The following is a 288,358-nucleotide window of genomic DNA, read 5'->3' on the forward strand; positions in this document are numbered from 1 at the left end:
TTTGGAACCCCTTCAGAGAGCTGGCCTCAAAAACAGCCTCCACAGGGTGTCAGGACCCCAGCCCATGCTCTTAGTAGGGATAGGGAAAGGTGACTAGGGACCCAGGGTCTCCAACTTGTTTGGCATCACCAAGGTGCTTGGGCCCAGGAAGGCTGTGGAGGTCCTGGAAGCCGTTAGGTTTTGTGAAGCCATCAGACCTTTATATGGCTACTGGCATCTCAGATCTCCACCACACCCTGTGAGCTGCAGTATGGCCCACTATTCTCTTCTTGTAGCTTTTGTTTATTCAGGCAAGGAGTGGGGGATGAAGGTTGCTGAGGCAAGTCAGAGAAGGGTGCACACAGATTAGAGCAGCCGAGAAAGTAGTGTACTATAGAGCAGCATCAGAAACTTGTCTCAGGCTGAAACTGCTCTCACCAATTTCACCGCTTCGTCTATGACTATATCAGTACTTTCCCAACCACAGCCTTTGTCCCTCTACCTTTCCTACCTCTGCCACCACAGCTGCACCCCACTGCTGCCATAACTTCTACTGCTGTGGACAATGCTGCTCCTGCCACGGGACAGCCCCTATGTGGCTAGCTCCAATGAAGCTGCTTCTTGGCTAACCGTGCCTGTCTCCAGCCTTCTTGACTTCCATCCCAGCAGCCTCCAACAAGAAAGCTCCTCTCCAAAGGCTTCACCCCCACCCCCGAACCCCCTGCTACTTCCAGAAAATCCCCTCTGACTCCTGCAGAGGAAGTGGGGCTGTCCATTTTTGCCAACTTCTTAGGGCAGAGGGAATGGGAAGCAGGCAGTTGAGTGGGGGAAGGTGGGGAGAAAAGAGATGGCATGGGTAAGTGGTCCAAGGGAAAATGGATGGGTGATATCTTGCATTCTATAATTACCAATTCACTTCTCTTAGAAAGGAGTGTGTCTCTACTCCAATCCCACATAAGGGAAGCTGGGTGTAATGGGGAGATGGGACAGGGTGGGTAGAGATTGGAAGGAACCAGCTATTTCCTGCTCTCCTTTCCTGTCTTGGTTTATACAGTGCACTCATTTATTCACCCTGTTTCAGAAGGAATTTATGTGTATACAAATTAATTCATGGGCCCTTCTAAGACCCAGATAACATGGCGTGAGAAGACATAGAACTGCAAAAGTAACAGTGTGCAAGAGGCGCAGAGCTTTTAAAATGTTATATATTCACGGGATTATTAAATAGGGTACTGGCTGGATCAGACTTTCCTTTGTACAGCCTTACAGAGGAGCACACTATTGTTTGGCAGGTCACTTAGGAAGCAATTAGAATAAGAAGCAAGAGGGAATGGAAATGAGCCTTAAGGTAGTTGCCATGGAGATGGAGAGGAAGAAAGGCATTTTAAGGGTGATGATCGACAAGCTTTAGAGTTCCAGTGAGGTGGGAATGGGGAGAGGGTGGAGGAGTGTAGGGTAGCTCTGAGGTTTCTGAGCTCTAGTCTACCTGAATACCTGATTTATTTTGCTTCTATCTTTCATTCGCTAATCTGAATGTAATTCGGAGCATATTCAGAACTTTATCCACTCCGGGTCTTTACTCACTGTTTCCTGTGCCCAAATTGCCTGTCTTCTTTTCTCCAAGTGTCTAAATTCCATCTGCCTGCTCACAGGGCTTTCTGTCCCTGAAGCTTTTCTTGGTCTGTCTCAAAGGGCAATGAAGCAGCATTTGATCCCCTGAGAAAGGAATATTTAGGGCAAACACTGTGTATCTTTCTTATGTCATTTGCAAGAAACTATGTAGCACAAGCTACTTGACCTCTCTTGAGCCTCCCTTTCCTCGTCTTTAAAGTGGGATTATTTAAAGTACTGGTCTCATAGGATTGTGAGAATTAAATAAGATAATAAGTGAAAAGTGCTTATCACACAGGAAGCACAGCCTTTGCGACTCAAAGTGTTTCAGCAATGTGTGAGAGTGACGTTTAATAAGGAATGAAGGAATACATGATGGAAAAGATTTTGTTACAGGTTTTACCTGAACTTTTAAAAAGCAAGAGAATATTTTTTACCAGTTTGGCTGGAAAACAGTAAATGCTTGCTTGTGAGGACCTCAGACTAAACGTACTGAGGGAAGGAATCCTGTCTAGCCCCTTGCGGCCGCCCAGCCCTTGGTGGAGTTTGTGGAATAAGTTCTATGTCTGGTGAACAAGTTCTGGGGTGGAGCACTGTGACCTGCTCAGAAAGCAGAATTGCCAGCCAATCGCACCCAATGAGGCCAAGTCCTCTGTACATGTGTACAAGGAGGCTGCCTGGTATAGAGAGATGAGCACTGATCTCAGGCCTGGAAACAGGAGTTCTGGCCCAGCCTGTGTCACTTACAAGCTCCTTAACCTTGAAGATTTTTCTAGCATCTGTGTCCTGTGATTTGTCTTCTGAAAAAAAGGAAAGAAAGAAAGAAAGAAAGAAAAGAAAAGGCTAATCATTCCAGTCTTGTTTGCCTGGCTCGTTGTGAGGCTCTCTGGGAATTCAACAGCACATACCAATGACCCTGGGTTAGAGCAGGTTCCTTTGAGTTCAGCTGTTTTTTAGTTTGCTGTTTGTTTTATGTTTGCTGTTTGTGAATCTGTGTGCCTAAAAGACCGCAATATTACCAAATTCTTTTTTTTTTTTTTTTGGTACATGCCCCTAGTGGGAACCGAACCCAGGACTCTCTTTGGTCTGCAGGCCGAAGCTCCAGCTGCTGAGCCAAACCAGCCAGGGCCCAAATTCTTTCATAGCTTTTCCATTCTGATGGGATTTTATGGGAATGCAATGCAGAAAACAAATTTTTTCCCAACAGTCATTTTCTAACTGAAGTGTTCTTTATATCCAGAGCAACCAAGTCCTCCTGTTGGGGAAGCCTAGCCATAATCCAGTCTGGGGGCAGTGCATGCTCTTTGCTGCATTGTCTTCTGCTCAGCAACCAGATGACTGAGGATGACGTGCCATTTCCCGTCACTGCAGTCATCTTAGTAAACCTTTACTCCACTCCACAAGGACAAGACAGCTCTGCAAAGCACCCTATGTAGATTAGAGCCTGTCCTTAAACGTGTATAATCTAGGAGTATGGCTTTCAACCCATGTCCTCAAAGGAGTAATCACAAACAGGGTTTAAGTTTTGAGCTACTCTCAGTGTTCCCAAAAGCTTAACAGAAATCATATTCATGTTAGACAGGCCACAGGGATTATTAGTCTATAAATACCATATATTTAATAGCCGGAATGTCATGAGGCACATTATTAACAGAAGGAAATCATAAAACCATGCCTTGGGACATTGGGACCACAGGATTGTTTCAAATAAGTAGCACATGACAAAACAAGGTCAACTGATTTTGTGAGAACCTTAGTAGTACAAAGAGAGGAAGGAAACTAATGTTATGGTAGGCTATGTGCGTAAACTACCTCTGAACTGGAATTTTTACAACAACTTCAGGTTGCCAATGAAGCTAGAGAGAGATTAACTCTTTTTCCCAAGATCATAGCACTGTTGGTGACTGTCAATATTTGGATTTACATCTTCAGTTCTCCAAGCCCTAACTTCTGCTTTCATACACCTCACAGCTGCTTCATTTGAGTGTACATTTGGTGGTACAAAGAAGCTTAACATGCAAGGGACTGTTTTTGCTCCCTTGGGATAGGAGCAGAAGAGATGGGAAAAGGGACAGACATAAGAGCAAGGCAGAGATCCTTACTCACCTTACCAGGTTTTTCATACTTAGCTCTGCCCCTTCTAAGCTGTGCCATGTCCAGCGTGTCACTTAACCTTTCTAAGCCTCAGTTTCTTCATCTGAAAACAGGTATATCATAGTGGTTATATCATAGTGGTGTTGTGAAGATCAAATGAAAATAGCTCATGCAAGATGGGATAGGCTGAAAAATTCTTTCCAGACCCCAAAAATGTTCATGTCCTATTCCCAGAATGTATAAATATGTTGCCTTATAACTACAAAAGGGAACTAATGTGATTAATTTAAGAATCTTTAGTTGGGGGGATTATCCTGCATTATCTGGACAGTCCCAATGTAGACACAAGAGTCTTTTTAGTAGGGGGAAGTAGAGTTAGAGTCAGTTAAAGATCTAAGGATAGAAGCAGAGATCAAAGAGGAAACAAGATGCAACACCCCAGGCCTTGTCCATGCAGAAAGAGACTATGAGCCAAGGGATGTAGGGAGCCTCTAGAAGCTGGAAAAGACAAGGAAATGGGTTCTCCCCTAGGGCCTCCAGGAGGAATGCAGACCTACAGACACAGTTTAGAGTTCTGATCTCCAGAACTGTAAAATAATACATTTAATGGCTTTAAGCCACTAAAATTTATGCTAAGTTGTTTCATCAGCAAAAAGAAACTAATGCATAAGACATATTTGTGGCCCTGGCCGGTTTGGCTCAGCGGTTAGAGCGTCCGCTTGCGGTCTGGAGAGACCCGGGTTCGGTTCCCGCTAAGGGCATGTACCTCGGTTGCAGTTTGTCCCCGGCCCTGGTTGGTCATGCGGGTGGCAGCCACTCGATGTGTCCCTTTCACGTCGATGTTTCCCTCTCTCTCTCTTCTTCTCTCTCCCTCCCACTCTGTCTGTACAAAAGATGGAAAAATGTCCTCGGGTGAGGATAAAAAAAAAAAAAAAGACATATTTGTGACTCTCTAATAAAGAATGCCCAATTAATAAGAGCCATGATTATTGTTAAGGTGAATTTATAGTAATGCCATATTTTTAGTGAAAGTAGTGGGAAAGATTTGGGTGAAATATGAGACTGGGCTGGGTACCTTGGCAGCAATTCTTATGGGTGTTGATGCACTGTGTTCTTCCCTGAGGCTGTCTATTAACTCACCTATCCCAGGCACATCCTGTTTGTATGTTCAAGTTTCTAGAGGCATTGCTCTCACCATTGCCACAGCCACCACCTAGTGGTAAGTGTTGGGAACTGTATAGAGAGGAAAATGCAGGCGTTAGTCCACACTACCCCTGCTGCAGTGCACTAATTAATCACTTTCAGTTACCCTGTGGGCCCTGTTCTAGCTGTAGCAAGCACCTCCTTAGGCCAGTACCTTATTGGCAACAACCTTTGCACAGATGGTGGGCCACAGCTTACTCAAACAAGGGAGTCTGACCCCACCTGCTGTCCTTCATTCAGGGACTCCTTACTATTTCCAGTCTACGATGATTCCTCTGAATCATTTCATAGTGCATATATGGACTTATTTTACAATTTCCAAGAATTAGGGTCTTGCAAGGAAGTCTGTAGCATGTGCACTTTTACCATCATTAAACAAAAGTCATGTGATTACTTTTGAGGTTTGTTTGCTCGTTTTTAGGAAGACATATTTTTACTGTGAGTCAATTTCAAACTTAAGGACAAGGATAAAGATTAATATTATAAACACCTACATAATCAGTGCTCCTATGTTTCAGACTTAAAAATTAAGCCTTACCTCAACCTATCTTTAACTTTGCAGATATGAATAAACCCCATGTTTTTTAAAATTTAATTAATTAATTTATTTTTGTTACAGATGTTTCTCCTTTTTCTCCCACTGATACCTCCCTCCCCCACCCTCCCCGCCCTGTCCCCAGCTTTGTTGTCCATGTACATTGTTCATGCGTACATGCATGTAAGTTCTGTGGTTTATCTCCCCCCCACCCCCTCTTCTGGGGATTGTCAGTCTGTACCCCACTTCCACGTCTCTGGGACTACCCTGTTCCTCAGACTGTTATGTTCACTATATTCTACAAATAAGTGAGATCATATGATTCTTGTCTTTCTCTGTTTGGCTTGTTTCACTTAGGATAATACTCTCCAGGTCCCTCCATGTAGTCTCAAAGGATAAGAGATCTTTCTTCCTTACAGCTGCATAGTACTCCATTGTGTATATGTACCACAGCTTTTTTATCCATTTGTCTACTGATGGACATTTGAGCTGTCAAACCCTATGTTTACCTCTGCCCAGACACCATACCACTCTCTCTCTTCTTCAGTGAAATCTATTATGAGGAATTCAGTGATTATTATACCATGGAGAGTTGTATATATTTGCCACCTGTTTCTGTGCTCATACACATTATATAAGACACACTATATACTATATGACCCAGCAATTTCACTTCTGGATATTTATCCAAAGAAATAAAAAACACTAAATCAAAAAGATATATGCACTCCTATGTTCATTGCAGCATTATTTACAATAGCTAGGATATGGAAGCTACCTAGGTGTCCATTGATAGACAATTGCATAAAGAAGACATGGTACATTTATACAATGAAAAACTACGCTGCCATAAAAAAGCAGAAAATGTTACCATTTGCAACACCATGGATGGAACTAGAGAATATTATGCTAAGTGAAATAAGTCAGACAGAAAAAGCCCAATACCATACAATTTCACTCATAAGTGGAATCTAAAAAACAAAATAAACAACAAACAAAACAAACAGAAACAAACTCATACATACAGAGAACAAACGGATGATTGCCAGATTGGAGAGGGATGGGCAAAAAAGGTGAAGGGGTTAAGAAGCACAAAACTGCCAATTATGAAACTAGTCACAGGAATGTAAAATATAGCATAGGGAATATAGTCAATAATATTTTAATAACTATGTATGGCCCTGGCCGTTTTGGCTCAGCAGTTAGAGCATCGATCCGTGGACCATAGAGGCCCGGGTTCGGTTCCCGCTAAGGGCACGTACCTCGGTTGCGTTTTGTCCCCCCTGGCCCTGGTTGGGGTTGTGTGGGTGGCAGCCACTTGATATGTCTCTCTTATGTCGGTGTTTCTCTCTCTCTCTTCCTCCATCTCTCCCTCCCACTCTGTCTCAAGATAAATGCAAAGATGTCCTTGGGTGAGGATTAAAAAAAATTCATAACTATGTATAGTGCCAGGTGGGTACTAACCTTATGGTGATCACTTTGTAAGAAATATAAATGTTTAATCACTATGTTGTACACATAAAACTAAGATATTGTATGTCAACTTAAGTAAAAAATAAATTTAGCCCTGGCCGGTTTGGTTCAGCGGTTAGAGCGTCGGCCTGCGGTCCTGAGAGACCCGGTTCGTTCCCGCTAAGGGCGCGTACCTCGGTTGCAGTTTGTCCCCGGCCTTGGTCGGTTATGCGGGTGGCAGCCACTCGATGTGTCCCTTTCACATCGATGTTTCTCTCTCTCTCTCTGTTCCTCTCTCTCCCTCCCACTCTACCTGAACAAAAAATGGAAAAATGTCCTCGGGTGAGGATAAAAAAATAAAAAATAAATAAAAAACTAATAAATTTTAAAATTTTTTCCACAAAAATAAGCCCAGGGCCACATGGCTTCTCTGGTTAATTCTATCAAAAGTTTAAAGAAGAAGAACACCAATCCTTCCCAAAGTCTTTTAGAGAAAAGAATAAGAGAAAATATTTCTAAACTTATTTTTTGAGACCAGTATCACTCTGACACTAAAAGCAGATAAAGATTTTATAAGATAACAAAATAACAGGTCAATATGAGTATAGACTCAAAATCTTTAACAAAATACTAGCAAACTGAAACTAGCAATTTTTAAAAGGCTTATACAACAAGGTCAAGTGAGATACGTAAGAGTGTGGCATTTAATTTTCCCAGTTTTGTGAATTTTCAGTTTTCCTCCTGTTACTGGTTTCTAACTACATCCTGTTGTGATTGCAAACGGTACTTTGTTTGATGATTTGCTGATGGCAACCATTCTGGCAGGGGTGAGGTGATACCTCATAGTCATTTTAATTTGCATCTCTCTGATAATTAGTGATGTTAGGCATTTCTTCATATGTCTCTTGGTCATTTGTGTGTCCTGTTTAGAGAAGTGTCCATTCAAACAAGTGCTGGTGAGAATGTGGAGAAAAGGATACTCTAGCACACTGCTGGTGAGAATGCAGACTGGTGCAGCTACTATGGAAAACAATATGGTGTTTCTTCAAAAAATTAAAAATTCAACTGCCATTTGACCCAGTGATTCCACTTCTAGGAATATATCACAAGAAGCCTGAAATAACAATCAGAAAGAATATATACACCCCTATTTCATATCAGTACTATTTACAATAGCTAAGATCTGGAAAAAGCCCAAGTGCCCATAAGTAGATGAATGGATAAAAAAGCTGTGGTACATATACATAATGGAGTACTATGCAGCTATAAGAAAGAAAGATCTATTACCCTTTGAGATGACATGGAGAAAACTGGATATTATTATACTAAGCAAAATAAGGCAATCAGAGAAAGACAAGTATAACATGATTTCACTTATTTGTGGAATATCATGAACAAAATAAGCTGATGAACATAATAGATCCAGAGACATGGAAATAAGGAACAAACTTAAGGGATTGGGGGGGGCGGCAGGAAGAGACAAACCAAAGAACTTATATTCATATATGCACAACAAATGGGCATAGATAACAATATGTTGAGAGACATCTGTGATAAAAATTATAAATTTAAAAATTTTTAACTTTAAAACGAAAAAAGAAAAAGGTACTTTGCATGTTATCTATCTTTTTCAATCTCTTGAGACTTAATTTGTGGCCTAACATAAGATCTATACTAGAGAACATCCTATGTATAATTCACAAGAATGTTTATTTTGTTGTTGTTGGGTAGATATTTCTCTATAGAGTTTGTTAGATCTAGTTGGTTTATTGTATTGTTCAAGTCCTCTATACCATTTCTTGTCTTTGGTATGTTTGTTCTATCTGTTATTGAAAGTGGGATACTGAATTCTCCAACTACTATTTTAGAAATGTCTATTTCTTCCTTCAATTTTGTCAAGTTATTTTCCAGTTGTATTGAGGTTAATTTACATATAACACTGTATATGTTTAACGTGTACCACCACATCATGACTTGATATACGTACATATTACAAAATGATTAACACAAGTTTAATTAACATTCATCACTACACATAGTTACAAGTTTTTCCTTATTATGAGAATTTTTAAGATCTATTCTCTTAACAACTTTTAAACATAGAATATGTATTGTTAACTAGAATCACAGTGTTAAACATTACATTCCAAGAGCTTATTTATCTTATAACTGCAAGTTTGTACTTTTGACCACTTTACCCACTTCAGCCGTGCCTCCATTCTCCATCTATGGCCACCACAAATCTGATTTCTATTTCTATCAGTTTTTAAATTTTCCACATGTAAGTAAAATTATACAGTATTGGTTTTTGTTTGAGTTATTTTATTTAGCATAATGCCCTTTATTCATTCATCTGTTTATGGACACAGGTTGTTTCCATGTCTTGGCTATTATAAATAATGCTAATGCTTCATGAATGTGGGGGTGAAGCTATCTCTTTGGGATAGTGATCTCATTTCCTTTAGAGATATATCCAAAAGTGGAATTGCTGGATCAAATGTTAGTTCTATTCATAATTTTTTGAGGAATCTCTATACTGTTTTTTCACAATGGCCATGCTAATTTACATTCCCATCAACAGTGTAAAAAGATTCCCTTCTCTCCACATCCTTGCCAGCATTTGTTACCTCTTATTTTTAAACTTTTTTAAATTGATTTTTTTTAGAGAGAGAGAAATGTCCATCAGCTGCCTCCTACATGCCTCCTCCTAGGGATCGAGCCTGCAACCCAGGCATGTGACTGGGAATCAAACCAGGACCTCTCAATCCATGGGATGACACTCAATCCACTGAGCCACACTGGCCGGGCAATTTCCTTTTATTTTTTTATGATAGTCATTCTAACAGGTGTGAGATGATATCTCATTTTGGTTTTGACTCATTATTGGCTTTTCCCCAATAATTTCATGTACTTCTTGACCATTTGAATATCTTCATTAGAAAAATGTCTATTCAGGTGCTTTAACCATATTTAATGGGATTAATTTTTTTTTTTTTTTGCTGTTGAGTTGTATGAGTTACATATGTACTTTGGATATTAACTCCTTATCAGATGGGTGGCTTGCAAATATTTTCTCCCATTCTGTAGGTTACCTTTTCATTTTATAGATTGTTTCTTTTACTTTTCAGAAACTTTTTAGTTTGATGTTGTCCCACTTGTTTATTTATTTATTTTATTTTGTTGCTTGTGCTTTGTCATATCCAAAATCATTGCCAAGACCAATGTCAAGAAACTTTTTCCCCTATCTTTTCTTCTAGAAGTTTTATGGTTTCAGGTCATACATTTCAATCTTTCATCTGTTTTGAGTCAATTTTTGAGAATGATGTAAAAAAAGGTGTCTAGTTTCAATTTTTGCATGTGAATATTTAATTTTCTCAGCACTACTTATTGTAGAGACTGTTTTCCATTGAGTATTATTGGCACCCTTGTCAAATATTCGTTGACCATATATAAATGGGTTTATTTCTGGACTCTTAATTCTTTTTTATTGGTCCATGTGTTGGTTTTATGCCAACAGTAGACTATTTTGACTACTGTATCTTTATAATATAGTTTGAAATCAGGAAGTATGATGCCCCCAGCTTTGTTCTTCTTTCTCAGGATGGCTTCAATTATTGGAGGTCTTCTGTGGTTGCATACAGATTTTAGGATTTTTTTTTTCTAAAATGGCATTGAGATCTCAATAAAGATTATACTGAACTTATAGATGGCTTTGGGTGATATGTACATTTTAACATTAATTTTTTCAATGCAAGAATAAGGGATATCTTTTTATTTGTTTGTTTCTTATTTCTTCTTCAATTTCTTTCATCAGTGTCTTAAAGTTTGAAGTGCAGAGATCATTCACATTCTTGGTTAAATTTATTCCTCAGGACTTCCGGTCAAGATGGTGGCGTAGGTAAATGCAGTACCACCTCCTCCCACAACCACATCAAAATTGCAACTAAACTGCAGCACAACCATCATTCAGAACCGCCTGAAATCGAGTTGAATGGAAGTCCTACAACTATGAAATTAAAGAAGCAGCCACATCAAGACTGGTAGGAGGGGCAGAAGCAAGGATGGCTGGTCCCACACCCTTGTGTGGCAGATAAAAATCAGGAGGAACACCTTGGCTGAGAAGGTCCTCCCTGAGGAGTGAGGGGGTCCCCATCCCACACCAGGTGCCCAGCTCAGGGTCCCAGTGCCAGGAACAGAAGTCCCTATAACTTCTGGCTGGAAAAACAAGCGGGAACTGAGGCAGAGCAAGGGTGCTGCTTCGGGAGCCCCAGGCAGTTCTTCTTAAAGGGCCAGAGCATGAACTTACTTGGACTTGCTCCCTGTAGCTCCCAGGAGAGGTGGCTTGAGGGGCGCCAGAGACATACAAGGAAAAACTGAGCTGTTTGGCCTCAGAACGAGGGCTGGAAAGGCAGCTTTCTTCTGGACAGATGTGCTGGTGGAGGCAGATGTTGCTTTGGTGAGCTCTTCCCCAGGGTGGCAGATGGCCTCCATATCTGGAACTTCAGCAACCTGGCTTACGCTGTTTGCCCTGCTCTGGTGATTCCCTGAGGCCCCGCCCCACCCAACATTCGGGCCCATCCAAGCAGTTTCCAAAGGCTTTACCATAGGATTGGCCTGTCTTGGATCCTGCTTCAGAGTTTCCTAAAATCTCTCAAACAAGCAGCATCTGGTCTCAGTGAGCCCCATACTTCTTGTTAAGTGGCCCCAGGCCTGGCACTAGATGCAGCCAACCTTGGTTCACAACTTGGCTTTTCCTGGGCACCTTCAAGCCCAGCACAAGAAGCAGCCATCTGAACATCACTTTGTAGCTTATGCTGGGTGGCCCCGAATAGAACACAGGCAGTGTCTGACCTTGCCCCAGAGCCAGCACACTCAGTGAGCAGCTTCAGACTACATCGGAACACCACCACCCAACCACCTCCACAAGTGACACACTCAATGAGCTGACTCAGCGGGTACCAGAGTCCTGCTGAAGTAAGTCTTGCTCTGTGTGGTTGGGCCCTACACAGCTGATCCTCCAAGGTAGTCAGAATCCAGTGGTAAGTGGGCACAGCCAGTCCTTGCAGCTGATCAGCCTGAGTAAATCCCTCCCATTGATATGCCAACAGCAATCAAGACTCAATTACAATAGAAGGGTGTACAGTCCACACTAGGGGTACACCTCAAGGGCCCAGCTGGGGTGATCGGGGAAGCTGTGCCACTGAATCCTACAGAACACCTACAACAATAGGCCACCTTACAAAGCCTAGGAGATATATAAACCCTACCTAATACATAGAAACAATCACAGGGACGCAGCCAAAATGAGGAGACAAAGAAACATGTCCCAAATGAAAGAAAAAGACAAAACTCCAGGAAAAGAATTAAACAAAATGGAGGTAAACAATCAATCAGATGCAGAGTTCAAAACACAGGTTATAAGATTGCTCAAGGAACGTGGTGAGACATTCAAGAAACTTAAGGAGACCTCCAAGGAACTTAGTAAGAACATCAACAATTACAAAAGGACCAGTCAGAAATGAAGGCTGAACTAACTGAAATAAGAAATAATTTACAGGGAATCAATAGTAGAATAGGTAAAACCAAGAAGCAAACCATCGATTTGGAATATAAGGAAGCAAAAAACATCCAATCAGAACAGCGAAAAGAAAAACGAATCCAAAAAAAATGAGGATAGTGTAAAGAGCCTCTGGGACAAGTTCGAGCATGCCAACATTCGCATCAGAGGGGTGCCAGAAGGAAAGAGAGAGAACAAGAAATTGAAAACCTATTTGAAACAATAATCACAGAAAACTTCCCTGACTTGGTGAAGGAAACAGACATACAAGTCCAGGAAGCACAGAGTCCCAAGTAAGATGAACCTAAAGAGGGCCACACCAAGACATATCAGTATCAAAATGCCAAAGGTTAAATACAAAGAAAGAATCTTAAAAGCAGCAAGAGAAAAGCAGTTTTTTACCTACAAAAGAGCTCCCATAAAACTGTCAGCTGATTTCTCAAAAGAACCTTTGCAGGCCAGAAAGGAGTGGCAAGAAATATTCAAGGTGATGAAAAGCAATGACCTATAACCAAGATTACTCTATCCTGCAAAGCTATCATTTAGAATTGATGGACATATCAAGAGTTTCCCAGACAAGAAAAAGCTAACGAGTTCATCACCAGCAAATCAGTATTATATGAAATGTTGAAGGGTCTTCTTCAAGGAGAAAAACAAAAATATAAACAATAAAATGGCGATAAATACATGTTTATCAACAATTGAATCTACAAACAAAATGGGCAAGCAGAACAGAAATAGACTCCTAGATACAGAGAACTTTTTGTTGCTTGCCAGATGGGCGGGGGCTGGGGGTATAGGTGAAAAAGATGAAGGAATTAAGTACAAATTGGTTGTTAGACTGATGCACCTCAAAGGGAAGGGGGGAGGGAAGGTGGGATAAGATAAACCAAAGAACTTCTATGCATATATGCATAACAAATGGACACTGACAATAGTGTGGGGAAAGCAGGAGGGGGGCAGGATTGGGGAGGAGGGGGTAAATGGGGGAAAAAGGGGAGACATCTGTAATACATTAAACAATAATGATGAATTTTTAAAAATTTATTCCTCAGTATTATATTGTATTTGATGCTTTGTAAATGGGATTGTTTTCTTAATTACATTTATATATAATTCTTCTTAGTGTATAGAAACACTATTGATTTGTATGTTAATTTTGTATCATACAACTTTATTGAATTCATTGATTTGATCTAACAGGTTTTTTTGGTGTGTGTAATCATTAGGATTTTCTTTATATAAAATCATGTCATCTGCAAATAGTGACGATTTTACTTCTTCTTTCAAAATCTGACACTCTTTATTTTGTTTTTTTGCCTGATTGCTCTGGTTGGGAATTGAAGTATTATGTTGAATAGGACTGGTAAGAGTGGGCATCTTTGTCTTGTTCTTGATCTTAGAGAGTTTTCAAACTTTCACCATTGAGAATGATGCTAGCTATTGACTTGTTATGTATGGCCTCTATTATGTTGGGGTACATTTCTTCTATGCCTAATTTGTTCAGAGTTTTCACCATGGATGAATATTAAAATGTGTCAAATACTATTTATGCATCTAATGTAATGATCATGAGTTTTATATTTCATTTCATATTTATCGATTTGTATATGTCGAAACATTCTTGAATCTCAGGAATGAGTCCTACTTGATGGTGGTGTATGATCCTTTTAATGTGCTGCTAAATTTTGTTAGCTAGTATTTGTTGACATTTTTTTGCATGTATATTCATCAGGGACATTGGCCTGTAGTTTATTTTTTTCTATAAAGTGTCCTTATCTGGCTTGGCATTAAGTTAATGGTGGCCTTGAAAATTATTTTGGGAGTGTTTCTCTTTCTTCAGTTTTTCTTGGAAGAGTTTAAGAAGGTTTGGCATTAATTCTTCTGTAATTGTCCTGTAAAATTTACCAGTGAAGCAATGTGGTTCTGGGTGCTTTAGGGGATGGATGTTTAAATTACTGATTCAGCCCTGGCCGGTTTGGCTCAGCGGTTAGAGCGTCGGCCTGCAGTCCAGAGAGACCCGAGTTCGGTTCCTGCTCAGGGCGCGTACCTCGGTTGCAGTTTGTCCCCGGCCCTGGTTGGTTGTGTGGGTTGCAGCCACTCGATGTGTCCCTTTCCCATCGATGTTTCTCTCTCTCTCTCTCTCTCTCTCTCTCTCTCTCTCTCCCTCCCACTCGATCTGAACAGAAAATGGAAAGGTGTCTTTGGGTGAGGATAAAAATCAATCAATCAATCAATAAATTACTGATTCAGTCTTCTTACTCACTATTGGTCTATTCAGATTTTTTACTTCTTCCTGATTCAGTTCTGGTAAATTGTTTATTTCGGTAAGTTTATCTATTTCTTCTAGATTGTCCAGTTTAACATATAGTTGTTTATAGTAGTTTCTCATGTTCCTTTGTATTTCTGTAGTATCAGTTGTAATGTCTCCTCTTTCATTCATAATTATATTAATTTGGGTCCTCTGTTTTTTGTTTCTTTTTTTTTTTTTTGGTTAGTCTAGCTGAAGGTTTGTCAATTTTGCTAATCTTTTCAAAGAACCAACTCAGTTTTGTTATTTTTCTCTATTGTTTTTCTGTATTCTATCTCATTTTTCTGCTCTGATTTTTATTATTTTACTCCTTCTGCTAACTTTAGGCTTAGTTTGTTGTTCTTCTTCAAGTTCCTTTAGGTGTGAGGTTATATTATTTATTTGAGATATTTCTAATTTCTGAATATATGTATTTATTGCAATAAACATTCCTCTCTGATCTGCTTTTGCTGCATCCCATAAGTTTTGATATATTTCCACATTTGTTTGTCTCAAGAAACTTTTTAAATTTCTTTTGTGATCTCTTGGTTGTTCAGGAGTGTGTTGATTTTCATATATTTGTGATTTCCCAGTTTTCCTCCTGCTATTGATTTATATTTTTATATCATTATAGTAAAAAAGGATACTTGACTTTTGCTGTCTGACTTTTGTTACTTAGCATTTTTATATATTATCTGATTTAATTCTCATAATATACCTATGAGATAAATATAATTATCACACTTAACAGATAAGGAATATGAAATACAGAGATTAAGTGGCAGATTACAGGTCAAATTGCTAATAAATCAGTAAACCCAGGATATGAGTCCAGGTGTACTTGACACTGACACTGCAGATCTTATTTTTACCACTAAGCTATAAAGCTGTCTGACATTTGGCATTCCGATTTTTAAAAAGAAGAAAATACAAGGAAAGAAAGCCAAAAGTGGAAAGATTAAATTTTGCTCAGTGACTAGTATATTCCCTTGCCAAGAGGCTCAGCTACATTTTACTGGGTACATAATTGTAGACAGTACAAAGAGAAAGTAGCTGGATGATTAGTAGAATTGCTAAGCAACAATTTGTGAAATCCAGGGGAACCATGGCAACGGAACACTGTGGTCCCAGCCATGAACTTATTTAACATACATGAGTAAAGGCAGAGCTATTGGGAACATCTGGTAAAATAAATTAGGAGTGCTTTGGAAATATAAAGCATCATCATTATCATTATTTTTGTTGCTATCACCACTGCACATGAAGCAAATAATCCAAGCAATTAGTACATATGAAAAAATAATTGCTCACAGACTTTTAGAATTAAAAAGTAATTGTCAAACCCCAGAGGGAAGGGGGTTGGAGAGTTGGGAAGAGATAAACCAAGAACTTATATGTATATATGCATAACCAATGAACACAGATAATAGTTTAGGGAAAGCAGGAGGGGAGTGGGAGCAGGGAGGAGGGGGTCAATGGGGGAACAAGGGGAGACATCTGTAATACTTTCAACAATAAAGATTAAAACTAAGTCATTGTCACATATAGAAACTGTAGGATTTTTTTCTACCAACATATCCTCTGAGTATTTTTGTATATAAAAGGTATTGACATGTACAAGTTAATTTCATATGCCTAATGAGTTCCATAATTTTCTGAGTAAATTTAATCACTAATTCTCTGAGGCAGGGACTATTGGCATTTCAGTCAGGTAATTATTTTGTGTGGGGTTAGGGGGCTATCCTCATATTTGTTGGGTGTTAGCATTCCTGGCTTTTATTCACTCCTCAGCTGTGACAACCAAAAAAAAAAAAAAAATGTCTGCAGATGTTGCTAAATATTTCCTGTTGGAAGGAAGGGCCCCTCCACCTCTTGTTGAAGACCCAGGCAATGCTTTAAGTGTCTTGTGAATGATTCTCACTGAATCAGTTATATCAAGTCTACTACTTTACATGCCAATGCTTGCAACATATTCCCAGGAAAATGATCCTCATACCTATCTTACAGGGTTGGGTCCCATTCTTTGAGGTGGTAAAGTGGACACTTCCTGGCAGGCCAAGAACCATGGTAAATTTGGGGGAATTTGAAGAGAGAAAAAAACCCTGAAATTTATAGGGGCTTCAAGTGAAATATGGCGAAGTTACTTTCTTGGGCTTGGTTTTCTATCCTTACAGGAGCAAATAATAGAAGACACTTTAAATGGTCTAATACAAGATTCATTATGACAACTTCCTGGCAGATTTCATCATCAGGGATTAGGAGTTGCTCAATATTGTATTACTGTAGATTTGAAAAGCAACGTCAAGAATGTCTATATTATTAATAAAGACTGTTATATTAGATAAAAGTAATTTATACATTACTTATGTAAATAATTATGCCAGATCAAATGAGAACAGGTATTTTGTGAGATTATTTATAACCACAATGGAGGAGACCTTGAAAATGTATCCAAAATTTGGGTGTTCTTTTAGTGCAGTGCTGGATATTATAATATTGATTGACTGTCTATTGGCTGGGCTCTTTTACAATTCTGTAGGGGTAGAGGTTACTTTAAAGAAAATTGGTAGAAATGAAAATAATTCTTGTCAGAGAAATACAAATTATTCCTATCTATGTCAATGAAAGTGAAGTGTGTGTGGTATAGAAAGTACATAGGCAATTGATTTACATCACGTAGAAAAAATAACCCCAAATGTTACAGTTCATTGCTTTCTGGGCTACTAACCATTTTTGTATCTATTAACAAATTCATTTAAATATATCTTTGCATGACTACATAAATCCCTGTTCATCAATTTCTCCTTCCAACTTTATTGGTTCCCTCATTAGTTAACGAGTTGAATAAATGGCTGACATGCTCTAACCAATTAAATTTTCAAGTCCTTTGGTTTTATCTGTTCACTAAGGTTTAAACTCTATTTGATGAACTGGAAAATTATGTTCATATACACACTGGTTTATTAGTTCTATTTTAATGGTGACAGAGTTTTCTTCCCCCAAAACTGGGTGCTAGAAACTGCAGTAGTACTTGAGATTAAGAGGCAAGCAAGACATACATGGTACTGGAGAACATGGCAATGAAACAATCAATGATGACAAAATGGAAAAAGTGCTCATTAATATGGTTTTTTGTAGTCTCTGCTCAGCACATAGCAGGAGAAACTCACCTGAGTATGAAGGTCCAGAGGAAGTCTCTTAAAGTAATATATAGCCTTAAAGATTTCTGGCTTGGTAAAAATTGAGAGAGGGTGGTGCCATTCACTGTGTTAGACAACACTAGAGGAGTGTACATTTTCAGAATAGGGGGAAGATGAGTTCATTGTGGAGATGTGAGTATGAGTTGCTCGTGGGACCAACAGTTGTCAAGAAAACCTGTAGCTTAAGAAGCCTGAGCTGAAAATATGGTTAGAGATTCATCAGCATATGGTTTTATCAACAATTACTCCTGGTGTGACATTGGAGATCATAATTTACTTACATGCGGTTGTTTCTTCATCTGTAAATAAGAATAATGAAAATTTGGAATAATTACTAATTTCTCCCTTTAGAATATGAGTATATTTACTATTTTCCATAACCACAAAGGGCTATTCTGTTATCGATGTCCTCTTGAATAAGGGGAACCTCTCCACTTACACATGCTTCCATTTGGTTAGACATAAAGATGCTTTGGACATTTTTATCTTGTACATGTATTACCTATGAAAAATCATAAGTATTTAAGCAATTTCACATTAACAGGCATTTATTCTTACATATGTGTTCTGTAATATAATAAATGCACATGACTGTAATAAAAATAAACTTATCAGACTGCCACATAGAGAAGCCCATCTCCTTTCAGTTTTTCTATTCCCATCTCCTGAGCCTGGGGCTGGGGAATTTAGGGCCCACTTTCTCTAACAGGACCCTTCTCTGTGAAGTCATCCCCATTGTCCAGAAACTCTTCTTTCTTCCTCAGGAATGACTTTTCAGCCAATCCCACCTGCTGAGAGGGAGAGCCCTTCTCATTCTGTTGCCACTTTCATGTGCTGGTATGTCATATTTCAGATGCTCAACCACTTTTCTTCTCAGAATACAGTTTTATTTTGTGTTTCCCAGAGAAGCTCACTTCCCCTTCCACACCCCCACCCTTTTTTCCTCCAGCTTCCACCACCCCATGCCTGAAGGATGAAAATTATGGTTCAGTGTTTTGTTTTTTTTTTGTTCTCACCCGAGGACATTTTTGCATTTATCTTCAGATAGAGTGGGAGGGAGAGAGGGAGGGAGGGAGAGAGGAAGAGAGCGAGAGAAACATTGATGTGAGAGAGACACATTGACTGGCTGCCACCCACACGACCCCAACCTGGGCCAGGGACAAACTGCAACCGAGGTACGTGCCCTTAGCAGGAACCAAACCCGGGTCTCTCTGGTCCGTGGGCCGATGCTCTAACTGCTGAGCCAAACCAGCCAGGGCACAGTTCAGTTTTTCAAGTAAGGCCTTAACTGGTGACTCAAGATCAGTGCCTCACAACTCCTTTATCCTCCCTGTGTTATTTAAGGAAATCTAGGACTCCTAGTGGAGTGCTTCTCTCACATACCTTAATCTCTGATCTCTGGAGTTGATGTGGACAGATAATTTGAAGTAGCCCTTAGAATGAGGGCCTGAGAGAGGTAAAGACAGAGATAAAGATGAATATGGACAAAGAGAGAGAGACACACAGAGAGAAAAAAAGAAAATATCTCCTAGAAGCAGGTAAGGCATATGAGTTAATGTTTCTAAAATTCCATGATAGAATATGATCTTTCCCTTTTACTAACCTTAAACTGCACAGTAATATAATTTTTATTCACAATCGGTGCATGTAATATTTCTTTTCTCAAATTGGAAAATTTTCTTATTAACGGACACATAAGATCTTTAAATCTTCTATTGGTGGTGGCAAGCATAGACACCTATTGGCTAGGAAAATTGTTACAAATTGTTCATAAATGGTTTGGGGTTTTTGTTGTTTTTTGTCATCATACCACCCAATTTACTTCTAACTCCATGAGAAAAAAATAAGGTAATTGAAGTGCTTCTATGAAAACCGTTGATCCACCTGTTAAAATAATCAGAAACCCTGTTTCTGGAATATGCAGGGTGTATGTAAGGCCAATCATCAGGTGATATGTGATTAGTGAAAACTGAAAGTCTTTTGGTATTTCCTATATTAGTATACTATATTAGTCAATTATTTTCAACATTTCCAGATAATGAGTGGTGTCTCGGTTTAATTTACTAAAGTGGATCAGATCTGTGATTAATAATTTGCATTACTGGGATAATTTCTCTATGTAAAATACTCTTATTATGAAGTAGAGTCCGGTTGTTGTTGCAAAGTTGATTGTTAATGGCCTTGCTTGGATGAACTAGTCATGTACCAGCATTAGAGAAAAAAAAAAAATTTCCACATGGTAATAAGCAGAATATGTAAGAACTCTCCTCATACATAGTGCACATAAATGTGAGAAATCAAAGGTTATTTTCCAGGCATGTTAATTCCTGGAGTTTAATAAAAATTCCATGTACTACCATAATTTAAAAGCTTTTTGGAAAAAGTTTTGGTTTTCCGGGTATTATTTGCACATTGACTAAGTTTCAGGTTGTATTTGAATATGAAAGAGATAGTTTAATACACAAAATTGCAATAATATATTTTTCTTTAGCCAGAATAAGGGGGAAATATTAATGACAAACATTGACATGTTCCCTTTATTGAACAAAAAGGCTTGTTATAAGCCCAAATGAGTCTCTACTTATATTTAATAGAGTTAAAAAACTTATGGAGAATTCTAGTTTCTGCTTAGGATTTTAAAATCTGGAAAAAAAACATACTCCTATGCTAACAGAAAGAAAATGCCACATAATGTACAAAAATCCTAACTCTTCTTAAACCCCTCATAGAGCTTACTTTTCAAGGTGACTTATTAGCCTGAAATCTAAGGAAAGAAAGTCACCTCATGGGGAGTCAAGACAAGAATGATGGGCCAGAGCTAGGAAAAGTATAGGGCCATCAAACAAGTGGGCGAGAAGACTTCAGTTAACATTTTAACAAGCTGATAAGGGCCCAGTGTGGACTAGCATGAGATATGGAACTCTTGAGAGTGACAGTTACAAGGGGATATTGCATCTTCCTGCAGGTTCTTCTGAATATACTTTTGGTGAGTACTCATGAGAAAGATGGGGGAATAGGGAATTAATAAATATTATTTGTCAAGGTTTCAGGATAGATCATCGATATCCAAAAAATGCACCTTTATATATCAGACCAACAATATAAAATTTCAGAAAAAGACGAAATTTATGATAGCATCGAATATCTAGAAATAAGTTTAACAAAAGACAACCAAGAATTCTTTTGAGAAAGTTGTCAAACTTTATTTAGAGAATTTAAACAGTCAAATTTCCAAAATAAGGACAGCATGTATGGTGCATGGCTTCTGCTTGTCTTCATTTAAAGGTATGGTTGCCCCTCACCTATGATGTAAACATAAGAGTTGAGAACATTACTTAGCAGAGTTTTATTTACATGACATTATAGATATACAAAGGACACTACAGTATGGATTTTATTAGTGGACTAAAACTGGAATTATAAGGATGATCCTTTGGCCTACCTATACTTAAACCTCTGTAGAGACTCTGGAGGTAGACATTAAGAGATATTAACATATTTTTAAAAACATATCACTGTTTCTAGTGGTATGTGACACAAAGAGGCTTTGGAACAGATTAAAATCAAAGGAACCTATTTAAAGTGAGTTTTAAGCAGAAAGTAAAAATCCTGTAACTTTTAGTAAAAATGCAAGTAAAGCGAACACCTAGCAAACAAAATAATAATTTTAAAGTATCATTTTAGATGTTTTGACTTGAAATAATACTCTGAAAAAACAATAGGTAAAATAATATCATACTTGGAACTGCTTAGGTGAAGTAAATAAAAAAGCCAGTTTTACATTTCTTTTCTCTGTATTGTGGAAAAGTGAAAAAATGCTTCTTTGAACTAGTTCAGGTTTTATGTGTTTGTTTTATGTGTTTAATTAGCATAATAATTTGTCCTTTTTTCACTCAAACCCCTGGTTTAATTATAAATAATGCCTCTTTATGCAATTAAAAGTGCTTCAGATCGCAAAATAAATTCTATGGCCACATTAGTTTCAAACCATATTATTATAGGAGAAAACAAAATATGAAGGAAAGTACTACCATTTTTTTGAGATCTGGCAAGAAAGGGGGGGTGAGGGGGAGGGAGAGAAAGACATACACAAACAAGAGAGGGAATGATCTCACATGTAGATCATTATTTGCTTCTAAAAGATATGTGCTTTTGAGGGACAACTGGGACAAATTTTAAAAGTCCATTCATAGTATTTTTGATGTTTAGATATGCAGTTACTCCTGTGGTATGTTAAATCATTTATGTTTTCCAAGCACACTTCATCCATATTTTTAAAATGTTTGTTTAGAGTTCAAGAATGTATTCATTTTAAATATATAATATACTTAATTCATGTGAGCATCTAGTACACATGAATGTACTTTAGCCATATTCAATCAGTTTGTGAACATATTCTGAAAACAATATTTTAATGTAAATATTCTGATGGAATGGATCAGGAATGTAGAGTGAACACAAATAGGAGATAATGCAGGATAATTTCCCCCCTAAACTCAAGTGCCTCCTTTAAATTCAGTAGCTGTGTAATTAAGAATCAGCACTTTGAAAAACACAAGTGTAGGACATACTTAAGTTGATTATTCAGAAAATACATCAGTTATATAGTCTTTGAACTTCAAATCTTATCAGTTGGGTTCTCAAGTAAAAACCTGATATATATGACCTTTGAAATTATTAGAGGTAATTATATCATAATATCCATATTTTTCTTTATTGAAACAGTAGCTCAAGACTGATAGTGGAGACAGGGAATATGCTTAGCATATGTATCTTACTCATCCCCATCTTGCACATCACTGACTGTGTACTGTTCTTCACTTGATCAAATGCAGAAACTAGAAACTAGACTGTCTCTTGACATTTTATTATTCAGTCACTTGAGGCTTCATTTGGGGAAGAATTTAAAATAAAATTGTTATTTAGAATCATAAGAACTAAAAAATTGACAGATTCTAAGACAGGGTCTAGGTCTCCATATGGAAAAACAAGCATCAAGTAGAGCATTCACTTTCTTAGAAGCCATGAAACCTCAATTCAGATGTTATAATTTGACTCTGGCTAGTGTTAGATGATTTATGATAAAAACTCATGCAAAGAAGCAGATTATCTTTGTATCTTATATATTGTAGTAAATAGAACCAGAGAATGCAAAAATAAGAACTGAAATTTATTTTTAAATACCTGATTTCAACTTTATTTTTATAATAGCAAAGTAGGGTTTAGAAATAGATTTGTACAGTCATACAAATTATGTTAGAGCTGGTTTTAGAACCTACTTCCATGCATCAGCATGTTTCACACAAATTGATGTGTGTTACAAATGTACTATATACTTTTTAAAAAGCAGACCTTTGTAATAGCATCTGGAAATTATTAGCTATTCATTCAAGGACTTAAGACTAAACAATAAGAAAATGTCTTCATATTTTATAATTCATTATGGCTTTGACTCAATTTGTTTCTATCTCTCACAGTTTATAAGTCATGCATGTGGGGTTTCAAAGAATATTTATATGTAAACTCTGTTATTAAAATAGCAGTAATGATACCTCTATAATAATAAAAATACAATATTGTGGAAAACAGAAACCCCATAAGTTTCATTCTTAATGGATCACATACCTGCTTCTGGCACTGTAACAGGATCTAAATTTGACAGAATCTGCTCCATGACATCAGGACCGTCTCCACACCTATCCCAAGTCTGTTGCATAGTCAGTTCCTGGTGATCGGCCTCCAGAACAAGCCCTTACAAATAAATGGTTATCAATTTAAGCACTATATATATGTATTTTTTCATTCTGTCAGTGTTATGAAAGGAAAGCCTGTAGGCTAGTGTGGTAATAAATGTGATACATTATAAATCCAAAAGCATTATTTCAGGAGTCTGGGGTTAGAAAAAAGGAAAGCAGGGTTTTTCAAATGTCATTACCCCTTTTCTTTCCCAAGACTGCCCTCAGACAACTTAGTGGCCCTTTTTGTACTTTTATGATTATATCTGTCGTTATACTTATCACATTAAATCAGTGATTTAAGTCTCTGACTAGATTGTGAGCTCAAGGCAGAACTCATGTCTCTAACATTTAATTTTAGGAACTAAATTTTTATTTTCTTAACCATAAAATGATTTAACTACCATTTAAAAACCACTTAAATAACCACACTAAACCAGGTATCTGTGTGCCAGTACCTTGAACTAGCCAGCTTTTACCAAGTTACCACATAAAAATATCAATCCAAGTAAACAATGGCTATCAATCATTGAGCTCTTTTCCAGACTCTATCCTTATCTAAATTTTATTCCATTGAACTGAGTCTATTCCTGTGCCAGTACCAAGCTATCGTACAAAATTTTGAATATTAAGCACCTCGAACAAAATCATTCATATTTTCTTATAGCAAGAACAAACTTTGGAATGAAACATGAATTCTATCTCCATCATTCAAATGCTCTTTGGTAAGACACAATGATCAAGCTTTAGTTTTCTCATTTATGAAGTAAGTTAATTGCACTTGGCTGCAGACTCTCTTCAAATTTCCAGCCAAATTTTAGGAAATGTTTAATATCCACCTCTAATGCTTTATTTCTTCCTTTTACCAGTGTGTCATAATGCATGATGAACACGTACCACCCCCCACCCAACACACGCAGGAAGTCTTCTTCCCTTTCTTTTTACCTTGAACCTCAAGTGTTCTTGCATCTTCTGGCTCTGGTACATGTGTAATATCCTGACTCTCAGTTGGTGGCTCCTCTTGTTGAGGTTGCTCATCAATGGGCTGCTGGGCCTAGGGGTGTGTGTGTGTGCAAATAAAACATTTATTATCAATACATTTCAATAATATCAATATAAATAACACATAGATAATGTAATCATAAATAAGTCTAGTGACATTTTTCCAGTACTGTTCTATATACTTGTTCTTAACAAAGTTATTCTTCCTACAGAGAGACTACTCCAGGAAAAGTTATCAATAAGGACTTTAGAAACTATTTTAATCTACACGGGTGGATGTGAACAATCTGTTGTTATAAGCATGAGAAAGGAGTCATTGGGCAATTTCCAGAAATCATAACAACATCCATCTTTACAACATGAGAATGTAATCCTCCTGGATCAGTGTTTCCTTCATGAGATTCAATTTTTACTTCTTATCAGCATGAAAGCCTTTCATCAGTGTATCTATACTAGTTCAAAAACATTTCCCCCAAAATATATTTCTGCTGATAGAAAAGATGAAATATTGAAGCACTCACAGCTACAGGCCCAACCAACTTGGAAAACTCTTGAGAATCTCCTCCTCCTTTAGATTCGGAACTTGGTCTTGCTTGCTCACTCATATTTCACCCTGAAATATTGAGATTTAGAAAATTCACTTAAGATGATAGCTATATCTGAATATTTCCTGGACTAATGTTAACATGTAAATTTATTTTTCATTTCGAAAATACTTTCAAGGTAAGTCCCAGGCAATTGTCCATACACTTTCTGATAACACCAAACAGGCCTTTGATTATGTGAGCACCAAGCAGGCATAGGAATCACCTTAAGGCACGTGGTGAAAGACTGAGGACTTTTCTGATGAAGTTTGGTTTCACAACTGGACTCATCATGAATGCAAGAACTTGAGTAACTACTGAACTTGTCATACACCTATTTACTGGGTACCCCCCCACACACACACCGATAAAGTTTTGTGGGAAAGCACAGGCAGGCTCATTTCTTTACTTAATGTCAACGACTGTTTTCTCAAAGTCTTTGTGATACAGACGGATGTGCCCGCACCTCCCTTGGCACTCCGCTCGGTGCCCTGCACGTCCCGGGCGCAGTTCCAGTCCCACCGCACCGGCTCTAGGCCCTTCCTCCCTTTGTCGCCGGCCGCACCCCAGCCCCAGGGCCCCAAGGAGGACTCGGGATTCTCCGTCCAGTCCCGGGGGCGTTCCCGCTGCCTCCAGGACCCAGATACGGAAACGATGCCCCCAAGACTCTCTGTCTGACCCCTGCCCTCCTCAGCCCACCACCCTCCTGGTCCAGGCCCCGGCAGGGCTTCAAGGGCCATGGCGGCCTTGCCGCCTGAGAGGAAAATGGCGACGACCTCGACGACCTTCCCTCTGGGACGCCACAGAGCCCGCTCCCCGCCCCTGCTGAAGCCCTTCGGCCCTCCCCTCACACTCACTTGTACCTCAAGTCCCGGTTGGGGTGCTCTGCGGACCTACCAGTGGGGCCTCAATTAGCAAGAAAGAATCAAGGCAGGAGGAACACAGCCGCCTCTCTCTGCTCTCCTCCCGGAACGCCGACAGCAAGGCGCATGCGCAGCAACGGTCGTGAGCTGAAATGGACATGCGACAGCAAGGCGCATGCGCAGCAACGGTCATGAGCTGAAATAGACATGCGCGGCAATGTGAATGGGCGGTAATGGACATGCGCCTGTAGTGAGCACGGTCCAAAATAGGCATGCGCAGCTATGGGCATGTGCAGGTATGAGCATGCGCCCTTTCTTGGGCTCCTGAGGTGGGAGTTGAGCTTTTCCCGCTAAAGCCACAGAGCCTTGAAACCACCGGGTCTGTCATGGACAAGAAAATGGGCTTGAAGTATGTTTTTTTCTCTCCTTTCAGTTGTTCTTATGCTTCCAGAAACTTTGTGGACAGTCTAAGTTTACCCTTAAATGGAGAATGTGTCTCCATTCAAACATGGCTATGACAGAAATATATTTTAAGTGTTTTAATACCATCTTTACACATGCTTTGACGAATCACTTCCTTCTCTGCTTCTGGGTTTTGTGTCATGCATACAAGGAATTTACTCACATTCGTAGGTTAAATACATCCACCCCTGTTTTCTTAACTTTCTTCCTGTGTTACCGTGTATAATTCCCTAGAAAGGTAAATGATTTCTCTGAATATATCTGATTATTCAATGTATGGTTCAGAAACATCCTTAAATAATGGTGATAGTATTTGGACTCAGTCCTTTGTCACATGGTGAAACATGGCAACAAAAGCACGATTCACAAAAGAAAAAAATTAATAAACTCCCTGTTGAGAGGATGAAAAGACAAGCTACAGGCTGTGAAAAAACATTTGCAAAGCACATATCTGACAAAGGGCCCATATTTAAGATATATAAAGGATGCTGAAAACAGGAAAAATACAAACAAACCCATTAGAAAATGGGAAAAAGACACAAAGAAACATTTCACAGAAGCGGACATATGGATGGCTAACAAACACATGTAAATATATTCAACATCATTGCACCCTAGAGAAGTGCAAATTAAGATAGCAGTGCTGCATGGGTATGCAAGTGTTATAACAGCTAAATAAAAATTTTAAATGAAAATACGTATCACAAATATGGGATAGTATTTGGAGAAACCAAATGTCTCATACATTGATGATGGGTACATGATAAGGAAGTCACTCTGGCAATTAGTTGGGCAGTTTCTTTAGAAAACTAAACCTACACTAAACATATAACCCAGCAATTACACTCCTGGGTCTTTATTCCAGATAAATGAAAACTTATATCCACACAAAAACTTGTACACCACTGTTCATTGCAGCTTTATTTGTAATAGCTGAACTCTGGAAACCAAAATGTCCACCAACAAGAGTATGACTAAGGAAACTGTGGTACATTCATATCATGGAATACTACTCAGCAATAAAACAGAATGAACTTTTGATGCACACAATTTATATAGACCTCAGGGGGCATTATGCTGAATGGAAGAATAATCGAATCCCAAAAGGTCACATAATGCATGACTCTTTTTATTTAAAATTTTTAATATTGATATTATTGCAGATTTCCTTCATACCCCCCTTTGCCCACCTCCATCTACCCCCACCTCCTCCTCTTTTGCATTCCTTTTTATGTAACAATCTCAAAATGAAGCAATTATAAAGATGAAGAGTAGTTCAGGGATGGTACTGGGGAGGGCTTAGGGATGGTACTGGGGAGGGCTGTAGGTATGACTACAAAGAAGTGGCTTGAGGAAGACCTTTGTGGTGATGGGACAGTTTTGCCTCTTGATTGCAATGGTAGTTACACAAAGCTACACATATGACAAAATGGCATAGAACCATAAACACACTTTGTACCAATGTCAATTTTCATATTTTGATATGGTATTACAGTTATACAAGATATAACTATCTTGGGGGATATATGAACAGTAAATATCTTGGGGGAGACTGGATAAATAGTGCATGGGACCTACCTGAACTATCTTTGTAACCTCCTGTGCATCTACAATGATATTTAAAATGTAAAAAAAAAGAAAGAAAGAAAAGCAGAACTTCTCTCTCTCTCTCTCTCTCTCTCTCTCTCTCTCTCTCTCTCTCCATCAGACCTCATGCCTCTTCTGGGATTCAATCAATAAAATGTAATGAAAGTATTTTTTAAAAACAAGCCAGAAATACTACATAGATGCTTTATAATTTATTGGTGACAAGGTAAGAGAAGAAAAGCCAAAACCCAAAGAGGAAAAATGATGTCTTGCACCAAAGGAACAATATTATGGAGAGCATAGAACCATTGCTATCTAGGTGCTCTTGCCATGGAGGAACTGCTCTCGGTCTGCCCCAAAGTATTCCTAAAAGTACTAAAGGAAAGATTGCTATGTTCCTGGTGCTGGATTGACCTGCGAGCTGATAAGAGTCTTTGTCATAGGCTAGATCCTTTTACTCCTTCTATGTTCCCAAAAAGATTCCACCTAAGGGGTTGGCAATGTTGGCACTCATGACCCCATCTATTCTGATCTTCCTTTGCCGGAGGGTGAAAGTGTTAGATTTAATCTGCCTATTCTTTTAGGAACCTCTGAAACATCCTTTTGCTTTTTTGCTGCCTCTGTTTTTGTCCCTTCTCCTCTCTTTCCTTTTCCCTTTCTTGTCAAAGAGGGGGTTGGATAGTACCAGAGTTGAGCGTCAAATTATTGAGTTCCTGTGTTAGTTTATCACAGGAGGAAGAATGAGAGATTGCTTCCCTCCTAGTTGAGATCCCAGAAGTGCTGCCCTTATATTTCAGGCAGTAGCAGCATTCACATTTGAATCTGTTCTGATCTATATCATGTGAAGAAGAGGTTTTTGCTTTTCTGTCAGTTTGATAAGGTGCCACGGACTTGATATATTTCCGTCTGGTGCGTTCCACTAACTTTTTTCCCTTTTTCTTCTGAGGTACCCTTGAACTTCCCCACTGCTGCTCTTCTTCCATTCTCTCAAAACAAAGAAATATAAAAAATATATATTAGAAACTCAAAGAGTATATTTAAAACATGTCTTGTCATATATTATTCTTAGAACACCTACTAGCAAACACACATACACACATTTCAGAGAGTCCCTGCAAATTACAGCAACTGAAATCTATATTTCAAATTTATCTCTTTGGCCATTTCTTTTGATGACCATCAAATACCAACGTAAGAAAAAAATTTAGTCTGATAATTTGGAATATTGGCTCTAAACCAATTTCCTCCCTACTGGATTACACATGCCACAAGAAACCCCAGGATTACAGTTCAAGTGGAGAGTGCAGATCACACTTTCTTTCTCTTTCTCCACTCCCCCCATCCCATTTAAATGATTATTTGGTTCTTATCCCCCCCTTTATTCTGTTAGTTTAGTGAATTGCATTGATTATTTTTTTGTGATAAGGACACCTAATATAAGACATACCCTCTTAGCAAAATTTAAAAGTATACAGTATTGTTATCTGTAGACACCGTTTTTTTGTTTGTTTGTTTGTTTTGTTTGTTTGTTTGTTTGTTTTATCCTCACCCGAGGACACTTTTTCATTCTTTGTTCAGACAGAGCAGAAGGAGAGAGAGAGAGAGAAACATCGATGTGAAAGGGACACATCGAGTGCCTGCCACCCGCACGACCAACCAGGGCCGGGGACAAACTGCAACCGAGGTACATGCCCTTAGCGGGAACCGAACCCGGGTCTCTCTGGACCGCAGGCAGACGCTCCAACCGCCGAGCCAAACCGGCCAGGGCTAGACACCGTTTTTAATATACAGATAACTGATATCTTTTGAAGCACCAGTTCACAAAAAGCCTGCTCTTTAACTTAAAAAACAAACAAACAAACAAAAAACAAAAAAAACAAAAACAAATTAATTCTCTTTCCACCAACTTTGTGTAATGTAATATGAGGCAGCCCTATCTCAACAGAGACCTTGAGATTCTCCAGCTCTATGAATAAATTTACTCCTGATCCTCGGAAGTAAGGTGTTAAGGACAATGACATATTTACACTGCCTCTTGTTCGGGCAGGAAGAACAGAAACAATAAAAGTGAGTGCTGTTAACTTCTCATAACCCCTCCTTTCCTCAGCTACAGTCACTCTCACTCCAGATGGAATAAAACTCCCAAGATTCCTAGAAAAAAATATGTCCTTAATTTGTCCACTACCTTGGGTTTCCTGCACCAACTCACATCCCTTTTTTAAGACAAGTAAAAACTTTAGAGGAGAGAAAGGAACCTAAAGAGAAAGTTATTGGCCACAGATCCAGTTTGGTACGTGATTTCCCATGTTTTACTCTTCCAACCTTTGACAATATTTCTCTCTAATCCAATCCTAAACATATTTACTGAGTGCCTGTTGCATGACCTCCCTTGTACCAGGTGATATAGAGATATGTAACAGATTGAGGAAGCTGAGGCTTAATAGCAGAATTACTTAAGTATCAGGGCCAGCACTGGAATTCACATGTATTCTATATTATGCTAAAGCTGATGTCAATGAAAATTGGGAATGTCAGAGTAAAATTGGGCTGAGAATGGAGAGAAAGTGATGGTCACGTCATGGGGGAGGGGGCATTGAATTTCATGGTAAGAGCAGCAACAAAGGCACAGACCATCTTACATAGTCTGAAACATTCTCCATCCAGCAAGTAGTTGCAATTGCAATGGCTCTGGGGGTAGAACTGAGCATGAGCTCAACTGATCCATACAATATAAGGAGTTATATATTTATAATTCCTAGATATGGACACGTGATGGTGGGAGCTCAGCATCTAGGTGAAGGGGTTAATGCATGGAAGAGCAAGTGAGAACACTGTAACAGAGAAAGAAGAAGCTGTCGGCAAGACTCTCTATCTCTTAGAACCTGATTGCTCTCTGTAAATTAAGGATAATGACCCACCATTCCCAGGTATGTTGTTTATGAGTAATTAGCACAGAGCCTGTCCATTGTAAGCTTCTTATTTGTAATTGGTTTTTTTTTTTCTTTTAAAGCTATTGTATGTATGTGTCAATTTTTTTTATTCATTCATCTGTTGATGGACACTTAGGTTATTACCTGCACCTGTTTTAAAGTTATGCTTTAGATTTTGCACAAATGACAACTCCTTAATATCACATATCCAGTCAATATTCAAATTACCCTGATTCTTGCACATTTTAACAGTTTCTTTCCAGAATAAAATTTGTTTTATTTTTATTTCCAGCCCACCATTATAGAGGTCTTAGAAATATTAACAGTTTTGCTTCTAAAGATGCTAAGGAAATAACTGAGGAAGCTTAAAGTGATTTATGATCAAATATATTTACCCTAGCTTTTTTTAAATAGTGGAAAATGGGAAACAAAGGTCATGAGTAAGGTTTTCGTTGGATAAATTAGGCTTCATATTTGCAATGCAATGCTATGGATTTACACTCTGAGTGTGTTTTCAAACTATCAGGACAAAGCTAATAAGTGACATCTGGCTCCTATAGAAAAGGGTTTTTAACAACCATCTGTGTTATCTTTGACTCCTAGGACATCACACATGCTGTTTCATCCTTCTTGAAACGTCCCCATTACTACTACCTCCCCACATATACATCCGACATAACCCTAGTCATGCTTCAGGTCTCAAGTCACATGACACTTCTTATGGTCAGCTTTCCATGATCCTGTTGTCATTCCCTATATCATAGGGAGTATTTACCATTTGGATGTAATTGCTTGAATAGTTAACTGTCTTCCCCGCTAGGTTACTATTCCCTATGCCTAGCACAGTGTTGTTTGAATGTCTTGACACAGACTTCAGGCACACTCCCACCTCACTTGTTTGTGCTGCCCATTCCCACTAGTCCCCCAGATACCTCTGTGCCTTGACTCTTCGCCATCTTTAAGATCTGCTCAAATGTCACTTTCTCAATGAGGCATTTAAAACTGTATACAAACCAATCAGCACTGCCAACCCAACTTTCTTGTTATATTCTTCCAATAGCACATATTGCCTTCTATTGCATTATTTATTGATTTATTTACATTCATTGTTTATTGCTCTCTCCATGGCTAGAATATAAACACAACAAGGGTGGGCACTTTAATCCGCTTAGTTCACTGGTGCACCCCCAGTTTCTAGAACACTGCCCAGAACACAGGTGATCTCAATAAATATCTGTGGCTGGAATGAATGAAATGCCTGGTGCAGAGTAGGTGCTCAGTGAAAGAAAGCCTTTATTATCATTGTTTTCCTGGTTGAATGATGCTGATGGGGAGATAAGTTAATGAGAACACGGTGCAAATTGCTGAATACAGAAGAAGACAATTGCCATCCACCTAATTGCACTGACCCAAGTCCTGGCAGTTGTTCTTGACTGAGTAAATGCTTCTCACTCCCCCAGAGGAGGGGGTCACCCTTATTAGTCAGATCATCCATCTTCAGCAATGAAGAGGGGCACTGAAGCAGGAAGCAGGAGCTGGATTCCTTTGTAGCTTCCTCTGTGACACCTCATCAAACCTCATGTTTACTTTATAAGTGCTTCAAATTCCCAGTTACCTCTTATATAATTGTAAATGTTTACAACAGACATATTAGCCCAAGAAATATGAATGTTTTTGTTGCAATCTAATCCTTTCCTTCTGTTAAAGAACAATCAATAATAATGACAAGGTGAGTGCTGTGTCTCCAGCCTGTGAATATGGTCCGAAGAGTTATAAGCCCCTTTCATCTGTCTAGGTACCGGAGCTTAGGATCAAAGCTGCTCCCATACTCTCTGGAGAGGGCAGACCTGTCAGGATAAGTTCTTACCTTATGAACTGAGGCAGAAACAGAAAAGAAAGAAACACTTTGTATTGTAAAAGCAGAAGTCCTGACACCATTGAACCTAACATCTCTCTAATTGTTTTCTTAACACCTAGTGCCATCTACAGAATTTTGGCAAACAGCAACCTGCTTAATCCAATCCTTTCATTTTAAAGACCAGGAAACAGAAAACAAAGAGAGGCAATAGGGCTTGCCCTAAGTCACACAAATAATGTACCTGCATGTGCATATAGTCATTAATATTCACATGGTGACCCAAGAGAGATTAAAAAAAAAATTAATCTAAATGTTAAAATAGCAAATTCTCCCTGGGTAAAGAAAAAAGCTTCTATTAAACAGCTTCACTAAATTAAAAAGTGCACTCTAGTAGGTCTGCTTTCCCCCTGCATCAGGCCAGCAAACAAGGACACTGTATCCTGCTGTGCACAGCATTGAAATGTTAGATAACTGCTGACTCCAGTAATTCATCATTGAATTGAAGGCATTACATATGGGAAGAGCAAAAATCTAATTCCAGCATCTTTCAACAAGAATTGGTCTCAGAGTTCATTATACAAAGTAATTTTTATTAACATGATAATAACAAAAAAGGAGTAATGACAGTGATTTTATTTTCAATCACTATGTTTTGAAAATGTCAGTGTTATAATAATCACTATTAACCCCTTTGTACAGAGGATGAAAACAAAACTCGGCAAACCATGATGACAGGACTAAGGTTTCTGAGCTAGTGAGTGACAGAACATTGACTTAAATCATGGTAAGCCTGGCTTTAAAGCCTGTGAACTTTCCATCTCATGTTTCAAGTAGTAATATCCACATTTCTGAGAAAAACTGTATCACAGTGGAATGATAGCTACTGGGGTGGGGTTAATAGGCAAATATGGATGTTTGGCCAGTTTCCTGTTAATCAAGCTGTATGAAAAATTAACAGTAATTACACATACATTTTACCAGAAGGAACATGAAGGAGGCTAATTTTAAATTTAAGGTCTAATTCTGGCTCAGAAAAAGATACTTGAAAGTAGACTCTGCTTGCCCTGGCCATTGTGGCTCAGTTGTTAGAGTGTTGGCCCTCACACCAAAGGTCTCAGGTTTGATTTCTGGTCAAGGGCACATACCTGGGTTGCAGATTTGATCCCTGGCACTACTGGGGCCTACGCTGGTGTGCTATGTGGGAGGTAATCAATCAATGTGTCACTCTCATATTGATCTCTCTCTCTCTTCCTCCCTCCCTGCCTTCCATTCCCTTGAAAAATCAATGGAAATAATATCCTCAGGTGAGGATTAACAAACAATCAAAAAAGTAGACTCTGCTTGTTATACTTGATACCTTTGTCTGCTATAATGCACGTTTGTAGAATGTTTTATTTTTTAAAATTTATTTTTATCCTCACCTGAGGACATTTTTTTGCATTTATCTTGAGAGAGAGAGGAGGGTGGGAGAGAGAGAGAGAGAAACATCGACATGTGAGAAACACATTGAGTGACTGCCACCCACACAACCCCAATCAGGGCCAGGGACAAACTGCAACCGAGGTATGAGCCCTTAGCGGGAACCGAACCCAGGCCTCTCTGGTCTTCGGGCCGACGCTCCAACCACTGAGCCAAACTGGCCAAGGCTAGAATGGTTTATTTTGGTTGAGCAATTTTTAAAGTTGATATGAAAATAGACTATTTGGAATGTCACAAAATGTCTAAAAGATTGTATGTGCTTATGAAATAGAATATTTGAAGAGTCATTAAACTATAAAAAGAGAAAAAGAAATGGCCCCTAGGTAAGCATATATTTTCTATCTTTTTTCTGTCTTTATGTGTGGCTATGGATATATGTATAATTTACACTATTGAGGTAATGTTCTCTATACAGTTTATATCCACCACATTTGTATAATTATTTACTATTCTAACTATAAATATAATTATTTAGAACATAAAATAAACAACAACAAAAAAACAGACAAAACAAGGATTTTTGGAAGACAGTATAAATAATGGGGTGAAACCCGATCAAATATACAAACATACCATGAAAACTACTAGAAATAAACAATGTGCTAATGGCTGACAAATACCACCATTAATTTTAATCTATATGATTGTTTACCTAAGAAAGGCAAAATAATATGTGGGAAGATCTCTTCAAATAACATATTGAGGAACCTTAATGAAAAACCTGAAAAAACTTAGAAAAAAAAAGATAAAATTCTTTTGAGTACTCTATTAGAAGATGTTAATAAATGGAGAGAATTTGAGTCTGGTTAGACGTTAGAGGATGATGAACAAATGGCTGTGGGTGAGGAAAAAAACATTTTCATAAAAAAACTACATATAAGGCTTGCAACAAACAAACAAAAACATGGAAGAAAACATAGGCACCAAAATTATGGACCTTGGTCTTAGAGAGGATTTTATGAATTTGACCTCAAAGGCAAGAAAAGTAAAAGCAAAAATAAATGAATGGGACTACATCAAACTAAAAAGCTTCTGAACAAAATAAATCACCAACAAAACTAAAAGGCAACCAACCGAATGGGAGAAGATATTTGCAAACAACAGTTCCAACAAGGGGGTGAAATACAAAATATAGAAAGAACTCATACATCTCAACACCAAACAAATAGTCCAATAAAAAAATGGGCAGAGGACCTGAGCAGGCACTTCTCCAAAGAGGACAAACAGATGCCCAATAGACAAGAGAAGCTGCTCAACTTTACTAACTATTGAAGAAATGCAAATTAAAACCACAATAACATATTACTTCACACCTGGTTGTTATAACCTGAATAGTTATTATCTTTAAAAAATTTTTTTTCTTTATTGATTTGTTAGAGAGAGAGGAAGAGAGAGGATAGAAACATTGATGAAAGAGAACATTGATTGGCTGCCTCCTACATGCCCCCCACTAGGGATTTGGCCCACAACCTGGGTATGTGCCCTGACCAGGAATTGAACTGGTGACCTCTTGGTGCATAGGTCGATGCCCAACCACTGAGCCACACTAGGTGGGTTAGAATGGTTATTATCAACAAGACAAGTAACAAGTGGAGAGATTGTGGAGAAAAAGGAACCCTCATTCATTGCTGGAGGGAATGTATATTGGTATAGCCTTAGTGGAAAACAGTATGGAGGTGCCTCTAAAAATTAAGAATAGAGTTACCATATGACTCAACAACTATACAGGTTTCATATATACAAATCTACAACACTTCATCTGTATATTGTATTGTGTGTTTACCATCCAAAGTCAAATCTCCTCCCTTCACCACATATTTTATCCTTTACTATCCCCATCCCCCTTTCCCTCTGGTAATCAACATATAATTTGAAAGATTTGAAGACATTTATTCGCAAAGATATATGTACCCCTATGTTCATTGCAGCATTATTCACGATGGACAAGACATGGAAACAACTGAAGTGTCCATCATTAGATGATTGGATAAAGAAGATGCGGTATATATATACCAGCTATAAGAAAAGATGAAATACTGCCATTTGCGACAACATGAATGGATCTTGAAAACATCATGCTAAGCTAAATAAGTCAGATTGAAAATGTCAAGAATCATATAATTTCACTTATATGTGGGATATAAAACTTACAGCAACAAACAAGACAAACAAACAAAAAACTCATAGACACATAATAGTACGGTGGTTACCAGAGAGAAATAGGGGGTGGGGGTTGTAAAGGGTAAAGGGGGTCAGATATATGGTGATGGAAAGAGACTTGACTTTGGATGGTGAACACACAATAAATATACAGATGATGTATTGTAGAATTATATACCTGAAACCTGCACAATTTTATTAACCAATGTCACCCTAATAAATTCAATTAAACAAAAAGAAATTTTCTGGTAAGAATAATGAACCACATTTGCTTTTGTTTGTTTTTTTAAGAAGAATAATACGACTTTCAAGCGCATAGGTTTCTACAGTCTGGATGTTAGGCATATGTTTAAGTTAGACATAAATATATTGAATAACAATTTTTCATGAGCCATTTGAACATCAGCCACCTTCCTTCCAGTTTCATAAAAAGAAAGAAAGAGGAAAAACTGGTAGTTTCATAGTAGAAATATTGCTCAAAGAGTTTGACATTTAACACTCCCTAGGATCAAAAGGAAAGCAAGAGCCCTGGCCGGTTTGGCTCAGTGGTTAGAGTGTCGGCCTATGGTCCAGAGAGACCTGAGTTGGTTCCTGCTAAGGGCATGGACCTGGGTTGCAGTTTGTCCCCGGCCCTGGTTGGGTTGTGCAGGTGGCAGCCACTCTGTGTGTCTCTTTCACGTAGATGTTTCTCTCTTTCTCTCTTTTCCTCTCTCTCCCTCCCACTCTATCTGAACAAAAAATGGAAAAATGTCCTTGGGTGAGGATTAAAAAAAGGAAAGCAAGATATTAAAGCATCTAACATAAGTGTTCAGTCCTCGGTAAAGCTGTGTGTCTCATTTACTTGCTACAATATCTCAGAGAAGGGGGGTGAGACTTGATTCAGCTCCTGCCAGCAAACTTGTAACACCTACTATGTGAAAGACACTGTGCTGGGGGCTTAGGGGACACAAAGATGGCCCAGACAGACATACCCAAGAGCTAATTCTCACAGTTATATGACTAAGAATGAAACTTAAAGGAGACATAACCTAGCACAATTGAGGAAGAACATGCAGCATTCAAGCAGCTACTGAAAGAAGAATTGGGCTAGACAGCCAACCAAATAAATAACGACCTCTGACGCACTGGCCAGAATGCAAGTGGAGCATGGATTGAGGAGGAGTTCAGGGTGCTAGCATGGAAAGGTAAGTTTGAGATCCACCATCCAGTGGACAATTTGAGGGTCATTACCCAACATGCACAGTCTTTCTACCCACACCATGACCAGGTCAATTCCTAAGAAAAAACTAAAATCACCTCTTCCTGCAGCACATTTTCTCCTTGTCTCCATCCATTATTCCTGAACTCCTGACTTTCTCTCTTCTGTGTCCTCTGAAATCTGCATCTCAAAATGGAGCTTCTACATGCCCTTTCATTTAAATGTGATAATTTTCTGTTCCTTGATGGAAGCTTTGCACCCTCAAATACAGGGACTGCATTGAATTCTGCCTCTTCAAATATCTGGCAAAATAGAACTGAGTATCTCTTGATGGGACATTTTACTTAAACATTTTTGAGGTGATATAAAGTTTCTTTTCATCTCTTTCTAATTGCCTATACCCTGAGAAGTACAGATAAACAAATCCACTAACAATTGCTTGAAAACAAACAACCAACCAACCTTCTCCAACATAGGATTTGGTACGTATAGGCAAGTAGTATCCGAAATGTGAGAAGAAATTAGTGATTGATAATATGACCAAGTTTCTCATCACTGTATAGTTCCATTACTGGTATGTGCTTCACTCTAAAAACCTGTCACCCAAAATACACTCACTTTCTAAATATAATATATACACTGCTGCTTTTTCACTTATTTTAATAAAACTGTCTAAATGAGTCCATAGTAATACAGAAAACAGAGAATAATAACATTGGATATAATCATAAGTCACATGCCATCTGCCTCTCTCTCTCTCTCTCTCTCTCTCTCTCTCTCTCTCTCTCACACACACACACACACACACACACTGAGGAAAAGAAGATGTTCTTGTTCTGATGCTACCAATACCAGAGACATGAATTTTAAAACAGTATTTCAGTTATTGGGAGGGGCAGGATGATGGCAGAGTAATATGGGGAGAATGGAGCCAAGGAAAACTATTTCTAAACAATAGTTGGCATAAAACATCACTGTAGAATTAATAGCACATCTAATGGTTTTAACTATTTTGCATTCTTTATGAATTTTTTCTGACCCACTGGAATGTGACCAATAAAAGATCAGTTAAGTGTTTTTAAATAATTTGTGTGTGTTAATTTTCTGCCCCTAAACTGAATGTTTACACCCCAAAGACAGGCATTATTTTGCCTTCTGGTTCTGGCTTTGCCCTGACAAGTATCTGGTAGAATAGGTACAAAGCATTGTAGTTCAAAAAAGAGGTGAAAGATGGTTGATTGGCTGACAAGGTGTGACTTATAGAATGACACAGTAGATCTCTATAGAGCTGCATGATATTTGAAGAAATATCTATACAGTCCAGAACCTAAGTTTCAATTCCCCCACATTGCTATCTTGAAACCTTTCTGCAAAGTGAGCATAATTATATGCTCACTGTGTTATATTGACAGTTATATGAGATAAAAAATATAAATCTTGGTGATCACAGGTATTTGATGTCCAATCCTTAGAGAGGCAAGGTATGAAAGCCATCAGGAAGGCCAGCTCTGGGGTCACACAACCTAGTTTTCTATCATAGCTCTCCCATTCACAGACTGTGTGTTTTGGTTTGGTTTTGTAGCCCCGCTGGACCTCATAATTCATTTGTTAATTGGGAATAATGATTACACACACCTTATAGAGTTATCAGGGATGACTAAGGGAAGTAAAATATGTGAAATACTTTGCAACATGCCTGCACACAGGACACAATCAGTATACCTCAGCTTACGGCAATTTATTATCATCAATAACATCTTACCACAACATGCATACAGCCTGAGACCTCTGCTCAAATTTAGGCCTGTCTGTCTGAGTACAAATATCATTACATCTTCCCCTCTCTTCCTGAGATAGGGGAAGGACCATGCTAAGTCATTTTAATTCCTAAGCTCCCTATTGAGCCCAAGGGAGGAACTGAGTTTACATGAACTTACATGTTCAGAAGTCCCTTCCAGGCAGACAAGAAGTTGATGTTTTTTCTGCAACACAGCTTTCGATGTGTCATCAAAAACAGATTTTGTCAGTGTAGTACTTATTTTCTTATTGGGAGACTGTTGTGGTAACTGGTTTGGTGATTATCAGAGGGCTCTACAGGGAAAACAGATCAAATTATTTACACATCATAAAAATCAAAACACATGTCTTAACCTTGACACCATTTTGAAATAGCATAGCGGTGATCTGGGCCTTATGCTAGAGGCATGAGAGACCTGTTCATATTCGCCAAGAGAGGGCACTAGAGACCAAAGAATGGATCATGGAACACCAAAGCAAAGGACAACACCACTAAGGTAAAGGTGCTCACATATGCACGCAGGAGCCTCTGCTTCCAACTGCTTCCCACAGCAGGGAGTGGAGCCACATTGCCTGGCTGCCCTGAGTGCTGTTCTTACTTCAGTACCCCAGCCACTGACCTGACTGAGCCTCTGTTTAGAGCTCCCACTTGAGGGACTTTGTACTTTTGCAGCACTCCTCTCCTATACCTGTTTATAGTGTTTGCTTGGGATTTTCTCAATCAGTCTAATTCTTTCTGCTTACTGCATTTCAGAGATTTCCTGTAATTTTTCAGGCACAGAGCAGTTCCCTCTTTCTTACTTTCAAGTGCAATTTTGAATCAAAGATAAATCTCTATTCTGGCATGATCTGAGACTTATGTCTGGAGCAAAAGGGTAGAGCATCCTCTCAGGCTGCTATCTGGATGCCATATCTAAGTGGAATGGAAACAGGAAATACCTGAAAACCATTGCTTGCGTGGATATTTTACACTTAAGTATTGCTGGTATCTCCGATGATTACCAGGGGAAAGACCCAAATGACAAATTGGATGTTAAGACCTCTAGAGAGGAAGATGGCAGCGGGCAGGACCAGAGGGAGAGTGAGTGTGTGAGAGAGTGTGAGTGGATGCGAAGGTGGACAACCAAACCCGAGCAGTGCAGAGACGCAGAGCAGAAGGTTCCTGTGCTATGGACGGGAGCAGCCGGCTACCATGGTAAGTGGCCCTTCAGGGCACTTCTCGTCACACCATTTTGGAAGATCCTGGGTCTTCCCTGGGAGGAGGCAGTGGGAGCGGCTAGGGCCCAGCAACCTGAGCCCACCAGCGCACCTGGCACCATCGGACCAGTGGGCACTCTGTGTCAACACTGACCAGTGCACAGTAGTGGAGCTTCCAAGGTGCTGGTCTCGAAAGCCACAGACAGCCTGGAGCCCAGCACCATCCCCCATAGTATCAGCCCTATCAGAGTGGAGATATACCCCCAGCAACAGAGACTGGGGAGTAGACATCCATCCCCTGGCAACAGAGGCACAGACCACCAGCTGAGACCCATCCCCAAAACCGACAGCCAAAGCTGAGCAGGAGTTGAGACCCACGGGGCAGCAGCACTCCCCAGACCCAAGTGGCGGGACCTGGGGCTCCACAGAGGCCTGTGCAGTCCAGTAGCTCATAAAAGCAGTGGGAAGTCTGAGCCCTAAAGAGACTGGTGCAATCCAGCTGCTCACCCACGGGACCTGCAGGGTGCTGGAGCACCAGGAAGGCCCGTGCCACCCAGCTGTGCACAAGATACACATAGAGGATGTGAAAAACGAAGGTGGAATGAATAGAAGCTACATAGAGGATCTCCCAGGACCAAACAGGAATTACAACTAAAATAAAGACAAATCATCGGAAATAAGCAACAGAAAAGAAGCAGGACAGGACCATATAACCAGGGACATGGGTAGGATCTGCGGAGGCACGAGAGGGTGGCGGGCTGGGAGACCATGGACAGCAGCAGTCTTAGCTGTGAGCAGCGCCCTTGGGGAATAAAGATCAAGTCCGCTCCTCAGTGCAGAGAGCCAGGACAGAGCTATAAAATAGCCACAACCACTCACCTGGGGGTTATGACAGAAGGAGGGCAGACTGAGCTGGAACTCTGTCGGGACGCCTGGGATTTGGAGGGCACTCAGAGTTTTGGCTGAGTTGTTGCCACAAAGGACGGTGGTCAGTGTGCTCCTTCCCCAAGCTGTGGGGAAAAGCAGCAGCCCACCCCCACCAGAGATTCAACCGTTTGCAGGTAAGGCAAAGAAATGCAAATTGAGGCTCATTAATAACCAGCATCTATCCCACACTCTGGAAATCCTCTTATGCATAACACCAGGGCTACATTCCAAGGCACTGAGTAACTAAGACTACTAGCCACCAAGAAAAACCTAGAGGATAACTGAACCTTTCCTGGGCTTGCAAATCTATCCAGGAAAGTAAGATTTGACAGTGGTATTTAATGTGGACCCACCCAGGCTCATCCAAACCCAGCAGAGGGAGCCACAAACAGCAGAACACCAACACCACAGGGAAAATTTGGCAGGCTCCAAAACCCACTGAGATAGCCAAAATGGTGAAACAAAGAAACAAATCCCAAATAAAAGAACAAGAGAATTCTATCGAAGATGAGATCAATGAAATGAAGCTAAGCAAATTATCAGAGATAGAGTTCAGAGCCATGATCTTGAGGAAGCTCAACAGCATGAGTAAGGACATCAATACCATGAGTAAAGATATAGAAACATTGAAAACCAACCAAGTGGAAATGAAGAATGACATAGCAGAAATTAAGAACACATTGGAAGGACTAACCAGCAGAGTAGAGGAAGCTGAGGACCAAATCAGTGAATTAGAAGACAGGGTAGAAAAAAATCAACCAATCAAAAAACCAAAAGGAAAAAACAATTAAAAAACAGGAAGATAGCTTATGAGAACTCTGAAACAACTGGAAACGTAATAACATTCGCATCATAGCAGTCCCTGAAGAGGGAGAAAATGGGCAAAGGTTAGAGAATATATTTGAAGAAATAATGACAGAAAACTTTCCTAACTTGTTGAAAGAAGAAGGCATTAAACTTTAAGAAGCACAGAGAGCCCCAAATAAGAAGAACCCAAACAGGCTCACAACAAGACACATAGTAATTAAAAGGCCAAAAATTAAAGACAAAAAGAGACTCCTAAAAGCAGCAAGAGATAAGCAACAGGTTACCTATAAAGGAAATCCCATAAGGCTCTCAGCTGGCTTCTCAATAAAAACACTACAGGCCAGAAGGGAATATCATGAAGTAATCAAGGTCATGAAAAACAAGGATCTGAATCGAAGACTACTCTACCCAGCAAGGCTATCATTCAAAATAGAAGGTTAATACAGAGTTTTTCAGACCAAAAAAAAAAGGCTAAGGGAATACATTAGAACCAAACAAGCACTGCAATAAATGTTAAAAGGACTGCCGTAATAAGTAGAGGAAATAGGAAGAAAAATAGAACCACACAAAACAAAAATGGCAATAAATATGTACATATCAATTATCACCTTAAATGTGAATGGTTTGAATGCTTTGATAAAAAAGACACAGAGTAGCTGACTGGAAAAGAAAGCATGACTCACATATATGTTGTTTGCAAGAAGCCCACCTCACAACAAAAGACTCACATAGGATGAAAGTGAAGGGATGGAGAAAAATCTTTCAAACAAACGAAAAGCAAAAAAAAAGCTGGGGTAGCAATACTCACATCTGATCAAGTAGATTTCAAAATGAAGGCCATAACTAGAGACAAAGAAGGCCACTACATAATATTGAAAGGATCTATCCAACAGGAAAACATAACCTTGGTAAACATATATACACCCAATTTAGGAGCACCAACATATATTAAATATCTTCTGGAGCACTTCAAAGTAGAAATAGATAGCAATACAATCATAGCAGGGGACTTCAAAACCCCGCTGACATCACTGGATAGATCTTCTAGACAAAAAATTAACAAGGAAACACAGAATATAAATGAAGTGCTAGATCAAATGGATTTCATAAATATCTACAGAGAATTACATCCAAAAACTGCAGAATTCACATTCTTCTCAAGTGAACATGGGATATTCTTAAACATAGACCACTGGTTAGGGCACAAACTAAGTCTCTATAAGGTCATGAAGATTGAAATCATATCAAGCATCTTCTCAGATCACAATGGCATGAAAGTAGAAATCAAGTGCAACAACAACTTGCAAAGACATTTGAAAACATGGAGGCTAAATAGCATGTTATGGAACAATGAATGGGTTACCATGGAGATCAGGGAAGAAATTAAAAACTTTCTGGAAACCAATGAAAATGAACACACAACAACACAAAATCTATGGGATTCAGCAAAGCAGTCCTGAAAGGGAAGTTCATAGCACTACAGGCCTACCTCAAGAAGCAAGAAAAAATTCTAATAGACTATTTAACCTCACAACTTAAAGAACTAGAAAGCAAACAAAAAGAAAACCCCAGAGCAAGTAGAAGGAAGGAAATAGTAAAAATCAGAGCAGAGCCCTGGCCGGTTTGGCTCAGCGGTTAGAGCGTCGGCCTGCGGTCCTGAGAGACCCAGGTTCGGTTCCCGCTAAGGGTGCGTACCTCGGCTGCAGTTTGTCCCCGGCCCTGGTCGGTTGTGCGGGTGGCAGCCACTCGATGTGTTCCTTTCACATCGATGTTTATCTCTCTCTCTCTGTTCCTCTCTCTCCCTCCCATTCTACCTGAACAAAAAATGGAAAAAAGTCCTCAGGTGAGGATAAAAAAAAAAAAATCAGAGCAGAAACAAATGACATGGACACCAAAAAAACAATTCAAAGGATCAATAAACAAAGAGCTTGTTCTTTGAAAACATAATCAAGATTGACGGACCATTAGCTACACTCACCAAGAAACAAAGAGAGAGAAACCAAATACACAAAATCAGAAATGAAAGAGGAGAAATAATAACTGACACCACAGAAATATAAAGTATTGTTAACAGATATTATGAATAATTATACAGCAACAAATTTGACAATCTAAGCAAATGGACAAATTTCCAGAAACACAGTCTCCAAAAATTGAACTGGGAAGAGATAGAAAACTTAAACAGACCAATAACAGCTAAGGAAATTGAAGACATAATCAAGACTCTCCCAGCAAACAAAAGCCCAGGTCCGGATGGCTTCACGGGGAAATTTTACCAATAATATATCAGACAAGGGGTTAATTTCCAATATATATAGAGTGCTCATACAACTCAACAAAATGAGGACAAAGAACCCAATTAAAAAATGCATAGAGGAACTAAATAGACACCTCCCCAAACAGGACATACAAATGGCCAAGAGACATATGAAGAAATGCTCAACATCACTAATCATCAGATAGATGCAAATTAAAACAACAATGAGGTATCACCTCACACCTGTCAGAATGGCCACCATCAACAAATCATCGAACAAGTGTTGGCAAGGGTGTGGACAAAAGGGAACTCTAGTACACTGCTGGTGGGAATGCAGACTGGTGCAGCCACTATGGAAAACAATATGGTGTTACCTTAAAAAATTAAAAATCGAACTTCCATTTGACCCAGTGATTTCACTTCTAGGAATATACCCTAAGAAGCCTGAAACACCAATCAGAAAGAATATATGTATCCCCATGTTCGTAGCAGCACTATATACAATAGCTAAGATCTGGAAACAGCCCAAGTGTCCATCAGTAGACAAATGGATAAAAAAACTGTGGTACATATACACAATGGAGTACTGTGCAGTTGTAAGAAAGAAGGATCTCTTATCCTTTGAGATGACACGGAGGGACCTGGAGAATATTATCCTAAGCGATACAAGCCAAACAGAGAAAGACAAGTATCATATGATCTCACTCATTTATGGGATATAATGAACATAACAATCTGAGGAATTGGGTAGACCCAGAGACATGGAAGTAGGGTGCAGACTGACAACCCTCAGAAGAGAGGGTGGTGGGGGGAGGGAAGAGATAAACCACAGAACTTATATTGATGTATTCATAACCAATGGACATGGACAACAAAGTCGGGGATGGGGCGGAGGGTGTCAATGGGGTAAAAAAGGAGAAACATTTGTAACAAAAATAAAATTAAAAATAAAATAAATATTAAAAAAATAAAAATAAATAAATTAAATAAAAAAATGTTCATAGAATGAAAAAAAAGAATTACAAAGATAGAAAATTATGTTCAGATAAAAATATTTTAAAAAATTGTAATTTTGAGGACTTCCGGTCAAGATGGCGGCGTAGGTAAACGCAGTATCACATCCTCCCACAACCACATCAAAGTTACAACTAAACTACAGAACAGCTATCATTCAAAACTGCCTGAAATCCAGCTGAATGGAAGTCCTACAACTTCGGAATTAAAGCAGCTACATCCAGACTGGTAGGAGGGGCGGAGGCGCGAGGGGCGAGAAGGGCTGGTCCCACACGCAGGTGTGGCGGATAAAAATCAGGAGGGACACCTGGGCTGAGAAGGTCCCCCCTGAGGATTGAGGGGTCCCCGTCCCACACCAGATGCCCCGTTCAGGGTGCCAGTGCCAGGAAGAGAAGTCCCCATAACTTCTGGCTGGAGAAACCAGCGGAAACTGAGGCTCAGGGAGGCTGAAGCGGCTGGAGCCCCAGGCAGCTCCTTAAAGGGCCCGCGCACGGACTTGTCGGACTCTCTCCCTCTAAGCTTGGAGGGGAGGCAGCTCGAGGGGCACCAGAGACACACAGGGAAGAACTGAGCTGTTTGGCAGTGGAGCGAGGGCTGGAGAGGGGGCTTTCTCCAGGACAAACGTGCTGTCAGAGGCCATTGTTCCTTTGGTGAGGCCTTCCCTGGGGCGGCAGACAGCTGCAGTATCTGGGACTCCAGCAACCTGGCTCACACTGGTAGCCCCGCCCTGGTGACTCCCTGAGGCCCCGCCCCACCCAACTTTCAGGCCCACCCAAGCTGTTGCCACTTGCTTAACCATAGGATTGGCCTGTCTTGGATCCTGCTTCAGGTTTTTCCTAAATTCTTTCAAACGAACAGCATCTGGTCTCAGCTAGCCCAATACCGCTCGTTAAGTAATTCACAGAAACAAACACAGGGAGGCAGCCAAAATTAGGGGACAAAGAAACAGGTCCCAAATGAAAGAACAGAACAAAACCCCAAGAAAAGAACTAAGTGAAATGGAGATAAGCAACCTAACAGATGCTGAGTTCAAAATACTACTTATAAGGATGCTCAATGAACTTAGTGAGAACCTCAGTGAACTTAGTGAGGACCTCAAGAGCATAAAAAAGGACCAGTCAGAATTGCAGGAGGCATTAACTGAAATAAAGAATAATTTACACAGCTTCAATACTAGAGTACGTAAATCCAAGAAGCAAACCATCGATTTGGAATATAAGGAAGCAAAAAATGCCCAATCAGAACAGCAAAAAGAAAAAAGAATCCAAAAAAATGAAGATAGTGTAAGGAGCCTCTGGGACAACTTCAAGTGTGCCAACATTCGCATCTTGGGGGTGCCAGAAGGAGAAGAACGAGAACAAGAAATCAAAAACCTGTTTGAAACAATAATGGCAGAAAACTTTCCTAACTTGGTGAAGGAACAGACATACAAGTCCAGGAAGCACAGAGAGTCCCAAACAAGATGAACCCCAAGAGGCCCACACCAAGACACATCATCATCAAAATGCAAAAGGTTCAAGACAAAGAGAGAATCTTAAAAGCAACAAGAGAAAGGCAGCTAGTTACCTACAAGGGAGTACCCATAAGGCTGTCAGCTGATTTCTCAAAAGAAACTTTGCAGGCCAGAAGGGAGTGGCAAGAAATATTCAGAGTGATGAAAAGCAAGAACCTACAACCAAGATTATACTATCCTGCAAAGCTGTCATTTAGAATCGATGGCCATATAAAGAATTTCCCAGACAAGAAAAAGTTAAAGGAGTTCATCACCACCAAACTGTTATTATATGAAATGATGAAGGGTCTTTTTGAAGAAAAAGATAAAATATATGAACAAAGAAAATGGCAATGAATACATATCTATCAACAATGGAATCTACAAACAAAATGAACAGGTAGATCAGAAACATTCCCATAGATACAGAGAACATTTTGTTGGTTGCAAGATGGGAGGGCGTTGGGAGAATGGGTGAAAAAGGTGAAGGAATTAAGAAGTACAAATTCATTGCTAGACTGACAAACTTCAAAGGGAAAGGGGTTGGGGTGGTGGGAAGAAATAAACCAAAGATCTTATATGCATAACCAATGGACACAGACAATAGTGTGGGAAAAGGCGGGAGGGGGGCGGGAGTGGGGAGGAGGGGGTCAATGGGGCAAAAATGTGAAACATCTGTAATACATTCTACATTCAACAATAAAGATTTTTTTTAATTGTATTTTTACCCTTAACTTTTCCATTTTAATTATAATATGTCTTGGTGTGGGTGTAATTGGGGTTATCTTCTTTGGAAAACTCCGTGCTTTCTGTACATAAATGTCTGCCCCCCCCCCCCCCGCCCCCGCAGATTAGGAATTTTGTCAACCATTCTTCAAATATTCTTTCTGCTCCTTTCTCTCTCTCTTCTCTTTCTGGAGTCTGTATAATGTAAATGTCAGGAAACAGTGTTATCCTAGAGATCTCCTACACTATCCTCATTTTTTAAAAATTAAAAAAAATTTTTTTCTATTTAGATTGAGCGATTTCCACTATTCTGTTTTCCAGGTGGCTAATTCATTCTTTTGTATTAACTAATCTGTTATCAATTCCTTCTAATGTACTCATTTCAATTATTGTATTCTTTACCTCTGATTGGTTCCTTGTTATATTTTCTATCTCTTTGTTGAAGTTCTCTCTGAGTTCCTCTATTCTACTCTCAAGATTACTGAGTATCCTTATGACCATTTCTTTGAATTCTTTATCAGGCAAATTACTGATCTCCATTTGATTGTGATTTTTCTCTGGAGTTTTTTTCCTGTTTCTTCATTTGGGGCATATTCTTCTGTAACCCATTTTGCTTGACTTTCTGTGTTTGTTCCTATGAGTTGGATGGAATAGCTATCTCTCTCCTTCTTGAAAAACTGTGTTTTGGTTTTTTTTGGTATAGACTGTGTATAGAGTAGTTTTGACAAGCTGGTTGTATTTGGGATGTGTGTGTGCAGCGTCTGGTGTGTTGTCTGGCCCGAGGAGTGGGTTCTGGGTGGGGCAGCTTGATGTGTGACTGCTTCCTTGCCCTTCTTACCTGGATGAGGTTACCTGGTGCAGACCAGGATTCATTTGGGCTTGGAGTACCCCCTTGTTTTAATTGTCTGTTGTCAGAGCAGGGTGTGGGTGGAGCTGCTGTACATATTTGCATCTCAATGCAATATTAGCTCCACCTATTCTCCAGGTGGGGCTGTCTTGTGTGTGAGCACAGCTACACTTTGCTAGTTCTGCAACCTCTCTGTGTGGTTCAGCTCCTCAAATGCTCAACGATGCCCCACTCACTCCAAGCCCTGCATTTGTTCCCTGTTTCCTAATTCTGTTGTTAGAGGAGGGTCAGGGCAGAGCTGCTCATCAGGCTTGGTATACCTTGTTACATTAATTGTCTGCTGTCACAGCAAGACCTTGGGGAGACCGCTCTGCATGCTTGTGTATCAAGACCACACTAGCTTTGCCTTGTCTCTGGATGGTGCAGCCTTGTGTGCACTCACAGTACTACTTTGTTAGTCCTGCACTCTCTCTGGGTGGGGCTGGCCTGGGCACCTGCATAGCAGTACTCCACTCACTCTGCATGGGGCAGCCCTGTATATGGGTACTGGAAAGTTTTGCTAACTTGGTACTTTCTTTGGTTAGGGCAACCCCACCTGCACGTACAGCAGTGCCCCACTATGTTAGTACTTTCTCTGGATAGTGGCAGTCCTGCATGTGAGTACAGAAGCATTTTGCTATCTCCTCACTCTCTCCAGGAGGGGCAGCGAAATGTGAGTACACAGTAGTACCCAACTATCTCTGCACTTTCTTTGGGCAGAGTAGTCCTATAGGCGGGTACTGCATATTTTGCCTTCTCTGCACTGTCTCCAGGCAGGAGAGCCCTGCATGCAAGCACAGCCCTATAGGTGTGTGAAGCAGCACCCTGCCATACTCACTGGATCAATCTCCAAGTGGAGGGGCCTGTTGCATGCATGCTATGGTGCTTTCCTGTTTCTGCTGGATCTAGCTCCAGGAGGAGTGTCTGGGGTTCCCTACAGAACCCTGCAAGTCAGCCAGATAATTTGGATAGGGCTCCCACCATCTATCCATGTTCAGGGGAAAGGTCAACAATGACACTCACTGATTCCTCTGGTCCTGACTTGTTTCCTCAGATTCCAGAGGGCTCATGTGTTTCCCCAATCTTTTCTATGTATCTCTATCTCTTACTTGTGCAGAAGCTGTTCAGGTGACTCACAGCTGTCTCTCAAGAGGAATTCCTCTAAATATAGGTGTACATTCAATGTCTTCTTGAAAGGGGGTGAACTCAGTTGTTTACCTATGATACCATCTTGGACTCACCTTCACAGACATGTTTAAATAAGTATTAATAATTGTGGGAAACAAAATATATGATAAAACATGTCTAATAATATTTTATATATTTCAGTGATGTTTTTCAATTACATCAATATGGAAAATGTAGGTTTCCACATTGAATTAATTCTACATCACTGCGTGACCAATTTATCATGTACATCATGGCTTCAAACAACACTAAGTTCCTATCTCACAGGTTTTCTGTGTCAGAAGTCCAGGTAGGTTTGGCTGGGTCTTCTGCCTAGAGTTTTACAAGGCCAAAATCAAGATGTCCACAGAGCTATGCCCCTTACTGGAGGCTCTGAGAAAGAACCTGTTTCCAGACTCATTTATGTTGTTAGTAGATATCAGTTCCTTGCAGTTACAGAACTGAGGTCCCCATTTCCTTGCTGGATGTCAGCTGAGGGCCATTTTTTTTTATCCTAGGGGCTGCCTGCATTCCTTCTCATGCTTCCCATGTGACTTTCTCCAGCAACAGTGGATCAAGTCCCTCTGTGACACTGTGAACCTTTCTGCCTTCCCCTTCTGCCACATCTCTTTGACTGACTTTTCTGGCCTTTCTCTTCTGCTTTTAAGGGCTCATGTTATTACAGTGGGCCCACTCAGATAATCCAAGGTAGTTCAATCATTCATTCATTTATTTAAAATCCTCACCTGAGGATATTTTTCCCATTTATCTTTAGATAGAGTGGAAGGGAGCGGGGAAGAGAGAGAGAGATAGAAACATTGATGTGAGAAAGACTCATCGATTGGTTGCCTCCCACAAGACCCCCACCAGGGCCAGGGACAAACTGAAACCGAGGTATGTACCCTTGGCTAGAATCAAACCGGCGACTCTTTGGTCCAAGGGCCGATGCTCTAACCACTGAGCATAACTGGCCAGGGCCAAAGTAATTTTTAAAATACGTTTTTATTGATTTTTTTTTCTTTTAGAGAGAGAGGACGGGAGAGAGAGATAGAAACATTGGTATGAAAGAGATACATTGATAGGCTGCCTCCTGCACGCCTCCCACTAGGAATCGAGCCTGCAACCCAGGCATGTGCCCTGATCAGGAATCAAACAGGGGCCTCTCAGTTCATGGGACGACACTCATTCCACTGAGCTACACTGGCTGGGCCAAGATAATCTATTTTAAGGTCAACTGAATTACAGCTACAAAGTACCTTCACAGAAGCACCTAGATATATGTTCGATTGAATAACTGGGGGAAGGAAATTTAGGAAAAAATCTTTAGAATTTCGCCTACTACACATATACTATTTATTTACCAAAATCATTTTTTATCTATTTTGAAGAATGGTGGTGAATTTGATGGCACTGTACTAAGGAATGATCTTTGACACTGATTCAAACTCAGTTCCTGAGTGCCACAGAAAGTCTAAAGATCCTGTTTCTACAACCAGAAAAAAAAATTCCACACAGAATTTTAAATAATAAATATTAGATTGGAGACAGGTCATCTAAGAAATATACTTGTTTACTTAGAAAGCCTCACTAATGGTTAGCAATAAAGATTACATTCACATATGATATTATAGAAACACTCTTACCTGGCCTGTTTTTGGAGATCCCCTTTCTCTTTCTCTCTCCCTCTCTCTCTGGATCACCTTTATGATGTTCAATGTCAAGTGGTGCCTCAGATCTTCTGGCCACAAAATTAAGTATTGCCCGTGGAGAAGATAGAATTTAGACCACTAAGAGCAAAAGTCTTCCTGAGATCTTAGAGAAGCTGCATCCACCAGCAAGCCATCCCCTAGGGAGTGGTGATTGACTGTGGAAAGTGATTCTTGAGAAAAAGCAGGACTTTCTAAAGGACTGGAGGTTTACAAATGAGATAAACAGAGTCCTAAATTTCCTCCCTTTGGTCTGGGGTGAATAGAGAAGGACTGTTCAGGGGCTTAATGGTGATCAGCTTCTTGGTGTTACAAGCCGGTTAGAATTTTTTTCTTTTCATGTGAAATAAAGGACTAATCCCTGATTCCGAACCCTGAAATTAACACCACCCCATCCCCTACCTTTCGCAGGCTAGTGGCACAACTGAAGGGCCCTCCCCTAGACCCCAGATTTTAGCTGTTTACTGGGCCAAGTGATACCTGATGACAAAAGAAGAGTTTCCAAGGCACTAGAGATGATGTAACAGTGGAGTGATTGAGAAACAGGTCATAAACTCCATCCCTCTGGTGGTGGGGGTGGGGCTGTGGGGAAAGGAGGGTGGGCCCAAGCAGGAGGAGATGGTGGTTAGAAGGATTTAAAGGAGACAGAAATCTCTATGTGACTGACTGGTGATGTCATTTATTTTAGTGTACACATCAAAGAATAAAATTTGTATTCACTTATTTACATCTGTTTCCAATAAGAATACAAACACATGTTGAAAAATTCAATGTATGTTGTATGTATACTCAAACACATAAACGGATTTATTTTCCTTTTGCCTAGGGGATAACCGTACTTGAACAGTCATTTAACATTTAAAAATGGAGCGTTAGTTTACTCTAAATGGTCACAGCAGATGTAAGTGATTATTGCAAACTAGTGTTGCTGCACAAAGTAACAGATGCAGTAAGTGTTGGAGCCTAGATTCAAGATCATCTTTGACTTTAACCACTATGCCATGCTGCCATCCACTGATGACTCTCAGATCCACATCTTCAGCTCAGTCTCTCTCCTTTATGACAGTCCTGAGTATCCAGTGACTTCCTACACATCTTTATCTGATGGTCCCATAGACACCTGACACTCAACATGCACACACCTAAATTTTTCCTCTCCCACCATGGCAAATGTGTACCTTCTCTGATGTCAGTAACTCTGAAAGATACCGTCATCTATCCAGCTGCTCCAGCCATCTCAGAATCTTCCACTACTCTCCCCATCCCTAACACATTCATTCAATCAATAACCAGGTCCTGAGAATAAACCTCTACCCCTCTCTAGCCCCTTCCTACAACTGCCTAACTTTTACTGACCTTAGGCAAGTTTTTCTGGCTAAGCTCTCAGGGTCCATGGAATGACCTGGTGATAAAGACCTCTTCTCAGATTGTGGCACTTCTTGTTTTATTAATATGGTCTCCAATACACTGAACTCCATAAAAGTGGGAACTGTGAATTTCAAGAGATTTACACATTACCTGGCACCCCATTTTGAATAAATTGTGTCAGAATTGAAGATCAGATGTTAGGATGGGGATAGTGGGCAGATATAAAAACACCAATTTCTTAATCTTCCAATGAATGTTATATCTGGATGAAAGGCAAAAGAAAGGAATGTGAAACTTTTACTGAATGAAATGTGATGGAAACTCTTTATATCTTCCCCAACTGGACTAATATATTATTCAGAATATACTCAGTAGAAACAGAGTCTGAAAGAACATGTAGTTTCTAGTAGACAGGTCTTTGGTCTTAATAGGAAGAATCAGCTCCTCAATTTGCTCTGCACATGACTGCTATTGAGAATATATCCTGGAAATGTGCAATAAAGAAGAAAGAACAACAATATGGAAGTAGCATAGTTCCGTTGTGATGTCACCAGAACAGTGACCTAAACTGGTTTTTACTTTTTATTACATCCAGGACTTATTTTACAACTGGAAGTTTGTACCTTTTGATCACCTTCACCCATTTACCTTTACCCCACCCCAATTCCTGCCTCTGGCAACCACCAATCTCTTCTTGGTGTCCATGAGTTTGTTTTTGCTTCTTTTCCTTTTGATACCACATGTTACTGGGATCATCCGGTATTTTCGTTTCTCTCTCTGATTTATTTCTTTTAGCATAATGCCCTAAAGATCCATTTATGTTGTTACAAATATCAAGGTATCCTTCTTTTTTATGGCTGAATAATATTTAATTATGTATATTTTCTTTATTCATTCATCCATGAATGGACACTTGGTTTGTTTCCATGTCTTGGCTATTGTAAATAATGCTGCAATGAACATAGGGGTGCAGATATCTTTTTGACTTAGTGTCTGCATTTCCTTTCCATAAGTACCCAGAAGTTGAATTGTTGGATCATAAGGTAGTTCTATTTTTAATATTTTGAAGAATCTCCATACTGTTTTTCCTAGTGACTGCACCAATTTATATTCCAACCAACGACAGGAGCACAAGGGTTTCTTTTTCTCCATGTCCTCTGAAATACTTGTTATCTCTTGTCTTTTTGATAATAGCCATTGTAACAGGTGTGAGGTGATATCTCATTGTGGTTTTCACTTGAAATTTCCTGGTTATTAGTGATGTTGAGTACCTTTTCATGTAAATGTTGACCATATGTGTTTCTTCTGTGGAGAAATATTTGTTGAGGTCCTCTGTCCATTTTAAATTAGATTGTTTGGGGTTTTATTTGTTTTGTTTTTGCTCTTGAGGCCTATGAGTTCTTTGCAAATATTAGATATTAACCCTGGATCAGATATATAATTGACAAATATTTGCCCTATTTTATAGCTCACCTATTTATTGAGTTGATGGTTTACTTTGCTGTGAATTAAACAGTTAGAAACACCCTACTCATGGACTATTTGTTAAATGAGTTAATTTGTCATCATGTGTTAAACCAGTTTAATCAGGATGTTCTGTTTTGGTAAAGAAAAATGGCTCATCTGAGAACTCTCCCTGTGCCAGCAGTTTGTTTTCTGTTCATTCTGAGATACCAAGAAGACAGGAATCAGCTACCTACTGGCTGCTGGGGTGCTCCTCAGAGATTATGAAAAGGCCTCACACATCCCATTGGTACCCTCAGAAGGTTCAATAAACACGTGGTGGCAATAGTGACAGTTCCTCCAATAGCTGGCAAATCAAGTCATGCCGTTGCTAGCACAATCAATTGCAGATGGACCTGTGAGCAGGGGCCTTCATTCACTGACAGTTTATCATTTTAATTCCTATGAGCACAGTACACCAAAGAATGATAGGGTATATAGATAAAAAAGAAAGAAAGAGCCCTGGCCGGTTTTGCTCAGTGGTTAGAGTGTCAGCCAACAGACCAGAAAGGCCCGGGTTCGGTTCCTGCTAAGGGCACGTACCTTGGTTGCAGTTTGTTCCCAGCCCTAGTTGGGGTCATGTGGGTGGCAACCACTCGATGTGTCTCTCTCACGTCAATGTTTCTCTCTCTCTTTTCCTCTTTCTCTCCCACTCTATCTCAAGATAAATATGCAAAAATGTCCTCGGGTGAAGAAAGGAAGGAAGGAAGAAAGGGAGGGAGAGAGGGAAGGAAGAAAGGAAGGAAGGAAGGAAGGAAGGAAGGAAGGAAGGAAGGAAGGAAGGAAGGAAGGAAGGAAGGAAGAAAGAAAATGCTAGAAATAGCACCAACCCTGCCTGTTCACACAATGCCCTCACCACAAGCCAAGGACAGACTAGAACCCCAACAGTCTGGAATCCTTTCCCTCCCCAGTGATTGTGGCTTAACCGGGCACAGTGTGACTGCCTCATTATGGACCAATGCTGGGCTATGTGTGTCTTTCACCCCAGGGAAAACAGAAGAACTAGCATTAGGTCTCAGGTTTCACACAGCTACAACACTCAGCTGGTGGGTCACCAGCTACAATAGTTCCAGGCTATAATTAGGGCTGGCCTCCCACAATTCATCTTTCAAAAAATACCTATGTCTTCTCTGGTCAAGTAGGAGTGGACGAGGGTGCTATATTTCAGGCAAATGAGGAAAATTAAAATTGCTGTTAATGTAAAAAGTAAGGTCATTCTAAGAAGGATTGTACAAAACAGAAATGGGATTTAGAAAAATAAACAGAAGTAAGCATAGGGCTGCACTGAGAATTATAAGAGCATTTCCACTTCTCTTTATCAATATTTTAGGAGAAATTGAAATTACCATAAAAGTACAAACTACCAAGGCATGTAGATACTGGGGTTACTTTTATTTTATTTTGTTATTTTATATTTTATTTATTTATCATTTAATTTAATTTAATTTAATTTAATTTAATTTAATTTAATTTATCTCTTCCTTCCCCTACCACTCCCATCCCTCTGAGGTTTGTCAGTCTGTTTCCTACTTCCATCATCCTGGATCTCTTTTGATTGACAGCTTATTTTGTTCATTATGTTCCACAAATAAGTGAAATCATGTGGAACTTGTCTTTCTCTAACTGGCTTATTTTACTTAGCACAATACTCTCCAGGTTCCTCCATGTTGTCTCAAAGGGTAAGATATCCCTCCTTCTTACAGCTGCATATTATTCCATTGTGTAAAAGTACCAAAGGCTTTTTTTTTTTTTTATCCACTCATCTATTGATGGTCACTTGGGCTGTCTCCAGATCTTAGCTATTGTAAATAGCGCTGTTATGAACATAGGGGTGCATATATTCTTCCTGATTTGGTGTTTCAGGATATATTCCAAGAAGTGGGATCACTGGGTCAAATGGCAGTTCTATTTTTAATTTTTTGAGGAAACACTATATTGTTTTCCATAGTGGCTGCACCAGTCTGCATTCCCACCTGCAGTGTGCTAGGGTACACTTTTCTCCACATCCTCGCCAGCATTTGTTGTTTGAGGATTTGTTGATGGCCACCATTCTGGTAGGTGTGAGGTGATTTCTCATAGTCATTTTAATTTCCATCTCTCTGATGATTAGAGATAATGAATATTTTTTCATATGTCTCTTGCTCATCTGTATGTCCTGTTTGGAGAAGTGTCTATTCAGGTCCTCCGTCCATTTTCTAGTTGGATTTTTTGTCTTCCTTTTGTTGAGTTGTATGAGTACTCTATATATTTTGGATATTAACCCCTTATCCGATGTATCCTTGGCAAATATGTTCTCCCAGAGAGTGGGTTCCCTTTTCATTTTGATGCTGGTTTCTTTTGCCATGCAGAAAATTTTAAGTTTGATGTAGTCCCATTTATTCATTTTTTTCTTTGTTTCTCTTGCCTTAGGTGATGTATCAGTAAAAATTCCACTGCATATGATGTCTAAAATTTTTTTTGCCGCCCTGGACGGTTTGGCTCAGCGGTTAGAGGGTTGGCCTAACCGCTAACCGGTCTACAGAGACCCGGGTTCGGTTCCCGCTAAGGGCATGTACTTTGGCTGCAGTTTGTCCCCGGCCCTGGTCAGGTCGTGTGGGTGGCGGCCACTCGATGTGTCCCTTTCACGTCCATGTTTCTCTCTCTCTCTTCCTCTCTCTCCCTCCCACTCTACCTGAATAAAATATCGAAAAACTTAATGGTGAGCCCACTTAACGGTGAGCCCTGGCCGGTTCGGCTCAGCGGTTGGAGCGTCGGCCTGCAGACCCGAGAAAGCATGTACCAAAAAATAAAATAAAATAAAATAAAATAAAATTTTTTTTGCCTACATTGTCTTCCAGGATTTTTATGGTTTTGTGGGTTACATTTAAGTCTTTTATCCATTTTGAGTTTATTCTTGTGTATAGTGTAAGTTGGTGGTTAGTTTCATATTTTTTCATATAGCTGTCCAATTTTCACAGCACCATTTATTGTCTTTTCTCCACTGTATGTTCTTGCCTCCTTTGTCGAATATTAATTGTGCATATTGTCTTGTGTCGATAATTGGGTTCTCTCTTCTGTTACATTGATCTATATGTCGGTTCTGGTGCCAGTACCTGGCTGTTTTAATTACAATGGCTTATTGTGATCCCTCTCACTTTGTTCTTCTTTTGTTTTTATCCTCACCTGAGAACACTTCGGTGGTGTTTTTTTTTTGTTTGTTTTTTTTTTTGCGTTTATCTTCAGATAGAGTGGGAGAGAGAGAAGGAGGAAGTGAGAGACAGAAGCATTGATGTAAGAGTGGTTGCCACCCACACAACCCCAACCAGGGCTGGGGACACACTGCAACAAAGGTACATGCCCTTAGTGGGAACTGAACCTGGGACTCTGGTCCACGGGCTGACGCTCTAACCACTGAGAAAACCGGCCAGGGCTTGTTCTTTTTCAAAATTGCTGTGGCTATTCAGGGTCTATATAAACTTTTGGAGTGTGTTCTAGATCTGTGAAATATTCCATTGGTACATTAATAGGGATTGCATTAAATATGTAGATTGCTTTGGGTAGTACAAACATTTTAATGATGTTGATTTTCTGACTATGAAAATGGTATATGTTTCCAATATTTTATATCTTCTTCTATTTCTTTTTTTCAATGTCCTGTAGTTTTCTGAGAATAGGTCTCTTACCTCCTTGGTTAAGTTTATTCCTAGGTATTTTATTTTATTTTTGTTGCAATGGTAAATGGGATTTTTTTCTCCCATTTCTGAGTGTTCATTATTGGTGTATAAGAATGCCATCGATATCTGGATGTTAATTTTGTGTCCTGCTACTTTGCCAAATTCATTTATAAATCCAGTAGATTTTTTTTATGGAGTCTTTAGAGTTTTCTATGTACAATATCATATCACCAGCAAATAGTGACAGTTTCACTTTCTTCTTTCCCATTTGGATCCCTTTTATTTTTTTTTCATGTCGAATTGCTCTGGCTAAGACTTCCAATACTATGTTAAATAAGAGTGGCGAAAGTGGGCATCCCTGTCTTGTTCCTGTTCTTAAGAGAAATGATTTTAGTTTTTGCTTATTGAGTATGATGTTCACTGTAAATTTTTCATTAATGGCCTTTATTATGTGGAGATAAGATCCATCTATTCCCACATTGCTGAGCGTTTTTATTAGATATGGGTGCTGGATTTTGTCAAATGCTTTTTCAGCATCTAATGATATGATCATATGGTTTTTATCATTCATTTTGTTTATGTGGTATACCACACTTATTGATTTGCGAATATTGTACCAGCCTTGCATCCCTGGGATGAATCTCCTTTGTTCATGGTGAATAATTTATAATGTATAGCTGGATCCGATTTGCTAATATTTTGTTATGGATTTTGGCATCTATGCTCATCAGGGATATTGGCCTGTAGTTTTCTTTCTTTGTAGTGTCTTTTTCTGGTTTTGGAATTAGAATTATGCTGGCCTCGTAAAACAAGTTTGGAAGTCTTCCTTCTTGAATAGTTTGTGGGGGTTGGGTGTTAGTTCTTTGAATGTTCTTTTAAACTCCCCCATGAAGCCATCCAGGTACAGGCTTTTGTTTGCTGGGAATTTATTTTTATTTATTTATTTATTTTTAAATCCTCACCCAAGAATATTTTTCTATTTATCTTCAGATTAAGTGGGAGGGAGAGAAAGGGAGAGAGAGAGAAACATCAACGTGAGAGGGACACATTGACTGGTTGCCCCACACACAACCCTGGCCAGGGTCAGGGACAAACCGCAACCGGGATAAGTGCCCTTCACCAGAATCGAACCCGCGACTCACTGATTCACGGGCTGACCCTCTACTGCTGAGCCAAGTTGGCCAGGGCTGTTTTCTGGGAGTTTATTGATTACATCTTCATTTTCCTTATTTGTTATTCATCTGTCCAAGTGTTCTGTCTCTTCCCTGTTCAGTTTGGGGAGATTGTAATTTTATTTTATTTTTTTGTTTGTTAATCCTCATCCAAGAACATTTTTCCATTGGTTTTCGATAGAGTGGAAGGAAGGGAGGGAAAGAGTGAGACAGAGAGAAACATCAATGTGATAGAGCCGTATCAACTGGTTGCCTCCTGCATGACCCGAACAGGGCCAGGGATGAACCGCCCTTGACTAGAATTGAACCTGCGATTCATTGGTCCATGGGCTAGCACTCTAACCACGGAGCCAAACCGACCAGGGCGAGACTGTATAATTTTGGAAATTTGTTCATTTTGCCTAAATTGTCCAATTTGTTGGCATATAATTGTTCATAATATTTTAAAACAATTCTCTGGTGTCAGTTGTTATTTCTCCTCTTTTGTTTCTGATTTTGTTTATTTGGGTCCTCTCTTTGTTTCTTGGTGAGTCTGGCTAAGGGTCCATCGATCGTGTTTATCTTTTCAAAGCACCAGCTCATTTATTTCATTGATCTTTTGATTGTGTGTGTGTGTGTGTGTGTGTGTGTGTGTGTGTGTGTCTATGTCGTTTATTTCTGCTCTGACCTTTACTATTTCTTTCCTTCTATTTGCTATGCGTTTTTCTTTTTGTTTACTTTCTAGTTCTTTAAGTTGTATGGTTAGAGAGTCAATTAGAAATTTTTCTTATTTCTTGAGGTAAGCCTATAGTGCTATGAACTTCCCTCTCAGAACTGCTTTCACTATGTCCCATAGATTTTGTGTTGTTGTGTGTTCATTTCATTGGTTTCCAGATAGCTTTTTATTTATTCCTTGATCTCCTTGGGAACCCATTCATTGTTTAATACCATGCTATTTAGCCTCCATGTGTTTGAAGGTTTTTGAGTATTTTTACTATAATTGATTTCTAGTTTCATGTCATTGTGATCTGAGAAGATGCTTGATATGATATCAATCTTCTTGGACTTGTAGACACACAGTTTGTGTCCTATCTTTGAGAATGCCCTGTGTGCACTTGAGAACAATGTGAATTCTGCAGTTTTGGGGTGCAATTCTCTGTAAATATCTATTAAATCCATTTTATCTATTGCATCATTTAGAGTCTCTGTTCCCTTGTTAATTTTTTTTTGTCTAGAGGATCTACGCAGTGATGTCAGTGGGGTGTTGGAGTCCCCTGCTATGATTGTATTGCTGTTGATTTCTCCTTTGAAGTCGTGCAGGTTTTTAATATATTTTGGTGCTCCTATATTGGGTGCATATATGTTTACCAAGGTTATATCCTCCAGTTAAACAGATTCTTTCAATATTATGCAGTGGCCTTCTTTGTCTCTAGTTATCGCCTTCATTTTGAAGTCTATTTTATCAGATTTGAGTGTTGCTACCCCAGCTTTTTTCCCTTTCTGGTTGCTTGGAAAATTTTTTCCATCCCTTCACTTTCAACCTGTGTGAGTTTTCGTTGTGAGGTGGGTCTCTTGTGAGAAACATATATGTGTGTCATGCTTTTTTATCCATTCAGCTGTGTCATTTGTGTGGAGCATTTAATCCATTCACATTTAAGGTAATTATTGATGTGCACTTATTTATTGCCATTTTTATTTAATATGGTCATGTTTTTCTCCCTATTTCTTCTGCTTATTACAGCAGTCCTTTTAACATTTCTTTCAGTGCTGGTTGGTGCTAATATATTCCCTTAGCCTTATTTTGTCTGAGAAGCTCTTTATTTCACCTTCTATTTTGAATAATAGCCTTGCTGAATAGAGTAGTCTTGGATTTAGATTCTTGTTTTACATTACCTTGAATACTTCATGCCATTCCTTTCTGGCCTGTCATGTTTCTGTTGAGAACTCAGCTGATAGCCTTATGGGGGCTCCTTTGTATCTAACCTGTTGTTTATCTCTTGTCACCTTTAGGATTCTCTCTTTGTCTTTAATTTTTGGCATTTTAATTATGATGTGTCTTGGTGTGGGCCTCTTTGGGTTCTTACTTTGGTCTCTCTGTGTTTCTTGAACTTGTATGCCTTTTTCCTTCACCAATTGAGGGTAGTTTCCTATCACTATTTCTTCAAATATATTTTCTCGCCCTTGCTCATGTTCTTCTTCTTCTGGAACTCCTATGATGTGGATGTTGTTACGTTTCACATGGTCCCACAGTTCTCTTAAGCTGTCTTCCTGTTTTTCAATTGTTTTTTCTTTTTGGTTCTCTGATTGGGTGATTTTTTCTTCCCTGTATTCTAATACAATGATCCGATCCTCGGCTTCCTCTACTCGATGGTTATTCCTTCCAATGTGTTCTTTATTTCTGCTATGTCATCTTCATTTCTGCTTGGTGATTTTTTATTTCCAATTCATTGATTTTCATTGTTTCTATATCTTTACTCATGCTGTTGTGTTTTTACTCACACTGTTGAGCTTCTTCATAATCATTACCCTGAACTCTACCTCTGATAACTTGCTTAATTCCATTTCAATTATTCCTTCTACTATGGAATTCTCTTGTTTGTTCATTTGGGATTTGTTTCTTTGTTTCACCATTTTGGCTGTCTCAGTGGGTTTTGTAGCCTGACAAATTTTTCCTGTGGGTGTTGGTGTTCTGCTGATTGTGGCTGCCTCTACTGGGTTTGGATGACTGTGGGGATGGCCCAAGTTAAACACCAATGTCAAGTCTTACTTTCCTGGGTAGATTTGCAGACCAAACAAAGATTCAGTTATCTTATAGCTTTTGCTTGCATACTGTTAGTCTCAGTTACTTGATGAGCCTCGAGTTTTAGCCCTCAGCTGAATGAAAAATCCCTCAGGTGAACAGGGTAAGAGGATTTCCAGTGGGTGGGGCCACTGCTTTCCCCTGGGTTAAAGTTGCTTTGATAAGAAAGTGGTTTCTGTGGTGTGGACCTGGGGGTCCTGGCCTCTACCTTCACAGCTGAGTCCCCAGAGCCACAGGGTGGTGTTAAAATCCCAAGGGAGGAGCAGTTGCTTCTCCTCCAGGCTAAAACAGAGGGCTGCCTGACAGAGGTGGCTACTGAAGCCATGGGGAATGAGCTCAGCATAGGAACTCAGGCCTCAGCCTTCACAGCTCAGTCCTCAGAGCCAGGACCCCCACCACTGAGATCCCCATCCAAATTTTAACAAGCTTCTTTTTGCCCCCTCCTTACTTGCTGATAGACTCTAGCTGTTAATGAGCCTCACTTTGCATTTCTCCAGCCCAGTAGTGTTAAATTCTTGAGGGAGGGGCTGTTGCTTCTCCCCAGGGCTCTAGAAGGGGCTCTTTAAGTAAGATGGTTACTGTCCTATGAAGGTATGATTCAGCATAAAAGTCCCAGTGTCCTCTTAGCTACTGGGGTTACTTTATCTGTTCTTAACCCTACCCAATAAAATCACCCTCTCCCTCAGAGTAAAGCTTCTGTACAAATTGTAGGGGTAACTAACCAATCAATGTCAGTTTTTAAGTCAGAACCCATTATTTCCTTCCACCTAGGGGATATGTTATAGGGCAACATATATTTTTAGTAGTCAAATCTGTCCCAATTCACCTGATATTACAAGATTTTCTTGAAATGTATTTAAAAATAAATGAATCAGGCACTGAAACAAATGAGAAAATAATGATTTTAAAGGAACCTCAAGAAGAGGAAACTAGTCTTGAGACTGAATGTTTGCTACAAAATGTTCCTATGAAACTCTGGGCTCTTTCCAGTATGAATATTGGCAAAATTAAGTGAGCCACTCCAGTTAAAACAACTTTTGACAGTACTTTACCTCTACTTAATATTTGTCAATATCCTTTAAGACCTGATACACTGGCCAGAATCAACCCATTATATAAGAATACTTAAAGAGAGGGCTTATCATTTCATGCACGAGCCCCTGTAATACTCCTATCCTTCCAGTAAATAAACCCAATGGGACAGGGTGGGTATTTGTACAGAATCTCAGAGCTGTAAACAAAATATTTGTTCCTAGATATCCTGTGGTTCCAAATCCACATACTCTATTATCTGCCATTCCTATGTACTGCTAATAGTTTCTTTTTTTAAATTTTTATTTTTAAATTTATTTTTTTTGTTACAGATGTTTCTCCTTTTTTACCCCCTTGGCACCCCCCTCCCCACCCCACACCCGCCCCATCCCCGGCTTTGTTGTCCATGTCTATTGGTTATGTATACATGCATATAAGTTCTGTGGTTTATCTCTTCCCATCCCCCCACCCCCTCTTCTGACGGATGTCAGTCTGTGCCCTACTTTCATGTTTCTGGGTCTACCGTATTCCTCCGACTGTTATGTTCATTATATTCCATATATAAGTGAGATCATGTGGTATTTGTCTTTTTCTGCTTGGCTTATTTCACTTAGGATAATACTTTCCAGGTCCTTCCATGTCGTCTCAAAGGATAAGAGATCTTTCTTTCTTACAGCTGCATAGTACTCCATTGTGTATATGTACCACTGCTATTTTATCCATTCTTCTACTGATGAACACTTGGGCTGTTTCCAGATCTTAGCTATTGTAAATAGTGCTGCTATGAACATGGGGGTACATATATTCTTTCTGATTGGTGTTTCAGGCTTCTTAGGGTATATTCCTAGAAGTGGGATCACTGGGTCAAATGGAAGTTCAATTTTTAATTTTTTGAGGTAACACCATATTGTTTTCCATAGTGGCTGCACCAGCCTGCATTCCCACCAGCAGTGCACTAGAGTCCCCTTTTCTCCACATCCTCGGCAACACTTGTTGTTTAATAGTTTCTGGTAATAGATTTATGTAGTGAGTTTCTTTAGCATTCCTGTAGAAAAGGAAAGTCAATATCTTTTTGTCTTTACCTGGGAAGGTCACCAATTCACTTGGACCACAATTCCTCAGGGTTATAGAAATAGTTCCACATATTTCTCTCAAATACTAAAGGCTGATTTAAATGAGATTCTCAGAGATTCTACTCTGATCCAATATGTGTATGATTTACTTTTATGCTCCAGGGCATTGTTAGACTCCCCAAAAGACACGATTTATCTATTACAACAGGTAGTCATTAAAGGGCATAAAGTATCAAAAGACAAGCTTCAATTCTATTTTTCCCAAGTAAAATACATTGGTAATGTTATATCTAAAGATGGGTTACTAGTTAAACCTAAAAGATTCAAAAAACTTCTAGCCTTCCCTCCTCCAAAAATTAAGAAACAATTTAGGGGAGGGCTAACTGGATACTGTCACAACTGGTTTTCAAAGTGTTCATTAATGGCTCAACATCTATGTGTTTTATTAAAATCAGATCAGCTTGATTCAATCCAATGGACCCCCAAAGAAAACCAGCTATAGACATTCTAAAGGAAGAATTGTCTAAAGCTCCTGTTTTGGGACACACTAATTATAAACTTCCTTTCCTTCTTTTCTCACATGAAAGTAAAGGAAATTATTTAGGAGTTTTAACTCAGAAACATGGAGGTCATCATAGACCTATAGGATGTTATAGCCAACAATTACACTCAGTGGCAAAAGTACTCCCTCCCTGTATGAAGGTGATCTCTGCTACAGCCATGTTATGCAAGCAAACAGAGGAGATAGCTATGGACTCTCTCTTAGCCATTTATGTTCCTTATTCTGTTGATTCTTTACTGAACTCTCATCACAATCAACACTTCTCTGTCAGTGAATGGTTTTTTATGAAGTACTCCTGCTTTCTGCACCTAATAATACTTTAGTTCTATGTAACAGTCTTTTTTTTTTTTTTAATTACATTTGACATTCAATATTATATTAGTTTCAGGTATATAGCACAGTGGTTAGACATTTATATAACTTACAAAGTGATCCCCCTTGTAAGTCTAGTACCCACCTGGTATCATACTTGTTATTGCAATATTATTGACTATATTCCCTATGCTGTACTTTACATCCCCATGACCATTTTGTAACTGCCAATTTGTATTTCTTAACCCCTTCACCTTTTTCACCCAGAACCCAACCCCCCTCCCATCTGGCAACCATCAATTTGTTCTCTGTATCTATGATACTGTTTCTGTTATGTCTGTTTGTTTATTTTGTGTTTTAGATTCCACATGTAAGTATAATCATATGATATTTGTCTTTGTCTGACTTGTTTCACTTACCATAATACCCTTTACATTCATCCATGTTGTCACAAATGGTAAGATTTCATTCTTTTCTATAGCCAAGTAATATTCTATTGTACATATGCACCACACCTTCTTTATCCAGTCATGTATTAATGGACATTTAGGTTGCTTCCATATCTTGGCTATTGTAAATAATGCTGCAGTGAAAATAAGGATGAATACTGTATATCTTTTCAAATTAATGTTTTGGATTTCTTCAGATAAATATACAGAAGAGAGATTTCTGGGTCATATGGTAAATTTAGTCTTAATTTTTTAAAGACCCCCCCCCCCCATGTAATTTTCCATAGTGGCTGCACTAATTTGCAACCTTACCAATGGTGCAAAAGGGTTTTCTTTTCTCTACATTCTCGCTAACAGTTGTTTCAATCTCTTGAAAATCTTCCCTTATACAATGTGGAAAGCTGCTTTATTTTTCCAAATAACCACCTGGAAATACAGAAAGCAAGAACATCTAATCAGAGATTAAAAAGTAGTAAGCTCTAAATTAAGTCTCTGATCAGAACTGAGGGAGAAACATATGAATTTCCAATTAAGGAAGTGAAGTTTGGAATCAACCTTGTCTTTTTTGGCTGTATTCTATCTTCCACAGGATGAGACTCTGTTTCAGACCTATGGAAACCTGCTCCCTTCTCCAGCACCTTAGGTAATAACCTGCATTCCTTTCTGTCTTAAATAACCATTTCACATTGTTCTAGTTATGAGATTTTCATGTGGGGAGGCTTGGGGTGGAGGGACTCATTTTTTTCCCATTGATTTTTGGTTTTTTACCTTTTTAAAAATTTATTTAATTAATTTATTTATTTTTGTTACAGATGTTTCTCCTTTTCCCCCACTGATTCCCCTCTTCCCCTCCCTCTCCGCCCTGTCCCCAGCTTTGTTGTCCATGTCCATTGTTCATGCATACATGCATATAAGTTCTGTGGTTTATCTCTCCCCCCCCACCGCCTCTTACGGGGATTGTCAGTCTGTACCTCACTTCTACATCTCTGGGACTACCCCATTCCTCAGACTGTTATGTTCATTATATTCCACAAATAAGTGAGATCATATCATGCTTGTCTTTCTCTGATTGGCTTGTTTTGCTTAGGATAATACTCGCCAGGTCCCTCCATGTCGTCTCAAAGGATAAGAGATCTTTCTTTCTTATAGCTGCATAGTACTCCATTGTGCATATGTACCACCGCTTTTTTATCCATTCTTCTACTGATGAACACTTGGGCTGTTTCCAGATCTTAGCTATTGTAAATAGTGCTGCTATGAACATGGGGATACATATATTCTTTCTGATTGGTGTTTCAGGCTTCTTAGGGTATATTTCTAGAAGTGGGATCACTGGGTCAAATGGAAGTTCAGTTTTTAATTTTATGAGGTAACACCATATTGTTTTCCATAATAACCATTTTCCATGGTTGAAAAAAATCTTTCTCTTTCCGTGTTTCCAAAATTGATGAAATACAATATTCAGCATTGAATCTTCATGGCTTTGCCTGACCTATCTTACATATATAGCAAAGATATATTGTCCCAGAGCATAAAAACCTCCCAGTTGAAAGACAAAGGAGGATTTTAAATATTGGTATCAGAAAAATACCAGTTTTGTAAGGCATCATCCAACTCACTAATAAATTCATGCACAGTAAAATTTACTTCACATGATTCAAGATTATCTATGAATTTTTGTCATTTTATTTCACTTTGATCTACTATGTACTAATGGTAAGGATTAAAATATCACAATCTAGAGGTTTTTAAATACTTAGGACATACTAGCCAAAGGAAGTGCAATAGATAATGCAATTGCTGTTGAAATACATATTTTTGTTTTTTTAGAAGTGAAAAGGGATGATCAATGAAGGATATTCATTAATATATATTATTACTCTCTTACACTTCTGCATCCATCATAGTGTGGAAATGAGGAACGGTGTGATATTTTGAAACTTGAGCAATCTTATATATTTTTTAAGAATACAGTTTTGCTAGCATTACCCCTGCCATAGGTCAGGTCTCTCTCTGAGTGGGTCATTCTTTCTGAGACTTTACGTAGAGTAGGAAGCCTACTTTCCAAATAGCACAGTCATCAACCCATGCATCTTCCAGGCCAACAAGTTGCTTTTATGAATGAACAACTACAACATACATCTCATGACAGTGCTGTGTCTCTGCCTTGTGAAAAGGAAGGAGCCAGGAGATACACACATTATTTGTGCAAACTCCCAACACCCAATTGAGCCATATTTGCCATTTCTGGGATGACTCCTTGAGAATTTTAACATTTTTGTGACAACATCAGCCTATCCATGAAAGAAAAAGGTTTTCAGCTGTATCTGCCCTTTCTATATTCATCCCGTCACAAAATGTATTGTTTGTGCCCTCTTCTGTGACCAGTATCAGTGATTAGGAAGTTAAATAATTGTGTGATGCTTACAAGACTAATGCTTCTCACAAGACTAATTTCTTCCCCCAACACATCTGAGGAATAAGATACCTCCACATCAGTAATAGTGGTCCACTAATATAGTCCTTCTGGTAGGTGCATGAACAGAATTCCATGACTTGATGTGTCAGAATCACATTAGTGAAGGGAACATTCAAGAAAAGGACATGGTGTGTTTACTTAAAGAAAGCCCCTCTGGAATGCAGACTGGTGCAGCCACTATGGAAAACAATATGGTGTTACCTCAAAAAATTAAAAATTGAACTTCCATTTGACCCAGTGATCCCACTTCTAGGAATATACCCTAAGAAGCCTGAAACATCAGTCAGAAAGAATATAAGTACCCCCATGTTTGTAGCAGCATTATTTACAATAGCTAAGATCTGGAAACAGCCCAAGTGTCCATCAGTAGATGAGTGGATAAAAAAGCGGTGGCACATATACACAATGGAGTACTATGCAGCTGTTAGAAAGAAAGATCTCTTATCCTTTGAGATGACATGGAAGGACCTGGAGAGTATTATCCTAAGCAAAACAAGCCAAACAGAGAAAGACAAGTATCATATAATCTCACTTATTTGTGGATTATAATGAACATAACAGTCTGAGGAATGAGGTAGTCCCAGAAGTGTAGAAGTGGGGTACAGACTGACAATCCCCAGAAGAGGGGGTCGAGGTGCGGGGAGAGATAAACCACAGAACTTATATGCATGTATGCATGAACAGTGGACATGGACAACAAAGCTGGGGACAGGGCAGGGAGGGAGGGAGAGGGGGGAATCAGTGGGAGAAAAAGGAGAAACATCTGTAACAAAAATAAATTAATTAATTTAAAAAAAAGGAAAATGGTCATGTGTAAATGCTGTGCTGCTGATCCTTCTTTCCTTCCTTCCCTCTTTCTCTCCTTTGTTCTCATCTTCATTCTCTTTTTCCTCTCTCCTTCCCTCTCTCTTCTTCCTTCTTTGTTTCTTTCAACTATATTCAATGTTTATATAATTACATATATAAGAAAACCAAACTTCTACAGTCTGATGGCAAAACAATACAGTAAATATATGACAAATCTCCTCAGCGAGTTCTGTGAACTCCCACACTCACTGGACAAGATCAAGGGAGCACTTGTCCCTCCCCACAGGAACAAAGAAGTAAGTTTGCTGGAGCACAGATGAAGCAGGTGGATTTCCTGCAGCTCTTCTGTGCAAAACATAAATGACCTTTAGTGTAGAAATGGTAACACAATTCTGGTAAGTGAAAGCTACCACCCTAACTCAAGCCCTCTCACCATTTCTTCTTTTGACAGTAAAATCACCTCTTACCTGTTTTGCCTCAATCCCTCCAACTCGCCCCCAGCCATCTGTTCTGAAAAAGAGTTCGGTTTACACAATTGCCATCTCTGTCTTTATACAATAAATGGATTTTAAAATAACCCTTATGCCTGGATGACATGCAGGCCTACTGATTCAGAATCTTCAAAGATGAGTCTCCAGGAATTTTTCCCTTTTAAAATGCTCAGTGGTTGAGGAGAAGAGATAAACAGAGCACACTCCCAAGAACCTCTTTGCTCTTCTAGGAAGAACAAGGTATCAACCAAGGACCTAGTGGGCATACAGAACACCTAAGAGGCCAGGGTTGAGGCATCTGGGCACCATAAAGCTTGGTTTTCAAAAGTAAGCAATGGAGCTATGATGAGGATTAAGCAAATTAATTCATTTAAAGCACTTAGTACAGGGTCTGGCCACTAGGATATGTTCAGTGATTATCAGCTACAATTAGATTAGCATGGTCCCTGCCCCTTAAGGAGCCAGGCAGTGTAATGCCTGCCTCTCCAACAGGACCCCAATTGAACTTCTAGGCAGTGGCCTACCATGGTGGGATTTGTAGAACACTAACCAGACACCACTGCCTCAAAATCCCTTCCCCAATTCCAGATGTCACAATGCCATATTAGAAGTTAGAAATATATTCCTCATAGGATGAATGGCAAACAGTAGCAGTTGTTCTGAGGACCCCACCTACTGCATGCAGAGCAGACATCACAAATGAGGAACTCTGTCCCACCAAGCTAGCATTATTCCCTGGCAGGACATCTAGATTGTTGTGTGTATCAATAACTAATTCATTTTCATTGCTGGGTCACATTCCTTGCGGATGTACTACAGTTTGTTTAACCATTCACCCATTAAAGATATTGAACTCTAACTGTAATTGTTTCCATTTTTTTTATATTACAAATAAAGATGCTATGAATGTTCATGTAAAAATAGATAAATAAAACATTCGATAGAAGATTGTGATGTACAGCTGAAGTGGAGACCCACAAACAGGCACCCCATTTCACCTCTCTTGATTTTTTTTATTTGTATTTTATTTTTAAAATATCTCCTATATTATGTCCTGGCTGGTGTGGCTCAGTTGGTTGGGCATTGTCCCACACACTGAAGATTGCTGGTTTGATTCCTGGTGGGGGCATGCAGGAGGCAGCTGATCAATGTTGCTCTCACATTGATGTTTCTCTCTCTATCCCTCTAAAAATCAATAAAAATGTTTTCTTAAAAATAGCTTCTATTTTATTTTTATTTTTTGTTAATCTTCACCTGAGGATATTTTTCCATTGATTTTTTTTTTTTTTTTTTTTTACAGAGAGTGGAAGAGAGGGAAGGAAGGAGAGAGAAAGAGAAAGAGAAAAACATCAATGTGAGAGAGACACATCAATTGGTAGCCTCCCGCATGACACCGACCAGAGCCAGGGATCAAACCTCCAACCTAGGTACATGCCCTTGACTGGATTCAAACCTGAGACCCTTTGGTCCGGAGGCTGATGCCCTGAACTAAACTGGCCAGTGTAGCTTCTATTTTAAACTATGTTTGTTATTATCTGTCTGCCCAGATGATTACAGTGGCTCATTCTTACTGAAGAAGGATTTAGATATGGAGGGAATAAGGGGAAGGAAGTTGAGTACCTGTTCTGTACTAAATTTTCATGAAAAATAATTATAGATGTTATTTTTTAAAATAATAACTGCAATAGGACTTCTCAGAGATCTTGGGTCTTTGATGGTTTGAGGCAGTCTGGGTATCCAGAACATGATGAAACATAATACTTGAAATCCAAAAGGAGAAGTTATTTCACTAGGTTGCTTTTCATTCAGTCCACCTTAGGGAATAAATAGGCATGCACAGCTCCTCTATTCAGATAGATTAGACTGTAGCTTTAACCCTTACAACCTCCCAATCTGAGTGAATCTAATTTAACTTTCACCAACACTCCACCAAAAGTCTCAGCCACCATCTTGGCCCTAATGTGATCTTGCCTCCTAGACTCTGGAATTCCTTTGGCTGCTATGCTACATTATAATATTCTGGACTTCTCTGAACACCATTTGATTTGAGCTATTACTATAATTTTAGTCAGTATATATTCTCAGAACTCCCTCTCCAAGTATCCCCCCCCCCCCACACACACACACACTCAATTAAGACATGAACTTGTCAGGCCTGTATCTCTCTGGTCTATTTTCAAATATCTTTGGCCCCTCAGTGCCTAAGACTGATTCCATGGTTTATCAGAGATGTTCAGGAAACAGCAAGAGATATATAGTAGCCACACTTTTAGATATGTTTAACTATGGAAAATGAATACCCTTCAGATTTCCATCATGAAGTGCCATGAGGACACTTGTTTATTTGATATTACAAATAAAGATTCTATAAACAAGTCCAGTAAGAGTTTCTTGCATAGGAATCCTGCAGCAATTCTGGAACATTGTTGAGCATTGAGGTGGCCAATAAGAGAATCTTCCCACAATGCCACAGCTTGATGTTTCCTGCTCTTTTGACACAGCTTTGGTTGGAAAAGTCCATTCCAAGAGGAAAGAGGGCATCTTATGCAGGAAGTTCACACCAAATGGGAAGAGCTGCTTTGGAACAAAGATGCAAAGTTGGCAATTATCTCAGCAACCACACACCTTCCTAGGGACTATATATTTCAAAGCATCTTGCCAAGAACCTATGTGAAGGGCTGTAATGGCACATCCCATTGGTCTTTCTTGGCTCCTATAGAGCAAAGTATCTTGATGGGGCCTCTCATATTTGTCTGTGAAAGACTCTGTAAGGACACCGTATAGCAAACTAATTGCATGTTAGTAATGCTCAAATGAAATAAACGATGCAAATTATCTCACACCTAGTAATGTTGGTGGCAGTGAGAACAGCACCAGGTGTTAGACTGGAGGAGTCAGACCAGACATGGGTTCAGCAACCTCAGTACTTGAGTTCTGGCTAGAAAAGAATTCAGAGCCAAGACTTAAACTATAAGAGAACATTTATTTAGGAAATCACAGAGGTAGAAGAAGTAATTCGTAGAATACATAGGCTTAGGAAACAAGGTATAGAGGCAAAGGAAGGGCCCTTGGAGCTTATAAATGAAGAAAGTAAAGGTGAAGTACCTGGGAGAAGGGGAGGGGAAAAGGAAAGGCCAGGGCATGCTCCTGGGAAGGGAGAGTATATTGGGCCCTCTGTCCTAAGGGTTTTAAGATGGAGATTTAAGGGAGGTCCCAGGGGAAGTTTTCAATATAATATTCAGCAGCTTTCCAGGTGTGTCCTTTCAGGGTTTAGGTCTCCATTGATTGATTGGTCTGCACCAGGGCAGGGGGTCATTAGTCAATGTAGCTGTTCTTTTTTTTTTTTTATCCTCACTCGAGGACATTTTTGCATTTATCTTGACATAGAGTGGGAGAGACAGAGGGAGGAAGAGAGAGAGAGAAACATCGATGTAAGAGAGACACATGGAGTGGTTGCCACCCACACAACCCCAACCGGGACCAGAGACAAATTGCAACCGAGGTACATGCCCTTAGCAGGAACTGAACCCAGGCCTCTCTGGTCCACAGACCAATGCTCTAACCACTGAGCCAAACCAGCCAGGGCAATGCAGCTGTTCTTGAGGTTAGCTGTGGAGTCACTTGTCTGGTTTTGCTACTTTTCTGGGCCTGGAGCTGAAATACAACTGAGGCCTAGATGTTATCTCTAGGGAGGAAAAGTCAGGGGGTACAAACCTCATGACCAGCAATATGCTTGCTAGGGGAGAAAAGGCCACCCTGGGGATGAAGTCCCATTCTACAATTGTCTGTTACTAGGTGCCCAGAACTTTCCACCTTAGTGATCGTCTGTACCTGGTCCATTGTCCTTGATCTGTTCATATCTGTCTAACTGCCAACCACAGTAGTGCTCAATAAATATTGATGCATAAAAGTTCTTATCACACTACTCTTATCTCCTATACACACACACACACACACACACACACACACAAGTTATACTCAAATCTAAGTTTTTTGTTTTCTATGGAAAATCTTCCCATCTTTGAAGACATTATAGACAGATATTACTAGCCCCCTTTTACTCCCTTCTTAAACTTTAAAGGCAGTTCATTTTAACTTATAAGGTCTCTGTGGAGATCACAAGATTAGAATAACTGCATCAAAAAGCAGTTGCCACAGAGCAGAATCTATTTTACTCTCAGAAGAATATTATGGTCAGTGATAGACTACCTGTTTCAATACTCTATAGTAGAAAATGTTAACAAATTTATTCAATTGCATATCTGGAAAATACAGATAAGAGGCTAAAATTGTTTATACAATATTCAAATGATAAAACTGTTCTGAGCTGACTGCTAAGAGAATACAGACTATATTTTTTACACTAGAAGCAGCAACATATAAGTAATGGCTCTTGTATTCCCATGACATTTGCAACAGACTCTGATATTTGACCAAAATACAAATATATATTAGTTAGACATTGAAATACTGATACTTTGGGACCAGTTTTCTGGGATTTCAGGAAGACCTCTAAGGGAAGATGTTAATTGGGGTGGTATGTACTTTTGTTGCTTTTAAAGCTATGTGAAATGATGCCTTCTATTCCTCTCAGCATGAGACTGGCAGCATTGGGCCAAGTGGGAGAGTAGAAAGCAGTAGAGGATGGATTCAAAGCCATTCCGTAGAGTAATTCTCAACTAAACTCTTCTAGAAAAATCTCTTTGTTTATCTTTGTGTAGTCATATTGTGTACGTAAAAGAATTATAAGGATGAATGAGTCTATGCTTGTTTCATTAAAACCCATCTTCCAGGTTACTCCATACTGCTTTCCACAGTGGCTGCACCAGTCTGCATTCCAACCAACAATGCACAAGGGTTCTCTTTTCTCCACATCCTTGCCAACACTTGTTGTTTAATTTATCGATGACAACCATTCTAACAGGTGTTGGGTGATATTTCACTGTAGTTTTAATTTGCATCACTCTGATGATTAGCGGTGTTGAGCATCTTTTCATGTGTCTATTAGCCATCTGTATGTCCTCTTTGGAGACATGTCTATTCAGGTCCTTTGCCCATTTTTTAATTGAACTGTTTGGGTTGTTGTTTTTTTATTTTGTTTTGTTTTTTGGTGTTGAGTTTTATAAGTTCTTCATAAATTTTGGATAATCACCCCTTATCAGATGTGTTAATGGCAAATATGTTCTCCTGTTCAGTTAGTTATCTTTTCATTTTGTTGATGGGACTGGAAAGTATTAATTAACCACATGAAATAAGCCAGTCAGAGAAAGACAAGTACCATATGATTTCACTTATATGTGGAATCTAATGAACAAAATAAACTAACAAAATAGAAACAGACACTCATAGTTACAAAACAACATATTGAGAGCTGTCAGAGAGGAGGGGGTTGGGGCTGGGTAAAAAAGGTAAAGGGATTTAGAAAAAACCGTCATAGACAGAGACAACAGTATGGTGATTACCAGACAGAAAGGGGTGGGGGGAGTAGAAGATGGTAAAGGAGGCATAAATGGTGATGGAAGGAGATTTGACTTGGGGTGGTGAACACATAATACAACATACAGATGAGGTATTATAAAATTGTGCACCTGAAACTGATATAATTTTATTAACCAATATCACCCAATAAATTCAGTAAAAATTTTGAAACATCCACTTTTCATAAGGTCTTGCATTTTGAATACCAATTTTGTTTTCATTACAATAACTATGGGATCAGGCATATCTCGCTTCAGTTTCCTTGGTTACCAAACACTGCTTCCTGTCATGAGAAGAGAGAAAAGGAAAAACAAAGAATGGGGGAAGGAGGCAAAAAAAATGCTATACCTTATCTCCCTTGCCTTTCCCTACCACAGTCTAATAATTCTCTACTACTCTGGCCATTGTCCATCAGAAATAAATTAAGCATGTGATAAGGTTGAGTGAGATTAATCCCACATGTAAAGCCCAAACTCCCAAACATCTGTGCATCAATTTGGTACTGGGACAAAATCAAGCATTAACAACATCCACATTTTAAGGGTATCAGAAGGAGAAGAGAATGAGCAAATGATAAAGAACCTGTTTTAAGAAATAATGGCTGAGAACTTCCTTAACCTAGTGAAGGGAAAAGGAACTCAAGTTCAGGAAGCACAGAGAGTCTTAATCAAAATGAACCCAAAAAGGCCCACAACAAGACACATAATAATTAAAATGGCAAAGATTAAAGAAAACAAGAGAATCTTATAATTTTAAAAAAAAATTGACTTGAGAAAGAGTAAAGGAAAGAGAGAGAAAGAGAGAAACACTGATTTATTGTTACACTTATCTATGCATTCATTGGTTGACTTTTGTATGTGCCCTGACCAGGCATTGAACCTATAACCTTGGCATATCAGGATGATGTGCTCACAAAGAGAGCTATCTAGCCAAGGCACAAAAGAAAGTAAGGATTTTGGATGTGAAAATGGAGGTGGAGTGAATAGAAGCTACACAGACAATCTCCCAGGACCAAATGGGAATTACAATTAAATAAAGACGAATCCTCAGAAAAAAGCAACAAAAGAACAGCAGTACAGAACCATATAACCAGGGACACTGGTAGGATCTGCGGAGGCGTGAGTGTGGTGGGCTGGGAGCCCACAGACAGCAGCAGTCTTAGCTGTGAGCAGCACCCTTGGGGCATAAAGACCAAGCTGGCTCCACAGCACAGAGAGCCTGGATAGAGTGCTAAAATAGCCACAGCCGGTGGAATTCCAAAATGGCAGAGGAGTGAATGTAAGATACACAGACTATCTCCCAGGACCAAACTGGAATTACAACAAAAATAAAGACAAATCGTCAGGAAAAAGTAACAGAAAAGCAGCTCAGAGGACCATATAACCAGGGACACTCACTCAATACTGGTAGGATTGTGGAGGCATGAGAGGGGGGCTGGGAGCCCCCAGACAGCAGCTGCCTTAGCTGTGAACAGCGCCCTCAAGGTTACACTCCCAAGAAGCTCCACAGCACAGAGGCAGGACGAACACTAAAATAGCCACAACCACCTTGGGCTCCAGCAGAAGGAAGGCAGACTGGACTAGAACTGTGTGGAGACACTCAGGATTTGGAGGACGCGCAGAGCTTTTGCTGAGTTGTGGCCACGCAGGACACTGGCCATCTTACTCCTTCCCAGGGCTCTGGGGAGAGGCAGTGGCTCCTCCCTTGAAGATTCAACCCCACCCAGTAGCCATTAAAATGCATATTGAGGCTCATTAACAACCAGCATCTTCCCCACCCTTGCAAAATCCCCATACTCTGAAGACCAGAGGGAGATTTTCATTTAACTGAGAAGCCAAGGCTCTTCAAGAAACTGTGACTAATAGCCTCCACGAAAAAAGCAAGAGAATAACTGAACTATTCCTGGGCTTGCAACTCTGCCCAGGAAAGTAAGACTTGACAGTGGTGATTAACATGGGTCCTCCCACGCTCATCCAAACACAGTAGAGGTAGCCATAAGCAGCAGAACACAAATACTCACAGGGAAGATTTGGCAGCCTCCAAAGACCACTGAGATAGCTAAAATGCTGAAACAAAGAAACAAATGCCAAATGGAAGAAGAGACATCGACCAAAGATGAGATAAATAAGGTGCAGTTAAGCAAGTTAACAGAATTAGAATTCAGAGCCATGATCCTGAAGAAGCTCAACAGCATGTGTAAGGACATGAGCACCATGAGTAAAGACATAGAAATGTTGAAAATCAACCAGTTGGAAATTAAAAACCACCAAGAAGAAACGAAGAATGACATATGAGAAATAAAGAACATATTGGAAGGTCTAAAGAGCAGAGTAGAGGAAGCTGAGGAGCAGATCAGTGAATTAGAAAACAGGGTAGAAAAAAAATCAATCAATCAGAAATACAAAAGGAAAAAACAATTAAAAAAACAGGAAGACAGCTTAAGAGAACTGTGGGACAACTGGAAACATAATAATATTTGCATCATAGGAGTTCCCGAAGAAGAAGAAAATGAGCAAGAGTTAGAGAATGTATTTGAAGAAATAGTGACAGAAAACTTCCCTAAATTGGTGAAGGAAGAAGGCATTCAAGTACAAGAAGCACAGAGAGCCCCAAGGAAGAAGAACCCAAACAGGTCCACACCAAGACACATAGTAATCAAAATGTCAAAAATAAAAGACAAAGAGAGAATCCTAAAAGCAGCAAGAGATAAGCAACAGATTGCCTACAAAGGAATCCCCATAAGGCTTTCAGCTTTCTTCTCAACAGAAACACTAAAGGCCAGAAGGGAATGGCATGAGGTAATCAAGGTCATGAAAAATAAGGATCTAAATCCAAGACTACTCTACCCAGCTAGGCTATCATTCAAAATAGAAGGTCGCCCTGGCCAGTTTGGCTCAGCGGTTAGTGTGTCAGCCTGCAGTCCGGAGAGACCCGGGTTCGGTTCCCACTAAGGGCACGTGCTTCGGTTGCAGTTTGTCCCCGGCCCTGGTTGGTCGTGCGGGTGGCAGCCACTCGATGTGTCCCTTCATGTCGATGTTTCTCTCTCTCTCTCCCTTCCTCTCTCTCCCTCCCACTCTATCTGTACAAAAAATGGAAAAATATCCTCGGGTGAGGATAAAAAAAAAAAAATAGAAGGTCAAATAAAGAGCTTCCCAGACAAAAAAAGTCTAAGGGAATACATTAGCACCAAACCAGCACTGCAAAAAATGGTAAGAGGACTGCTATGATTAGTAGAAGAAATAAGAAGAAAAATAGAACCACACTAAACAAAAATGGCAACAAATAGGTACATATCAATTGTCACTTTAAATGTGAATGGTTTCAATGCTCTGATAAAAAAACACAGAGTACCTGACTGGATAAAAAAGCATGACTCACACATATGTTGTTTACAAGAGACCCACCTCACAACAAAACACCCACATAGGTTAAAAGGGAAGGGATAAGAAAAAATCTTTCAAGCAACTAAAAAGAACAAAAAGCTGGGGTAGCAATACTCATATCTGATAAAGGAGATTTCAAATAAAGGCCATAACTAGAGACAAAAAAGGCCACTACATAATATTGAAAGGATCTATGCAACAGGAAATTATAACCTTGGTAAAAATATATGCACCCAATATAGGAGCACCGACATATGTTAAAAACCTTTTGGAGGACTTCAAAGGAGAAATCAACAGCAATACAATCATAGCAGGAGATTTCAACACACTGCTGACATCACTGGATATATCTTCTAGACAAAAAATTAACAAGGAAACACTGACTCTAAATGACGTGCGAGATCAAATGGATTTCATAGATATCTACAGAGAATTACATACAAAAACTGCAGAATTCCCATTCTTCTCAAGTGCACATGGGACATTCTCAAAGATAGACCACATGTTAGGGCACAAACTAGGTCTCTACAAGTTCAATATGATTGAAATCATATCAAACATCTTCTCAGATCACAATGGCATGAAACTAGAAATCAATTGCAACAAGAACATGCAAAGACACTTGAAAATATGAAGGCTAAATAGTATGTTATGGAACAGTGAATGGGTTACCATGGAGATCAGGGAAGAGATCTAAAACTTCCTGGAAACCAATGAAAATGAACACACAACAACACAAAATCTATAGGATGCAGCAAAAGCAGTTCTGAGAGGGAAGTTCATAGCACCACAGGCCTACCTCAAGAAGCAAGAAAACTTTCTAATAGACTATCTAACCTCACAACTTAAAGAACTAGAAATCAAACAAAAAGAAAACCCCAGAGCAAGTGGAAGGAAGGAAATAGTAAAGATCAGAGCAGAAATATATGACATGAAGACCAAAAAAACAATTCAAAGGATCAATGAAACAAAGAGCTGGTTCTTTGAAAAGATAAACAAGATTGATGGATCCTTAGCTAGACTCACCAAGAAACAAATAGAGAGAACCCATACTCAAAATGGAAATGAAACAGGTGAAGTAACAACTGACACCACAGAAACACAAAGGATCATGAACAAATATTAAGAACAATTATACGGCAACAAATTCGATAATCTAACTAAAATGGACAAATTTCTAGAAACACGTAGTCTCCCAAAATTAAACCAAGAAGAGATAGAAAATTTGAACTGACCAATAAAAACAAAAGAAATTGAAGAGGTAATCAAGACTCTCCCAGAAAACAAAAGTCCAGGCCCGGATGGCTTCACGGGGACATTTTACCAAACATTCAAAGAAGAACTAACACACTTTCTCCTCAAGCTATTTCAAAAAATTTAAGAGGAAGAAACACTTCCAAATTTGTTTTATGAGGCCAGCATAATTCTAATTCCAAAACCAGAAAAAAACATTACAAGGAAAGAAAACTATAGGCCAATATCACTGATGAACATAGACGCCAAAATCCTGAACAAAATACTAGTAAATCAAATACAGCAATACATCAAAAAATTATTCACCATGACCAAGTGGGATTCATTTCAGGGATGCAAGGCTGGTACAATATTTGCAAATCAATAAATGTGATACAACACATAAACAAAATGAAAGATAAGAATCATATGATCAGATCAATAGATGCTGAAAAAGCATTTGACAAAATTGAGCACCCATTTCTGATGAAAACTCTCAGCAATGTGAGAATAGAGAGATCCTATCTCAACATAATAAAGGCCATGTATGAAACCTACAGTCAACATCATAATCAATGGGCAAAAATTAAAAGCATTTCCCTTACGAACAGGAACAAGACAAGGATGCCCATTTTCACCACTCTTATTTAACATAGTACTAAAAGTCTTAGCCACAGCAATCAGACAAGAAGAAAGAATAAAAGGAATCCAAATTGGAAAGGAGTAAGTGAAACTGTCATTATTCGCGGATGACATGATAATATATGTAGAAAACCCGAAAGACTCCATCAAAAATTTAGTATACTTAATAAATGAATTTGGCAAAGTAACAGGATACAATATTAACATCAAGAAATCAATGGCATTTTTATACACCAATGATGAACTCACAGAAAGATAAACGAAGATAACAATCCTATTTAACATTGAGGCAAAAAAATTAACATACCTAGGAATAAACTTAACCAAAGAAATAAAGGACCTATTCGCAGAAAACTACAGGTCATTGAAAAAAGAAATAGAGGAAGATACAAAAAAATGGAAGCACATACCTTGTTCATGGATTGGAAGAATTAACTTCATTAAAATGTCCATATTACCCAAAGCGATCTATAGATTCAATGTAATCCCCATCAAAATACCAATGACATACTTCACAGAACTCGAATAAATACTTCAAAAGTTCATATGTAACCAAAAAAAGACCGTGAATAGCCACAGAGATCTTGAAAAAGAAGAACAAAGTTGGAGGGATCACATTACCAGATTTCAGGTTATACTACAAAGCCATTGTAATCAAAACAGCCTGGTACTGGCACAAGAACAGGCATATAGACCAGTGGAACAGAACAGAGAACCCAGAAATGGACCCAAGGCAATATGCTCAATTAATATTTGACAAAGGTGGCAAGAGCATACAGTGGAATAAAGACAGCCTCTTTAATAAATGGTGTTGGGAAAATTGGACAGCTACATGCAAAAAAATGAAACTAGACCATCAACTTATACTATACACAAGAATAAACTCAAACTGAACAAAAGACTTAAATGTGACTCATGAATTCATAAAAATTCTAGAAGAAAATGAAGGCAACAAAATTTCAGACATCATCCGCAGTAGAATTTTCATGGATACATCACCTAGGGCAACAGAAACAAAAGAGAAAATGAACACATGGAACTACATCAAACTCAAAAGCTTCTGCACAGCAAAAGAAACAACCACCAAAATGGAAAGTCAACCTACTCTATGGGAGAGCATAATTGCCAATGATACATCAGATAACTGGTAAATTTACAAAATATATAGAGTGCTCATATAGCTCAACAAAAGGAAGGCAAAGAACCCAATTCAAATATAGGCATAGAAACTCAATAGACACCTCTCCAAACAGGACATACAAATGGCTAAGAGACATATGAAGAAATGCTCAACCTCACTAATCATCAGAGAGATGTAAATTAATACAACAATGAGGTATCACCTCACACCTGTTAGAATGGCCGCCATCAACAAATCATCAAACAACAAGTGTTGGCAAGGTTGTAGAGAAAAGGGGACTCTAGTACACTGCTGGTGGGAATGCAGACTGGTGCAAGCACTATGGAAAACAATATGGTTTTACCTCAAAATTTTAAAAATTGATCTTCCATTTGACCCAGTGATCTTACTTTTAGGAATATACCCCAAGGAGCCTGAAACACCAATCAGAAAGAATATATATACCCTCATGCTCATAGCAGCACTATTTATAAAGCTAAGATCTGGAAACAACCCAAATGTTCATCAGTAGACAAATGGATAAAAAAGCTGTGGTACATATACACAATGGAGTACTATTCAGCTGTAAGAAAGAAAGATCTCTTATCCTTTGAGGTGACATGGAGGGACCTGGAGAGTATTATCCTAAGTGAAACAAGCCAAGCGGAGAATGACAAATATCACATGATTTCACTTATTTGTGGAATATAATGAACATAACAGTCTCAGGAACGAGTAGTCCCAGAGATGTGGAAGTGGGGTACAGACTGACAATCCCCCGAAGAGAGTGTGTTGGGGGAGAGATAAACCACAGAACTTATATGCATGTATGCATGAACAATGGACATGGACAACAAAGCTGGGGACAGGGTGGGGATGATGGGGGAGGGGGTATCATTGAGGTAGAAAGGAGAAACATCTGTAACAAAAATAAATTAATGAATTAAATAAAAATAATGAATAAATAAATAAAAAGCAAGTAAATATATTAAAAGCAGCAAGAGAGAAACAGTTAGTTACCTACAGGGGATCTCTCATAGGACTGTCAGCTGATTTCTGAACAGAAACATTTCAGACCAGAAGAGATTGGCATGAAATATTCAAAGTGATGAAAAGCAAGGTCCTACAACCAAGACTATTCTCTCCAGCAGGGCTATCATTTAAAATGGATGTGAAATAAAGAGCTCCTTAGACAACAACAACAACAAAAGCTCATTACCACCAAATCGGTATTGTAAGAAATGTTAAAGGACCTTCTTTAAGAAGAAGCAATAGAGAGAGAGAGAGAAACATAGGCATAAAGAATAAAATAGCAATAAATAAGTGCCTATCAATAATAACCTTAAATGTAAATGAATTACATACTCCAATAAAATGACTGAATGGATAAGAAAACTTGACCCATGTATATACTGTCTACAAGAGACTCACCTCAGAACAACGTATATGTAAAGACTAAAAGTGAAGAAATGGAAAAAATATTGCATGCAAATGGAAACAAAGAACAAGTCTTAGGAAGCAATACTTATATTAGACAAAATAGACTTCAAAACAAAGGCCATTACAAAAGACAAATAAGATCATTAAATAGTACTAAGGGGATTGTTTTAAAAATAGGATATAACCCTTGTAAACATATATGCATTCAACATAGGAGCAACTAAATATATTTAAAAATCATTGTGGTCAGCCTGGCTGGCGTGGTTCAGTGGTTGAGTGTCAACCCATGCACCAAGAGGTCACCTGTTTAATTCCTGGTGAGGGCACATACCCAGGTTATGGGCCAAATCTCCAGTGGGGGGCATGCAGGAGACAGCCAATCGATGTTCTTTCTTATAGATGTTTCCATCTCTCTCTCTCCCTCTCACTTCCTCTCTCTAAAATCAATAAAGGAAAAAAAAATTTAAATCATGGTGATCATTGAGGAAGAGATTGATCAACAGCAATACAGTCATAGTAGGGGATTTTAACCCCTCACTGATAAAAATAGACAGATCTTCCAGAAAAAATCCAACAAGGTAACAGTGACCTTAAACAGCACACTGGATTGAATGGATTAAATTGATATTTATAGAATATTTCACTAAAAAAAGCAATAGAATATACATTGTTCTCAAGTGCACAGGAAGCATTAGGACTCAAAATAAGGCCTAATAAATTTTAAAAGATTGAAATCATATTAAACATCTTCTCTGACCAGAATGGTATGAAATTAGAAATCAGTTACGAGAAAAAAAACTGAAAAACATTCAAACACATATAGGCTAAAAACATGTTATTAAACAATGAATGGGTTCACAATGAGATCGAGCACAAAATCAAAAGTTACCTAGAAAATATTTTAAATGAACACACCATAACACAAAATCTATGGGACACAACAAAAGCAGTCCTGAGAGGGAAGTTCATAGTAATGCAGGCCTACATCAAGAAACAAGAAAAGTCTCAAATAAACTAACCCTACACCTAAAAGAACTAGAAACAGAAGAGCAAACAAAGCCTAGAGTAAGTAAAAGGAAGAAAATGATAAAGATTAGATTAGAAATAAATAACTTAGAAACTAAAATATACAGCCATGGCCAGGTAGCTCAGTTGATTGGAACATCATCCCATACACCTAAAAAGGTTGTGGGTTCTATTCTGGATCAGGGTACATACATAGGTTGTGGATTCTATCCCCAGTCAAGACATGTACAGGAGGCAACTGATTGATGTTACTCTTTCACATCAATCCCCCTGCCGCCTTTTTTTCTCTCTAAAATCAATAGAAACATATCTTCAGGTGAGGATTAAAAAAATACAAAAGATCAGTGAAACCAAGAGCTGGTTCTTTGAAAAGATAAACAAAATTGGTGAACATTTAACCAGACTCATCAAGAAAAAAATAAAGTGGATCCATATAAATAAAATCAGAAATGAAAGGGAAGAAGTAACAACTGACAGATCAGATACACAAAAGATTGTAAGAAAATACTATGAACAACTGGGCAAAGTGGATAAATTCAAAAAAAATTGGACAACCTGGGCAAAGTGGATAAATTCCTAGAAACATACAATCATCTGAAACTGAATCAGGAAGAGTCAGAAAACTGGAATAGAAAAATTACAACTAATGAAATTGAAGCAGTAATAAAAATAAATAAAAATAAAAGCTCCCAGCAAACAAAAGTCCTGAACCAGATGGCTTCACAGGTACATTTTACCAAACAGTCAAAGAAGAACTAACACTTATCCTTTTCAAACTAGCCCAAAAAATTCAAGAAAAGGTAAGATTTCCAAGCTCCTTTTACAAGGCCAACATTATCCTAATTCCAAAATCACATGAAGACACTAAAAAGAAAGAAAATTATAGGCCGATATCCCTGATGAACATAGATGCTAAAATCCTCAATAAAATATTACCACACTGGATCCAGAAATACATGAAAAACGTCATACACCAGGTTCAAGTAGGATTTATTCCAGAGATACAAGGTTGGTACAATATCCACAAATCAATAAACGTGATACATTACATAGATAAGATGAAGGATTAAAATCACATGATCATATCAACAATAGCAGAAAAAGCATTTGATAAAACCAGAATCCATTTATGATAAAAAACCCTCAGCAAAGTGAGAATTGAGGATCATATCTCAACATAATAAAGGTCATATATGACAAACCCACAGCCAACATCATATTCAATGGGCAAAAACTGAAAGTGTTTCTCTTAAGATCAGGAGCAAGACAGGGATGTTTGCTTTCGCCCCTCTTATTCAACATAGTACTGGAAGTCCTAGCCACCGCAATCAGACCAGAAGAAAAAATAAAGATATCTAAATTGGAAAGGAGGGAGTAAAACTGTCATTATTCGCAGGTGACATGATATTGTACTTAGAAAATCCTAAAGACTCCACCAAAACACTACTAGATTTAATAAATGAATTTAGAAAAGTAACAGAACATGAAATTAATATCCAGAAATTGGTGACACTTTTAATACACCAACAATAAACTATGAGAAAGATAAATTAAGAAAAAAATCTCATTTACTATTGCAACAAAAACATAAGGTACCTAGGAATAAATTTAACCAAAGAGGTAAAATACCTGTTCTAGGAAAATTATAAGATACTGAAGAAAGAAATTGAGGAAGATACAAATAAATGGAAGCATATACCGTGTTAATGGATAGGAAAAATTAACATTATTAAAATGTCCATACTACCCAAAGCAAGTTGCAGATTGATCACAATTCCTATTAAAATACCAATAGCATATCTCAGAAGTCTAGAACAAAAATTTATATGGAACCAAAACAGACCTCGAACAGCCTCAGCAATTTTGAGAAAGAAGAACAAAGTTGGAGGTATTACATTACCTGGTATCAAACTATACTACAGGACTATAGCAATCAAAACAGCATGGTATTGGTGCAAGAGCGGGCATATAGATCAATGAAACAGAATAGATAGTACAGAAATAAACCCATGCCTTTATGGTTGATTAATATTTGACAAAGGAGGCCAGAACATACAATGGGATAAAGACAGTCTCTTTAACAAATGGTGTTGGGAAAATTGGACACATGCAAAAGAATAAAACTAGACCACCAACTTACACCATACAAAAGAAGAAACTCAAAATGGATTAAAGACTTAAATATAAGTCACAAAACCATAAAAATCCTAACAGAAAACATAGGCAGTATAATTTCATACATTTCTCATAGCAATATTTTTGCTGATATATCTCCTGAGGCAAGGAGAACAAAAGAAAAAATAAACAAATGGGACTACATCCAACTAAAAAGCTTTTTCACAGCAAAAGAAACCATCAACAACATAAAAAGTGTACCCACTGAATGGGAGAACATATTTGCCAATGATACATCTGATAAGGGGTTAATTTCCAAAATATATAAAGAACTTATACTACTCAACACCAAGAAGACAAACAATCCAATTAAAACTGGGCAAAAGATATTATAAATAGTGCTGCTACAAACATGGGGGTACATATATTCTTTCTGATTTGTGTTTCAGGCTTCTTAGGGTATATTCCTAGAAGTGGAATCACTGGGTCAAACGGAAGTTCAGTTTTTAATTTTTTGAGGTAATACCATATTGTTTTCCATAGTGGCTGCACCAGTCTGCATTCCCACCAGCAGTGTACTAGAGTCTCCTTTTCTCCACACCCTCGCCAACACTTGTTGTTTGATGATTTTTTGATGGCAGCCATTCTGACAAGTGTGAGGTGATACCTCATCTAGAAACGACCCAAATGTCCATCAGTAGATGAATGAATAAAAAAGCTGTGGTACATATACACAATGGAGTACTATGCAGCTATAAGAAAGAAAGATCTTTTATCCTTTGAGACGACATGGAAGGACCTGGAAAGTATTATCCTAAGCAAAACAAGCCAAACAGAGAAAGACAAGTATCATATGATCTCACTTATTTGTGGAATATAATGAATATAACAGTCTGAGGAATGGGGTAGTCCCAGAGATGTGAAAGTCAGGTACAGACTGACAATCCCCAGAAGAGGAAGTTGGGGGGGGAGATAAACCACAGAACTTATATGCATGTATGCATGAACAATGGACATGGACAACAAAGCTGGGGACAGGGCGGGGAGGGAGGGGGTGGGGGAAATCAGTGGGGGGGGGGGGAGGAGAAACATCTGTAACAAAAATAAATAAATCAATTAAAAATAAAAAATAAATTAAAAAATGGGCAAAAGACCTGAATAGACACTTCTCCAAAAAGGACCTACAGATGGCCAATAGACATAATGCTCAACATCACTAATCATCACAGAGATACAAATTGAAAGCACAATGAGATATCACCTATTGGAATGGTTATCATCAATAAATCAACAAGCAACAAGTGCTAGTGAGGATGTGAAGAAAAGAGAACCCTAGTGCACTGCTGGTGGGAATGCAGACTGGTGCAGCCACTGTGGAAAAGAGTATGGAGTTTCCACACACACAAAAAACAAACTGCTCTTTGACCTAGTGATTCCACTTCTGGGAATACATCTGAAGAAACCCAAAACACTAATTTGAAAGAATATATTCACCCCTATGTTCATTACACCATTATTTACAATAGCCAAGATCTGGAAACAGCTCAAGTGCCTATCTCTAGATGAATGGATACAAAAGCTGTGGTACATTTACACAATGGAATACTTCGAAGCTGTAAAAAAGAAGGAAATCTTACCTTTTGCGACAGCATGGATGGATCTGGAGATTATTTTGCTAAATGAAATAAGCCAAAGAAAAATAAATACCATATGATCTCACTTATATGTGAAATCTAATGAACAAAATAAACTGATGAACAAAATAGAAACAGAGGCATGGATACACGGAACAGACTGACTGCTGTGAGAGGGGAAGGGAGTTGGGGGGCTGGGTGAAAAAAAGGCGAAGGGATTAAACAATAAAAAAGGGTGTAGCCCTGGCCGGTTTGGCTCAGCGGTTAGAGCGTCGGCCTGCGGTCCAGAGAAACCCGGGTTCGGTTCCCGCTAAGGGCACGTACCTCGGTTGCAGTTTGTCCCCGGCCCTGGTTGGGTTGTGCGGGTGGCAGCCACTCGATGTGTCCCTTTCACGTCAATGTTTCTCTTCTCTCTCTCTCTCTCTTTCTCTCTCTCTCTCTTCCTCTCTCTCCCTCCCACTCTATCTGAACAAAAAATGGAAAGATGTCCTCAGGTAAGGATCAAAAAAAAAAAAAAAGGGTGTGGATCTGGAACCAAACTGCCTGGGTTTATAGTTGGGCTATATACTTACTAGCTGACTAATTATCATTTAGTTACCTCATCTTTCTGAGCCTGTTTCTTCATCTGTAACATGGGGATAACAATACCTATCTTGTAAGGTCCTTATGAGGACAGGCTAAATTAATCCATGTAAAACACTTAATGAAGAATCTGGTGCATAATAAACACTTAATCAACATTAGCTGTTACTTCTTTGGACTAGGCACTGGGCTTAGTGTTTTCTGTACATTGAATTGTTACAATGACCTAGATGTCACCTATGGAAGCTGAGGGCTAGAGAGAGCCCTTTCCGCTTGTGCTACAGTTGCTCCTGAGTTTTATTGCCCACCTTTTATAGTTGAGGAAATTAAGGATCAGAGAGGTAATTTTGCTAAAGTTGCCTTAGCTATATATGCATGATCTGATTCCAAAGCCCAGCAAATTCATTTTACTACATCAGATGGAAAAGAGAAAGAAAATAGAGAGGGGTGAGGCAATAGTGCTGGGTGAGGGGGGAGGCAAGACAGGAATACATTGGGTTTTATCTCTAACAGGGCCTAAGATACCTTTGGGGCCAATGCAGGGCCAGGCCAGCAGAAGGCGGGGTGGGTGGAGCTGAGCCAAGGAGGAAGGGATAAATGCCAGGTCCTGACACATAGCACCCACCCAGTTGTTCGTTCGTCCTCAGTGCAGGGCAACAGGTAAGAGTCATTTTCAGCCTAGTGCCCTCTTTCTGGTCTGCCTGCTCACCTCAAGGCTGCACATGCTCACTCTCTGGCCTGGCTAGATCTGACTTTGTTTCTTAGAATCTGTCGCTCTGTCATTTTTCTCCCTATCCCCCATGTATTTTCCTGCTTTTCCCTGTTTTCAGCTTTTCTTTGTCTTTTTCCCCTTTTTTTCCTCTCCTTTGTTAGTTTCAAGGTCACTCACTTCAGTTCATCTCTCCCCAACACACTGGTTTTCTCTTATTTTCCCTTAGTCTAAGTTCTACCTTCTCTCTCTCTCTCTCTCTCTCTCTCTCTCTCTCTCTCTCTCCATCTCTTCCTTCTATTCTGTATCTCTCAGTCTCTGTCTTTCTCTCTCTTCCTCTCCTTCTCTGTCTCCCAGAAAGATGTCCTGATATTTCTTCCAGCAATTATCCATTCCTTCCTCACTTTGACTCCTTGTCTCTGCTTAGCTCACAGCAGAGATCTAGGAGTCAGAGCCCTGGGTGGAGGGCAGAAGTAGGAAGAGAGAACTGAGGGCATTTGGAGATGATGGGAATAATGAATTGGGTACAGAAAGATTTGAAGGAAATGAGAGATGAATAATTATCAGATGGGGGAAAGTGAAGGAGGAATAGTGTATCACTGAAAGGGCTCTATGCCGAAAGTTAATAGATTTGTATTCTCACGCTAATTCGTTGTAAGACCCTTTGAAAATAGAGCTTGGCCTATGATTTCCACAGCTTCTTTTAATTTTGATTTTGTGGTCTTCTAAATTTTTCTGTTTCTAAGAGTTCCTGATTTCTGCTTCGTTATCTAAAATTCTCTATGATTCTTCCATGATGAAAAGAGGGTGCTAGGAAGGGAAGTAAAGCCTGATGCTTCCAACTCCTGAAATGAAGTGACCACATCTACTCCAGACCTAACTGATTCTTACAAAGCAGGCTACAAGCAGGGAAAAGGGGGCAAGGAATGCTGCAGTTAGTTTCTGGCTCTCTGCTGGGGTAGAGTTGTGGTTGGCCCTTGAGATATCTGGGTCTAAAGATTGGCTGTTGACATAAGAGAGGATTTTAAGGTGCAGGGAAAACCTTTTAGTAATGATCTATCATTTGGCCCCAAATTGCACCATTATCTCTTTGAATAAAGCATTGTTTTAAGAAGACCCCTCACAAGGATTGCCACACAATGGGTGCATAAATTGTTAAGTGGTGGAATGAATGAGTGAATGAATGAATGAATGAATGAATGAATGTTCATTCTGCTTCAGTTAGAAATCTGTTCCTTTGATAATGGCATTGATCATAGTTCAAAATCAAATATTCCAGAAAGGGGACTGTTAGTGCAGCAGAGTGGATTAACCTCTGAAGTTGAGCTCTCAGTCAAGAATATATGTGGAAATATCTAAATCATAGATTCACAGTGGTTAAGTTATTAGGCTCTGGAATCAGATTGCCCAGGTTCAAATCTTGGTTTTCCTACTTAGCACTTCTGTGACCTGAACAGGTTACTTAATCTTTTTGAGCCTTATTCCCTCATCTTGGAATTAAAGTTGACATTAGTGTGTACCTCACAGGGTTATAAGGATTAAACGAGTCAATGCATGTGAAGCATTTCCAACAGTTAGTGTTCTGTTTGACTATTAGATTCTGATGGAATCTATGAAGTTATCTAATCCAATGTCTGTGGAGAAACTGAGGCCCAGGAAGGGAAAATACAGAGCCCAAGTTCACATACTAAATTGTAACAGGATAAGAGAAAGAATCAGAATTGAGACAAGAATAAACTTTTTAAACCTGGTCTAGTGTATTCATGATGTAATTTCCTTTGGCTGTACCTTTACTTCCCCACATAGAAAATAAAAGCAATAGCTAACACTTTTTTAGTATTTACTATGAAATAGACACTCTTCTATATACTTTATATAGATTAACTTACTAAATTTTCACAACATCCCTGTGAAGTAGAATGTCCTTGTTATTATCTACATTTTACAGATATAAGACATAGAGTAGAGACATGACTTTTCTAAGGTCCCAGAGCTAGTGAGTGGTAGAGCCAGGATTTAAACCCAAAAAGTCTGGCTCCAGAGGCTGTGTTCAAAATACCCTAAATCACTAAGACTTCTTTTATTCATGTTTACTCCATTTTCATGATGGGTGGTGGGATAGAGTGTAAGCAGAACCCAAGGTAAATAGACTACAAGGCTATGAGTCATGAAGATGAACAGGCACAGTGAGACAGGACAAATTCCAGGAAAGGAGTATCAGAACAGAGAAATTGGCAAGTTCAACAAATTCCAAGAAGTAGTCTATATTTTTCTAGGTCCCTGAGAACAACATGGGAAAAAAACCCTTAGCAATGATGAGATTTTTTTTTTTTTCAAGGGAATGAGAGTAGGCTTTAATCCACCATCATCCCAAAGCAGGACTTGACTTTGCTTCCAATCTTTCCTTACCATTACATGCCACACTGTTGTCATTGCTCTTGGTGTTGATATTAGAGAAAGGAGTTTCTAGGAGCCTGGAACCTAGCCATTTGTTTTGCCTGCCTCTTCGTGGGTTATCCACCCTTCCTCACCACCAATAGCTAGAGTCAGTTCCAGCCAGATGCTCAGACGTGATTCTAGAAAGGATCTCCTCTTCTCTCCCACACCTTGGTCTCATCTGGGGAGTGGTCAGACCCCACTGGCGATAAACTCTGGGAGCTTTATCTGTGGTCTGCAGGCTCAGCCTCAAGTGTTTTAGCTTTTGCACGCAGGCAGGGGAAGTAAAAACTCATATCTTTAGATATGCGGTAGGCATAAGTACCTTACGCTTGACAGCTGATGAAAGCTGAGAGCAAGAGAAGTGACTTTTCAAGAATTTTCAATAGGGAGTTATGGAGCTGGAATTAAAATAAAAAAAGCTACCATTTATTGACAATTAACTATGTGCAGAGGCACTTAACATGATGAGTTTCATTTAGTCCTTTAGATACTCCTTGGCCTTTCCCAATTTCAGGGCCCACACCCTGCCCCTTATACTAACCTTTGTTCCTATGACAGCCTGTGAGAGTTGGAGGGAGGATGCTCTGTGGTAAAACAAGGGGATGAGATTGCTTTGTGAGTTAGGGACGGCATGCTTGTGTTGTGAGATCTGGAAGGAAGGGGTGTTGCTCTGCAAGAGGTGAAGGAAGTTGCCATATGAGAACAGGGCCACAAGCTCCTTCTGTTCACTTGTCCTTCACAACATAAGATCTTATATCTAATAGCTCTCCTGGTGGTGCCAGGGCCTTAGTCTTCCTACATTCCCTTCATATCTCTCCTATGGTCCTGTCCCATATCTGTCTCTTGATCTTCTGATGCTAGATACCCAGTTTGTCCTTTTTCTTTTAATCTGTTCCTCCCTCTTGCTCTTTCTAGCTGTCTTTCTCTGTGTATCTCTCAGTCCTCTCTCATCCCAACCCATCTTAGCCACCTCTCTGTCTCTCTTGTTTGATCTTGTCTCTACTCCCTTCTGTTAGTCAGTCTCTGTCTCTTCTTTCTCTAACTCTTCTTTGTTGTTCTTCCCCACCCCCACAATCTCTGGCAGCTTTTCTCCTTTATTTTTGTGCCTGACTGACTTTCTGCCCCTGATAGATTCTCTCCTTTCTCAGTTTTCTGTCATTATATATTCCTCTATGCTCCTTGATCTGTCCTCATTTTCTTTTTGTGTCTTTTCTGTCTTGGTCTCTGCCTCTACCTCTGCTTTCTCTCTTGCTATTATCTGTCTCTCTTTCCCTCCCTCCCTTATCATCCCTCTCTCCCACTCTCCCTCTATTCTCTCTTTCGTATTCTCTTTCTCTTAGTTCAGTCTCTTTCCCTGTCCTTCTGTATTTCCCATCATCTTTTTGTCCTCTGTGTTTCTGAAGCAGCCCTCTTCTCCTTGTTCTTATCTATCCCCTGTCCCTTTTCCCTCTGGCTTTGATCTCTTTCTTTCTCACAATTTCTATACTTCTAACTCTCCTACTATCATTGTACTTTTGTTCTCTGCCACTTTCCTTCTTTTATCTTTCCTAATTGTTCTTTTCTCCCAACTCTTCCCCTACTTTCTTTCTCTTTTCTCCCCTTTAGTCTCTGTTCATTCATTAGTTTACTCCCAAATTTAACAAATATTTATCGAATGCCTACTATGTGTAGTTTATTTTTTATGATCTTCTCTCTGTCTCCTCTCTCTCCTGTCTTAGCCTCCACCTCTTTCATTCACCCATAGACTTGTTTCCCAGACCCTTTCGGTCTTACCGTCACCTCCTTATCTATCTGTGCTTTTCCAAAATACAGAAGCAAGTCTAATAACAGCAAAATACCATTTTGGGGGAGCGTGGTCTGTAGGGCCTAGGGCCTACCATTTTGTCTTATTCCTTGTATATACTTAAGCTGGTACCTGTGGTCTCAAACTCCTTCTGCTCTCTGCCTGAGCCTGCTCAGGAAAAACTCTGAGCTAAGGCTCAGAAGCCCTGGTCAATGGTATCTTTGTGCATTATCAGGCAGAATCTCCACTTGGCTGAGGCCAATATTCTTAGAAAAATTATTGACCTGTAGTGTTGATTCAAAGGATTAATGGGTTATCAACTCCTATCTTGCCACATACAATCACACTTTAATGACCCTATGCATCACAGAGGAGGTCAGTGGCAAAGTTTGAATAAGAATTCAGGCTTTCTTACCTCCAGTTGGAACTCTTTTCTTCACCTTTTTGCTTAACAGTCAGTTTAGTATTTCTTCCTCTCTGATGCCCTACTGGTACATTTTAACATTAGGAAAGTTCTTACCCTGAAAGGACAATAGGAAAAGCATTGGGTAGGAGGCTAAAGGCAAAGGATCAAACACAGGAATGACCCTGGGCTTTTGGCCAGGACTTCATGATGGGATCTCACCTCTTCCACATCTTTTGCAGGACTTCTGGCTCAAGATGGTGGCAGCAGTCATGTTGCTACAGCGCTGCCCAGTGTTTGCCCGGAGCCCTTCAGGCCTCCTAGGCAAGGTGATTAAGACTCACCAGTTTCTTTTTGGTAATGGGCTCTGTCCCATCCTGGCCACTCAAGAACCAACCTGTTCTCAAATCCACCTTAAGGCAACCAAGGCTGGAGGAGGTAAGAAGAGGCTACTGGAAAATGGGAAGAATATCTGGGTCCTAAAAACAAGGTTCCAAGTCACATTATTCATCATTGCCCAATAATTGGTAGGGTTTATGTAAAAAGTGTTAAGGCAGAATGAGCTGGCCTAAAAATACACCTGGCATCTCACTTCTGCCAGTATCACTAAAGAATTTCACTCTCGTGCCCCTCATACCCTATATACTCCAGTCATTCTGAAACTACCTAAAATTGCCTAAATTAACTCTATTATTTCAGGCTTCTGTGCCTTCACTCCTGTCAAATGACCCTCTTCCAAACCCTTTACCAGAATAGCTCATATTTCTCATGAGACACTTAACTTGGGCATCATTTCCTCTGCAAAGTCTGCCTAGACTTCCAGCCTATCCAATTCCAATTCTGGGTCATGTGTCCTCCCCATTCTGGATTTTCATAGCATATGTCCTCCCTCCCATCCCAGCACTGTTCATAATATGTCTTCAGTGTACGCCATTCCTGCCAGTTTAGGAGTTCCCCTGGCATAGGGACCAGACTCATCAATCTCCATGTTTCTACCATAGCCTGAGATGACGCTTTGGGATAGGTTTTCAGTAATAATTATTAAGTTGAACTTATGATTATAAATGCACTGCCACTTACTCTCTTACCTTTTCATAGACTCTCCATCATGGGCCAAGAGCCACTGTCCCTTCATGATGTCAGAACTCCAGGATGGGAAGAGCAAGATTGTGCAGAAAGCAGCCCCAGAAGTCCAGGAGGATGTGAAGACTTTCAAGACAGGTTGGAGTCAAGTTCCATCTCATTCAACCTCTGCTCCTAACACTTTAACTCACTTCACTCCAGTCCTGAGCTAGGCTAATCCAAGGGCAGCTAGTATGCATCCCATGATGGGGAGTCCAGTCTTTTCAGGGGAGCCATGGTAGGCAAGAGCTTACACTGTGCACTGAAATGCACCCTTCCTAATTACACATACATGCACAGGCTCCTGTAACTTTTAGCCATTAGTTTAAAATGAGCCCTTCAGAGTTCTGTCTCTTCTCTTCCAAGTAGCTAAATGGATTCCAACAGTCTGGGCTCCCAAATTTAAGCAATACCACTCTATGACAATCTAGATTTGCATGAAAGAATAAGTGTTGGAAACAGGTACATACTATACAAGGTTATGGAGCCCCAGGTCAACTCAAATGGTTCAGATCACCCAAGGTGATCACACTTGAGAGATGGTCATATTGTTGACATCTTTCATAGGCCCTTTTGGGATATCATTAAGAGTAAAACTTTCAAAATTGAATTTTAATGACATTCAGAAAATAAGAGTAAGATACACTGCCCTGCACCTACCTCCCAAGTGCAAGACCCAGGGTGGCTGCCTCAGTAACTTCACCCAGTTACTTCTAGTGGAGAGAAGCATGATTCACTTATGCAAGATTTCCTGACATAGGAGTCTCCACTTAGAGAGATGAGTAAGTACTCACTTTGCAGAATATTTTTTTCTTTCTGCAGAAGGCTTACCTACTTAATAAACTTGAATTATTATATTTTTCTTTGAGTTAAAAAGGACAACACAAGCTTTCTTTGCCCCCCCCTCCCTCCCTCCCACACCTTCTTGGCCAATGAATTCCACATTCCCTCTCAGACCTACCCAGTTCCATGGCTGCAACCAACCTGAGGAATCCATTCTCCAGTCCCCAGGAGACAGAGAAAATTTCAGAAAATGTCACATACCTGATACAGAATCACACGGCTAGTGAATTTGCTGAGGTGGAAATAAAGGAGGTAGAAATATGGAAGGGGTGCTGAAAGGGCTTCTGACATAGTAAGAGAAATGGCAACGAAGCACTTTGAAACCAAATGGAGTCTGAGTTTAAATTTTAATGCTGGCACTTGCTGGATCTGTGTGCTTTGGCAAGTAATTCACTTCCCTTTAGTGGGAATTTAATACCTGCTTTAACAGGTTATAATGAAGAGGAAATACAATTACACTTATGGACGTGTTCCTATCTTGTTATGAGGCCTCATTAAATGTTTAATTTATTCCTATTACTTCTTCTCCATGCTTCCCTCAGAAACACTCACCCTACATAGAGAGCCTTTTCCCTCTTTGGTATATGTTTATATTCATTTTTATAATGGAAGTTGTTTTATTTTCCTAATGTGAAAGGAATATGATTCACTGTAAAATATTTTCCAACAGATACAGGGAAGCATAAAGAGAGAAATTTAAAATCAGAGTTCTGCTATTCACCATTATTATTATTTTTTTTTATGTTTCCTTCCAGATACTTTTCTATGACTAAACACACACACTCACACAGACCTACACTCTCCTCCATACACATTTTTATTAGGAATGTGATCTTATTCTCTTATTCTACTCAGAGTTTGTTATTTTGCTTTGTTCACTTAACCATATGTCATGGGCATCATTCCATGTCTCTAAACATATAGCTGCATAATCATTATTAAGGGTTGAAGTATGTTCTGTGGCATGGATGCAATATCATTCAGTAAATCAAGCACCTATATTTCAGGTTATTGTTTCCATTTTTTGTTCATATTCTTTCCATTTATAGTGTATGCTGGTGTTACATACATATAAATGTACCCAAATATAATATGTAGTATTATCTTAGACTTAGTGTGAATATACTTGAGATAATTTATCTACTCCTCTATTGGGTTGCTTCCAATTTTTCCTATGACAAACAGTGGTACAACAAACATCATTGAAAGTATCTCTTAATGCACGTATGTAAGTGATTCTCTAGGATAGATACTGAGGGGTAGAAATCCTTGGGGTATTAGGGTGTGTACATTTGCAATATTAATAAATATTGCCAATTAACCCTCCAAAATGATGTACCACTCATCAGAGAAAGTATCCACATTCTCACACCCTCTCCAGCATTTGATGTTATCAAACTTTTAAATCTTTATCAATTTGATAAGTAAAAATGTGTTTGTGCAGTTTACTTTTCCCTGATTAAGCATCTTTTTCTACATTTATTGAATTCTCTGTTTATATTCTGCTTTCTAATATTCTACTGGGTTGACATTTTTTCATTAGTAATCTTTCAATTTATAAAAAATAAATTCTGGATAGCGATAATTTTTGTTAAATGTGGTACAAAGTTTCTGTAGGTATGTCAGTCTGTGTATTTTAGAAACTTTTGATGCATATTTCCAAACATCCTTGCAGCAAAAATGTTACCAGTGTATACCCCTACCTCATAAGTTACCATCAGCAACAATCATGATTTCTGTCTCATGTACAGAGTTCTAGAGTTTAACAAGCCCTTTGGCATATGTTATTTCAATGTATTCTGAAAGTAGGGTTGCCTCATTTTGTATTGGTAATGGTTAAAGAGGTGGACTCTAGGTCACTTACTTATAGGCCATTTACTTGCTGAATGACCTTGGTCAAGTTACCTAAGCTCTCTATGCCTTGGTTTCCTCATCTGTAAAATGAAGATACTACTAGAACTTTCTACAAAGGATTGTTGTGAGAAATAAATAAAATAATAGCTATCGCCCGGGCCAGTTTGGCTCAGCGGTTAGAGCATCGGCCTGCGGTCCGGAGAGACCCGGGTTCGGTTCCCGCTAAGGGCACGTACTTCGGTTGCAGTTTGTCCCCGGCCCTGGTTGGTCGTGCGGGTGGCAGCCACTCGATGTGTCCCTTCACGTCGATGTTTCTCTCTCTCTCCCTTCCTCTCTCTCCCTCCCACTCTATCTGTACAAAAAATGGAAAAATATCCTCGGGTGAGGATAAAAAAAAAAAAAAACCCCAAAATAATAGCTATCAAATTTATAATACAGAGCATTACAGGTAATAGGCAGTCTTCAAATGTTGGCTATAATAACATAATCAAAGATTAGTTATTATTATTTTTAAATGTTTTATTGATTCTTTAGAGAGCAAGGAAGGGAGAGATAGAAACATTGATGTAAGAAAGAAATATCAATCAGCTGCCTTATGCATGCCCCCTACTGGAAATTGAGCCTGCAACCTGGGCATGTGCCCTGACTGGGAATCTAACTGGGACCACTCACTCCATGGGATGACACTCAATCCACTGAGCCACACCAGTCAGGCGTTATTGTTGTTGTTGTTATTATTATTACCACTACAACTATTACTTTAGTCATAATAATACTAATATGTGCCAGATATTAGTTTGGGTACTACATTCTGTTTGTAATCAGATGCTTGCAATTCTTCAAGAAGGTATTATTAGCCTCATTCTACAGATCAGGAAATTGAAACTAAGAGAGAGAATTTATGACTTTCTCAAGGTCACACAAGTAGGAAGTGGCAAAGTAATTACTTGAAACTAGATCTGTTGATGCTCTTTCCACTGAAACTGGAAGTAGTAATTCCAGTAATGAGGCTTCCACACTAACCACAGGGAAATGCCCTGACCAGTTTGGCTCAGCGGTTGGAGTGTTAGCCCGCGGACCAGAGAGTCCTGGGTTCAGTTCCCGCCAAGGGCACGTACCTAGGTTGCAGTTTGTCCCTGGTCCTGGTTGGGATCATGTGGATGGCGACCAGTCGATGTATCTCTCTCACATCGATGTTTCTCTCTCCCTCTTCCCCCTCTCTCCCTTCTGCTCTATCTGAAGATGAACGCAAAAAAAAAAAAGTCCTCAGGTGAGGAAAAAAAAAAAAAAAAGTAGGGAAAGAGCTGAGTTCATGCCAGGGGTAGAAAGCATGAGTGAATGTATAAATAAATTACTGAGTAAATAAGTGCCCAAGCAAATGGATGGTTGAATGAAGTAGTGGAGAGTTAATGTGGCCAGTAGGTTAATGACTGATTAAATAAATGAATAAATGGAAATAAAATTAGAGAAGACAAAATCAACAGCATGAATAAAATGTGGACTAGCTAGAAAGTGATTTTTAAATAAATTTTTTCCATCCCCATATCTATTCTTGCAGGAAACCATGTCTTTGGTTATGACCAGTTTTTCAGGGACAAGATCATGGAAAAGAAACAGGACCACACCTACCGTGTATTCAAGACCGTGAACCGCTGGGCTGATGCATACCCCTTTGCCCAACACTTCTCTGAAGCATCCGTGTCCTCAAAGGATGTGTCTGTCTGGTGCAGTAATGACTACCTGGGCATGAGCCGGCACCCTCGGGTCTTGCAAGCCACACAGTGAGTAGCAGAGTCTGGGCTATGAGCTGTGGGGACAATCCAGAGAAGAGCCAAAGCCACACATGGAAGGAAAAGGCAGAGCTTGCGGGTGGAAACCTGGGTTCCACCCACCACCTCTGTTGTACAAGGTCCCCCAGCATATTTAATCATCAGATATAAACTAAATCAGTCAACAAATCATGTTTTCTAAACTCTTGGGTGTCCAGTGCTATGGAGGAGAGGATAGAAGAACAAGCAAGCCCACTTTCCATGAGCTCTCATTCTGGATGCAGAATTAGTATTGCCAAAGATGGTGTATGACCTCCTCTACAAAGTCTTTCAAACTTCTCAAGCTCAGCCTAGCTTCTCCCTCCATCCCTGAGTGCCTTCAGCCAGAGAAGGAGGGTCAAAATCTCTCTACCATCCTCATCCTGCTCTCTACTTGGTCACTGAGGACACAGCTCACACAGGATCCCTATCAAGGAAGAGAAACCTACCCAGTTCCTCTAAGTCTGACAAGAGTTTCTTCTCCTTGTCTCCCCTCTGTCTTTTTTCCTTACTAGGGAGACCCTGCAGCGTCACGGAGTTGGAGCTGGTGGCACCCGCAACATCTCTGGTACCAGTAAGTTTCATGTGGAGCTAGAGCAGGAGCTGGCTGAGCTGCACCAGAAGGACTCAGCCCTGCTCTTCTCTTCCTGCTTTGTGGCCAATGACTCTACTCTCTTCACTTTGGCCAAGATCCTGCCAGGTAAGCCTAGGGCCTAAGCTTTATACAACATACAGTCTTACTGTCTCCATTACTCCTTCCCTCTATTCTAAGTTCACTTGCTTTCATTGTCCTTCTTTCTTACCTACCTTGCATATCCTCAACATTGGATGACTACATCCCTCTTCTTTCTCCCCTTCCACACATAGGCTAAAGACTAGTACTAGGGAAAATTGCCCAACTTCAAAGAAGAGTAACACAATAAATTTGTCACCTCCCCACAACGCAACTGGGCTCTTAATACTCATAAACAGTACATTTATGTGCCCATATTCGCTCTTTTTAAAAAAAAAAAAAACACAAAAAACATTTATTTATTTATTTATTTATTTATTTTCTTCTTTATTGCTTTTATTTAGAGAGTGAGGAAGGGAGAGGAAGAGATAGAAACATCGATGAGAGAGAGCATCAATTGCCACCTGCTGCATGCCCCACACTGGGGATCGGGCCCACAAGCTGGGCATGTGCCCTGACCAGGAATTGAACCAGTGACCTCTTGGTGCATGGGTTGATGCTCAAGCACTGAGCCACATGGGCTGGGCCACATCTGCTCTTTTAAACTTTCTTCCCTCTTCTAAAACCTGTGACTAACTCCTCCTTCACTCTTAGCAAATTACCTCACATCTTACATCACAAATAAAATAGAAATCACCAAACAGGGACTCCTTTAACTTATAGCCAACAAACCTACAAACTTATCTAATTGTTCATTGATTCTTCTTCCATTCTTTTCTTTTACAATTTAAAGGTGCATCCCTCCTTCTGCCTAAAGCCAATCCCTTCCCTTGTATACTGGATCCCATCAGGATCCCACCTTCCCACTCTCCTACTCTCTAGCCAATGCCTGCCATCCTTTCATCACAGCCCCAACTCTGGATAAATATAACTCTCCACCTTCTCTGTCAGTACTGGGCTTATATAATTGCTCAGGTGGGAGTCACTAAAATTTATGGTTCTCAACTTCTATCAGCTCCTCTATGCTCTCTGGCAATCTTTTTTCCATGGTCAGTTCTCCAAGTCTCCAGGGTAGCTTTGCCAATCCCCATTCTCCTCAGCCCTTCTACACCTACACCTCACTCTCACCCACACGAGTATCCCCACATGTCCTCTCCTCATTCCTCCTCTCCTGCCACAGTGGAAGAGGTGCCCTTTTTCTTGTTGACAAATCCTGCCACTGGTGCTCTGTGTCCCAGTCCCCTCTACATCCTCAGGACCTTTGATCTGTGCATTTCCTCTCTCCTATATCTTCAGCTTCTCCCTTTCTTCAAACATATTGAAGTCTCTTGCATCTCAGAAAAAAATTTCCTTAATTATGCTCTAGTTACTGCCCTATCTCTCTCTTCCTTCTAACTGGCAAACTGCTTGAGAGAAGTCTCCATACTTGCTATGTACTTCTTCCCTTCCTGCTGATTGTTTAGCACACTATAAACATCACCACTGCTTCTTGGAAGCTTTTTCTAGGCCACACATAACCCCAAGTAAATCTGACATCCTTGGAAATTTTTTCAGTAAACCTCTTCAACCATTACAATTCAATTTCTTTACATCTCCACTGCAACCATCCTAGCCTAGACCAATATAATTTCTTGATTTCACCTTTGCCCTTTTGAAATCCATTCTTCACATCAGGCATAATGATATATTTTAAATGCAAATATATTTTGTTACTCCCCTGCCCCAAACCCTTTAATAGATCCCCACTGCCCTTAGGACCAAATCCACATTCTTTATCATGACTTTGAAAACTCCAAATAATCTGGCCTCTACCTAACTCTTAAGCCTCATTTTTGATACCCCTTTCTCATTTTTTCATTCATTAATATAGTCATTCATATACTTATTCACTCATATAAATCAGTTATGTTTATTCATCCATTTATTCAATAAATGCTTATTTATTATCTACTGTGTACCTAGCCTAATACTCTGTATCAGAAACAGAAATAAAAAGATATGGTTCCTGCTCTTAAGTGACTTCCAGTCTACTTGTCACCAGGTTCACCAGGAAGTCATGCCTGATTTCCTCAGGTAGAAGTGATCCTTACTCTAATGAAAGGCCACAGGTCCTTGATGTCAGGGCAATTTTGGGGGCCAGAAATCAACTCTTCCCACCAATTTCTCACCTCTACTTGTGCTCCCAGTATTGCCCAGTAAAATGCCCTACATTCATCAGGTCCTAGAGAAAGGTCTTCCCCTCTCTGAACCTTAACTTCCTCACTTATACATTAAAGGGGCTGGATTTCATAGTCATTAATGGATGGACCTTCCAGCTCTGGTATGCCATGAATTATTATTAAAACTGTGAAAAATCTGCCCTGGCCAGTTTGGATCAGCGGTTAGAGCGTCGGCCTGCGGTCCGGAGAGACCAGGGTTCGGTTCCCGCTAAGGGCACGTACTTCGGTTGCAGTTTGTCCCCGGCCCTGGTTGGTCGTGCGGGTGGCAGCCACTCGATGTGTCCCTTCACGTCGATGTTTCTCTCTCTCCCTTCCTCTCTCTCCCTCCCACTCTATCTGTACAAAAAATGGAAAAGTATCCTCGGGTGAGGATAAAAAAAAAAAAAAAACTGTGAAAAATCTGATCATTATCCACCCTATAAGCAGAGGGATGCTACCTGAAAGAAGTGGGATTTTATCTGGACCAAGAAGAATCTAGCATCTGTCCAAGTCAACAAGCATTCTCTGGGCTAAATTCCTTCCCAAGGCTTGATCTCATGTGTTTAAGAGAAGAAACTCAGGCCCTATCCTCAGGAAACTCTAGAGCTTCTAGGGAAATTAAAATGTCCTCTACTCTATGATAGTCAGAGGCCAGACCAGGGTCAGAAAGGAGGGAAAGGTGTAGGGGTCAGAATTTCAGGGAAGGGGAGTTCTTCCAAGGCAGCAAGAAGTGTCACAAAGGTTTCCGGAGGAAGAGAAAATAGAGCAAGGTCTTCCAAGAGAGGAAAGGGTTGGCCCTCTGGCCCTGCCAGATCAGTTCTGAGGTTTAAGTGAGAATACTGGGACAGAAACTTAAGAATTATGCATCTGGTCCCTCAGGGTGCGAGATTTACTCAGATGCTGGCAACCATGCTTCAATGATCCAAGGTATCCGCAACAGTGGAGCAGCCAAGTTTGTCTTCAGGCACAATGACCCTGACCACCTGAAGAAACTTCTAAAGAAGTCCAACCCTGAGACACCCAAAATTGTGGCCTTTGAGACTGTTCACTCCATGGATGGTATGTATATGTGTGAGTGTATGTTTACTAACATTGGTCTCACAAAAACCATGATGATAATGATAACAGTTAACATTTACAGAGTGCTTATTACATGCCAAGCAAAATTTTTAGTATTTAATATACATTAATTTACTGAATCCTGACACTTCTATGGGGTAGGTGCTATTATTATTTCTATTGATTTATATAGGGAAAGTGAGACACAAACAAGTGAAGTAACTTGCCTAAGAACACACAAGCAGTAAATACCAAACGATGGAGGCAGCTATTAGAGTGATCTTATAGATTACAAAATTAAAGTTCAGAGGCAGCTCCCAATTTATCTTGGGTGATTCAGTAAATTGGTGCCAAAGTGAGTATTTGAACCCTAGGACATACAAGTCCAATTCCTTCACCAAAGGTTCCCTCCATGATAAATGATGTACACATCAATTATATCAATGTCTGGTTTCTGCAATGGAAAATTTCACAAAGTGACCTTGCCTGGGAGTTTGTTCAAGATCCACTATGAAGCACTAGAATCAAAACAGGTTTTTAAATCAGACATATCTGGGTTCAAATTCCAGGCACTTACTGGCTCTATGACCTTGGATAACTCTTTAAATCTCTGAGCCTCAGTTATCCCCAAGGTAAAATACCTGGTTGTGAGAATTAGAGACAATGAAAGTCATCCCATTTATTATAATCTAAGTAGAAAAAATTACCTTTACCCTCCTACCTCTTTTTCCCTCAAATGCAACAATGTTCAAATTATTTTATTGCTATCCCTTTTCAGCAGAAATCATGTGTTTTAGGCCTCACCTTCTAGATTTATTGCAGGGGAAGTGGTCCTAACTTCATTTTAGTGCGTCACTTTTCCAATTGAAACAAAGGAGAGTCAATAGTATTCCCTGATATAGCTAATGTACATGCCATCAGCATCATGTAATGGTAATTCACAGGCTGTGAAACCAGACTATCTATTTTGAAATCCCAGAATGACAATTTACTTAGCTTGAACAAATTTCTTAATTGCTCTGTATCTCAGTTGTCTTATTTGAAAAAATGAAGGTGATAATAATAGAGTAGCTGTGAGAATTAAATCAGTTAACATATGATAAAAACTTATTGTTGTGCCCACTCCCACATTTCTACAACTACCAGTGAAGGAAAACCATCCCATGATTATATTCTTACTGCTGAGACTACTCTATTCATCATTTCTCTGGTCAAACCATGTTAAGACCATCCTACTTCCTTACATCTGCAAGTGAATGGTTCCTTTTTTTTTTTTTTAATGTAAACTCTGCCTAAACTGTCATTCATAGGGTAGAATTTCTTTCATTGAAATGATGCTTTAGCCATCACACTGTCCCCTGTCTTGGGCTCCATCTCCTGTGGTTGTCCCCACCAGTTGTTCACATTCTTTAATCCCGGCCCAGAGTCTGTTTCCACCTGAAGAAGTTCCTTCTGTATTCCAACTCTCTACACCTCAGTAGTTTCCAGGGAAGGTGAAGGTGTGGATTCTTGTATATGCAGAATAGCCAAAGTCTATAAGCATAGAAGATGTCTAGAATAACATAGAAAAAAGTGGTAATCTGTATGGAAATGGAGAGGAATCTACAGAGCACTTCTAATTCACTGTCAATTCAATAAACTGACACTGAGCTTGTGTGTGGGAAGGTACTCTCATATAACAACATTGACAGAGATGAGAAATACACTCTCACAGAAACCCAGGAAATACAAAGAGACAGAGGCACAAAGCAATACAGAGAGGGACACAAAGGTACATAGTAAGAAAGTCTGAAGCAGAGAGGTAGTCAGAGACGTAGACAGAAAGGGACACAATGAGAAAGAAGTGAAGGAGGGAGGGGGGAGAGAGGCAGAGAGGAAGGAATGGGAGGGGAAAGAGAAAAAAATAAAGCAGAATCAGAAAAATACAGATATAGAAACAAAGATGGAAATGACCACAAAAAGAGAGATAGTGACAGAAAGCCAAAAAGATAGAAATAGGGAGTACTAGTGAAGAATAAATATATTGACAGGGCTGCCAATGGCACCTGGCAGAGGGGATAAGTGGTATCTGAAATCAGGATGGCATTAACCTGGAGTAAAAGGTGACTTTTTTCAATTTGTTTAAACAATGGCTAGTGCCAACCCTAAATGTAAATACACAGATTTGTAGTGGGGGGGGGCGCAAAAAGAGGCTGAAAAATGGCATAAACAAGAGAACATATATTATCAGAATAAAGTAAAACTAGAAAGACAGAGAGACAAGCCTTGATTAAAACACACACACACACACACACACACACACACACACACACCACGGAGGAGGGGAAGGGGAGGCAGAGGAGTAGGGAGAAAGAGACCATGCACAAGGATGTTGGGTAGGAATGAGGTGAAGGCAGACAACATATACAAAGAGGTTTGAAACAGTCCCAGAGTAGTTGTGGATCACAAATTCCACACTAGAGATGGAGCTGGGGAAGGGTTATGATATCCTACCTCTATTCCTTGGCTTTGCTCAGGTGCCATCTGTCCCCTCGAGGAGTTGTGTGACGTGGCCCACCAGTATGGAGCTCTGACCTTTGTGGATGAGGTTCATGCTGTAGGACTGTATGGTTCCCGGGGTGCTGGGATTGGGGAGCGTGATGGAATTATGCACAAGATTGACATCATTTCTGGAACTCTTGGTGAGTGAGTGCTTTGGATTTCCCTTACATACAATCCAGAAAGGAGGCCCCTGAAAGATCCTTTCCTTCCTCCTCCCCAAAGCTGCAGGAGCTATGTGGGTAGAATTCACAGCCCAAGGCTGTGGAACTCCTGGATTCCCTCCTTCCACTTTCTCCTCACTACAAAGTTGCTGAAAAAAGTCTGGTTTTTTGAGAAGACCCCTGAGCTGGGCAAAATAGCCTGGTTCTATTCAGTAAGTGGAGAGTTGTAGTTCTAATCTCCTTTTCCATCCCAGCACCAAGCTTCATCTTAGCTCCACTTTTGGGCCTAACCAGCTCAAGATCCCCACCCACCTCCTGCCTATCTAGTCACTGCATATGGCAGGCCTTGAAAGTCCTATCTCAAAGCAGCAGAATTATCAGCTATTGCTGATAATAATTCTCCTGTCATGGACAGGAGAAATGAGCAGAAGCCTGGGAAGGGAGTCTGGACCTCCAGCTTCTGGTGCACCTCCTTGTGTTATCTGGGGTATGATCCTATTCTTCTGGGGAATGATAATGGGGTCCGCGCATATCTTCCTTCTCCCTGTCTCCAGGCAAGGCCTTTGGCTGTGTGGGCGGCTACATCGCCAGCACCCGTGACTTGGTGGACATGGTGCGCTCCTATGCTGCTGGCTTCATCTTCACCACTTCACTGCCTCCCATGGTGCTCTCTGGAGCTCTGGAATCTGTGCGACTGCTCAAGGGAGAGGAGGGCCAAGCTCTGAGGCGGGCCCACCAGCGCAATGTCAAGCACATGCGCCAGCTACTCATGGACAGGGGTCTTCCTGTTATCCCCTGTCCCAGCCACATCATACCCATCCGGGTGAGAGCCCCACACTTCCCATTGCTTTCCTCTCCTGTCTCTTCTAGAAGCCTTACCACACCCAGCAAACTGACACCTGCTCCTATCAACTCTGCTCTCAAGTTAACCCCTTTTGAAAAGTCATCAGCTGTTCTGCATTAATCTTTTTTTTTTGCATTAGCTATTATGTCATCCTTATTAGACTGTCCTGACCCTCACAATATTGAGTATTCGTGACCTATACATAATTCAGTGTTTTTCAAACTGCATCAAGACCATTAGTGGGCCATAACATCATCTTAATAGGTTATGACTAGCATTGACAAATCTTTCTTGAACATCCAACCTCTTCAGGAGCCTGTAAACTATGCATGATGAAAATTCTTGTATTTTATTAAGGAATGGTCATTGGCTTACTCACCACATCTATCGGTATCGTACGCACATGTGTATGTATGTATGTATGTATGTATGTATGTTTGTGTATGTGTATAGTGTGCTCATGGTGTGAAATATCTTTCTTAATGAGAATTGAAGTCAGAAAATATAAAATCAAAAGCCATGGGACTAGCTGCTATTTTGGATCCTCAACTATGTTTGAGTGTTTACTGCCTTAAAAAATTAACTGACTTCTTTCTTTTTAAAAAAAGTTGATTATTTTTTATTGTTGACAGTATTACAGATGTCCCCTATTTCCATCTCCCTTTGACCTCAACCCACCCCAGACCTTTACCACACTATTGTCTGTGTCCATGGGCTATGCATATATGTTCTTCTTTCTTTTTTTTTTTTTTTTTTATCCTCACCCGAGGATATTTTTCCATTTTTTGTACAGATAGAGTGGGAGGGAGAGAGAGGAAGGGGGAGAGAGAGAGAAACATCGACGTGAAGGGACACATCGAGTGGCTGCCACCCGCACGACCAACCAGGGCCGGGGACAAACTGCAACCGAAGTACGTGCCCTTAGCGGGAACCGAACCCGGGTCTCTCCAGACCGCAGGCCGACGCTCTAACCGCTGAGCCAAACTGGCCAGGGCTGTTCTTCTTTCTTAAATAGCATCTATTTGTGTGTGTTGATAAGTAAGGGTGTGGGGAGGATACTTTTATGTAACTATTATATGGATGAGAAAGAAAGTCACTGATCCTTGGACCAATCCAATATTCCCTGGAAAGATTGCTTTCATAAATATCTGTGTGGTTTTTTTTAAAATTAACCCAGTAGCAGCACCCCAGAGGAGTAGGGCTTATGGGATTTATCTTATCAAAAACCACCCCAAATTAACATACTAGCTGAGTAAAACCAGAGTGTTTTCTCTGCATGCAGCTTCAAGACAAGGTCCCTAGCACCACCTCCACCCCACACCTTAAAATTTGATTGGAACCTCTGAGAAACTCCTTGATAGATATTCTGGAGCTGCCACTGACTAAGGCTCTTATGAAAAAAATATGTCTAGAAACGCAGTGTTGTTCCTTCATCTGGTTCCCTCCACTACTTAATGGAGCTAGTGATAGCGGGGCCAGGATGGCAGATATTGACAGGCTTTTCTTCTGAGCCCAGGTGGGTGATGCAGCACTGAACAGCAAGATCTGTGATCTCCTGCTCTCCAAGTATAGCATCTATGTGCAGGCCATCAACTACCCAACTGTCCCCCGGGGTGAGGAGCTGCTGCGCCTGGCACCCTCCCCCCATCACAGCCCTCAGATGATGGAAGACTTTGTGGGTAAGTCCTCAACAGGGTTGTCTACAGTACTGTCCTTCCTTTTCAGCCCCAGGATCTGAAGAAGTTGAGAAAATAGATGTCATTCACTTAAAATATATGTATTTCTGAAACATCTATTGTGTGCCAGACTCTATACTAGTCATAAATGGATGAAAAACAGTTCTTAGACTTGTAGGGCCCCAGTTTGGTTGAGGAGGCCATAGCAGACACAAAGAATGACTTCAAGGGGTGAAAGTTCAACAAAGACAGTGCATGTGGAAGGTGTGGGAGCAGAGAAGGAGTGCTGACCCAGTATTTGGGATTCAAGGTAGGCTTCCTAGTGAAAACACCTGAACTGAGTCTTTCAAGGTGAATGGTATTAGACCAAGAGAAGAAAGAAGGTGTGGAGGGGTATTCCCAGCAGAGGGAAGAACATCAAGAAAAGCAAGGAGGAGAGGGTAAGAAGCAGCCTTGGGTATATCAAGAACAATAACCAGGTGTTACAGGAATGTAGAATAGTAGGAATGACGTTGGGGAGGGGAGTGTCAATCTATGAGTCTACAAAGACAACACAAAATAGGGATTGAGAGACTTATAGATAGTACTAACTGAATAGCTTGGTTTTATCCTGAAATATGGCAGCTTAGTCAATTCACCTAAAGCTTATTATATTCCTGTAGGGTAGTTTTTAGCATGGGGCCTGGCATAGAGAAGTGCTCATTCCAGGTATGTTGGATGAAAGGCATGTAGTTAGTTGATGATCTAGCAAAGGAGACAGACATAGAAATGGATGGTACCGGTCCAGTGTGATGAGCTACAATGCTCTGGGAGCTGGAGGAAGAGTGCTCCTTTATGGCTAGAGAGGGCAGGAAGGGTGAAATCAGGGAGGCTTTGTAGGCGAGGAAGTCCTTGTGCAGCATATTGAAGTGCATGTGGTATAGTGTAAGGACATTCCAGAATAAGGGAATTCCACCAGCAAGGACCTGGAGATAGGAAAACAGAGGGCATGCACTGGCAACAGTCATTCTGTATGTGTGGAGCATGAACAGTATGAGAGTTCAAGGAAGACAAGATATATAGGTGCCATTAACTCATTCATTGATTAAAAAACATCAAATAATATTAGCCGACATTTATTAAGTATTTATCATGTGCCAAGTACCATTCTAAACACTTTACCTGTATTAACTCATCTAATCCTCATGGGGTAGAGATGCTATTATTAGCAATTCCATTTTACATATGTGGAAACTGAGGCATTAAAAATATATAGTAAGCCAGGTAGCTCAATTGATTAGATCATTGCCTGAATACACTAAGTTTGGGCGTTCAATCCCCAGTCAGAGTATATACAAGACTCAACCAATGAATGCATAAATAAGTGGAACAACAAATCGATCTCTCTCTCAAATCAGTAAAAATTAATATATATAGGGTGTTCCAAAAATTGTATAAACACGGAATAATTATAAAGCCAGTGTTCATTAAAATATATTTCATTTTCAAAATCCATAGATTACCTATATACATTTTTGGGGACACCCTGTATGTATAGATTCTATAGTAATTGGTCCAAGTCACACAGCTACTAGATTTGAAATGAGTTTATCTCTACCACTATGGTCATAACCACTCAGTCTACTGCCTCTCTGAGCTGATGATCCAGACTTCTGGAATTTTAGCTCAGTCCTCTCAGTTGCTCTGGGCTTCAATTATAGAGCTCTAGGCACCCTCAGTTCATGAGTGTCCATTTATGCCAGGCTTTTGCAGGAAAGAAATGAGTGGTATCCACCATGACTCTACAAGTCCTTCAAACCTATAGCCAAACCATCCTGAAATCTTGCAAATGTTCTCTACATTCTCTCTCATCTGTTCTTTCTCCATTAATACTTTTAAAATCTATATCAATGCAATTTCTTCCTAATTTTTCTGCTTCTCTCTTGTTTCCTTCCAATCCCTTTCCATACTAACCACTGGAAGGATTTTTCTAAAAATCTAACCATATAGCTCCCTTGCTTAAATCTCTTCATGTTTCTTTATTGTCTGGACTAGAACAGTGGTGTCCAAGGTGAGGTATGCAAGATGATCCATAAGGTGAGGGAATTTATTAGAATATTTTAAGATACAGGTTTATTACTTATAAGATCTGGAAATTATGTTTGCTTTCTATCTTAAAAAATGCAAATTATGCATTACTGATATTGATCTTTACTATACAATGATACATATAGAGAGTATATATAAACAAACATACACAGATTGGAAGTACACACATGCTAAAATGTTTGTACGGATAGAATGTCTAATCCAAAACTTGGAGACTACTGGTCTATAGAATAGTCAAAGCTCCTTGGCATGGCATTCAATGCCTTCAGCATGATGATCTTTATATCCTTACCTCTCCCCTCACATTCATTTTATTTCTACAGCTACACTGAATGACTTGTAGTTCCCTTATTTTGCTCTATTCCCTTACCTCTGGGACTTTGCTAATTAACGTTCCCTTCTAATTGGAATGCCCTCCCTCAAATCCTTCCTCTGGCTTGCTTACTTTTCTTCCCTTTTCTTGACTTAATCAGGCACTCTTTCATTCTTTCAACAAATATTTATTGAGTACTCACTGTGTGCTAGACACTGTTCTAGGTATTGAGGATTCAGCTGTAAACACACAGAATTGCTATTCTTCTGGAACTTATATTCTAGTGACAGGAGATAATAAAAACATGTTAACGTTTTTTATATGTTTATTGATTTTAGGGAGGAAAGGGGAGGGAGGTAGGAAGGGAGGGAGAGAGAAACAATAATGTGAGAGAAACATTGGCTGGTTGCCTTCTGCATGTGCCCAAATCGGGGATCAAACCCGCGACCTAGGTATGTACCCTGACTGGGAATTGAACCCACAGCCTTTTGGTGTACAGGAAGTCCCTCCAACCAACTGAGCTACACCAGTCAAGGCAGTCAAAAATATTTTAAATACAAGCTAATTCCAGTTGACCCTTAAATAATGCAGGTTAGAATTGTACAGGTCCACTTATATGCTTTTTTTCCCCAATAAATATAGTTGGTCCTTTGTATCCCCAGGTTTCACACTCATGGATTCAACCAACCATAGATCAAAAACAGTATTTTGATTAATGGTGGGGAATCTGCGGATATGGAGCGCCGAGTATGTAAGGGACTTGAGCATCCACGGATTTTGGTATCCGCAGGAGGTCCTGGAATGAATCGCCTGTGGATAATGAGGGACTATAATTAAGTCTTGGGGGAATCAAAAGTTATATGTGGATTTTTTGACTGTGTGGGGTTCAGTGCCACTAACCCTCACATTGTTCAAGTGTCAACTGTATATAGCCTGGTAATTCTAAGCACTATGAAAAAATAGAGCAGGACAAGGGGGTTAGGAAGTGGTAATGGTAGGGGAAACAGGGGCTAGATTAGAGGAGGGGTGTAGTGTTTGATAGTGTTAAGGGTAGAGATCACTGAGATGACGAGCAAAAATATGAAGGCAGTGAAGGAGGTAGCTGGACATATATATAAGGGAAGATCATCCCAGGCAGAGGGAAGGGCCTAAGATAGGAAAGACCCTAACACAGGAGTATTCCTTTTGTACTTGAGGAACATAAGATGAGTATAGATGGAGTGGTGTAAGCAAGATGGAGATAGAAAACTGAGGACAGAGAGGCAATATCAGCCCAGACTGTGTAGGGTATTGTAGGCCACTGGAAGGATTTAAGTGTGACATATTTAACTCAGGTTTTAACAGAATTGGCCCAACATCTATGTTGAGACTAGACTAAAAGGGAGAAAGAGTGAAAGCAGGGAGATCTAATAGGGGGCTACTAAAATATTCCAGGTAAAATATGATGGCGTCTCAGACTTGAGAGCATTGGAAGTGAGGAGAAGTGGTCAAATTTTGAAGGTGAAGCCAATATTTGCTGATAGATTGGATGTGTAGCAAGAGAGGAAGAGAAAAATAAAGGTTGGCTCTAAAATTTATGGACTGAGCAACTGGAATTGCCATCAACTGAAATGGGTAAGGCTGAGAGTAGAGTAGGCTTTGCTGGAGGGTAAGGGAGACCAGTAGCTCAGGTGTGTTCATGTTCAGTTAGAGATGCCTATTTGACATTGGAGCTATAGAAAGGCAATTGAATATATGTCTACAATTCAGTGGTCTGGGCTGGAGATGAAAATTTCAGAACCATCAGCATAAAAATGGTGTTTAAAGCCACGAGACTAGATGAGATCACCCAGGAAATGATTTAAAAAGCCATGGACAGAGAGCCCTGGCACACACCCAAGGCATTTCTGACAGGGGGTCTGGTTCTCTCTGGGTTTCCACCCTCTCCAAGAACACTCCATCCCAGGCTCCCAGGTCACCAGTGACACTACGGTTACTGTATCATTTTCCTCCTCAGGTTAGGAGTTTCCAAGTAGACGGATTCACTTCTTAGGCTACAGCATGTCTTGTACCTAGGGTGTGGTCTACGCCACGCCAGTACAACTATAAATTGTGTCAAATAGGTGCCTCCCAATATTTTATACTTGCAGCACCCATACACAAATGGTAACATTCATAACACACAATGGAGCAAACCAGAAGCTACTTCTGGTTCTAAGACTTCTCAAAAGGTTCAAGGGATCTATATCTTGGCACATCTGTACTATGACACAAGGATTAAGAAAACCTACTCTAATCAATTCTTTCCCTCCCTCCTCTTACCATCTTCAGAGAAGCTGCTGGTAGCCTGGACCGAGGTGGGGCTGCCCCTCCAGGATGTGTCTGTGGCTGCCTGCAATTTCTGTCGCCGTCCTGTGCATTTCGAGCTCATGAGTGAGTGGGAACGCTCCTACTTTGGGAACATGGGGCCCCAGTATGTCACCACCTATGCATGAGAAGCCAACTGCCTCATATTCCCACCCCACCTGCACTTCACTTGGGGCTGGGCCTTTTCCTGTCCTCTGCTTTGTGTGCCTCCAGCTGACTTGAGTCTGAAAACAAATAAAGAGCAAACTGCAACATTTGTAGCCTTCTGTTGAACAGAGATCGAACAATTGCACTATACCTGACTCCCTCAGAGAGATGGCAGAGTCATCAGGAAACCACAGATCAGTTATTGATCTGACCACCCCATTTTACTGATAGGGAAACTGAAATCCAGAAAGAAGACTACACCGTAAGTTGGACAAAATGCTGTGACACTTGGCAGGTTTATTTGAAATGGCTCTTAGCCAGGTTTCAACAAAATCCAGGGATTGACTCTTCAGTGGTAGGCCTGGAAACCTGGGCCGCAGGTAGCCCCTGAAGCCAGGAGACAGAGTCAGCTCAAACCAAATTGCCTGGAGGAGAAGAGCAGTTCCCCAAAACTGTGCAGTTATTTTCCAGCAGAAGGAATGGACGGCCTCATCAATCCATTATCCTCTTTCCTTCCCACAACACATTACAGAACAGGACTTACCAGTCCCATTTTTCCAGATAAGAGAGGCTTGACTATAGCAAGCAACTTGTTCAAGGCAATGCTCCCAACCTTCCCAGCTCACAGCACACAGAAAACATTTGCATGGCACACTTGGGTCAACTGATACTTATCCAGGAGGCATTTTTTCCTGGCACTTGTACATTCTTGACCCTGCCTGGCAACTCTAGACCTCAGAAACCCTTTCCTTTCCACCCTATAACCCATTTATGACAGCAGCTGGACACACCAGTTGGGAAGTGTTGGTTTATGGCTACACAGCCCACTTGAGCTTTCTGTCACACCACACCCACCTCCCTTGCTGAGACAACCTCAGCAGTGCAGGGAACCCCTACAACTCAGCAGAGCCCTTTATAGTGAGCACCACTCCTTCTTCCCCTCCTCCTGAGAGACATTAGGCTACAGGCAGCTGGCAAACCCAATTTTGAGACAACAACTCATGGAGCATATCCAGAATCTTCAAATGACATGGTGCACTAAAACAAAGACACAGACTTTATTTAGGCACAGATACACTTCCTAGCAAGGAAGGAATGGGTTTTTTAATTTCCTGGAGCAACTGGTTCCTGTGTACTTCTTACAGGAAGGTGGGAAGTGGGGGGAGGACTGGGTTGCAGCATTAAGATACAGGAAGCTCACCAGTGAGGAGCTAGGCAGGAAGAGAGGGGAAGGGAAGCCTTACAGGAGGAAGAGAAAGAAGAAACAGAAGGGTCCTTGAGGAAGGTGAAAGAGGAGGGAGGAGAGAGGAAGGAAACATTCGGGGAGGAGGTGGCAGCTTAGGAAGGTGCTGGCCTCAGATCATGTGCAGGGTTGACCATGCCAGACATCCTCAGGCCTCGGCTGGTTCAGCTAGGCCTGCTCCAGAGGAAGAAGTTACAGCGGGAAGAGGGGTCAGTGGAAGGACCCCGGGGCCTGGAACACATGTAGAAGTGGCGGCCTTGGTTGGGTCCTGGCTTCTTCACAGTTCGCATCACACATGGCTCCCTGTGGCCCCCGCAGAGGGGCATGGGCAAGGGGCCCCCCAGCACAGACTTCCAGAATGAGGTCTGTACCTCCTTCTCACCCTTGGCCTCTGAAGCCTTGGCCTGGCCCTCCACCATTTTGGCTATCACCTTGTCTTCTGGGGTCTTTGGGGTCACAAGGGCACCCAAGCTAGGAAGCTCCAAATTAGGAGAAGCTTGGAGACAGCTGGAAGATGGCTGGAAGTAGCTCATCAGTTTTTTCTGGCCTCTGCTGGAGCCACCCTGACTTGGCCGAGGCCTGGTTGAGCGCATGCGGATTTTGTTTTGGCGCATCCGTACCTGGGTTGGATTGCTGAGCTGCAGCGCTGACTGCTTGAACACAGGATCTTGTTTGCGATGAACGAGGAAGTGAAGAATCTTGAGCTGGGTGCCTGAAAACTCAGGGAGGAAGCGGGTGCAAAGAGGTGGGCACTGTTTAGCTGGCACAGAGGACACGCTCAAGACTGCACCCACGGGACAATGATCAGAGCCCATCACTTCAGGCAGCAGGAAGGAGTCCTGGAAGGTGTCTATGACCAGGGTCCTATCTCCCAGCACATAGTCAATCCGGGATCCATAGTTCAGATGGCGGGCACCGGTGACTGTACACCAGCAGGTAAAGGCTCCCTCCTGCTTTGGATGGAGGCAGCGGTAGCTGTCAATAAAGGGCCCTACTTGGGACCCATCCTGGCAATCCAGATTACTGAGCAAGCCATCCATCCACTTGCGTCCTGGGTCCTCTCCAAAGCATTTCTGGGGAAGGGGAAGAAGGACAAAGACAGAGGCAAAATTAGATGCCTAGAACTGGAAGGGACTTAGACTGACGACTTCATTTCACAGACAAGAAAATGTGGTTGTTCCAAAGACTACTGCTCAAGGTCACACAGTCCAACACTGGCAGAGCTGCAATTCAATTTCCATCCTTACTGATTTGTTGTTTGCTTAATCAAAGCCTTTCTTAGAATTGTTCACCAAAAGAATGGGACATAGGAAGCTAAAAGTGGCTGCCTCTAGAAAGTAAGGCTGGGGCTAGGAGTTAAGACTGCTGCCTTTTCATTTAAACGCTCTGGCACTATTTGGCTTATCTTGTGTCAAAGTCCTCACTGACCATCCCTCACTCCTGACTGAGGGGCTCCAGGGATCCATGTCTGAATACTTCTTGTGACTGTTTCCCAATTCATCCATCCATACAATCCACCCACCCACTCACTCAATGCAACAAGTGTTCAAAGAACACTGATTATGTGCCAGATAGGATGCTAGGGACAAAATGGGAACCTGATCTCGTTCTGGGGAGCAACGAGGCTTTTAGGAAGTGATCTCCAGATCAGGTTCCCACTAAAACGTAAAGCCTGAGCAGGAGGAACCCAGGCAAAGGGTATTACAAATGGAGAGAACAGCCTTTCTGATAGGCCTTTAGAGGAAGGGGACAGTATACCCAAAAACCTAAGGGGAGACCAAACTGAGGACCAGAATACAAACAGGAGATGGCATGACTACTGTAGTTCATACAAGCAAGAGATAATGGTCACTTAGACTAGGTTTGTAACAGAGACAGAAAAAGTGGAATTAAGAGATGATTTGGAGCTAGACTCTACAGTTCCCGCTGACCAACTGAATGGGGAAAGGATGGAAAAGGGAAAAAGGACAATACTAACACAATTCCCCAGCTTCTGGTAAGAGCAACCAAGGGGATGATGGTGCCATTTGGAGAGATAAAAAGACTAGAAGAGCTGGTCTTGTGGGAAGTGGACGTATTCTGCTACTTTGGACAGTGTTTGTCATGTGACCTGGTACTTAGTTCTCTTTTACTGGAAGAAAGGTAGGAGGTACACTTAGATCTAGGGTTTTCTGAACTAAGGAGACAAAGCATAAAGGTACACAACACTAACACAGGAAGCAGAAAGAACAGTCTGAGTAAATGGTAGGGAGGGACTGAAGGCTCATCCTTTGTAGTGTACACCCCCTCCCCCACCACACCACCATTACCTCATTTCTGCTCATTCTCGAAACTGGGGGCCACATCAATGTTTATGTGGTTGTTCTGCAAACTAATCAAGGAATCTTCCTACAGCCTCTTCTTTGAGCTAAGCCCATTTCTGAGCTAAACTATGCCACCGTAAATTACTGATCCCCCCCTACCCGTTCACAGGGCAAGGCAAGACGGGAAATCGTTATAGATTATAGGACAGCAGTACTCAAACCTGACTGTATAATAAAATCAGGCTGGGTGCTTTTATTTTATTTATTTATTTATTTATCCTTACTCGAGGACATTTTTGCATTTATCTTCAGATAGAGCAGAAGGGAGAGAGAGAGGGAGAGAGAGAGAGAAACATCAATGTGAGAGAGATACATCGAGTGGTTGCCACCCACATGGCCCCAACTGGGGCTGGGGACAAACCTTAACCGAGGTACGTTCCCTTAGCGGGAACTGAACCTGGGACTCTCTGGTCCACAGGCTGACGCTCTAACTCCTGAGCCAAACCGGCCAGGGCAGGCTGGGTGCTTTTAAAACAAACTGCTACCCTGGCCCCACCAACAGTTTCTGACTTAATTTGTCAAGGTATTGATATTTTATAAACACTCCTTGTTCTAATGTGCTGTCAGGTGTTGAGAACCACTGGCCTAAAGGGACTCAGAAATGAGAGGTTAAAAAAAAAAAAGACAGAAGGGAGGAGATGCCAACCAATTCAGGATATAGGGCTATAGTGAGAAAAGCCAAAATCAGAATAACTTTTCAATGGGCAGAGAGAAGATAACCTGGCTAGAGTGGACAGTGTGTAGGGATACTGAAGATATAAATAGAGATGGGGCACAGACCAGAAAGAGCCTTGAAAGTCAGGCCTAGATGTTTTCTCTGTATCACAGAGGTTAAGTGGGAGGTATTGAAGGTTCATGAGCAGGAGACACAATGTATTAAAAAGATGATCAAGCAATGTGATATTCAAGGCCCTTGAACTCTGGCTCCCAAAAGAACCCCATCTCTTGCCACTCACATCCCTTCCCATGTCACCCCCTATTAAGAATGGGACTTGCAGTTCCCTATGCACACCATACAAATTCTCCACCTGCAGCCATTTCTCGTGCTAGAATGCTCTGGTGCCCTCACCCCAAAGCTCTACTCTACTCACCTTTTATGATTCAGACATTTTCAGATGCCTCTCTCTTGATGTCCAGGCTAGCCCAGGAATCCCATTTCTGAGCTCCCTAGTTGCCTGGGCTGCCATCTCCACCTCAGTTCTGACACCATTCTATAATTGGCTGGTCATGTGTCCATAGCCTACCACCACACTGGGAGCTCTGAGGGGCCAAGAGCCAGTAGTGGGTGGTAACTCAGTCCCCAACATGTTAACTCAGGGCCAAGCCAAGGGGAGGGTCTGTAATGTCTACTGAATGAATAAACAATCCTCAGTGCTTTGAGAACAGAATTTAAACTAAGTTCTGCTTTTCTATGAAGGAGGCTGCCACTGGGCCAAAAAGCCAGCATTGGCTGGCTGGCTGTACAGAGTCAGTCAGGAGTGAGGTCAGGGGCTTAGAGGGAGCCTTACCAGATTGACTGCATCCCAGTGGTCAATGGGGCGGTGGGCTGTGTTCAGGTCACCCAAAATGATCACATGGCTGAAAAACACAACAGTGGGATTGTCAACTGGACATTCAAGAGAGGGAAGCAGTAGTCCTGGACCACCTACTTTCTCCTAGGTTCGAGAGCTTAGATAGGTCACATCCCAAACCGAGATCAACGTGAGAGCCAACAGCAACTCATAACAGCCTACCTCACTAATCCTATCATAGCCTCGCTGCCCTTTTTTCCTGACCAACCCAATTCTGACCTCCAAAGGCGACCCTGTTCCATTTGACACAGCTGTCTGACAGATCTCCACCTAATGGTATTTTCTGGTCCTTCAAAGTTGAGCTCAAGTACAACTTCTATAAAGCATCCCTTGATTACTCTAACACACCCTTTCCTGCCCCTCCCTGTAATAACACTTATTATTTGCTCCTAGGAACTTCATATTCCTCATCTCATTTAATCCTTAAAACTATTCTGTGAGATAAGGATTCATACATTCATTTGACAAAAGAGAAAACAGAGGCAGGACTAGCCTTGGGGCTCACGGCAAGTAAAAGGAGCCAGGTGAGGTGCTCAGAGGTATCTGAGTACAAAATCTACTTGTGTCACTTTACCTGGTCCTCATAGTTCTTAAAGAACAGGGCCTAGTCAGGTAGGCATGCTGGTATCTGCAGGTAGGCTACGAAAAAATCCAAAAGACAAAGATCCCATATCCCTTTTAATGGAGCTTGACATAGGACAGGGCACACAAGACTAACTCAAGGAAGCCTTGCTGCCCAGGCTTGCAGTACCTGCCAGCTGCCAGGAGGGCTTCTGCTCGGATCTGCAGCAAGCGATAGAAGTGCATCTTAAAGGCCAGCCGCTCAGGCTTCCCAGGGTCAGCGTGGGGGCAGTACACGTTGATTAGGGTCAAGATCTTCTCCTTCCCTTCCCATGTGCTGGAGAGAACAGAACACCCCCCCCCCCAAAGAAAAAGAGTCATTTCCAAGCCTCTCCTCCCCATACCTTGTGGCTTCCACTTAATGACCGTTTATGGGATGGGCACAAAGAAAGGGGACAGAAAGACATGAATGTGCTGGCATGCACAGGACTTGGAGACTATGGATGCGGCAAGGAGAGGGCCATCTAGGATGACACCCAGGTAAACCAGGTGATGGTGCTGCTGTTCATAAACACATGACACACAGAAAAAGAGCATCTTGGGGCAATGAGTTCAGCTTAGACTAAGTTGCTTTTGGTGTGCCTGTGGAAATAAGAAAGCTGGACCTCCAGGCCATTCCCCACTGTAGAGATGGGGAAATTAAGGCTCAGAGGGGGCATGATTTGCCCATGGTCACATAGTGAGTAACCCAGCTGGGTCTAGAGTCTAGGAAAGGCAAGTTTGGAAAGTTTTCTATGGTGAATGCATGTTTACAAAGGCTAATCTCAGAATCACTATACTCATAGAGTAGAACCAGCAGAGTTCAGTGACAGGGGGAGGTGGGCTATTACCGGATCTTGTGCTGTGTGAGTAGGGCCCGGCCCTCATTATCCAGAGCTCGAAGCTCCTCTTGAGTGAACTCATCCATGTTTCCATAGCAACCCACGTCCCCATTCTGAGTGGCAAGTAGGCCACTCAGGCCTTCTTCAGCAGCTACTGGGGTAGCACTGTCCTTACAGAAGGTAGCTACACCTGGAGATAGACAGGGTATTCTGAGCAGGCCTGGCAGCCAAGTCTGTTGCCCCCACACAAATCACCAGAACAATCTTCATCAAGTGTGGCTATATTGATGTCTCTCCCAACTCAAAGGCCACTGATGGCTCCCTAGAGCCTGGGGAAACTCTACTCAAATCCTGAAGTCTCAATTTCTTCATCTACAACAGCTAATATTCTAAGTGTTATACATGATCATATGGTAAGTGTTCAACAAGTGTTAGCTATTACCAACATCACACGGACTTATTCATGTAATCCTTGTAATTGCCCTAAGTAGTACACATTATCCCCAGTTTCCAGCTGAGGCATAAGGAGGTTAAGTTATTTGCCAGAGGGTACACAGCTAGAAAATGAACTAGTATTTATAACCCAGGCAGTCTGGCTCAAGAGTTCATACAATTAACCTACCACACTACTGTGCTTCTGAGGTCCAATAGGATAATTGTATACATAACTTTATGTTGCTTTACCTCTGTGGACTAAAAGCCTAAGTTTCTTATTACCTTCTATCAAATACTGGAAACCCTTTCCTCCTACTTGTTTTTATTACTAAAGTCCCCAGAAACCCCCATTTACCGGAATAGCCACTACGGTTGCGGCTGAAGCTGAAATAGGAGTTATAGCCCTCAATGATAGCCAGGGGCTCTGTCAGCACATCCCCTGAAAAAAAGACGTAAGATTACCTCAGACATAAAACTAAGATCCAGGATACACAAAGGCCTGGTATTACATTTGTAGGCTAATTCCTTGTATACATCAGAATCAGAATCAGAGTTGGGAAAGAAAAGGAAGTATCTATGATTAGAAGAGAAGCTAGAAAGGTGGGTACTAGAGAGGGAATTCATAGAAGAATTAAAAGGAGAGGGGAACTATGGAATGGGAGGTGGAGAATTAGGTGGGAGGAGGGATATAACTAAGTTACAGGAGGCACCTGGGGATGGGGAATGGGGATATGGGAGAGGGAACTGGGAATCTGGGCTGAAGGCAGGAGGTAGGAGAGAAAATTAGAGGATCTGAACTGCAAATGGAGGGAAAAGTAGTGAGTCTCAGAAGGGAGTGTGTGGGGCACAGAAGGAATTAGGAGAATGAGCTGAGGGTGGGAGATGGATGGGAAGGGAGAGGCAATCAGGAGGACTAAGCTTGGGATGAGACATGAGGCAGAAATGATTGATGAGAGGCTCTGAGCTGGGGAGGTGAGATGGGAGTGGAGATATGGGGAACCAAGGATCTAATTTGAAGGTGTAAAAAAGGAGGATCTTAGGGAGTCCAATCTGGGGGCAAAGATGGGGTGGAGATTAAAAGATATGAACTGGGGAAGGGAGGAAGAACTGGGGAGTCTGACTTGGAAGTGGGAAATGGGCAGTGTGCAGTCGGGAAGAAAATTATGGGGGCTGGTCCAGGGCGGGAGAATGAGTGGGAATTAGAGGATCTGAGCAAGGATGGAGGTTGCCAGGGGGAGAGAATGAAGGTTCTGTTAAGGACAGGAGATGAATGAGAAATTAGGTGATTTAGCTGAATTGAGAAATAGAGATTTAAAGGGGAGGGGATGAGGATTCTGAAGAGGGTGTAAGGGGAGGTCCTTAAAGACACAGAAACGGAAGAGTGAAATGAGATGGAGCAGCGGGCAAAAGCATAAAGGGGAAAGTATGGTGGGAGTCCTGCATTTTTGAGCGCTCACTGGTAACTTTGGTCTCCTGAAGACAGAGGATGTCGGCATCCAGCTTGTCCAAAATGCGCGCCATGGCCACAGCGGAACAGTTGCTGGACTCCTGGTATCCCACCGCTTGCAGAGGGCTCCGGATCCCATTAATGTTCCAGCTCACCACGCGCAACATTTTGACAGCAAACCGCTAATGCCTCCCAGCCCGCGCCCAAAGTAAGGATAAGAGAAAGGCTGGATTCCCACAAGCCGCCCAGGCCGGGCCTTCCGCGCGCATTCGCGCAGGCGTTCTCCTACGGGCCACGAAAGGGTCAGACGTACGTGGGGCGGGGCTTCAAGCCCCTCGGTTCCCATTGGCTGGAGGAGAGGAAGCTGAAGGGGGTGGTGTAGATGCTTGTGAGGAATGATGGCGGGAAAAGGGCCTCCAGTTGGGATCCTGCCTCTCTCGCAGCATTTTAGCCCACGCACTCTAGTCTGACTGCGTTTCTGCTCCGCTCAAAAGCCCTTTTGGTGCTTCCAATTATTTACAAATGGAATGTTGCCACTTTTTAAGCAGAGGAACTTTGAGCGGAACGGCGCAGCCACGGAAGCCCCGCCCCCAGTGTGACAGCCCGCCCAGCCAGTGAGCAGACAGCTGTGGCGCTGGCGCCCTGGGAGTAGCTGACGTAACTATGCTTGTGTGGGAGGGGAGTATGAGCGGAGGGAACTTCGCCGCTGCCGGAGGGAGCGCTATGGAGCACTCTAGTAGCATGAGACTTAGGAGAGGGCCTCTAGCTTTATTGGGCCAGGAGAGTGGGAGGGAGGAGGCTGTCTCAATCTTGCCCTGTAGCTGTTATTGTCTTGAGCCTTACGACATCCCTAAGACATGGCTTGATACATACATCCCCTTGGCTCCATTTCTCAAATCAGTAAAATTGAGGCCCAGAGGATTTAAGTGGGCTACCCAAGTTCCAAAACATAACTATCTCACTGTAGCCCATGGCTCTTCTGTATGCATTATCCCATTTCATCAGGAAAACCCATTAAGGGACATTAAGGCTAAATAAGAGAGGTTGAGTAAATTCACTCCATTCCCAGAGAAGTGATAGAGTCTGGATTCAAATTCTCTCTGAATCAGCTCAAGGAAAATTTTTCTGGAGTAAGTTCTTCCTAACTAGGCACTTCCCAGTTAGATCTTTTCCTCTAGGCCCCCACAGCACCCTATGGTCTATTCTGTCACAGCACTTATCATGTTACACAGCTACTATTGATTTCTATTTCTGTCACTAGACTGCCAGCAACTTGAGAGCAATGAACATGTCGGATTCATCTTGTTAGTCCTATCCCCTAATACGGGGGATAATATATATTAGGGGAGTCCATAAATATTTATTGAATGACTGAACAAAGGAGAATAGCAAGAACACCAAAAGTTTAGTGATTTGTTTTTGAGAACACAAAAATAGAAATAATAGACATATCCAATGTACAGGAAAAGGCATAACTTTGCATCCTTAGGTTTTTCACCCAGAATTGTAGCATAATTGCCCCCCCTCCCCCCCGAATTCCCTAGCCTTAGATTCATTATCCTCAATGTCTGCAGAAAAGACTCAAAGAGCTGCTTTTCCTCCTGGAAGACTTAAAGGTTACCTTCCAGTTGTTGCCATCAGAAAATAGTTCTGCAATTATAATTTAAAATGTGGTGCTTTGAACTTTTTCATGCTTTGGTGGTTATTGGTCCAGGATTGAGTCCCAGGAGTGGGATAACCAGGACAAAGGAAATAGCCCTTTTTATTGCTCTTGCTTCATATTGCCAAATCACTTTCCAGTAAGGGATCTTGCCCACTTACACTGAAGAACAATCTGAAATTTAGCCCCAAGGAAATACATGCAGATCTTGCCTGTCTCAGTTGCTGGTTTTAATTTCCCCATTCTGCACTGGCTTGTTAATATTAGTTCTGACCTTTGGGGCAAGGTGAACACATGGTTAGCCTGAAGAGAAAAGGCTCTGGGTGGCTCAGGAACTTCTTTGGCAACTACAACAGCTGATATTTCAACAGAGCACACACACACCCCTCTTACCAAGGGTACTTCCCCAGCCTTCCCAGGGAACCAACAAAAGGCTCCAGGCTCCCTCTTTGACGCCACCCACTGGACCTGTTTGGGGGGTCTAAATTGAAGAGGACTGCGTGTCGGATAATTAACAATGGAAGGAAAAACCTATAAGAGAAAAGGTAGGTGAAACAGAGGAAAAAGGGGTTACACAAATCCAAATCCATTCTTTAGGCTGTCTGGAAAGTTTTTGTTTTTGTTTTTGTTTTGCATAGGTGGTCACTTGAAGTGTGAATTAAAGGGTGTGGAAGAGTTGGGTGAGAGATGATATCTATATCTAATGATCTAGAGTGAGTTGTATCTATCTATCATCTATTTATCATCTATCTATCTATCTATCTATCTATCTATCTATCTATCTATCATATATCATCCTTCTGACCTGTTTTTGTGGGACACTGACCCAAAGGGTAGTTCCCTAGTGCCTTCAAAAGTCTCTCTAACTTGGTCTACTTCAGTTTTGAATGAACTGGGTGATAGAGATTATGTCTTTTACTTCTGCCAGTGTATGCAGTAGGGCTGGTTTGCTATGCTACTTTGAACAAGCTTTCAAAATGGAAATTGAAGTCTTTAGTCTACTTCCCTTAGAGGACTGTCTCTAGATAAAGAGGAGTGGAAGGACAGGAAACAAAACTCTTTAGAGATATTTCAGGAATTGTATGCTCTGTCTGACATTAGCGATCCGGCTTTTTCTGTAGCCTTGACAGGCAATACCACTCGCAATCCTCTAGCTGCTCTTCTCCCTAAGTGACTGTAGTCTGTAAAGAGCCATTCCCAGAATTAAGATGCAGTGGGCCTTGGGCCCAAGGCATGAGCAGAAAACAGTGGGGGATGGTGGGCCAAGGAAGTAGTTAAGAAAGAAGTAGATCCTAGGCTGCTGCCACAAAAGACCTTCTATTTATATATAAGCACCTGACCTGTAAGCATGTAACCAGTCTCCCCTCTGCACCCTAACCCCCCACAAATGCATTCACACCCACACACTCCAAGAATTACTAATAGGGAAACCCCACTGATGATTTTGTTACCCATCAGTCCTATCTTGATACTGCTTTAAATGGGGTTCTCTAACATACCTTATACTTTGGAAGGATGATCAGGATCTGTGGCCTCAGGAAGTCACACTGCATGCTTTTCCTCCCTAGAGTTAACTGCATTTTAGAATTTGTGGCTCAACTTTTGGTCTTGTGTGAACCCTTGTTCTTTAACCAGTTAACTGGACCTTTTCAGGGGGAACTTTCTTCTTTTATTTATTCTGTTCTGTCCCATTCCAAGTTGAGAAATTTTCTAGATGCTACTTTCTATCTTCAGACCAAGTAGTTCCTCCACCCAGGGCCCTGCATAGTTCTCTGTATAACATTTACCTTATTGAATGGGTATTACTTGTCCACATGTTCATCTCATCTACAGCAAAGAGATGTAGATTTTACAAACACTCATTGAACAAGTGTCTCCTCTGTGCCAATGCCTTAGCTGGACACTGGAAACACAGATCACAGATAGCTGAAATCCAGTTCGCATTCTCAAGGATCTCACAGTCTAGTAGGGAAGCAGACCAGTAGAACATAGGAGGGTACTTGCTCAGAAAGATGGAAGCAGATAGTTAATATGATAACCAAAGACAAAATCTGTCCCAAGGATACAGGGGAGGCTTCCCAGAGAGGCAAACATTGAACCAGACTTTGAAGAGTGAGTTGTATTTTGTTGAGAATGGAAAGGAAGAGAATGCATTCCAGGCTAAGCAAAATCCCAGAGGCAAAAAATAAATAAATAAAAATTACATGGTATGTTTTGGGTCCCAGTGAGTTGGCCAGTGTAGTGTAAGCATCAGCCAGAGTAATTTAAGAATGGGGGTCTAAAGAGATACATGGCTGGAGAAGTAGATTGGGGCTTGATTGACAAGAGCCAGTCTGAGGCCTTTCCATAAAGCCTGTTTAGTTCTCCTGTTTCTGGGACCAGAATTGTTAACAGTGGTAAAAATAAATAAATAAATAAATAAATAAATAAATAAATAAATAAATAGCTAATTCCTGGCAGTTTTAAGTTGGGCTTTTAAGACTGGACCCTAGGTTTACCATTTCAGACCTTGCCAAAAGCCTGTTAACCTCCTATATCAGATGCCCTACTTCTAAAATTATCTTTTTTGCCTCTTGGAAGGAGCGTGAGGAAAAAATTATAGACAGAAGAGGTTCATGTTACTGGCTCGATTACTTTGGACAAGCCCCTTCCCCTCCCTAGACCTCAGTTTCCTTGTGAGGCTAGTAAAAATGTTTGTAAGGAGCAACTAGGATAAGGAATGTGTTGCTGCTTTGTGGGCCGTGGAAAACATACATATAAAAGAGTTATTAAGATTATTAGCCTTAGCAGAGTGATACTTATAAAGAGACTTATTAAGATTAAGAAAGTTATATATCTTTTAAAGTCTAGTTCTGAGACTCTAAAGATTGTGAGTTAATGTGGAAGAACACATTCTTAAATCAAATTAGATTGATCAATTAATCAAAGAAAAGCCCTGAACTGGGGGAAATTTGGTGCCCAGTGTTCTACTCCTGACTGGATGACTTATTTGCTACAGGACCTTAGGAAAATACTTCCCTCTATAGGCTTCGATTTTCTTGCCTGAGAGGGTTGGATGAAACAATTTCTAGGAAACTTCTCCAAACCACAAAAGTAAAAGTGAATTCATCTTTCTAGTTGATTGGTAGGAGCTCTTTATTTATTATAAATGTTAACCCTTTGTCATAATGTTATAAATTTTCTTTACCAAGTGTTTCCTGTTTGCTCAGCATTACATTTGCCAAATACATCATTGATCATTTACTTCACAGAGGAAACCACACAGTGTTAGGTGATGTATATTGAGCATTTCCCAGGTTGCTTTACCTGTATTAACATGTTGAATCTTCAACCATAAGGGGGTAGGTACTCTTACCAGATGAAAAAACTGAAGTGCTGAGAAGTTGTCTTCTGCCCTGGGTCTTATAACAAGGGGAAGAGTTAGGATTCCACTCAGGTAGCATGGCTCCAGGGGCCCATTGCTTTTCACCACTGTGATCCACTGCCTCAATAAATTTATTTACATGGGTAGACTCTGAAATGTGCTGAAAGTTTGATATGATTTATACACAACAACTGGAGGGAATCTAACCCTTGTGTACACTAGGACACTGAGAATGTACTGAAGGGAACTTCTTAAAAGGCAAAGTGGAGCTAAGAGCGTTGGAGGGCAGAAGTTGGAGATTTCTATCCCCAAGACATTGCCCCTGTATAGCCTAACTGAGTGGAACAAAGTTGAGCTTCCTTGTAGCCAATCACCGGAGGTTCATCAGGGGGTGGGAAGGTTACAAAAGAATGAAGTAAGAGCACACTTGGACATCTTCCAAGTAAGCTGTGTCCTTAGATGAGTTCTATATATAAAAGCCTCAATACAACCAGGGGGAGAAGGAGGGTAAAGTGGAAACATTTGTGTAGGATAGCCTACTTTTAGGCCACTACTCCCTGCTCCCCACACTCAGCCTGGTGCAGCCTCCACTTGAAACCTCCATTCCTATGGCTTGGCATGAGGAACTTTAGCCAGGTTTTTAATCAAATCACATTGCCTTTCTCCCTAGGGCACCTGATGGCTGCTGGCAGCCATGTGCACAGTGCTTGCCATCTCTCCCCCAGCAATGGCTGCATTCATTCCTCTTCTCAGAGGTGTCAGGTTTACTCTGATTTATTTAGCCTTGGCTGGAGAGAGCATAAAGATGATTAGATGGTGCCCATCTCTCCAAGACTGCCACAGGCAGCACATTTTAAGAGGACAGGCCCTGCAATATGAAAGGCAGCAGAATTTAGGGAAACACAAGTGTTGCAATGCCATTCTGTAGGAGAGGGTGGGGCAGTGAGGCAGTGAACCTTCCACCCTCAGTCTGGGACTTTGATTGCTAGATAAAAACATTGCATTCTTCAGTAGGGACTATGAGTGTTCGTACTTGGGAACCTTGCATTTCTGATGTGGATTTCTGTTTCCGGGTTGAACCTTGACATTCTACTTGGGCCCATATTTTATTTCAAAACTGTGAAAGCTGCTGAGACCTGCCTCCATCACCTTTGCCTCCCACCTTACACAGAACGTAAGCACATGATCTTTGGTCTTTTATTTGCATACTCTGCTAGTCCTGTCTTCATTGGAGGGAAGTGACTGACCAGACCTGGGCTGTCTTGCTGGCTGCCATCCTTTGCTGGAAGGAACTTATCTCCTATGTACACAGCTCTTGGAGTTCAGAGGCCTCTGCTGACCTCTGCCCAGCCTCTCCTTCTCTGCACCCAAGCCCCCACTGGTACATACAGGAGCAAAGACAGGCAAGGACTAGGAAAAAGGAGAGGAGGCTGGAGACAGGCTGCCAGAAGGGCTCAGAAGCCCAGCTCACTCCCTGTCCCAACGCTGTCCACCTGCTGCTGTGGCCACAGCAACAGAAGAGACAGCAAGACAGGAAGTGAGGCCCGGTAACTTGTGGACAGTGGTATCATTAGCTGTGACACCGAAGATGTCTCGAGAGATGGAAGAGCTCACCCAAACCAGGTTACAGAAGATCTGGATTCCACACAGCAGCGACAGCAGTGGGCTGCAACGAAGGAGGGGCTGTAAGTGGGGTTTGCTTCCGTGGGCTCCAAGGTGGTGGTGGTAAAGTGGGTATAGAAGAAGAGCAAAGGACATGTCTCTCCCACCCACCCTTACCTGGAAGTTGGAATAGATGAATAGCTGGATGAAGCAGCTATAACATAATAAGAGGCTAATGTCAGAAAAGGTAGAGAAAGAATGAGAGAAAGACAAAGAGAGAGAGAGAAAGACAGAAGGGATGAGGATCGGATCTAGACCATTTAATCAGAGGGATTTTTGACTAGGAACTATTTGTTCTCATTTTAAGCTTATTTGGAATGCTTCTTGTTTGAAATTTGACACTTCTAGTTTGAAACTGTTCAGTGCTTAGCCGAGAATGTTTCATTTTGGTGATCTCAGTGAAATGTCTGAAAATTGGTCCTGTCTGATAACCGCTTGGGTGAAATAAGGTGATGGTTCCTAGAATAGTTTCTCAGGGGACAGGTGCTGGGTACACAACGGTACCATATCATTGGCCAGTTTTGCTCCTCCCCTTTCTCAAGCCTCTTCTATTAAATCTATACCTGACTGGGTTGGGAAGGCTGCATTGCCTTATTGGCACATATGGACACTTTTGCTGCTCTCCTCAGAGAGAGAGGAAGACACTCAGTCTTCTCAGGGACAGCCTGCTGGTGTAATGTTTACTTAGAAATTTTAAGAAAATGGAGGGGCAAAGGAGAAGCACATGAAACCTGTAAAATATTTTTAAAAAAACTGGAGTATACAATTTCCCATAGATAACAGGGGACAGTTGTGGACCAAGGTTCTTCCAGCCCGAGGATTATGGCCTGAGGAGCCATAAGGTGGGCAGAGATAAGACAGCTGTGGACTGTGGGACTGAGACAACTCGAGGGCCAGCTGACCAAACTTTCACTATCCTAATACTACTAGAGGTCCAAAGTCAAGGCTAATGTGGGGAGGGGCAGTTGCTTAGAGTATCCAGGAAGATGTAGGATGTTAAATACAGTATGTAAGATATAGGGTATAGATGAAGGAAGAAGTGAAAGAAGAATTAAAAAACAGCCTTGTGTTCTCCTCTCCTCCTGTCCACAGCAGTTTCACTCACTCATTTGGAGATACAGGAACCTGGATGAGACAGTTACATCTCACCCTCACCCACCCGGACTCTCTTGATCCTTTCTAAGGGACTGTTGGGTTTAGCTGGCATGCAGGCAAGCCACTCTCTGCATACCTGGGTTCTCCAGAGTTAGAAACCTTATATTCCTGGGAACTTTCTTTTAGGTTGGAGAAATAATATACATCAATCACCTAATACAGTCTTTGTCACATAAAGAGTACACAATAAACATGTGCTCACTTTAGTTCTGAGTTTCTCTTTCCTCAGCTGTAAAACAGGATTAATACCTACCTCCCCATATTGTTGGGTGATTCAGTGATTCAGAGGTTCTAGGTTTAGACTGCCTAGGTTTCACTCCCAGCTCCTGTCTCTGTGACCTTGGACAAGCCTCTTCACTTTTTTGTGCTTTCATTTTCTCACCTGTAAAAAGAAGTTAATAATAATGTTGTTGTGAAGATTAGAGAGCTAAAGCATATAAAATGCTTAGAAGAGTGTCTAGCTTATAGTAAGCACTCAATAAATGTTATTATTATTTAAACAGGCAGGTGGGTGTGTGGTCTTTTCCCCCATCATATCTCCAGCATCAAGCCCAGAACATGGCACATAGAGGTGCTCAGTAAATGGTCACTCTGTTTTACTTCCATTCTACCCATCAGCATAGCCAAGCATGGAGCTCTGTGTGTGTGCAAAACTAAGTGATTGATTGATTTATGTAAGATCATGGCGTTTGCCACATCCTGCCTGGGCAATGTCTGCCTCATCTTTTTTGCTGGGAAGGCCAGGTTATTTACCCCAGAAATATCTGAATCATCTTTTGCTTGGAGCGTTCTCTCTAGAAGACGTGCCTGGCCCCAAAGGGAGTGGTGGGGGAGGGGAGGAACACAATCACTTAATGAGGTTGTTTTGAGGATTAAATATATTAACATGTATAAAGTGCTTGAACAGCTGTGTATATGCATCTGTGACTTGTTTTTCTCATTCATCATTGTGTTTTGCTGGCCATCTATATTATTGTCGCATGCAGCTGTAGCTTGTTTATTCTCCTTGCTGTCTAATATTACATTTTGGAAATATCCCACAGTTTATTTATTCATTTTAATGTTCATGAGCATTTGGCTAGATTTTACTTTCTGATTATAAAATGTAATTAAATAAAATGAGAATGCTGTCCCCATAAATTTTGGAATCAGATTTTCAAGTTACACCAAGTTACACACACACACACACACACACACACACACACAATTTGGGATTTTTATTGGAATCACATTCAATCTGTAGTCTGTAGATCAATTTAAGGAGAATTAACATCTTTGCAATATTGAGTCTTCTGTAAACATGGTATGTCTCTCATCTATTTAGATTATTTTCATGTAATTTGAGTTAAGTTTTGTAATTTAAAAGAGCTTGCACATCATTGAAGAAAAATTTTGCTTATTTTTGTTGCTATTTTAAATACCTTTTTAGAAAATTACATTTTATAGCAGTTTATTGCTAATGTATACAAATATAATTGGTTTGTTTTATGTTGCATTTGTAACTGGCAAAACTGACTGAATCAATTATTTATTTATTTGCACTTATCTTCAGATAGAGCAGGAGGGAGAGAAGGATGAAGAGAGAGAGAGAGAGAAACATGGACTTGAGAGAGCCACATGACCCCAACGGGGTCAGGGACAAATTGCAACCGAGGTACGCGCCCCTAGTGGGAACCGAACCCGGGACTCTCTGGTCTGTGGGCCAGTGCTCTAACTGCTGAGCCAAACCGGCCAGGGCTCAATACTTTTAAAAAAATTCTCACCTGAGGGTATGTTTATTGATTTTAGAGAGAGAGGAAGGGGGGGGAGAGACTGCTTCTGGGAATTGAACCCGCAACCATTTTGGTGTACTGGACAATGCTTCAACCGACTGAGCCACCTGACCGAGGCTAATTTTCATCATTTGTATGTAAATGAGTTTTCTTTATTTTCCTCCAATCCTTATTTTTTTAGTCATTTGAGTCATTTTTTTCTTATATTACTGCACTGCCAAGACCTCCTACCTCCAGTACACATTATTTCAAGTACAATGTTGAATAGAAATGTTAATATGTTGATCCTAATTTTAAAGGGAATGCTTTTAAAGTTTCACCATTGAGTAAGTTTACTGTATTTTTTTTTTTTTGTAGATACCATTTAACAAGCTAAGGAAGTTCAATTTATTCTTAATTTGCCAATAGGATTATTGTCAAATGAGTAGATGCTGAATTTTATTAAAGGTGCTTTCTGTATCCACTGAGATGACATGTTGATTTTATACTTTAATCGATTAAGGTAAATCATATTAGAGATTTTATTGTGTTGAACTAATCTTGTAGTCCCATGACAAAGAAAAGCTGCTTGGATTTAGTTCATTAATATTATGTTTAGGAATTTGGAGTTTTGTTTATAAATGAGATTGGCCTGTAATTTTTTCATTCTCTGTTTCCCTATTTGATTTTGGTGTCATAAAACGAAGTGGAAACAATGTTTTCTCATTCTATTTTAGACAGAGGTGGTCCAAGGAAATATCTGTTTTTTAAATACTTGGTACAACTTTCAGGTAAAAACACTGGGGACTGGCATCTTCCTCATAAGAAATATTTTAACTGATGCAGTCTAGTAAATAATTATTGAATCACTCCAGTTTACTATGTCTAATTGTCAATTTTGTTAAGTTATGGTTTTGTAGAATTTTTAAAATTTCACATCACTTTTCAAATTTATTAGCATAAAGTTCCCATCTTTATATTTTTTTAAATCTCTGTTGCATTTGCAATTATATCCTCTCTTTTGTTCTATTGTTTATTTGTACCTTCTTTTTTTCCTCTTGATCAATCTTTCCAGAAGTATGTTACTTTCATAAGTTTTTAAAAATAACTGAGTTGTGGCTTTCTTATTCATTCTGTATGGTTTTGTTTTCTATTCAACCATTTCTCTTATCATTATTGTATTTCTTTCATTTTCTTTGGATCTATTCTGCTGCCCTTTTTTAACCTGTGGAGTTGAATGCTCAGTTCATGAATTTGCAGACTTTCTTTTTTTAAATATAAGCTTCCAATGCTATAATTAGCCTACTAAACAGGGCTGATACTCCACAGATGCACAATTGTGTGGACATATGAATTTGTAAAATATTTCCAGAAAATTGGGTAAATAAGCATTGTACCAGGTTCCTCAGTTTCTCTGCCACTTAGCCAGTTATCCTGACCATCTCAGTCCCTTTTCTAGGATTGCTGAGACCTACTGATTATCATCTTGCAACTAAAGGGTTAATGCCTGCACAGCAGGAGGCCACCCTTAATCCCTGCCAGACCTTGGGCCTGGGCAAGTTTCTGTTTTAACAGATCAGTGCCCTTGCCCTTTCCAGTCTGATTTCATTCTCTTCACTGAACAAACTTTGTATGATTTCAATTCTTTGTAATCTACTGATACTTGCTTTATGGTCTAACATATGAAAGCTTTTGGTGAATGTTCCATGAACACTTGTAAAAATGTACATTTTACAGTTTGGTTCAGTGTAGTATATACTTAAATCTTGTTTGCTTATCTGGCTCAAATGCTCTATATTTTTCTGGAATTTTGGCTGCTAATTGATATACAAATTTTGTGAATATTTCCTTGTAACTATGCCAATTTTGAAGCTTTGTAAATAGTTACAGACACGTTTAGAACAGCTATATCTTCCTGATGACTTGAACATTTTATTGATGTATATGGAGCTTATTTATTTCTGATAATCTAGTATCAATTTTTTCAGATATTAATATAGATATTTGTTTTATTTAGCTTAATATTTTTCTGGTATATCTTTTTTTATACATTTAAAAATTGTTTTTAATAGAGATATAACTCACATACTATAAAGTTCACCATTTAAAAATGTACTACTTAGTGGTGGTTAGTATATTCACGTAGTTGTATAGCATCACCACTAATTCTAGAACATTTCATCACCCCCAAAAGAAACCACATACTTTAAGAGTTATTCCAGATTTTCCTCTCCCCTCAGCCCCTGGCAAACACTAATCTACTTATTGTCTCCATAGATTTGCCTAGTCTGGACATTTCATATAAATGGAATCACACAATATGTTGCCTTTTGTATCTGGCTTCTTTCATTGGGCATAATATTTTAAGGTTAATTCATGTTGTAACATGTATAGGTATTTCATTCTTTTTGTAGCTGAATAACATTCCATTTTATGCATATACCACATTTTGTTTATCCATTCATGAATTGATGGACATTTGGGTTGTTTCCAGTTCTGGCTATTCTGAATAATGTTGCCGTGAACATTCTAGTACAACTTTTTGTGTGGGCATATGTTTTTATTTCCCTTGGATATATACCTAGGAGTGGAATTGCTGAGTCATGTGGTAATTCTAGCTACAGTAGTCTCCCCCTTATCATTGGATGCCTGAAACTACAGATAGCATGGAAAACTATATATACTATTTTTCCCTACACATACATACCTATGATAATGGTTAATTTACAAATTAACTTCATTAAGAGATGAACAATGGTTAGTGAAAATAAAATAATTATAACATATATTGTAATAAAAATTATGTGAATTTGGTCTCTCTCAAAATATATTGTACTATACTTACCTTTTCACTTGAAGGAAGCACTTTATGGCTTCTTTTGGCATATCCAAATTACCAGCAACACTATTCTTTTTTTTTTTTTTTTTATCCTCACCCGAGGACATTTTTCCATTTTTTGTTCAGATAGAGCGGGAAGGAGAGAGAGGAAGAGAGAGAGAGAGAAACATCGATGTGAAGGGACACATCGAGTGGCTACCACCCGCATGACCAACCAGGGCCGGGGACAAACTGCAACTGAGATATGTGCCCTTAGCGGGAACCAAACCCGGGTCTCTCTGTACCGCAGGCCGATGCTCCAACCGCTGAGCCAAACCGGCCAGGGCCAGCAACACTATTCTTGTGCTTTGGATCCATTATTAAGTAAAATAAGGTTTATTTGAACACTTGCGGTTTACCATGACATCAATCTGATAACTGAGAAGGCCACTAAGTGACTAATAGGCAGGTAGTGTACACAACGTGGATATGCTGGTTAGAGAAATGATTTATATCTTGGGCAGGATGGAGCAGGGTGGTGTGACATTCCATGATGATACTCAAAATGGTGTGCAATTTTAAGCTTACGAATTGTTTATTAGTGGTATTTTCCATTTAATATATTCAGAAGGTGGTTGAGCATTGGTAACTTAAACCATGGAAAGCGAAATCCAGGATAAGTGGGGATTACTGTATAATACTTGGAGACACTGCCAAACTATTTTTTTTTCTTTTTTATTTCAAATAATCTTTAATTATGAAAGAAAAAATTTTTATATATTTTTTATTTATTTATTTATTTTGGTTTTCTTTTTTAATATTAATTAATTTATTTTTGTTACAGATGTTTCTCCTTTTTCCCCCATAGACACCCTTCTCCCAATCCCCACCCCCGCATTGATTTCTATGTCCATTGGTTATGCATATATACATATAAGTTCTTTGTCTTTCTCTGATTGGCTTATTTTGCTTACCATAATATTCTCCAGGACCCTCCCTGTCATCTCAAATGATAAGAGATCTTTCTTAGAGCTGCATAGTATTCCATTGTGCATATGTACCACATCTTCTTTATCCACTCATCTATTGATAGACACTTGAGCTTTTTCCAGATCTTACCAATTGTAAATGGTGCTGCTATGAACATAGGGGTACATATATTCTTTATGATTAGTGTTTCAGGCTTCTTAGGATATATTCCTAGAAGTGGAAACACTGGGTCAAAAGGCAGTTCAATTTTTAATTTTTTGAGGAAATACCATAGTGTTTTCCATAGTCCCTGCACCAGTCTGCATCCCCACCAGCAGTGTACTAGAGTCCCCTTTCCTCCACACCCTCGCCAGCACTTGTTATTTGATGATTCTTGATGGCAGCCATTCTGGCAGGTGTGAAGTGATACCTTATTGTTGTTTTAATTTGCATCTCTCTGATGATTAGTGATGTTAAGCATTTCTTCATATGTCTCTTAGCTATTTGTATGTCCTGTTTGGAGAGGTGTCTATTTAGTTCCTCACCCCATTTTTTAATTGGGTTCTTTGTCTTCCTTTTGTTGAGCTATATGAGCACTCTATATATTACTGGAAATTAACCCCTTATCTGATATATCATTGGCAATTATGCTCTCCCATACAGTGGGTAGCCTTTCCATTTTGGTGGTTGTTTCATTGCTGTGCAGAAGTTTTGAGTTTGATGTAGTCCCATGTGTTTCTCTTTTGTTTCTGTTGCCTTAGGTGATATATCAGTGAAAATTATGCTTCAAGTGATGTCTGAAATTTTGTTGCCTACTATTTCTTCTAGGAGTTTTATGAATTCATGAGACACATTTAAGTCTTTTATCCATTTTGAGTTTATTCTTGTGTATGGTGTAGGTTGATGGTCTAGTTTCTTTTTTTTTTTTGCATGTAGCTGTCCAATTTTATCAACACCATTTATTAAAGAGGCTGTCTTTACTCCACTGTATGCTCTTGCCACCTTTGTCAAATATTAATTGAGCATATTGCCTTGGGTCCATTTCTGGGTTCTCTGTTCTGTTCCACTGGTCTATATGCCTGTTCTTGTGCCAGTACCAGGCTGTTTTGATTACAGTCGCTTTGTAGTACAACCTGAAATCTGGTAATGTGATTGCTCCTACTTTGTTCTTCTTTTTCAAGATCGCTGTGGCTATTCGAGGTCTTTTTGGGTTCCATATGAATTTTTGAAGTATTTGTTCGAGTTCTGTGAAGTATGTCGTTGGTATTTTGATGGGGATTGCATTGAATCTATAGATTGCTTTGGGTAGTATGGACATTTTAATGATGTTAATTCTTCCAATCAATGAACAAGGTATGTGCTTCCACTTCTTTATGTCTTCCTCTATTTCTTTTTTCAATGACCTGTAGTTTTATGTGAATAAGTCCTGTATTTTTTTGGTTAAGTTAATTCCTAGGTATCTTAATTTTTTTGCCACGATGGTAAATGGGATCGTTTTTTAGTTACTCTTTCTGTGACTTCATCATTGGTGTATAAGAATGCCATTGATTTCTTGATGTCAATTTTGTATCCTACTACTTTGCCAAATTCATTTATTAAGTCTAGTAAATTTTTGCTGGAGTGTTTAGGGTTTTCTCTCTATAGTTTCATGTCATCTGCCAATAATGACAGTTTCACTTCCTCCTTTCCAATTTGGAGCCCTTTTATTTTTTCTTCCTGTCTGGTTGCTGTCGCTAAGACTTCCAGTACTATGTTAATTAATAGTGACGAAAGTGGGCATCCTTGTTTTCTTCCTGTTCTTAAGGGAAATGCTTTTAATTTTTGCCCCTCGAGTATGATGTTGGCTGTAGATCTTTCATATATGGCCATTATTATGTAGAGATAGGATTCCTCTATTCCCAGATTGCTGAGCGTTTTTATCAGAAATGGGTGCTGGATTTTGTCTAATGCTTTTTCAGCATCTACTGATATGATCATATGATTTTTATCTTTCATTTTGTTTATGTGGTGTATCACGTTTATTGATTTGCAAATATTGTACCAGCCTTGCATCCCTGGAATGAATCCCATTTGTTCCTGGTGCATAATTTTTTTTTTTTTTTGATGTATTGCTGGATTTGATTTGCTAGTATGTTGTTCAGGATTTTGGCATCTATGTTCATCAGGGATATTGTCCTGTAGTTTTCTTTCTTTGTAGTGTCTTTTTCTGGTTTTGGAATTAGAATTATGCTGACCTCATAAAACAGTTTGGAAGTGTTTCTTCTTCTTGAATTTTTTGAAATAGTTTGAAGAGAAAGGGTATTAATTCTTCTTTGAATATTCGGTAAAATTCCCCTGTGAAGCAGTCCGGGACTGGGCATTTGTTTGCTGGGAGAGTCTTGATTACATCTTCAATGTTTTGCTGTTATTGGTCTGTTCAAGTTTTCTATCTCTTCCTGGTTCAGTTTTGGGAGACTATGTGTTTCTAGAAATTTGTCCATTTTGCTTAGATTGTCAAATTTGTTGCCGTGTAAATGGTCATAGTATTTGTTAACAATCCTTTGTATTTCTGTGGTGTCAGTTATTATTTCTCCTCTTTCATTTCTGATTTTGTGTATTTGGGGTCTCTCTCTTTGTTTCTTGGTGAGTCTAGCTAAGGGTCCATCAATCTTGTTTATCATTTCAAAGAACCAGCTCTTTGTTTCATTGATCCTTTGAATTGTTGGGTTTTTTTGGTGTGCATGTCATTTATTTCTGCTATGATCTTTACTATTTCCTTCCTTCCACTTGTTCTGGGGTTTCCTTTTTGTTTGCTTTCTAGTTCTTTAAGTCGTGAGATTAAATAGTCTATTAGAAATTTTTCTTGCTTCTTGAGGTAGGCCCGTAGTGCTATGAACTTCCCTCTCAGAACTGCTTTCACTGCATCGCATAGATTTTGTGTTGTTGTGTGTTCATTTTCATTGGTTTCCAGGAAGTTTTTAATTTCTTTCTTGATCTCCATGGTATCCCATTCATTGTTCCATAACATGCTATTTAGCCTCCATGTGTTCAAATATTTTTGCGTGTTCTTGTTGCAATTGATTTCTAGTTGCATGCCATTGTGATCAGAGAAGATGCTTGATATGATTTCAATCTTCTTGAACTTGTAGAGACTTAGTTTGTGCCCTATCATGTGGTCTATCTTTGAGAATGTGCCATGTGCACTTGAGAAGAATGTGAATTCTGCAGTTTTGGGGTGTAATTCTCTGTAGATATCTATGAAATCCATTTGATCTAGCGCTTCAGAGTCTCTGTTTCCTTGTTAATTTTTTGTCTAGAAGATCTATCCAGTGACGTCAGTGGGGTGTTGAAGTCCCCTGCTTTGATTGTATTGCTGTTTATTTCTCCTTTGAAGTCCTCCAAAAGATTTTTAATATATGTTGGTGCTCCTATATTTGGTGCATATATGTTTACCAAGGTTATATTTTTCTGTTAGATAGATCCTTTCAATATTATGTAGTGGCCTTCCTTGTCTCTAGTTATGATCTTCATTTTGAAATCTACTTTATCAGATGTGAATATTGCTATCCCAGTTTTTTTTTCCTTTTTGTTTGCTTGAAAGATTTTTTTTTTCATTCCTTTACTTTCAACCTATATGAGTGTTCTGTTGTGAGGTGGATCTCTTGTAAACAACATATATGTGAGTCATACTTTCTTATCCAGTCAGCTACTCTGTGTCTTTTTATCGGAGCATTCAGTCCATTCACATTTAAAGTGATAATTGATATGTACATATTTATTGCCATTTTTGTTTAGTATGGTTCTATTTTTCCTCCTATTTCTTCTGCTAATTACAGCTGTCCTTTTAGCATATCTTGCAGTGCTGGTTTGGTGTTAATATATTCCCTTAGCCTTCCTTTGGTTGGAAAGCTCTTCATTTGACCTTCTATTTTGAATGATAGCCTTGCTGGATAGAGTAGTCTTGGATTCAGATTCCTTGATTACTTTATACCACTCCCTTCTGGCCTGTATTTTTTTCTGTTGAGAAGTCAGCTGAGAGCCTTAGGGGGTTTCCTTTGTAGGTTACCTGTTGCTCATCTCTTGCTGCCTTTAGGATTCTCTCTTTGTCTTTAATTTTTGGCATTTTAATTACTGTGTGTCTTGGTGTGGGCCTGTTTGGGTTCTTCTTACTTGGGGCTCTCTGTGCTTCTTGAACTTGAATGCCTTCTTCCTTCACCAAGTTAGGAAAGTTTTCTGTCACTATGTCTTCAAATATATTCTCTAACCCTTGCCCATTTTCTTCCTCTTCAGGGACTCCTATGATGCGAATGTTATTACCTTTCCAGTTGTCTCACAGTTCTCTTAAGCTATCTTCCTGTTTTTTATTTTTTTTTTCCTTTTAGTTTTCTAATTGATTTTTTCTATCCTGTCTTCTGATTCACTGATCCGGTCCTCAGTGTCCTCTACTCTGCTGGTTAGTCCTTGCAGTCTGTTCTTAATTTCTGCTATGTCATTCTTCATTTCCACTCAGTTGGTGTTCAGTATTTCTATACATTTACTCATGGTACTGATGTTCTTACTCATGCTGTTGATCTTTCTTAAGATCATGGCTCTGAACTCTAGCTCTGATAATTTGCTTAACTGCATTTCATTGATCTCATCTTCAATAGAGTTGTCTTGTTCTTTCATTTGGGATTTGTTTCTTCGTTACACCTTTTAGCTCTCTCAATGAGTTTTGGAGCCTGCCAAATTTTCCCTGTGGGTGTTGGTGTTCTGCTGTTTGTGGCTCCCTCTACTGGGTTTGGATGGGCCTGGGTGGGCCCATGTTAAACACCACTGTCAAGTCTTACTTTCCTGGGTAGATTTGCAAGCCCAGGAAAGGTTCAGTTATCCTCTAGCTTTTTCCTGGTGGCTAGTAGACTCAGTTACTCAGTGTCTTGGTATGTAGTCCTGCTGTTCTGCATAAGAGGATTTCCAGTGGGTGAAATAGATGCTGGTTGTTAATAGACCTCAATTTGTATTTCTTTGTCTCACCTGGGAATTGCTGAATCTCCTAGGGGGGAGGGGCTGCTGCTTTTCCCCACAGCTCTGGGAAGGAGCGCACTGGCCATAGTTCTTTGTGGCCACATCTCAGCAAAAACTCTGAGTGCCCTACAAATCCTGGTTGTCCCCACAGAGTTCCAGCCCAGTCTGCCCTCCCTCTGCTGCAGCCTCCAGGTGAGTGGCTGTGGCTATTTTAGCGCTCTGTCCTGGCTCTCTGAGCTGTGGAGTGGGATTGGACTTTATTCCCCAAGGGCGCTGCTCACAGCTAAGACTGCTGCTGTCCGTGGGCTCCCAGCCCACCACCCTCTCATGCATCCACAGATCCTACCAGTGTCCCTGGTTATATGGTCCTGTCCTTGTGCTTTTCTGTTGCTTTTTTCCAAGGATTTGTCTTTATTTTAATGTAATTTCCGTTTGGTCCTTGGAGATTGTCTGTGTAGCTTCTATTCTCTCCGCCTCCATTTTCACATTCTCTATGCCTATCTTGTGAGCAGCTGGGTTGCACAGGCCTCTCTAGTGTCCCCGCACCCTGCAGGTCCCTCGGGTAACTGGATCTCACAGTCCCTTTGGGGACCCAGCTCTATGCCTATGTTATGTGCTGCTGGGTCACACAGGCCTCTCTGGTGCTTCAGCACCCCACAGATCCCGAGGGTAACTAGATTGCACAGTCACTGCTGGGTCGCACACGCCTCTCTGGTGCCCCTGCACCCCACAGGTACCAGGGGCCAACAACTGGATCGCACCCATCTGTCTAGGGCTCTGGCTTCCCACTGCTTTTGTGAGCTGCTAGACCACATAGGCCTCTTTGGAGCCCCCGGTTCTGCTGCTGGAGGCTGGGGAGTGCTGCTGCCCCATGGGGCTCAACTCCTGCTCAGTTTTTGCTGTAGTTTTAGGGAATGGGTCTCAGCTGCTGTTCTGTGTTTCTGTTGCCTGGGGATGGATGTCTGCTCCCCAGCCTCTGTTCCTGGGGGTATATCTTGACTCTGATTGGGATGCTACTATGGGGGACGGTGCTGGGCTCAAGGCTGTCCACGGCTTCTGCTACCAGGCACCTTGGGAGCTCCACTACTGTGCACTGGTCTGTGTTGACACAGAGTGTCCACAGGTCTGATGGTGCCAGGTGTGCTGGTGAGCTCAGGTTTCTGGACCCTAGCTGCTCCCACTACCTCCTCCCAGGATCTTCCAAAATGGTGGGACCGCCCCGTGGCGCAGGGAGAAGTGCCCGGAAGAGCAGCTTACGGAGGTAGCCTGCTGCTCCAGTCCACAGTACAGGAACCTTCTGCTCCTCCTCTCTGCACTGCATGAGTTTGGTCATCCACCTTCATGCCCACTCACACTCTCTCACACACTAGCTCACTCTCTCACACATTCACCCTCTCTCCGGTCCTGCCCCTGGCCATCTTCTCCAAATTTTCCATGTTATTTTTCTATGTTTAGATACACACATACTTACCATTGGGGTATAATTGCCCAGTATTCAGTACAGTAACATGCTGTGCAGGTTTGTAACCTAGGAGCAATAGACTATACGATATAGCCTAGGTGTGTAGAAAGCTATACCCTCTATGTTTGTGTAAGTTCACTCTATGATGTTCACACAGTGACAAAATTGATTAATGACATATTGTTCAGAACATTTCTCCACTGTTGAGTGATGCCTATCTGTATAACTCTTTGCTCTGTGACTTGGTTAGGCTCTTTTAATGAAGTCTGTTTTCCTGTGGTGCTGCCCTTGGAGCCTTTGGGCTCACTATGACTATCTCTTTCCCTGATTCGTCTATTAGGCTGTCAGTCTCAACTGCTATTGTGCTCTAGGCTCCACTTCTTACTAACCGATTGCTTTACTTATTTATTTTTTTTACAAAGAGGTTCTTTTCTTATAATACTTGCCAGCTTTGCTTGTTTCACTGGGGAGTAGGTCCATGGAGCTCATAATGATGGATGTGAAAGCCTTGCAATTATTTTTTGTGCATTGACTTTGTATCCTGTAACATGGTTAGTAACATTATATAAGCTTTAGGTGTACAGTTTTATAATACAGCATCTGTATATGGAATTGTGTGCTCACCACCCAAGGACTAGTCTCCTTCTATCACCATAATTTACTCCTTTACTCACTTCATCCTCCCTCCACCTGCCTTCCCTTTTGGTAACCACCACACTGACTGCTGGCTTCTATCAGAGAAAACCAGTGAGAGAGTAAGATAGCACCAAGATTATAAACCAGAGTTTTTTTGTGATAAAATCTCAGAAGTAATATCCCATTCCACTTGCCCTATTGTATTGGTTAAAAGCAAGTCCCTAGATTTAGCCCATACTCAAGGGGAAGTGACTATACAATGCCATGAATAACAAGAGGTAGAGACCAATAGGGTCTATAGTATATGCTGCCTATTGGTCCTGCTACACTGATTTCATGGCCTACTGATGGGTTTATGACCCATAGTTTATAAAACACTGCTCCAGGCTACCAGATAAACATGGCTTTTAATGCTAGTTTATCTCTCAGATCTGTACTTTTTTCTCATTTCTGTCCTCTAAGGGTTTCTGTTACTTTCACATCAGTTCAGCCATGCTTAATTTGTTTTAAATTCACTATTTGTAGATGTTTTGTACTAGGAAGAGCTCTTTACAAATCTAGTTCAAAATATTGCCAGAAATGAAATTATCTCCTGTACGTTTTCTACCATATGCAAACTTGAATAACATATTGTACTACTTAAAATTACCTGATTTTCAGGAGAACTTTGGGACAATATGACTGGATATTTAGTGGTGGGAAAAATAAGTTTTATCCACCTGAAGTGACTAGATAGGTTGAGAAAGAATTTGGAAAGTGGATGGCCACCTAAATCAGTCCTAGGAATAAGCTTTTTATTTTTTAACTTTTTATTTTATTTTATTTTATTTTATTTTATTTTATTTATTGATTTTAGAGAAAGAGGAAAGAAGAGGGAGAGAGAGATAAAAACATTAATGAGAGAGAACATCGAATGGCTGTCTCCTGCATGCCCCCCATTGGGGATTTGGCCCACAACCTGGGCATGGCCCTGACCAGGAATCAAACCGGCAACCTCTTGGTGCATGCGTCAACGCTCAACCACTGAACCACACTTGCCAGGCATATTTTAAAATAATTTTAGATTTATTCCCTGGCCAGTTTGTCTCAGTGGTTAGACTGCTGGCCCTTGGAACCAAGCGTTGTAGGTTCGATTCCTGGTCAAGGGCATATACCTGGGTTTCAGGTTTGATCCTTGGTCCTGGTTGGGGTCATGTGGGAAGTAACCAATCAATGTGTCTCTCTCACATTGATGTTTCTCTCTCTCTCTCCTTCCCCCTTCCCTTCTGCTCTATCTAAAAATCAATGGAGGCCTGGCCGGTTTGGCTCAGCGGTTAGAGCATCAGCCTGTGGACCAGAGGGTTCTGGGTTCGGTTCCCGCTAAGGGCACATACCTTGGTTGCAGTTTGTCCCCGGCCCTGGTTGGGGTTGTGTGGGTGGCAACCACTCGATGTGTCTCTCTCATATTGATGTTTCTCTCTCTTCCTCCATCTCTCCCTCCCACTCTATCTGAAGATAAATGCATAAGTGTCCTCGGGTGAGGATAAAAAATAAATTAAAATAAATAAAAAATAAAAATCAATGGAAAAATGTCCTCAGGTGAGGATTAAAATAATTTTAGATTTACAGAGTTACTTATACAATTAATCCAGCTTCCACTAATGTTAGCACTTTATATAAGCATAATACATTTTCAGAACTAAGAAATAAACATTGATAATCCCTACTAACTACAGTACAGAATTTATTTGGCTTTCTTTAATTTTCCCACTAATGTATTTTTCTATGTTCCAAAATCAAGTGTAGCATACCACATTGAATTTAGTGCATATCTCCTTAGCATCCTCAAATCTGTGACAGTTTTTTAGTCTTTGTTTTTCATAAACTTGGCAATTTTGGTCAGGTATTTTGCAGAGTAACCCCCAATTTGGGATTGTCATTTTTTGACTAGGGTATGGGTTTTCAGAGGAATACCACAGAGATGAATAATAAATACCACATTTATTATTAATCACATCATATCAGATAACTTGCTATAAATATGACTTATTACTGATTATATTATATACTGGATTAGGTGGAGTCTGCCAGGTTACTATTTTTTCCTTTTCATACTCTATTTTTGTAGAAATGAGTCACTACCCAGCCCGTGTGACTCAGTGGTTGAGCATCAACCCATGCATCAAGAGGTCAATGGTTTGATTCCCAGTCAGGGCACATGCCCAGATTGTGGGCCAAATCCCCAGTGGGAGGCATGTAGGAGGTGGCCAATTGATGTTCTCTCTCATGGATGTTTCTCTCTCTCTCTCCCTCTCCTTTCTTCTCTCTCTAAAATCAATAAAGAAAAAAAAATTAGAAGTGAGTCACTAAGTCTAGCCCTCACTCAAGAAGAGGGGAATCAAATACTACCTCCTGGAGTGAAGAGCATTAATTTGTATAAATATATTAAAACCACTACAGTAATTTGGAAATAATTTTTTCAGGCTTATACAAATATCTAGATACTCAAAGTTTCACAGTTTTAGCATTCATCAGTAGATTGTGTGGTGTTCTAATGGTGATTTTCTGTTTACCTTCATTCCTTCTACATTTATTATTTGGAATCCCTCTGTAAATAATTGTCCCTTCTTCCCCATTTGTTTATTTATTCAATTATTTATATGCAACTGTATAGACTCATAAATATTTAGTTTATTCTTTGGGTTATAACTCTATACTGTACTTATTTATTTTCTTGTTCAACTTATTCCAGCTTTAGCCATTAGGAGCGCTTTTATGTTAACTCCTGCGTCCTTTTAACATGCTCTCACCCTCCCTCTTGTTTTTAAAGCTTTCCTTATTTTATCATACCATAAGGTACCCTGACCATTTCTCTAAAGATTCATGGTTCTTTTCATTGAGGAATGGTATTTAGAAACCAAGATCTGAGTGCCAGATGTGCTTTTTACTTTTGGAGCATCTCTACTTCTAGTCCTCTCAGCAAACAGAGCTAGAAAGTCTATGTATGCATAGCAACACATGCATACACATCTACATTTCTATATCTGTTTGTGAATACATTTACTCTTTTTTTTTTTTGGTATGTTCCCCTAGCAGGAACCAAACCCAGGACTCTCTGGTCCGCAGGCTGATGCTCCAACCGCTGAGCCAAACCGGCCAGGGCTGTTTGTGAATACATTTAAAAGAACAGGTTAATTCTGATATTTCTGACCTCAATTCAGCACTATAAGGTTCATCCTAGACTTCCTCCTCCCTTTTATATTTCTATCTCTTTTCTCAGACAATGAGATATCAGGCTCCCATTATCTACTGTTTTTTCATTCATTCATTCATTCACTATTCATTCATTTATTCATTCATTGCACATCACTATAGTAGTGGTTTCAGAACTGTTCACCTATATCCATTAGAAACAAATTTACCAAGTAATATATAGTGTCTATATACACTATGTCATTAGCCTTGCAGTATCCAATCAAAACACCATTTTCCATAGTTACTTATTTCAGGCTTTCTATCTCCACCTCATTTAGTGAGGTTATATTATACCCTTGTAATTCACTTGTCACAAATTGCATTCAATACTGGGTTACCCAGATTTCTTAAAATTTTAGTATAATAAAATTTAGTCCTGTGGGTTTTGACAAATACACAGAATCAGGTATCCACTTCTACAGTACCAAAAAGACCTATTACACCACCCTAAAAATTGTCTCCAATAGCCCATTATAGCCAACTCCTATTACCTCCACCAACCCCTGAAAACTACTGATTGGTTCTCAGTTCCTATAATTTTGTATTTTCCAGGATATCACATCCTATGTTAGCTCTTGGATCTAGCTTCTTTCTCTTAGCACAGTGTATTTGGTATTATCCTAGTTGTTGTGTGACTCAATAGTTCCCTTAATTGCTGAATATTGTTCTAGTTTTGTGGATGTACCAGTTTGTCCATTCACAAATTGAAGGACATCTTGGTTGTTTGTATTCTTTAGCAATTTTTAATAAGACTCTGTAAACATTCTCATATACATTTTTGTGTAAATTTAATTTTTCAATTTACTTTCCTGTATACCTTTCATTCCTAATGACAGTGCTGGGTCGTATAATAATTGTTTGTTAAATTTTATAAGTACCTGCCAAAACTGTTTTTCAAAATGCCTGAATCATTTTATATTCCCACTAAGATTGAATGAGAGTTTCTTTTTCTCCACATCTTTGCCACCATTTGGTACTGTCATATATAGGTATATATTATAAATAATATATGTAGTATACATTAAAATTGAGCTATTCTAATAGTTATATCTTGTGTATCTCATTGCAGTTTTAATTTGCATTTTCCTAATGATGGATAATATTGAACATCTTTTCATATGCTTCTTTGCCATCTGTATATTTGAGTTGGTGGAATATTTGTTCAGATTTTTTGCCAATATTTGAAATTATATTTTCTCTTTTACTATTCAATTTTAAATATTCTTTATATATTCTGGATATAGCAGGTACATAATTTGCAAATATGTTCTTCCAGCTCTGGGTAGAGCTTCAGTGGTGTTGGCCACTCCTCTCTGCCAACTATAGTGAATTTCCACTAGTGCTCTCAAGCTACAGTTTTATTGTCTTTCCCTGTGATAATTAAAGCTTTTGTTCCATAGGGTATGTAGGGAGAAGAGTCTGAGGAAATTTTTAGCATGGCTGCTGCTTTGTTTCCCTCCCAAGACAGGACAAGATATCTTTCTCAGTCTTTCCTGTCAGCACTTGATGGAATTCCTAAAAGAAAAACCTAAAAGAGGATGTAAAACCACCTATGTGTGTAGTCCCCAGTGTCTTTCTTACCCTAGCCCACAACTAACGTTTAAAAATTCTTTAATCATATTTATGTATTTATTAATTCTCACTCGAGGATATTTTTCCATTGATTTTTTTTATAGAGTGGAGGGGAGGGAGGAAGAGAGAGAGAGAGAGAGAAACATTGATGTGAGAGAGACACATCAACTGGTTGCCTCCTGCATGACCCTGACCAGGGCTTGGGATGGAACCTGCAACCCAGGTACATGCCCTTGACTGGGAATTGAACCTGAGACTCTTCAGTCCGTGGGCCGATGTGCTAACTGCTGAGCCAAACCAGCCAGGACTCCTTAACAATTTTTAGCTGAATTTCTTATGAGTTTATATATTGTTCAATGGTATCTATGAAAGATATACAGATATCAGGGCACTTTTGCTCCCTGCAGATGCTTATCTCTACAGATTTTCGGTTAGTTGTTTGCACTGCAATCTCAATTTTCTGATTAATTCAAGAGAAATCAATTTGCAATTTCCAGGGGATTTTGTAAAGTTATAATGGTGAGAAAGATGATCCTTCCGATTCTACATCCATGAGCTGATACCAGAAGATTATGTAAACCTGGAGATAAGCTTTTGAGGCTCTGTTTGTTTTCCAGCATCCATACCCCAGTTTACCAATTCCCCCACAATGGTGATTATGGTGGGTTTACCAGCTCGAGGAAAGACTTACATCTCTACGAAGCTCACTCGATATCTGAACTGGATAGGAACACCAACTAAAGGTAAGTCTCTGAAATCTTTTGTTATACAACTCCCTACAGGCCACCAGTGGAACACAGAGTAAGGTAGCAATGCCTCAGTACCAGGAAAGCCTCAATCATTAATAGTATATGGACTATTACTGCTACTGCTACTGCTACTGCTACTACTATTACCACTACCACTACCACTACCACTACACTGTTATAAGTTTTAAAATTTCTTAAGCACATACTCTGTGCTCAACCACATGCTAGGTGCTAGGCAGGAAAACTAGTAAGATAAAATCTCTTTCTGCAAGGAGCTCCAATTTTGCAAGACTTCAAAACAATCCTATGAGTAACATATTATTTTTATTACTATTTCTTTATTACCACATGAATATTACTATTAGCATTACGATTTCTCCACAACCTTAAAGTTTTTGTCAAAACTTAGGATCATGTGGAATCAAGCACACTGAAGCTGCAGCTGAAAGGGACCCATAGAGTTTTCACTTCGATGAGGTTAGCTCTTGAATTTCTACCAGAATTGCTTCAATACTTAGGGGCCTGAGAAGTCAAGCAGGTCAGAGCTGCAGACCTGAGGATGCCACAGTTTTCAGTAGAGCTGGGCACCTTAGCTCACCTCGTCCTTTTGAATCCAGAAGGCGTCTGCCCTCTCTAAGCCTTTCCTTAGGTCTGAGCCTGTTGACTCCCCTTCCCAGGACAGAAGTGGTCCTGCTTCTTTCCACCTCAAGAAGCGTCGCCTTCCCTCCATGGCAAACTTTGTCCTGCTTCCAACTTCCATCTTTCTGTTCGCCTCAGTGGGGTCTCTTTTCTGCTTTACTACTCCTTATTCAACAATCAATTTCTCCTATTCTCCAGTTGATTATTCCATCCCCCACCGTGTCTCCCTGATACTATTTGATTCCTCTGCTCCTGCTCCTCTGAGCTCCCACACAACTCCTTCTTACAGCCCACTCTATGCCAACTCTAATTACATAGTGTGTTGTTGTAGTGTGTGTCTGGGTCTCTCTCCCCAGGACCTGCTTTGGGGACGGGGGGTGGTGGTGGTGGTGATGAAGAAGTAGGTCATATTTATTTCTGTCTCTCAAGTTTGACAAGAATAAAACTAAACATTAAAAGACAGGTGCCCCGACATTATATGCAATTCAGAATACAAGCAGTAGATGGAAGAAAGCCTGCCAGAGGTTTTTATTTATTCCCTGATGACTATACTGACACTTTTAAAGAATATCAACATAGCTGAAAATTTTTATTTGGGCCATGTTCCTCCTTTACTTGTGCACTAGGCAAGTGGTTAGACCTCTCTCAAGGAGCACTACCCTCCAGTGCAGAAAACGGGTCTCCTAGGCATTCATTTCTTTACTCAAGCATTAATTATTTGTGAGCAAACAGCTGTGCCAAGGCCCTAGCTGGATGTTGGGCAAACAAAGACAAGTAAGATCAGATACCTGTCCTCAAAGAACTCACATCTATTCTTCAGTTGTAAAACACCCAGGAAAAGGGGACTATTATTATCATTTCATAGTTGATACAATTAATGCCTGAGAGGTGAAGTGCCTTGTCTAAAGGCACATAGCCAATAGGTGACAGAACCAGGATATGAACCCACATTTACTTGATTCCAAAGCCTGACACGCACTGTGCCAGGGCTCCACTGATGGGAGGAGAAAGGAATCCCATGCTGCCCTGTACTCTCCTTTTCTCCTCTCTCCTCCTCTCCTTTCCCTTACCCGTCCCAACACCCTTATTTATCTGCCTCTTCCCCCCCCCCCCCCCGAGTCTTCTCCTCTCTCCCATTTCTTCTTTCCCTTCATGTGCTTTTTCTAATTCCCTGGTGAAAAGTTTCCCAGTGCTTTTCCATGTGCCAAAACCTATGCTAGGCATTGGAGATACAAAATGGATGAGATTCACACCCGGTCCTCGAAGCGTTAGTTCTCCTCTGGTTGGGATGCATAAGAGTGCTTCATGTCACCTAGGAATCCCAGATCAGGGTACTGAGGGGGCTCGCAGAGGAAATTACTGACAGGAAGGCAATGAATGCTTCCACATAAGGTATATTTGAGCCGAGCCCTGGGAGAGAATTAGGACATTCACAGACGAGAAGGGGAGAAGGAACAGTTCTCTGGAAGCCTGCAAGCTCTGAGGAGCCTCTCCTGAGTGTAGTGGCACGTGGCATAGTGGTGGATGGGTCTCTGCTCTAATGTGCCTGCTTCCCATCTACTCTACTCCACTCCGTTCTCACAGAGGCTGTCAGTCGTATTTCAAAGCTCAAAGCTGACCATGCCTACAGCCTGCAAGGAACCTCTGACCTGCAGACTTAAATCCAGCTCCTTAGCCTTCTGTTCGAGGACTTCCACAGTTGGCCCCTGCCAGTCTCTCAGGCCTCATTCACCATCCCCCAAACATGTTCTGCCTTCTTCCAATGCCATATCTTTGCTCAAGCTGTTCCTCTACCTAGAATGTCTTTGTTCCCCACTCTCACCCCTGTGACTGCCTGTAAAAGGCCTCCCCTCCTGAAAGGATTAATTCAAAGCTGCTTTCTCCAAGAAGCCTCAGATCACCCCAAGTGAATTAGTCTTTCTTTCCCCTTCACTCTTTTGCATGGCTCTGTCAGAGCACTTAACAATCTGGGTGAGAGCTCTCCATTTACTAGTGTATTCTCTGTTCTACCTGGTGGATTCTGAGCTCTTTGTGAGACTCGTCACACAGATCTGGTTCATGAGACCCCAGGACTCATGTCCTGCTTCACAGAGTGGGCATCAGAAAATATTTGTTGGTTGAATGAGTGAAATATTACATTATCTCTTTGCCTATTATATCCTTCCCTTCCCTTCCCTTCCCTTCCCTTCCCTTCCCTTCCCTTCCCTTCCCTTCCCTTCCCTTCCCTTCCCTTCCCTTCCCTTCCCTTCTCTCAAGAGTAAGAAATATGACCTAGTTAGGATATAAATTTAGTTACTCTGTCAGGATATAGAAAATGTGATAATATTGGACTATGATTCAGAAATCCCAAATTAGTTCTGATTTGCTGTTTGACTCTTATTGATTGATTTTACTCCCTGGATCTCAGTTTCTTTATCTTTCCAATGGAGTAGGGCATAAAAAGTGTTAGAGTTTATGATAAAATAATATAGTGGAAAGACCACCAGTTTTGGAGCCAAACAGACCTGGATTTAAATCCAAGTTCCCCACTAATTAACTGTGAAAATAACTTACTGTCTCTGAACTTCAGTTTCCTCATTTATAAAATGGAAATGATGAGTCCCACCTTGCAGGATTGTTGTGAACAATAAATGATCTGGTAGCCAAAATTTGAATCTTTAGAAGTACATTATATAGCTACAAATTATATCTTCTTCTACCTATGAAATCCCTCCCAGAAAGAACATTTTTTTCCTACTGAGATATTCCCAAATTCTTCACCAGTGTTCCCTGCTTTCAGTGTTTAATTTAGGCCAGTATCGACGAGAGGCAGTTAGCTACAAGAACTACGAATTCTTTCTGCCAGACAACACGGAGGCCCTACTTATCAGGAAGTAAGTACCTAACATTTTAGGGACCTGTCCTGCCCCCTGGCTAAGGGAAGGCTTTGTTCAGATGATGGGGAACTGGGGCAGAGCCTCTAGGGTTAGCAAGGAGGCCCTCTAGACTTCCAAAGGGTGGTTCAGACAGCCCTGCTACTATCTTACCTAAAGTCTCTTTCTGGTCATAGCTACACCCTGCTTAAGGACTTTAAACAGTCTCCTACTTCTGACAGGAAAGAATGGAAGCTTCTCAGCCTAGCATTTGAGACAAGAGTTTCAATAGCTTGGCATACTCCAGTCTCTACAATCTCATCCATTGAACTTCAAGGTCTCTCTCTACAAGACTGAACACTTTTAGAAAAGTGTCTCATTTACTGATCCATGCTCTCATAATAAAACCTTGGGAAAAAAAGGTAATCACTAAATAGATTTTTACCAAAACCATAAATACATTGCCAATGTCATACCCGTGCTTGCACTCTTATCCATGTCAAGGATGCCTTCTAGTTCACAGATCATATACTCAGGCTCTAATTGGATTCATGAACCAGTTCAAGCCTTTAAAATAATAGCTTCTGTCATTGTTCAGTTTTTCCTGGGTATGCCACTTTATACCTGCCCCTAAGATGTGCACACAGAGCCACTTTCACCTGTGTGACATCTTTGTGCTTGTCATGCTGTCTAGAACATAGGGCACCTTGTGTAAATGTTTAATAGGTGAATACTTTAATGTAAGACATCTGGGAGGTGGTGAAAAAGATACTGCAAACAAATTGAGAGGAACTAATCTTGAGGACATCTCTTATCTGTTTCTTTCTCCATATTTTTCAGGCGGTGTGCTCTGGCAGCCCTGAAGGATGTCCATGACTATCTCAGCCATGGAGAAAGTCGTGTTGCGGTAAAGAACTTTGCATTGTTCCCTTTTATTCTGCTGGAATGGAGAACAGCTACTACGTACTGAACATTTACTGTGTTCCACACATTATTATAAGTACTTTGTACTATTAATTTAATTCCACTTTACATCATGAGATAGGCATTATTATACCCCATTTTATGTCCCAGAAGAATGACACACAGAGAGATTAAATAATTTCCCCAAATGGCACAGTATGTATGTGGCAGGACAGAACTGAAATCCAGGTTGTAGAGCTCCAGAATCTATACCGTTAACTACTATACCACTCTAGTCCTAAGAACTTAGTAGCATTACACTAGAATTTAAAACTACAGTAAAACATTTTTTAAATTCTGAGATTTACCTAAACATCTTAATCAATTTAATCTCATAGACTTATTTATTTATTTATTTATTTATTTATTTATTTTATTTTTTAAATCCTCACCCGAGGACATTTTTTGTTCAGATAGAGCGGGAGGGAGAGAGAGGAAGAGAGAGAGAGAGAAACATCGATGTGAAGGGACACATCGAGTGGCTGCCACCGGCACGACCAACCAGGGCCGGGGACAAACTGCAACTGAGGTACGTGCCCTTAGCGGGAACCAAACCCGGGTCTCTCTGTACCGCAGGCCGACGCTCCAACCGCTGAGCCAAACCGGCCAGGGCTAATCTCATAGACTTTTGAGATAGGATTTTCAAATTCTAAAAGGGGAAAAGATTCTAAAATATGCAAATTGTCCCATCTAAGGTGCTGGGGATAGGGAGTTCTTTCCTGTTCTTTTTTTTTTTTTTTTTCCTTAATCCTCACCTGAGGACATTTTTTTTTTTTTTTGCATTTATCTTCAGATAGAGTGGGAGGGAGAGGGGGGAGAAGAGAGAGAGAGAAACATTGATGTGAGAGAGACACATCGACTGGCTACCACCCACACGACCCCAACCTAGGCCGGGGACAAGCTGCAACCGAGGTACATGCCCTTAGCGGGAACCGAACCCAGGACTTTCTGGTCCGCAGGCCGGCGCTCCAACCACTGAGCCAAACTGGCTAGGGCTATTTCCTGTTCATAAAGAGCTCCAACATGATAGGGAAGGAAGAACCCTTACCTAGGAGTTGAGAAATCAGTTTTAGCTCTGCTCTGTCAGCAACTCTTGGTGACCTTGGTTAAGGCAAATTCTTCCTCTAAGGCTTAGCTAATCACCTGTATAATGACCCTAATAAAAACCCACAATTTTTCTGTTATTATACCTACAGAATCTACTATATTTTGCTAAGACAGAAGGGCTCAATGAGTTCTTGAGAAATTGACATAAGCCTATTCCAAATTCTTCCTATCTTTCATCACCCAGTCCAAGTTCTATCCCCTCCTGGTAGCACTCCACTTATCTCGAAACAGGGATGGTCAAAGACTAGGCATTCTATCAGTACCAGACTCACCATAAACTTATCTCATCATCTGCCTCTAGGTTTTTGATGCCACCAACACTACCAGAGAACGACGGTCACTGATTTTGCAGTTTGCTAAGGAACATGGTTACAAGGTACAGTAACACTGCCACTCTTATCTAGAGCCTATTTATCCAGCACAAATTCCAAAAAAAGGCAAACCAGAGGACTCATTGATGCCAAATCAGCTACCATAGGCTCAACATTTTAATTTGGTTGAGATGGCTTTCCAGATCAAGGTTAGAAGAAGCAAAACAAAACACTACAGGAAAGGAGAGGTGCCATGTTAGGCAATGAAGATAATTCTTGACAGGCTGACACTATGGGGGTTGAGTAAATAGGAGAGAGAACCAATTCAAAAATCATATATAAAAACTAAAAACCAGTAAATACAGCAAAGGAAACCATTAACAAAACAGAAAAAATAAATAAATAACCTACTGAATGGGAGAAGATATTTGTGATATATTTGATAAAGGATTAATATCCAAAATATAAGGAACTCATACAACTCAATATCAAGAAAACAAACAATCCAATTAAAAATGGGTAGCAGTACATAGAAAACCCTAAAGACTCCATCAGTATTACTTGAGTTAATGAATGAATTTGGCAAAATAACAGGATACAAAATTAACATCCATAAATCGATGGCATTCTTATACATCAATAATGAACACTCAGAAAGGGAAACTAAAAAAAAACACAAAAAACAAAAAAATTCCATTTAACATTGCAACAAAAAAAATTAAGATACCTAGGAATAAACTTAACCAAGGAAGTAAAAGATCTTTTCTCAGAAAACTACAAGACATTGAAAAAAGAAATAGAGGAAGATATAAAAAAAGTGGAAGCATATACCATGTTCATGGATTGGAAGAATCAACATCATTAAAATGTCCATATTATCCAAAGCAATCCCTATTAAAGTACTAATGACATATTTCACAGATCTAGAACAAATAATCCAAAAGTTTATATGGAATCAAAAATAACCCTGAATAGCCACAGCAATCTTGAAAAGGAAGAGCAAAGTTGAAGGGATCACAATACTGGATATTAAGTTATACTACAAAGCCATCATAATCAAAACACTCTGATACTGGCACAAGAACAAGCATATATATAGATCAATGAAACAGAACAAAGAACCCAGAAATCAACCCAAGACAGTATGCACAATTAATATTTGACAGAGGAGGCAAGAGCATACAATGGAGAAAAGACGGTCACTTCAATAAATGGTGCTGGGAAAATTGGACAGGTACATGCAAAAAACATAAAACTAGACCACCAGCTTACATCATACACAAAAATAAACTCAAAATGTATAAAAGACTTAAATGTAAGTCATGAAACCTAAAAACCCTAGAAGAAAATGTAGGCAGCAAAATCTCAAACATTATACTAGCAGAATTTTCACTGATACATCACCTAGGGCAGAAGTAACAAAGAAAAAAATTAATAAGTGGGACTACATCAAACTAAAAAGCTTCTGCACAGCAAAACAAACCAGCATCAAAATGAAAAGGGAACATACTTTTTGGGAAAACATATTTGTCAATGATACATCAGATAAGGGGTTAATATCCAAAATATATGAAATACTCATACAGCCCAACAAAAGGAAGGCAAAGAATCCAATTTAAAAATGGGCAGAGAGAGCTAAGATGGCAGCAGGCAGGACAGGAGGGAAGGTGAGTGAGTGAGAGAGTGAATGAGTGTGAGTGAGTGTGAGTGGAGGTGAGTGTGGACAAGCAAACTTGTGCAGTGTAAAAATGCTGAGCAGAAGGTTCCTGTGGTGTGGACAGGGAGCAGTCAGCTACTGTGGTAAGCAGCTCCTCAGGGCGCTTCCACCATTTTGGAAGATCCTGGGTCTTCCCTGGGAGGAGGCAGTGGGAGAGGCTAGGGCCCAGAAACCTAAGCCCACCAGTATACCTGGCACCAGCGAACCAGTGGACCTGTTGTGTCAACACAGACCAGTGCACAATAGCAGAGGTGTTAAGGTGCCTGCTGTGGAAGCCACAAACGGCCAGGAGGCCAACACCATCCCCCATAGTAGCAGCCCAATCAGAGTCGAAATATACCCCCAGCAACAGAGGCTCGGGAGCAGACATTCATGCCTAGGCAACAGAAACACAGATCACTAGTTGAGACCCATTCCCAAAAGCTTTAACAGAAGCTGAGCAGGAGCTGAACCTCACTGGGCAGCAGAACTCCCCAGCCACCAGCGGCGGGACCTGGGGCTCCATCAGGGCCTGTGCAACCCAGCCACCCACAAGATCTGTGGGGAGCTGGGGCTCCAGAGACACCAGTCACCCACAAGATCTGTGGAGAGCCAGGGCTCCAGAGATACCAGTCACCCACAAGATCTGTGGGGAGCCAGGGCTCCAGCGGGACCAGTGCGACCTAGCCACCCACAAGATCTGCAGGGAGCTGGGGCTCCAGAGGGACCAGTGTGAACTGCCTACATATCCCAACATTCCTCACTGGGTCTAGAGCTACCAGACGTCTAAAATGGGAAGACAAAGAACACCCAAAGGAAAGAAAAAGAGGAATCACCAGAAAAGGATCTACAGGAAATGGAAGAAAGCAACTTGTCAGATAAAGAATTCAAAGCAATGATTTTAAGGATGCTCAAACAATTTGGTGAGAACTATAAGCAACTTAATAAGAATTATGAAGAGCTCAATGGGAACTACTTCAGCTTAAAAAAAGAGGTAGAAGCTATGCATAAAAACCAAGAGGAAATAGAGAATGACATAGCTGTTATGAAAAATACCTTAGAAAGGTTCAATAGTAGATTAGAAGAAGCTGAAGACTGAATCAGCGACTTAGAAGACAAGGTAGAAAAAAAACACCCAAATAGAGCAGCAAATGGCAAAAAAACATTAAAAAGCAGGAGGAGGGTTTAAGGGAGCTGTGGGACAAAACAAAATGTAACAACATTTGCATTATAGGGGTACCAGAAGGAGAAGGATCAGAGAAAGGAATAGAGAACCTGTTTGAGGAAATACTGACAGATACTAAATTGGTGAAGGATAAAGTCACACAAGTCCACGAAACACAGAAAGTTCCAATCAAGATGAAGTCCAAAAGACCCACAACTAGACACATCATAATAAAAATGGCAAACATTAAAGACAAAGAAACAATCTTTTTTTATTTTTATTTTTTGAATTTTTGTCAAGTTTATTAGGGCTAGGACTAAAGGCAGGTGTTGAAGGAATTGCTTCCTTTCAGGGTTACGAAAGATCCCCCATTGTTTTCCCCAGTCCTTAGCCTCTTATCAAGTTTCTTTCTTTTTTTTTTTATGTTTTGTTATTTAATTCTGGCAATTAGCATTCTAACCTAGAGGTTATAAAAATAAAAATTCATATTCATTTATATGTTCACTATAAAGAAACTCTAACTATGTGTTCTGTTTTTCCTTTCCTTTTCTTTCTTCCTTCCTTTCTTCCTTCCTTTCTTCCTTTCTTTCTCTCTCTCTTTCTTTCTTTCTTTTATTTTTTTAATTAATTAATGAATTTTTATTACAGATGTTTCTCCTTTTCCCCCCACGGATTCCCACCTCCCCCCTCCCTCCCCACCCTGTCTCCAGCTTTGTTATCCATATCCATTGTTCATGCATACATGCATATAAGTTCTGTGGTTTATCTCTCTCCCCCACCCCCTCTTCTGGGGATTGTCAGTCTGTTCCCCACTTCCACATCTCTGGAAGTACCCCATTCCTCAAACTGTTATGTTCATTATATTCCACAAATCAGTGAGATCATATGATGCTTGTCTTTTTCTGTTTGGCTTGTTTTGCTTAGGATAATACTTTCCAGGTCCCGCCATGTCATCTCAAAGGATAAGAGATCTTACTTTCTTACAGCTGCATAGTACTCCATTATGTATATGTACCACTGCTTTTTTTTTTTTTTATCCATTTGTCTACTGATGGACATTTGGGCTGTTTCCAGATCTTAGCTATTGTAAATAGTGCTGTGACACACATGGGGGTACATATATTCAGGAAAGAATCATAAAGGAAGCAAGAGAGAGATAGAAGGTTACCTACAAGGGAGCCCCCATTAGACTGTCAGCTGATTTCTCAATAGAAACACTGCAGGCCAGGAGGGAATGGCATGAAGTGTACAAAGTAATGCAAGGCAAGGGTCTGAATCCAAGATTACTCTATCCAGCAAGGCTATCATTAGCCCTGGCCAGTTTGGCTCAGTTTGGTTAGAGCATTAGCCTATGGACCAGAGACTCCCAGGTTCGGTTCCCGCTAAAAGGGCACATACCTCAGTTGCAGTTTGTCCCCAGCCCTGGTTGGGGTCGTGTGGGTGGCAGCCACTCGATGTGTTTCTCTCACATTGATGTTTCTCTCTCTCTCTCTCTCCCTCCCACTCTATCTGAAAATAAATGCCAAAAAAAAGTCCTTAGGTGAGGATAAGAAAAAAAAAAGGCAGCAAAGCTATCATTCAAAATTGAAGAAGAAATAAAGAGCTTCACAGATAAAAAAGAAGCTAAAGAAATTTATCACCACCAAACCAGCACTGAAAGAAATGCTGAAGGGACTATTGTAAAAAGAAGAAGAGAGAGAGAGAGAGAGAGAGGAACACAGGCATAAAATAAAAATGGCAACTAATAAGTATGTATGAATAATAACCTTAAATGTAAATGGCTTAAATGCACCAATCAAAAGACATAAGGCAGCTGAGTGCATAAGAAAACACGACCCATATATATGCTCTCTACAAGAGACACACCTCACAACAAAACACTCACACAGGATGAAAGTGAAGGGGTGGAAAAATTTTTTCAAGCAAATGGAAATGAAAAAAAGCTGGTGTAGCAAAACTCATATCTGATAGGATAGACTTCAAAACGAGGGCCATAATAAGAGACAAAGAAGGTTACTGAAAAATGTTAAAAGGATCAATACAACAAGAGGATATAACCCTGGTAAACATGTGCACACCAAATACAGGAGCACCAAAATATATTTAAACACTTTTGGAGGACTTCAAGGGAGAGATCAATAGCAACACGATCATAGTGGGTAACTTTAACACCCCACTGACACCATTGGATAGATCTTCTAGACAAAAAATTAACAAGGTCATAGAGTCCTTAAATGACAAACTAGATCAGTTGGACTTAATTGATATTTACAGAACACTTCACCCCAAAGCTGCAGAATATACATTCTTCTCAAGTGCACATGCGACATTATCAAATATAGACCACATATTAGGACACAAACTAAGTCTCTACAAATTCAAGAAGATTGAAGTCATATCAAGCATCTTCTCAGATCACAATGGCATGAAACTAGAACTCAATTACAACAAAAATATTCAAACACTTGGAGGCTCAACAGCATGTTATTAAACAATGAAGGGGTTACCAAGGAGATCAAGGAAGAAATTAAAAACTTCCTGGAAACCAATGAAAACGAACACACAACAACAGAAAATCTATGGGACACAACAAAAGCAGTCCTGAGAGGGAAGTTCATAGCACTAAAGGCCTACCTCAAGAAAAAAGAAAAATTCCTATTTGACTTTCTAACCCTACAACTTAAAGAACCATAAAGTAAACAAAAAGAAAAACCCAGAGCAAGTAGAAAGAAAGAAATATTAAAGATCAAAGCTCAAATAAATGACATAGAGACTCAAAAAAACAATTCAAAAGATCAATGAAACAAAAAGCTAGTTCTTTGAAAAGATAAGTTTGATGGACTTTAGCCAGACTCACCAAGAAACAAAAAGAGAGGACCCAAATAAGCAAAATCAGAAACATAAGAGAAGTAACAATGAACACCACAGAAATAAAAAGGATCATCGAAACATACTATGAAAAATTATACGCCAAAAAATTGGACAATCTGGGAAAAATGGACAAATTTATAGAAACACACATCTCCCAAAACTGAACTGGGAAGAGATAGAAAACATGAACAGACCAATAACAACAAAGGAAATTGGAGCTGTAATTAAGAAACTCCCAGCAAACAAAAGCCCAGACCTGGATGGCTTCTCGGGGGAGTTTTATCGAACATTCAGAAAAGATCTAATACCCATTCTCCTCAAACTATACCAAAAAAATCCAAGAAGATGGAACACTTCCAAACTCATTTTATGAGGCCAGCATAATCCTAATTCCAAAACCAGATAAAGGCAGTACAAATAAAAAAACTACAGACCAATATCCCTGATGAACACAGATGCCAAAATCCTTAGCAAAATATTAAAAAATCGCATCCAGCAATACACCAAAAATTTATTCATCATGACCAAGTGGGATTCATCACAGGGATGCAAGGCTGGTACAATAGTCACAAATCAATAAATGTGATACACCACATAAACAAAAGGAAAGATAAATACCATATGATCTTATCATTAAATGCTGAAAAAGCATTCAACAATATCTGGCACCCATTTCTGATAAAAACGCTCAGCAATGTGGGAATAGAGAGATCATATCTCAACATAATAAAGGCCATATATGAAAAACCTACAACCAACATTATACTCAATGGGTAAAAACTAAAATAATTTCCCTTAAGAACAGGAACAAGACAGGGATGCCCACTTTTACCACTCTCATTTAACATAGTACTGGAAGTCTTAGCCAGAGCAATTAGACATGAAGAAAAAAATAAAAGGGATCCAAATTGGAAAGGAGGAAGTGAAACTGTCATTATTTGCAGATGACATGATATTGTAAATAGAAAACCCTAAAGACTCCATCAAAAATCTGCTAGACTGAATAAATGAATTTGGCAAAATTAACGTCAAGAAATCGACAGCATTCTTATACACCAATGACGACCTCACAGAAAGAGAAACTAAAAAACAATCCCATTTACCATCGTCGCAAAAAAATTAAGATACCTAGGAATAAATTTAACCAAGGAAGTAAAGGACCTATTTACAGAAAACTACAGGGCATTGAAAAAAGAAATAGAGGAAGATATAAAAAAGTGAAAGCATATACCATGTTCATGGATTGGAAGAATTAACATCATCAAAATGTCCATACTACCCAAAGCAATCTATAGATTCAATGCAATCCCTATCAAAATACCAATGACATATTTCACAGAACTAGAACTAGAACAAACACTCCAAAAGTTCATATGGAACCAAAAAAGACCCCAAATACCGACAGCAATCTTGAAAAAGAAGAACAAAGTAGGAGGAATCAAAATACCGGATATCAAGTTATACTACAAAGCTACTGTAATCAAAACAGCCTAGTACTGGCACAAGAATAGGTAGAAAGATCAATGGAACAGAACAGAGAATCCAGAAATTGACCCAAGACTATATGCTCAATTTGTATTTGACAAAAGTGGCAAGGGCATACAGTGGATTTAAGACAGCCTCTTCAATAAATGGTGTTGGGGAAATTGGACAGCTACATGCAAAAAAATGAAACTAGACCACCAACTTATACCATACATAACAATAAACTCAAAATGGATAAAAGACTTAAATGTGACCCATGAATCCATAAAAATTTTAGAAGAAAATGTAGGCAACAAAATTTCAGACATCATACACAGCAGAATCTACACTGATACAACACCTAAGGCAAGAGAAACAAAGGAAAAAATGAACACATGGGACTACATCAAACTAAAAAGCTTCTGCACAGCAAAAGATACAATCATCAAAGTGGAAAGGGATCCCACTGTATGGGAGAACATAACTGCCAATGATACATCAGATAAGGGGTTAATCTCCAAAATATATAAAGTACTCATACAACTCAACAAAAGGAAGACAAAGAACTCAATTAAAAAATGGGCAGAGGACCTAAAGAGACACCTCTCCATACAGGACATGCAAATGGCCAAGAGACATATGAAAAAAATGTTCAATATCACTAATCATCAGAGAGATTCAAAATAAAACAACTATGAGGTACCACCTCACACCTGTCAGAATGGCCACCATCAACAAATCATCAGACAACAAGTGCTGGTGAGGGTATGGAGAAAAGGCAACTTTAGTACACTGCTGGTGAGAGTGCAGACTGGTACAGCCACTATGGAAAACACTATGGTGTTATCTCAAAAAATTCAAGATTGAACTGCCCTTTGATCCAGTGATCACACTTCTAGGAATATACCCTAAGAAGCCTGACATGCCAATCAGAAAGAACATATGTATCCCTATGTGCATAGCAGCAGTGTTTTCAATTACTAAGATCTGGAAACAGCCCAAGTATCTATCAGTAGATGAGTGGATAAAAAAGCTGTGGCACATATACACAATGGAGTACTATGCAGCTGTAAGGAAGAAAGATCTCTTATCCTTTGAGACGACATAGAGGGACTTGGAGAGTATTATGCTAAGTGAAACAAGACAAATATCACATGATCTCACTTATTTGTGAAATATAATGAATTAAACTGATGATCAAAATAGACCCAGAGACATAGAAGAAGGGTACAGACTGACAAACTTCAGTAGAGGGGGAGGTTAGGGGGCAGAGATAAACCACAGAACTTATATGCATGTATGCATAACCAATTGACATACACAACAAAGCTGCGGATGGGCTGGTGGGGGTGGGGTGGGGGAGGAGCAGGGTCAATGGGTGAAAAAGGGAAAACATCTGTAACAAAAATAAATTAATAAAAACAATTTTAAAAAATGGGCAGAGGACCTGAAGAGACATTTTTCCAAACAAGACATACAAATGGCCAAGAAACACATGGAAAAAAAAATGCTCAGTGTCACTAATCATAAGAGAGATGCAAATTAAAATGACTATGAGGTATCACTTCACACCTGGTATAATGGCTGCCATCCACAAATCATCAAGCAGCAAGGGCTGGCGAAGGTGTGTAGAAAAGTATACTTTAGCATATTACTGGTGGTAATGCAGACTGGTGCAGCCACTATGGAAAACAATATGGTGCTTCCTCAAAAAATTAAAAATGGAATTTTCATTTGACACAGTTACTCCACTTTTAGGAATATATCCTAAGAAGCCTGAAACATCATCTAGGAAGAATATATGTACCCCTATCTTCATAGCAGCACTATTTGCAATAGCTAAGATCTGGAAGCAACCCAACTGTCCATCAGTAGATGAATGGATGAAAAAGCTGTGGTACATTTACACAATGGAGTACTATGCAGCTGTAAGAAAGAAAGATCTTTTATCCTTTGAGACAAAATGGAGGGACCTAGAGAATATTATGCTGAGTAAAATAAGCCAGTCAGAAAAAGACCAGTACAACATGATCTCACTTATATATAGTTTATCATGAACAAAATAAGCTGTCAATTGAAATAGATCCAGAGTCATGGAAGTAGGGAACAGACTGATAAACCTCAGAGGGATGGGAGTGGGAAGAGATAAACCAAAGAACTTACATGCATATATGTACAACCAATGGACACAGACATTAATTTGGGGAAAGCAGAGGGGAGGTGGGAATGGGAAAGAGAGTGTACAGGGGGGAAAAAGTGGGGAATTCTGTAATACTTTCAACAATAAAACTAAAATTTTAAAAACAATAAAAATTTAAAAAGATGACTAGTGCACTGCTGGTGGGAATGCAGACTGGTGCATCCACCATGGAAAACACTATGATGTTACCTCAAAAAATTAAAAATTGAATTGCCATTTGACCCAGTGATCCCACTTCTAGGAATATACCCTAAGAAGCCTGAAACACCAATCAGAAAGAATACATGCACCCCATGTTCATAGCAGCACTATTTACAATAGCTAAGATCTGGAAACAGCCCAAGTGTCCATCAGTAGATGAATGGATAAAAAAAGCTGTGGTACATATACACAATGGGGTACTATGCAGCTGTAAGAAAGAACCATCTCTTATCCTTTGAGATGACATGGAGGGACCTGGAGAGAATTATCCTAAGCAAAACAAGCCAAGCAGAGAAAGACAAATATCATGTGATCTCACTTATTTGTGGAATATAATGAACACAACAGTCTGAGGAACAGGGTAGACCCAGAGAGGTGGAAGTAGGGTACAGACTGACAACCCTCAGGGTGACATAAGCCACAGAACCTATATGCATGTATGCATAACCAATGGACATGGACAACAAAGCTGGGGGCAAGAGGGGGGATGGGGAGGAGGGTGTCAATGGGGAAAAAAGGAGAAACATCTGTAACAAAAATAAATTGATAAAAAATAAAAATATGAAATAAAAGCCCCTCCCCCCAAAATAGGTAGCCGACCTGAATATATATTTCTCCATAAGAGACATACAGATGACTGATAGACATATGAAAAGATGCTCAACATCACTAATCATCAGGGAAATGCAAATCAAAACCACAATGAGATGCCACCTCATACCAGTCAGAATGGCTGTCATCAAAACGCTCACAAGCCCTGGCCGGTGTGTTTCTGTTGCTTGGAACATCATACCATACACCAAAAGATGCAGGTTCTATTGTCAGTCAGGCCACCTACCCAGGTTGTGGGTTCAATCCCCAGTCAGGGCACATGTAGGAGGCAAAGGATCCATGTTTTTCTCTCACATCAATGCTTCTCTCTCTCCCCCACCCTTCCTCTTTCTAAAAAAAATTCAATTATAATATTTTTTAAAGCCAAAAAATAGCAAATGTTGGTGTGGATGTGGCAAAAAGAACCCTCATCCATTTTGGGTGGATTGTAAATTGGTGCAGCCACTGTGGAAAACAGTATGGAGATTCCTCAAAAATTAAAAACAGACTTGCCATAGAACCCAGCAATACCACTTCTGGGTACTTATCCAAAGTAAACAAAAACACTAATTCAAAAAGATGTATGCACCCCAATATTTATTGCAGCATTATTTATAATAGCGAAGATATGAAAGCAAGCCCTGGCTGGTGTGGCTCACTTGGTTGAGCATCATCTTATGCACCAAGAGGTCACTGGTTCAATTCCAAGTCAGGGCACATGCCAGGGTTGTGGGCTCATTCCCCAGTAGAGGGCGTGCAGGAGGCAGCTGATCAATGTTTCTCTCTCACTGATGTTTCTCTCTCTCCCTCTCCCTTCTTCTCTCTCTAAAATCAAGGAAATATATTTTAATCTTTTAAATATTTTTTATTGATTTTAGAGAGGAACAGAGAGAAAGAAAGAAGCATTGATGAGAGAGAACATTGATTGACCATCTCCTGCATGTCCCCCATTGGGAATTGGGCCCACAACCTGGGCATGTTCCCTGACCAGGAATTGAACTGGCGACCTCTTGGTGCATGCATTGACACTCAATCAGTGAGCCATACCAGCCGGGCAAGAAAAACATTTTAAAAAAAGATACAAAAGCAACCTAGGTGCCCATTGATAGATGAATAAAGAAGATATAGTATATAGAGAACAATTAGGTTCTTAGAAAGACATAATTCTCCAAGAGGGATGTATACACACACACACACACACACACGTGTGCACGCACGCACACACGCGCACACACACACACACACACACAATGGAATATTACTTAGTAATTAAAAGAATGAAATCTTGTCATTTGTGACAACATGGATGGACCTAGAGGGTATTATACTAAGTGAAATAAATCAGACAAAAAAAAAAAAGATGAATACCATATGATTTTACTTATTTGTAGAATTCAAAAAGAAACAAATGAATAAATAAAGCAGAAATAGACCCATAGATACAGAAAACAAACTGTTGATTGCCAGAGGTGAGAGGGGTTGGGGAGATAGATGTAAAGTGTAAAGAAGAATTTTAAAAAGGTTTCTTTGCACACACACACACACAAAGAACTTCTCTAGAAAATTATCATTTTAGCTGAATTAATTAGATGAGTTGGCACCAGGGGAATTGACTTCAAGTGAAATGGTATCAGGTGAGCTAAATCCCTATCACCCTCTTGGAGCATTATGTCTTTCTAAAAACCTAATTTATTTTGTAGACATTACTTATAGAATCCCACTTTTTAAAAACTGCAAAAATACAAAGCAACAATCTGGATCCATTCAATTTAGAGACAGTCTGCCTCATAAAACTCTGAATTCTAAAAGCACCACTGTATGAAATTATGTTGTCAGAGATGCCTCTAGGGATGACTCAGAGCCGTTGAGAAGGGGTCAAGCTCCTATCAAATATAATTCCCTGCAGGAAATCTCTTTTCTGTTTCTCTTATAGGTGTTTTTTATTGAGTCCATCTGTAATGACCCTAGTATCATTGCAGAAAACATCAAGGTAAGGAGCCCCAGTTACCTTTCCTCCTTACTTTGCCTCAGGCTTGGATCATGCCTAAAAATACCTCTATAAGATTAAAGGAAGAATCATTCCTTTCCAAGATTCTCCTCCTGCTTTTATAGGAAGCACTTCCTGATAATTGTGGCCTACAATTTTCCTATGAAATTAAATGAAGTCAACATATATAGAGTAAGTAATATGCACCAGGCTCCAAACTTGACTGCCATTGATTTTTCACAACAAACCTGCATGTTAGAAACCACTTCAGTGTTGGAAACAAGAAACTGAGATTCCAAGAGGAAAAGTAACTTGTTAAGGGTTTATATAGTCAGAAAGAGGTAGAACTGGTACTGGACCTCAGTCTTGGCTATCTGCCTCAAAAGCTCTTTATTCTGCCCCACAGTTCATATCACAGCTATCACTGCTCTTAGATTCTAGGCATTTGGTCTAGAACTAGATCTCTTATGACATTTTATTGTTCTTATTGCATCAAATTACTGGAGCTCAGAGACAAAAGAGACCTTAAATGTCATCTCCTTCAACCCTCCATCACGTACTTGAAATCTCAGCTAAATGTTTGTCTAGATTTTTTTCTTAATACCTCCAGTGACAAGAGGCTCATTGCCTTCATCGTATACCACCCAATCAAGCTGAAATCTGCCTCCTTGTAATTTCCATTCATTCGTCCTATTTTTGCCTTTTGGGACACAGAACATGTCCAATCCCTCTCCTCTTTATCTCTCCATCTATCCATCCATTTATTGATTAAGCAGGAAATGAATCCATACACCTGCACTGGGCCATTATAGGTATTAGAGACATAGAAATGATAGAGAAGTCTTGCTCTTGCACTCACAGTCTAGTGAGAGAGACTGACAAGTTTATAGACATAACTCTGTGAGATCAATGCTAAGATGAGGGAATAAAAGAGGCTGTGGGAGCAGTGTTGAGGACCTAACCTTGCATGGGAGGGGTAGGGTGTATCAGGAAGGCTTCTCAATGAAAGTAATAGCTGACCTGCATCTTGAAGAATGCATAGGAATTTGGCAGGCAAAGAATGAGAAATAAGAGAATAGCATATACCAAGTATGGCATCTCCAGGTAACTATAAATAGCTTAGGTGGTCTAAAGCAAAGTGTGCAGAGGAATGGGGGAATAATGGGATATGCAAATGAAAAAAAAAAAAAAGATCATTTGGGGCCCAATCATGACAAGTCATGATTCACATGCTAAAATATTTCATACTTTGTCCTAAAATATATCAGGAAATAGTGAAAGGTTTGAAGCAAAATAATTCCATGGTCAGATGTGCATCTTAGAAATATCCTTCTTACTACTAGTATGGCGAATACATCAGAAGTAACAAGATTTTGGACACAGTGATCAGTCACAAAGCTATCATGACCATTTAGGCAAGACAAAATGAAGGCCAATTGAAGAGATATTTAGAAGATATAGTGGAGAGGAATTTGGTGTCCACTGAGAGGTAGGGAATGTTAGAAAGGAACACATCTAGGATGACTCCCAGATTCCTTTTAGGCTCAGGTGACTGAGTGGATGTTAATGCCATTCACTGCATTATGATGGAGAAGGTAGGTATTGAGGGAATTGGAGATATCAGCCCTTCAGAAATCTAAAGCCATCATGCCACGTTCTCCCAGTAAATACTTGATACATGTAAGCCATTATGACCCATGGCCAAGATCTTCTGTTCTCCTTCTTTAACTATTTCTCATATTACAATTTCCAGTCCCCTTATAAATGTTCTTCTTAAACAGTGTGCACTCTAGAACTGAATATAATGTAACATACCTTGTTTGGCTGCACAGAGATATAAGTAATGAGGAATCACATAGTCCAGATTTTCTTCAACTGACTCATTTTATAAACTCAAGCAAGCCATTTTTTCCAAGTCTCAATTTTGCCATCTTTACTATGAGGATGTTGTGCTCAATGATCTCTAAAGGCCCTTCCCAAAGACACTGTCAGAGTCTCTGTCTCCCACGGTCCCTCTGTGTTTCTCCCTTCTCTCAGCAAGTGAAACTCAGCAGCCCTGATTACATAGACTGTGACCGAGAAAAGGTTCTGGAAGACTTTCTAAAAAGAATTGAATGCTATGAGCTCAATTACGAACCCTTGGATGACAAACTGGACAGGTAAGAGCCCAGAACCCCAAAGTCCAGGTCTGGATTCTTAACCCTGTTTTGATATCCTGTAGGACCTGTAGAAATGTCTCCTCTCTTGGCCTCAACTTCTTTATCTGTAACATCAGGGAGCTGGGCTTGGTTTGTCTTCAAGGGCCCAAATTATCAATGAGGTGGTCATTCCTTAATGTGTAAAGTGTTCCCAAGAGGATTGAAGTTGTGCTCTCCTGAACAATATGGACAGATCAGGAACCTGATCTCTAGGGGGAATGGGGGTGCATAAAGCCTCCCTCCTGTCTTGGTTGCTATTATTTTTTGAAAAGTGTTCTTTACCCATGGATGGTATTTCAGTTTCTAAACATGTTCACCTTCTTAGTTTCATTGAATCCCCTCAGCACCCCCATAAAAGACACTGAAATAGGACTTATGATCATAAATTTTCAAAAAGAGAAAATTGAGTCTTAAAGAGCTGTAACCACTTGCCCAAACACCCTCCATAAGTCTGTGGTAGAGCTAGGATTTTAACCACATATTCTGTCTCCTAGCCATGTCTCTTCTCTTCTTACAATGCCCACGTACACTTCTTCAGTCAATAAATATTTGGCCCCTCTGGGCTGTGGTGTACATAGGGAATATAAATAAGGGCAAGAGAGATGCGTTCTATCCTTAGGTAGCTTCCATAGTACCTTGACATGTGGGAAGTCACATGAAAATTTTGAAACTTTTATTCGTAATACTAGATAAAGATAGGAGAGGTGTTAGCTGGCATTACAGGGAAGATGTAAGTTCTAGACATAGGGTGTTCCCAGAGCCCTACTCTCTTTCAAAGTGGGTTGTCATGAGAAGAGACTCTCAGAGTCACTCAGACTCTTTGGAACCCAAGTGAGAAGGGTAAGGAAGTTTCGAACAGTGAAAACTACCCTAGAAAGTTTAAAAAACTTCCTTCCAGCTTTGTCTAGTCAAAGTCCTAAGAGGTGAGCATTGTTACTGCCTCTCTCCTCAGATAGGGAAACAGAGACCCAGAGCAGGACAACGGCTTACCTGAGGCCACACAATGAATCAGTAGCAGTATATATGCTGAAACCCTTAGCTTCAAACTTCCAGCTTGGTTCTCCCCTTCCCATATCCCTAAGTCATAAAAAGTGTCACATAAGGCTTAGGCACTCAATGCAAGGGGCAGGACCTTATATACAGTTGTGAAGATTGTTCATTGTGCAAGGACTTGCTTTTCTCATCAAGGCATGTATGCTGCAGTGGAGTTATTTCTGCCCCAAAGAAAGTGTAACTTTTTCAAATAGCCACAAAGGCAACATAGGGGCTAGCAGCATATGGTGAAAGAAATTTAAAGGAGAGAAGCTGAGGTGAAAGAATGACATTGAGAAAGTCCCTAGCCTTCAACCTATACTCCTGCAGGTGCTCAGATGAATCAGTTCATCAGGTGTTTGAAGAATCAATTTGGGCATAAGGGTTGGCTTTATTTAATCATTTTTCCATGAGAAGACATTTATAGTCCATGCCTCAGCGCTCAGCTCTAAGCTGTGCCCTAGGAACCCAAAGAGGGAAGGTCTGTCCCTGCTCTGATAGAATGACCATTTGATTGGGGAAGACAGTGAGTATGCAGTTGATTAGAATAGTGGGGATGGTAAAACACTGGGCTGGAGGAACAAGAGGAGACTACCCAGCCCAGCTTGGAGGAAGAGGTCAAGAAGAGCAGGTTTACCCAGTAAATAGACTAGACGTGTTTAGGGCACTAGAAAGGCAGAGGCTACCAAAAATAAGAAGAAAATAATCTTGAAATCTTTTAACATTTTATGTTTCCAGAACCAAGGTAGTCAAAATAGAAAAAATAAAACCAGAACTTGGTAGAACCTTCTTATATTATAATATAGTTTATAATTTAAATATTTTTTTTCTTTATTGATTTTAGAGAGAGAGGAAGGGAGAAGGGGAGAGAGAGAGAGAGAAACATCGATGAGAGAGAACATTGATTGGCTGCCTCCTGAATGCCCCCCACTGGGGGATTGGGCCTACAACCTGGGCATGTGCCCTGACAGGGAATCAAACTGGCGACCTCTTGGTGTATGGGTCAGCACTCAACTACTAAGCCACACCTGCCAGACATAGTTTATACTTTTTATTTTAAATTATACATGGTGGGGATGGGTATTAGCTACTATAATACTTTTGGTGTGAAGTACCTCTAAATGACTTCACATGATCCTGGGCTCAAAAAAAGTCTTCCTAGAGGGAGTGAATGTACTAGCTCTTGAAGGGTGAATGCATAGGCACTCAACATTGGAGATGAGACAAGGAACACATTTTCAAGCAAAGAGAATAGCACTTTTAATGACCTAGTTAAATCTGAATAAGAGTAAAGGAGTGCAGAGAATATTCCAGCAAAAGCATAAAGGCTAGAGTGAAACAGAGAAGTTGAGCATGGGCATGGAACAGTGAGGTGAGACCAAGTGGGACCAGTGTGTGAAGGTGCCTAGAATGTCAGACTAAGCTGAGGAATTTAGAAATTCTCCTAGAGCCACCAAGAATCTAGTGTCAGAAACAGACAGTAAGCAGGCAACTATGTCACATTGTGTATTTTCTACCCCTGAGCTCTGAGAGTCCTTATAGAAGTTGACCTTAGGCAAATCACTTCCTCTCTCTGTTTCAGTTTCCTCACCCATAAAACAGTGATAGTAATCTCTGCTTCCTAGGATTGTTATGAGGATTCATATACTTTGAAGTCTGCAGTCCCTGCCAGAAACCCCCAAAATGTTCAGTAAATATGAATGCCCCATGGGAACCGTTGGGCATGAATGACAGTGATGGGCATGATGAGCATGGTGCAGATAGAAAGGCCTTCTTTAGAAATGTTAGAGAGGCTTTCTGAAACCAAATCCATCAGTCACTGCATCACCTGCCTTGGGATAGTGCAGCTATTTCCATTTATTTGGGTTTGTTACTGTGCACATAGGGTTGATGGAATGTCACCCCATGGCCCCAGCTTCCCCCACCTCTTTCCAGGGATCACCCTGAACTCCTTACAATAAAATAACTTAGGAGTTAATGCCTGGCACATCAGGTGCCTCAGAAGTCTTGCTCCATGGTTCTAGTCTTCTGATTAGTCTAAGTCCTCAGTTTGAGCTTCTCTGCAAACAGATTATTGAATAATTTGGTTATCATTTTGTGTATAGTTATTAGTTCACGACAAAGCATATAATTGAGCGGATTAAAAAGGGAATTTAAGCAAAGACAACAAGTTCCCTACTGATGTTGTGAACCACCTCTGTATTTCCATGCCCCAGCACTTGGCACACCTTAGAGTATGTTTGTGGAATGGGTGTTGAGCGTTGACCATGCATTTCTAAGTGTACGTTCCTAACTGGCCTAAGAGCTCTGAAAGGGAAAATGCCAAGTCCTCAGTCCAAGCACAATGCTTAGAGTAGACAAGGGTGTGTTTGTCCACTGCATTACAGATAGGGAATGAACCCAACTCACTCCCCTTTTTGAGTAAGAGACATACACGGAGAGACACAGACACAATCTGGTAACTGCCTATAGAGTGTCAACTACAATATATTGTAGCAGAGGTTCAAAGAACAAAGAGACAGAGCTCAGATCATGATTTGAAAGGGTGAAGAAGTGGACAAGTCTGGAGCCACCAGTGAGATATTGGCGGTATCCAGGGACACAGAGGATTACTGCTTCTCTCCAAGTATGTAAAGAGTGTGAACCACAGAATAGAATCCCAGATGCCTGGAGTGTGATAGTGAAGGTAAAAAGACAACTTGAGTCAAGTTGAGATTGAGAAAAGGAGACAGAAGGAGATTGTAGTAGGCACTGAGCTCCTAAAGGTGGCCAGGAACCAAGTCTCTAGAATAGGTACCTAGAATAGGACAAGACATGGCATCTTGTTAGAGGAAAGGTAGGTGAATTGTGGAGGAGACTTGAAGGCAGGGTGTGTGGTTGGGGTTTCTCTTGGGATTAGCCTCTCCACCATCAGTGCCTAAACTGCCCTTGCTCTTGCTTGGACCGGCTCAGCCACTTGTCCTACATCAAGATCTTCGACGTGGGCACGCGCTACATGGTGAACCGAGTGCAGGACCACATCCAGAGCCGCACAGTATACTATCTTATGAACATCCATGTCATACCCCGTTCCATCTACCTATGCCGGCACGGTGAGAGTGAACTCAACCTCAGAGGCCGCATCGGAGGTGACTCTGGCCTCTCAGCTCGGGGCAAGCAGGTAGGGAGGACCCCATGTACCCAGAGGCCTTGGCTTAACTGGACCAGGGCCCACAGGTGGGTGGAGTGGCCACTGCCTGGGTTCTGATAATTGGGGGATCTCAGTGACAGGGTAGAAGCAGGTTCTGGTCACTCCCATTCTTCTGCCCTGTCAGCCACTCAGTCTTGACCCACCCTTGAGTGGCTACCATGTGCCCACAGGAGCTGCAAGTCTGAGAACTTGGTCCTGGCACTCCAGGCCTGCCCATATCTAGCTGCTTCTCCAGCCCCAGTATGTTGAGCACCCTTAGCCCCTGCCTGAGTGATCTCCTTATCTTGCTCACAACTTGGTGTCTTCATTTGTGTAGTTTCCCCACCTAAGCTGCCCTCCTCTGTCAGCTGGTAACCATCACTTGCACAGACAGCTGCCCTGAAATATTCTACCCTTGAATTCATCTTCTCCTCCCTTACTCAAGGCTGATGTTACACACCCCCTCCACCCCACTGCAGGTCATCAATCTCTCAGCACTTATTTCACACCAGTTACTGCATCTTTCCTGCCCTACCTCCCACACCCTGTTCCAGATTCCAGTTCCTGCTCCATGGTCTGGACCAGGGAGCCCTCCCCTGTCGGCTCCAGCCCCCAGGCAGATCATCATGCCCTGGGCTCCACCTCCCCCAGTACCGGCCCATCTCTGACTCTATGGCATGAGTCTCTTCTGTCCAGCCAAGCGTAGTGACCTGCATATTATGGGTGCTCAATCAAGGGATACATTTCCCCCAGTGTTCAGCCCTGTGTCTGGGCTTCTTAGCACAGGTCCCTGCTGGGGGGAATCATTTGGGGATGAGACAAGTGGGAAGGGGGGTACAGATGGGTGGAGCACCCTCTTTCACTGGACACTTGTGCATAGTCATGGTGCCATCTGCTTCCACGTGTGTGTCCTCATTTAATCTTCACAGCAGCTCTGTGGAGTGGGCATTACTGTCCCCGTTTATGGATGACGAAGCTGGGGCCCAGACAGGAGCAGAGAGCGGCCCCAGGTCAGACACAGTTGGAGCCAGGACTGGAAACCAGGCCTTCCAGCCTGCCCCTCAGCCTCCCCCACTGCAGAGCTGGCGGTGCCACAGGCAAGGGGCTACACCCGCACTCACGGCGCCCTTTCTGTTGCCTTCACTCTGGCAGCCTCCCCTCAAGATGGACTCTGACCTCTGAGTCCCACCTCCCTCTCTCCTCAGAGCAGAATCAGAGGGCACCGGAGGCATCACCCCCACCTCATAGCACCACCTGAAGCCAGGGGTCTCTTGGTCGGGGCTGGCCATGGCCTTGCCCACATACCCCGCCACCCAGTTTGGACACGTGGCCATCTCCACACAGCGCACTTCCCCCCACACAAACGTGAGCATGAACACGCACCCACCTGGCCGCAACCTTCCCGCTCCTGGGCACAGTGCAGCGTGCACTTTCCCATCGACTGTCACCCACATCAATTACAGTAGCTCTCGCCTACTCTGCACCAGGGAGTGCTCTGCGTGCTCCCCATCCACTATCTAATCTCCACTCGCAGAAACCAGGCTGGGAGAGCTGATGCTGTTCACGTCCTGCAGGAGAGCCAAGGCCAGAGAGGGGCAGGGATGAGAGCCAAGGCCAGAGAGGGGCAGGGATGCCCCGGGCACAGGGAGACTGTAAGGGAGCTGGAGCAGTTTAACCCCCATCACCTACCTCCCAGTCAAGGGCTCCGTCCACCAGGGCACACTGACTGCTGCAGACTCAGAATGCACAATTAGAATGTGTGTACACAGTGCCCATATTTGTACGTATAAATGTGTGCCTGTGTCTATGCATTTGTGCAGATGTTCCTCACACACCATCTGTAACTAATAACATGCCTATACTCAGAAGGAGAGTGAATCACTTGCTCATCTGGGTTCCCACAGCCCCTCATGGTTTCTCTCGGTGCTGTCATTGTTTCTCGTGTCTTGAGAACAGGTCCCCCCATTACCTAGCACAGGTCCACACATACTCAGTACATGTTTGAATGTCCTTAGAACCTGAGTGCCAGGACCCCATACTAAAAAGTCAGAATTAAAAGGGTCAAAGAGAAATATTCCCAAAATCCCACCACACCACATCTAGACCACACTCTGAGTACCCAGAATTCTAGAAATCCTTGCCCTTGTGGTCTAGTATCAGTTTCCAGTGCCTGTGTGGCCCTATCTCAGAGTCTGTCCACCTAAGAGCAGGCCACATCACAGGAATGTTTACCCCTAGGTGAAGGGGTAGCCAAAGGGTCACTGATTGTAGATCAGGGGTATCTATGAAGATATGGTTTGTACACAACTAGGTCATGTGACTGGATTATCCACAAACATGTACTCAAGGCACCTGTGAATGCAGCATGGAGGCAGGAAGAGACAGGAGGTAGACTGTAGGTGAAGTGCCTCCAAATGTACTCTTGTCCCAGGCTCCACAAATGTAAGAGGTGAACTGTTTGAATGAATGAAAACTGAGTAGGGGGTTCAGTGAGTAAGCATCAATGAACAAACATACACACACACACACACACACACACATAAACACACATACTCTAGTCTATTCCCTTGATCCATAGTCACATGGGAAAGAGTATGATTTTTTATAAATTGGAAACATTTAAATTCTGTATTCCTGCTTGTTCATCACCATTCTACCATTTGTGACAGATCTGAGCTTATTCTTATGGCCACCCTGTGTTCTTTTATCTCTCTCTTTCTCCCCTCTTCTCATCACTTGTGCCCCACCCCCACTTCCCAGTATGCTTATGCTCTGGCCAGCTTCATTCAGTCCCAGGGCATCAGCTCCCTCAAAGTGTGGACCAGCCACATGAAGAGGACTATCCAGACAGCTGAGGCCCTGGGCGTCCCCTATGAGCAATGGAAGGCCTTGAATGAAATTGATGCGGTGAGATGTAGGGGAATGGATTTCCTGGTGGGTGGTGGGGCTTGACTCTGGGCTTATATCTGGGTTGCCTCTGCTCTGGCTGCCATGACAACCTAATTAATTTAACAAACATTTCTCAACAACCAGCCATGTGCCAGACACTATTCTGTGTGTTGAGGATCCAGTGAAGGCCAGAACAGACAAGTTCTCTGTCCTCATGGAGCCCAAGTGCAGGCAATAAATAAGATACTGCATCTCATGTGACAAAGTGTTGTGAGAGGCTCTGAAGGTGAGGGTACTCCTGACAAGTCGGTGGTGGGAGATTAACAAGGAAAGCTTCCTAGATAAAGGTAGAGGTGAGAAAAGAAACAGGCAAAATGGGCTGGGAGTGAGGGAATACATTTAATTTCAGTGGCAAGGAACAACTCATGTGAAGGCCTAGAGATGAGAAGAGAGCATGCCATGTTCATAGAACTGAGGATAGAATGGCAAAGAGGCTGGGACAGTGAATGTGAGGTCTGGTGATAAGGGAGATAAGATTGGAAAGGAAGGCAGCATGTAGGGCTTTATATCAATTTGAGGGATTTGGATGGACGCTGACCTATAAATGGGAAGCCATTGATGTGGTCTAAGTCCAGGAGGAGTGGCTTGGATGTGATTCACCTTTTTAAAAAAATAAAAAGACCACTCTGGCCATGTGTGGAGACTAGGTAGAAAGAGGGCCAGAAAGAGCATGTAGACTAGTATGGAGATGGCTGCATTAGTCCAGGCAAGAGGTAAGGGTGTGATGGACCAGAGTAGTGGCACTGGAGATGAAATGAAGAAGAACTTGTGGGATATTTCATCTGACCCTCATGACATGGCAATCTCTCTTCAGGGTCAGGTTTTCCCGTGAGCTCTGTGAAAAGGCATTGTTTCCTCTCCATTGTCTCACCTGCACTATAGTTACACTGACATCAGGTAGCAGCACCCGGGTTATGATTGTTAGACCCCAAAGTAAAAGCTTCACCACAGGTGTAGAAAACTTGAATGTAGGTAGGTTAATTTGTTTGCCTACTAAATATACCTCTATAAACACAAGTATGTGTGTGCAAACAAACATACATACATACATATGTACTTAACTACAGATGTAGAGTGATACACATACTTACAAAAGTGATATACAGCATTGTCCTACATGTCACGTGTATTTGCTGTAAAATAGATGCAAGAAAATACATAAACTCTTCATCCTAAGAGTTCAGTTATGGTTTGTTTCTGGCACATATGTGATGTAAACATTTATTCAATACCTACTTTGTTTCACAAAATCTGTAGAACAGATTTTGCTGGAGACGAAGATTGGTTCCTGTTTTCACTGAATTTTCAAGATAAATACATCAGACAGAGGAATATAAAACACTCTGTGTAATACAGGTTCTGATAGGCTAGACTGTGGGCGCACAGATGTTGGGGCAGGGCATTTGGCCCAACCAGGATCTGTCTGGAGGAAGTGATGCCAGTGTTAACTTGGAGGGTTAAGAGTGAGCCAGGTAGAGAAGATCAGGAGTGGTATGCCAGGCAGAGAAAACAGCTTAAGCAAAGAGAGTACTCTGTGTGTGTGTGTACAACTGCTAAGGTTGTAGCAGTGGGAACTAAGCGGGAGGAAAAAGGAATAGATTTGAGAGAAATTTAGGAGGTAGAATCTCAGCAGTCAGTTATGAGGGGGTGGGTGAGGAAGAAGCAAGAATTTAGAATGGTGCCTAAGTTTCTGGTTTGTTTTCCATGATCAATTGAGCCTTTAAAACATGCCTTATACATCCTTTACTAGTCTCTTTTGCACATCTTGCCTCTAATATTCAAAACACTTTTGTGAGATAATTGTAACTCTCTTCATTTTTCAGATGAAAATAAAAGTTAGAGAGGTTAGGCAATTTCCCTTAAGTCAGTAGAAAATTAGTGACCATTTCCACAGGTAAGAGGTTCTTAGAATGCCTCAGAATAGAAAGTGGAAGCTAATCTGGAAGGACCTTGTGTATCCCATAGTTTGCACTTTCTGCCATGGCCTGGGTCAGTTGGAGAAGTTTGACAGTTCAGAGCTGTTTTTAGGCTGGGGCAGAGGTGAATCTCACTCCTAAAGGAAACCTGGTAGATTTCTCTAAAGACAATAACCAGAGCCTGCGGCTCCCCCTACAGGAAGGTGTAATCCTTGGGATCCACATAACCAGAAGGAAAATTTATAAACTCAACATCACTTCCACCAGCAGCCAGCAGCCACCTTACTTCTGGAAATTTCTCAGTGGACTTGGAGCTTTTGTATGCTCCTGAGAGACAGTCTCTGAGCTCTCAATCCCTTCTTTGGGTGAGGAGAGTGTATCTCCCCTAGGCCCACTCTGAAACTGTTAGGAATTTACTAATTCTTGCCTTGTGAGGTATCTGTGGGTAGCTGTTTTTATTATCTGCCAGATCCTGGAGCAGAGGTAGGGGAAGAAGGGATGCGAAATGCTATAAAATGGGAGAACTCTGCTGTGGATGTACATAAGCTTGCATACACAGTCACAGGCACCCACCACAAGTATGCTTACAGTCACACACATGCACTTCCACTCGTCACACACAGGCTCTCTCTCAGACACCTACCAATAACAGCTACACCATATGCACACACACACACATACACACTTACAGATACACCTAGAGATACATATAGACACAATCACAATCACCATAGACACATATGTAGTCTTTGCATATTTCTACATCACTTGAACACAGAGGCATACCCTGGACACATGCACAGTACATCACACAGCATCAAGCATAATGCCACAAATTCACATAGACCTCAGATATAGGCACACAGATGTTCACACATATATACCAGAGACATAATCAGGGACATAAACACTTACAGATACACATGCCACAGACACACTGAGACACATGGAAAAACAGACCACAGAAACACTCACGCAGGCACATTCTCAGATGCTCCGACTCCCTACACACACACACACACACACACACACACACACACAATCACACAAGCTCATTACATATAAGACAAATATATAAGCACAAAGCATAGATTCCCTAAACATGCCACAGGCACACAGGCACACACACATGCAAAGTCACAAATCCTTAAGCCCACATATTTATAAAAATACATACATATATGTACAATGTACACCTACAAACCTGTTGGAACAATCATATAGAAACACCACAGAGACCCTCCCTATACTCATGCTGAATACACCTATACATGTGCATTCACTCTCACATCGGCACAGCCACACACCTAATGCACACACACACACACACACACACACACACACACATACACTCCGACAACAAGCACAAACCTAGAGATGTGTTCACAGAAACCTAGGTGCTACTGTTCTACCATCACTTGGCCTCAAAATTATGATAAAGAGTGTGTGGATTTCACTTTGTGTATACTTTGTTCCCCAAATAATTTTTCTCAGGGTGTCTGTGAGGAGATGACCTATGAAGAAATCCAGGAACATTACCCTGAAGAATTTGCACTACGGGACCAAGATAAATATCGCTACCGCTATCCCAAGGGAGAGGTAAAATCTGAAGGGTGGACTGATTCCTAGAACTCCTCCTCAATGCCTCCTCAATGTCTCCATTCCAATTGCTAAGTTCCATAGTTTCCTAGATTGCTTTAGAAACAGGATAAAGATATTTTGCAGCAACTGCCTTCCCACAATGCACATGATTATCTGGCCCTGGGCTGTCTCAGATTCTTGGCTGCAACAGAGTCCTCTGTTTTATTTATTTTTTAATCCTCACCCAAGGATATTTTTCCATTTTTGTTCAGATAGAGTGGGGGGGGGGAGAGAGAAGCATTGACATGAGAGGGACACACTGAGTGGTTACCTCACCCCAATTAGGGCTGGGGACAAATCGCAACTGAGGTATGTGCCCTTGGCCAGAATCGAACCCGTGTCTCTTTGGTCCGCAGGCTGATGCTCTAACCGCTGAGCCAGACCGGCCAGGGCCAGATTCCTCTGTTTTAAAAGCCACATATTTGCCTGCTAGTTCCTCTCTGCTTTCAGGAGGACTCTCTTTATCCTAGACTTTGTCTCCGGTATACTTTCTTTTTAAAAAATACTTTTTTTTTTTTTTTCACTAAAGGCATTTGAAATACTTCAGCATACTCTAATTTCCTGACATTTTATTGTCAAGTTTTCTAAAGCTCCAGCCTCTCTAAGCAGTGGGTTGGAGTCCAAATGAACAATGGCTGATATTTTAATGTACTTTTTTGCCACCACATGAACCATCAATTCTTTAGCCTCATATGAGGCAAATCCTCATTTAGGCAGTTCTACATTTTAGAGTATTTATTAGTCATACTCCATGTCTGATACAAATTCCTGAGAACAATGATAAAAAAAGCTAATATCAGGGAAGATAAAACAGGAGATATCCTGTGTTACAAAGCATTTTCACATTTTTATCTTCATCCTTAGAAATGACATAATCAAGTTGATCTGAAGTTTCCCTCATTTTCCTTTATATATTTTGAGTCCATGTTATTAGAGGCATATAATTTTTTTAACCTCACCTGAGGATATTTTTTCATGTTTTTAAAGATAGAGTGGGAGGGAGGGGAAGAAAGAGACAGAGAGAGAGGGAGAGAGAAAGAAACATGGATGTGAGAGAGACACATCAAATAGCTGCCTCCCGCTCTATCCCGACCAGGCTGGTACGAACCACAACCGAGGTACGTCCTCTTGACTGGAATTGAACCCATGACTCATTGGTCCACAAGCTGATGCTCTAACCACTAAGCAAAACCAGCCAGGGCTAGAGGCATATAAATTTAAAGCAATTATATGTTCTTAGTGATTTGTACATTTTATTATATAGTGAGTAAATCTCTTTTCTTCTAAAAGTGCATTTTTGCCTAAAAGTGTATTTTATTTAATACTGATATAGTTATGTAACATTCATTATTGTTAGTATTTGCCTAGTTTATCTTTATTTACTCATTATTTTGAGATTTTTGTATTTTTGTTTTGTCTCTATTGTAAACAGTGCATAGTTGACATTTGTAGTTTTTAATACAAACTGAAAATGTATGTCTTTTGAATGTTAGGTTTTGTACATTTATTTTCATTGCAATTACTGATCTGTTTCGGCTTACTTCTGTTCTCTTGTTTGGAGCTCTCTATGCTTTTTTTTTTCTCTTTTCCTCTCTTCCTTAGAATTTGTAGAGTTTTTAAATCTATATTTGAGTTATATTAAATGTTTCCATTCTTTTAGGGGTTGCTCAACATTGCAATATGCATAATTAACAATATCTAAAATCAATATTTCCACCTTCCCCCATATAAAAATAAGAATTTTAAACTCTGACCACAACCTCTCCTAACTTAAATGTTTGTTACTGTTTTTTATTTTAGTCCAACCTTGTGTCTTAATCTGCAAATGAATTATTGTTATTATTAAACTTATTGCATACAGTCAGTGTTTGTTTATATCTAACCACATGTTTACCGATTCCTTTTATTATTTTTTCTCCTTGCATCTCAAGTTTTCCTTCTGTGTTCAAATTCTGTTTTCTGTTTTTTTAAATTAATTAATTTATTTATTTTTGTTACAGATGTTTCTCCTTTTTCCCCCACTGACACCCTCTTCCCCCTCACTCCCCACCCAGTCCCCAGCCTTATTGTTCATGTCCATTGGTCATGCATACATGCATACAAGTTCTGTGGTTCATCTCTCTCCCCCCGACCCCCTCTTCTGCGGTTTGTCAGTCTGTACCCTACTTCCACGTCTCTGGGACTACCCTGTTCCTCAGACTGTTATGTTCATTATATTCCACAAATAAGTGAGATCATATGATACTTGTCTTTCTCTGTTTGGCTTGTTTTGCTTAGGATAATACTTTTCAGGTCCCTCCATATCATCTTAAAGGATAAGAGATCTTTCTTTCTTACAGCTGCATAGTACTCCATTGTGTATATGTATCATTGCTTCCTTAACCATTCATCAACTGATGGACATTTGGGCTGTTTCCAGATCTTAGCTGTTGTAAATAGTGCTGCTATGAACATGGGGGTACATATATTCTTTCTGATTGGTGTTTCAGGCTTCTTAGGGTATATTCCTAGAATTGGGAACACTGGGTCAAAGGGCAATTCAATTTTAATTCTTTGAGGTAACACCATATTGTTTTCCATAGTGGCTGCACCAGTCTGCATTCCCACCAGCAGTGCACTAGAGTCCCCTTTTCTCCACACCCTCGCCAACACTTGTTGTTTGATGATATGTTGACGGCGGCCCTTCTGACAGGTGTGAGGTGATACCTCATTGTTGTTTTAATTTGCATCTCTCTGATGATTAGTGATGTTGAGCATTTCTTCATATGTCTCTTAGCCATTTGTATGTCCTGTTTGGAGAGGTGTCTATTTAGTTCCTCTGCCCATTTTTTAATTGGGTTCTTTGTCTTCCTTTTGTTGAGCTGTATGAGCACTCTCTATATATTGGAAATTAACCCCTAATTTCATGTATCATTGGCAATTATGCTCTTTCATGGAGTAGGTTGCCTTTCCATTTTGGTGGTTGCTTCTTTTCCTATGCAGAAGTTTTGAGTTTGATGTAGTCCCATGTGTTTAATTTCTCCTTTGTTTCTGTTGCCTTAGGTGATGTATCAGTGAAAATTCTACTGCATATGAAGTCTGAAATTTTGTTGCCTACATTTTCTTCTAGGATTTTTATGGAATCATGAGTCCCATTGAAGTCTTTTATCCATTTTGAGATTATTCTTGTGTAGGGTATAAGTTGATGGTCTAGTTTCATTTTTTTGCATGTAGCTGTCCAATTTTCCCAACACCATTTATCAAAGGGGCTGTCTTTACTCCACTGTAAGCTCTTGCCACCTTTGTCAAATATCAATTGAGCATATTGTCTTGGGTTCATTTCTGGGTTCTCTATTCTGTTCCACTGGTCTATATGCCTGTTCTTGTGCCAGTACCAGGCTGTTTTGATTACAGTGGCTTTGTAGTATAACCTGAAATCTGGTAATGTGATCCCCCCTACTTTGTTCTTCTCTTTCAAGATTGCTGTAGCTATTTGGGGTCTTTTTTTGGTTCCATATGAACTTTTGAAGTATTTGTTCTAGTTCTGTGAAATATGTCGTTGGTATTTTGATGGAGATTGCATTGAATCTTTAGATTTCTTTGGGTAGTATGGACATTTTAATGAAGTTAATTCTTCCAATCCATGAACAGGTATATATTTCCACCTTTTTATATCTTCCTCTGTTTCTTTTTTCAGTGACCTGTAGTTTTCTGCAAATAGGTCCTATATTTCTTTTGTTAAGTTTATTCCTAAGTATCTTAATTTTTTTGCTGCAATGGTAAATGGGATTGTTTTTATAACTTTCTTTTTCTGTGACTTCATCATTGGTGTATAAGAATGCTGTCGATTTCTTGACGTTAATTTTGTATCCTGCTACTTTGCCAAATTCATTTATTAAGTCTAGTAAATGTCTGATGGAGTGTTTGGGGTTTTCTACGTATAGTATTATGTCATCTGAAAATAATGACAGTTTCAATGATTCCTTTCCAATTTGGATCCCTTTTATTTATTTTTTTCCTGTCTGATTGCTGCGGCTAAGACTTCCAGCACTATGTTAAATAAGAGTGGCGAAAGTGGGCAGCCTTGTCTTGTTCCTGTTCTTAAGGGAAATGCTTTTAATTTTCCCCATTGAGTATGATGTTGGCTGTAGGTCTTTCATATATGGCCTTCATTATGTCAAGATAGGATCCTTTTATTCCCAGATTGCTGAGCTTTTCTATCAGAAATGGGTGCTGGATTGTGTCGAATGGTTTTTCAGTGTCTATTAATATGATCATATGATTTTTATTTTTCATTTTGTTTATGTGGTGTATCACATTTATTGGTTGGCAAATATTGTACCAGCCTTGCATCCCTGGGAGGAATCCCACTTGGTCATGGTGAATAAATTTTTTGATGTATTGCTGGATTCCATTTGCTAGTATTTTGTTCAGGATTTTGGCGTCTATGTTCATCAGGGATATTGGCCTGTAGTTTTCTCTTTTTGTTTTGGAATTAGAATTATGCTGGCTTCATAAAACGAGTTTGGAAGTCTTCTGTCTTCTTGAATTTTTTGAAATAGTTTGAGTATAATGGGTATTAGGTCTTTGAATGTTCGGTAAAATTCCCCCGTGAAGCCATCTGGGCCTGGGCTTTTGTTTGCTGGGAGAGTCCTGATTACATCTTCAATTTCTTTTGTTTGTTATTGGTCTGTTCAAGTTTTCTGTCTCTTCCCGGTTCAGTTTTGGGAGACTATGTGTTTCTAGAAATTTGTCCATTTCACTTAGATTGTCAAATTTGTTACCGTATAATTGTTCATAATATTTGCTCACAATCCTTTGTATTTCTGTGGTGTCAGTTATTATTTCTCCTCTTTCATTTCTGATTTTGTGTGTTTGAGTTTGGTTTCTATTTCTTGGTGAGTCTAGCTAAGGGTCCATCAATCTTGTTTATCTTTTCAAAGAACCAGATCTTTGTTTCATTGATCCTTTGAATTGTTTTTTTTGGTCTCCATGTCAATTATTTCTGCTCTGATCTTTACTATTTCCTTCCTTCCACTTGCTCTGGGGTTTTCTTTTTGTTTGATTTCTAGTTCTTTAAGTTTTGAGGTTAGATAGTCTATTGGAAATTTTTCTTGCTTCTTGAGGTAAGCCTGTGCTGCTATGAACTTCCCTCTCAGAACTGCTTTTGCTGCATCCCATAGATTTTGTGTTGTTGTGTGTTCACTTTCATTGGTTTCCAGGAAGTTTTTAATTTCTTCCTTGATCTCCTTGGTAACCCCTTCATTGTTTAATAACGTGCTATTTAGTATCCATGTTTTCAAATGTCTTTGCATTTTCTTGTCGCAATTGATTTCTAGTCTCATGCCATTGTGATCTGAGAAGATGCTTGATATGATTTCAATCTTCTTGAACTTGTAGAGACTTAGTTTATGTCCTAACATGTGGTGGTCTATCTTTGAGAATGTGCCATGTGCACTTGAGAAGAATGTGAATTCTGATGTTGTGGGGGTAATTCTCTGTAGATAATCTATTATATCCATTGATCCAGTACTTCATTTAGAGTTTCTGTTTCCTTGTTAATTTTTTGTCTAGAGGATCTGTCCAGTGATGTCAGCAGGGTGTTGAAGTTCCCTGCTATAATTGTTTTGCTGTTGATTTCTCCTTTGAAGTCCTCCAAAAGATTTTTAATATATGTTGGTTCTCCTATATTGGGCGCATATATGTTTACCAAGGTTGTGTCTTCCTGTTGGATAGATACTTTCAATATTATGTATTGTCCTTCTTTGTCTCTAGTTATGGCCTTCATTTTGATATCTACTTTATCAGATATGAGTATTGCTACCCCAGCTTTTTCTTTCTTTCCATTTGCTTGAGAGATTTTTTTTATCTCTTCACTTTGAACCTATGTGAGTGTTTTGTTGTGAGGTGGGTGTCTTTTAAACAACATATATGTGAGTCATGCTTTATTTTCCAGTCAGCTACACTGTGTTTGTTTATCGGAGCATTCAAACCATTTACATTTAAGGTAATTATTGATATGTACTTATGTATTGCCATTTTTGTTTAGTGTGGTTCTATTTTTCTTTCTTTTTCTTCTACCAATTACAGCAGTCCTTTTAGCATATCTCGCAGTGCTGGTTTTGTGCTAAGATATTCCCTAGCCTTTGTTTTTTTATGTCTGGGAAGTTCTTTAATTGACATTCTATTTTGAATGATAGCTTTTCTGGATAGAGTAGTCTTGGATTCAGATCCTTGGTTTTCATGACCTCTATTACTTCATGCCACTCCCTTCTGGTCTGTAGTGTTTCTGTTGAGAAGTCAGCTGATAACCTTATGTGGTTTCCTTTGTAGGTAACTTGTTGCTTATCTCTTGCTGCATTTTGGATTCTCTCTTTGTCTTTAATTTTTGGGCATTTTAATTATTATGTGTCTTGGTGTAGTCCTGTTTGGGTTCTTCTTACTTGGGGCTCTCTGTGCTTCTTGAACTTGAATGCCTTCTTCCTTCACCAAGTTAGGAAAGTTTTCTGTCACTATTACTTCAAATATATTCTCTAATGCTTGCCCATTTTCTTCTTCTTCAGGGACTCCTATGATGCGAATGTTATTACGTTTCCAGTTGTCCCACAGTTCTCTTAAGCTGTCTTCTTGTTTTTCAATTGGTTTTTTCTTTTTGGTTTTCTGATTGTTTGATTTTTTCTATACTGTCTTCTAATTCACTGATCCGGTCCTCAGCTTCTTCTACTCTGCTGGTTAGTCCTTGCAATGTGTTCTTAATTTCTGCTATGTCATTCTTCATTTCTACTTGGTTGGTTTTCAATGTTTCTATATATTTACTCATGGTGCTGATGTCCTTACTCATGCTGTTGAGCTTCATCAAGATCATGGCTCTGAACTCTAGCTCTGATAATCCACTTAACTGCATTTCATTGATCTCATCTTCGATAGAGTTCTCTTGTTCTTTCATTTGTGACTTATTTCTTTGTTTCACCATTTTGGCTCTCTCAGTGGGCTTTGGAGCCTGCCAAATTTTCCCTGTGGGTGTTGGTGTTCTGCTGTTTGCGGCTCCCTCTGCTGTGTTTGGATGAGCCTGGGTGGGCCCACGTTAGACACCACTGTCAAGTCTTACTTTCCTGGGTAGATTTGCAAGCCCAGGAAAGGTTCAGTTATCCTGTAGTTTTTTGCCTGGAAACTAGTAGTCTCAGTTACTCAGTGCCTTGGAATGTAGCCCTGGTATTCTGTGTAAGAGGATTTCCAGAGGGTGGGATAGATGCTGGTTGTTAATGAGCCTTAATTTGCATTTTTTGCCTCACCTGGAAAAACCTGAACCTCCGAGGGAGGGGCTGCTGCTTTTCATCACAGCTCTGGGAAGGAGCCAACTGGCCACCATCCTCTGTGGCTGCAACTCAGCAAAAACTCTGTGTGCCCTCTAAATTCCAAGTGGCTCCACACAGTTCCAGACCAGTCTGCCCTCCCTCTGCCAGAGCCCTAGGTGAGTGGCAGTGGCTATTTTAGTGCTCTGTTTTGGCTCTGCACTGTGGAGTCGTTTGGTAGTTTAACCCTGAGGGCGCTGCTCACAGCTAAGACTGCTGCTGTCCATGGGTTCCCAGCCACCCTGTTGTGTCTCAGCAGATCCTACCAGTGTCCCTTGTTATATGGTCCTGTTCCACTGCTTTTCTGTTGCTTTCTTCCAAAGATTTGTTTTTATTTTAGTTGTAATTCCCGTTTGGTCCTGGGAGATCCTCTGTGTAGCTTCCATTCACTCCATCACCATTTTTTGAGAATCTCCGTTTTCCTTTCAAACTTCATTCAGGAGGATCTATTGGTAGTAAGCTCACAATTTTTTTTGTTTAAAAAGGTCTTGGGTTGGGGGCTCAGTCCTAGATGATATTTTGGTATAAAACTCTAGGCTCATGGCTGGTTTCTCTCAGCACTTTGAAGACATTACCCCCACTGTCTTCTGACTTCTAATGTGCCTAAGAAGTCTCCTATCAGTCTAATTGATATTTATTTTCTCTCTGGCTTTTTTTAGGGTCTTTGTATCTTCATTGTTTTTTTTAGTTCTACTCTGCTATGTCTAAATATTAATTTATTTTCATTCATTTTTCTTGGGTTGGACTCCTGAATCTGAGAATTGGGATTCTTCCTCAATTCTAGAAAAACTCTTAGACATTATGTCTTTAAATATTCCTCTCTCACATGCTCTGTATTGTCTCCTGACATACAATTAGGTGTGTGTTAGTCCTGTCTCTATTCTTTAGGTCTCCTAACTTGTTTTCTTATGTTTGATCTTTGTTGCAGTTAGAGTAACTTCTTCAGCTCTGTCTTCCAAATTCCTATTTCTTCAGTTGTATCTAAACTTCTGTTTACTCACCCATGGAGTTGTCAATTTTAATGAACTTTTTTTTTTATTATTTCTAGAATTCTATTTAGTACTGTTTCAAATCTACATCATGTGTTTGGTATCATCTTGTGTCTTCCTTACATTTTTTACTCCATCTTTTGTTTCCTTAAAATTTTTAAACGTATTTGTTTTATATTTTGGATTATTTACCTTAAGTTTTTAAGGATCTCCTCTTGCTTTTTTCTTTTCCCACTTATTTTCACTCATGATAGTTTATTTCCTTGTATATTATGTGAGCTTCATTTTGGCAAAAATTTATTTGTGGGAGTCCCATGCAGCCTGAGTTGAGAGGATCCAGAGAAAATTTCTATTTGCTTCTTCCAGACACTCCTGGGAGCTAATGACTTGAAATCACTTTTTATTAAACTCTCAGCTTAGCATTTTCTAAAACATATGGATAGTTAATTCTGAACCACAAACCCACTTGAGGGTAGACTTGTGGTTGTACATTCCTATAGGAGGCATTTTCTACTTTTTGTTTTTATTGTTGTTAATCCTCACCCAAGGATATTTTTTCCATTGATTAAAAAAATTTTTTCTCGCCCTGGCCGGTTTGGTTCAGCGGTTAGAGCGTCGGCCTGCGGTCCGGAGAGACCCGGGTTCGGTTCCCGCTAAGGGCATGTACCTCAGTTGCACTTTGTCCCCGGCCCTGGTTGGTCGTGCGGGTGGCAACCACTCGATGTGTCCCTTTCACATCGATGTTTCTCTCTCTCTCTCTCTCCTACTCTATCTGTACAAAAAAATGGAAAAATGTCCTCGGGTGAGAATAAAAAAAAAAATTTCTTTTTTCTCTATTGATTTTTTTTTTTTAGAGAGAGAGGAAGGGAGAGGGAGAGAGAGAGAGAAACACTGATGAGAGAGAACATCAATTGCCTGCCTCCTGCATGTCCCCCACTGGGGATCGGGCCCACAACCTGGGCATGTGCCCTGACAGGGAATTGAACTGGCAACCTCTTGGTGCATGGGTCGATGCTCAGCCACTGAGCCACACCAGCCAGGCTCCATTGATTTTGAGAGAGTGTGGAAGGGAGGCATGGAGGGAGGGCAGGGAGAGAGAGACAGGGGTTGGGGGAGAAAGATCGATTGGTTGCCTCCTGCACATGCCTGACAGGGACCAGAGATTGACCCTACAACCCTGTTATGTGCCCTTGACTAGGATTGGAACCTGTAACCCTTCAGTGCTTGGGCTGACATTCTAACCACCAAGCCACACTGGCCAGGCCCGCATTTTCTAAATTTTTGTACTAAGAATCAAACAGAGACAGATACAGTTTCTTTTGTTTCCCTTTGTTTATATATACTTTTTTCTAGTTTATACTTTTATTGAGGATGTAGCCCTTTGAGGGTCTCAGGTTTACAGTATTTGAGAATTTTAGTCCCAACTCCCTACCTTGTGCATACCTAAGGCCTTGTCTCCTGTCTCTATAAGTATTTTTTTTTAATTTATCTTTATTGTTGAAAGTTTTACAGATATCTCCCTTTTTCCCCCATTGACCCCCTCCGCCCCACCTACCCAACCCTTCTCCACATTATTGTTTGTGTCCATTGGTTATACATATATGCTTATAAGTTCTTTGGTTTATCTCTTCCCACCCCTACCCCCCTTCCCTCTGAGGTCCTGTCTCTATAAGATTTTAAAAACTCAAGCCTTTTGGATAACATTATTAACAAATGCCCCAGGGCCGTTGTGGCTTCCACAACCACTTACCACTGTTTTTTAACCAAGGTTTTCTTCATTTTGGAACCCTATATTTATAATGTTTCCTTTTTTTAAAAAAACTATTCTGCGCACTTTATTATTTCTACAGTACAGTTTACTTGTAATGAGTCTATATCTCATTATCTAATGTGCATTTTTATTAATCTCATTTTATAAGAATGATGATCTTATTTTTCAAAGTAAATACCAGAACAGAAGAGCCTGATACTTCTGAAAAAGTTTCCTTTATTTTCTTGAAAAGTCAGCAGTGCAGGCATTTATTTTATCTAGCTTTTCTAGGAATCTTTTTGTAGTGCGAAGTTTTATTATTGTTGTTGATATCTAGTCAAACATATTTATTACTCTCCATTTAATAGATAAGAAACCAAGACCCTAAGAAGGAGGCGAGTTGCCTATGGTTATACTGTTGGGTCAACAACTGAACTAGCACCACATCCAAGTTTTCCTGATTCCTGGTCTAGAGTTCCTGTCCTCTGGGCAAATCTCCCTTTCTTACCCAAGTATTTTTCTTATTTTTAGTCCTATGAGGATCTGGTTCAGCGTCTGGAGCCAGTTATAATGGAGCTAGAGCGGCAGGAAAATGTACTGGTGATCTGCCACCAGGCTGTCATGCGGTGCCTCCTGGCTTACTTTCTGGATAAGAGCTCAGGTACCACTGTCCTCTCTGTTTCTGGCATGGGGAGTTAGATGTGATTTGAGACCCTGACATGAACAGTTGGTGGTTTATATCTTAGTAGTTAAGAGCAGTGTCTAGAACAAAGATGCCTGAGTTCAGGTTCTTGCTCTATCACATACTAGCTTTGGCAAATTACTTAACCTCTCTGGCCCTCAGTTTAGCCTGAGTTCAGGTTCTTGCTCTATCACATACTAGCTTTGGCAAATTACTTAACCTCTCTGGCCCTCAGTTTCCTCATCTGTAAAATGGGGAGAATAATGATGAAGTTTAAATAAATCAACATATGTAAAGAGCTTAGAACAGTTCATGACACATAGCATGGGCTAAATAAGTGTTAGTTTCTATTATTAGTGTTACCAGCATTCTGAGCTTATGTCTTCAACACCAGCTTTAACAGTCTGCCTCAATCTAGAAATGCTAAGTATGCTGTCATCAGGTGGCAATGGACCTTTTGTGACTTCATGATCCTGATTATAGGTTTCTATATTTACTGTAGAGATTATTTTCTCAAGATAGTGTTTTCGTTTTTAAAATTTTTTTAATGATTTCTTTTTTAAAACAATAGCTAGACATTGTAATTTACAGGGTATTTATACACTGACTACATATACTGAATTGCAAACTAGGGCGGTGGCCTGGCAAGGGACTGTTGTGCCACCCTCAGGTGTGAGAGTCCACTTCTGACGTGGACACTGAAGTGTTGGCATCTCCAAGACGCTGCGGATGAGTGTGAGCCCAGTGCAGAGCCATATTTGAAGTGCACAATGTGTGCAGTTTTGTATCATTTCTATGTTGCTAATGTCAAAATCAAGGGCACTTGTAATATGGAGGCATCCAGAATTGGAACCTGGGGAACTTGAGAACTTGACACTGGACCAATTATTTCCTCCATCTCCTCACTGAAAAAATGTGACGGGGATGAGGGTGGGGGTCCCAGTGCTACTAGATCGACACGCTCCAAGGACCTACTGCTCGGTGCCGTGCTTGAGACTGCGAGGTGGGCACTGCCACCTGACAGTGCAGATGAGGAAACGGAGGCTCGGAGAGCTGAAGTGACTGGCCCTACCTGGGTCACGGGGCTCAGAGGGGCTGGGAGGGGCGTGAACCCCAGATGCATTCCAGAAGCCTCCCCTCACACACGCCTGGAGTGTGTGGGTGGCACGCGCATGCCCTGTTCGCACACTGCTTTCCCCACTTCCCACCTGCTTTCATGCACAGGCCACACCAGCGGCTCAGAGCTGCCCTGGGAGCTGAGCCAGGCAGGCCGAGCACATGCTCCTACCCCCATCACCCAGGTGTGGAGACGGAGGCCCACAGAGATGACGTGACCAGGGATGCAGACCCAAGGGACCTCAGCTGGGCAACCCCAGAGTACATGCAGTCCAATCCCATGCTGTGAGAGATGGGAACTCTAAGGGCCAGAGAAAGAAAAGACAGTGCCAGGCCACTTGTGGAGGTGGTGGCAGAGGGGCCGAGAGACCTCAGGCAGGTGGGTTCCCTGCTCCGGGTCGGTTCCGTCACGTGTGCCACGAGGAACAGTAACTCCCTCAGTGTCAGCGAGCCTGGAAGGAGATGGCGCACCAGAGTGACGGGGCTCAGGGCCTGACGCTGATGCGGACCAAGACGACGAGGAGCAGCAGGATGGACGCCCAGGAGACTGAAAAACAGATGTCTCAGGGGGCTGGCAGGGCATTGGCAGGCCCCTCAAACGTGTAGGAGCAACCTCAGGGGTCGGAAGCCCTGAGGGGTGGGGTTCTGCCTCAATGAAGGGAGATGGGGAGTGGTACGGGCAGTCTGGGTGGTCGGGCAGGTGGGTGTCATCACAGCGTGTCCAGAGGTGGGGATGTGGCCACCAAGACACTGTGAGCCCCTCGAAGGCGCAGTTGGCAGACTGCACATTTGAACTGAACTCAGAGGGTTCTGGGTTCCAGGCCCAGCAATGCCACAGCCTGGCTGTGTGCCTTGGGGCGAGTGTCCTCACTCTGAGAGCCTTGTTTTCCTCATCTGTGCTATGAGCCTGACCATGCCCTCCCCTCGGGGCTGTCTGCTAAATAAAACCCAGGCCCATACAAGGAATGGTGAGTGAATATTCAGAGAACTTGATGCAAAATAGTCAGTAACTGGAAGCAAGTCAATCGAGGAATGCTTGTCCATTATCAAGAGTGAGAGGGGTCTGAGGTGCAGGCCAGGATGGGAGCTGCCCAGGTACCGGCACACCTCGTCCGAGGGCCTGGTGCACACTAGGGCCTCAGGAAACCCTTGGGGAGGTGCACTGTGGGCCTCTGTGGCCTGGGAGCCTGTGAAAGACCCGAGGCTGGGCCGGGGGCAGGGGAGCTGCCTTGGTGTCATGGCTGCCTTGTTAGTGAGGAGGTAGGCCACCGCCAAGGTGCCCATCCTGACTCGCCTGGGGGACCCACAGTCGGGCTGCATTCCCCAGGGCTCTCCTGCCTCCCCTGTGCTCTCTTTCTCCCTGGCCACCCTGCAGGGGAGTGGGCCCCTGGGGAGCCCGACCATGGGGAAGGGGTATGGACAGGGGACAGTGCTGTAAACCTGCAGGCCTGGGGGCCTGGTGACCTCCCCAGCACCTCCTCTGATGGCTGCTTTCTCCTCCTTTCCAGATGAGCTACCATATCTCAAGTGCCCTCTGCACACAGTGCTCAAACTCACACCTGTGGCTTATGGTGAGAGCCCCGCCTTCATCTGGGGAAAGACACATAGAGGCCATTAGCATTCCTCCAGTGCCTGCAATGTGCCCAGTAGAGTCCTGGGGTGGGGTTCCTTTGGTGGGTAGTTGGATGTCCTGGTGGAGGTGGCAAGGTGAGAATGGGGAAAAACGGGGATGGCCTCTAAACTGCGGCCTAGCCCAACTTCCTCTTTCTCTACCAGAGCACTGAGGATACAGCACCAAGCTGAGCAGGGTGGGGGAGTGGGCATCTCCAAAGGGGACCAGAGGAACAAGTGAGTGTATGTAGTGTATTTTGGGGCCAGATTAAAGAAAGGGCTAGCCTGGGAAATTTAGACTCTCTCTTAGGGTATTAGTTAGCTATGAAATTTTCGTGAGCAGGGAAGAGACAGACTAATATCTGTTCAGGGGTACGAACAGGGCAGTTGGCAGTTGTAATCCAGAGATGGAGTTAAGGGGGTTTCCACAGGCATTGGGCTTCCTCTGCCAGTCCCAGGCCCCAGTGATAACATCATTCTCCTTCAGGCTCGCCAAACCTCCCTTGTGACCTTCCACACCTCAGATGTTGCCATAACCCTTGTCCTCTAAATAACTGTATCTGTGACTGATAGTCCCAAGGTGGTGGCCCAGGCACTCTTTCACCACTTGACAACCTGGCACAGCTTGGAGGATTCACAGAGTTCCAGCATTATTAGATAGACTAGATTGCTGTCTCTCAGACCAGAAGAGTTGGGGGAGACCCCAGAGATCATCTCTTCTCATCTTTCCATTGACAATTGAGCAACTGAGGCTCAGAGAACACTGAGACTATTAGAGGACAAGCTGGGAGGATGTCCCATCCGCTGCCTCTTAGCTTTGGTGTCTTCCCCACATCACATAGCTGGTCTAAATTCCCCTCCCCACAGGGAATTCACAAGTGCATACAGCGTGGAGCTGGGGGTGTGGGTGGTGATGGGGGCATTGGGGAATGACACCTCAGAAAAGACCTGTGCTTTCCTTCGGGGTTTATGGATGGATGGGTTGTTCTTTTTGAGGCTGCAAAGTGGAGTCCATCTACCTAAATGTGGAGGCTGTAAACACACACCGGGAGATGCCTGAGGTAGGTGACAGGCTCTGTGGCCTAAGCTAGCACATGACAAAAGCACCCTCCCCCACTGAAAGGCCACCCCAGTCCCAGAGACCTTGGGTGTTTTGCAGAATCAAATAGATAACCAGCACCTAGAAGTGCTGGAACCATGGAGATGCAGGGCCATAGAAACCCATGCCAAAGGCCTCAGGCAAGATTCCTCCAGGCTTTCCTGTGAAAGTATCAGGATCCAGGCCTGGCTAAAAGAGGGGAGCCTGGTAGTTAGGACAACATACAGGGGAGGGGCTGGGGCTCCATACTGCTGTCTCCTTCCTATTAATCCTGGGCTTTCTTTTCTCAGAATGTGGACATCACCCGAGAACCGGAGGAAGCCCTGGACACCGTCCCTGCCCACTACTGAGCCCTTTCCAAGAGGTTAAACTGCCTCTTTCCTCACTGTCTTCCACCTTTAGGAGCTTCTATCCTTGCTCTTCTACACTAAGAAGACTTTGGATTTGGCCTCTTTGAGAGAGCCCTGCTTCCAATGAAGAAGCCCTCAGCAGTTCCAAAACAGGTGTCAATTTCTAGCTACAACCAAGGAGCTGTCTAGCTCTGGATGAAAACATTTTTCTTAATTTTTATACCCTAACCAATGATAACTCTCTGATTGCCTCTAAGAGGGAAGAGATGGTTATTGTGAGACTTCTCCCATAGGATCTTGGATCTTCTTAAGATCCTGACCCTGTGAAGTGACTCTGGTGCTGTGGGACTACGGAATGGGTGAGAGATTCCTGGAAGAAAGAGTTCTGGGATAGCACTTCCAAAAGTGAGGGAGGAGATAGGTCTCTGTGACTGCCTATGGGCTTTGTTCTTTTGGGGGCTGTGTGGTTGGGGGCATGACATCATCCCTATACACAGAGAAGCTGTACTTGGACCACAGTGCTCCTCTCTTCTCCAACTCTTGCTGCCATTCTCAGTATTATCATTGTCCATATAAATAATCCAAACAGTACCCTGGCTTCCCAGTCCCCCTCAACGCCACTGATCACCCACTCCATAAACGTTGGCATCTAGTAGATTTCTTTCCAGTCTGACATATTTTTTAAAAACCCTCACCTGAGGATATTTTTTTTCTATTTATCTTTAGATAGAGTGGGAGGGAGGGAGGGAGAGAGAGAAACAGCGACGTGAGAGGGATACATCAATTGGTTGCCTCCCAAATGACCCTGCCCAGGGCCAGGGATGAACTGCAACTGAGGCGTGTGCCCTTGACCAGAATCGAACCTGTGACTCTTTGGTCCACAGGCCAATGCTCCAACCGCTAAGCCAAACCAGCCAGAGCTGGTCTGACTTCTTAAATTCAAGCATCCCACTATCTGACCACTAACCCCTAGTCCTTACAATTTTCTGTGTCGTGCACAGGATACCTAGCAGCATGCTTCTTACACAGTGGGCATGCACGTAGTATTTCTGGGCAGGTACGAACAACTCAGTGCTGAAAAGGCAAACTCATACACTATTTTCTGGTACTCTACCGCATCCCACCATTTCAGGGATTTCCTACTTCAGTCATTTCCTGATCATTCCTTTTCTATCTCCTGTCCTTTTCTGTTGGCTTTTGCCCCCAAGATCTATGTAACATGGTCACATCTTTCTCCTATCCTAATAAAACCCTCCCTTGTTCCTGTGTCCCCTTCTAGTTACCTCCCACTCTCTCCCTCCATTCTTACACAAACATCTCAAAATGAATCTATAATTACTGTCCAGAACCTTCTCCCTCTTCATTCTGTTCCAGGCTTTCCCCCTCCATATCTTTATTCAAGCTATTATCCCCTTGCCTGCCATGCTTTCCCCAGGTCTCTACCCCACTGAAATCATACTTTCCTTTTAGCCTAAAGATGGACTCCACCTTACCCAAAGAGCTATGCTGATCTTTAGCTCTTCTATGAACCTAAAATATCACTAACAACAACCTAAGCATAATAAAAGAAAACAAAAAAAAAAACACCTTCAATTCATTTTACAAATTTAATGTAACTCTGATGCTAAAATATGATAGCACATGGAAAGCAAACAATAAAGCAGGATTGGCAACCAGATTTTTCATAACATGTCAACCTCAGTGGATTGGTAGTATCTGCTTAGACTGCTGGGTGGACAAAGATTCCAAGGGTGTACCTTGGCTCCATGGGAAGGAAGGACTGCTGCAACTGTTTAGTGGTGTCTGTAAACATGGAAAATAAACCTGAAAACAAAACACCAAAAAGGAATATATTTTAGCATCAAATATACTATTTTCTCATACTTCCTCTATTGTCCTCATCTCCCCACCCTACCCTCACACCTTGGGGTTTCTTGTAACATCTCCCAGCACGTATATTCATATCCACGGGCCTTGGCTGTGGAAATGCTGTAATTACCTGGAACCTCATTAGCCATAGAAGCTACAGGCCCCAAGGCTGGTGGCTCTACCACCAAAGGTAGCACCATTGCTCAGTCCACTGCTGAAGCCAATGATACAACTGGGTCCACCACTGAAGCCAATGCTGGTGTTGGAGCTCCTGCCAAAGTCAATGATGGTACTCAGTCCTCCGCCAAAGCTGGTATTAGGCCCACCACCAAAGCCACCACTGATATTGAGGCTACCACTAAAACCAACACTGGTGCCAAGTGTTTGCCAAAACCAGCATTCGTGCCCAGTCCACCACCAAAGCCATTGTTGGAGATCAGTCCACCACTAAAGCCAGCACTGGTGCCTAGTCCACCACTGAAGCTAGTGCTGGTGCTCAGTCTGCCACCAAATTCAGTGCCAGTACTTAACCCATTGTCAAAGTTAAAACCCACACTGGTGCTAAGCCCATTATCAAAATTGGCACTGGTAGCTCCACTAAAGCAGGTGCTGGTGTTAGGAGCGCCACCAAAGCACAGGTTGGTATTAGACACTACCAAAGCAGAGGCTGGTGCTGGGACTTCCACCAAAGTCAATACTGGTGCTGGGAGCACCTCCAAAGTCAGTAGTGGTGCTAAGTGCCCCAGTGAAGTCAGAACTAGTGCTGAACACACTACCAAAGCCAGAGTTTGTGGTAGGTGCACACTGAAGCCGGTGCTACCATTTACAGCACTGCTGAAACCAGCACTGGTGTTGAGTGCACCAACAAAGCCAACACTGGTGCTGACTGTACCATCAAAGCTGGCACTAGTACTCGGAGAGTCACTGAAGCAGATGCTGGTGCTCAGTGTACCACCAAAGTCAGTGATGGTGCTGGAAGAGCCACTGAAGCAGATACTAGTACTGAGTGTGCCACCAAAGGCAGTGCTGATGCTGAGTGCACCACTAAAGACTGCACTGGTGCTGGGTGCACTGCCAAACCTGGTACTGGTCATAAGCACACCACTGAAGCCAGCAGTGGTGCTGAGTGTGCCTCCAAAATCAGAGCTATCTCCACCACTGAAACTGGTACTGGTGATGAGTGGGCTGCTGAAACTAGAGCTGACCCCACTACCAAAGCTAGCACTGGTACAAGGTGTGCCACCAAAACTAATGCTGGCTGTGCTGCAAAAGCTGGCACTGGTGCCGGGTGTGCCACCAAAGCTAATGCCAGTTCTGCCACCAAAGACACCACTGTGACTGGGTGTACCACTGAAGCTAATACTAGCACCATTGCAGAAGCTAGCTCTGGTGCTAGCTCCTCTCCTGAAGTTGATGTTGGTGCTGGCATCTGCATGTTCTTGGGCTCTGGACTCAATTTCAAATGAAAAGCTGCCCCAGGCCTGAGCATCATCGTGTAACTCTTCCCTTGTTAGGCAGTCAATATCCATGTCATCCCAATTCCAAGGCCCAGCCACAGCTTCCTCTCCAATTCCCATTTGAGCTCTTGTCTCAGCCCTGGCCTCAGCCTCTGCCTCAGCCACAGTCACAGCTGCGGCCTGGACTTCCATCTCTACTGCCTCCCGATATTGAGCAGCTCAGTCCTTGGGGTCTTTCTTCTGTACCTGAAATGGGAATGATAATCATTATAAGGAAAATGACATTATAATTATGTATTAAGTACATATTATGGACTTGGTATAAAATTAATAGCAGTATTTTTTTTAAGTTCTTAGTTATTGGGCTCTATCATGGATCAGTCTTGAGATACAATTTCAGCTCTGATAACTTAGGTGCTGTTACTTAACCTCACTGAGCCCAAGTGTCTTCATCTATAATATGGAAGATGATAAAAGAGTAAATATATTATGGATTAAATGCTGTGCCCCACCCCAAATTCATATTTTGAAGCATCAACCCTCAATGTTACTATTTTTGGAGATAGGGCCCTTATGGAGGTAAAGTTTAATGAAGTCATAACAGTAGAGCTCTGATCCAATAGGATTAGCGTCCTCATAAGAAGAAGCTCTCGTTCCACCATATGAGGACATAGCAAGAAGGCATCTGTCTGCCAGCCAGGAAAAGAGACCTCACCAGAAACTAATACTGCTAGACCTTGATCTGGGACTTCATTTAAGTGATCCAGTCTATGCTATTTTGTAATAACATTCTGAGCATACTAATACTAATACAAAATATGAAGAATGAATGAAACAATGTAAACTTTATGTTGGACAGCATCCTGGGACAAAATGAAGTTCCATGTGTTTATATATAAACTGCAGGCTGCCCTATACCTGCCCATCCTTGCACACAGACTGCCCCAGTCAGAGGCTACCCATACCCTTAATATGCCAAGTCAGGGCAATTCTCCTATTACCTTGCGGGCAAACTTGAGAACTTTCATCTTGCTAGTCTCATGGTAGGAGCACAAGCCCCAGGAGAACTCATATTCACGTGGTCTGCTGTTGGGAACCCTCTTGTATTCCAGGTACCTTGGAGAAAGGAAATGCTTCTAAACAAATAAAATTGTTGTCTAACCACTGGGCACCAGGTGGCAACCTCCTTTAAACACATACTAAACTCAGCTCCTGGAGAAGATTTTTCAAGACCCTCCTTTCTCAAATCCACTCCCAAACACAATTCATGGTCTTGGCCTCCAATATTAAGCCATTTCCCACTGGTTATGTACAAAAAAGTCACTTGGGGCTGCAAGGGAGGCATGTATAGGGCATGATGTCACAGGAAGGCTAAAGTATCCTGCCACCTGTGAGGAGTAAACCCAAGTTCCTGTTGGGTGTGTTGTAAACAGAGGAGCCGTTCTTCATACACCCTGTTCTGAGCACACCCCATAATAAGGACTTTGCATTTGATCTGGCCCAGCCTTGGAATGGTCCACCCATGGGAATTGTGGATAGGACTCATATTTAGGGCAAAGAATGCCAATACCTCTAAAGCTACTATAAGAGAATGGCTTATCAAGCACTTTCTGAATCAGACCAACACACTCAGAACACTTCAAGGCATGACAATGCCCCTAAACATCACTTACTTCTGCTTCACAAACTCGTCTGTGATGAGTTTCCTCACTTCCCCAAAGAGCAAGTGCCTCACCCTGGCACTTACTTGTGGGAAGTTAACCCATGAGAAACTTAACCCATGAACAGAGATCAGAACTTCCCAGATGCGGGCAGAAGCATTTAACAACATGAAAGAGACCTTTCTGGTACATATGGCTATTTTAATGAAACCAGAAAAGTAGTACACAAAGACATGATCATGAAAAGTAGACAGTTGAGGCCAAATGGTTCTTTGTCAGGGATACCCTGAAGGTCTATTTTCTATCTCATCTTAGAACAGACAGGGGACAGAGAGGTAAGAGGGAGCAGGGAGTTCATGACAATTTCCTCATCTACCCAGGTCCAAGCTGTGGGCTGTCTACCCCGTCCAGCACCCCAGCCTGCTCCACCAGAACACCAGGCTGATGTGATCCCGGGACCATCCTCTCTTGCCAAAGGACAACATGGACAACAAGTGCTGAGAGAGCCCAAACACACCCAGGGCCCCAACTTGCACAGCACCTCCCAGATGACAGCTGCAAGGGAGGCAAAAGAAGACAAGGACAGAAAATGAACACATGGAATTCTGACCATGCCACCCATTCAGCTGCGTGCACAGCCACTCACCCTCACTAGCCTTGTTGCCATTCATAAAAATGACATTCAGAATCACCATGATAAGACTTAGTTTGGGGAGTCCTTGGTCCTAGGGGAACAATAGGACAGAAAGAAAGTTTAAGTCACACAGCCATCTGCAAAAAACACACCACCCAGATCAGTAGGTTAGCCCCTCCCAGATTCCTCAGATATGGGAGATTCTTCCCAGTCTATGCTTCAAGCTTTATGTGACCCTGAGATTCATTCTCCTATTTAGTAAAATGGGAAAATCACATCCTCCCCTCCCCGGGTTGCTGAGAGGATGAAAGAAATGTTGGCAACAAGGTTCAACGCAGGCACTCAGTCAATGTGAGTCCCCTCTTTTTCTCTCAGAACCCTCAGCCATGAGAGAATTCATAGCACACTAATGCTCTTGCCCTGTGGGCATCATGATCCTCCCACACCAGGAAGCCCTCCCTTGAGAACCACTCTATCAAGACCAGTAGGAAGAGACAAGCTAAACAGCTCTGCCTTCCTGGGAAGCTTCTGCACAAACAGACAACCTGACAGTAGGAATGCCGCACCACAGGCTTCTACACCCGTCAGTCAATAACAATTAGTCACTGCTTTTGTGGGCAGGGTTTCAGCTACATGCAGGATCTAAAATAAGGGATTTTCAGATCCCATCTTTTCTGACTCTCTAAGAAAGTGTGGGAAGGAGAGAGGACAAGAATGGGATAGTACCATGGACAAAAACAGAAGCCTCCCACCCACCCCAACCCTTTCCCAGCTTATGTTCCAAGTATGCCTGCAGAGGATTCCTGAGTGCTGATGAGAATATACAAGCTACGGATCCAAAACACACTGAGATAGCCAAAATGGTGAAACAAAGAAACAAATCACAAATAAAAGAACAAGAGAACTCTATCGAAGATGAAATCAATGAAATGCAGCTAAGCAAATTATCAGAGGTGAAGGTCAGAGCCATGATCTTGAGGAAGCTAAACAGCATGAGTAAGGACATCAGCACCATGAGTAAAGATATAGAAACATAGAAAACCAACCAAGTAGAAATGAAGAATGACATAGCAGAAATTAAGAACACATTGCAAGGACTAACCATCATAGTAGAGGAAGCTGAGGACTGGATTAGTGAATTAGAAGACAGGGTAGAAAAAAATCAAACAATCGGAAAGCCAAAAGGAAAAAACAATTGAAAAACAGGAAGATAGCTTAAGAGAACTGTGGGACAACTGGAAATGTAATAACATTTGCATCATAGGAGTCCCCGAAGAGGAAGAAAATGGGTAAGGAATAGAGAATATATTTGAAGAAATAGTTACAGAAAACTTTCCTAACTTGGTGAAGGAAGAAGGCATTCAAGTTCAAAAAGCACAGAGAGAGATCGAAAAATGGCGGCAGAGTGAACGGAAGCTACACAGACCATCTCCCAGAACCAAACTGGAATTACAACTATAACACAGAAAAATTGAAGGGAAAAAGCAACAGAAAAGCAGCTTGCGAGGACCATATAACGAGGGACACTGACTCCATCCTGGTAGGCTTGCGAAGGCGCGAGACAGGGGCTGGGAGCCCATGGTCGGCAGCTCGGCAGCGGACTCAGCTGGAAGCAGCACCCTCGGGTCACACTCCCAGGCGGCTCCACAGTGCAGAGCCGGGACAGAGGCTAAAACAGCCACAGCCACTCACCTTGGGCTCCAGCAGAGGGAGGGCAGACTGGAATGGAACTGTGTCGGGACACTCGGGATTTGTAGGGCACTCAGAGCGTTTGCTGAGTGCCAGCCACACAGGACGGTGGACACATTGCTCCTTCCCAGGGCTCGGGGGAGAGGCAGTAGCCCCTCCCTCGGAGATCCAACCCCACCCTGTGAGCCACTGAAGTGCTAATTGAAGCTCATTAACAACCAGCATCTGCCCCACCCTCGTGAAAGCCCCCTGTGCTGAGCACCTGAGGGAGTTTTTCAATCAACTGACAACCCAAAACTCATCAAGTAACCTCGACTGCTAGCCTCCATGGCAAAAAGCTAGAGGATAACAGTACCTTTCCTGGGCTGGCAACTTTAACCAGGAAAGTAAGACTTGACAGTGGTGTTTAACATGGGTCCTCCCTCGCTCATCTAAACCCAGGAGAGGGAGCCACAAACAGCAGAACACCAACACCCACAGGGAGAACTTGACAGGCTCCAAAGCCCACAGTGATAGCCAACATGGTGAAACACAGAAACAGACGCCAAATGAAAGAGCAAGAGACCTCCACCAAAGATGAGATCAATGTGGAGCAATTAGGCATGTTAACAGAGCAGGAATTCAGAGCCATGATCTTGAGGAAGCTGAACAGCATGAGTAAGGACATAGAGACACTGAAAATAAGCCCACTGGAAATTAAAAACCATCAAGAAGAGATAAAAAAGGACATATCAGTAATGAAAAACACATTGGAAGGTTTGAAAAGCAGAGTAGAGGAAGCTGAGGACCGGATCAGTGAATTAGAAAACAGGGTAGAAAAAATCAAACAATCAGAAAAACAAAAGGAAAAAACTATTAAAAAACAGGAAGACAGCCTAAGAGAACTGTGGGACAACTGGAAACGTAATAATATTCGCATCATAGGAGTCCTCGAAGAAGAAGTAAATGAGCAAGGGATAGAGAATATATTCAAAAAAATAGTGACAGAAAACTTCCCTAATTTGGTGAAGGAAGAAGGCATTCAAGTTCAAGAAGCACAGAGAGTCCCAAGTAAGAAGAACCCAAACAGGCCCACACCAAGACACATAGTAATTAAAATGCCACAAATTAAAGACAAAGAGAGAATCCTAAAAGCAGCAAGAGATAAGCAACAGGTTACCTACAAAGTAAACCCCATAAGGATCTCAGCTGACTTCTCACAAGAAACACTACAGGCCAGAAGGGAATGGCATGAAGTAATCAAAGTCATGAAAAACAAGAATCTGAATCCAAGACTACTCTACCCAGCAAGGCTATCATTCAAAATAGAAGGTCAAATAAAGAGCTTCCCAGACAAAAAATAGGCTAAGGGAATACATTAGCACCAAACCAGCACTGCAAGAAATGTTAAAAAAAAAAAAACTACTGTAATTAGCAGTAGAAATGGGAAGAAAAATAGAACCACACTAAACAAAAATGGCAATAAATAAGTACATATCAATAATCACCTTAAATGTAAATGAATTGAATGCTCCCATAAAAAGACACAGAGTAGAAGATTGGATAAGAAAGCATGACTCATCCATATGTTGTTTACAAGAGACCCACTTCACAACAAAAGACTCACATAGGTTGAAAGTGAAGGGATGGAAAAAAATTTTCCAAGCAAATGGAAAGTAAAAAAACCTGGGGTAGCAATTCTCATCAGATAAAATAGATTTCAAAATGAAGACCATAGCTAGAGACAAAGAAGGCCACTACATAATATTGAAAGGATCTATCCAACAGGAAGATATAACCTTGATAAACATATATGCACCCAATATTGGAGCACCAAAATATATTAAAAATCTTCTGGAGGACATCCAAGGAGAAATCGACAACAATACAATCATAGCAGGGGACTTCAACACCCCGTTGACAGCACTGGATAGATCCTCTAGGCAAAAAATTAACAAGGAAACAGAGACTAGACCAAATGGATTTAATAGATGTCTACAGAGAATTACACCCCAAAACTACAGAATATACATTCTTCTCAAGTGCACATGGGACATTCTCAAAGATAGACCACATGATAGGACACAAACTAAATCTCTACAAGTTCAAGAAGATTGAAATCATATCAAGCATCTTCTCAGATCACAATGGCATGAAACTAGAAATCAATTGCAACAAGAACATGCAAAGACATTTCAACACATGGAGGCTAAATAGCATGTTATTAAACAATGAATGGGTCACCGAAAAGATCAAGGAAGAAATTAAAAACTTCTTGGAAACCAATGAAAATGAACACACAACAACACAAAATCCATGGGATGCAGCGAAAGCAGTCCTGAGAGGGAAGTTCATAGCACGACAGGCTTACCTCAAAAAACAAGAAAAAATTCTAATTGAATGTCTAACCTCACAACTTAAAGAATTAGAAAGCAAACAAAAAGAAAACCCCAGAGCAAGTAGAAGGAAGGAAATAGTAAAGATAAGAGCAGAAATAAATGACATAGAGTCCAAAAAAACAATTCAAAGGATCAATGAAACAAAGAGCTGGTTTTTTGAAAGGATAAACAAGATTGATGGACCCTTAGCTAGACTCACCAAGAAACAAAGAGAGAGAACCCAAATACACAAAATTAAAAATGAAACAGGAGAAGTAACAACGAACACCACGGAAATACAAAAGATCGTTAACAACTACTATGAACAACTATATGGCAACAATATCGACAATCTAAGCCAAATGGAGAAATTTCTAGAAACACACAGACTCCCAAAACTGGACCCGAAAGAGATAGAAAACCTGAACAGACCAATAACGACTAAGGAAATTGAAGATGTAATCAAGACACTCCCAGCAAACAAAAGCCCAGGCCCAGATGGCTTCACGGGGGAGTTTTACCAAATATTCAAAAAAGAACTAACACCCATTCTCCTCAAACTATTTAAAAAATTCAATAAGAAGGAACACTTCCAAACACGTTCTATGAGGCCAGCATAATTCTAATTCCAAAACCAGAAAAAGACACTACGAAGAAAGAAAACTACAGGCCAATATCCCTGATGAACATAGACGCCAAAATCCTGAACAAAATATTCGGATCCAGAAATACATCAAAAAAATTATTCACCATGACCAAGTGGGATTCATTCCAGGCATGCAAGGCAGGTACAATATTCGCAAATCAATAAACGTGATACACCACATAAACAAAATGAAGAATAAAAACCACATGCTAATATCAATAGATGCTGAAAAAGCATTCGACAAAATCCAGCATCCATTCCTGATAAAAACGCTCAGCAATGTGGGAATAGAGGGATCCTATCTCGACATAATAAGGGCCATATATGAAAGACCTACAGCCAACATCATACTCAATGGACAGAAACTAAAAACATTTCCATTAAGAACAGGAACAAGACAGGGATGTCCACTTTTGCCACTCTTATTTAACATTGTACTGGAAGTCTTAGCAACACCAATCAGACATGAAGAAAAAATAAAAGGGATCCAAATTGGAAAGGAGGAAGTGAAACTGTCATTATTTGCAGATGACATGATATTATACATAGAAAACCCTAAAGACTCCATAAAAAATCTACTACACTTAATAAATGAATTTGACAAAGTAGCAGGATACAAAATTAACATCAAGAAATCGACGGCATTCTTGTACACCAATGATGAACTCACAGAAAGAGAAACTGAAAAACAATCCCATTTACCATAGCGCCAAAAAAATTAAGATGCCTAGGAATAAACTTAACCAAAGAAGTAAAGGACCTATTTGCAGAAAACTACAGGTCATTGAAAAAAGAACTAGAGGAAGATATAAAAAAGTGGATTGGAAGAATTAACATCATTAAAATGTCCATACTAACTAAAGCAATCTATAGATTCAATGCAATCCCCATCAAAATACCAACGACATATTTCATAGAACTAGAACAAATACTTCAAAGGTTCATATGGAACCAAAAAGGACCCCGAATAGCCACAGCAATCTTGAAAAAGAAGGACAAAGTAGGTGGGATCACAATACCAGATATCAGGTTATACTACAAAGCGACTATAATCAATACAGCCTGGTACTGGCACAAGAACAGGCAGATAGACCAGTGGAACAGAACAGAAAACCCAGAAATGGACCCAAGGCAATACGCTCAATTAATATTTGACAAAGGTGGCAAGAGCCTAGAGTGGAGTAAAGACAGCCTCTTTAATAAATGGTGTTGGGAAAATTGGACAGCTACAAGCAAAAAAATGAAACTAGACCATCAACTTATACCATACACAAAAATAAACTCAAAATGGATAAAAGACTTAAATGAGACCCATGAATCCATAAAAATTCTAGAAGAAAATGTAGGCAACAAAATTTCGGACATCATATGGAGCAGAATTTTCATTGATACATCACTTAAGGCAACAGAAACAAAGGAGAAAATCAACACATGGGACTACATCAAACTAAAAAGCTTCTGCACAGCAAAAGAAACAACCATCAAAATGCAAAGGCAACCCACTGTATGGGAGAACATCATTGCCAATGATACATCAGATAAGGGGTTAATTTCCAATATATATAGAGTGCTCATACAACTCAACAACAGGAAGACAAAGAACCCAATTAAAAAATGGGCAGAGGAGCTGAATAGACACCTCTCCAAACAGGACATACAAATGGCCAAAAGACATATGAAGAAATGCTCAACATCACTAATCATCAGAGAGATGCAAATTAAAACAACAATGAGGTATCACCTCACACCTGTCAGAATGGCCGCCATCAACAAATCATCAAACAACAAGTGTTGGCGAGGGTGTGGAGAAAAGGGGACTCTAATACACTGCTGGTGGGAATGCAGACTGGTGCAGCCGCTGTCGAAAACAATATGGTGTTATCTCAAAAAATTAAAAATTGAACTTCCATTTGACCCAGTGATCCCACTTCTAGGAACATACCCTAAGAAGCCTGAAACACCAATCAGGAAGAATATATGTACCCCCATGTTCATAGCAGCACTATTTACAATAGCTAAGATCTGGAAACAGCCCAAGTGTCCATCAGTAGAGGAATGGATAAAAAAGCTGTGGTACATATACACAATGGAGTACTATGCAGCGGTAAGAAAGAAAGATCTCTTATCCTTTGAGACGACATGAAGGGACCTGGAAAGTATTATCCTAAGTGAAATAAGCCAAGCAGAAAAAGACAAATACCACATGATCTCACTTATATACGGAATATAATGAATATAACAGTCTGAGGAATACAGTAGACCCAGAAACATGGAAGTAGGTCACAGAATGACATCCCTCAGAAGAGGGGTTGGGGGGGTGGGAGGAGATAAACCACAGAATTTATATGCATGTATGCATGACCAATGGACATGGACAACTAAGCCGGAGATGGGGCAAGGGTGGGATGGGGAGGGGGGTGCCAATGGGGTAAAAAAGGTTAAATATCTGTAACAACAACAACAAAAAAGCACAGAGAGCCCCAAGTAAGAAGAACCCAAAAAGCCCACAAGACACATAGTAATTAAAAGGCCAAAAATTAAAGACAAAGAGAGCATCCTAAGGGCAGCAAGAGATAAGAAACAGGTTACCTACAAAGGAACCCCCATAGGCTATCAGCTGACTTCTCAGCAGAAACACTACAGGCCAGAAGGGAGTGGCATGAAGTAATCAAGGTCATGAAAACCAAGGATCTGAATCCAAGACTACTCTATCCAGCCAGGCTATCATTCAAAATAAAAGGTTAAATAAAGACCTTCCCAGAAAAGAAAAGGCTAAGGGAACATATTAACACCAAACAAGCACTGCAACATATGCTAAAAGGTTTGCTGTAATTATCAGGAGAAATAGGAAGAAAAATATAACCACACTAAACAAAAATGGCAATAAATAAGTACATATCGATTATCACCTTAAATGTGAATGGTTTGAATGCTCCTATAAAAAGACACAGAGTAGCTGACTGGTTATGAAAGCATGACTCACATATATGTTATTTACAAGAGACCCATCTCACAACAAAACACTCACAAAGGTTGAAAGTAAAAGGGTGAAAAAAAAATCTTCCAAGCAAACAAACAAACAAACAAAATGCTGGGGTACCAATACTCATATTTGATCATGCAGAATCCAAAATGAAGGCCATAACTAGAGACAAAGAAGGCCACTACATAATATTGAAAGGATCTATCCAACAGGAAGATATAATCTTGGTAAACATATATGCACCCAATATAGGAGCACCAAAATATATTAAAAATCTTTTGGAGGACGTCAAAGGAGAAATCAACAGCAATACAATCATGGCAGGGAACTTCAACACCCTGCTGACATCACTGGATAGATCCTCTAGACAAAAAATTAACAAGGAAACACAGACTCTAAATGAAGAGCTAGAGCAAATGGATTTCATAGATATCTACAGAGAATTACACCCCAAAACTGCAGAATTCACATTCCTCTCAAGTGCACATGGTACATTATCAAAGATAGACCACATGTTAGGACACAAACTAACTCTCTACAAGTTCAAGAAGATTGAAATCATATCAAGCATCTTCTCAGATCACAATGGCATAAGACTAGAAATCAAATGCAACAAGCACATGCAAAGACATTTCAACACATGGAGGCTACATAGCATTTTATTGAATAATGAATGGGTTACCATGGAGATCAAGGAAGAAATTAAAAACATCCCGGAAACCAATTAAAATGAGCACAAAACAACACAAAATCTATGGGCTGCGGTGAAAGCAGTTCTGAGAGGGAAGTTCATAGCACTACAGGCCTACCTCAAGAAGCAAGAAAAATTTCTAATAGACTATCTAAACTCCCAACTTAAAGATCTAGAAATCAAACAAAAAGAAAACCCCAAAACAAGTAGAAGGAAGAAAATAGTAAAGATCAGAGCAGAAATAAATGACATGGGGACCAAAAAAAAAATTCAAAAGATCAATGAAACAAAGAGCTGGTTCTTTGAAAAGATATACAAGATTGATGGACCCTTAGCTAGACTCACCAACAAATAAAGAGAGAGAACCCAAAAACACAAAATCAGAAATGAAAGAGGAGAAATAATAACTGTCACCACAGAAATGCAAAGGATCATTAACAAATATTATGAACAATTATATGGAACAAATTCAACAATCTAAGTGAAATGGACAAATTGCTAGAAACACATTGTCTCCCAAAACTGAACTGGGAAGAGATAGAAAACTTGAACAGACCAATAACAGCAAAACATTGAAGATGTAATCAAGGCTCTCCCAGCAAACAAAAGGCCAGGCTTGGACAGCTTCACGGGGAATGTTACCGAACATTCAAAGACGAACTAATACCCATTCTCCTCAAACTATTTCAAAAAACTCAGGAGGAAGGAAGACTTCCAAACTCCTTTTATGAGGCCAACATAATTCTAATTCCAAAACAAGAAAAAGACTACAAAGAAAGAACACTACAGACCAATATCCCTGATGAACATAGATGCCAAAATCCTGAACAAAATACTAGCAAATCAAATCCAGCAATACATCAAAAAAATTATTCAGCATGACCAAGTGGGATTCATTCCAGGAATGCAAGGCTGGTACAATATTCTCAAATCAATAAATGTGATACACCACATAAACTAAATGAAAGATAAAAATCCTATGATCATATCAATAGATGCTGAAAAAGCATTCGACAAAATCCAGCACCCATTTCTGATAAAAACGCTAAGCAATCTGGGAATAGAGGGATCCTATCTCGACATAATAAAGGCCATATATGAAAGACCTACAGCCAACATCATACTCAATGGGCAAAAATTAAAAGCATTTCCCTTAAGAACAGGAACAAGACAAGGATGCCCACTTTTGCCACTCTTATTTAACATAGTACTGGAAGTCTTAGCCACAGCAATCAGACAGGAAGAAAAAGTATAAGGGATCCAAATTGGAAAGGAGGAAGTGAAACTGTCATTATTTGCAGATGACATGAAACTATACAGAGAAAACCCCAAAGACTCCAGCAAAAATTTACTAGATTTAATAAATGAATTTGGCAAAGTAGCAGGATACAAAATTAACATCAAGAAATCGACGGCATTCTTATACACCAATCATGAACTCACAGAAAGGGAAACTAAGAAAACAATCCCATTTACCATTGGGGCAAAAAAATTAAGATACCTAGGAATAAACCTAACCAAAGAAGTAAAGGACCTATTTTCAAAAAACTGCAGGACACTGAAAAAAGAAATAGAGGGAGATATAAAAAAGTGGAAGCACATACCTTGTTCATGGATTGGAAGAATTAATATCATTAAAATGTCCATATTACCCAAAGCGATCTATAGATTCAATGCAATCCCCATCAAAATACCAACGACACATTTCACAGAACTAGAACAAATACTTCATAAGTTCATATGGAACCAAAAAGACCCCGAATAGCAACAGCAATCTTGAAAGAGAAGAACAAAGTTGGAGCGATCACAATATCAGATTTCAAATTATACTACAAAGCCACTGTAATCAAGGCAGCCTAGCACTGGCACAAGAACAGGCATATAGGCCAGTGGAACAGAATAAAGAACCCAGAAATGGACCCAAGACAATATGCTCAATTGATACTTGACAAAGGTGGCAAGAACATACAGTGGAGTAAAGACAGCCCCTTTAATAAATGGTGTTGGGAAAATTGGACAGCTACGTGCAAAAAAATGAAACTAGACCATCAACTTACACCCTACACAAGAATAAACTCAAAATGGATAAAAGACTTAAATGTGACTCATGAATCCATAAAAACCCTAGAAGAAAATGTAGGTAACAAAATTTCAGACATCACACGCAGCAGAATCTTCACTGATACATCACCTAAGGCAACAGAAACAAAGGAGAAAATGAACACATGGGACTACATTAAACTCAAAAGCTTCTGCACAGCAAAAGAAACAACCACCAAAATGGAAAGGCAACCCACTCATGGGAGAGCATAATTGCCAATGATACATCAGATAAGGGGATAATTTCCAATATATATAGAGTGCTCATACAACTAAACAACAGGAAGACAAAGAACCCAATTACAAATTGGCAGAGGAACTAAATAGACACCTCTCCAAGCAGTACATGCAAATGGTTAAGAGATATATGAAGAAATGCTCAACATCACTAATCATCAGAGAGATGTAAATTAAAAACACAATGAGGTATCGCCTCACACCTGTCAGAATGGCCGCCATCAACAAATCATCAAACAACAAGTGTTGGCTAGGGTGTGGAGAAAAGGGACTCTAGTACACTGCTGGTGGGAATGCAGACTGGTGCAGCCACTATGGAAAACAATATGGTGTTACCCCAAATAATTAAAAATTGAAGTTCCATTTGACCCAGTGATCCCACTTCTAGGAATATACCCTAAGATGCTTGAAACACCAATCAGAAAGAATATATGCACCCCCAAGTTTGTCGCAGCATTATTTACAATAGCTAAGATATGGAAACAGCCCAAGTATCCATCAGTAGATGAATGGATAAAAAAACCGTGGTACATATACACAATGGAGTACTATGCAGCTGTCAGAAAGAAAGATCTCTTATCCTTTGAGCCTACATGGAGGTACCTGGAGAGAGTATTATCCTAAGTGAAACAAGCCAAGCAGAGAATGATAAATATCACATGATCTCACTTATTTGTGGAATATAATGAACATAACAGTCTGAGGAACGGGGTAGTCCCAGAGACATGGAAGTCGGGTACAGACTGACAATACCCAGAAGAGGGGATGGTGGGGGAGAGATAAACCACAGAATTTATATGCCTGTATGCATGAATAATAGACATGGACAACAAAGCTGGGGACAGGGTGGGGAGTGTGGGGAAGGGAGGTATCAGTGAGGGAAAAAGGAGAAACATCTGTAACAAAAATAAATTAATTAATTAATTACATTTTAGAAAAGAATATACAAGCTACTTTGCTTACCAATTTCCTTCAGATTGACTCAAAACATCTGCCATGTAAAATAATAACCTGTGAGATTAAAAAATTCAGCTAGGCATCAGTGAGCTTCACGAGCATCCCACAGATCCCCTTGTACCTAGGGGCTCTTGTGTGTTTGTGCGTGCATGCATGTGCGTATGTGTGCAAAATCAGTGAGATAATGAATGTAAAGTACTTAGCTATGAGGCCAGCAAACAGCAAACAGGCAACAAATGTGCTATTGTTATCAACATCACCCTTGTGATGAGTAGGAATCTAGGCAAACAGATAATAGGGAACTTAAGGAAGAGGTGAACATCTGAAATACATTCCAGGACATATCCAGGAGCAGACAGAAACCAAGACTAAGTTGGGCGGCTTAAGTCCTAGCTGTGTTTTTACCACTGACTTGTTATGTGACCCTTGGCAGCTCTATGCACTCCCCTCGGCCACTTTTTGCCCATCTGCATAGTGATAGGGCTGAGTTAGCGAGTCTCTGTTGTTCCTCCAGAAGGGACATGTATGCCTTTGTTTGATTCAAGGCTTCACTATTGTGCCCATGCCCCAGGCCAGCCCTTTAATCTTTTCCAGAGCGTAGCTTGCTTGTTAAATGATCTCTAGGAAATAGTCATTATATTCTTGGATGACATGTTTCAGCATGTCTTCAAGAGGGAAGAGGTGGAAATAAATGGGCTGAGCAGGGGCCACAAAGCTACAGCCCTTTTGCTAGTCCTGTGGGGTCAGTGCAGTCTGAGTGCTAAACTATGTTTAATGGGAGATGCCATTAACAGAGTGTGAGAAGAATAGGGGAGGACATATGAGAGAATGAGTAAGCCATAAAGGTATATGATTACCCCCAGGGCATGGGGAAAGGGGAGTAGAGAAGAGAGCTCAGGGAGGAGGGTTGGGAGGACTCTACCTGAGCGCTTGATGGGGATCTTTGGTACTTAACCAACAGGTATTTCACCAATTTATTTGCCTGGGAGAAGAGAAATACATAGGGAAATCTCAGTATGTTTTCAGAAAACTTGGAAGAATAAAAGAAGAGGGCAAATGAAGAAAAGACTGGACAACACAGTATTCTTACCCTTTCTTGCAAAATGGCCACATCTCGGGGTGGTTGAAGTCTGTGGCCCCATGGGATCCATCTATAATTATGGCCACCTCTCTCATCCCCATTCAGATATTTGAACTCCATTATCAGAAAGAAGGAAAGTCCAGTCACCAGGTAAAAGAGATGGCTCTATCTCTTTACCCTGCCTCCTCCTGAAGGTCCCCTAAACCTTCCCTGTAGTGGGTCCTGACCTTACTTTTGGCCACCCTGAGTCCTAGACTGTCTTCTAGGCAGGAGTTTCATTTCTTTGATAGGAAAGGAGCAATCCAAGGGCAGGGCCTGGGGTTCCTCTTCTTTTGCCCACCACTAACTCTGCTAGCTGTACCCCTTGGACAAGCCTCTTCATCTCGCTGGGACTCAATTTTCCTATCTGTAAAACTGGGACATATGATCCCTAGCTGGTAAGAGTTACTTTCAAAACATAAAAACATAACCTGTGTGACTGTGCCCAACACAAAGCCTGGCACATGGTAACTACTATGTAACTACATATTATATTATATCCAGTTTGCAGCTAAATGTATGGATGTCTTATTTACCCACCAATCTGTGAACTGCCAGGGAGCAGGAACTACATCACATTCTTAGCATCCGTCACAGCCTATCTGAACAAAGAGGCTGTCTCAGAGTAAAAGTGCTCAGTAAAATTTTACAGAATAAATGAACAAACCAGGAAGATGAAAATGGAAACCAAGTGCAAATTTAAGGATGGTGATGTCAGCGATCTCACCTTTCGGTTCCTCTTGCCCCGGGTCCTGGTTGTGGGCTCCAGACTCAACTGAGCCAGGTAGTCATCGGCCAAGGCCTGGACAGTAGCAGCAACCTGAGTCTCAAGGGCACTTATGTTGGTCTGAGAGCTGGCCATCTTAGCCTGGGCTCCTTGGTCAACAATTTAAGTGTGGCTTTCAGCTACCCAGGCCTTAGTGGAAGCCTTCTAAACCCTGGACCCTCTCTTGACCTGGAGGGTGGCTGCTAGGGCTTGGTTTGTGACTATTTGAATGGCAGGTGGGGCTTCAGAAATCTCTTAGGAAAAATGTATGCCCTTATTGGCAGCCTTCTTGCCTTTGAATTTTTTGGGCCAGATAGCTGCTGTTGAGGGCTCAATCTGCCTGATAATTCTCTCAGTGGTATTCGGGGGCTCTAGAATCTTAGTGTCAGCCTTTGTGCCGTAAATAGTTGCCCTCTTGTCTTTGGAGGCTTTCTTAGTTTGAATGGAGGCTTCTGTGGCCTGGATACTGGTTGTCTCATTGGTAATTTGGCCTTGGGTGGTAGGTGTGCGGGTGGTGTTTGAAGCCATAGAGATCTCGTTGGTACTATATACGGTCTAATTAGCAGCCTTCTTAGCCTTGAAAGCTTTCTTAGGCTTATGGAGGCTACTAAGGCCTGGGAATTGGCTAACTCACTGGCAAGTGGAGCCTGGAAGATTGTGGCATGACTGGTAGGTTTAGGGCCTGCAAGAGTGACTTGATCTGTGTAGTGACACTCACTGCCAGCTGGAGATAGGGGGCCTTTGGCTGCCTTAGCAGTAATTCTTTTTGTCTTGTTGGCTTTCTTAGGCTGAGCAGTGACTGAAGCAGCCTGAATATTGGCTGCCTCTGTGGTAGCTGAAGCCTGATTGATCTGTGGGATGATTGGCAGTTTTAAAACCTGCAAAGGTATTCTAGGCTTGTTGATGGTAATCACATTGGCAAGTGTTGTTTTAGTAATAGCCTTAATAAGCTATTGGTCTTGCTTTTTTTAGGCCAGTTGGCAACTGTTGGGTCCATAGCCAGGAGGTCCTTTGTTGCTACCAAGAGGGTAATGCATCGGCAAGACACTGTCCTCTTCAGTGGTCTCAGCCTGTACATCTGGAGGGAGGTGAAGCCCCAAGCTCCCAGGGGGAGGCAGAAGGCCCTATGGACTTAGAATTATGATTTGCTGATCCATCTGACATCCCTACACCCCACCCTTTCCATGAAGGTCTCCCCTTCCTCTGAGCAGTGTCATAAGGGGAGGGTGAGGAAAAAGGAAGAGAGTAAAAGAAAAAGTCAGTCGAGCCTTATTTTCTTTCTCCTCCTCCTCCACCATGCAGGGGAGGACTGAGACCTGCTAAGCAGAAAATTAAGCAACTACAGAGTGGTGAGGGGCTCAAAGCAGGGAGTGAATTCAAGATGGGGCAGCTGGCCTGGCGAGAATGCAGAGGGCCTCACCTGGAACTGGGGCATCCTATAACCATAGTCATTTCTCATATCCATTTTTCTGGGAGACCACATACTGCTGAACCTGAGGGGGAGGGGTCTGAGTTAGGGGAGAATGAGAGGAAGGAGGAGATTCATCAGATTTTCTGAAGGAATTGGAAACCTCATCTAACCTTGGGCCCTAAACCCTTCAACTACTGAGTTCTCATACATAGAAACCCAGACCACCTGGTTTCTAAACCCTACCTTCTTTTGCCTCCAAGAAACCACAAGTCAGTTCTACCACCCCGCCCCTTTACCCTACACAAGTCTACCACAACCGAATACTGCGCAACCCGACACTGAGTTTACGCAACAACCCCGCCCATCTCAGTACCTCAGCGCGCAAGCGGCTATGGTGGACCACACGGTCTGACCACGTCAATCTCACACTCCCCTACCCCCTTCCACGTGTCGGCCCACTCTTTCTAACTGCATCATATCTCAGTCCACCTATCCCCCAACACCTGCACCCTCCCTCCGCTCTGCAGTACCTTTTTGCACCGCCCCTTGCCTAACACCGCCAACCTCTCCTCCGCAGTACAGCTACTCACAGCCCCTTCTGGAACCCCCCCCTCCCTCCGCTCTGCAGTAGCACTGCCCCTTCCCCAAAATCTCTCCCCCACATCCATGTCTACATGTGACCAGTCCCATCCTTCCTGCAACACGGACACCTCAGCCACAAATCCAACGGTATTAATGCTTTTGTGTATTCCTTGTTCCCGAAACCTACCAAGTTCTGCCCCTTCCCATTTCAAACCAGAATCTGCCGGGTACTAGCCCCTCTTTTCTCCTGTCTGAGTCAGATCATTGCAGCTGTTCAAAAGGCATTCTGCTTCATCCTTTCTCCAAATCCTAACCCCTGCTTTCTGTGGCCCAAATCTGGTCCTGACACCTTTCTCCAGGTTTAAGGATTTCTGCATCGCTTATCTCTCTCCAGAACTGGGGTCTGCTTCTTTCCTTCTAGCGCCTGACCGATTTCTCGATTTCTCCTTTCTGAAGTACCAAACGGGTCTGCATCCCCCCTCCTGTGGTCCGCACAGAGTCCACATCTCTCCATTCTGTGGCCCAAAGGAGATCTGCCCCCTTCTCTCTCCCTTTTGAACTGGATCAAGGCACCTCTAAACCCAACTACTTCGATGCGGTTAGCTACCGAATGCCTAGCAGATTTTCTACAAAATTTAGGGGCCTGAGAAGTCAAGCAGGTCAGAGCTGCAGACCTGAGGATGCCACAGTTTTCAGTAGAGCTGGGCACTTTAGCTCACCTCGTCCTTTTGAATCCAGAAGGCGTCTGCCCTCTCTAAGCCTTTCCTTAGGTCTGAGCCTGTTGACTCCCCTTCCCAGGCCGGAAGTGGTCCTGCTTCTTTCCACCTCAAGAAGGGTCGCCTTCCCTCCATGGCAAACTTTGTCCTGCTTCCGACTTCCACCTTTCTGTTCGCCTCAGTGGGGTCTCTTTTCTGCTTTACTACTCCTTATTCAACAATCAGTTTCTCCTATTCTCCAGTTGATTATTCCATCCCCCACCGTGTCTCCCTGATACTATTTGATTCCTCTGCTCCTGCTCCTCTGAGCTCCCACACAACTCCTTCTTACAGCCCACTCTATGCCAACTCTAATTACATAGTGTGTTGTTGTAGTGTGTGTCTGGGTCTCTCTCCCCAGGAGCTGCTTTGGGGACGGGGGGTGGTGGTGGTGGTGAAGAAGTAGGTCATATTTATTTCCGTCTCTCAAGTATGACAAGAATAAAACTAAACACTAGAAGACAGGTGCCCCCACATTATATGCAATTCAGAATACAAACAGTAGATGGAAGAAAGCCTGCCAAAGGTTTTTATTTATTCCCTGATGACTATACTGACACTTTTAAAGAATATCAACATAGCTGAAAATTTTTATTTGGGCCATGTTCCTCCTTTATTTGTGCACTAGGCAAGTGGTTAGACCTCTCTCAAGGAGCACTACCCTCCAGTGCAGAAAACGAGTCTCCTAGGCATTCATTTCTTTACTCAAGCATTAATTATTTGTGAGCAAACAGCTGTGCCAAGGCCCTAGCTGGATGTTGGGCAAACAAAGACAAGTAAGATCAGATACCTGTCCTCAAAGAACTCACATCTATTCTTCAGTTGTAAAACACCCAGGAAAAGGGGACTATTATTATCATTTCATAGTTGATACAATTAATGCCTGAGAGGTGAAGTGCCTTGTCTAAAGGCACATAGCCAATAGGTGACAGAACCAGGATATGAACCCACATTTACTTGATTCCAAAGCCTGACACGCACTGTGCCAGGGCTCCACTGATGGGAGGAGAAAGGAATCCCATGCTGCCCTGTACTCTCCTTTTCTCCTCTCTCCTCCTCTCCTTTCCCTTACCCGTCCCAACACCCTTATTTATCTGCCTCTTCCCCTCCCCCCCCCGAGTCTTCTCCTCTCTCCCATTTCTTCTTTCCCTTCATGTGCTTTTTCTAATTCCCTGGTGAAAAGTTTCCCAGTGCTTTTCCATGTGCCAAAACCTATGCTAGGCATTGGAGATACAAAATGGATGAGATTCACACCCGGTCCTCGAAGCGTTAGTTCTCCTCTGGTTGGGATGCATAAGAGTGCTTCATGTCACCTAGGAATCCCAGATCAGGGTACTGAGGGGGCTCGCAGAGGAAATTACTGACAGGAAGGCAATGAATGCTTCCACATAAGGTATATTTGAGCCGAGCCCTGGGAGAGAATTAGGACATTCACAGACGAGAAGGGGAGAAGGAACAGTTCTCTGGAAGCCTGCAAGCTCTGAGGAGCCTCTCCTGAGTGTAGTGGCACATGGCATAGTGGTGGATGGGTCTCTGCTCTAATGTGCCTGCTTCCCATCTACTCTACTCCACTCCATCCTCACAGAGGCTGTCAGTTGTATTTCAAAGCTCAAAGCTGACCATGCCTACAGCCTGCAAGGAACCTCTGACCTGCAGACTTAAATCCAGCTCCTTAGCCTTCTGTTCGAGGACTTCCACAGTTGGCCCCTGCCAGTCTCTCAGGCCTCATTCACCATCCCCCAAACATGTTCTGCCTTCTTCCAATGCCATATCTTTGCTCAAGCTGTTCCTCTACCTAGAATGTCTTTGTTCCCCACTCTCACTCCTATGACTGCCTGTAAAAGGCCTGCCCTCCTGAAAGGATTAATTCAAAGCTGCTTTCTCCAAGAAGCCTCAGATCACCCCAAGTGAATTAGTCTTTCATTCCCCTTCACTCTTTTGCATGGCTCTGTCAGAGCACTTAACAATCTGGGAGAGAGCTCTCCATTTACTAGTGTATTCTCTGTCCTACCTGGTGGATTCTGAGCTCTTTGTGAGACTCATCACACAGATCTGGTTCATAGGAGACCCCAGGATTCATGTCCTGATTAACAGAATATACATTGGAATTGTCTTCTTTGCTTCCTCCTCTGCTATTTATCCCCTCTCTATTCTCTTTATGTCCTCCTTTCTCCAGTCTTTTTTTTTTTTAGTTTTTTTCATGAAGTTATGCCATAATTCAGTTCTGTCCCTCAACTTCCATAGTACATAATAAAAGCCCCACTCTTTTGAAGTTATTTTGCAGTTGTATTTTCTGTTATGTGCAGCCAAAAGCATACCTGCACAATAATTGGTACCAAGTTGTTACTGATAGGGACTGCAACAGAGGACAAAATTTAGGGAAGTATTCAGTATGAGAGTATGTTTGCTATATCTAGGTTTCCTTTAAAAAGTTCTACAAAAATAATAAGCTGCTTCTGAGACTGGCCAGAGTGAAAATCAATTAGCATGTAATTATGGAAATGCAAATTACCATAAAGCAATATTTTTATCGAATTAGTAAAAACTAAAACTAATCGTTAAAATCTTTTTAAAAGGAAAGATTGATAATATGTAGTGTTGGGGAGAGTATGAAGATTTCATTGAGTGTTTGTGCTGGTATATATTTGTCCAACTACGTTATCCAGTAAAATTAAAGATGAATATAACCTAGAACCTAAAATTCCACTACTAGGTAGTGTACAAGAGAAATTTGTTCCTAAGGATCCATGAAGATGAATGTTTATTACAGAATTATTTGTAGTAGAATTAGAAGGATGCCCCCCCAAAAACTGGCAATTTGATACGTAAATTGTGGCATATTTGTTCAGCAGAGTACTATATAGAGCAGTTAAAATTTGTGTCAAAATGGATCTTTCCCTACTGATATATTCAATATGATACCACTTATATGAAGTTTGATAACATTTTTTATGGATACAGACATATATAGTAATAGCATAAAAAGATGCACAGGAAGGGAAAGGTAAATAGAATTTGGAAAGAGCTACACAAGTATCTTTAACTCTATCTAAAATATTTTATATACTTAAAAATATGTAAATCAAGTAGAGCTTTGTAGGCATTGGCTGGTAGAAAATGGTAGCCAGGGATCATTCTCATTATGTTGATGTCTATGCCACACCAGTCTTTAACTATTTTGAATATCACCTCTGGAAACAAAACTTATAAAAGGTTAGGATTTGCTAGGTATGGATAGTGTGTTAACAAGTGTTTGTTATGTTATAATCTGTACATTAATGCATCTTAACTATTTCACAATAAATCTTAAAATTCTATTTAAAGATATAAAAGACGACCTGAGTGCATGACAACATATATCATATTTATGGGTACAATGGTTTAACACTATAAACATTTCCATATCTTCTAAATCTATCTAAAAATTGAGTGCCATCTCAGCTAAAATCCCAGCAAGAATTTTTTTGAAGGGGCAACTAGACATACTAATTCTAAACTATATTTAGAAGGATAATGATACATATAGCTAAGATAAATTTGAAAAGAAAACAAAAATGATGGAATCTTCTTACCAGATATAAAGAATACTGAAAATATATAGTTGTTTTTTTAAAAAATGTGCTACTAACACAGTAACAAATCAATAATATATCATTGAAACAGAATAGATAATCCAGAAACAGATTCATGTTATAGGGATACTTTACATATGGTAGAGATAAATCACTGAGGGGTTGATAAATTATAAGAAATGGTGCTGAGAAAATTAGTCTCTACATATGTAAAAAAATAAATTTTTATTTCTACCTTTCTCACTGTATATAAAAATTTTAAGTTTTAAACACTTATGTAGAATACATAACTATAAGCTATTTGAGGATATCTTTATAATGGAATATATATTAGCATTTTTTGAGGTGGGAAAGAATTTGTTAAATAAGACACAAACAGCACAGCCCGTAATGATAAATGTATGAAAATACATTAAAATAAGTATTTTCAGTGGAAAGAGACAAAGTAAACCAGATGAGTACAAGACAGAAAACTTCAATGTCTCTTAAAAATGACTGATATCTAGAATATGCAAAAGAATTCTTGAAAATCGGCAAAAAAGATGTACAAAATCTTTTTTTCTCCTATAAGAATTGAGTAGAAAATAAGTCAGAACTATCAATAGACATATCACAAAAGTGTATAACCTAAATAGTTTATAAATATATGGATAAAAACCCATTATCATTGGTAATCAGATAAATGCAAATTTTAAAAATAAGACTTCCGTTAACATCTATCAAATGGGGAAAATTAGCACATCTGATAATGTCAGCTGATGGTGAGGATATGGGAAAATGGGAACCCTCAGTTACTTCAGTTGAGGATGTATACCAGTGAAGTCATCTTAAAGAGCACTCTGGCAGCATTAAATGAAACAGAATCCATTCATACTATAATTGAACAGTGCTACTCCAAATAAGCTCTCTCAGGCCTGCCAAGTAACATGTACTGTATGTTTATTACAGTATTATTTGCGGTGACAAAAATTTAGGGCAACCTAGGAATGTATAATTGTGGAATATATATGTAAAATATTGTATGATCATTTTATATAATTCTATGCAATGGAAAGAGAGAATCAATTAAATCTACATATAACAACATGGAGAGTTATCAACATAATGTTGCATAAAAGAGTAGGAAATAGAATGAGATTTAAAGTACAGGGCCCTTGGGGAATTCCTTTTTGCAATGGCAGTGTAAGCCATCCAAAAGACAATCCCTCTCCATTAATTACACCTATAAACTCTGAACAAAATTTTTAAAAGATAAATTCTACCTGAGGACTTGAGAACTAACCAAAAGCAGGCAGATGGTAGAAGAAAGTTGAAGCATAGACTAGTGACCTGCATGAGAGTAATTTATCCAGGTTTTTTTTCTTTCTCAGCTTATCAATGATACTGTGTTCCACTCATGGATTGGAGAAGCACAGGTAGCTAAAACTCTGATAGAAACTCTGCTTTCTGGCCAGAGGAACCATAAAAAAGGAACCTGAGTATTATGTAATGCGCGTGAGAGATCTCAGGAGGAAAAGAGATAGAGAAATAATTCCTGTATCTGTGAATGAAACCACACAGCCTTCAGTCCACCACTGAATAATGCACATGCAGGAATCAATCAAACAAGTGAATCAAAGGCTTTGAGAAGTGAACTGAGATTTGAATCACTCACAAAAATCTCAGCCTAATTCCTAAACTACACATGCACACACATATTCAAATTAGCAAAGCAAAAGCTTTGAGAACTAAATTGAGATTTTAACGACAATCCAGAAAAGGCAAAACGGAAATTATGGTTGGAATCTAACCAAGTTGATTGCCTACTAAAAGAAAGCTATCAACATTTTTCAAAGGAGTATAACACAACTTCGAGTCTACAAAACATAATAATTGTAATGTTCAGTATACCGCACAAAATTACTCCAATCAAAGAACTAGAAAATGTGCCACATTATCAAGGGAAAAGAAAATTAACAGATGCCAAATCAGAAGAGACTCAGATATTGGAATTATAAAGCATAACATTAAAGCAGCTATTATAACTACTCCATGAGGTACAGAAAAACACAATTGAAGTCTCAGAAAAGAAATAGAAACTGTACCCTGGCCAGTGTGGCTCATTTGGTTGAGTGCAGTCCTGTGCACCAAAAGATTGTTGGTTCGATTCCCTGTCAGGGCACTGCCCTAGTTGTGTGCTCCATCCCCAGTGGGGGGCATGCAGGAGGCTGCCAATTGATATCTCTCTCTCTCTCTCTCTCTCTCTCTCTCCCCCCCCTCTTCCCTTTCTCTCTCTAAAATCAATAAAAAACATTTTTTAAATCTTAGAAGAGATTTGAAAAGAAAAAAAAAAAAGAAATAGAAACTGCAAGGAGAAGCTTAAAGAGCAGCTCAGTGAACTTCAAACAGTATAATTTCAAATAAACCTAAATCTAAAAACCAAAAATATGTTTAAAACATTGAAAACAGCTAGAGAAAAATGACATATTTTATTACACAGAAAAAGGCTTGAATGAGCGTGGACTTCTAATCAGACAGCATGAAAGCCAGAAGACATTAAATAAACATTTTTAAGCTGCTGAAAAAAAACAAACAACAACAAAAAAAACCCTGCTATTTCAAAATTTTGTAACTAGCAAAAGTATACATCAAGAATGCAGGTGAAATATTTTCAAATGAAGAAAAACTAAGAGAATTAATTGCCAGCAAATCTGCTCAAAAAGAAATTCTTTTTTTTTTATCCTTGCCCGAGGACATTTTTCCATTTTTTGTTCAGATAGAGTGGGAAGGAGAGAGAGGAAGAGAGAGAGAGAGAGAGAGAGAGAGAGAGAGAGAGAGAGAGAAACATAGACATGAAAGGGACACATTGAGTGGCTGCCAGCCACACGACCCAACCAGGGCCGGGGACAAACTGCAACTGAGGTACGTGCCCTTAGTGGGAACCAAACCCGGGTCTCTCTGGACCGCAGGCCAGTGCTCTAACCACTGAGCAACCTACCAGGGCTCCATAAAAAATTCTTAAAGGAAGTTTTTTAGTATGAAGAGAAATGATACCAAAAAGAAACCTGGATCTTGAATAATGAAGGAAGGTGTTCATAAATTATAAATATTCAGATAAATATTAAAGAATAATTTTCATACTTAAATTCATTAAAATATACATGATTGTTTAAAGTAAAATGTATAACATTGTCTGTTGGGTTTTCAAAGTATGCGATGTAATACATATGACCATTTTAACATAAAGGCCAATGGAATGGGAATTAAGGGTGATTAATGGTTAGATGGTTTCTGGATTTTATGTGAAGTGGTATATATTAACTCTAGTGTAGGTATGTACATTATAATATCTAAAGCAAACACTAAAAAATACAATGAGAAATCACCCAAAATACAAAAGGTAAATTAGCCCTGGCCAGTTTGGCTCAGCGGTTAGAGCGTCGGCCTGCGGTCCAGAGAGACCCAGGTTTGGTTCCCGCTAAGGGCATGTACCTCGGTTGCAGTTTGTCCCCGGCCCTGGTCGGTCGTTCGGGTGGCAGCCACTCGATGTGTTCCTTTCACATCGATGTTTCTCTCTCTCTCTCTGTTCCTCTCTCTCCCTCCCACTCTACCTGAACAAAAAATAGAAAAATGTCCTCAGGTGAGGATTAAAAAAAAACAAAAAAAAAAAACGGTAAATTAAAATAGAATACTAAATATATTCATATAATCCAAAAGAAAGAAGAAATTGAGAAGTAAAATAGTCATAGGATGTAAAGTACAGCATAGGAAATATAGTCAATAATATTATAGTAATTATGTATAGTGCAGGCAGATACTGGAAATATTAGGGAGAACATTTTGTAAAGTATATGATTGTCTAACCACTATGCTGTACACGTGAAACTAATACAAAATAATATTGAATATTAAAAAATTACATATTACGGTATTAACTATGTTTTAAGCACCTCTACTGTGTAAAATCTCAGTATGGCCACGAGAAAATCATACACTATTGCAGCATTTTCTCCTTGCAAGAGAATGCACCTGGGCTCTAGGTCAAGTGAAAGAAAAAACACAGCAAATTAATTAAAAATCAGTACAAACATTTAGGGCAATAACACTACTCTGTATGATCCTATAATGGTGGATACATGTCATTATGGATTTTTCCAAACCCATAAAATATGCAACATCAAGAGTTAACCCCGCCCTGTGGTCTGGAGAGACCCGGGTTCGGTTCCCGCTAAGGGCACGTACCTCAGTTGCAATTTGTCCCCGGCCCTGGTTGGTCGAGCAGGTGGCAGCCACTCGATGTGTCCCTTTCACATCAATGTTTCTCTCTCTCTCTCTTCCTCTCTCTCCCTCCCACACTATCTGTTACAAAAACGGAAAAATGTCCTCGGGTGAGGATAAAAAATTTAAAAAAAAAAAGAGTTAACCCCAATGTAAACTATGGACTTTGGGTAATTGTGATATGTCAACGTAGGTTCATCAATTGTAAGAAATGTACCATTGTGGTGGAGGAGGGGGGAAAAATGTCCTCGGGTGAGGATGAAAATTTTAAAAAAAAAAGAGTTAACCCCAATGTAAACTATGGACTTTGGGTAATTGTGATATGTCAACGTAGGTTCATCAATTGTAAGAAATGTACCATTGTGGTGGAGGAGGGGGATAATGGAGGAGGCTGAGCATGTGTGGGAGAAAATGGTCCATGAGAAAAATCTCTGTACATACAATTTTGGTGTAAACCTAAAACTGCTTTTTAAAAAAGTCTTAAAAATTAGTATAATAAATCATACATTTTTTAAAAAAAAGAAAAGAAAAGAAGGACATGGGGAAATAGAAGGACCAAACAAAAGAAGACTAGCAGAAAAGAAATAATAAAATGATGAATCATTCAGCTTTAAGCTGTTTCATGGTAATTCTCCACAAAATGTGCTATGGATTCAACACAACCAACATTCCAGGAGACTTTAAAAACAAACAAACAAACAAACAAACAAACAACAACAACAACAACAACAAGTGGACTCTAAATTTTATATGGAAATGAAATGAATTTAAAATATTTAAAGCTATTTTTTTTAAGGTGAAAAAGAGTGAAGGATTTGCCTACCTGATTTTAAGATTTTTTTCTCTGTTTTGGATTGTATGCAATTTAAAAGTGCTATACCTAGGTGTAGATGATTTGGTTTTGTTTTTCATTTTTCCTTCTTGGTGTTCTCTGAGATTCCTAGATCAGTAGTTTGGTGTCTGTCATTAATTTTTAAACATTATCCGCCACTATTATTTCAAATATTTCTTCTGTTCTTGCCTCTCTTTCTTCTTCTTCTTATATTCCCATTACACATATGTTACACCTTTTGTAATTACCCCACAGAATTTAGATGTTCTATTATGTCTTTTTCATTATATTTTCTCTTTGCATTTCAGTTTTACAACTTTTTATTGACATTTCTTTTTTTATTTAATTTATTTGTTTTGGTTACAGATGTTTCTCCATTTTCCCCCACTGATTCCCCCCTCTCCCACCCTCACCGCCCTGTCCCCAGCTTTGTTGTCCATATCCATTGTTCATGCATACATACATATAAGTTCTGTGGTCTATCCCTCCCCCACCACCCCTCTTCTGGGGATTGTCAGTCTGTACCCCACTTCCACATCTCTGGGACTACCCCGTTCCTCAGACTGTTATGTTCATTACATTCAACAAATCAGTGAGATCATATGATACTTGCCTTTCTCTGTTTGGCTTGTTTTGCTTAGGATAATACTCTTCCAGGTCCCTCCATGTAGTCTCAAAGGATAAAAGACCTTTCTTTCTTACAGTTGCATAGTACTCCATTGTGCATATGTACCACATCTTTTTATCCATTTATCTACTGATGGACATTTGGGCAGTTTCCATATCTTACCTATTGTAAATAGTGCTGCTACGAACATGGGGGTACATATATTCTTTCTGATTGGTGTTTCAGGCTTCTAAAGGTATATTCCTAGAAGTGGGATCACTGGGTCAAATGGAAGTTCAATTTTTAATTTTTGAGGTAACATCATATTGTTTTCCATAGTGGCTGCACCAGTCTGCATCCCCACCAGCAGTGTACGAGTCCCCTTTTCTCCACACCCTCGCCAACACTTGTTGTTTGATGATTTGTTGATGGCGGCCATTCTGACAGCTGTGAGGTAATACCTCATAGTTGTTTTAATTTGCATCTCTCTGATGATTACTGATGTTGAGCATTTCTTCATATGTCTCTTAGCCATTTGTAGTTCTTGTGTGGAGAGGTGTCTATTTAGTTCCTCTGCTCATTTTTTAATAGGGTTCTTTGTCTTCCTTTTGTTTAGTTGTATGAGCACTCTATATATATTGGAAATTAACCCCTGATATGATATATCATTGGCAATTATGTTCTCCCATACAGTGGGTTGCCTTTCCATTTTGATGATTGTATCTTTTGCTGTGCACAAGCTTTTTAGTTTGAAGTAGTCCCATGTGTTCATTTTCTCCTTTGTTTCTGTTGCCTTAGGTGATGTATTAGTTAAAATTCTGCTGAATATGATGTCTGAAATTCTGTTGCCTACATTTTCTTCTAGGATTTTATGGATTCATGAGTCCCGTTTAAGTATTTCATCCATTTTGAGTTTATTCTTGAGCATGGTGTAAGTTGATGGTCTAGTTTCATCTTTTTGCATGTAGCTGTCCAATTTTATCAACACCATTTATTAAAGAGACTGTCTTTACTCCACCGTATGCTCTTGTCACCTTTGTCAAATATTAATTGAGCATATTGCCTTGGGTCCATTTCTGGGTTCTCTGTTCTGTTCCACTGGTCTATATGCCTGTTCTTGTGCCAGTACCAGGCTGTTTTGGTTACAGTGGCTTTGTAGTATAACCTGAAATCTGGTAATATGATTGCTCCTACTTTGTACTTCTTTTTAAAGATTGCTGTGGCTATTTGAGGTCTTTTTGGTTCCATATGAACTTTTAAAGTATTTGTTCTATTTCTGTGAAGCATGTCATTGGCATTTTGAGGGGGGTTGCATTAAATATATACATTGCTTTGGGTGGTACGGACATATTAATGATGTGAATGCTTCCAATCCATGAACAGGGTATGTGCTTCCACTTTTTTATATCTTCCTCTATTTCCTTTTTTCAATGACCTATAGTTTTCTGCGAATAGGTTCTTTATTTCTTTGGTTAAGTTTATTCCTAGGTATCTTAATTTTTTTGCCACAATGGTAAAAAGATTGTTTTCTTAGTTTCTCTTTCTGTGAGTTCATCAGTGGTGTATAAGAATGCTATCAATTTCTTGACGTTAATTTTGTATACTGTTACTTTGCCAAATTCATTTATTAAGTCTAGTAAATTTTTGATGGAGTCTTTGGGGTTTTCTCTGTATAGTTTCACGTCATCTGCGAATAATGACAATTTCACTTCCTTCTTTCCAATTTGGATCCCCTTTATTTTTTCTTCCTGTTTGATTGCTGTGGCTAAGACTTCCAGTATTATGTTAAATAAGAGTGGCGAAAGTGGGCATCCCTGCCTTGTTCCTGTTCTTATGGGAAATGCTTTGAGTTTTTGCCCATTGAGTATGATGTTGGCTGTAGGTCTTTCATTTATGGCCTTTATTATGTCGAGATAGGATCCCTCTACTCCCACACTGCTGAGCATTTTTATCAGAAATGGTTGCTGGATTTTGTCGAAGGCTTTTTCAGCATCTATTGATATGATCATGTGGTTTTTATTCTTCATTTTATTTATGTGGTGTATCACGTTTATTGATTTGTGAATATTGTACCAGCCTTGCATCCCTGGAATGAATCCCACTTGGTCATGGTGGATAATTATTTTGGTGTATTGCTGGATCCGATTTGCTAGTATTTTGTTCAGGATTTTGGCATCTATTTTCATCAGGGATATTGGCCTGTAGTTTTCTTTCTTTGTTGTGTCTTTTTCTGGTTTTGGAATTAAAATTATGCTGGCTTCATAAAACGAGTTTGGAAGTCTTCCTTCTTCTTGAACTTTTTGAAATAGTTTGAGGAGAATGGGTATTAATTAGTTCTTCTTTGAATGTTCGGTAAAACTCCCCCGTGAAGCCATCCGGGCCTGGGCTTTTGTTTGCTGGGAGAGTCTTGATTACATCTTCAATGTTTTGCTGTTATTGGTCTGTTCAAGTTTTCTATCTCTTCCTGATCCAGTTTTGGGAGACTATGTGTTTCTAGAAATTCGTCCATTTTGCTTAGATTGTCGAATTTGTTGCCATATAACTGTTCATAATAGTTGTTAATGATGTTTTGTATTTATGTGGTGTCAGTTGTTACCTCTCCTCTTTCATTTCTGATTTTGTGTATTTGGGTTCTCTCTCTTTGTTTCTTGGTGAGTCTAGCTAAGGGTCCATCAATCTTGTTTATCTTTTCAAAAAACCAGCTCTTTGTTTCATTGATCCTTTGAATTGTTTTTTTTTTTTTTTTTTTTTTGGTCTCTATGTCATTTATTTCTGCTCTGATCTTTACTATATCCTTCCTTCTACTTGCTCTGGGGTTTTCTTTTTGTTTGTTGTCTAATTCTTTACGCTATGAGGTTAGGTAGCTTATTAAAGATTTTTCCTATTTTTTGAGGTAGGCCTGTATTGCTATGAACTTCCCTCTCAGAACTGCTTTTGCTACATCCCACAGATTTTGTGTTTTGTGTCTTCATTTTCATTAGTTTCCAGGAAGTTTTTAATTTCTTCCTTAATCTCCTCGGTAACCCATTCATTGTTTAGTAACATGCTATTTAGCTTCCATGTGTTCAAATGTCTTTGTATGTTCTTCTTGCAATTGATTTCTAGTTTCATGCCATTGTGATCTGAGAAGATGCTTTATATGATTTCAGTCTTCTTGAACTTGTAGAGACTTAGTTTGTGCCTTAACATGTGGTCTATCTTTGAGAATGTCCCATGTGCACTTGAGAACAATGTGAATTCTGTAGGTTTGGGATGTAGATATTTATTAAATTGATTTGGTCTCGTGCATCATTTAGAACCTTGTTTTCTTGTGAATTTTTTGTTTGAAGCATCTATCCAGTGATGTCAGCAGGGTGTTGAAGTCCCCTGCTATGATTGTATTGCTATTGATTTCTCCTTTAAAGTCCTCCAGAAGATTTTTAATATATGTTGGTGCTCCTATATTGGGTGCATATATGTTTATCAAGGTTATATGTTCCTGTTGGATAGATCCTTTCAATATTATGTAGTGGCCTTCTTTGTCTCTGATTGTGGCCTTCATTTTGAAATCTATTTTATCAGATATGAGTATTGCTACCCCAGCTTTTTTTTCATTCCGTTTGCTTGGTAGATTTTTTTCCATCCCTTCACTTTCAACCTATGTGAGTCTTTTGTTGAGAGGTGTGTCTCTTGTAAACAACATGTAGATGAGTCATGCTTTCTTATCCAATTAGCTACTCTGTGTCTTTTTATGGGAGCATTCAATCCATTTACATTTAAGGTGATTATTGATATGTACTTATTTATCGCCAATTTTGTTTAGTGTGGTTATATTTTTCTTCCTTTTTTTTCTGCTAATTACAGCAGTCCTTTTAACATTTCTTGCAGTGGTGGTTTAGTGGTAATGTATTCCCTTAGCCTTTTTTTTTTTTTTTTTTTGTCTGAGAAGCTCTTTATTTGACCTTCTATTTTGAATGATAGTGTTGCTGGGTAGAGTAGTCTTGGATTCAGATCCTTGTTTTTCATGAACTTGATTACCTCATGCCATTCCCTTCTGGCCTGTAGTGTTTCTGTTGAGAAGTCAGCTGAGAGCCTTATGGGGTTTCCTTTGTAGGTAACCTGTTGCTTATCTCTTGCTGCTTTTAGGATTCTCTCTTTGTCTTGAATTTTTGGCATTTTGATTGCTATGTGTCTTGGTGTGGGCTTGTTTGGGTTCTTCTTACTTGGGGCTCTTTGTGCTTCTTGAACTTGAATACCTTCTTCCTTCACGAAATTAGTGAAGTTTTTTGTCACTATTTCGCTAAATATATTCTCTAACCCTTGCTCATTTTCTTCTTCTTCGGGGACTCCTATGATTAGAATGTTATTACATTTTCAGTTGTCCCACAGTTCTCTTAAGCTGTCTTCCTGTTCTTTAATTGTTTTTTCCTTTTGGTTTTCTGATTGGTTGATTTTTTTCTACCTTATCTTCTAATTCACTGATCTGGTCCTCAGCTTCCTCTACTCTGCTATTTAGACCTTCCAATGTGTTCTTTATTTCTGACATGTCATTCTTCCTTTCTTCTTGTTGGTTTTAATTTCCATATGGTTTATTTTCAACATTTCTATGTCTTTACTCTTGGTGCTCATGTCCTTACACATGCTGTTAAGCTTCCTCAAGATCATGCCTCTGAATTCTATTTCTGTTAATTTGCTTAACTACACCTGATTTATCTCCTCTTCAGTAGAGGTCTCTTGTTCTTTCATTTGGCTTTTGTTTCTGTGTTTCACCATTTTGGCTATCACAGTGGGCTTTGGAGGCTGCCATATTTTCCCTGTGGGTGTTGGTGTTCTGCTGTTTGTGGCTCCCTCTCCTGGTTTTGGATGAGACAGGGAGGACCACTTTAAACACCACTGTTAAGTCTTAACTTTCCTGGTTAGGGTTGCTAATCCAGGGAATGGTAGGTATCCTCTAGTATTTGTGCCTGGAGGCTATTAGTAGGGGTCTCCTGAAGAACCTTGGTTTCTGAATTGACTGAAAAACTCCCTCAGGTGCTCAGTGTAAGGGGATTTCCAGAGGGTGGGGCAGATGCTGGTTGTTAATGAGCCTCAATTAGCATTTCAATGGCCACCAGTGGGGTTGAATCTCTGAGGGAGAGGCCGCAGCTTCTCCCTAAGGCCCTGGAAAGGAGTAAGATGACCACAGTCATGCGTGACTGCACTCAGCAAAAGCTCTGAGCACCCACCAAATCCCGAGTGTCCCCACACATTTCCAGTCCAGTCTGCTCTCCCTCTGCCAGAGCCCAAGTTGGGTGGCTGCTGCCAATTTAGCCTCTGTCCAGGCTCTGTGCCATGGAGCCGCCTGGGACTTTAACCCGAGGGCGCTGATTCCAGCTAAGGGTGGCCGAGGCTGTGGCAGCTCCCAGCCAAGGGCGTAGCACCCAGCCGAGATCGCAGGACCCAGCCTAGGCCGCTGGTCTCAGCCGAAGGTGTAGCACCCAGCCGAGGTCGCAGGACCCAGCCGAGGCAGCCGCTGGACCCAGCTGAGGCCACAGGACCCAGCCAAGGGCGCCGCTTCCAGCCAAGGCCGCTGTTCCCAGCTGAGGGCGTAGCACCCAGCTGAGGCCACAGGGCCCAGCCAAGTGCACAGCTTCCAGCCGAGTCCGCTGGTCCCAGCTCAGGCCGCTGCAGACCGTGAGCTCCCGGCCCCATCTCGCGTCCTCACAAGCCTACCAGGATTGAGTCAGTGTCCCTGGTTAGGTGGTCCTCTAAGCTGCCTTTCAGTTGCCCCTTCCTGACAATTTGTCTTTATTTTCGTTGTAATTCCAGTTTGGTCATGGGAGATGGTCTGTGTAGCTTCCATTCACTCTGCTGCCATTTTTTCTCCACTCAACACTTTTAAAAACTGATATAAGAAGTCTATAGAAGTGATCAAATAAAATCCTAAAAAATACTCAATGGACCTGAGAGTTGGCAGAAAAAAAAAAAGACTATGCTGTAAGTTTTTTGTAATCTTACTTACAGTGTGACCTCTTGTTCTATTTCACATAGAATAACTTCCTTGAGTATTTCCTACAATGGAGGTCTTTTGGTGATAGATCCCCCCTGCTTCTGTATATCTGAAAAAATCTTTATTTCTCTTCATATCTAAAGGATAACTTTGCTGGATATATTATTCTTGGCTGGTAATTTCTTTCCTTCAATAGTTTGAATATTTGGTTTCATGCACTTCTAGCTTATAGAGTTTCAGCTGAGAAGTCCAATGATAACTGAATGGGCTTTTCTTTATATTGATCACTCCCTTCTTTTCCCTGGCTGCTTTGGGAATGCTTTCTTTGTCTTTGTTGACAGTTTTTATACAATGTGCCTTGGAGAGGGCCTCTTTGGATTGAGGTAACTAGGTGTTTGGTTTGATTCTTGGATTTGAGAACCTAGTTCTTTCCATAGGTTTAGGAAGTTCTCTTTCCATAGGTTTAGGAAGTTCTATTTGTTTGAATAGGCTCTCTGTGCACTTCTGCCTTTCTTCTTCTGGTATGCCTACTATTCTTATATCACTTTATCTGATAGAGTCAATTAGTTCTGGTAGAACTCTCATTTTTTTCATAGCTGCAGCAGGATCCCTGTGATGTGCCTTTGCCCAGGTCTGTCAGTTAAGCTGCAGTTTGCACTGTTCACTCCTGCAGGAATACCCACATAGTCTCTCTGCTCCTCCTGGCTGAAGGAAGTGCCAGATATGGCCAGCTCCTCCCCTCTCCAGGCTGAGCCCCCTGTGAGCTCCCAGCTGGAGGGCTGCATCCATGACCAATTTGAGCTTTCCTCCCTTCTTGCCTCCCCTATTTGTACCCATTTGCCCACCATTAGCTGCTTCAATGTGAAAATCTCTCAGGTGTGCCTATGTTGAGCAGGGAATTCTTTAATGAGTTATAAATGTTCAACTTGTTGAAATTTCAAAAGAAGAGACGGAGGGGATTTTTCATGCCACCATTCCTTTGACATTACTGTGATGACTTTCAAGATCCTTACATATTGGACCAGAAGGCAACTTGGTTTTAATACTTACTAAGAAGCTAAAATAAGTGGATGAAAGAAAGTGAAGGATTAGCCAAATAACATATATGCCTAACCACTAGATACAGACAGCAGTGTGGTGATGGCCAGAGGAAAAAAGTGCAGGGGCTGGATGGAAGGTGGTGGGCAGAGGGGAAGGAATTGGAAACATCTGTAAAAGTGTCGACAATAAAAAAATTTTAAAAAGAAGCTAAAATAGTCACCATAGCTGTAAATGTGTGTGGGGGTAGCAGCAGGGCGGGGGTGTAAATTAATTAATGAAACAGAATAGAGTCCATAAATTGATCTACACATTTATGGTTTATTGGTTTTTGTCAAAGATACAAAGAAAATTCAAATGGTTCTGGAATAATAGATACCCCAAGGTGCAGGGAGAAGCGCCCTGAAGGGCTGCTTACCGATGTACCTGGCTGCTCCCATCCACAGCACAGGAACCTTCTGCTCTGCAGCTCTGCACTGCTCGGGTTTGGTCGTCCACCTTCACGTCCACTGACACACTTTCACACACTTGCTCACTCTCACACACACTTACTATCCCTCAGGTCCTGCCCCCAGCCATCTTCCAAATACTTCCTGAATTTGCATTTCTTTGCCTCACCTGGAAGGGGCTGAATCTCCATGGAGGGGCTGCTGCTTTTCCCCACATCTCTGGGAAGGTGCAAACTGGCCACAGTCCTTTGTGGCTGAGACTCAGCAAAAACTGTGAGCACCTCCAAATCTTGGGTATCCCCACAGAGTTCCAATCCAGTCTGGCCTGCCTCTGCCAGAGCCTCAGGTGAGTGGCTATAATCAATCCAGTCCTCTGTTCCAGTCCTCTGAGCTGTGGGGCAGGCTTGGTATTTTATCCTTGAGGGCACTCCTCACAGCTAAGACCACTGCTCTCTGTGAGCTCCCAGCCAGCCACCCTCTCGCGCCTCCACAGATCCTACCAGTGTCACTGGGTATATGATCGTGTCCTGCTGCTTTTCTGGGGGTTTTTTTGTTTGTTTGTTTTTTGGAGATTTGTCTTTATTTTACAGTGATACCTCGGTTCTCGAACGCCTCGGTTTTCGACCAAATGGAGATTTGAGAAACTTTTGTCTCGGAATCCGAACAAATATTTGGAACTCGAACTTCCGAGATGAGCCGAGTTGAGCCGAATGGCGTTCATTCGGCCCAGCGCGCCTTGCTTGCATCATCAGTGTGAGTGCAGAGAGAGAGTCACGCTTTGTGGAGTCACGCTTTCCTATTGGGTTTCATTGCTTCGGTTCTCGAACAATTCGGTTCTCGACCGTCCTCCTGGAACGAATTATGTTCGAGAACCGAGGTATCACTGTATTTGTAATTCCCGTTTGGTCTGGGGAGATCATCTGTGTAGCTTCCATTCACTCCACCGCCATTTTTATCCTTATCATAGTTGTGAAACTATGTTGTTCTTTGCATACACATTTTATATTGTTATATATTTTTGAAGAATTAATTTCTTACCATTATATAACATTCTTCTTTATCATTGATAATATTCTAGTTCTGAACTCTGCTTTGCTCTATTATTCCTAAGAATATCTTTAACCAAAATAAATAAATAAATAAAAGATCTATTCACAGAAAACTACACATCATTGAAAAAAGAAATAGAGGAAGATATAAAAAAGTGGAAGCACATACCTTGTTCATGGATTGGAAAAATTAACTTCATTAAAATATCCATAATACCCAAAGCAATCTATAGATTCAATGCAATCCCCATCAAAATACCAATGACATACTTTATAGAACTAGAACAAATACTTAAAAAATTCCATGGAGGAACCAAAAAATGGCGGCGGAGTGAACGGAGCTACACAGACCGTCTCCCAGAACCAAACTGGAATTACAACTATAACACATACAAATCGACGGGAAAAACCAACAGAAAAGCAGCTTGCGAGGACCATGCAACGAGGGACACTGACTCCATCCCGGTAGGCTTACGAAGGCGCGAGACAGGGCTGGGAGCCCACGGTCGGCAGCTCGGCAGCAGCCTCAGCTGTAAGCTGCGCCCTCAGGTTACACTCCCAGGCGGTTCCACAGCGCAGCCGGGACAGAGGCTGAAACAGCCACAGCCACTCACCTTGGGCTCCGGCGGATGGAGGGCGGACTGGACTGGAACTGTGTGGGGACCCTCGGGATTTGGAGGGCGCTCAGAGCTTTAGCTGAGTGCAGCCACTCAGGAAAGTGGCCATATTGCTCCTTCCCAGGGCTCTGAGGAGAGGCAGCAGCCCCTCCCTCAGAGATCCAACCCCACCCTGTGGGCCATTGAAGTGCTAATTGAGGCTCACTAACAACCACCATCTGCCCCACCCTCCTGAAAGCCCCTTGGCTGAGCACCAGAGGGAGTTTTACAATCAACTGACAACCCAAAACTCATCAATTAACCTAGACTGCTAGCCTCCAGGCAAAAAGCTAGAGGATAACAGTACGTTACCTGGGCTGGCAACTTTAACCAGGAAAGTAAGACTTGACAGTGGTGTTCAACGTGGGTCCTCCCTCGCTCATCTAAACACAGGAGAGGGAGCCACAAACAGCAGAACACCAACACCCACAGGGAGAACTTGACAGGCTCCAAAGCCAACAGTGGTGGCCAAAATGGTGAAACACAGAAACAGAAGCCAAATGAAAGAGCAAGACACCTCCACCGAAGATGAGATCAATGTGGAGCAATTAGGCATGTTAACAGAGCTAGAATTCAGAGCCATGATCTTGAGGAAGCTGAACAGCATGAGTAAGGACATAGAGACACTGAAAATAAGCCAATTGGAAATTAAAAACCAACAAGAAGAGATAAAAAATGACATATCAGAAATAAAAAACACATTGGAAGGTTTAAAAAGCAGAGTAGGGGAAGCTGAGGACCGGATCAGTGAATTAGAAGACAGGGTAGAAAAAATCAACCAATCAGAAAAACAAAAGGAAAAAACTATTAAAAAACAGGAAGACAGCTTAAGAGAACTATGGGACAACTGGAAACATAATAATATTCGCATCATAGGAGTCCCCGAAGAAGAAGAAAATGAGTAAGGGATAGAGAATATATTCAAAAAATAGTGACAGAAAACTTCCCTAATTTGGTGAAGGAAGAAGGCATTCAAGTTCAAGAAGCACAGAGAGTCCCAAGTAAGAAGAACCCAAACAGGCCCACACCAAGACACATAGTAATTAAAATGCCACAAATTAAAGACAAAGAGAGAATCCTAAAAGCAGCAAGAGATAAGCAACAGGTTACCTACAAAGGGAACCCCATAAGGCTCTCAGCTGACTTCTCACAAGAAACACTACAGGTCAGAAGAGAATGGCATGAAGTAATTAAAGTCATGAAAAACAAGAATCTGAATCCAAGACTACTCTACCCAGCAAGGCTATCATTCAAAATAGAAGATCAAATAAAGAGCTTCCCAGAAAAAAAATAGGCTAAGGGAATACATTAACACAAAACCAGCACTGCAAGAAATGTTAAAAGGACTGCTGTAATTAGCAGTAGACATGGGAAGAAAAATAGAACCACACTAAACAAAAATGGCAATAAATAAGTACATATCAATAATCACCTTAAACGTAAGTGGATTGAATGCTCCCATAAAGAGACACAGAGTAGCTGATTGGATAAGAAAGCATGACTCATCTATATGTTGTTTACAAGAGACACACCTCTCAACAAAAGACTCACATAGGTTGAAAGCGAAGGGATGGAAAAAAATTTTCCAAGCAAATGGAAAGCAAAAAAAAGCTGCGGTGGCAATTCTCATATCTGATAAAATAGATTTCAAAATGAAGACCATAACTAGAGACAAAGAAGGCCACTACATAATATTGAAAGGATCTATCCAACAGGAACATATAACCTTGATAAACATATATGCACCCAATATAGGAGCACCAAAATATATTAAAAATCTTCTGGAGGACTTCCAAGGAGAAATAGACAACAATACAATCATAGCAGGGGACTTCAACACCCCGTTGACAGCACTGGATAGATCCACTAGGCAAAAAATTAGCAAGGAAACAGAGACTCTAAATGAAGCACTAGACCAAATGGATTTAATAGATATCTACAGATAATTACACCCCAAAAGTACAGAATACACATTCTTCTCAAGTGCACATGGGACATTCTCAAAGATAGACCACATGATAGGACACAAACTAAATCTCTACAAGTTCAAGAAGATTGAAATCATATCAAACATCTTCTCAGATCACAATGGCATGAAACTAGAAATCAATTGCAACAAGAACATGCAAAGACATGTCAACACATGGAGCCTAGATAGCATGTTATTAAACAATGAATAGGTCACCGAGGAGATTAAGGAAGAAATTAAAAACTTCCTGGAAACCAATGAAAATGAACACACAACAACACAAAATCTATGGGATGCAGCAAAAGCAGTTCTGAGAGGGAAGTTCATAGCACTACAGGCCTACCTCAAAAAACAAGAAAAATTTCTAATTGACTGTCTAACCTCACAACTTAAAGAATTAGAAAGCAAACAAAAAGAAAACCCCAGAGCAAGTAGAAGGAAGGAAATAGTAAAGATCAGAGCAGAAATAAATGACATAGAGACCAAAACAACAATTCAAAGGATCAATGAAACAAAGAGCTGGTTTTCTGAAAAGATAAACAAGATTGATAGACCCTTAGCTAGACTCACCAAGAAACAAAGAGAGAGAACCCAAATACACAAAATCAGAAATGAAAGAGGAGAAGTAACAACCAACACCACGGAAATATAAAAGATCGTTAACAACTTCTATGAACAACTATATGGCAACAAATTCGACAATCTAAGCGAAATGGACAAATTTCTAGAAACACACAGTCTCCCAAAAGTATTCCCGGAAGAGATAGAAAACTTGAAGAGACCAATAACAACTAAGGAAATTGAAGAGGTAATCAAGACTCTCCCAGCAAACAAAAGCCCAGGCCCAGATAGTTTCTCGGGGGAGTTTTACCGAACATTCAAAAAAGAACTAACACCCATTGTCCTCAAACTATTTCAAAAAATTCAAGAAGAAGGAAGACTTCCAAACACGTTCTATGAGGCCAGCATAATTCTAATTCCAAAACCAGAAAAAGACACTACGAAGAAAGAAAACTACAGGCCAATATCCTTGATGAACATAGACGCCAAAATCCTGAACAAAATATTAGCAAATCGGATCCAGAAATACATCAAAAAAATTATTCACCATGACCAAGTGGGATTCATTACAGGGATGCAAGGCTGGTACAATATTCGCAAATCAATAAACGTGATACACCACATAAACAAAATGAAGAATAAAAACCACATGATCATACCAATAGATGCTGAAAAAGCATTCGACAAAATTCAGCATCCATTTCTGATAAAAACGCTCAGCAATGTAGGAATAGAGGGATCATATCTCGACATAATAAAGGCCATATATGAAAGACCTACAGCCAACATCATACTCAATGGACAGAAACTAAAAACATTTCCATTAAGAACAGGAACAAGACAGGGATGTCCACTTTCGCCACTCTTATTTAACATTGTACTGGAAGTCTTAGCCACAGCAATCAGACATGAAGAAAAAATAAAAGGGATCCAAATTGGAAAGGAGGAAGTGAAACTGTCATTATTTGCAGATGACATGATATTGTACATAGAAAACCCTAAAGACTCCATCAAAAATCTATTAGACTTAATAAATGAATTTGGTAAAGTAGCAAGATACAAAATTAACGTCAAGAAATCGACGGCATTCTTGTACATCAATGATGAACTCACAGAAAGAGAAACTGAAAAAACAATCCCATTTACCATCGCGCCAAAAAAATTACGACACCTAGGAATAAACTTAACCAAAGAAGTAAAGGACCTATTTGCAGAAAACTACAGGTCATTTAAAAAAGAAATAGAGGAAGATATAAAAAAGTGGAAGCACATACCCTGTTCATGGATTGGAAGAATTAACATCATTAAAATGTCCATACTACCCAAAGCAATCTATAGATTCAATGCAATCCCCATCAAAATACCAAAGACATATTTCATAGAACTAGAACAAATACTTCAAAAGTTCATATGGAACCAAAAAAGACCCCGAATAGCCACAGCAATCTTGAAAATGAAGAACAAAGTAGGTGGGATCACAATACCAGATATTAGGTTATACTACAAAGCCACTGTAATGAAAACAGCCTGGTACTGGCACAAGAACAGGCATATAGACCAGTGGAACAGAACAGAGAACCCAGAAATGGACCCAAGGCAATATGCTCAATTAATATTTGACAAAGGTGGCAAGAGCATACAGTGGAGTAAAGACAGCCTCTTTAATAAATGGTGTTGGGGAAATTGGACAGCTACATACAAAAAAATGAAACTAGACCATCAACTTAAACCATACAGAAGAATACACTCAAAATGGATAAAAGACTTAAATGTGACTCATGAATCCATAAAAATCCTAGAAGAAACTGTAGGCAACAAAATTTCAGACATAATACAAAGCAGAATTTTTGCTGATACATCACCTAAGGCAACAGAAACAAGAAAATGAACACATGGGACTACATCTACCTCAAAAGCTGCGACACAGCAAAAGATACAGCCATCAAAATGGAAAGGCAACTGACTGTATGGGAGAACATAATTGCCAATGATATATCGGATAAGGGGTTAATTTCCAATATATAGAGAGTGCTCATACAACTCAACAAAAGGAAAACAAAGAACCCTATTAAAAAATGAGCAGAGTAGCTAAATAGACACCGCTCCAAACAGGACATACAAAAGGCTAAGAGACATATGAAGAAATGCTCAACATCACTAATCATCAGAGAGATGCAAATTAAAAAAACAATGAACTATCACCTCACACCTGTCAGAATGGCCGCCATCAACAAATCATCAAACAACAAGTGCTGGCGAGGGTGTGGAGAAAAGGGGACTCTAGTACACTGCTGGTGGGGATGCAGACTGGTGCAGCTACTATGGAAAACAATATGATGTTACTTCAAAAAATTAAAAATTGAACTTCCATTTGACCCAGTGACCCCACTTCTAGGAATATACCCTAAGAAACCTGAAACACCAATCAGAAAGAATATATGTACCCCCATGTTTATAGCAGCACTATTTAAATACCTAAGATCTGGAAACAGCCCAAATGCCCATCAGTACACAAATGGATAAAAAAAAAAGCTGTGGTACTTATACACAATGGAGTACTATGCACTGTAAGAAAGAAAGATCTTTTATCCTCTGAGACGACATGGAGGGACCTGGAAAGTATCATCCTAAGTGAAAAAAGCCAAACAGGGAAAAACAAGTATCATATAATCTCACTTATTTGTGGAATATAATGAACATAACAGTCTGAGGAATGGGGTAGTCCCAGAGACGTGAAAGTGGGGTGCAGAATGACAATCCCCAGAAGAGGGGGTGGGGGGGAGAGATAAACCACAAAACTTATATGCATGTATGCATGAACAATGTACATGGACAACAAAGCTGGGGACAAGGTGGGGAGGGAGGAGGAGGGGGAAATTACTGGGGGAAAGGAGAAACATCTGTAACAAAAATGAATAAATTAATTTAAAAAAATAAAAGAAATGCAAATTCAGGCTCATTAACAGCCAGCGTATGTCCTACCTTCTGGAAATCCTCTTGCACTGAACACCAGAGCTATACACCAAGGGCCTGAGTAACTGAGACTAGTAGCCTCCAGGCAAAATCTTAGAGGATAACTCAACTACTCCTGGGCTAACAAATCTACCCAAGAAAGTAAGACTTCACAATAGTTTTTAACGTGGGCCATTCCACACTCATCCAAATGCAGTAGAGGGATCCACAAACAGCAGAATACCAACACACACAGGGAAAACATGGCAGGCTCCAAAACCAACTGAGATAGCCAAAATGGTATAACAAAGAAATAATTCTTAAATGAGAGAAAGAGAGAACTATCAAAGATGAGATAAATGAAATGCAGTTAAGCAAATGATCAGAGGTTGAGTTCAGAGCCATGATCTTAAGAAAGCTCAACAGCATGAGTAAGGACATCAGTACCATGAGTAAAGATATAGAAACATTGGAAACCAATCAAGTGGAAAGAAAGAATGACATAGCAGAAATAAAGAACACATTGGGAGGACTAAACAGCAGAGTAGAGTAAGTTGAGGACCAGATTAGTGAATTAGAAGACAGGGTAGAAAAAATCAAGCAATCAGAAAACCATAAGGAAAAAAACAATTAAAAAAACAGGAAGACAGCTTAAGAGAACTGTGGGACAACTGGAAATGTAATAACATTCTAATCATAGGAGTCCCGAAGAAGAAGTAGAAAATGAGCAAGGATTAGAGAATATATTTGAAGAAATAGTGACAGAAAACTCTCCTAACTTGGTGAAGGAAGAAGGCATTCAAGTTCAAGAAGCACAGAGAGTCCCAAGTAAGAAGAACCCAAACATGCCCACACCAAGATACATAATAATTAAATACCAAAAATTAAAGACATAGAGAGAATCCTAAAGGCAGCAGGTTACCTACAAAGGAACCCCAATAAGGCTGTCAGCTGACTTCTCAACAGAAACACTACAGGCCAGAAAAGGGAATGGCATGAAATAATCAAGGTCATGAAAACCAAGGATCTAAATTCAAAACTACTCTATCCAGCAAGGCTATCATTCAAAATAAAAGGTTGAATAAAGACCTTCCCAGACAAAAAAAGGCTAAGGGAATATATTAGCACCAAACCAGCACTGCAAGAAATGTTAGAAGGACTGCTGTAATTAGTAGAGGAAATAGGAAGAAAAATATAACCCCAATGAACAAAAATGGCAATAAATAAGTACATATCAATAATCACCTTAAATGTAATTGGTTTGAATGCTCCTATAAAAAGACACAGAGTAGCTGACTGGATAAGAAAGCATGACTCACATATATGCTGTTTACAAGAGACCCATGTCACAACAAAAGACAAATGGACAGTGGGGCCATTCACCATCCAAATCATCCAAGCATTGACTGCCTCTACCACTGCGATGCCCCCAACACTGCAACACCAGAGGTACAAGTAGCAAAAGTAAAAGAAAATAGAACATGCAGTGTAGCACCATTTACTGCAAAACAAAAGAAAGAACTCTAATGATCAAACTACTGGATTGCTAAAATCAAAATGGTATCAAAATAAGAAAAGTATTCACTACTTTAAATGCTCCAGCAGAGGAACAATACATCAAGCACTATAAACAACCAAGCTAACATTGTAACACAGAATGAAAGTGACACTTCTCCAAAAACCAAACAAAAAGTCATGGAAGATGCGATCCATAATAGACAACTCAAAATAGCAGTCATGAAAAAACTCAACAAAATAAAATAAAACTCAGAAAGGAAGTTCAATAGATTGAGAAAAAAATTAATAAGCAGGAGGAGTATTTTACCAAAAAGATTGAAACCATTATATATATTTACTTTATTCCTTTGTTCTATCAGTTACGGAAAAAGAAATGTTGAAGTCTCCAAATATTATTGTGGATTCATCTATTTTTAATTACATAAATCTTGTGATATTTTTTATTAATTAATTAATTTATTTATGTTACAGATGTTTATCCTTTTTCCCCCATTGACACCCTCCTGCCCCCCTCCCCACCCTGTCCCCAGCTTTGTTGTCCATGTCAATCGGTTACACATACATGCATATAGGGTTCTGTGGTTTATCTCTCACCCCAAAACTACTCTTCTGGGGATTGTCAGTCTGTACCCTACTTCCACGTCTCTGGGACTACCCAATTCCTCAGACTGTTATTTTCATTACATTCCACAAATAAGTGAGATCATATGATACTTGCCTTTCTCTGTTTGGCTTGTTTTGCTTAGGATAATATTCTCCAGGTCTCTCCATGTCGTCTCAGAGGATAAAAGATTTTTCATTCTTACAGCTGCATAGTACTCCATTGTGTATATGTACCACTGCTTTTTTATCCATTTGTGTACTGATGAACATTTGGGCTGTTTCCTGATCTTAGGTATTGTAAATAGTGCTGCTACAAACATGGGGGTACATATATTTTTTCTGATTGGTGTTTCAAGCTTCTTAGGGTATATTTCTAGAAGTGAGATCACTGGGTCAAATGGAACTTCAATTTTTAATTTTTTTGAGGTAACACCATATTGTTTTCCATAGTGGTGGCACCAGTCTGCATTCCCACCAGCAGTGTACCAGAGTCCCCTTTTCTCCACACCCTCGCCAACACTTGTTATTTGATGATTTGCTGATGGCGGCCATTGTGACAGCTGTGAGTAATCATTGTTTTTTTTAATTTGCATCTCTCTGATGATTAGTGACGTTGAGCATTTCTTCATATGTCTCTTAGCCATTTGTATGTCCTCTTTGGAGAGGTGTCTATTTAGTTCCTCTGCCCATTTTTGAATTGGGTGCTTTGTCTTTCTTTTGTTGAGTTGTATGAGCTCTCTATTTATTTTGGAAATTAACCCCTTATCTGATATATCATTGGCAATAATGCTCTCCCATACAGTGGGTTCCCTTTCCATTTTGATGATTGTGTCTTTTGCTGTGTAGCAGCTTTTGAGTTTGATGTAGTCCCATGTGTTCATTTTTTCTTTGTTTCTGTTGCCTTAGGTGATGTATCAGAGAAAATTCTGCTGCGTATGATGTCTGAAATTTTGTTGCCTACAGTTTCTTCTAGGATTTTTATGGAATCATGAGTCCCATTTAAGTCTTTTATCCATTTTGAGTTTATTTTTGTGTATGGTGTAAATTGATGGTCTAGTTTCATTTTTTTTTTCTTTTTTTTTTTTTTTGCATGTAGCTGTCCAATTTTCCCAACACCATTTATTAAAGAGGCTGTCTTTACTCCACTGTATGCTCTTGCCTCCTTTGTCAAATATTAATTGAGCATATTGCCTTGGGTCCATTTCTGGGTTCTCTTTTCTGTTCTACTGGTCCATATGCCTGTTCTTGTGCCAATACCAGACTGTTTTCATTACAGTCGCTTTGTAGTATAACCTGAAATTTGATAATGTGATCCCTCCTACTTTGTTCTTCTTTTTCAAGATTGCTGTGGCTATTTGAGGTCTTTTTGGTTCCATGTGATCTTTTAAATTATTTGTTCTAGTTCTGTGAAGTATGTCGTTGGTATTTTGATGAAAATTGCATTGAATCTATAAATTGTTTTGGGTAGTATGGACATTTTAATGATGTGAATTCTTTCAATCCATGAACAACATATGTGCTTCCACTTTTTTATATCTTTCTCTATTTCTTTTTTCAATGACCTGCAGTTTTCTGTGAATAGATCCTTTATTTCTTTGGTTGAGTTTATTTCTAGGTATCTTAATTTTTTTGGCTGCGATAGTAATTGGGATTGTTTTCTTAGTTTCTCTTTCTGTGGTGTATAAGAATGCCATCGATTTCTTGATGTTAAATTTGTATCCTGCTACTTTGCCAAATTTATTGATTATGTGTAGTAAATTTTTGTTGGAGGTTTGGGGTTTTCTACATATAGTATCATGTCATCTGTGAACATTGACAGTTTCACTTTCTTCTTTCCAATTTGGATCCCTTTTATTTTTTCTTCCTGTCTGATTATTGTGGCTAAGACTTCCAGTACTATGTTAAATAAGAGTGGTGAAAGTGGGCATCCTTGTCTTATTCCTGTTCTTAAGGGAAATGCTTTTATTTTTTGCCCATTGAGTATGATGTTGGCTGTAGGTCTTTCATATATGGCCTTTATTATGTCGAGATATGATCCCTCTATTCCCACACTCTGAGCATTTTTATCAGAAATGGATGCTGCATTTTGTTGAAGGCTTTTTTGGCATCTATTGATATGATCATGGGTTTTTTATTCTTCATTTTGTTTATGTGGTGTATTACATTTATTGATTTGCGAATATTGTACCAGCCTTGCATCCCTAATATGATTCCCACTTGGTCATGGTGAATAATTTTTTTGATGTGTTGCTGGATCCGAATTGCTAGTCTTTTGTTCAGGATTTTGGCGTCTATGTTCATCAGGGATATTGGCCTGTAGTTTTCTTTCTTTGTAATGTCTTTTTCTGGTTTTGGAATTAGAATTATGCTGGCCTCATAAAAAGAGTTTGGAAGTCCTCCTTCTCCTTGAATTTTTTGAAATAGATTGAGGATAATGGGTGTTAGTTCTCCTTTGAATGTTCAGTAAAACTCCCCCGTGAAGCCATCCGGGCCAGGGCTTTTGTTTGCTGGGAGAGTCTTGATAACATCTTCAATTTCTTCTGTTGTTATTGGTCTGTTCAAGTTTTCTATCTCTTCCTGATCTAGTTTTGGGAGACTATGTGTTTCTAGAAATTTGTCCATTTTGCTTGGATTGTCAAATTTGTTGCCATACAATTGTTCATAGTAGTTAATGATCTGTATTTCTGTGGTGTCGGTTGTTACTTCTCATCTTTCATTTCTGTTTTTGTGTATTTGGGTTCTCGCTCTGCTTCTTGGTGAGTCTAGCTAAGGGTCCATCAATCTTGTTTATCTTTTCGAAAAACCATCTCTTCGTTTCATTGATTCTTTGAATTGATTTTTTTTTTTTGCATTCTAATTCTTTAAGTTGTGATGTTAGATAGTCTATTAGAAATTTTTCTTGTTTCTTAAGGTAGGCCTGTAGTGCTATGAACGTCCATCTCAGAACTGCTTTGCTGCATCCCATAGATTTTATGTTGTTGTGTGTTCATTTTCATTGGTTTCCAGGAAGTTTTTTATTTATTCCTTGATCTCCTTGGTAACTAATTCATTGTTTAATAACATGCTATTTAGCTTTCGTGTGTTCAAATATCTTTGCATGTTGTTTTTGCAATTGATTTCTAGTTTCATGCCGTTATGATCTGAGAAGGTGCTTGATATGATTTCAGTCTTCTTGAACTTGTAGAGATTTTGTTTATGTCCTATCATGTGGTCTATCTTTGAGAATGTCCCATGTGCATTTGAGAACAATGTGAGTTCTGTAGTTTTGGGGTGTAATTCTCTGTAGATATCTATTAAATCCATTTGGTCTAGTGCTTCATTTAGAGTCTGTTTCCTTGCTTTTTTTGTCTAGAGGATCTATCCAGTGATGTCAGCTGGGTGTTAAAGTCTCCTGCTATGATTGTATTGCTGTCAGTTTCTTCTTTCAAGTCCTCCAGAAAATTTTTAATATATGTTGGTACTCCTGTATTGGGTGCATATGTGTTCATCAAGGTTATATCTTCCAGTTGGATAGATCCTTTCAATATTATGTAGTGGCCTTCTTTGTCTCTAGTTATGGTCTTCATTTTGAAATCTATTTTATCAGATATGAGTATTGCTATCCCAGCTGTTTTTTGCTTTCCATTTGCTTGGAAGATTTTTTTTCCATCCCTTCACTTTCTACCTATGTGAGTCTTTTGTTGTGAGGTGGGTCTCTTGTAAACAATATATACATGAGTCATGCTTTTCCATCTAATCAGCTACTCTGTGTCTTTATATCAGAGCATTCAATCCGTTTACATTAAAGTGATTATTGATATGGACTTACTTAATGCCATTTTTGTTTAGTGTGGTTATATTTTTCTTCGTATTTCTTCTGCTAATTACAGCAGTCCTTTTAACATTTCTTGCAGTGCTGGTTTGGTGCTAATATATTCCCTTTGACCTTCTAGTTTAAATGATAGCCTTGCTGGGTAGAGTTTTCTTGGATTCAGATCCTTGTCTTTCATGACTTTGATTACCTCATGCCATTCCCTTCTGGCCTGTAGTGTTTCTGTTGAGAAGTCAGCTGATAGCCTTATTGGGGTTCCTTTGTAGGTAACCTGTTGCTTATTTCTGGGTGCTTTTAGGATTCTCTCTTTGTCTTTAATTTTTGGCATTTTAATTATTATGTGTCTTAGTTTGGGCCTGTTTGGGTTCTTCTTACTTGGGGCTCTCTGTGCTTCTTGAACTTGAATGCCTTCTTCCTTCACCACATTAGGGAAGGTTTCTGTCACTATTTCTCAAATATATTCTATAACCCTTGCTCATTTTCTTCTTATTCAGGGACTCCTATAATGCAAATATTATTACGTTTTCAGTTGTCTCACCCTTCTCTTAAGCTGTCTTCCTGTTTTTCAATTGTTTTTTTCTTTTGGTTTTCTGATTGGTTGATTTTTTTCTACCCTGTCTTCTAATTTAATGATCCGGTCCTCAGCTTTCTCTACTCTGCTGTTTAGACCTTCTAATGTGTTCTTTTTTTCTGATATGTCATTCTTCATTTCTTCTTGCTGGCTTTTAATTTCCAATTAGTTGATTTTCAACATTTCTATGTCTTTACTCATGGTACCTGGATGTTTCCCAGGGATATATCTTCTTGTTGAATTGATTTTTTTAATATTATGTAGTGACCCTCTCTGTCTCTTATATGACCTTTGTTTTGAAATCTATTTTGTCAGATATGATTATTGCTACACCAGCTTTTTTTTTCATTTCTATTTGCTTGAAAATCTCTTTCCATCCCTTCACTTTCATTCTGTGTGTCTTATTTTGTGAGGTGGGTCTCTTGTAGACAGCATATATATGGGTCGTGGTTTTTTTTTTATCCTCACCCAAGGACATTTTTTGATATTTTGTTCAGATAGAGTGGGAGGGGGAGAGAGAGAGAGAGAAACATCAACATGAAAGGGACACATTGAGTGGTTGCCACCCGCATGACCCAACCAGGGTTGGGGACAAATGGCAATCAAGGTACATGCCTTTAGCCGGAACCAAACCCGGGTCTCTCTGGACTGCAGGCCGACACTCTAACCACTGAGCAAAACTGGCCAGGGCGGGTCGTGTTTTCTTATGCAATCAGCTACCGTATGTCTTATGATTGGAGCATTTAAGCCATTGACATTTAAGGTTTTTATTGATAGTTATTAGTTGCCATTTTAATTTTATGCCTGTCTTCCTCTCTCTCTCTCTCTCCTTCTCCTCCTCTTCCTCCTCCTCCTCCTCCTCTCCTCCTCCTCCTCCTCCTTCTTCTTCTTCTTCCAACAGTCCCTTCAGCATTTTTTGTAGTGCTGGTTTGGCGGTGGTAAATTTTTTTAGCTTTTTTAATTATCTGTGAAGCTCTTTATTTCTCCTTCAATTTTGAATGATAGCCTTGGTGGATAGAGTAGTCTTGGATTCAGACCCTTGCTTTGCATTTTTTTGTACACATCATGCCACTCCCTTCTGGCGTGCATCATTTCTATTGAGAAATCAGCTGACAATCTAATGGGAGCTCCTTTGTAGGTAACTTTTTGTCTCTCTCTTGCTTTCTTTAATATTCTTTCTTTGTCTTTAATGTTTGCCATTTCTGTTACGATGTGTCTAGCTGTGGGTCTTCTGGGGTTCATCTTGCTGGGGACTCTTTGTGTTTCCTGGACTTGTGTGACTTTTTTCTTTACCAGTTTACGGAAGCTTTCTGTTATTATTTCTTCAAACAGGTTCTCTATTTCATTCTCTGATTCTTCTCCTTCTGATATCCTTATAATGCAAATGTCATTACATTTTGTATTGTCCCACAGCTCCCTTAAGCTTTCCTCCTGCTTTTTAATTTTTTTCCATTTGCTGTTCTATTTGGATGTTTTTCTCTACTTTGTCTTCTAAGTCCTGTTTTGATCTTTAGCTTCTTGTAATCTACTACTAAACCCTTCTAAGGTATATTTCATAACCACTATGTCATTCTTTATTTCCTCTTGATTTTTATGCATAGCTTCTACCTCTCTTTTTCAGCTGAAGTAGTTCCCAGTGAGCTCTTCATAATTCTTATTAAGTTGCTTGTAGTTCTCACCAAATTGTTTGAGCATCCTTAAAACCATTGCTTTGAATTCTTTATCTGACAAGTTGCTGTCTCCCATTTCCTGTAGTTCCTTTTCTGGTGATTCCTCTTTCTCTTTCTTTTGGGTGTTTTGTTTGTTTGTTTTCATCTTCTCATTTTAGCTGTCTGGTAGCTCTAGACCTGGTGAGGGATGTTTGGATGTGTAGGCAGCTCACTGTATATCAAATATGGCTACTGTGCCTCCCAGACTGTTTTGTTGCATGTTGTGTCTTCCCTGCTGTTGATCCTGGAGGATTGAATACTAGGGGCTGGTATTGGTGTATCCTGGTAGGTGCTGCTCATGGATCACGTGGGCCTCTCTGGAGCTGTGTTCCCAGCTGGTCGCTGATGCTACCTGTAGCTGTATAGCTCAGGCTCTTTTGGAGCCACTCTCCCTGCCCGTACCATGGGCAGCTGTGTTGCACATACCTCACTGGAGCCCTGGCTCCCCACTGATCTTGTGGGCAGCTGGGTTGTACAGGCCCCATTGGAGCCCCCACTTTCCACTGATCCCATGGGGAGCTGGAATGCACAGTTATTTCTGGAGACCCAGCTCCACGCCTATCTTGTGGGCAGCTGGGTCACACAGGCCTCTCTGGTGCCCCAGCTTCCAGCAGGTCCCGGGAGCAGCTGGATCACACAGTCTCTTTGGAGACCCTGCTTCATGCCTATTTTGTGGGCAGCTGGGTCGCACAAGCCTCTCTGGTGACCCAGCTCCCAGCAAGTCCCATGGGCAGCTGGATCACACAGTTTCTTTGTAGACTTGGCTCAACGTCTATCTTGTGGGCTGCCAGGTTGCACAGGCCTCTGTGGAGCCCCAGGTCCCACCACTGGTGGCTGGGGAGTGCTGCTGCCTCATGTGTCTCAGCTCTTGCTCAGCCTTTGCTGCAGTTTTTGGGGATGGGTTTTGGTGCTGCTCTGTGCTTTAGTTGCCTGGGGATGGATGTCTTCTCCCGAGCCTCTGTTGCTGGGGGTATATTTCAACTCTGATCAGGCTTCTACTGTGAGGAATGGTGCTGGGCTCCCAGCCATTTGTGGCTTCTGCAACCGGCACCTTGGCAGCACCACTATTGTGTACTGGTCTGTGTTGACACAGGGTGTCCACTGGTCTGATGGTGCTAGGTGCACTGGTGGGCTCAGTTTGCTGGGCCCTATCCACTCCCACTGCCTCCTCTCAGGGAAGACCCAGGATCTTCCAAAATAGTGGGACCTCCCCGTGGCACAGGGAGAAGTGCCCTAGAGACCTGCTTATCGTGGTAGCTGGCTGCTCCCATCCACAACTCAGGAACCTTCTGCTCCACATGTCTGCACTGCACGAGTTTGGTCATCTACCTTCAAGTTTACTCATACTCTCTCACACACTAGTTCACTCTCTCACACACCCTCCCTCTGGTCCTTCCCACCGCCGTCTTCTTACTTGGTTTATTTTTTTCTCCCTGTCTTCTAATTCACTGGTCTGGTCCTCAGCTTCCTCTACTCTGCTGTTTAGTCCTTCCAATGTGTTCTTTATTTTTGCTATTTCATTCTTCAGTTCCACTTGGTTGGTTTCAATTCTTCTATATCTTACTCATAGTGTTGAGGTTCTTACTCATGCTATTGAGCTTCCTCAAGATCATGGTTCTGAACTCTACCTCTGATAACTTGCTTAACTGTATTTAATTTCTCTCATCTTTGATAGAGGTGTCTTGTTCTTTCATTTGGGATTTGTTTCTTTGTTTCACCATTTTGGCTATCTCAATGGGCTTTGGAGTGGAGCCTGCCAAATTTTTCCTGTGGGTGTTGGTGTTCTGCTGTGTGTGGCTCCCTCTGCTGGGTTTGGATGAACGTGGGAGGGCCCACGTTAAACACCACTGTCAAGTCTTACTTTCCTGGGTAGAGTTAAAAACCCAGGAATGGTTCAGTTATCCTCTAGCCTTTTGCCTGGAGGCTATTAGTCTCAGTTACTTGAGGAGCCTTGGGTTCTCAGTTGAATGAAAAACTCCCTCAGGTTTTCAGGGTAAGAGAATTTCCCAAGGGTGGAGTCGATGCTGGTTGTTAATGAGCCTCAATTTGCCTTTCAATGGCCCACTTCGGTGTTGTTGACTCTCCCAGGGAGGGGCTTCTGCCTCTCCCCAGAGCCCTAGGTAGGAGTAAGATGGCCATTGTCCTGCGTGGCTGCAACTCAGCAAAAGCTCTGAGCACCCTCCAAATCCCGAGTGTCCCCACACAATTCCAGTCTCGTCTGCCCTCCCTCTGCTGAAGCCCAAGATGAATGGCTGTAGCCAATTCAGTGTTTTATTCTGGCCCTCTGTGATTTGGAGCCAGCTTGGGATTTTAACCCTGAGGATGCTGCTCACAGCTAAGACCGCTGCTGTCTGTGGGCTCCCAGCCCCCATCTCTTGCCTCTGCAATCTTACCAGGATTGATTCAGTGTCTCTGGTTATATGGTCCTCCCAAGCTGCTTTTCTGTTGCTTTTCCCCAACGATTTGTCTTCATTTTATTTGTAATTCCAGCTTGGTTCTGGGAGATGGTCTGTGTAGCTTCTATTCACTCCACCGCCATTTTCTAATCCCAAAATACTTAGTTTTTCATGTTAAAATTGACTTTATTTTTCTCAAACTTTATTGAGATATAATTGACAAATTAAATGGTATATATTTAAAGTATACAACATGATGATTTGGTATACCTACATTGCAAAATGATTAACACAATCATGTTAATACATCTGTCACCTTTTCTTGTGATAAAAACACTTAAGATCTACTTTCTTGGAAAATTTTAAGTGTGCAACACAATATTACTAATTATAGTCAACATGCTGAACATTAGATACTCAGAACTTAGTAATCTGATAACTGAAAGCTTGTATCCACTGACTAGCATTCCCCATTTTCCCAGACATCCAGCTCCTAGTAATCATTATTCTATACTCTGTTTCTGTGAATCTGACCTTCTTTAAAAAGATATATTCTGCATATAAATGAGGTCACACAGTATTTGTCTTTCTCTGGCTTATTTTACTTAGCATAATATGCTACAGGTTCATCGATGTGACAAATGGCAGAATTTCTTTCTTTCTCATGACTAAGATTCATATATATATGAAATATTTATATATTTCACATCTTTATCCATTTACCCATTGATTACCACTTGTGTTTTTTCCATATCATGGCTATCATGAATAATGCAGCAATGAACAGGAGGGTGTAGATATCTTTTGGGGATAATGATTTTATTTCCTTTAGAAATGTACTTAGAAGTACTGTGTCACATATTAATTCTATTTTCAATTTTTTGAGGAACCTCCATACTATTTTCCATAATGGCTGTACCAATTTACATTCCAAGTGCACAAGGGTTTCCTTTTTTCCCACATTCTCGCCAACACTTGTTATATTTTGTCTTTTTGATAGACATCCTAAGAGGTATGAGGTAATATCACCTTTTATTACAATCATCTTTGGGGGTTAAAACTTCCACATATAAATTTCGGAGGGATACAAACATTCAGACCATAGCACTTTCTATGCTACCTAACCCCTCCCATGCAGATGAGGCTAATTTACCCTAGTCCACCAGGACTGGGAAGGGAGAAGCCTGTATCTGTATCATCTTCTACGCATTACTGTAAGGCCAATCTACGTAGGCCTCATGGCAGACTTCATGGTCCAATATAATGTAGTTATGGAGGATATCACTAGATATGTGTAGATCAGGGGCCCAGATAAGTAGAAAGAACATGGGCTTTGGAGTTGATGCTTGTTTTTCTATTTCTTAGCTGTGTAATACTAGCTAAGTTCCCTTATCTGTTTAAGTCTCAATTTATGCTGATAATTAACTTCTTGTTAAGATGTTTGACTGAACTGATGTGGGAAGCCCAGGTCTTGTGCCCCCTCACATACTTTTGTGAGAAACTCTGGGTATTTTCCTGTTCCCTAATTTCACAAGTGAGTGGAGCACATAGCATAAAAAGAAATCATAGCCTGGCCGATGTGGCTCAGTTGGCTGAGTGTCATCCCATGCACCAAGAGGTCACTGGTTCGATTCCTGGTCAGGATACATGCTCAGGTTGTGGGCTCAATCCCCAATAGAAGGCTCCAGGAGGCAGCTGATCGACATTTCTCTCTCATCCATGTTTCTATCTCCCTCTCACTTCCCATCTCTCTAAAAATTAACAAAAACATAGATGTGTGTGTGTGTATGTAAAATTTAACCTTAATTTTACTAAATAAAATTAAAAGGGTCAGCAATAATAATACGGCATATTTTCTGAAGTTATCATAGCAACATAGGAGCTAAATACCTACCACCAAGACTAGTAGAATGGGAAATGGAAACACACATTTTCAGTACCAAGTTAAATAGTCTGACTTAAAAAATGGAGCATATCTAGTAGAAAAAAATTTAAAAAACATAAATTAAATAAAACCTTCTAAAATTGAATATATATATATATTTATAGACCTTTCAGATAGAAGATACTGATTTTTTTCTCCATATATCTATGAAACACGTCATCAAACAGTTTTTGAGCTGTCATATTCTGTGTCTGTCCTCTGCTTTCCAAGTTTGGGGCTTCAAGATTGATTAGACCTAGCTTCATACCTTGTATGGGTTAAAAGTTTCACTAGGAAGCAGATATATGAACAAATAACAGTAATAAGTTGGTCTACATGACATGTGGACATATGTACCAACTTATTGGAACACAAGGAAAGGAAAAGTTATTTTTACCTGTGTTGAGGGTGGGGGATCAGAGATAGGGGCAAAAAAGGCTTTGTAGAGAAAGGAATATTTAAGTTGAAACATAAAACATAAATGGGACCTCACCTTCATCAAGATGGAGGGAAAGATGGTTACAGTTATAGGGGATGGTGTGTGTAGAAATATGAAAATATAAAACAGCATGACATGTAGGAAGAAAGCATTTCATCCATGGAAAATTGAAGGGAGCTTCTACTCTAGAGTACACTGCCACCAGGCGGCAGTAGGAGCATTATTCTTATATTCTGAAGCATAGCTGTGCTTTGTTAATCTAGAAATTTTGTTATTTTTTTTCCACTTATAACTGTTTCTAAACTTAACTATATATAGTGTAAACCAAGTCCACAAACTTATGTAAGAAATTTTCTTTTTTTTATTTGTTTCTAACATTGATCTTTTCTTTTTTATCCTCATCATACTACAATGTAGAAACAATTTCAGCTATTTAAGGACTTCTTCCCCTTTGACCCTCCACTTTTCACCCGGGTTGTATTTATATTCTAGAGGGAGGACACAAAGTTAGGCTTTCAGAGTTAGGCAAAGTTAGGCTTTTAATACTCCATGCTCTTATAGATCTATGTTGGCATCTCTTCAATATATTCTTGTGTAAACTTTGGTCATTTCAGTATGTCAGTCACTGATATGTCTTTCTTGTTCTGATCACAGTCACTTCCATTTCCTTACCTGGAAAATGTCTCATTTCTCCTATGCCGCTCTTGACCATAGGAAATTATGGGCAGGTCTATTTTCCTAGATACTACACAGCATTTCTTCTTTATTCTTGCAAATTGTGATGCACTAGAGAACTTTGGTATGTTGTCAGATACCTGTCTTCTACACTAGAGAGGGAAAAACAATTTAATTCTTTTTTATATTCATACTAATGTGGGAGTCCTGGAGACTTAGCAGGAATTTTAGCAGGCTATTGGGTCCCTTCTCAGAATCCACAGTGTTATACAAGTTTTCTTTGCTTTGTCTCTGAGACTTTCCTCCTCTTTTTTTCTTTTACTTTACTTTTATTGTTTACACTATTACAGATGTCCCCATTTTCACCCCCTTTGCTCACTTCACCCCAGTCCTTGCCCCCTCTTCCCTTTGGCCATCACCACACTGTTGTCTGTGTCTATGGGTTATGCATATATGTTCTTTGGTGAATCCCTTCATCTTCTTTCATCCAGTCCCCTCCCCCCTCCCCTCTGACAGCTGTGAGTCTGTTCCATGTGTCCATGCCTCTCTTTCTATTTTATTCATCAATTTATTTTGTTCATTGGATTTCACATATAAGTGAGATCATATGGTATTTGTCTTTCACCAACTGACTCATTTCACTTAGCATAATAATCTCAAGGTCTATACATGCTGTCTCAAAGGGTAAGAGATCCTTCTTTTTCACAGCTGAGTAGTATTCCATTATGTAAATGTACCACGTTTATTTATCCACTCATCTACTAGTGGGAACTTGGGCTGTTTCCACATCTTGGCTATTGTAAATAACGCTGCTATAAACATAGTGGTGCATATATTCTTCCAAACTGGTGTTTTGAGTTTCTTTGGATATATTCCCATAAGTGGAATTACTGGGTCATAAGGAAGTTCTTCTTTTAATTTTTTCAGAAAACTCCATAGTGTTTTCCACAGTGGCTCTACCAGTCTGCATTACCACCAACAGTGCACTAGGGTTCCTTTTTCTCCACATCCTCTCCAGCACTTGTTTTTCTTTGTTTGTTTGGTTTTTTTTCATTGATGGTAGCCATTCTGGGAGATGTGTGGTGATATCTCATTGTGGTTTTAATTTACATCTCTCTGATGATTAGTGATGCTGAGCAATTTCTCATATGTCTATTGGCCATCTGTATATCCTCTTTGGAGAAATGTCTATTCAGGTCCTTTGCCCATTATTTAACTGGATTGTTCTCTTCCTGGTTTTGAGTTTTATATGTTCTTTGTATATATTTGAAATTAACCCTTTATAAGATGTATCGTTGGCAAATATGTTCTCTAATACAGTGGGCTCCCTTTTCATTTTGTTGATGGTTTCTTTAGCTGTGCACAAGCTTTTTATTTGGATATAGTTCCATCTGTTTTGTTTTTTTCCCTTTGTTTCTCTTGCCCTAAGAGATATATCAGCAAAAATACTGTTATGAGAGATGTCTCAGATTTTACTGCCTATGTTTTCTTCTAGAATATTTATGGTTTTGCAACTTATATTTAAGTCTTTAATTCATTTTTTGTTTGTTTGTTTGTTTTTGTTTTTGTTTTTTATCCTCACCTGAGGACATTTTTCCATTCTTTGTTCAGACAGAGCAGGAGGGAGAGAGAGGAAGAAACATCGACGTGAAAGGGACACATCGAGTGGCCGCCACCCGCACAACCAACCAGGGCCGGGGACAAACTGCAACCGAGGTACATGCCCTTAGCGGGAACCGAACCCACCAGGGCTTTAATTCATTTTTAATTTATTCTGTGTGCGGTGTAAGTTGATAGTCCAGTTTCATTTTTTTGTGCCTTTTCAATTTTCCCAACATCATTTATTAAAGAGACTCTTGTTTCTCCATTGTATGCTCTTTCCTCCTTTCTGGGCTCAGTTTTATTCCATTGATCTATGTTCCTGTTCTTATGCCAGTACAAGGTTTGTTTTTAAAATTTTTAATATATTTTTGTTGATTTTATAGAGAAAGGAAGGGAGAGAGAGAGAGAAATCAATGTGAGTGAGAAACATCAATTGGTTGCCTCCTGTACATACTCTTGTACCAAACCTGCAACCTGGGCATGTGCCCTGACTACGAATCAACCAGCAAACTTTCAGTGCAAGGGACGATGCTCAACTGAGCCACACTGGCCAGGGTACTAGTTCAAGGTTGTTTTGATTACATCAGCCTTGTAGTACAGTTTGGTATCAGGTAGTGTGAAACCTCCAACTTTATTCTTCTTTCTCAAGATTACTGAGGCTATTTGAGGTTCTTTTTGGATCCATAAAAATTTTTGGAATATTTGTACTATATCTATGAAATATGCCATTGGTATTTTTATAAGAATTGCATTGAATCTATAGATTGCTTTGAGTAGTGTGGACATTTTAATTGTGTTAATTCTTCCAATCCATAAATATGGTATATGCTTCCAATTATTTGTATATTTCTCAGTGTCTTTCTTCAATGTCCTATAGTTTTTTATGTACAGGTGTTTTACCTCCTTGGATAAATTTATTCATAGGTACTTTATTTATTTATTTATTTATTTATTTATTTATTTATTTATTTATTTTGCAATAGTAAATGAGAGTGTTTTCTTAGTTTATCTGTCTGATAGTTCATTATTGGTGTATAGAAAATCCACTTATTTCTGAATATTTATTATGTATTTTGCTACTTTACTGAATTTATCAGTTATAGTAGTTTTTAGTAGAATCATTAGGGTTCTTTATTTACAGTATCATGTCATCTGCAAATAATGACAGTTTTACTTCTTCCTTTCTAATTTGGATGCCTTTTATTTCTTCTTGTCTGATCACTGTGGCTAGAACTTCCAGTAGTATATTGAATAAGAATGGTGAAAGTGGACATCCCTGTCTTGTTCCTGATCTTAAGAACACTTTTACTTTTTGCCCATCGAGTATGATGTTGGTTGTAGGCTAGGCTTTTCATATATGGCCTTTGTTATGTTGAGATGTGTTCCCTCTATTCCCACTTTGCTGAGTATACACACACACACACACACACACACACACACACGTATACACACACATATATATAGACTGGATTTTATCAAATCGTTTTTCTGTATCTATTGATACAATCGTGATTTTTATCTTTCATTTTATTTATGTGATGTATCACATTTATCAATTTGAAAATATTCTATCAACCTCACATCCCAGGATAAACCCCACTTAATCATGGTGTATTACATTTTCAATGTACTGCTGCATCCAGTTTGCTAATATTTTATTGAGGACTTTAGCACCTAAATTCATCAGGAATATTGGCCTATAATTTGCTTACTTTTTAGTGGCTTCATCTGGTTTTAGAATTAGGATAATGCTGGCCTCCTAAAAAGAGTTTGGAAATCTTCCCTCCTCTTTAAATTTCTGGAATAGTTTGAGAAGGATAAGTGTTAATTCTTCTTTGACTCTTTGGTAAAATGCACCTGTGAAGCCAACTGGTCCAGGACTCTTGTTTGTTGGGAGTTTTTTATTATTATTATTATTATTATTACTGCTTCAATCTCATTAGTTGTAATTGGTCTATTCGGGTTGTGTGATTCTTCCTCATTCAGTTTTGGAAAATTATATGTTTCTAGGAATTTATCCATTTTACCTAGGCTATCCAATTTGTTAGCATATAGTTGTTCATAATATTGTCTTACAGTCTTTTGTATTTTTGTGATGTCAGTTGGTACTGCTCCTCTTTCACTTATGATTTTATTTATTTGGGTCCTCTTTTTTTCTTGATGAGTCTGTTCAAAGCTTTGTCAAACTTGCTTATCTTTTCAAAGAACAAGCTCTTGGTTTCATTGATCTTTTGTATTTGTTTTAGTCCCTGTATCATTTATTTACACTCTGATATTTTTAATATGCTTTTATTGATTTTTTTAGAGAGAGAGGAATGGAGAGAGAGATAGAAACATCAATGTGAGCCCAGCCAGTGTGGCTCAGTGTATTGAGTGTCATCCCATGGACTGAGAGGTCCCAGTTTGATTCCCGGTCAGAGCACATGTACAGGTTGCAGATTCGATCCCCAGTGGGAGCAATGCAGAAGGCAGCCCATCGATGTTTCATTCTCACATTGGTGTTTCTAGCTCTCTCTCTAAAAAAATCAATATATATCTCCCTTCCTCTCTCTAAAATTGATAAAGAAGAAAAAATTTTTGATTAGTCTGAATTCCCACCAGCAGTGTAGTAGAGTCTCCTCTTCTCCCCACCCTTGCCAACCCTTGTTGTTTGATGATTTGTTGATGTCAGCCATTCTGGCAGATGTGAATTGTACCTCATAGTCGTTTTAATTTGCATCTTTCTGATGATTAATGACATTGAGCATTTTTTGTCTCTTGGCCATCTGTATGTCCTCTTTGGAGAAGTGTCCATTCAAGTCCTCTGCTCCCTTTTTAATTGGATTGTTTGTCTTCCTTTTGTTGAGTTGTATGAGTACTCTATATATCTTGGAAATTAACTCCTTATCTGATGTATCATTGGCAGTTATGATCTCCCATATAGGCGGTTCCCTTTTCATTTTGATGGTTGTTTCTTTTGCTGTGCAGAAGCTTCTTAGTTTGATGTAGTCTCATGTATTAATTTTGTCCTTTGTTTCTCCTGCCTTAGGGGTTGTATCAGTGAATATTCTGCTGCATATGATGTCTGAAATTTTGTTGCCTACATTTTCTTCTAGGATTTTTATGGATTCACATGTCACATTTAAGTCTTTTATCCATTTTGAGTTTATTCTTGGATATGGTGTAAGTTGATTATCTAGTTTCATTTTTCTGCATGTAGCTGTCTAATTATCTGAACACCATTTATTAAAGAGGCTGTCTTTTCTTCATTGTATGCTCTTGCTTCCTTTATCAAATATTAATTGAGCATAATGTCTTGGATCAGTTTCTGGGATCTCTATTCTTTTCCACTGGTCTATATGCCTGTTCTTGTGCCAGTACCAGGCTGTTTTGATTCCAGTGACTGTAATATAACCTGATATCTGGTATTCTTATCCCTTCTACTTTGTTCTTCTTTTTCAAGGTTGCTGTGGCTACTCAGGGTCTTTTTTGGTTCCATATAGAATTTTGGTGTATTTGTTCTAGTTCAGTGAAATATGTCATTGGTATTTTAATGGGGATTGCATTGAATCTATGGATTGCTTTGGGTGGTATGGTCATTATAATGATGTCAATTCTTCCAATCCATGAACAAGGTATATGCTTTCATTTTCCTATATCTTCCTCTATTTCTTTTTCCAATATCCTGTCGTTTTCTGCAAACAGGTTCTTTACTTCTTTGGTTGAGCTTATTCCTACGTATCTTAATTTTTTGGCTGCAATGGTAAATGGGATTGTTTTTTAGTTTCTCTTTCTGTGAGTTCACTATTGGTGTATAAGTGCCATCAATTTCTTGATTTTAATTTTGTATCCTTCCACTTTGCCAAATTCATTTATTACATCTAGTAGATTTTTGATGGAGTCTGTAGGGTTTTTATGTACAATATCATGTTATTATCATGCAAATAATAACATTTTCACTTACCTTTTATTTTTCCTTCTTGTCTAGTTGCTGTGGCTAAGACTTCCAGTGCTATGTTAAATAATAGTGGTGAAAGTGGGCATCGCTGTCTTGTTTCTGTTCTGAAGGAAAATGCTTTTAGTTTTTGTCCATTGAGTATAATGTTGGCTGTAGGTTTTTCATATATGTCCTTTATTATGTTGAGATATAATCCCTCTGTTCCCACATTGCTGAGTGTTTTTAATAGAAATAGGTGCTAGATTTTGTCAAATGCTTTTTCAGCATCTATTGATATGACCATATGGTTTTTATCTTTCACTTTGTTTATGTGGTGTTTCACATTTATTGATTTGCGAATATTGTGCCAGTCTTGCTTCCCTGGGATGAGTCCTACTTGGTCATGGTGAATAAGTTTTTTTAATGTATTTCTGGATCCGATTTGCTAATATTTTGTTAAGGATTTTGGCATCTCTGTTCATCAGAGATATTGGCCTGTAGTTTTATTTTTTTGTAGTGTCTTTATCTGGTTTTAGAATTAGAATTATACTGGCCTCATAAAATGAGTTTGGGAGTTTTCCTTCTTCTTGGATTTTTGGAATAGTTTGAGGAGAATGGGTGTTAGTTCTTCTTTGAATATTCCATAAAACTCCTTTGTAGCCATCTGGGCCTGAAATTTTTGTTTGCTGGGAGAGTCTTGATTACATCTTCAATTTCCTTAGATGTTATTGGTCTGTTCAAGTTTTCTGTCTTTCCCCAGTTCAGTGTTGGGAGACTGTGTGATTCCAGAAATGTGTCCATTTCGCCTAGGTTTTCCAGTTTGTTGGCATATAATTGTGGATAGTATTCTGCAACAATCCTTTGTATTTCTGTGGTGTCAGATGTTACTTCTTTTCTTTCTGATTTTGTTTATTTGGGTCCTCTCTCTTTGTTTCTTGGTGAGTCTGGGTAAGGGTACATCAGTTTTGTTTATCTTTACAAAGAACCAGCTCTTTATTTTATTGATCTTTTGATTTTTTTTTTTTTTTTTTAGTCTGTATGTTGTTTATTTCTGCTCTGACCATTGCTATTTATTTCCTTCTACTTGCTCTGGGTTTTTCTTTTTGTTTACTTTCTAGTTCTTTAAGTTGTAGGGTTAGTCCATCAATTAGGAAGTTTTCTTGTTTCTTGAGGTAGGACTGTAGTGCTATGAACTTCCCTCTCAGGACTGCTTTTGCTGTGTCCCACAGATTTTGTGATGTTGTGTGTTCATTTTCATTGGTTTCCAGGAAGTTTTTAATTTCTTCTTTGATCTCCTTGATAATTCCTTCATTGTTTAATAACATACTATTTAGCCTCCATGCATTTCAATGTTTTTTAGTGTTTTTATTGTAATTGATTTCTAGTGTCGTGCCATTGTGATCTGAGAAGATTCTTGATATGATTTCAATCTTCTGAACTTGTAGAGACTTAGTTTGTGTCCTAACATGTGGTCTGTCTTTGAGAATGTCCCATGTGCCCTTGAAAAGACTGTGAATTCTATAGTTTTGGTGTGTAATTCTCTGTAGATATCTATTAAATCCATTTGATCTAGTGCATCATTCAGAGTCTCTGTTTCCTTGTTAATTTTTCATCTAGATTATTTATCCAGTGATGTCAGTGGGATGTTGAAGTCCCCTGCTATGATTGTATTACTGTCATTTTCACTTTTGTAGTCCTCCAGAAGTTTTTAAATGTATTTTGGTGCTCCTATTTTGGCTGCATATATGTTTACCAAGATTATACTCTCCTGTTGGATAGATTATTTCAAAATTATGTATTGGCCTTCTTGTTCTTTAGTTATGGCCTTCATTTTGAAGTCTATTTTATCAGATTTGAGTATTCCTACCTCAGCTTTTTTGTTTTATGTTTGCTTGGAAAATTATTTTTCCATCCCTTCACTTTCAAACTATGTGAGTCTTCTTTTGGTTGTGAGATAGATCTCTTGTAAACAACATATATGTGAGTCATGTTTTCTTATCCATTAGGCTACTCTGTGTCTTTTGATTGATGCATTTAGTCCATTTACATTTAAGGTTATTATTGATATGTACTTATTTATTGCCATTTTTGTTTATTATGGTATGTTTCTCTTCTTATTTATTCTGCTTATTACAGCAGTCCTTTTAACATTTCTTAGAGTGCTAGTTTGGTGCTAATATATTCCTTTAGTCTTTTTTTTCTGGGAAGCTCTTTATTTTACCTCTATTTTGAATGATAGCCTTGCTGGATAAAGTAGTCTTGGATTCAGATCCTTGTTTTTCATTACTTTGATTACTTCATGCCATTTCCTTCTGGCCTATAGTGTTTCTGTTGAGAAGTCAGATGATAGCCTTATGGGGGTTCCTTTGTAGGTAGCCTGTTGCTTATCTCTTGCTGCCTTTAGAATTCTCTCTTTGTCTTTAATTTTTGGCATTTCAATTATGATGTGTCTTAATGTGGGCCTCTTTGGGTTCTTCTTGATTGAGGCGCTCTGTGCTTTCTGATCTTGTATTTCTTTTTTCTTCACCAAGTTAGGGAAGTTTTCTGTCACTATTTCTTCAAATGTATTCTCTAACCCTTGCTCATTTTTTTCTTCTTCTGGAACTCCTATGATGGGAATGTTGTTACATTTCATATTGGCCCACAATTCTCTTAAGCTGTCTTCCTGTTTTTTAATTTTTTTTTTTATTCTCTGATTGGGTGGTTTTTTTCTACCCTGTCTTCTAATTCACTGATCCAATCCTCAGTTTTCTGTACTCTTCTTGTTATTCCTTCTAATGTGTTATTTTTTTCCTGCTATGTCATTCTTCATTTCTGCTTCATGGTTTTTCATTTCTGTTGGTTGGTTTTTTCAATGTCTCTATAGCTTTAACTCATGTGGTTGAGCTTCCTCATAATCATTACTCTGAACTGTGCCTCTGATATCTTGCTGAATTCCATTTTATTTATCTCATCTTCTGTAGAATTATGTTGTTCTTTCATTTGGGCTTTGTTTCTTTGTTTCACCATTTTTGCTGTCTCAGTGGGTGTTGGAGCCTTCCAAATTTTCCCTGTGTGCTTTGGTGTTCCACTGATTGTGGCTCCCTCTACTGGATTTGGATTCGTGTGGGAGGACTCACATTAAACACCACTCTCAATTCTTACTTTCCTGGGTTGATTTGCAGGCCAAGCAAAGGTTCAGTTATCCTTTAGCTTTTGCCTGCAGGCTATTATTCTCAGTTACTTGATCAGCCTCAGGTTGTAGCTCTTAGCTAAATAAAAAATCCTTCAGGTGTACAGGGTAAGAGGATTTCCAGCAGGTGAGGCAATTGCTTGCTGGCAGTCTCTTAGTGTTAATGAGCCTCAATTTGCATTTCTCTGGACTGGTGTTAAATTCCTGAGAGAGGGGCTGTTGCTTCTCCTCAGGGTTCTAGGAAGGAGCTCTTTAAGCAAGATGACCACTGTCCCATGAAGAAGTGATTCAGCACAATACTTACTCCTGGTGTCCTCCCCTCCAGCTGTGTCCTGAGCCAGTAGCCCTGGACTCTCTCCACACAGTTCCAATCCAGTCCATCCTCCCTCTGTGGGAGCCCAAGGTGAAGTAACTCTAGCTGATTTAGTGCTCCAGCCCTTAAGGGAACTGACTGCACACAGCTAAAACAGCCCTCGGCTGCTGTCCGTGGGCTCCCACTCCACCCTCTTGTGCCTCCACAGTTCCTGCCAGGCTCGATTTGTTGTCCTTTTTCATTCCCTGGTTATAAGGGTTCTCTCCAGTTGCTTTTTAGTTGTTTTTTCCTGATTATTTGTCTTTATTTTAGTTGTAATTCCAGTTTGGTCATGGGAGACGGTCTGTGAAGCTACCATTCACTCCTCCACTATTTCTCTCTCTCTCTCTATCCTATGTCTTTTGATTAGAGTATTTAAGCTAATTACATTTAAATTGACTATTAATAGGTATGTATTTCTTGCTATTTTATTCTTTTAACTATGTTCCCCTGTTCATCCTTCTCCTCTTCCTCCTACCTCATCCCTTTCCCATTCCCCTTCTCCTTCTCTTCCTCCTCCCCCTTTTTCATCTTTTTCTTAAAGCAAGCTCTTTAACATTTGTTGTAATACTGTTCTTTACAAACATTACATTACAAACTCCTTTAGCTTTTTCTTGTCTGGGAAGCTCTTTATTTCTCTTTCAAATTTAAATGCTAGCTTTGCTGGGTAAAGTAGTGTTGGTAGTAGGTCCTTGCTTTTTATCAATTTGAATATTTCATGCCACTGTCTTCTGGCCTGAATGTATCTGTCGAGAAATCAGTTGACAGCCTTATTGGAGCTCCCTTATAGGTAACTAACTGTCTTTTTTGTGCTGTTTTTAAGATTCTTTCCTTGTCTTTACTTTTTGGCATTTTAATGATGATGTGTTTTGGTATGGGCGTTTTTTGTTTCATTTTGTTTGGGGCTCTCTGCACTTCCTGCACATGTGTGTCTTTTATACTTTTTAAATTTATCTTTATAGTTGAAAGTATTATAGATGTACCCCTCTTTTCTCCCTGTGACCTCTTCTCCCCATTCTCACCAACCCATCCCACCTTTACCACATTATTGTCTGTATCCATTGGTTATGCATATATACATAAAGTTCTTTGGCTAATCTCTTCCTGCCCTCCCCACCCCTTTCCTTCTGAGGTTTGCCAGTCTGTTCCCTGCTTCCATGTCTCTGGATCTAGTTTGTTAGTTGGTTTATTTTGTTCATTAGATTCCACATATAAGTGAGATTATGTGATAGTTGTCTTTTTCTGACTGGCTTACTTCACCTAGCATAATACTCTCCAGGTTCCTCCATGCTGTCTCAAAGGGTAAGAGATTTTTACAGTTGCCTAATATTTCACTGTGTAAATGTACCATAGCTTTTTTTTACCCATTCATTCACTGATGGGCATGTGAGCTGTTTCCAGATCTTAGCTATTGTAAATAGCACCTCTTTGAACATAAGGCTGCATATATTTTTTCTGATTGTTGTTTCAGAACTCTTACAATATATTCCTACCAGTGGCATGACTGGGTCAAATGGCAGTTCCATTTATAATTTTTTGTAGAAACTCCATACTGTTTTCCATAGTGGCTGTACCAGTCTGCATTTCCACCAGCAGTTTACCAGGTTTCCCTTTTCTCCACATCCTCACCAGTACTTGTGCTTTGTTGACTTGTTGATGGTAGCCATTGTAGCAGGTATGAGGTGATACCTCATTGTTGTTTTAATTTGAATCTCTCTAATGATTAATGACATTGAGCATTTTTTTCATATGTCTCTTGGCCATCTGTATGTCCTTTTTGGAGAAGTGTCCATTCAGGTCTTCTGTTCCCTTTTTAATTGAATTGTTGTCTTCCTTTTGTTGATTTCTATGAGTACTTTGGAAATTAATCCTTTATCCAATGTATCATTGGTAAATATGTTTTCCCAAACAGTAGGTTCCTTTTTCATTTTGGTGCTTGTTTTTTTTTTGCTGTACAGAGCTTTTTAGTTTGATGTAGTCCCATTTGTTTATTTTTTTCCTTTGTTTCTCTTGCCCTAGGAGATGTATCAGGGAAAATTCTATGTGAGATGTCTGATATTTTGCTACCTATGGTTTCTTCTTCCATTTTTATGGTTTCACAATTTACATTTAAGTATTTTATCTACTTCTAGTTTATTCTTGTGTATGGTGTAAATTGGTGGTCTAGTTTCTTTTTTTGTATGTACTTGTCCAATTTTCCCAACACTATTTATTAAAGAGACTGTCTTTACTCCATTGTATGTTCTTGGCTCCTTTGTCAAATATTAATTGAGCATAATGGCTTGGGTCAACTTCTAGATTCTCTGTTCTATTCCATTGATCTATATGCCTGTTCCTGTACCAGTACTAGGCTGTTTTGATTACAATGCTTTGCAGTATAACTTGATATCCAGTATTGTGATCCCTTCTACTTTGTTTTTCTTTCTTAAGTTTGCTGTGGCTATTCAGGGTCTTTTTTGGTTCCATATAAATTTTTAGAATATTTGTTCTAGTTCTGTGAAATATGCCATTGGTATTTTAATAAGGATTGCATTGACCCTATAGATTGCTTTGCATAGTATGGACATTTTTATTATGTTAATTATTCCAATTCATAAACCTGGTATATGCAGCAGCTCTCAGCAGCAATGGTGGGGCTGTCAGCTAGCGGCAGCCCCAAATAGTTTATTTATAATTTTTGTATATTCATGAAAGTTAATAACCTATATATTTTTTACTTGTAGTGTTCTTGTCATATTTTGGTATTGGGTAAATCTGGCTTTGTAAAACAATTTGGGCCCTGGCCGGTTTGGCTCAGCGGTTAGAACATTGGCCTGTGGTCCAGAGAGACCCGGGTTCGGTTCCTGCTAAGGGCATGTGCCTTGGTTGCAGTTTGTCCCCAGCCCTGGTTGGGTTGTGCAGGAGGCGGCCACTTGATGTGTCCCTTTCACGGCGATGTTTCTCTCTCTGTCTTCCTCTCTTTCCCTCCCACTCTATCTGAGCAAAAAATGGAAAAATGTCCTCAGGTGAGGATAAAAAAAAAATTTGGAAAAAGTTTTATCTTTCTTGTATTCTCTGAAAGAGTCTATGTAACATAGGTAAAAAAAATTTTTTCTAAAATGTTTTAAAGAATTTACCAGTGCATCCACCTACATCTGAGTTTTCTCTGTAGAAAAGGATTCATTTAAACATTCAATTTATTTAACATATAAAAAATTATTCACACTTTTTATTTAGTCTTCTGTTTGTTTTTGGTAAGTTGTATTTTTTAAGAAATTTAACTATTTCATTGAAGTTTCCAGTTCTACAAGCATAAAGTTGTTCATGCCCTGGCCGGTTTGGCTCAGCGGTTAGAGCGTCCACCTGCGGTCCGGAGAGACCCGGGTTTGTTCCCGCTAAGGGCATGTACCTCGGTTGCAGTTTGTCCCCGGCCCTGGTTGGTCGTGCGGGTGGCAGCCACTCGATGTGTCCCTTTCACATCGATGTTTCCCTCTCTCTCTTCCTCTCTCTCCCTCCCACTCTGTCTGTACAAAAAATGGAAAAATGTCCTCGGATGAGGATTAAAAAAAAAAAAAGTTGTTCATAATGAGTACTTTTTATTCACTTACTTTATTAGAATTAGATAAATATTACTATTTTTGGTCTAAAATTTTATAACTTTGATACATATGGTAGTGTAACTCAAAACAAAAGAAACATACAGAACAATTCCATCACTTCAAAAATTTCTCTTGTATTGTTCCTTTGAAATCAACTTCTCCACCCCTCCCAGATTCTAACAAAAACAAATGTTTTTCAATAACACAGCCTCTTACACAAAGTCATTTATTTGGAATAATGCACTATTTATCCTTTTTAACATGTAATTTTTACTGTTAGCATGACCCACTAAAGATTCATCAATATTGCTGCATGCATTAGTAGTTTCTTTTGTTATTGAGTAGTATCCTATTGTATGGCTGTATCACAGCTTATTTATTTATTTACCAATTGAAAGACATTGGAGTTGTATCCAGGTTTTGCCAATGATAAATAAACCTACTATATTTATGTACAGGTTTTCATGTGAACATATATTTTCATTTCTCTAGGGTAAATACCTGCCATTCCATTGGAAGAATGTACTACTGTTTATTTAACCATTCACCAGTTGAAGGACATTTGAGTTGTTTACTTTCAGTAGATGGTTATGAACAGTCACTAAAAATATTCCTTTACAAATTTTTGTATAAATTTATTTTTATTTCCTATTGGAAAAAAATACCTTAAGAATAGCATTTCTGTCTTATAGGGCAAGTTTATTTCTAAATTTATATGAAACTCCAAAACCACTCTCCATAATGGCTATAATATTTTGTATTCACATGAGTGATATATGAGTTTCTCTTGTTTCATATCCTCACCAGGATAAAATCATAAAATCTCATGATTTTAATGTACACTTCTAAAATGAAAAAAAAATATATTACATCCCAGAATGTGATCTCTTTTGGTAGAATGTGTATGCTGAATACAAATCCAAGGTGGTGTCAGAATAAGTGGAAGCTACATTCACCTCCTCCTAAAGCCAATCTAAAATTACAACTAAATTATAGATTAATCAACCTGAATAACCAATTGAAGACTAGCTGAACAGAAGTCTTATAACAAAGAACCTATAGAAGAAGCCACATAAAGACTGGTAGAAAGGGCAGAGATGCAGAAAGGGCTAGTCCTGCCCCCACATGCAGTGGTTGAAAATCCAAAGGGAATCTCAACAGCAAAGATCCCCCCTTAAAGGCAGGTGGTCTCAACCCCACATCAGGATCTCCATCCCAGAGCACAAGAGCCAAGAAGAGGAGCCCAAAAAGCATCTGATTGTGAAAATCAGCAGGGATTCTATCTGCTGGGAAGAAATGAGAGTCTGCTAGAAACCCAGGCACCCTCTTAAAGGGTCAGCACACAAACTCTCATTCTCAGCCACTCACCTGGAACTGCAGCAGATGGAAGATGACCCAGAGAAAACTGGAGCCATACAGTGAAGAACTGGGTTGTGTGGCCCCAAGGGTAGAACTGAAGGGTCAGCTGCCAAGGTCCCTGTGCTTAGTCCCTATCTCACATTGACCACAGACACCATCTTCCCTGGGTTGAGCACCCCTCTCCATATAGCATCAGCCTGATTAAGTGCACTAGCCCTGTCCTTCTGACCCAGGTGCTCCACACTGCTGAACTCATACTCTGGAGAAATATCAGCTGGCTGCATCCAGCTTGGGCCACAGTGCACTCTTTCTTAGGGAACACTTGAAGAGACCACACAAGACACATTATACAGAAGCCCTACATACCAAGATTGGGAGACATAGCAGGACTACCTAATACGCAGAAAAAAAAATACAAAGAGGCAGCCAAAATGGGGAGACAGAGAAATGGGCCCCAAATGGATGAACAAGAGGAATCCTCAGGGGAAAAAATAGACTAAATAAAATGAAGGCAAACAAGCTACAAGATGCAGAGTTGTGTTTTTTGTTTTGTTTTGTTTTGTTTTAAGGTTATAAGGGTCCTCAAGGAACGTAGAGGAAGAATGAATGAATGCAATGAGAACTTCAACAAAGAGACTGTAAGTATTAAAAAAAAATAGAAACCATAAAAAAGAACCACTCAGAAATGAAGAATACAATATGTGCAATGAAGAATACACTAGAAGGAATCTACAGCAGGTTACATGAAGCAGAGAATGACATCTTCAATTTAGAAGACAAACTGACAAAAAAAAAACACCCAATAAGAAAAGAAAAAAGAATTTAAAAAAATGAAGAACTCTAAGGGACCTCTGAGACAAGATCAAGAGTAGTAGCATCTGTATCATAGAGTAGTAGCATCTGTATCTGTAGCATCTGTATCTGTAGCATCTGTAGCATCTATGTCAGCAGAAGACAAGAAAGAGCAAGGAATTGAGAACATATTAGAAGTAATAATGAGAATTCTGAAATGGCGGCAGAGTGAATGGAAGCTACACAGACCATCTCCCAGGACCAAACTACAATTACAACTAAAATAAGGAAAAATCAACGAGAAAAAGCAACATAAAAACAGCTTGTGAGTATCATATAACCAGGGACACTGACTCGATCCTGGCAGGATTGTGGAGGCACGAGAGGGGGGCGGGGAGCCCACAAACAGCAGCAGCCTTAGCTGCGAGCAGCACCCTTGGGTTAAGATCCCAAGCAGCTCCACAGTGCAGAGCCAGGACAGACACTAAAATAGCCACATCCACTCACTTTGGGCTTCAGAAGAGGAAGGGTGGACAGAACTGGAACTGTGTGGGGACACTTGGGATTTGGAGGGAGCTCAGAGCTTTTGCTGAGTTGCAGCCACGCAGGATAGTGGCCATCTTATTCCTCCCAAGGGCTCTGGGGAGAGGCGGCGGCCCCTCCATCAGAGATTCAACTCAACCCAGGTAGGCCATTGAAATGCAAATTGAGGCTCACTAACAACCAGCATCTACCCCACCCTCGAGAAATCACCTTCCACTGAGCACCTGAGGGAGTTTTTCTTTCAACTGAGAACCAAAGGCTCTTCAAGTATAGAATACTGATAGCTTCCAGGCAAAAAGCTAGAGGATAACTGTACCATTCCTGGGATGGCAACTCTAACCAAGAATGTAAGACTTGACAGTGGTGTTTAATGTGGGTCCTCCCTCGCTCATCCAAACCCAGGAGATGGAGCCACAAACAGCAGAACACCAACATCCACAGAAAAAAATTTGGCAGGCTCCAAAGCCCACTGTGATAGGCAAAATGGCGAAACACAGAAACAAAAGCCAAATGAAAGAACAAGAGACCTGTACTGAAGATGAGATAAATGTGGAGCAGTTAAGCAAGTTAACAGAGCTAGAATTCAGACCTAGAATGATCTTGAGTTAGCTCAACAGAATGAGTAAGGACATAGAAATGTTGAAAATCAACCAATTGGAAATTAAAAACCACCAAGAAAAAAATCAAGAATGACATATCAGAAATAAAGAACACATTGAAGGTCTAAACAGCAGAGCAGAGGAAGCTGAGGACCAGATCAGTGAATTAAAAGACAGGGTAAAAAAGTCAATCAATCAGAAAACCAAAAGGGAAAACCAATTAAAAAACAGGAAGACAGCTTAAGAGAACTGTGTGACAACTGGAAACGTAATAATATTCCATCATAGGAGTCCCCAAAGAAGAAGAAAATGAGCAAGGGTAGGAGAATACATTCCAAAAAATACTGACAGAAAACTTCCCTACATTGGTGAGGGGAGAAGGCATTCAACTTCAAGAGGTCCAGAGAGCCCCAAGTAAGAAGAACCGAAACAGGCCAACACCAAGACACATAATCATTAAATGCCAAAAATTAAAGACAAAGAGAGAATCCTAAAAGCACCAAGACATAAGCAACAGGTTACCTACAAAGGAACCCCCATAAGGCTACTAGCTGACTTCTCAAAAGAAACGCTAGAGGCCAAAAGGGAATGGCATGAAGTAATCAAGGTCATGAAAAACAAGGATCCGAATCCAAGACTACTCTACCCAGCAAGGCTGTCATTCAAAATAGAAGGTCAAATAAAGAGCTTCCCAGACCAAAAAAAAAGGCTAGGGAATATCTTAGCATCAAACCAGCACTGCAAGAAATGTTAAAAGGACTGCTGTAATTAGTAGAAGAAATAGGAAGAAAAATATAACCAAACTAAATCAAATGGCAATGAATAAGTACATATAAATAATCACCTTAAATGTAAATGGATTGAGTGCTCCCATAAAAAGACACAGAGTACCTGATTAGATAAGAAAGCATGACTCATCTATATGTTGTTTACAAGAGACCCACCTCACAACAAAAGATTCACATAGGTTGAAAGTGAAGGGATGAGAAAAAATCTTCCAAGCAAATGTAAAGAAAAAAAAGCTGGGGTAGCAATACCTATATCTGATAAAATAAATTTCAAAATGAAGGCCATAACTAGATACAAAGAAGGCCACTACATAATATTGAAAGGATTTATCCAACAGGAAGATATAATCTTGATAAACATATATGCACACAATATAGGAGCACCAACATATATTAAAAATCTTCTGGAGGACTTCAAAGGAGAAATCGATAGCAATACAATCATAGCTGGGGACTTCAACACCCTGCTCACACCACTGGATAGATCCTCTAGACAAAAATTAGCAAGGAAACAGAGACTCTAAATGAAGCACTAGACCAAACGGATTTAATACATATCACAGAGAATTACATCCCAAAACTACAGAATTCACATTCTTCTCAAGTGCACATGGCACATTCTCAAAGATAGACCACATGGTAGGAAACAAACTAAGTCTCTACAAGTTCAAGGAGATTGAAATCATATCAAGCATCTTCTCAGATCACAATGGCAAGAAACTAGAAATCAATTGCAACAAAAACTTGCAAAGACATTTGAACACATGGAAGCTAAATAGCATGTTATTAAACAATGAATGGGTTACCAAAGAGATCAAGGAAGAAATTAAAAACTTCCTGGAAACCAATGAAAATGAACACACAACAACACAAAATCTATGGGATGCAGCAAAAGCAGTTCTGAGAGGGAAGTTCATAGCACTACAGGCCTCCCTCAAGAAACAAGAAAATTTTCTAATTGCCTGTCAAACCCGACAACTTAAAAAATTAGAAACAAAAAAAAAACAACAAACAACAAAACAAAAAAAAAAAAACAGAGCAAGTAGAAGGAAGGAAATAGTAAAGATCAGAGCAGAAATAAATGACATAGAGACCAAAAAAAAAAAAAAAAAATCAATTCAAAGGACCAATGAAACAAAGAGCTGGTTTTTCGAAAAGATGAACAAGATTGATGGACCCTTAGCTAGACTCACCAAGAAACAAAGAGAACCCAAATACACAAAATCAAAAATGAAAGAGGAGAAGTAACAACTGACACCACAGAAATACAAAAGATCGTTAACAACTAGTATGAACAATTATATGGCAAAAAAATCGACAACCTAAGCGAAATAGACCAATTTCTGGAAACACACAGTCTCCCAAAACTGGACCAAGAAGAGATAGAAAACTTGAACAGACCAATAACAGCTAAGGAAATTGAAGAGGTAATCAAGAATCTCCCAGCAAACAAAAGCCCAGGCCTGGATGGCTTCACGGGGGAGTTTTACCGAACATTGAAAAAAGAACTAACACCCATTCTCCTCAAACTACAGTGATACTTCGGTTCTCGAACGCCTCGGTTTTCGACCAAATGGAGATTCGAGAAACTTTTGTCTCGGAATCCGAACAAATATTTGGAACTCGAACTTCCGAGATGAGCCGAATGGCGTTCATTTGGCCCAGCGCGCCTTGCTTGCGTCATCAGTGTGAGTGCAGAGAGAGAGTCACGCTTTGTGGAGTCACGCTTTCCTATTGGTTTCATTGCTTCGGTTCTCGAACAATTCGGTTCTCGACCGTCCTCCTGGAACGAATTATGTTCGAGAACCGAGGTATCACTGTATTTCAAAAAATCCAAGAAGAATGAAGCCTTTCAAACTCGTTTTATGAGGCCAGCATAATTCTAATTCCAAAACCAGAAAAAGACAGTACAAAAAAAGAAAACTACAGGCCAACAGCCCTGATGAACATAGACACCAAAATCCTGAACAAAATACTAGCAAATCAAATCCAGCAATACATAAAAAAATTATTCACCATGACCAGGTGGGATTCATCCCAGGTATGCAAGTCTGGTACAATATTCGCAAATCAATAAATGTGATACACCACATAAACAAAATGAAGAATAAAAAACACATGATCATATCAATAGGTGCCATAAAAGCATTCAATAAAATGCAGCATCCATTTCTGATAAAAACGCTCAGCAATGTGGGAATAGAGGGATCATATCTGAACATAATAAAGGCCATATATGAAAGACTGACAGCCAACATCATACTCAATGCACAGAAACTAAAAGCATTTCCCTTAAGAACAGGAACAAGATAGGGATGCCCACTTTCACCACTCTTATTTAACATAGTGCTGGAAGTCTTAGCCACAGCAATCATATATGAAAAAATAATAATAAAAGGGATTCAAATGGGAAAGAAGTAAATGAAACTGTCATTATTTGCAGATGACATGATATTATACATAGAAAACCCTAAAGACTCCATCAAATATCCACTAGACTTAATAAATGAATTTGGCAAAGTAGCAGGATACAAAATTAATGTCAAGTAATCGACAGCATTCTATACACCAATGATGAAATCACAGAAAGAGAAACTGAAAAAACAATACCATTTGCCATTGCAGGAAAAAAAATTACGATACCTAGGAATAAACTTAACCAAAGAAGTAAAAGACCTATTTGCAGAAAACTACAGGACATTGGAAAAAGTAATAGAGGAAGATATAAGCAAGTGGAAGCACATACCTTGTTCATGGATTGGAAGAATTAACATCATTAAAATGTCCATACTACCCAAAGCAGTCAATAGAAGCAGTAATCAAAAACTCTCAACGAATAAAAGTCTGGGACCAGATGGCTTCAGAGCTAAATTTTACCTAAGATTCAAAAATTAACACCTATATTTTTAAAACCATTCCAATAAATACAAGAGGAGGGAAAACTCCCAACCTCATTTTATGAGACCAGCATAATCCTAATTCCCAAACCAGAAAAGACACTGAAAATAGGCCAATACCTCTGATGAACATAGATGCAAACATCCTAAACAAAATATTAGCAAACCAAACTTGGCAATATATTAGAAAGATCATACACTGCAAAGGATCATTCAATATCCACATATCAGTTAATGTGACCCACCATAAACAAAATGAAAGATAAAAATCATATGATCATATCAATAAATACATAAAAAGCTTTTGACAAAATCCAGCATCCATTTATGATAAAACCTCTCAGCAAAGTAGGAATAGAGGGAACATACCTCAACATAATAAAATCCATGTATGTCAAACCCGCAGCCAATATCAGACTCAATGGGGTAAAACTAAAAGGGTTTCTCTGAAGATCAGGAACAAGACAGGGAAGTCCGTTTTCAACACTCATATTCAACATAGTATTGGAAATCCTAGCCACAGCAATTAGACAAGAAGTAGAAATAAAATGTATCCAAATTGGAAAACAAGAGGTAATGTTGTCATTATTTGCAGATAACATGATAATGAATATAGTAACCCTAAAGATTCCACCAAAAAATTACTAGAACTAATAAATGAATTCAGTAAATTAGCAGGATACAAAATACAGGGTTGTGAAGAACTACAAATACAATAATGAATAAATAAATAAATAATACAAAAATAAAAACATACTCACAACTGTAAATCTACTTTTGCTCACCTCTGTAAATATTCAAAAATCGGTTGAATTTTTTTAAATCATATACACATTTATTTTTTTTGCTTTAATAGGATCATTATACATATTTTTCATGCCTTTCATCACTTAACAAAATGCATCAGTGATATTTCCATGTCTGTCCTTGGATATATTTTTAAATTTTTTTTTATCCTCACCTGAGGACATTTTTCCATTTTTTGTTCAGATAGAGTGGGAAGGAGGGAGGGAGAGAGAGAGAGAGAGAGAGAGAGAGAGAGAGAGAGAGAGAGAGACATCGATGTGAAAGGGACACATCGAGCGGCTGCCACCTGCATGACCAACCAGGGCTGGGCACAAACTGCAACCAAGGTACGCGCCCTTAGCGGGAACCGAACCGGGTCTCTCTGGACCACAGGCAGACGCTCCAACCACTGAGGCAAAACGGCCAGGGCTATATTTTTAATTTTTAATTGCTACTTGGTAGCTCATTGTATGGGGGCACCATGTTATATTTAATCTCTTTTTTATTTTTATTTTTTCCATTGTATTTTTGTTACATATGTTTCTCCGTTTTTTCCCCATTGACACCCTCCTCCCCATCCCCCCACCACATCCCCAACTTTGTTGTCCCTTCCCATTGGTAAGTTCTGTGGTTTATCTATTCCCTTCCCCCAACACTCCCTCTTCGGAGGATTGTCAGTCTGTACCCTACTTCCACGTCTCCGGGTCTACCCTATTCCTCCGACTGTTATGGTCATTATATTCCACAAATATGTGAGATCATGTGTTATTTGTCTTTTTCTGCTTGGCTTGTTTCGATTAGGATAATACTTTCCTAGTCCCTCCATTTTGTCTCAAAGGATAAGAGATCTTTCTTACAGTTGCATAGCACTCCATTGTGTATATGTACCACTGCATTTTTATCCATTCATCTACTGATGGACACTTGGGTTGTTTCCACATCTTAGCTATGGTAAATAGTGCTGCTACATACATGGGGGTACACATATTCTTTCTGATTGGTGTTTCAGGCTTCTTTGGGTATATTCCTAGAAGTGGAATCACTGGGTCAAATGGAAGTTCAATTTTTAATTTTTTGAGGAAACACCATATTGTTTTCCAAAGTGTCTGCATCAGTCTGCATTCCCACCAGCAGTGTACTAGAGTCCCCTTTTCTCCACTCCCTTGCCAACACTTGTTGTTTGATGATTTGTTGATGGCGGCCATTCTGACAGGTGTGAAATGATACCTCACTGTTGCTTTTATTTTCATCTCTCTATTGATTAGTGATGTTAAGCATTTCTTCATATGTCTCTTGGCCATGTGTATGTCCTGTTTGGAGAGGTGTCTATTTAGCTCCTCTACCCATTTTTTAATTGGGCTCCTTGCCTTCCTTTTGTTAGGTTCTATAACTACTCTATATATTTTGGAAATTAACCCCTTATCTGATGTGTCATTGGCAATGATGCTTGCCCATACAGTGGGTTGCCTTTCCATTTTGATGGTTGTTACTTTTGCTGTGCAGAAGCTTTTGAGTTTGATGTAGTCTCATGTGTTCATTTTCTCCTTTGTTTCTATTGCCTTAGGTGATGTATCAGTGAAAATTCTGCTGCATATGATGTCCAAAATTTTGTTGCCTACATTTTCTTCTAGGATTTTTATGGATTCACAGGTCACATTTAAGTCTTTTATCCATTTTGAGTTTATTCTTGTGTATGGTGTAAGTTGATGGTCTAGTTTCATTTTTTTTTTTTGCATGTAGCTGTCCAATTTTCCCAACACCATTTATGAAAGAGGCTGTCTTTACTCCATTGTATGCTCTTGCCACCTTTGTCAAATATTAATTGAGCATAATGTCTTGGTTCCATTTCTGGGTTCTCTGTTCTGTTCCACTGGTCTATATGACTGTTATTGTGCCAATACCAGGCTGTTTTGATTACAATAGCTTTGTAGTATAACCTTATATCTGGTATTGTGATGCCAGTTACTTTGTTCTTTTTTTTTTTTTCCAGAACTGCTGTGGCTATTCGGGGTCTTTTTTGGTTCCATGTGAACTTTTGAAGTATTTGTTCTAGTTCTGTGAAGTATTTCATTGGTATTTTGATGGCGATTGCATTGAATCCATAGATATGGATAATATGGGTAATATGGACATTTTAATAATGTTAATTCTTCCAATATGTGAACAGGGTATGTGCCTCCACTTGTTTATATCTTCCTCTATTTCTTTTTTCAACGTCCTGTAGTTTTGTGCAAATAGATTCTTTACTTCTTTGGTTAAGTTGATTCCTAGGTATCTTAATTTTTTTGCCATGATGGTAAATGGTATTGTTTTTTAGTTTCTCTTTTTGTGAGTTCATCATTGGTGTATAAGAATGCCATCGATTTCTTGACGTTAATTTTGTATCCTGTTACTTTGCCAAATTCATTTATTAAGTCTAGTAGATTTTGATGGAGTCTTTAGGGTTTTCTATGTCTAATATCATGTCATCTGCAAATAATGACAGCTTCATTTCCTCCTTTCCAAATTGGATCCCTTTTATTTTTACTTCATATCTGATTGCTGTGGCTAAGACTTCCAGTACTATGTTAAATAAGAGTGGGGAAAGTGGGCATCCCTGTCTTGTTCTTGTTCTCAACGGAAATGCTTTTAGTTTTCCCCATTGAGTATGATGTTGGCTGTCGGTCTTTCATATATGGCCTTTATTATGTTGAGATATGATTTCTCTATTCCCACATTGCTGAGTGTTTTTATCAGAAACGGTTGCCGGGCCCTGGCCGGTTTGGCTCAGCGGTTAGAGCATCAGCCTGCGGTCCTGAGAAACCCAGGTTCATTTCCCGCTAAGGGCATGCACCTCGGTTGCAGTTTGCCCTGGCCCTGGTTGGGTTGTGTGAGTGGCAGCCCCTCGATGTGTCCCTTTCATATCGATGTTTCTCTCTCTGTTCCTCTTTCACTCTATCTGAACAAAAATATGGAAAAATGTCCTCGGGTGAGGATAAAAAAAAAAAAAAAAAGATTAGTTATCTTAAAAAAAAGAAAAGAAATGGTTGCTGGACTTTATCAAATGCTTTTTCGGCATCTATTGATATGATCATGTGGGTTTTCTTCTTCATTTTACTTATGTGGTGTATCACACTTATTGGTTTGCAAATATTGTACCAGCCTTGCATCACAGGGATGAATCCCACTTGGTCATGGTAAATAATTGTTTCGATGTATTGCTGGATCTGACTTGCTGGTATTTAGTTCAGGATTTTGGCATCTATGTTCATCAGGGATATTGGCCTGTAGTTTTCTTTCTTTGTTGTGTCTTTTTCTGGTTTTGAAATTAGAATTATGCTGGCCTCATAGAACAAGTTGGAAAGTCTTCCTTCTTCTTGAATTTTTTGAAATACTGTGAGGAGAATGGGTGTTAGTTTTTCTTTGTATGCTCGGTAAATCTCCCCCGTAAAGCCATCCGGGCCTGGGCTTTTGTTTGCTGGGAGATTCTTGATTACCTCTTCAATTTACTTAGTTGTTATTCATCTATTCAATTTTTGTATCTTTTCCCAGTCCAGTTTGGGGAGACTGTGTGTTTCTAGAAATGTGTCCATTTTCCTTAGATTGTCGAATTTATTGCCATTTAATTGTTTATAGTAGTTGTTAACGATCATTTGTGTCTCTGTGTTGTCAGTTGTTACTTCTCCTCTTTCATTTCTGATATTGTGTTTTTGGGTTCTCTCTCTTTGCTTCTTGGTGAGTCTAGCTAAGGGTCCATCAATCTTGTTTATCTTTAAGAAAAAGTAGCTCTTTGTTTCATTGATCCTTTGAATTGTTTTGTTGGTCTCCATGTCATTTATTTTTGCTCTGATCTTTACTATTTCCTTCTTTCTAATTGATCTGGGGTTTTCTTTTTGTTTGCTTTCTAGTTATTTAAGTTGTGATGTTCAACAGTTTATTAGAAATTTTTCTTGTTTCTTGAAGTAGGCCTGTAGTGCTATGAGCTTTCCTCCCAGAACTGCTTTTGCTGCATCCCATAGATTTTGTGTTGTTGTGTGTTCATTTCCATTGGTTTTCAGGAAGTTTTTTTTTATTATTTATTTTTTCTTTTATCCTCACTTGAGGACATTTTTTTCCATTTTTTGTTCAGATAGAGTGGGAGGGGGAGAGAGGAAGAGAGATAAAGAGAGAAACATCGATGTGAAAGGGACACACCGAGTGGCTGCCACCCGCACGACCAACCAACGTCAGGGACAAACTGCAACCGAGGTATGCGCCCTTAGCGGGAACCGAACCCGGGCCTCTCTGGACCGTAGGCCGACGCTCTAACCGCTAAGCCAAATCAGCCAGGGCGGTTTTCAGAAAGCTTTTAATGTCTTCCTTGATCTCCTCAGTAACCCATTCATTGTTTAATAACATGCTATTTAGCCTTCATGTGTTCAAATGTCTTTGCATGTTTTTGTTGCAATTGATTTCTAGTTTTATGCCATTGTGATGTGAGCAGGTGCTTGATATGATTTCAATCTCCTTGAACTTTCAGAGACTTAGTTTGTGTCCTAACATGTGGTCTATCTTTGTGAATGTGCCATGTGCACTTGAGAAGAATGTGAATTCTGTAGTTTTGGGTGTAATTCTCTGTACATAGCTATTAAATCCATTTGGTCTAGTGCTTCATTTAGAATCTCTGTTACCTTGCTAATTTTTTGTCTAGAGGATCTATTCAGTGCTGTCAATGGGGTGTTGAAGTCCCCTGCTATGATTGTATTGCTATAGATTTCTCCTTATATGTCCTCCAGAAGATTTTTAATATATGTTGGTGCTCCTATATGGGGTGCATATATGTTTATCAAGGTTATATCTTCTTGTTAGATAGATCCTTTCAATATTATGTAGTGGCCTTCTTTGTCTCTAGTTGTGGCCTTCATTTTGAAATCTATTTTATCAGATGTGAGTATTGCTACCCCAGCTTTTTTTCCCTTTCTGTTTGCCTGTAAGATTTTTTTCCATCCATTCACTTTCAACCTATATGATTCTTTTGTTGTGAGGTGGGTCTCTTCTAAACAAAATATATATGAGTCATTCTTTCTTATCCAATCAGATACTCTTTGTCTTCTTATTGGAGCACTCAATCCATTTACATTTAAGGTGATTATTGATATGTACTTATGCATTGCCATTTTGTTTAGTTTGGTTATATTTTTCTTCTACTAATATCAGCAGTTCTTTTAACATTTCTTGCAGTGCTGATTTGGTGCTAAGGTATTCCCTTAGCCCCCCCACCTTTTTTTGTCTGGGAAGCTCTTTGTTTGACCTTCTATTTTGAATGATAGACTTGCTGGGTAGAGTAGTCTTGGATTCAGATCCTTGTTTTTCACCACCTTGATTACCTCATGCCATTCCCTTCTGGCTTATAGTGTTTCTGTTGAGAAGTCAGCTCATAGCCTTATAGTGGTTCCTTTATAGGTAACTTGTTGCTTATCTCTTGCTGCTTTTAGGGTTCTCACTTTTTCTTTAATTTTTGGCATTTGAATTACTATGTGTTGTTATGGTCCTGTTAGGGTTCTTCTTACTTGGAGCTCTGTGCTTCTTGAACTTGAATGCCGTCTTCTTTCACCAAATTAGGGAAGTTTTCTGTCACTATTTATGCAAATATATTCTCTAACCCTTGCTCATATTCTTCTTCTTCTGGGACTCCTATGATGTGAATAAAATTATGTTTCCAGTTGTCCCACAGTTCTCTTTAGCTGTCTTCCTGTCTTTTCATTGTTTTTTCCTTTCTGTTTTCCAATTCATTGTGGTTTTTTTTTCTACCCTGTCTTCTAATTCACTGATCTGGTCCTTAGCTTCCTCTACTTTGCTGTTTAGTCCTTCCAATGTATTCTTTAGTTCTGCTATGTCATTCTTTATTTTTTATTGGTGGCTTTTAATTTCCAATTGGGTGATATTCAACATTTCTATGTCTTTAGTCATGGTGTTGATGTCCTTACTCATGTTGTTGAGCTTCCTCAAGATCAAGTCTCTGAACTCTACCTCTGATAACTTGCTTAACTGTATTTTATTTTTCTCATCTTTGGTAGAGGTGTCTTGTTCTTTCATTGGGGATTTGTGTTTTTGTTTCACCATTTTGACTATCTCAGTGGGCTTTGGAGTGGAGCCTGCCAAATTTTCCTTGTGGGTGTTGGTGTTCTGCTGTTTTTGGCTCCCTCTACTGGGTTTGGATGAGCGTAGGAGGTCCCACGTTAAACATTACTGTCAAGTCTTACTTTCCTGGATGGATTTGCAAGCCCAGGAATGGTTCAGTTACCTCTAGGTTTTTGCCTGGAGGCTATTAGTCTCAGTTACTTAAAGAGCCTTGGGTTCTCAGTTGAATCAAAAACTCCCTCAGTTGTTCAGTGCAGATGGTGGTTGTATCTCCGAGGGAGGGTCCACCACCTCTCCCCAGAGCCCTGGGAAGGAGTAAGATGAACACCATCCTGCGTGGCTGCAACTCAGCAAAAGCTCTGAGCACCCTCCAAATCTTGAGTGTCCCCACACAGTTCCAGTCCAGTCTGCCGTCCCTCCACCAGAGCCCAAGGTGAGTGGCTGTGGCTATTTTAGCGCTCTGTCCCCACTCTGCGCTGTGGAGCCACTTGGGACTTTAACCCCGAGGGTGCTGCTCACAGCTAAGACTGCTGCTGTCTGTGGGCTCCCAGCCCCCCTGTCATGCCTCAGCAATCATACCAGAATCAATTCAGTGTCCCTGGTTATACGGTCCTCACAAGCTGCTTTTCTGTTGCTTTTTCCCAACGATTTTTCTTTATTTTAGTTGTCATTCCATTTTGGTCCTGGGATATGGTCTGTGTAGCTTCTATTCACTCTGCCGCCATTTTGGTCAGCTGCAGTTTTCACACCAATAATAAACTAACAGAAAGTAAAACTAAGAAAATAATCCCATTTACAATTTTATCACAAAAATAAAATACCTAAGAATAAATTTAACTGAGGAGGTAAAACACTTGTGCTCAGAAAATTATAAGATGCTGAAAAAAGAAATTGAAGAAGCTGTCAATAAATATAAGTATATATCGTGCTCTTGGATAGGAAGAATTTACCTCATTAAAATGTCCATACTACCCAAAGCAATCTACAGATTCAATACCATTCTTATCAAAATATCAACTACATATTTCACAGAACTCTCTGACATTTCTCTTAGTAATAATTTTTTCTAACATATATCCTTGAGCAAGGGAAACAAAATAAATATAAACATGATGGAAAGACATTTGAGTTGGGATAGTGAACACATGACACAATATACAGATGATGTGCTATAAAATTGTACACTCGAAACTATGTAAATTTATTAACCAATGTCACCCCAATAAATTCAAGAAAAAATATATAAACAAATGGGACTACATCAAACTAAAGAGTTTCTGCACAACAAGGGCCATCAACAAAATGAAAAGATAACCTATAGAATGAGAGAAGATATTCATCAATGATACATCCAATAAGGGGTTAATATCTAAAATGTATAAAGAATTTAGACAACACCAGAAAAACAAACAACCCAATTAAAAAGTAGATGGAGATCAATAGACCCTTCTCCCAAGAGAACATGCAGATATCCAACAGACATATGAAAGATGCTCAATGTCACTAATCATAAGAGAAATACAAATTAAAACCACAATGAGATGTCACCTCACTCCTGTCAGAATGGCTATCACCAATAAATCCTCAAACAACAACTGTTGGCAAGGATATGGAGAAAAGGGAACGCTCATGCACTGTTGGTGGGAATGCAGATTGGTACAACCACTGTGGAAAACACTGTAGAGATTCCTCAAAAAATTAAATATGAAAATGCCTTATGACCCAGCAATTCCACTTCTGGGAATATATCCAAAGAAACTCAAAACACTTACTTGAAAGAATATACACTTCCATGTTCATTGCAGCACTATCTACAATAGCCAAGATATGGAATCAACCCAAGTACTCATTAAGAGACAAGTGGATAAGAAAATTGTAGTATATATACATGATGGAATACTACTTAGCCATAAAACAGAATAAAATCTTACCTGGATGAACCTGGAGGGTATTATACTCAGTGAAATAAGTCAGAGAAAGACAAATACCATGTGATTTCACTTATATGTGGAATATAAAGAACAAAATAAAGAAACAATCAAAATAGAAACAAAGGCGCCTGGCTGGTGGGACTCAGTGGTTGAGTGTCAACCTATGCACAAAGAGGTTACTTGGTTCGATTCTTGGTTAGGGTACATGCCTAGGTTGTGGGTTCGATCCCCAGTAGGGGGCGTGCAGGAATCAGCTAATTGATGTTGATGCTTCTCTCATTGATGTGTCTATCTCTCTCCCTCTCCCTTCCTTTCTCTAAAAAAAAAAAGAAAGAAACAAATAAATCCATAGATACAGAGAACAGACTGGTGGTTGGCAAAGGGGAGGGGTGTTGGGGGGCTGGGTGAAAAAATGTAGGTATTAAGAAATTCAAATGGATAGTTACAGAGATGTAAATTACAGATTAGGGGACATAGTCAACAATACTATAATAACTATGTGTGGGGCCAGTTGGGTACCTGTATTCTTACATATTTGTTAACTAATTGTTTCATTAGTTACTGAGAGAAGTATGCTAAAAATTCCTAGTTATTATTAGAAATTTATGTTTCTATCAATCTTTGTTTTATATATTTCAAAACTGTATAATGGCTGCATACAAATATCTAAATGTTATATTTTCCAATTGACTGGATCCCTCTATCATTATAAAATATTCTCTTTATATTTGCTAATATTTCTTGATTCAAAGTCTATTTTGTCTAACATTAATATAAGCATACCAGCCAACCTTTTAGTTTCAGCCTTTTTGTGTCCTTACAAAACGTATAATTAAATTCTATTTTTTGTCACAAGGTAGTTTTGTTTACTTGTGGCAAGTAAAAAAAAAAAACAAAAAACAGAGGATTCACATCCAAAGCTCTGCTGTTATTCTTGAAGTTGGATTTAGATCTAGAAGTTTATCAAGCAGGTCATAAGCTTCATCAGATACCTCGTTCCAGACTTTTACATTGGTAGTATATGCATCAAAACTACCTCCACAGCCATTTCTGTTCCCTTTACACAATAGATTCCCAGGGGGCTGTGCTTGAGGTGTTTTTGTAGGAGGTGAGAAGTTTTATTGTAAGTCTTCTCTGAAAAAGTTTGTTCATGAAAAGCAGGCCCTTGTATATTACTTGGTAATTTGGGAGTGTTAGAATCTATACCTCTGAGCTTCTCACAGAGTTTTCTCAAGTACTGCACTGGGAATTCTTTGCTACTCAATATTGATTTCACAACGGTTTTAGCAGCCTGACTAGTTTCTTTGGATCCACATATTGTTAAAATTTGAGCCAAGGACATTAAATCATCACTTGCTTTATAAAATGAATAAGCAAAGTAATAAATATGACACCTTCAGGCTAAATGTCAATCGATATAATTTGATTGGGGCACTCAGTAAAGACATCTGAATCCTGGTGTACCTGCCCCAGGAGCAACCTGTTGCTGCCTTGAAAGGCAAATACTGCAAACTTTATCTGTTGCCTGACAAGTCACAGATCAGACTAGCAGGGAAAAAAAACGATAGTTTTCTTCATCACACCACTATTGACACCTTTTGTAGAAACAGCCTACATTTTTTTGTAGAAAGTCAGCCTACAGCTGACTTTCTAGAGAGTACATCCATGGTCTTTCACTGCTTCACAAGTTTCACTGCAGGGTTCTCATGAGAAATGGAGCTGTGTATACTGAAATTTCTTCTTCTAAAATTAGAGCACTGGAACGGCCTACAGATCCCTCCTTTCCAGCTTTTCCTTGTTTAATCTGAATTTGTATATTTGTGCAGGGCCTTTCAACAGAACTTGTGGTGGGCTGCTGATCCACTTCCTTAGGCGCTGCTGGGCCACAATTCTATTGTCAATGTAAGAAATATTTAAACCTATAAAAATTTTTGTGAGTTTACATGAGTCAAATTGACGACAATCTCCAGGAAACAAAATCTGAATGAATTGAGCTAATGCTCCAGAGAATGGCATATTTTTGCCTTGTTTTATAAGTTACAATCAAAAGAGAAGATGCCAGTGATTTATATGAATTCCATTGGTGATAGATTAGGGAGGTGGAAAAAAGCAAAGCAGGAAAATCTTTGGGATTGGATGAAAAGTAAAATGATGGACATATACAGGATAGTTAACAGTCAACAATAAACTCAATAACAATGAGGGGATTTGTGGTCTCGGCAGAGTGGTGCCTGTGCTTTGAAGGGTCCGGAAAAAGGGAAATTACGTTGACATTCCAAAGATATGTTATCGTAGATGCAAAAAGACAATAGATAGGCTCAGTTAAAGGAAAGATTGACCTTTGTCAAGGATGATGCCAGCCTAGGACATGCCTACCTGCCATAAACTGTTTTTGGTTAAAAAGTTTTCATTTCAGACCACCCTTAGTGGTTATTTTAGGTCTTTGAGTTTGCAAAGCCTCCATTCAGGCCTTCCTTGAGCTTGTCAGGTTAACATGTGGTCCCTTTTCATCTATACTACCATTTTTCACCTTTTCCTTGAAGTGTGAGATCTATTTATATTTAATATTATAAAAATGTGGTTTATTTTAAGTAATCCTTTCCTGCCTTATTTTGGATTAATTAGTATAATATTGTTCCATTTTATCTTACTAAGAATTTTCAGTTACATAATGTCGTATTATTGTTGTTCTGTTTACACTAAACATTAAAATATGCATTTTTTCTTATTATAGCCTACCTTAAATTAGTAGTTTAATCACTTCCCAAAGAATAAATACCATAAAACCGTTACTTTATTTACCTCCTTTATGTACTTCACACTATTGCATTCATATCTTTTCCTTCTACATGCTATAAAAATAGTGTTGCAACAGTTGATACTTTTTTATTTACATATCTATATATGTAAATAAAATATATTTACATATATATATACATATACATATATATATTTCTTTATTTTCCAAAAAATCTTTACTCTTCCCTATAATTCTGTTTATCCATATTGGTTCATTTCATTTTAACTTAAAGAACATTCTTTAATACATTAAGTAGTTTGAAGGAATTAAATGGAATCAGTATTTTTTTGAAAATATTGCTCTACCTTATTTTTGAAGCACATTCTTGTTGGGTACAGGACACTACCTTGGGGGTTTTTTTGTTTTTGTTTTTCCCTAACTCTTTAAAAAAGTCATTCCAATGTCTATGAGTTTCCATAGTTTCTTTTCCAAGTTCATTTATAAGAGGTATTGTTGATCCCTAAAAGATAATATTCTCTCATGACGCTATTGACTTTTTTCATTTCCATTGCTTTTCTTTTTTAAATATGTTTTTATTTATTTTTTAGAGAGAGAAGAAGGGAGAAAGAGATACAAACATCGATGTGAGAGAGATACATTGATTGCTGTTTCCTGCACACCCCCTACTGGAGATCAAGCCCACAACCCCGGCATGTGCCCTGACCAGGAATCAAACTGGGACTTCTCAGTCCATGAGATGATGCTCAATCCACTGAGCCACATGGGCCGGATCATTTCCATTGCTTTTCAACAATTTAGAGATGCTGTACCTAAATATATTGTCTTTGTTTTGCCTAACTGATATTCTCTCAGCTATTAGAATCTACAGGTTAATATATATCATCATTTGTCCTTCTGTCACATGTTTCTAATACTTTGCTATATTATTTTCATTATTTTGGTTATCTTTGCCTCAGTTAGGAAACTTTCTAGTGATATGTCTTTGAATTCACTCATTATGCTAAAACTGAAAAATATATCATGTAGAGTTAGGTGCTTACTATATCAATTTAACATTAGATTGGACATAGCAGAAGACAGAGTTATCTAAAGATACCATGGTTTAGAGAATAAAAAGTCATTCTAACTCTATGATACCTAGGCTGAGAGATTTGGGGCTTTATGAAGTCAAGGAATCCTAACTACATAGCTTAATGTCCAATGACTTCCTGAGGTAATCAGCATCCAGGTAACTGTGAAGCTAAAATTCAGTAGATGCTGCATCCTACATATTACCTCCCTGGAGTAATGTGGACCAAGGATTTAAGGTGAAAAGTCTACAAAGTCCCAGGAAATTTAACCTTTAAATTCTAGAATCCCAGAATACTATGGTTATAAATACTCCTTCCAGAACATTAAGCATTTGTACTCTGAAGTCAAAGGCTTTTTGGCCTATTTCGCTGTTTCAGGGGTGCTCTGGTAGAAAGGCTACAAGATTGAAGTCTAGATGGATCAAGGACTCTACAGTTTCTAAGCACTAAAATGTTAGTACAGCCCAGCTGGTGTGGCTCACTGGTTGAGCGTCGACCCATGCACCACCAAAAGGTCGCCAGTTCGACTCCTGGTCAGGGCACATGCCCAGGTGGTGGGCCAAATCCCCAGTGTGGGGCATGCAGGAGGTGGCCAATCGATGTTTTCTCTCATCGATGTTTCTATCTCTCCCTCCCTCTCCCTTCCTCTCTCTCTAAAATCAATAAAGAATAAAAGGGCTAGTACACTGTATTTTTCTAACTTTGAAGTAGAAAAAAAAACAAAAACCCAAAACCATCAAATAACCAAAGACCTGTGGCCTTGGAAACGTTCATTCTAAAATGACTAAGCTTTTATTTCTTTTCGACTCAGGTGGTATGATACCAGAGTACTCTAGCTCAAAGAATCTATGATTCTGGGACCTGACCGGCCCAGGAGTTTTGTGGTGCATGGTCGTAATGGGTCAGGCCCCACAGTCCATTGTCTCCGTGTTCCTCAAATTCTGTGGCTCCAAGTCTACATGGCTCCTGATATGTACGGTGCCAGGATGCCAAAGTGGGCCCAGGCCTATAAGATCCAAGGGTGATGGGATGAGAGGGTCTTCTCTGGCCCCAGGGAACCAACGCTCCAGCAATGTCTGCTTGCTAAGACTTCAAAAGAAGAGGTCTGACAGGTCCCCAGGTTTCTGATTACCTGCTTCATCTTGGTTCCAAACATGGAGCCGCTCACATCAATAACGAACACCACATTTTTCTCAACAGGTGGAAGGCCTCTGGGGGCAAAGTAATGAATAAATAGCCGTCGTAAATCTGGACAAAAGAAGTGAAACCACAAGAACTGTGAAAGCTGGTCTAAATCAGCCCCCTTATTCTCCTACATAACAAACAGCTCTTTTCGGTCTTAGGCCTTATCACTGTTTCTAGATCAATAGGCATCCGTGCAGTTGTTTCTTCAATGTCCATCTCCCCCACCAGAACTGTGTGCCTTCTGTTCAGACTGTCTGTCTAGGACCTGCCCCAGAGCTGTGGAGACTGACTGGCTTGGGCCCAAGGCTCCAAGGAGCAGGATCTCTGTAAAATGTGAGTTCCTGTCCATGAGAGCTGGGCTTGCACAGTCTTGAGGGCCCCCAGGGACATTTTGCCTGGGCTCCAGGAACTGTAACTATTGTTTTAACCTCCCTCTATAGAGTGAGCCTGGGGCCCAGCTCCATAGCTGCCAGGGGCTGGGAGTTTGCAGGGCCTCCCTCTCCTCCTTAAACCTCCTTTCTGCTGTTGCTGGGCAGAGCAGGGAGGGGAGGAGGGAGCAGAGGCTGAGTGAGCTGCTTGTTCAGAGGGGATTGGTTAGGCCAGGTGCAGATGCCTAAGGCTGTGGGGTATGTGATTGGCTGCTGCCCCCTCCCCCTACTCCCTGTCTCCCTCTGCAGAGCCTGGGGGCTGGGGCAGCCAGGGAAGGAGAGGGAGGGAGCTGGGAGGGCCCCCAGGACCAGTGTCAGTGTAGCCCAGAGAAGCATGGGCTTGCTGAGGGTCTGAGCTGCCCAGCAGCCTGCAGCTGGCTCTGCCCTGGGAAAAAGAGCTTCCTCTCCTCCCTGCCATTCAGGCACTCTCTGATCACAAGGCTGGACACACTCTCCCCTCCTGTTTCAGAGGATCGCAGAAGACATGGGCGGACATCTTGGTGTTCCCCTCCACCTTAGCCTTGGAGCTCATCAAAAGTACATGTGCAGGCTGTGTCTCCACTTTTTCCTGGCACTCTGCAGCAGTTCCCAAACGACTGGGTCCTCCACCACCAGGCAACTTCAAGCTAAGGGCAGAGGCCGGCAGTCCTCCTCTTCCTCCACTACCTGGGTGGGTGCGAGCTTCTGGGAAAATCTTATGCCCACCTCTCCATGGTCCCAGGCTCACCAGAGGCCCCACACCTCACATCCTGTAACCAGAGGCATGACCCAGGTCACCAGCCTCTCACACTCACCTCAGCTGTCATGCCTGTCTGCTCTCAGGAAGTGTTTCCCTCCCTCCCTCCCTCCCTCCCTCATGAAGAAACTTAAGGGCACCAGGCCAGGTTCCTTTGACTGCCCCCCTACCCTTGTTCAGGGTCCACATCTCCATACACCTCTTCTCTCTACTGAAAGACAAAAGAGTCCTCCCCTAACCCCGTGGACTCCAAGCCTCTAGCACCTCCTCTACCAGTCAGGCCCCTGCTTTCCAACCCGACCCACACACCCAACAAGGCTTTCCTCACAACATAAAAGGTCTGTGTCTGTTTCATCCACTGAGACAAACCCCATCGATCCCAATCCCGCCCAAACTTCAAGCAGCTTCTCTCCTCCTTGTCACACTCCAGGGTATTCATACTGGCGCCTGCAAGGGTCTCCTCATCTCCACCTCACTCCTCTGCCCACCACAGACTGGGTCCCACCTCCACCACACAATGGCCCTTTTCTCACTACAGGCAACAGTGACTAGTTGGCACCCAAACTCAGTGGGTATGTTTCAAGTCTCATCCAACTGCACATCCCTGATGAATTTCACAATTGGTGACTATTTCTGCTTTCTTCAAGAATCTTGTCTCCTGGGATGCTGAGATGATGAGCTCTCCTTATTTTCCTGCTCTCTCTGGTCCGTCTGCCTCAGTGTGTTTCTTGGGCTGCATTTTCCCTCCCTGCCCCTTAGGCAGTGCTTCCCAATAGTTCTGAAGCATGGCACGCCAGAAAAC

General features: G+C 40.2%; 5 protein-coding genes, 1 non-coding gene and 1 pseudogene across 9 annotated transcripts; 2 read left to right on the forward strand and 5 right to left on the reverse strand.

Annotated features, from left to right (window-relative positions):
- Nucleotides 1-21,143: 21,143 nt before the first annotated feature.
- On the reverse strand, nt 21,144-91,385 carry LOC118636462 (putative G antigen family E member 3). Of its 2 annotated transcripts, none has more exons than XM_036271564.1 (7): nt 91,207-91,385; nt 87,510-87,547; nt 39,717-39,870; nt 25,180-25,271; nt 24,602-24,710; nt 23,547-23,672; nt 21,144-21,223 (listed from the first exon to the last, which is right to left on the reverse strand). In XM_036271564.1, exons 4-7 carry the CDS (start codon nt 25,261-25,263, stop codon nt 21,201-21,203), a joined length of 342 nt encoding a protein of 113 aa, XP_036127457.1. In that variant the 5' UTR covers nt 25,264-25,271; nt 39,717-39,870; nt 87,510-87,547; nt 91,207-91,385; the 3' UTR covers nt 21,144-21,200. The 2 variants fall into 2 exon arrangements, with proteins under 2 accessions (XP_036127457.1, XP_036127458.1); XM_036271565.1 differs by lacking the exons at nt 87,510-87,547; nt 91,207-91,385 and adding exons at nt 26,140-26,301; nt 51,693-51,778.
- ALAS2 (5'-aminolevulinate synthase 2) lies at nt 88,618-113,200 on the forward strand. Its single transcript, XM_036271558.1, has 10 exons — nt 88,618-88,748; nt 93,665-93,860; nt 94,521-94,643; nt 98,800-99,022; nt 99,565-99,749; nt 102,800-102,979; nt 105,496-105,660; nt 106,236-106,504; nt 108,042-108,204; nt 112,913-113,200. The coding sequence occupies exons 2-10, from the start codon at nt 93,680-93,682 to the stop codon at nt 113,074-113,076; spliced, it is 1,653 nt and encodes a 550-aa protein (XP_036127451.1). The 5' UTR covers nt 88,618-88,748; nt 93,665-93,679; the 3' UTR covers nt 113,077-113,200.
- A 1,202-nt stretch (nt 113,201-114,402) lies between these two features.
- On the reverse strand, nt 114,403-121,852 carry APEX2 (apurinic/apyrimidinic endodeoxyribonuclease 2). Of its 2 annotated transcripts, XM_036271559.1 has the most exons (6): nt 121,607-121,852; nt 120,505-120,588; nt 119,724-119,904; nt 119,024-119,170; nt 118,210-118,279; nt 114,403-115,411 (listed from the first exon to the last, which is right to left on the reverse strand). In XM_036271559.1, exons 1-6 carry the CDS (start codon nt 121,761-121,763, stop codon nt 114,503-114,505), a joined length of 1,548 nt encoding a protein of 515 aa, XP_036127452.1. In that variant the 5' UTR covers nt 121,764-121,852; the 3' UTR covers nt 114,403-114,502. The 2 variants fall into 2 exon arrangements, with proteins under 2 accessions (XP_036127452.1, XP_036127453.1); XM_036271560.1 differs by lacking the exon at nt 119,724-119,904 and having other exon boundaries at nt 121,607-121,800.
- Nucleotides 121,853-123,522: 1,670 nt separating this feature from the next.
- PFKFB1 (6-phosphofructo-2-kinase/fructose-2,6-biphosphatase 1) lies at nt 123,523-194,175 on the forward strand. 2 transcript variants are annotated; one of them, XM_036271562.1, is made up of 14 exons: nt 123,523-123,801; nt 147,480-147,605; nt 151,030-151,123; nt 151,943-152,009; nt 153,474-153,548; nt 165,605-165,661; nt 167,696-167,817; nt 171,841-172,048; nt 174,818-174,964; nt 178,417-178,521; nt 189,165-189,294; nt 191,940-192,002; nt 193,039-193,103; nt 193,432-194,175. In XM_036271562.1, exons 1-14 carry the CDS (start codon nt 123,774-123,776, stop codon nt 193,489-193,491), a joined length of 1,347 nt encoding a protein of 448 aa, XP_036127455.1. In that variant the 5' UTR covers nt 123,523-123,773; the 3' UTR covers nt 193,492-194,175. The 2 variants fall into 2 exon arrangements, with proteins under 2 accessions (XP_036127455.1, XP_036127454.1); XM_036271561.1 differs by lacking the exon at nt 123,523-123,801 and adding an exon at nt 127,928-128,305.
- A 716-nt stretch (nt 194,176-194,891) lies between these two features.
- TRO (trophinin) lies at nt 194,892-214,123 on the reverse strand. Its single transcript, XM_036270994.1, is given in 21 exon segments — nt 194,892-195,266; nt 195,268-195,315; nt 196,956-197,063; nt 197,819-197,933; nt 198,491-198,553; nt 198,855-198,865; nt 198,996-199,033; nt 199,125-199,203; nt 199,886-199,940; nt 210,763-210,806; nt 211,346-211,437; nt 211,695-211,721; nt 211,724-211,754; nt 211,863-211,967; nt 212,620-213,257; nt 213,260-213,310; nt 213,313-213,371; nt 213,373-213,607; nt 213,610-213,688; nt 213,690-213,782; nt 214,079-214,123. Coding segments are annotated over 21 exon segments (2,109 nt in total). The 3' UTR covers nt 194,892-195,173.
- Nucleotides 198,161-198,289, reverse strand: LOC118636859. Its single transcript, XR_004960824.1, has one exon. It is a non-coding gene; the product is annotated as a small nucleolar RNA SNORA11 (small nucleolar RNA).
- Nucleotides 214,124-282,284: 68,161 nt separating the features above from the next.
- LOC118635426 overlaps nt 282,285-288,358 on the reverse strand; it is a 9,156-nt pseudogene continuing 3,082 nt past the window's right edge.

The sequence above is a fragment of the Molossus molossus genome, unplaced genomic scaffold (genome assembly GCF_014108415.1).
Source record: "Molossus molossus isolate mMolMol1 unplaced genomic scaffold, mMolMol1.p scaffold_m16_p_2, whole genome shotgun sequence".
Classification (NCBI taxonomy): domain Eukaryota; kingdom Metazoa; phylum Chordata; class Mammalia; order Chiroptera; family Molossidae; genus Molossus; species Molossus molossus.

What these genes read in the sequence shown, in the direction of transcription:
- LOC118636462 (XM_036271564.1), bottom strand. Translation starts at nt 25,263, where the DNA reads ATGAGTGAGCAAGCAAGACCAAGTTCCGAATCTAAAGGAGGAGGAGAT. An exon ending in AGTTGGTTGGGCCTGTAGCT is followed by an intron (nt 24,711 to 25,179) that starts GTGAGTGCTTCA and finishes ACACACCCCTAG; the next exon opens with GCCCAGCAGCCCATTGATGA. An exon ending in AAGAACACTTGAGGTTCAAG is followed by an intron (nt 23,673 to 24,601) that starts GTAAAAAGAAAG and finishes TTTATTTGTAAG; the next exon opens with GGCTTGTTCTGGAGGCCGAT.
- PFKFB1 (XM_036271561.1), top strand. Translation starts at nt 128,209, where the DNA reads ATGTCTCGAGAGATGGAAGAGCTCACCCAAACCAGGTTACAGAAGATC. An exon ending in GATAGGAACACCAACTAAAG is followed by an intron (nt 147,606 to 151,029) that starts GTAAGTCTCTGA and finishes CCCTGCTTTCAG; the next exon opens with TGTTTAATTTAGGCCAGTAT. An exon ending in ACTCACACCTGTGGCTTATG is followed by an intron (nt 192,003 to 193,038) that starts GTGAGAGCCCCG and finishes GTTCTTTTTGAG; the next exon opens with GCTGCAAAGTGGAGTCCATC.
- APEX2 (XM_036271559.1), bottom strand. Translation starts at nt 121,763, where the DNA reads ATGTTGCGCGTGGTGAGCTGGAACATTAATGGGATCCGGAGCCCTCTG. An exon ending in TCAGGAGACCAAAGTTACCA is followed by an intron (nt 120,589 to 121,606) that starts GTGAGCGCTCAA and finishes TCTTTTTTTCAG; the next exon opens with GGGATGTGCTGACAGAGCCC. An exon ending in CTCACACAGCACAAGATCCG is followed by an intron (nt 119,171 to 119,723) that starts GTAATAGCCCAC and finishes TGTTCTCTCCAG; the next exon opens with CACATGGGAAGGGAAGGAGA.
- ALAS2 (XM_036271558.1), top strand. Translation starts at nt 93,680, where the DNA reads ATGGTGGCAGCAGTCATGTTGCTACAGCGCTGCCCAGTGTTTGCCCGG. An exon ending in GGCAACCAAGGCTGGAGGAG is followed by an intron (nt 93,861 to 94,520) that starts GTAAGAAGAGGC and finishes ACCTTTTCATAG; the next exon opens with ACTCTCCATCATGGGCCAAG. An exon ending in GATGATGGAAGACTTTGTGG is followed by an intron (nt 108,205 to 112,912) that starts GTAAGTCCTCAA and finishes TACCATCTTCAG; the next exon opens with AGAAGCTGCTGGTAGCCTGG.